The sequence below is a fragment of the Chlorocebus sabaeus genome, chromosome 23 (assembly GCF_047675955.1).
Source record: "Chlorocebus sabaeus isolate Y175 chromosome 23, mChlSab1.0.hap1, whole genome shotgun sequence".
Taxonomy (NCBI): domain Eukaryota; kingdom Metazoa; phylum Chordata; class Mammalia; order Primates; family Cercopithecidae; genus Chlorocebus; species Chlorocebus sabaeus.
Window position 1 is genome coordinate 45,657,112 of NC_132926.1, and position 235,995 is coordinate 45,893,106.

At 41.7% G+C, this 235,995-nt stretch overlaps 1 protein-coding gene across 3 annotated transcripts; it reads left to right on the top strand.

Annotated features, from left to right (window-relative positions):
- Nucleotides 1-87,692: 87,692 nt before the first annotated feature.
- TRPC7 (transient receptor potential cation channel subfamily C member 7) lies at nucleotides 87,693-228,682 on the top strand. Of its 3 annotated transcripts, XM_008014543.3 has the most exons (12): nucleotides 87,693-88,029; nucleotides 95,853-96,630; nucleotides 136,966-137,148; nucleotides 166,083-166,247; nucleotides 174,683-174,899; nucleotides 189,236-189,469; nucleotides 193,359-193,623; nucleotides 209,645-209,840; nucleotides 215,273-215,494; nucleotides 216,174-216,254; nucleotides 225,153-225,228; nucleotides 227,807-228,682. In XM_008014543.3, coding segments are annotated over exons 1-12 (2,589 nt in total). In that variant the 5' UTR covers nucleotides 87,693-88,027; the 3' UTR covers nucleotides 227,977-228,682. The 3 variants fall into 3 exon arrangements, with proteins under 3 accessions (XP_008012734.2, XP_037863448.1, XP_072866775.1); XM_038007520.2 differs by lacking the exon at nucleotides 166,083-166,247; XM_073010674.1 differs by lacking the exon at nucleotides 166,083-166,247 and having other exon boundaries at nucleotides 216,177-216,254.
- Nucleotides 228,683-235,995: the final 7,313 nt, after the last annotated feature.

Below are 235,995 nucleotides of genomic sequence, written 5' to 3' on the forward strand. Positions count from 1 at the left end.
AGACCTTCATCTGTCTTCACTGTAGCTGCCCATTGGGACTGGAGAGCTGCCAAGTTGAGTTGAGACCAGGGCAAGCTGCCATCAGCTGATGCAGGCAACCTGATGTCTTTCTCCTTTGCAGCTGGCTTTACAATTTTTATTTCAGCCCTGTCCTTGAACATAGTTCAAGTGAAGTGGTTTAACATTTTAGTCAGTCCCCAATTCAGCACATTCCCAATTCAATTTAAATGATGCCAAACAGCATTTATAGTCATTGCACATAGGCATTCCTCAGAGTAGTTTCACTGGAAATCCTCCCCTATGCAATTTCTGTTACAGACTTTATTTCAAAACACCACCCAAGGCCTGTAGAAATGATCAGAATTGGCTGGACTCTGATAGATTTGTTCTTACATGTGGGTGTCTAGGACAGGGTTAGACCTTTCAGCCTGTGTACGTTTGGTTTTTGGTGCCCGAAATCAACACCAAGAGCCAATTTTCTTTATGCTTATGGGTGCAAAACTACAACATAATTTTGAACAAAGCATTTGAACTCTGTAAGCTTCAATTCCCTATTCTGTAAAATGTGACCAACGTATCCTATAAAATTATTGTATTAAATAAAATAAAGCAGTGCCTGGAGCCCCTTTGTTTACAGGGACAGGCATCAAGACCCTGAAAAGCCATGTCACTTCCTCCATTCACACTAGTGCAAGGCACCTCTGGAATCAGTACCCAAGTCTCCCAATTCTGTGCTCATTAGTCAGGCTGTCACACCTGCTGTATACTTCCCAATTTAGACAGGAATTGAAGCACATTTGGTATCATAACCTAGCAACTATTTTAAGTCCAAAAAGACAACCTGGTATTTTTTTTAAAGGGAAGAACATTATATAAATTACATTTAAAATGATTTCTAGTTCTTCACTCTTAGGTTTTTGAGATACTTTATTCTCCATTTGAATAATTTTGTTGGTCTTAATATGAGCTTGGAGTACAATTATTACTAGTTATTTATGGACTAGAAACTTCCCCTTAACTCAAAAAGTAGGTGTATAGAATTTTTTAAAATTTTTCTACAGAAAAACTAAGCTGTGATTAAAAAAAATTTTAAATAAACGATTCCCAAATTTGATCCTGCATCAAGGTGAATTTGTACTGCCAGACACTTTAGTAAATATTTAGCTTCAGTTAAAATATTACTCTAATACATTCACAGGAAATGCATGATAGTTAATAATAAAAATAATCTATTGACGGTTATTCAATCTCGTTGATGTCCAACTTCATTGCATAATTCCCAAATGGAGTACCCAGTCACTTGATGTTTGAAATCACCGGGAGATGTCAAGTAACACAGAAACAAGACAACCATGAAGGCAGATGCCAAGGGGCCTTGTACCTTATATCACCTATCCTGACCCCTTAATACTGCTCACAGTTCAGCTGAGTGTCTAAATATGAGATTAACTAAGCATTTGACTCTCTAAATAGTGTCTTCTATGACATTTCTTCGACCTTAAATGAATGTCAATCTTTGAACCAGCAATGGAGTATAAGCATCATGACTCTCTCATTCTGACTTTTGTCACAATATTAGGTATAAAGAATGTGTTGCCTCCTTATTTTGGGCATAAGAAGTGCATCATTATTGTATTATACCTGACAACTAGCCTATTCTGAACATGCTGGAGAGGGGCTGTCAGAGTCTCCGGTACTTTCAGAATCAGTTTAGCACCAGGATGCGTCCCTCACAGTGTAGGGACTGAGGACTGGCTGAACTCATCAGAAATGGTACTTGCAAGAAGCAAATGCAATCATTTTCTAGGGCTCTGGAAATCAGCCAAACTTCCTCTCAAAATTGTTTAGCATTTAGAAAAAATAATAATAACGAAAAGGAAAGATCTTCATTCTACTGTGCAAAAATGCTATTATCTATCCCTGTTGAGGAATGGTAAGGCCTTACACTACATAAAAGATGTTCCAGTGGGTAGCCTGCTTCAATCTGGAGCCCAGCAGTGTCTATTTTGACCACAGGAGTCTTCCCCATCTCTTCTCCCCAGGAAAAAGGTAAAGATATTTGAAAAAACATATTGTGTTGAGATTTTTCTTGATACGTCAGACTGAAATGTCTTACTGAATTTTACAACTCCATAAAACCTGAATTAAAGTGTGAGTACTACATGCTCACTGTGTGATCCATCTTCCTGGAGAAGCACAATATTTTATCTGGTGATTTTAAAAGTCTGGTGTTTTGTCTGCAATCTAATTTGGAAGCAGTGATTGTAAACAATCAGTAAGAATTAGGCCTTTGTGATGCTGGGTCCAGCCACACAGCCATTGCTCACTCTGGCCGCTCAGCATCCATCAAACAGAAACTTGTGGAAGGGTGACCATTAATCCCCACAGGGCTTCCTTTTCCATAAACTTTCAGTCCTGGCACTAATGTCTTAGCTCAGGATATGGTATGCAGCCAGATGGAACTACCAGACTAACCCCTGCAGGGTGAGTTCATAGTATGTCTTTGTAAAATACATTCCCCATTAAGGTCGAATAAAATATTACCAAGCAGAGCTGTAATTTTATGAAATTTAACAAATATTTGATTGTTTCTTTCTAGCTCTACTCTGTTACCTATTGGATGTGAGAGCATTTGGGAAAGTTACCCAAATATCTAACAAATAGTTGATTGCTTCTTTCTAGCTCTACTCTGTTACCTATTGGATGTGAGAGCATTTGGGAAAGTTCCCCAAATATCCGAAGCCTCAGTTTCCTTATCTACAAAACAGAGACTATAAAAGATATCTTCATAAGGTTCTTGTGTGGTTTAAATAAGATAATACATGTATATGGATCAATATTTATTAGTGCTTAGAATAATGCTTGGCACAGGGTAAATGACACATAAATGTTTATTCATTAAATAAAATGCTTTCGCCCAGCACCTGGTGCATAGAAAGTACTCAATAAGTGCTTGATGTAATTGCTGATATCACTGTTGCCATCATCATCATCACATCAGGCACTATGCTAGGCACAATGGCGGGGAAACAAAGATCTAAAATGTGTAGTCTTTTATCTCAAGGAGCTTACCTTTAGTGGGGGAGAAAAACATGCACTATGTGGGAAAGTGTCCTGCTGGTCTCTGATCTTGAGAGCAGACCCAGAAACTCCGATAGTCTCTCCTTAATCTTAATCCTGTCACTCCAGAAAAGACCAGCTTTTAAGTGTAATACAATGATGGCATCCTTGAAAGCACCAGTCCAAGGGGCAGGAGTATCATTCATGGCTCATTGTGATAAAAGAAATACAAAATGTATTAGACATGGAAGGGAGAAAGAGATTAATTCTGGCTGCAATTCTCAAGAAGTACTTTATAGAAGAGGTAGCATTTAAAAGGGTCCTTGAAAAATAAGAAAGTTTAACACAAAAAAGAAAATACTGGGACTTCTATTTCTAGCTATGATGGAGTAATTGGCCCTGGATTAGACCTTTCACTAAAAACTACCAAAATATATGAGGTAATTGTTTTCAGACACTGGTTAAAAGGCAGTACAATTCTGTGAACCATTAGGGAAGGGAAATTCATGAGGTGAGTCTCATGATTATCCCAGACATCTGCTTGGGGACAATTTCCTGACCACAACACGGTGAGCTAGAGTCCAAGCAGAGCATGGCAATCCCACTGAGCTGATAAGAAAGAAATCACAGTTCCTAGAGGTATAGGAACCAACCCGCTCTGATTGCCAGAAGCCTGTTTGAGAATTTCCAGCAAGTCTTTGCCTGAGGATGGGGCTGCAACTGGGTAGTGTCGACAATATGATGAGGCTTACTAGCTGTCACAGAGTTGAGATCAGAACAAAGGTAGGAGAGGATCCAGCAGTGTTGGGGGACATTGGAGTTTCAGGCTAGCCAGAGACGATGAAACTCATTAACACCTCATTGACATCCCAGACATCCAGCTGAGATACCAGAAAGTCTGAGCCAGAAGAATAGAGACCACTCCATAAAATAAGGCATAAGCCTACTACAATAACAAAGCCTAATGCCAATCCCTGAAAGATCAGGAAGCAGGAGACAAAGGGAGGGGAGGCAAAGTTTGGAAGCTGAGTGCCACCACGTTAGAGTGGCCAGGGAAATAACTGGACTTTCCGTGGATCCGCCCTAAATAAATCATAAAACCAAGTCTACCCAGGGTGAAAGTGGTCCATCAATAAGTGAGCTGCCTAGTAGAAAAAAATTCACAGTCTTCAGAGGAAGATAATAGATTCCTGAGTTTCTTAAATGTATATTTGACAATATCTAATATACAATCAAAAATTACTGAAGAGACAGAGAGAGAAGAAAAAAATGAAAATGTGTGACCCATACTCAAGAAAATGTGTGACACATAGTCAGCTCTAGATGTTGGATTTACTAAAGATATTAAAGCATTTATGATAAATATGTTTGAAGAATTAAGTGAAAATATGTTTAAAAAATTAAAGAAATAGTATTTTCATGAGTGAACAGGTAGGAAATCTACTTAAAGAAATAAAACTTACACCAAAAAAAAAAAAAAATCTAGAACTAAAGAGTGTATTAATCAAATGAATTTTTGCCTGGGTGAACTTAGCAGTACATTAAAGATGGCAAGAAAAAAAAAATACTCAGTGAACTTGAAGACAGAACAATCAAAATTACGCAATTAGTTTTTGTCTTTCGTTTTTCGCTTTTTTTTTTTTTTTTTTTTTGTCTGCTACTGCACTCAGTATTTTTTATCTCCTTTACTTTGGTCTTCCTGGTGAATGTGTAGTAGCATCCCACTGTGGTTTTAACATACATTTTCCTACAGACTAATGATGTTGAGCACCTTTTCATGTTTGTTGGCCACTTGGTTATTCATTTTCAAGTAATGTACAAGGCTTTTCTTCACTTTTCTCTTGAATTGTGTTTTTCTTATTAATACACTGTAATACAAACACAAGGGCCTAGTGACCCTCTACCCACTCACCCCCACACACCCCAATCTACTTAACAAGCGAGTATGAAAACAAGTCCAAGGTGAGCAAAGAATGCTCTGTAGATGTAGGGTGCTTCCAGTAGGAGCTGAAGTCCCCTACTCTTCTCAAAGCCAGACTCTTCTCACTGAGACAGAGTGAGAAGAGATGTTTCCACACAGTGAGTCAAGTCTACACTATGTTCTGAGCACTGTTCTGGGGGTTGGAAATTCTGCAGTGAACAAGACAAGACAGACCAGTTGTTGGGAGCCCAGATGGTCACTTGAACATGATAATGGCGCTCCACCCTTTCTCTTCTGGAGCTGGGCTGAACTTCCTCATGCAAGACTCTAGAAGTGATGAGTGCCCTGGCTAATAACAACAATAATAAGCTACGGACACTTACTGAACACTTCTATGTCCCAGGTGTTACGCTAAGTACTTCCATGTGTTAAGCCCATGGTTCCCAAACTTCAACGCACATCAGCATTGTCGCATTGTTTAGGGGGTGTATTAAACACAGACTGATGCTGGGCCTGCCAGTTTCTGACTCAGGGAGCCTGGAAATTTTCTTTTCTAGCAGATTCCCAGATAATGCTAATAGTACGATCATTTAAGTCATTATCGCAGAGCAACCCTTTGGGGTGGGGACTGTCATAATCTCTGTTACCCTATGATGCCACTGAGGCACAAACAAGCTAAGCAATATCTGTGCCTCTGGCCACACTGCTAATAATTGGTGGAACTGGTATTAGAACCAAAGCAGCATGACTTCACAGTGTGCATTCTTGTCTATTAACTACACCACACTATGCCCCAAGGAGCTTGCTTTTAAAGGTGTTCATAAACAGTCTAGCTTAACAGCTGAAATAACAGCCAGTTATAGCCTGTAGCCTTTATTCCCATTAAATAAATCTGTCATTCTTTTTTTTAACTCTTCCATAAGTTGTTGGGGTACAGGTGGTATTTGTTATATGAGGAAGTTCTTTAGTGGTGATTTGAGAGACTTTTGTGCACCGATCACCCAAGCAATATACACTGCATCATTTGTAGTCTTCTATCCCTCACCTGCCTCCCACTCTTCCCCCCAAGTCCCCAAAGTCCATTTTGTTATTATTATGCCTTTGAAACCTCATAGCTTAGTTCCCAGTTATCAGTGAGAATATTTGATGTTTGGTTTTTCATTCCTGAGTTACTTCACTTAGAATAATAGTCTCCAGCTGGGCTCAGTGGCTCACACCTGTTATCCCAGCACTTTGGGAGGCTGAGGCGGGTGGATTACCTGAGGTCAGGAGTTCAAGACCAGCCTGGCCAACATGGTGAAACCCTGCCTCTACTACACGCCTGTAATCCCAGCTACTTGCGAGGCTGAGGCAAGAGAATTGCTTGAGCCTGGGAGGCAGAGGTTGCAGTGAGCTGAGATCATGCCACTGCACTCCAGCCTGGCTGACAGAGCAAGACTCTGTCTCAAAAAAAAAGAATAATAATATTTCCAATCTCATCCAGGTCACCGCAAATGCTGTTAATTCATTTCTTTTTGTATGGCTGCATAGTATCCCATCATCTATCTATCTATCTATCTATCTATCTATATAAATAATATACCACAGTTTATTTTTCCACTCATTAATTGATGGGCATTTGGGTTGATTCCATGATTTTGCAATTGTGAATTGTGCTGCTATAAACATGCATGTGCAAGTATCTTTTCAAATAATGACTTCTTTTCCTCCGGGTAGATACCCAGCAGTGAGATTGCTGGATCAAATGTTAGTTCTACTTTTAGTTCTTTAGGGAATCTCCACACTGTTTTCCATAGTGGCTGTACTACTTTACAGTCCCACCAGCAGTGTAGAAGTGTCCCCTGTTCACCTCATCCACACCAACATCTACTGTTTTTTGATTTTTTGATTATGGTCATTCTTGCAGGGGTGAGGTGGTATCACATTTGTGGTTTTGATTTGTATTTCCCTGATTATTAGTGATGTTGAGCACTTTCTCATATGTTTGTTGGCCATTTGTATATCTTCTTCTGAGAGTTGTCTATTCATGTCCTTAGCCCACTTTTTCATGGGATTGTTTGGTTTTTTCCTTACTGATTTGAGTTTGTTGTAGATTCTAGATATTAGTCCTTTGTCAGATATATAGATTATGAAGATTTTTTCCCACTCTGTGGGTTGTCTGTTTACTCTGCTGACTGTTCCTTTTGCTGTGAAAAAGCTCTTTAGTTTAATCAGGCCCCAGATATTTTTCTTTGTTTTTATTGCATTTGCTTTTGGGTTCTTGGTCATGAAATCCCTGCCTAAGCCAATGTCTAGAAGGGTTTTTCAAATGTTATCTTCCAGAATTTTTATAGTTTCAGGTCTTAGGTTTAAGTGCTTAATCCATCTTGAGTTGATTTTTGTATAAGACAAGAGATGAGGGTCCAGTTTCATTCTCCTACATGTGGCTAGCCAATTATCCCAGCACCATTTGTTGAAAGGGGTGTCCTTTCCCCACTTTATGTTTTTGTTTGCTTTGTCAAAGATCAGTTGGCTGTAAATATTTAGGTTTATTTCTGGGTTCTCTATTCTGTTCTATTAGTCTATGTGCCTGTTTTTGTACCAGTACCACACTGTTTTGGTGACTATGGTCTTACAGTATAGTCCTAATTGAAATTAGGTAGTGTGATGCCTCTGGATTTCTTCTTTTTGCTTAGTCTTTCTTGCTTTGGCTATGCAGCCTCTTTTTGGATTTAGAATTTTTTTTTCTAATTCTGTGAAGAATGATGGTGGTATTTTGTTGGGAATTGCAATGAGTTTGTAGATCGCTTTTGGCAGTATAGTCACTTTCAAAATGTTTATTCTACCCGTCCGTGAGCATGGAATGCATTTCCATTTGTTTGTGTCATCTATGATTTCTTTCAGCAGTGTTTTGTAGTTTTCCTTGAAGAGGTCTTTTGACCCCTTGGTTAGGTATGTTTCTAAATATATTTCTTTGCAGCTATTATAAAAGGGGTTGAGTTCTTGATTTGATTCTCCACTTGGTCGCTGTTGGTGTATAGAAGAGTTGCTGATTTGTGTACATTAATCTTGGATCTGGAAACTTTGCTGAATTCTTTTATTAGTCCTAGGAGATTTCTAGAGGAGTCCTTAGGGTTTTCAAGATAAACAATCATATTGTCAGCAAACAGTGACAGTTTGACTTCTTCTTTACTGATTTGGATGCCCTTTATTTCTTTCTGTTCCCTGATTGCTCTGGCTATGATGTCCAGTACTATGTTGAAGAGGAGTGGTGAGAGTGAGCATCCTTGTCTTGTTCTGGTTGTCAGAGGGAATGCTTTCAACTTTTTCCCATTCAGTATTATGTTGGCTGTGGGCTTGTCATAGATGGTTTTTATTACAATAAGGTATGTATCACGAGTGGTATGCCAATTTTGCTGAGAGTTTTAATCATAAAGGGATGCTGGATTTTGTCAAATGCTTTTTCTGCATCTATTGAAATGATCATGTGATTTTTGTTTTTAATTCTGTTTATGTGGTGTATCACATTTATCGACTTGCATACGCTAAACCATCCTTGCATTCCTGGTATGAAACCCACTTGATCATGGTGAATTATCTTTTTGATATGTTGTTGGATTTGCTTAGTTAGTATTTCGTTAAGGATTTTAGCATCTATGTTCATCAAGGATATCAGTCTGTAGTTTTCTTTTTTGGTTATGTCCTTCCCTGACTTTTGGTATCAGGGTGATCCTGGCTTCATAGAATGAATTAGGGAGGGTTCCTTCTTTCTCTATCTTGTGGAAGAGTGTCAAAAGTATTGCTTCCAATTCTTCTTTGAATGTCTAATAGAATTCTGCTGTGAATACATCTGGTCCTGGACTTCTTTTGTTGGTAATTTTTTAATTACCATTTCAATCTACTGCTTGTTATTGGTCTGTTCAGGGTGTCTAATTCTTCCTGGTTTAAGCTAGGAAGGTTGTATTTTTTCAGGAATTTATCCATCTCTTCTAGGTTTTCTAGTTTCTGTAAAGGTGTCGATAGTTGAATGATCTTTTGTATTTCAGTGGTGTCGGTTGTAATATCTCCTGTTTCATTTCTTACTAAGGTTATTGGATTTTCTTTCTTCTTTTCTTGGTTAATTTTGCCAGTGGTCTATCAATTTCACTTATCTTTTCAAAGAACCAGCTTTTTGTTTAATTTATCTTTTGTATTTTTTTGTTTGTTTGTTTCATTTAGTTCGCTCTGGTCTTTGTTATTTCCTTTCTTCTGTTGGGTTTGGGTTTGGTTTGTTCTTGTTTCTCTAGTTCCTTGAGGTGTGACCTTAGAGTGTCAGTTTGTGCTCATTTAGTCTTTTTGATGTAGGTATTTAGGGCTATAAACTCTCCTCTGAGCACCACCTTAGCTGTATCCCAGAGGTTTTGATAGGTTGTGTCACTACTGTCATTCAGTTGGAAGAATTTTTAAATTTTCATCTTGATTTCATTTTTGACCCAATGTTTATTCAGAGCAGATTATTTATTTTCCATGTATTTGCATGATTTGGAGTGGATTTTCAGTTTTATTTCACTGTGGTCTGAGTGCTTGATATCATTTCAATTTTCTTAAATTTGTTGAACCAGTCTGTCATGGAGAAAGTTTCCTATGATGTTGAATAGAATGTGTATTCTGTGGTTGTTGCATGAAATGTTCTGTATATATCTGTTAAGTCCATTTGTTCCAAAGTATAGTTTAAATCCATTCTTTGTTGACTTTCTGTCTTGATGACCTGTCTAGTGCTGTCAGTGGAGTATTGAAATCCTCCACTATTATTGCGTTGCTGTCTATCGCATTTCTTAGTTCTATTAGTAATTGTTTTATAAAATTGGGAGCTCCAGTGTTAGTTGTATACATGTTTAGAAGTGTGATATTTTCCTGTTGGACAAGGTCTTTTACCATTATATAGTGTTCCTCTTCATCTCATTTAACAGCTTTTGCTTTAAAGTTTGTTTTGCCTGACATAAAAATAGCTACCCCTGCTCACTTGGTGTACATTTGCATGAAATACCTTTTTCCACTCCTTCACTTTAAGTTTATGTGGGTCCTTATGTGCTAGGTGAGTCTCCTGAAGGCAGCAGATAGTTGGTTGGTAAGTTCTTATCCATTTTTCAGTTCTGTATTTTCTAAGTGGCGCATTTAGCCCATTTACATTCAATGTTAGTATTGAAATGTGAGGTACCATTGCATTCATTGTGTTCTTTGTTGCCTATGTACTTTGTTTTTGTTTGGTTTTTGTTTTTGCTTTTTAACTTGTATTTTTGTTTTATAGGTCCTGTGTGATTTATGTTTTGAAGAGGCTCTGTTTTGATGTGTTTTCAGGGTTTGTTTCAAGATATAGAAACAGTTCTTGTAGTGGTGGCTTGGTAATAGCAAATTCTCTCAGCATTTGTTTGTCTGAAAAAGACTGTGTATTTCCTTCACATATGATGCTTAATTTTGTTAGATACAAGGAGGTTGAAGATAGGGCATCAATCCCTTCTAGCTTCTGGAGTTTCGGCTGAGAAATCTGCCGTTAATCTCTTTTCCTTTATAGGTTTTACTTTATAGGTTGCCTGGTGTTTTTGCCTCACAGATCTTAAGATTCTTTCCTTTGTCTTAACTTTGGATAGCCTGATAACAATGTGCCCAGGCGAAGATCTTTTTGCAATGAATTTCCCGGTGTTCTTTGTTCTTCTTATATTTGGATGCTAAGGTCTCTAGCAAGGCTGTGAAAGTTTTCCTCAATTATTCCCCCAAATATGTTTCCAAGCTTTTAGAATTCTATTCTTCCTCAGGAATACCAATTATTCTTAGGTTTGGTCATTTAATATAATCCTAGACTTCTTGGAGGCTTTGTTCATATTTTCTTATTCTTTTTTCTTTGTTTTTGTTGAATTGAGTTAATTCAAAGACCTTGTCTTCGAGCTCTGAATTTCTTTCTTCAACTTGTTCAATTCTATTGCTGAGACTTTACAGAGCATCTAGCATTTCTAAAAGCGTGTCAAAAGTTTCCTGAATTTTTTATTGTTTTTCTTTAAGCTATCAATTTCCTTGAATATTTCTCCCTTCACTTCTTGAATCATATTTTGAATTCCCTTGCATTGGACTTCGCCTTTCTCTGGTCCTTCCCTGATTAGCTAACTAACTAACTTCCTGAATTCTTTTTCAGGTACATCAGGAATTTCTCCTTGGTTTGGATCCATTGCTGGTGAACTAGTGTGATTTTTGGGGGGTGTTGAAGAGCTTTGTTTTGTCATATTACTAGGGTTGTTTTTCTGGTTCTTTCTCATTTGGGCAGACTGTGTCAGAGGAGAGGTCTAGGGCTGAAGGCTCTTCAGATTCTTTTGTCCCACAGAATGTTCTCCCTGATGTAGTACTCTCCCCCTTTTCCTTTGGATGTGGCTTTCTGTAAGCCAAACTGCAGTGATTGTTGTCTCTTCTGGGCCTAGCCACCCAGCAACTCTACTTGGCTCTGGGCTGGTACTGGGGGTTGTCTGCACTGAGTGCTGTGATGTGAACCATCTATGGGTCTCTCAGCTGTGGATTCCAGTGCCTGTTCCAGTGGAGGTGGCAGGGAATACAATGAACTACATGAGGGTTCTTAGCTTTGGTGGTTTAATGTTTTATTTTTGTGCTAGTTGTCCTACTGCCAGGAGGTGGCACTTTCCAGAGTGCATCAGCTGTGGTATAATGGGGAGGAACCAGTAGTGGGCAGGGCCCTAGAACTCCCAAGATTATATGCCCTTTGTTTTCTGCTACCAGGGTGGGTAGGAAAGGACCATCAGGTGGGGGCAGGGCTAGGCATATCTGATCTCAGACTCTCCTTCGGCTGGTCTTGCTGCAGATTCTGTGGTGGATGAGGCTGAGATTCCCAGGTCACTGGAGTTGTGTACCTAAAAGGATTATGTCTGCCTCTGCTGAGTCATGCAGGTTGTCAGGGAAGTGGGGGAAAGCTGGCAGTCATAGGCCTCATCCGGCTCCCACACAAACCAAAGGGCCAGTCTCACTCCCACTGTCCCCCGCCAACAGCCCCCAGATGGTTTCCAGGTGGAGATGTATACTAAGGGGCTTAAAAACCTGCCCCAGGCTATCTGCCTCCCAGTGGTGAAAGAAAAGGGCTTGGTTCTTCCACTGCCTGTGGAGTCTGCACACTAGAATTGTGCCCTACCCTGAGTTCTGGTCAGCAGGCTTCTCACCCTATTCAAATTGTTACAAAGTTCAGCTAGAGATTTGCTCCTCCCTGTGTAATTTTACCCCCTGCTCCTCTCCTGTTTTCCTGTGGTGCCAGGCAGAGATGGCCTGCTAGGGGGCCCAGTGACCTCCCAGGGCCTTTCTGTTGCTTCCTCTTCCCCTATATTTCACTGGCTCTCCAAATTGACTCAGCTCCAGGTAATGTCAGAAACATCTCCTGCAAACAGACCTTCATCTTCTCCAGTTGGGGGTGTGTTCGGGAGAGGAGGAAGGTCTCCCTTTCCCACTTCCCGAGTTGGGGCACTCACAGTTTTGTGGGGGGTCTCCTGGGTTCTGCAAGAGCAGTCCACTTCCATCAGAGGATCTGTGGGTCCTCTCAGGATTGCTGGTTTGTTCTTGCAGTTGATCTGGAGCTAAAATTCACAATGTGAGCCTCCACCCACTGCTCCCTATGGAGCTGCAATCTAGTCCTGCCTCCTGTCCGCCATGATCTCTGTTCAATCCATCTCAAAATTACCCAATTTGAAGAACAAAGGGGTAAAACTTAGGGAAAAGTAATCATAGACCAAGGGACTTGTGAGAAATCATCTAACTTATTACTAATAAGGGTCCAAAAGTAGATGATATTTTTTAAAGTAATAACTGAAATATTCTCAAATGTGATTTTTAAAGTAAACATACAGATCTGAGAAGTTTAACCAACCCCAAGAGGTATAAACACAAAAACAAATCACATCTAAGTACATTATGTAGAAATACCAGAAACAAAAAATAGGAGAAAGTATTGAAAACAGCCAGAGAGAGGGAATAAAAACAGGCATAAAGGAAAAAATCAAAATGTGAATGATCACTAACTTCTCAGAAACAGTGGAGACCAGGAGTCAAAGAACAACATCATTAAAGTAATTTTTTTAAAATGGCAACTCAGAATTCTATATCCAGTTAAAATAGCCTGTCAAACAAGAGTAAAATAAAGATTTTTCAGGGAAACGGACATTTATAATTCAGCACTAGCAAAGCTGTACTATGGGAAACTAAAGGATGTTCTTCAGGCTATAAGGAAAAGATACTAGATGGGAACTTGAAATTGCAGGAAAGAAAGAACACCACAAGTTGTGAATAAGTGTGTAAATATAAAAGCTATGACTGCTTTTCCTCTAAAAATTTTTCCACAAAAGAACTAAGTGTCTAAAGCAAAAAAATAAATAAATAATGAAACACTGCAAAGTGAGGTTTATAACCTATATAGAAGTAAACAATGTGAGAATAGTAGCAAAAAGGACAGCGGCAGTAGTAAATGGAATTATACTGTTGTAAGGTTATTACACTTATAAAGCAGGAAGTGGGAAATCAGAAGTGTCTGGTCAAGTAAGAAGTACAAAGTATAAAGAAAAAAATGTTAGACATCAGGTTTAAGTTGTGAAGTAGTTCTATGGTGATTTGAAATTAGTCATATATTAAGCATCTATATTATAATCCTAAAATCAACTACTAAAAGCCAAAAGTAAAAATAAAAAGAGATGCAATTAATCAACTAGAAAAAAATACAATGGAATTTAAAGAATATTCAAAAGAAAGGAATAAAGGAGAAACAGAAGAACAAAAAACAGAAGAAACAAGTGAGGAAAAATGGCACGATGCTAAACTTAAACCAACTATACCAGTAACAATATTTACATAGAAGGTAAGCAAACTAAACTCTTTAAATTAAAGGTAGAAAATGTCAGACTGGCTCAAAAATTATGGCCTATGCATTATAAATAAAAAAATACATATAGATTGAAAATGAAAGGATGGGAAAAGATATGGCATGCAAATAGTAATCACAAGAAAACTAGAGCACCTATAAAGACAAAAATTTCAATATCAAGAGTATATTTCAAAAGCTATGATACATTTATGCAAAATAGATTATCAATCACAACAGATATCAAAACAATAAAAGGGGACAATTTATCAGAAAAAAAAACAATCCTAAACATATACATATTATTAGATAATAATAGAGCATCAAAGTTTGTGAAACACAAATGAATAGAACTAAAGGGGGAAAAAGAGAAATTGACAATTATAGAGATTTTAGCACCCTGCCAATAATTGATAACAATAGGTATATAAAAATATCAGTAAAGATATAAAAGACATGAAAAACATTATTAACATTTGACTTAATATAGAACACTTCTCCCAACTACTTGAAAATACAAGTTTTTCAGGTGCACACATGGAATATTTACCAAGACAGACTACCACCTGGACCAAAAAGAAATATTAATGAATTTCAAAAGACAGTACACAATATGGCCTCAAACCACAATAGTACTAAATTAAAAATTAGGAACCTTAGTCTGATAAAGAGCATCTACTAAAATCTCATGGCTAACTTCATACTTAATGGTGAAACACTGAAAGCTTTTCCCATAGAATTAGGAAAAGGACAAAGCTGTAGTCTCTTGTCTTTTGTATTCAACATTGTAATTAATGGGAGTTCTGGCCAGGACATTTAGGCAAGAAAAATAAATTAAAGACACCCAGATCATAAGGAAAAAGTAAAATAATTTTATGTAGGGGGAAACCCTAAAGAAATCACCAAAAAAAGCAAAACTATTAGAGCTAGTAAATGAGTTCAGCAAAGTTATACGATATAAGATTAATATACAAAGTCAGTTGTACTTTTACACACTAACATTAAACAATGCAAAAAGTAAAATGAGAAAATTTAATTTACCATAGCATCAAAAAGAATAAAATGCTTAGAAATAAATTTAACCAAGACAGTGCAAGACATGTCCACAGAAAACTACAAAGCACTGCTGAAATTAAAGACCTAAATAAGTGGAAAGATAACCTGTATTTATGGGTTGGAAGACTTAATATTTTTAAGATGGTAATATTTCCCAAAATGGTCTACCAATTCAGTGTAATCTCTATTAAAATTCCAACTGCCCTTTTTGCAGAAATAGAAAAACTGATTCTCAAATTCATATGGAATTACATGGGGCCCTGAATATTGAAAAAGAAGAACAAAGTTGAAAGATTCACATTTCCAAATTTAAAACTTACTACCAAACTACCATAATCAAAGCAGTATGGTATTGGCATTGGCATAATGATAAAAATATAAATCAGCGGAGTAAAATTGAGAGTGTAGAAATAAACCCATACCCTCATATTTATGGCCAATTCATTTTACATAAGAGTGTCAAGACCATGCAATAGGGAAAGAATAGTACCTTCAACAAATGGTGTTGGGACAACTGGATATCCACATCAAAATAATAAAACCTCTACTTTACATGATATACAGAAATTAAGTAAAAATGAATTATAGACCTAAATGTAAAATTTTTAGGAGAAAATATAGAGGGAAATTGTTATGACTTAGATTTGTCAATGGTGTCTTACGATATCATTGTAAGAACAGAATCATATAGAACAAAAGAAAAAAATAGATAAGTCCAACTTTATCAAAATTAAAAACTTTGCTCATCAGAAAGCAAAACAATGTCAAGCAAGTTGAAAGAAAATATTTGAAAATTATATATCTGATAAGAGTCTAGTATCTAGCAAGATTTTTAAAATCTTAAACTCTACAACAAAAGACAGAGAATTCAATTCTTTTAAAAATAAACAAAAGCCTTAAATAGACATTTCTCCAAGGAAGATGTACAAATGGCCAAAAAGCATATTATAAAAATGTTTAACATCATTAGTCATTAGGAAAATGCAAATCAAAAACCACAATTGAAACAGTGTGGTACTGACAAAAGAATAAACACAAAGACCAAGCAATTAGAATAGAGAGCCTAGAAATAGAACCACACAAATATAGTCAACTGATCTTTGATAAAGGAACAGAGGTAAGTCAGTGGAGAAAGTATAATCTTTTCAGTAAATGGTGGGGGAACAACTGGATATCCATATGTAAACAAATGAACCTAGAAACAGAGTTTATATTTTCCACAAAAATTAACTCAAAATAAATCATAGACCTAAATTGCAAAACTATAAAATATCCACCAGAAAACAGGAGAAAATCTAGATAACCTTGAGCTTAGTCATGAGTTTTCAGAGATAACACCCAAAGCATGATTCATTAAAGAAAAAAAGTCAATAAGTTGGACTTCATTAGAATTAAATTTTTTGTTTGCTGTGAAAGTCACTATCAAGAGAATCAAGGCCATGTCCAGTGGCTCAAGCCTATAATCCCAGCTACTCGGGAGGCTAAGGTGAGATGATTGCTTGAGGTCAGGAGTTTGATGTTGCAGTGAGCTATGATTATGTCAGTGCACTCCATCCTGAGCAACAGAGTGAAACCTTATCAAAAGAGAGAGAGAGAGAGAGAGAGAGAGAATTAAAGGACAAAGTAAAAATTAGGGGGAAATTTTTCAAAATACAAAATTTGATAAAGGATTTTTATCCAAAGTGTACAAAAGACCCTTAAAACATAACAATAAGAAAACAAACAACCAAATTAAAAAGTGGGCAAAAGATCTGAACAAACACCCCACCAAAAGAGGTATACAGGTGGGAAATAACCATAAAAAAGATGTTTGGCATCGTATGTCATTAAGGAATTGAAAATTAAAACAACAGTGGGATACCTCTACACACTTACTAGAGTGGCAAGAATCCAAGAAACAAAACAAAACAAAACAAAAAACAACAACAAAAACCCTGACTATACCAACATCTGCCAAGATTGTGGAATAAAAGGAATTCTCATCTAACGTACAGCATGGTAACTATGTTAAATAACGATGTATTGTATACTTGAAATTTGCTAACAGTGTAGATACTAAATGTTCCCACAATAACAACCAAAAACTAATTATGTGAGATATGGATATGTTAGTTAGCTTGATTGGGATTATCGTTTCATAATGTATACTTACATCAAAACATCACATTGTACACTTTAAAGATATACAATGTTTATTGTCAGTTATACACTAATGAAGCTGGGAGGAAAATGGACCATAATGTAGCTCTGAAAGTGATCTTTTTTTAATTGAATTAAAATTTGGAAGTTCTGGTTTAAAGAAAAAGGAACCCTCATTCATTATCAGTGAGAAATCTAAATGACACAGCACTTTAGAAGACAGTTTGGCAGTTTCTTATACAACTTACCATAGTTTTATGTACAACCTAGCAATTGTACTTTTAAGAGTTTACCAAACTAATTTGGAAACTTATATCCACACAAAAATTGTGCACAAATGTTTATAGTAACTTTATTTGTAATCAGACAAAATTGGAAGCAACCAAAATGTCCTTCAATATGTGAATATACCCCCATACAATGGAATGTTATTCAACAATAAAAACAAATGAGTTATCAAGTTATAAGAAGACATAAATGAATCTTAAGTGGATATTGATAAGTGAAAGGAGCCAGTCTGAAAAGGCACATACACAATGATTTCAATCACAGTGTATGACATTCTGAATAAGGCAAAACTACAGACATAATAACCCTATCAGTGGTTGTGGGGGTTCAAGAGTAGGGGTTAGGGCTAAACAGGTGAAGCACAGGGGACATTTATGAGGTAGTGAAATGATTCTATATAACACTGTTATGGTGAATATATGACACTATACTTTTGTCAAAACAAATGTTACAGCCCAAAGAGTGAATCTTAATATATGCAAATTGTTTAATTATCTAGGAAATTGGGAGATCCCAAGATAAAATGTAGAATATAAAAAAAATAATTAACTGTATTACAAATGTATGAAACAACCTTGCTGAAGGAGTTGGGGGTAAAAGGTGCTGACCTAAGTAACTTTGAAATGAGTTAAATCTATAAGACCAAAGGCAAAAAAGAAATTGTACATAAGGACTGTGCTGTAGTTGATAAAATCGTTTCTAATGGGAGTATAGGCCAGTTCTGATAGGGTTATACAAGTATACTGGAATTTAATAATTAAGTAAATGGTTTGGTGGATGGTGGGATCCAGGTTTCTTATTGCTGGAGTGAGAAGTTACAGATGAGCAAGGGGAAGAGGCTAGAAGGATTCGTGTGGTAAAGACTTAGAGTTGAAGACATCAGCGTAAACTCATGTTTGCTTCATATAATTACGGATGGCTACACCCAAAAAATAATAATAGATAGGTTACACAAGTTAGTCAGTTAGTATACACACATAATATTTCTTTGTTCTGCCTGCTGAGATATAGGCACAGCACCTTGTAGTACCAACAAGCACACCTAGCATTCAGATCTTAGTTTTTAACTTTATTCTCCATTAAAAGGAGCCAGTGTTCTTTGAAGAAATGACTGATTCTATGTCTTAGTCAGAAAATACACAAGATGAACCTTGAGCATCTTGTAGTGCCAGAATGTAAGAACATGCTTTTTTTAAAAAACAACAACAAAAAAAGTATACAATGATGGAGGTATTTCAAAAGGTCAAAGAAACCAAATGAAAGAGCTCCCAATGCCCAAGGCTGGAAATTTTGAGCAGCGAGATAAATGAAGAAGTATTGGATTATAACCCAAAGTATAAAATAAATATCTATGAGTACTTACTGGAATAAAAGAAAAACATAAGCAAATAAATCAATGGGACAAGAGACAAATCTTCTGTGCAATCGAATTCCACATAACGCATACAAATACTTCACTTTCAAGGAGGGGCAGCATGCATTCCCACCTCTTAAGTGTGGGCTGCACATAGTGACTTAATTTCAGAAAGTACAGCTTGGAAATAGGAAAAAAATAATAATTTTATAGTAAAGAAACCCGACACACTCTGCCTCAGCCAGGTGATCAGGATGAACATCAACAGTGATAAATCATGTCGCTGGTATATACCCTTGAAAAGATGTGATTAATAAGGCAGTTTACCTCTGTGATCTTCCTTCCAAGAACACATAATCCCAGTCTAATCTTTAGTAAAACAGTAGACAAATCCCAATTGAAGGACATTCTACAAACTATTTGACCAATACTCATGAACACTGTCAAAGGTGCTAAAAATGAGGTAAGTCTGAGAAACTGTGACAGACATGAGGAGTTAAGGAGACATGACTACTAAATGTAATATGGCTTCCTGTATTGGATCTTGGACAAAGGACATTAGATAAAACAAACGAAATCTGAATAATGTGTGGACTTTAGTTAATAATAATGTATCAAAATTCCTTTATCAATTGTAACGAAAGTATCACACTAATGTAAGATACTAATAGAGGAAATTGGGTGTGAGGTACGTGGAAACTCTTTGTACTATTTTTGTCGTATTTCTGTAAATCTAAAACTGTTCTAAAATAAAATGTTTATTTTTAAAATGTAGTACAATTTATAATCACATCAAAACTGCAAGATTCTTAGAAATAACAAAAGATGTGTAAGACCTGTACGCTAAAAACTAAAACTCATTTCTGACAGAAATTGACCTGTACAATCAATATCATCCCAATCAAAATCTTAGCAGGATTTTTAAAAATAGAAACGGTCTATCTCTTTTGTCTAAAGTTTATGTGCAAATTTAAAGAACATTGTAACTATTTTGAAAAGGAAGAAAAAAATTAGAGGACTTTTACAATCAGATTTTAAGACTTATTATAAAGCCACAATAATTATGAGAATGCGGCATTGGTGTAAATACAGACACATAGATCAGTGGAGCTGAGTACAAAGTTCAGAAATAGACCTACATATATGATAAATTACTTTTTAACACAAATGCCAAGGTAATTCAATAGGTAAGTGATAGTCTTTTTGTAAAACGGTGCTGGAGTATTTATATATTCATATGGAAAAAATGAATTTCAATTCTTACCTTATGCCATACACAAAAACTAATTTAAAATGAATTGTATACCTAAACATACAAGCCAAATTTGTAAAACTTCTGGAAGAAAACAAGAGAAAAAGTATTCATGACTTTGACATAGTCAAAAATATTGTATACAGGACACAAAACAATAAGAAGACAAACAATCCAATATGGGTAAATGGTTTGAAGAATACACATCAAAAAAGAAGATATACAAATGGACAATAAATACATAAAAAGATTTTCAACGACAAGGGCAAAAGCAAACTACAATCACAAAGAGATACCATGACACATCCACTTGCATGACTACAATTAAGACCGAGGCCTGATGGAGTGGCTCACTCCTGTAACCTCAGTGCTTTCAGAGGCCAAGGTGGGAGGATCACTTGAGGCCAGAAGTTCAAGACTGCAGCGAGTTATGAATGCACCACTGCACTTCAGCCTGCGTGACAGAATAAGACCCTGCCTCTATAAAAAAGAAGAAGACTGATAGTTGCAAGTGTCGACAAAATTATGGAGCAACTGGACCTCTCATATATTTCTGGTGGACATGTAAAATAAAACCATCACTTTAGGGAATAATTGCTTCTTAGAAAGTTAAACATACGTTTACCCTATGACCCAGCCATTCTTCTCCAAGGTATTTTGTCTAAGAAACACAAAAATATGTTCGCCAAAAGACTTTCGCAATATTATAGCAGCTTCATTTGTAATAGTTCCAAACAAGAAGTCACCCAAATGTCTATCAACAGGTGGATGAATAAACAAACTGCAAAATACAGGCTAAAAATCTGAAATCCAAAATGTTCCAACATCTGAAACCCTTTGAGCACCAGTATGACCCCACAAGTGGAAAATGACACATCTGACCTCATGTTGTGCACATGAGGTCAAAATGCATATGCACAACACAGTTTATTCAGCATCCCCAATGCAGGAAGAACCCTCCAAGACACGTTAGAAAGCCATCTGCAGAATGCCTCCTCATTCCTAGGAGACCCACTTCCTAGTCCTTCAGTTGCTTCTGATGTTTCTTGTCACCAAAAGATAAAATAAAATGCACTATACAATAACCTTTTAATTAAAACACAGCATCGGAGATAAAGATTGAAAGCCTGGCATTGTTTGTTTTTGCTAACAGCTGATACAGGCATTCCAGTGATGCTTCTGTGCTGCTTAGTTGCACTGAACACATTGTTTTTCGCTCTAGGAATGGTATATTATATTTCTACTGTTAAATACTTATGTGGGAATAAGTGTAAAAAAATAATTGCTTATTGATAGCATATAAATTCAGAGCCAAGTAGCATATAAATTAATAAATGATAATGATGCCAAACACCACCAACTGTCCACATAAGTGGCTGAGATAGTGATACCTTTGCTTTCTGATGATTCAACATACATGAACTTTGTTTCATGCACAAAATTATTAAAAATATTTTACAAAATTACCTTCAGGCTATGTGTGTAAGATGCATATGAAACATAAATGAATTTCATGTGTAGACATGGGTCCCATCTCCAAGATATCACATGTGTTTGCAAATATTCCAGAATCTGAAATCTGAAACACTTATGGAACCAAGCATTTCAGCTAAGGGATACTCAACCTATATTTATGCAATGGAATACTACTCAGCAAAAAAAAAATAAAAATAAAAAACTATTGACATACACACCATAGATGACCTCACAAATATTCTGAACATAAGAAGATAGACACAAACAGTATATACTGTGTCATTTCGTTTCTACCAAGTTCCAGAACTGGCCAAACTAACTCCTTATGCTAAATAACAGATCTATGTTTGTCTGAAAAGGGGAACAACATGTTGGCTGGAAAGGATCTGAGGAAACTTTCCGGAATTATTATAATGTCCTATGTCTTAATCAGAGTGATGGTTACATTGGTGTGTGCATTTTTCAAAACTTGTACACTTACAATACTACACTTTATTGTATGTCAGTTATACCTACAACACTAACACATAAATGTTTAGAAGTTCCACATGGTGTTAGGAGAGGGATGTCAGTGGCACACCAGCAGGTGAAGGGAAATGCATGGAGACAGCAGTCTTTATCTCTCTTTATGTCCCATATCCTCTGGCAGGAAAGGAGAATCCTGTGTCAGGCAATCAAATCCGGGGTCTGCCCTCATGGACACACTAGGTAGCGAAGGGTGCAAATAATTAAATACAATGAAAAACATACTCTGATAGGACTTATGTAAGTGTTAGGGGAACACAAGAGGGGCGACCAGCTCTGCCAATAGGAGGACTTCCACGGGAAGGTGCCAACCAGAGCTGTGGAGGGAAAGTCAGATACGCTAGAGGAAGGAATCCTAAGTGGTGGTAATGAAGAAAAGATAGGCAGAGGCAAAGGAGCAGAGATGAGCAGAGCTAGGTTCGGGAATAAGTTCAGAATGGATGGAGGATGCGGCACCATGGAAGGAAAATGTGGATGAGGGTGTGTGACATCAGGCCCCATACATCAGGGAATTCCAATGTTTCCTCTGGAGGTGATTGGAAGGCATTAACCTGAGAAGACCGTGGCCAGATTTTGATCTCAGAAAGCTCACTGTGGGAACCATGGGGCATAGAATAGAGGAGAAACAGGAAGAGATGCTAGAGATCGTAGGAGTCTAAGACACAGAGGAGGTGTCACTCTAGCTGGGCTCAAAGAATGGGGAAGATTCTGGAGGCATTGTGTGTATAAAATATATATACATGGGCCAGTCACAGCATGATGTCTTGAAAGGGTGAATGAAGTCAGTCACTTATTCACTCACTCACTCATTCATTTTATGTATATTGTTGAATTCTGACAAGGTGCCAGGTCAGTGCTCAGTGGTGAGAATCCGACTGGTACTCTGGTAGACCTGGTCCAGGCCTGCACAGAGAGGTAGGTTAGTGAGCAAGTGTTAAGTGTTAGTCTCTCTCTCATGTGAATACACACACTTGCTTTCAAAAACTGATCTGCTGCACTGACAACTGCAGCCTCTGTGTTGTCCTGACCTGCTAGCTGGTCTCAGGGAGAGTTGGGAATTTATAGCAGATTAATAGCAAAATGCTACAGAAATTTGCATACGGAAGAGAGAACCACAATCTTCATTCAATTTTTAAATATGAATAAGGCTTTTTCTTTTTCTATTCTTGTTATAACCTGGGCAAGAATCTTCTTAGAAATTGTATATCTCTGAGGCTAATAGCAGGATGTATTTTTCTGGATTTTTTCCATTTATTTTCCAACAGAAAGAAATATATGTTTCTAAATGTAAAGAAGTTCTTCTGATCAGTTATGTATCCTCTGGAAATAAAAATGAACTAGATTATTCTAAGTTGAATGCCATAGTATTTACCACAGTGGAAGAAAAAAAATGGTATATAATTTCTCTTTGAGAACCAGTCAGAAAACTCAAAGGGATTTTCATATACTCATACCAATTCTTGGGGCTATATTCCCTCAAATTTGGGTGGTTTTGATCTCAGCCTGATTTTTGTTATAATTATGTTCAACCTCCTGTTCAATGTGTTATAAATGAGTTAAATGGTTTATTACTCTTCAAATAAGTGAGCTAAATGAAGTTTTATTTGGAAGGAATGTATGATACATTTTGAAATAACAGGTGGTTCACCAGAGGGTCAGAGATGGTCAGAGGGTCAGGGGATGTGGGTTTATGGGCCCAGAAGCCCAACTTTGCACCACTGTTAAGGGTAGAATTCAGCAAACACTGCCAGTCACCAGGTCAGGCTCAGGTTGTAGAGGAACCAGCAAGAGACTCTCAGCCTTCATTCATCCAACAAACCCATTCTGAGAGGTCCAGGTAGCCTTTAGTCCAAACGGGGAACAAAAAAGTACCCTGTAGGAAAGAACCTGGAGAAACTCCAATGGGCAGGAAGCCATGAGAGAAATGATGATGGAGGACAGAGAAGAAGAGCACCTCCCCCAGCCCCAGGGAGGAGGGAGAGGTGTGATGAAAGGAAGAAGGAAAAGGTGATACATAAAGAAAACTCGAAGGGCAGCTAGAAGTAAGCCAGGTGAACAGGGTTTATGACATGCCAGAGAGAAGCAGCAGCATGTGCAAAAATATGGCTGTGAAGTGTGACCAGACATGTTGCAAACTGCAGGTCACTTCATTTGGCTGGAGTAGAACGGGCATGAAAAATATGGGGAGGAAAGGGGCCTGACTGTATTGTGGACACCTGTTAAATACTATGTTTAACCGTTACTAGGACCCAACCAACAACCAACTCTAGAGTCTTTCTGGGGGAGCCTAAGCAAGTTACTTCAACTCCTTGAGCCTCGGTTTTCTCATCTGTAAAATGGGGATAATAGCAGCACTTCCATATAGAGCTGTAAATGAAATAGTAATCAACACAATGTACATCGTTTTGCCTTCATGGACTTCACATTCTGGTAAGTAACATGTAATATGCTTGGCCCAATAAAAAGCATAGTGTAAGTACTTAAAATATTCTAACTGACCTGTCTTTTACTTTTGGACACTAACCTCATTATTATTACTCTTTGGTTTATCTCAAGAGAGAATGTTCTTCCTACCAATCTGCATTCCTTAGAGATCTCACCCCCAAAAACTCCATGTAAAAGCCAATCAGATGATTCTCACTTTCCTAATTTTCACACTTCATGCCCCAATGTGAAATATTGTCTTATGTGACTATTTCAGGGATAAATAGAAAACACATTTATTTATCTTTTTTATTACTTTGTTCAAGAGAATAAATCATTACACATGACAATGGATGATACACATACTTCATTCCCATCTATAATTTTATTTGGTACCATTAATCAATTTAGATCTATTCCTTAGGATGTGCCACCAATCATCTTTATAACCAACAATTCCATGATTTCCCTTTTAATGGCAAACTTCAGGTCACAACAGTAACCATCAGTTCAACTACACCAAGGTTTCTGAAGACAATGGCTTTTCTACCCAGAAAATTGTAAATAAATTCCAAATAGAATCTGGCATCATCCTGAAGGAATCTAACTTCATGCTGTTGGGGAAGTTTACCAGGATGGCTTCAGAGTAGACTAACTTTACACAGAACATTTTTTTAAAAGACACATTTATTCAGCGTCATGTCAGACTATTACATTTAGCAATCAATAGCTTGGGTACAAAAACAAAAAACCCTTTGTTGGAATGCTTTATACTTTTCGCAGAACAGAAACTAAAATCACTGGTTATCTGATTAGTCACAAATGCAGTCCTTGAGATTTTTGCCCATACACATGAGTATTTGTCTAAAGCATGTCTTATTTGTAGCAACCAGGCCCTGCCACCACTGTGCTTAGCTGAGTTCACAAATCTGTTGTAACCTATAGCTTCCCTGTCGCTTCTCTGACTCTCCTCTCCTGCTAAGCTGTTTCCTGGCAGTAATGAAAATCTTCAGACACTGCCACAGCTACTGCTGCTATTGGAACTGGCATAGCCACCTTGGTTTTGTAGTTTGGCAAAGTATTGGCATCTACCACCATAGGGGCCAGACTTTCTTCCTCCAAAGTTTCCTCTCTTTATGGGTCTAAAATTTGAAGACTGATCGTTGTAATTGCAAAAATCATTGTAGCTTCCACCACCTCCAAAATTGCTTCCATCATTACCAAATCTATTATAGCCATCCCCACTGCCACCATATCCACCACCACCATGGCTGCCACCAAAGCCACCACAACCACTGAAGTTCCCTCCATGATCAAAGTTGTCATTCCTGCCAAAACCACCTCCACGACCACCACCAAAGTTTCCATATACACTTTGACCTCTTTGGCTGGACAAAGCACTAGCCATTTCTTGCTTTGACAGGGCTTTTCTTACTTCAAAGTTGCAGCCATTCATACAAGATGGTATTTCTGAATGACAATCTTATCCAGAGTCATGGTCATCAGAGGTTACAAAGGCAAAACCCCTTTTCTTGCCTCTGCTTCTGTCAATCATGATTTTAATCACTTCAATTTTCTCATACTGTTCAAAATAATCTCTTAGGTGATGTTCTTCAGTGTCGTCTTTAAAGCCACCAGCAAGTATCTTTTTTACAGTTAAGAGGGCACCTGGTCTTTGAGAACCTTCCCTTGAGACAGCTCTTTTTGGCTCCGTGTTTCTTCCATCCACCTTTTGTGGCCTTGCATTCACGGCTGCATCCACTCCTCCTCCACAGTGGCATATATGACAAACCCAAAGTCCCTGAAGCACTTGGTGTTTGGATCCCTCATTACCACACAGTCCATGAGCATTCCCCATTGCTCAGAATGGCTCCTCATATGTTCATCAGTTGTTTTAAAGCTCAACTCTTTGATGGAGAGCTTCTGCAGCTGTTCAGCCTCTTTAGGAGACAATGACAGTGGGAAGAGGGACTTTAACAATATTTCCTCAGTGGCATCCACAGGCAGAAAGCTGTTTCCCTTTTAAATGGTAAATGGTAGACATCCCATGGGGAGAGACATGAACTACATACAGTGTAAAACCATTTGTACAAGGAAACTGACCCCTATAAATTAACAAGGAAGCTAAATGAACTAGAAAGAACTTCCTATGTTTCCCCTGAGTTTCAAAAAGGAGTCTGTCCATCTGATACTAACCAGTAATAAATAAAATATTAGCAAATGGAATCCAGCACTTAGTTTAAATAATGAAAACTGATGTTAATGGCAGAATGGTTCCACATTAGGAAATGCATTAATATAATTAATCACATCAATGTATGGAGAGATAAAAGGAAATGACAGTTTTGATCATGGCAGAGTAGCTTCCATTGAGTGACTGAGATACAAGCTCTGACTGCAGTGAGCCCAAGGGTGAATTAGATGAGGAAATGAGAGAGCAGTTATAGAAGAGTCTTTCCAGGCTTGTAGAAAATAGCATAGGAAAGAGAGAGATGGGGTAGGAGCTTAAGACAGGGCACAGGGACAAAGGATAAGTTAGGGTATGTGCCTTTTCAAGGTTTAAATATTAGAACACATTTATAGCCTGAAAGATAGGTGTCAATGTTGAGGGAATGTGTCAATATTAAAAAAGGGGAAGAGAGGGGAGGGGAAGAGAGGGGAGGGGAAGAGAGGGGAGGGGAGGGGAGGGAAGGGAACGGAAGGGAAGGGAAGGGAAGGGAAGGGAAGGGAATGGGGTGAACTTTCCAACTCTCAGTGAGTCTGATAAGAGGTTAAGAGCACAGACTCCAGAGCCAGACTGATAGGTTTGCATTCTATCTCCATCATTTACTAGCTGTGTGACCTTGGGCAAAATACTTAACCTCTCTGTGCCTCATATCTTCCCCTGTAAGGTAAAAATACTAATGATGCCTTCCTCATAGAGTTGCTACAGGATTAAATGAATTAATATTTTATAAAGTGCTTAGAACAGTGTCTGGCCATATCTGTCAAATAAAACAAACAAAATATCTGTCTTCTACCAAGTAATTCTTTGTACTACTTGTTATTAGTACCACCTGGTATAGAAAATGTATTATTATATCAATTGTAGAATAGAAACTATTTCTTTCTGACTGGGCACAGAGAAAAGGATGGCAACAGGAATTGAAAAGATGCCAGCCAGATCATTAGAGGAAGAGTTGAGATCAAGGGTTGCCCATGCCACCTACGCTTATCATGGAAGAGAGGCTGGGTTCCCCAGAGTGCTGAAGGCCATGAGTCAGCCAGAAATCCCCAGATCCCACTCTGCCCCAGGATCATATTGGCCATTGTAACAAGACAAGGAAGGAGCGTGAAGGAAGAAGGAGGCAGAGTAGAATAAAGTGGCATCCGGGATGAAGAGAGAGTCCAGGAGAAGAGCCAGGTGGTTAAAGAAGGACCTCCATGTTTGCTCCTTTATGCTTCCGTATTACTTGAATCTTTGGTAATGAAAATGTGTCAATGTAATATTTAGTTAGCTAAAAGAATTAATAAAGTACAAGATGTAACTATCCAGGGAAAGCGAGAAAGGGCACACAGGAAGATCTCCCTGTATTGTTTGGTATAACTGCATGTGAATCTATAAGTGCCTCAACAGAAATTTCAATTTAAAAAAATGATAAAGAAGAGTGTGCTTGGGGGGAAAAAAAAATCCCCACAGTCTTCGTCACTGTGATCCTAGCCACCACATCAGAGGGACAGATGAGTATATATTTTATATGTAGAAATTAAAATTATGACAGAAGGCACATTTCTGTCTGTGCGTAACACATCACGGACCAGGCAAAGGGACCAAAGCAAAGGATATTCTGACAGGCCCTTGACAGGGAAAGGCGGGCAGTCAGCCCCTCAAGGGCCTTTGAGAATATCTTTTGCTTTGGCCTCTTTGCCTCATCCATGTTTTTGTTTGTTTGTTTGTTCCTTTTGTTTTGTTTTGTTTTTTTAGCTCAAAATGTTGGTGGTGTCAGTGTGCTAAGAACTGAGCAGCATGCAAAGGCGGACAAACAGGAGCCCAGTTCACAGAATCGACAGATGAACGCATCTGTCATGTGTTCATGACAGCGCAACCTAGTCACAAAGAACAGAGGTTTCAGTAAAAGGCAACCTTTAGATTCAAATCTCTCTACTGCCACTTACTACCTGTGTGGCTTTGGCAATTTTCTAAACCTCTCTGGGCCTCTGTTTCCTCATCTGTAATAATTAGACTATTACTGTATCACCCTATTTGGAGGAAGAAATATCAGGAGACTTCATGATAAGCATGGCGATTAAAATGTATGTCGATACTGACTACTCTCAAAACTTTTTGAAGGCAGTAGTTAAGGAACAAAGGATATATTACATGCAAGCCTAAAGAAAACAGAGTAAGCAAAAGGGGAGAGTGGCATCAACAATATTTTTAGAATATAGAAAATTGCTGAAGGAAAGTAGCACACCAGACTGAACAGAGGAAGTTGAAACCTAAAAGTGTCTACTCAGCCTTTCTTGTAAAATCCAAGTATAAAAGAATTAAAAGGTATTTTGGTAATCAAGTTTCTCCCTTTAAAATGGGACCTAAGACTCAAAGAACAGCCACTTGCTCAGGGAGACGTGGTAGCAAGAAGCAGAGCTGGAACTAGACCAGATTAGATCATGACACGTCAGAGAGAAGCAGCAGTATGTACAGAAATGTGGGAGCAAAGTGTAACCAGTCATATTGCAAACTGCAAGTCACTTCATTTGGCTGGAGTAGCAAGGGCATGAAAAGTACAAAGAGCAAAGGGGCCTGACTGTACTGTGGACACCTGTTAAACACTGTGTTTAACCATTACTAGAACCCAACCAACAACCAAGTCTGGAGTCTTTCTGGGGGAGCCTGAGCAAGTTACTTCAACTCCCTGAGCCTTCTTCCTGGTCTGGCTGCTGATGACCTAAATCAAATCCTAATGCTTTACCTTTAGGCATTTCTTCTTCCTTGATTTGGTATCTAAGCAGGAATGTCCAGTGCACTGAGCAAAGTCAGGATCTTCTGTTTTTCCTAGTCTGGGGCTGTAGAAGTCTGCAAGAAGTTTACTGAGATGGGAAGAAATGAAGAGGGAAGAAAGGAACCAGCAGGAGCACTTCAGCATCTCCACAGCCAAACAATCTTGGCAGACTGTTTGATTTTTCCAGAAAGTATCTGCAAGGGCAGAGATGCACTACAGAAGACAGCGACATGAAGGAGGCCACTTTTTATATCTTGAAACTAGTGGAGGTTCAGAATGAATTTGCTGCTTCTCTGGCCCCAGGTGACAGCGCTGTTGGAAGCCTGAATGGAGTTCAGCAAATTAATCTTGCATATTTTATGGGTCCTGAATGCTGCATTCCTGATGTTGATTACCGACTTCACCAGTGCAGGGGGGATTTGTTTTATGGTGATTTCAATTACAGATAATGGTTACACCCAGAATCACACAGCAGCTGCTTGTAAACCAGAACTTGATATGAACGCAGGCTGTTGAAGGCCAAAGGCTGCCCAGAACATGCTTTTAATTTAAAGCTGATGAGAAATAGCTGTTTCTAGAGAAAGAAGTTCTGTTCTTTTCATGTTTTGTGTGCTTTGAATTCAGCATAACACAGAAAAGAAATATGACAGCATTCATGCTTAATGCGCCTTTCTGGTTTTCTATTGGAGATAACCGGGATTTTAATATTGTTATCTGGTGGGCAGAGAGAAATGACCTGGCAATCCTGACACCCCCAGCGTGGATTCTCTGCGTTGTAGAATAGGTTCTCGACTTGCTGCAAGGGGACTCGGAAGGATGCCTATGCGTGACACCCGGAAACACCAGGGGGCGCTGCAGGGTGGCAAAGGGCCGTCAGGCATGCAGGCTGTCTAGGCAATGAAGGCCTTTTTCCTTGTCATGCTTGGCGACTGAAAGACAGCCGTCCTCTGCTTAAGTCACCAATGTGTGCATAGCCAAGGGCAGCAGGCTGAGCATCTCCATTTGAGAGACCAAGTCTCAGGCAAGTGGTAGCCCCATCGCGGAGGCCTAGAGCATCACAACTGCAAAGGAACAGGCGCTTAGTATAACCTGGCATTTCACTGAGGGAAAACTGAGGTTGTGGGGGCAGGTCAAGGTAATAGGAAATTGGAATCTCACCTTGCACTAAAATCAGACTTCAGTGCTAAGTTCAGAAACACATTATTTTCATTTTCTTACTGATTCATCATATACCAGTGTCTGAAAAGGCAAAATGTTTGAACCTTCCATCTCTTACATTTTCCATCAAATCCCATCTTGAAGAATGCCACACTGTTGGGTTCTCTTTTCTGTTTTAAAAACCTGGTTGTCAGCCCTGTAGCTATCCCGCCCCAGAAACAATAGTTTACAGTAAAGGAGAGTGACAGAGACTCAGCCCTGTCACCCTCCAGTGTGTGTAAGTGTACAGAACAAATTTGTTTCCCTGTGTCTACACTTGCATAGGTTTGACCCTGTGCACTTAAGTCCTAACCCCTCCTAGCCTTTTTCTTTCTGGTACAAAGAGTACTTCCTGCATTTTCCATTCCACAGGCCTGCCATGAATCCCACACACTAATGTAATTAATTTTAATTTTTATAAAGAAAAACAATGTATTGTTGAGATTTGTGGGGATCCCCATGGAAACCAGGAATCCATATCCTCACAATCCCATGACACAAATCAAAGTAACTATTTTTTTATACCTAAATGATTAGCACATAAGCCCCATTTATAGAAATCTCTCTAGCAAATTTCCAGTAATTGCTCCAGGCTCTTCCTCTCAGACTTCCTTGTCTGGCCAGACACAGCTACTTCTTCTTCCTGGTCTGGCTGCTGATGACCACATCATCCCAACTTTGGGATGAGGACATTTTGCTTTTCAATTCCTCATTGCACAGCTGTGATGTTAACAAGATGGCACGGATTTAGGGAAGCATAAGTCTTCCCAAAAGGCAACCCCATTCTCCTGGAGCTGGCCATTCCAAAGGCCCATGGGCTCTGCCTCATGCAGAGTGTGTAGAAAGGCTGGTCCTTGTGCACCTCTCAGCCTGCCCCCGATGGCAGGACCTGACTCATCCCTCCACCAGGATGCTCCAGACGTCTTCATGTGCATCATCTCCCAAGCCCTGCTACTCTTGGCCCCAGATTAGGAACATAGTCCTTCTATACCCCCTATCCAATGCCAGCAACTCTCCTGCTCTAGAATTAACTTCTTCCCAGGTTGACAGTGGAAACCTCTACTTCCTCAGAAAGCCACCCACAAGTGCACCCTGGAAAAGAAAATCATAAAACTCAACAGTATCTGGCTTTTTACTATAACAAATAACAGTCCAAAGCTGGGCATGGTGGCTCATGACTATAATCCCAGCAATTTGGGAGGCCAAAGAGGGAGGATCACTAAAGGCCAGGAGTTTGAGACTAGCGTAGGCAACATAGTGAAACTTGTTGAAGCTCCCAGCAGGAGGGACAGAGTGAGAGGATGGAAATCAGCCCTGACTCAAAGCAAACACTATCTTTCTTTGCTTCTCTTGCCAATGTCACTACATTTATAGATGGCATAATTGGAAAGTTTGGCTTTTAGCCAAGTGTTGTTTTCTGAAGGGGCCAGGGGTGGGGGAGCCATAAAAATGTTAATTGCTCTACATGTAAGCTCAAGGCCAGCTGCCCTCTGCTCCTATGCCACATCAATCATTGCAGCCCCTAGTTCTACCCAGAGATGAGGCTTCCCTAGTAGAACTCCCAGTAAGAGGAATAATCCACACTGACCTCCTCAAGGGCCTGCAGCTCCTGACTGCATGATTAACATTTACAATGTGGGCCTTATATTATTTCCAAGGCTCTGGAAACTCCATTCCCCAACTCTGAAACTCAGGGTCACTCTGTTTCTGAGAGTGCAGAATGAAACAGTGTTGGACCTACTAAAGCAACAGTCCCACAAAGACAGAGACTCCCACCTGTCACTGCTGGATCCCGAGCCCCTGGCACTGAGCAGAAGCACAGTAAATATTCATGGTCTCTCCCCTCTGGCTACTGTCTTCACTTCTTCCCTCATCCCTCTACCCTCAGACAAATACAGAGAAATACAGATACACATACAGACTCAGCCAGACACCTAACAGCACACATGCACACAACATAATATAAGCACATACACACATACACGTTCACATATACCCCCTTCCCCCACTTCCCCATGCACACACACACAGAGACAACTTAACCTTAATAAGAAAATGCAGGGCTAGAATCACCATTACTTATCTCATCAGTTTGACGCTCCACTTTGCTAGTGAAAATACAGCAATTTATACCACGTAGGAGGTTGAGTATTTTGTTTCATTTATCTCCCAGCTGCATTGGCCTTTAGAGTTTTTCTAAGGCCAATCTCTTCATTTTAAAAATGGGAAATCAGAGGCCCATATGGGGAGGGAGGCTCCTTAAGTGAATTAGAGATGGTCAGGAATGAATATAGTTCTTTGTTTCTTAAGCTAAGTGGTCCCGAGTTCCTTCTCGTGATGTCTCAGCCTTTGTGCCCACCTTGGTCAACCTGAAAACAAAAGGGACTACCATTTATTGTGTCCCCCAATTGCCAGACATGGGACTAGGCCCTTGGCACGTGTTATCTCTAATCTCAATGTCAACACTTCAGGTTACATGTTATCATCTCCATCTCAGCACTAAAGAAACCATGGTTCAAGGAGGCAAAATATTCAGATGAACCACCTGAATCTGTCAATATTCATCATCATCCAACAGAAATGGCAAATTAGTCATTTCCCACAAGCCTCAGAGCAGGTAAGTGGCTGAGCCACATTGTGCCTCCAGAACCCTTTCCCCTCTCTTGCAGCCTCCCTGGTATACAGACCAGGCTCCAGCTCCTCTGAGCCTGACACTGGCCTGTGACCCAGGCCTGCACACTCTACCTCCTCACCTTGGCAGACCCTGCTCATGGACCACTCCATCACAGCTGTCTCCTGTCTTTCCTGTTTTGTTTTGTTTTGTTTTGTTTTGTTTTGTTTCTTTTTTGGAGACAGAGTCTTGCTCTGTCACCCAGGCTGCCGTACAATGGTGCAATCTCCGCTCACTGCAGCCTCGACCTCCTGGTCTCAGATGATTCTGCCACCTCAGCCTCCTGAGTAGCTGGGGCCTACAGGCATGAGCCACCATGCCTGGTTAACTTTTTAAAATTTTTTGTAGAGATTAAGTTTCACTATGTTGCCTACGCTAGTCTCAAACTCCTGGCCTTTAGTGATCCTCCCTCTTTGGCCTCCCAAAGTGCTGGGATCACAGGCATGAGCCACCATGCCTGGACTTCCCTGCCTTTTCTGATCTCGGTTTCCTCTGCTTTGGAACTTTTCCTCTCTCATCAGGACTCTGACTGTTGCTTTGACTCTTCTTTTATCCATGAGGACAGCTTGTGCCCACACTGACCCTCCCCTATCTACGCAGGTCAGACAGCTTCTCTCCTTTCCTGGACCGTCTCTCCTGGACTGTCAGAGCCTCTTAAACACTAATGCTTGACATTTTTGAAGTTTACTTTAAGCATGGACACTGCCTTGGCTTTAAAAATATGTCCAAGTGATTTGATATTCCAGCTTTCAAGGGGTGAAGTTTAACTCCCTCCTTCTGACTGCAAGCTAAACTGAGTGACTCGCAAGCCCACATAGTGAGAAACTGAAGGTTCTTGCAAAGTCACATGAATGAGCTCGGAAAAGGAGCCTCCAGCCTAGTCAAGCCTCAGAGACTGCAGCCCCGGTCAACAGCTTGACTTGAGAGATTCCAAGTCAGAACCACCCAGCTAAGTTGCTCTTGGATTCTTGACCCACAAAAACTGTGAATATTAAATATGTGTTGTCATATATTACAAGTGCACTCCTTCACCAATTTTCCGTAATTACTCTCCACACAGCCTCCTGAATTAAAATGTGGCATTTATGTGCTCCCTTCCTGGTGTCGTTTCTTGCCAGGTGCCCATTACTTCCAAGACATAAGCTAATGGGTATTTTCAGACTAACTTGCTTTTAGTTCCACTTAGCCAAAAAGCAAGCAAACTAGTGAAAAGTGAAACAACAACAACAAAATTTCCAAAGATATGATATCCCTGTCTGAGATGAGTATAAGAGCGCCTTCAAAATTATTTACATAGCTACAGTCCCACTCAAATAAATCACTGCATTGTTCTTGATCTCTGATGTTGAGCTATAAAAGGAGAATTTTCCAGTCCACTGAAATACATGCTGACATTAAAAACATGTCAGAGTGGAGACAAAGACAAAAGACTTCAATATCTGAAAATTAAGTTCAATTCTCAGGAGTGTACAACTTACCCTGTGTGGACAAATTATTTAGAACATTTATGATGGGATAAAATCCCACAATTGTGAACACTTAATGTTCTCATGGGTTATTTGGTGGGCATGGAATTCTACTGAATAGAAGTTGATTTAATGGAATTGAACTTTAAAATCCTGTTGGGAATTCAGAGGCTTTTTACCAGAAGAGTGCTACTGTGATAAGGCAGCTTGTGTTTTCTTTAGACCACTTAGTGGATGGACATGGCATTTTCTCTCTCATTCCCTCTGCTCCTTCATCTCATCCCTGGCTCACACTCTCTCTTCTGAGTGTTAAGCCACTCCAGTCCTTTCAGAACAGTTAGGGACAAGTGTTATTACTTGTGTCAGGTCAACCACTCTGGGACCCAAGGCATTATCCTTTCCTTGTTCGTAGTATGCTTGCCACGTCTTTAAATTGGCTTGGAGCAATATCATTTCTAACCTTTAGAACATGGACAAAGAAATCAAGTGGAACTTTCCAGCTATTTTGCAAATATCTCATAGCAAACAGCTTTGGTTGTGGATTCCATCGCCCCTCATTCTTGCTTGATTGCATGCCCCAGCTCTGCCTGCTCCCAAGTGAGCACCTTATAGTTGTATGCGTCTTCAGGAGTCCAGGATGCTGAGTGGGAGTATGTGTTAAAGATCTGCTCATCCTTGGAACTGTTAGGCCTAAATGTTTTCTTACAATAGGAGCACACTGAGTACACTGCCTGGCCCCAGAGTTTAGCCTCTATAGTTTGACAGACTCAAGATCCATGGCTACCAAGATGGAAGGTTGTCCTATAAAAGAGGTGACATCATCTAAGGTGAGACAGAGCTAAAGGAAGTCATGTGAAGTAGATAAAAGCAGACCTTAATTAGAGACAAAAATAAGCCTGTTAGATTTGCTTTTGGAATTACAGATAAGGGATTTCAAAATACAGCCTGTATGGGCTTCCTCCACTCATCAATTCCACTGACTAAATGGATTTCTGAAGCAGCCAACTGGAAATATAGTCTGTATTTCAAGAAAGTAAAATCTGCTTTCATCACTCAAATTTGGCGGTTTAGTGTCAGCACACAGGCTAAAGCATGAAAAAGAGTAAAACAATTTGAGATCAAAGCCTTAAAGCACATGGATGAGAGAAAATGCAACTGGGCCCATATCAGGGGCTCCCTACAGTGTCCCAATTGTTAATAAACTCTGGAATCCAGCTGCGGGGTTTCAGTTTTGTTACATAACCTTTCTGGGCCTCAGTTTCATCACCTGTAAAATGGAGCTGTTAATAGAATCTTCCATGTAGAGTTATTATGAGGATTAAATAAGACCATATGTTAGAACAGTTCCTGGCACATAGAAAGCACTCAACAAATATCAGCTATTGTTGTTGACATTCCTTTTATGATCATCCCTTACTACCTCTGTAGGCAGAACCACCTGGTAGAGCCACATTATCAGAGTAGTATTGCTGGGTGAGTGTGGGGTCTGCACATGGGAATGAATCCAATGTTTAAAGACACAGCCAAGAAAGCCTGTTGCCCCATTTCTATGGTATGGGGCAGGTTTTACCATGGGGCCAGGATAGCCTGAGTCTGGTGAGGAAAGCTTCTTTCATTCTAATCAGATGAACACTGTTTGTGCATCTTTTTGCCTTTCTACTCTGCTTTTCTTTCCTTTTTAGTAAATCAAACATTCAAGACAGTCTTTCTGAATGGAAAATCATTGTTTCTCCTTCAGGTCTCAATCTTTCTCTGTTATGACCAGGCTGCATTGATTGTAACATTTTCCTCTGGAGGGACTCTCTTACCTCCTTCACTCCCTAGTTCATGGTGGGCACTATTGCCCCCTGACATTCACTATCTTTCATACTGACAAATCTTTTGCCTGCAAAAAAAATTTGAAAATCTGTGGAATTATCCAAAGAATTCAACTGAGATATTTCACAGGTTCTTCATAGTCTGGTTCAATAGTCTGTCTTCAGAATTTGGTGAAGCCAGTTTGCCCTTAGGTTTAGTATTACTGTTAATTCCTACTTAAAACGGAATGAGGGAGAGATCATCCATAATGACTTATTTCTAAGGAGACTTGGAAATATATGGTCATTATTATGTACAACTCCACTAGAGCTTAGGCTGATCATGGGGCATTACAGCACAATTGCTCAAGGAATCACAGTTGAGATTAGCAAAAGCAATGGGGCAGCACCAATCATAAGAGCTTTAATTATTTATCATTATTTTTTGAAACTGTCCTTATAAATAAATAGAATGACCCAGTTAATTGTATCCAAAGGACACTTCAAGCCATTTCAGATTCCCATACCAATTGCAGACAACGAATCCACTTTCTCTGAAATGACATCCCAACATACATATAGTTGATCAGGCCAAAGATTCCTGGCTAATACTGGAAGAAACCTTTCTATGTGCCAAATACTTTATATGTACTGCATCATTAAGTTTGTACAACAAACCTTTGAGCTAGGTATTATGTGAATGAGGCAAAGGTCCATTAACTTACTCAAGTACCAGAACTAGGAAGAGATAGATTTGGTGTTTAGGGATTTTCTTGAGCCCATAATTTAATCTTAAAGGCAGAAACCACTCTAGACACTTCAAGTAGAGAGAGATTTAGTACACAGAATTAAGTTACAAAATTGTCAAGAGGGCTGGAGAAGCAAAGGAGAGGTCATGGTATGTGATCCATAGATGAGGACTACAGGAAATCACTGCCCACTCCAGAGCCTGCACTTTTCTGATCCATGCCCCTCAGCCCCTGTGCTGCCCAGGTGGCTGCTGCAGGAGACCATAAGCCTCCACTGCTGCCTTCACGGGTGTGCGGCCATCTGCTGGTGCCACTGCTGTCAAGGCTGAATGAAGAAGTTCATTCCTCCTTGTCTGCCCCTAAGTGCCCAAGCATTGTCCCATGGGAAGTGCCCAAGCATTGTCCCGTGGGAAGAGCCCAAACCAGATCTCTGCTGACAAAGTCTGGAAAACGTAGTTTACACACTTTCAACCCCTGTGGTACAGAGGACTATGGGGATGACGGATAGAATTCAGGGGACTCATGATCTGAGGTGCGGAAAATAATATCATCATCATTTTCACTAACGTCTCGCTGAAATTTAGCATATATTTCAATTACAGTATAGGTCACTATTCACAGAAGAATTAACAATATTGTGACTTTTTTACCCATAGAAGTTACAGGTAGGCATTAATAAACATATACATTACTACATCACAAATTTCTTACTTTATACATTTTCATAGCCAAAATCATTGGTTTCCTAAGAAATCTATTTTATTTTAGCCTTTTAAAAACATTACTCTCAAAGGGGTCCATGGGCTTCACCAGATGCCAAAAGGTCTGTGGCACAGAAACATGAATTACCCTGGGTCTAGTGGGACAGGGCTGATTCTGAGAGCCAGTACATAGAATCTGAGATCTGAACCCCTTGCTGTCAGACTTCAGAATCTGTGCTTTAATCATCCCACTCTACTGGGCTTAGAGAGTTAGAGTTATCCTTTTAGGTTTTCTGGATGCCATACAAGAAAAAAAAAAAAAAAAAAACCCAGAATATTCTGAGCTTGCTTAGCATTGACTCAGCCTTGGGAATTCTCAGTGAACACCGGAGAAGTAGTGTTTTCCATCCAGAAGATCAGTCTTTTTGCAAGGGTGGGGTGATTATTATCTTTCATCATCTTTGAAGATTTTCACTCTATGTTCCCACACGTTGCCTTTTCATTTGCAAGGTGCCTATTGCAGTGACTTCATTAAGCCATCTCAGAACAACATAACTGACTCCTTTTTTCATCAGACACAATAATGGCATGCATAAAGATTAAATATTAGATGTGCTTGGAAGAAATAAAGGTGTTTTTCCAAGACTTTTTACATTAAATATCCAACTCAAAATGTGTCTGTGTTGTATTTTATTTTCCGACAGGGCTCCCATCATCTGTGAGTATGGCTAAAAATTTGGATAATCATTTTGTCCTTGTGCATCTGAGAATGACAGTGCTGGAAGAAACCTCATTTAACAGACAAAGAAACCAAGAGAAATATTGTATAGTCATCAAGAGTTCAACTGTAGATGCAAATGGACCTGAGTTTGAACCCTTATCTTTTTATATTATTTGTGTGACAATGGGCCCAAACCCTGGTTGGAGAGTCACTTAACCATGGGTTCCTCATCTATGAAGTGGGGGGATGTTACTTGTCAAGATATTTTCTTTTTAAACAATAAATAAGATAAAATACGCGAGATGACTAGCACACACAATGAATATTATTAGCACAAACAGAGACAAGACTACTCAAGGTCATGGGATGCTACAGAGCCAGGTCTAAAACCCATGGATTCTGGCTCTTTCTGAAGGTTCTTTTCTGCCCAAAGACCTTCTATGTGACTGCTTTTTTTTTTTTTTCTTCTAGGACATAGCTGAATAGCTGGTAAACTGCTTGGACCCTTTTCATCTTGTGCTAAAAGAAGGAAATAAAAATAGCATGTTTATATAATAAGCAGAGGCCCCATAAGCAACACTTGGTTTTTCCATCACCAGAAAATGAAAGAATAATACTGGACCAGCCAAAGACATATGTCAACGGAGTTTTTAATCTTGTACCTGCTAGTAATCTGAATTTTGGACTCTAAGCTCCCTCTGATAAATTGGCTGTTCTCTTTTCACATCTCTGTCATACATTTGCAGCACATGCTCAGCCAAGTCTTCTGTTCAAAATGTAATCATCTTTGGGAAACTCATTTCCAGGAGATTCAATAGACTTCTGAGAGATGACATGTTCCAAAGCTGTCCTGTCATTCGCACAGGGCACCCTACTCCTCCCACTGTGCTACACTGACTCAGAGGAGAGCATCTCAGAAAAGGTCCATGTCCACAAGAATCTCACGGTACAGAGAAGAGTATATGCAGTGTGCAGGCAAACAGGTTGCCACAGGATAAACACAGGATTCTAGTGGAATATATTGCAGCAGGTCTAATCTTAATGGAAGAGGCAGTCAGAGAAGGCTACCTGGAGGAAGCCACTTACACCGAGGAGTAGTCTAACAGGTAAAGAAAAGGAAAAGGACACTTAAACACGGGAGGCGGAGGTTACAATTAACCAAGACGTGCCACTGCACTCCAGCCTGGGTGACAGAGTGAGACTGTCAAAAAGAAAAGAAAAGAAAAGGAAAGAAAAAGAAAGAAAAGGAAGAAAGGAAGGAAGGAAGGAAGGAAGGAAGGAAGGAAGGAAGGAAGGAAGGAAGGAAGGAAGGAAGGAAGGAAGGAAGGAAGGGAGAGAGAGAGACAGGAAGGAAGGAAGGAAGGAAGGAAGGAAGGAAGGAAGGAAGGAGGAAGGAAGGAAGGAAGGAAGGAAGGAAGGAAGGAAGGAAGGAAGGAAGGAAGGAAGGAAGGAAGGGGAAATTCCAGACCAGGAAACAGCATATTCCAAGGCCCAGAGGTGAAAGAAGCAGAGGGTTTGAAAAACTGAAAAATACTGCTTCAAAAAATCAACAATGGCAAAAGCATAGAGACTGATAAGAAATTGCCAGAAATGAGGTGCAGAAGTAGGTAGAAGTGAGGTCCAAAAGATGTTAGCTAAGGAGTGTGGATTTTTTCCTGAGGGAAAAGAAGTACTATCATCAGGCTTCATGCAAATAAAAATGTCAACCTTAAGAGGAATAGAGTGCTGGGGAGAAGAGGAGCTTCAAACTTGGGCCAGTTTCAACTGGAAGGCCAACCCAACAGAGCATTTGGATATTCATGATGGAGTCAGTCTCCCTTCCCTCTTAACTCTTAATTCTCTTCTTCCATCTACTGAGCTCTAATAGTTTCAAATGATTAACTAAGGTCCTCAGCACATCAGCTCCCTCCCCTCCCTCTTCAATGATTCTCTGCTACATGCCAAATGCCTTGGCATGCTTGGCAGATAAGACCTTCATCTACCTGGTCCCACCTCTTTTTGAGCCTCATTTTGGCTCATGAATCCTATGCTCTTACTGAACTTATCCCCTGTTATTTTTTTGCCTCCATGACTTTATTCCTGTACTACCTTGCCTAGAATAAACTCCAATGCTCCCAGCTCTACTTGGGTCATTCTTATCCATCCTTCAAAACTAGCTCAGTGTCCATCTTCCATGAAAACTGTATCTATCTTTCTCTGAACCTTCATAAGCATACATCTGAACCTCTCCTGTGGCATGTATCTCATCTTATCTTGTATATTTATTTACATCCTGATTTTCTGCCCCCTGGTAAATAGTTAATTCCTTTATACAAAGGTCATGTCCTTTGGCTCAGGACCATTTGGGATTCTCCCCAAGACTTTGGACAGACAAGCTACCCCACCAATTTGAAATTTGAGTTCTGTGAGGTTCTGCGACTGGTGGACATTCAATAAAATCTTTCATCTTGGATTTTAAGGTTTTTTCTTTTTCCTTTAATGTCCTGATACCCCCAAAAAAGTTGTTTCATGTTACACTGAGATGGAGCCAGTTTTCTCCAGAATGAAAGGGCCATCCTTGTGGGCCTCTGGCATAGTTGAGAAAGCAGTGATGAGCGCCCACTAGCTGCTGGAGTCTGTGTGAAATATAGTGAGGGCCTTTCAAGAAATTGCTGGGCTGGGCCTGGAGCTGGAATGGCCTCACTACAAATTTATTACCCAGTGAGATTGAGCCATACAGGAAAACAACAGCATTCCCACTGATGGTGCCTCCAGTAGACTCCCTGCTGGAGGCTTTGACCAGAGGTGGGGCTAGATTTCGACTGAGCCATCCACTTAGTCTTGCAAAAGCTCTTGCTTGCTAAAGGCAAGAAAGCAAGTCAGGATTTGTTGATTCATCCTAGGGTGTCAACTATTCCAGTTTGCCTGGGCCTTAGGACTTTGGGGAACATGGAACTTTCAGTGCTAAATCCAGTAAAATGACAGACAAACCAAGATGAATTGGTCACCCTAGCTCCACCTAATACAAATGCACCACTCTGTGCTGGGCCCTAGTCTAGGCATCAAAGATACGAAGATGGAAAGGACAAAGTTACTCCCCTTGAGAATTTTACAACATAGTGGAAAAGAGAAACATGTAACCAAAATAAATCCTGGGACCCCCATGCAGTCCTGTCTTGATTAAGTGGTGAGTTCAAAGAAATAAGTCCAATGACTAAAAGTAATTAAAACGGAATTCTAATCTCCATTTATGTCTTTCGGAAAATATCAAATGTTCTGAAAATTTGAATGTGGAATTCAGTTCATTACCCACATTCTTTTATTTTTTTAAATCTCCTTTTGTTATATCTCTCTCTCCCAGCTTGTGCCCAAGGCTCTAGGGCTGTCCTTGTACTCAACTCTGTCCCCAAGGCTTCTCTGCCACCCTACCTATAAAAGATCTTCTTCCTTCTCTCGTCCTTGAACATGCAACATTATTTTCCTACCACAAGTGCCTGCTACAGCCAAGCCTACTCCTGGGCCATTCTGGGAAGGCTGGGGAGCCCAGCAACTCCATGGCCCGGTCCTCCCTCTCTGCCCAGAGAGGAGCCCCTGGGAAGCATAGTCCTTTTCTCACTGTGACTGAGTTTCTTGCAAGAGATTTTCATTGCAAGAAACACCTCATTTCACCACACAAGCAGATCATTTCAAACTGCTCTGCTAAGTGCCGTGACGAGGATAATGTCCCGTGCCCAGGGAGGTGTATAGCCACAGAGGTGGGCACTTAGCTCAGGAACAAGCAGACACTTGATTGCAGCAGTCGAAGTGGTCTCTGTTGTATAGACTTGGGTTTTCTCACTGTCCCAGGCCCACAGGAGCTCTAACTGTGGAGGAGGGGACTTTTAAGGCTCCATCCATGCAACCCACAAGCAAATGAGTTTGAAGACAAAGTGAAATGCATAAACCAAGCCCATGGTGTTCTCTTTTCTGAATCACCACTCAAGAAAAATAGTTTCTTAAAAAGAAATCAGGGGCAGGGGTAGTTAGGTCTGCGGGGGATCATGTATTTGATCACAGAAATGTGGATTAATTCCGTCCCTAAAGGAACACAAGACCTTGCCATAAGGGAGGAGACCATCCCTCATATTGTCTTATGCCCAATTTCTGCCGCCAAAGAAAGAAGAAGTAAAAACTAAAAGGCAGAAATGGAATCCACAGGCAGACTGCCCAGCACCACTCCTGGGCCTGGTAGTTAAAAATCAACCCCTGACCTAACTGCTTGTGTTTTCTATAGATTTCAGACATTGTATGGAAAAGCATCGTGAAAATCCCTGTCCTGTTCTGTTCCGTTCTGATTACTGCTGCATGCAAACCCCAGTCGCGTACTCCCTGCTTGCCCAATTGATCACGACCCTTTCACGTGGACCCCCTTAGAGTTGTGAGCCCTTAAAAGGGGCAGGAATTGCTCACTCAGGGAGCTCAGTTTTTGGAGACGTGAGTCTGCCATTGCTCTCGTGAATAAATCCCTTTCCTTCTACAACTCGGTGTCTGAGGGGTTCTTGTCTGCGGCTCGTCCTGCTACAGCCACAGTAAATGCTAGCAACATTTTTGGCTAGGGGTGTGGAACCTTCTGCATTATATTTATCCTCCTCATGGCCCTTGCCATTGTCATTTATGGAACATCATTATGATCATGAGGCTGCACAGACTAATACAGAGCCAGACTGCCTGGGTTTGAATCCACTTGCTAGCTGTGGGGATCTTGAACAAATTATTTCAGCTCTCTGTGCCTCAGTTTATACCTACAGAAAACAAAGACAATCCAATTACCTACCTCATAAGGCTACTTTGAAGATTAAATGAGGTAATATCTGCAAAGTGCTTAGAAAAGTGCCTGATACATAGTAAGCATCACATAAGTGTTTGTTAGATGACTCATGTATCATGTTAGGTACTGTTTAATTTGCACTTACTTTATACCAAGCACTATTCTCACCGAAGTTTCAAAAAGCAGGCAGTTTAAAATCATTTCTGGCCTATAGCCAGGGAAACTGAGACGCAGGAAAGTAACGCACCAGATCACATGGTTGATAAATGGCAGAGTCAGGAGCTAAATCCAGGTCTGTCTGGTGTCAAAGCCCATACCCTTGGCTCTTTTGCCATCCTGGCCTGCCAACCCAAGTTTTGGAGAACTGTATCTTGGAAAGTTTGTCTACGACCTCACTTAGTACCTACCTTCCCATAAAGTCCCTCAGACATCTGGGACTGTGTCTTGTAAGAACCTCTGGTGCCGCAGATGGTCTGAATTGGCCCCAGACATGGGGCTGACTAACCTACACCTGGTTCCTTGCAGGCAGGGTCTCAGGCCAGATCCTTATAAACCAAAAATAAAATTCAAAGTGTCCCTACAGTCATCTGAATGGCCACCCTCCTTGGCCAGGGCACTCTAAAATTTAACCTGAAAGACTGGTTCAAGCCACGACAGGAAGTAGGGATCGGACACGCCTCGTTATACCCCTCCAACTCGAACATCAACACAGAATGACAGGAAACATTTACAATCTATTATCTCTGAATCCTGCTACCTGGAGGCTTCATCTGCATGATAAAACTTTGGTCTCCACAAGCTCTTTTCACAACCCAGATTTTCTTTCTATTGATAACTCTTTCAACCAGTTGCCAATTAGAAAAATTTTAAATCTACCTATAACCTGGATACCTTTTCCCCCTCGCACCCCCACACAACTACTTCAAGTTGTCCCACCTTTCTGGACTGAACCAATGTATACTTAAATGTATTTGATTGATGTCTCATGTCTCCCTAAAATGTATAAAACCAAGCTACACCCTGACCACTGTGGGCACATGTTCTCAGGGTCTCCTGAGGACTGTGTCATGAGCCATGGTCACTGATATTTGTCTCAGAATAAGTCTCTTTAAATGTTTTACAGAGTTTGGCTCTTTTCTATGACACCTTGTTGCCTAATAATCAGCCTAAGCCCTCAGTGGAGTATCCACAGGGAGCCAGCAGTGTCATGTCCACTGAGGCAGTCTGCTGCCTTCCAGTCACACTTCCAATTGCTCACAAGAGGCCTCCCTGGTAAAGTGCTCTCTGTCCTTATTGCAAAGTGACCAGGAAAGTCTTAGGTCCCCAGAGCCTGTCCTCCATCTGGTCAGCCCTCCTCCCAAGAGGAGGGATGCCACCTTTCACTCTAAGGGCAACTCCAAGGAGAGGCTCAGGCCCAAATAGAGGACAAGATGATGCCCCAACCTAATCCCACAGCTGTGTCTGATCCACAAAAAGAATAGTAAATGTAATAATGAATGTAATGTCATTATAATGGAAATAGGAAGTCACATAAATTGTAGGAATAACGGAGGATAGGGTGCTATTCTAAGCAACTTACACACATATATACTCCAGTCCAGATACCTGTTGCCACTCCCCCATGTGTCCAGATAAACAAAGGAATTGTTGTCTTCCATTCATACAGCCAACAGACACATGAAAAAATGCTCATCATCACTGGCCATCAGAGAAATGCAAATCAAAACCACAATGAGATACCATCTCACACCAGTTAGAATGGCGATCATTCAAAAGTCAGGAAACAACAGGTGCTGGAGAGGATGTGGAGAAATAGGAACACTTTTACACTGTTGGTGGGATTGTAAACTAGTTCAACCATTATGGAAAACAGTATGGCAATTCCTCAAGGATCTAGAACTAGATGTACCATATGACCCAGCCATCCCATTACTGGGTATATACCCAAAGGATTATAAATTATGCTGCTATAAGGACACATGCACACGTATGTTTATTGCAGCACTATTCACAATAGCAAAGACTTGGAATCAACCCAAATGTCCATCAGTGACAGATTGGATTAAGAAAATGTGGCACATATACACCATGGAATATTATGCAGCCATAAAAAAGGATGAGTTTGTGTCCTTTGTAGGGACATGGATGCAACTGGAAACCATCATTCTTAGCAAACTATCACAAGAACAGAAAACCAAACACCGCATGTTCTCACTCGTAGGTGGGAACTGAACAATGAGATCACTTGGACTCGGGAAGGGGAACATCACACACCGGGGCCTATCATGGGGAGGGGGGAGGGGGGAGGGATTTCATTGGGAGTTATACCTGATGTAAATGACGAGTTGATGGGTGCAGCACACCAACATGGCACAAGTATACATATGTAGCAAACCTGCACGTTGTGCACATGTACCCTACAACTTGAAGTTTAATAATAATAAATAAATTTAAAAAAAAAAAAAAAAAAAGGAATTGTTGTCTTCTCAGGCTCCACCCAGAAAGTTAAGTGCAGATACCCTCTGTTCCAGGTGGTCCCCAAACCTACCTGGATATGCTATCCATTGCCTCATACATCCTTCCTAGAACTCAGCCTTGAGAGCCATGGGACCATTTCTACCATTTCTAAGGTGATCATTTCTACTGCCTTCCCTCCAACTCTTTTCCACCAGCCCAGGAAGCATTTTATGGAGCACAAAAATTTGGAAAATAAAATACTTAAATGTAAAATAAATTATTTTTTAATGTGCCAAATTTTCCAAAGTTTTATGGGGGTGGAAAAAATCTCTGACTGATCTTATATTCTCTAGATCCTATTCCCTCAAGGCAAAGACTTTTGGAGTCCCAAAGTCCTAACCTCTTAGAATCCTGAAGTCTTTTCTTTCAAACTATTGTCTACAGGTTGAGTTTTCAAACATATTTTGAAACTCAAAAGCCAAGACCTGACTCTTAGTCTTTCTGTGTTCTGCTGTAACAACACGTCCCTGAGGCAAAGAATGCCTAAAGGTCTGGTTTGCACAGGGAATGTGCCACAGGACAAAAAAAAGAAAAAAGTTGGAACTCAGAGTAGTAAACACATGGAAAGCATATCCCACTTCCTCTGTTAACTTGTCTGATTTTCCAACAGACCCAGCTCTCTGAAAGCAATTATTTTGTTTCAGTAATGCTTGCTATGTGTACAAGGAGTACAATGAATGTAAACTGGAAATGTAAACTGAAAAAAGTTACAAAATCTATAAATTTAGAAAGGAGAGTTTTATTTCTGACAGAGGATACCACAACCTGCAGGTGGGAAATGGACCCTCTGGTTGAAGCATAAAAGAAAGAGCCTCGAGGGAGGGAAGGAAGAGGCAGGAATTTATGCTTAATGTGTTGGCTAAGTATATGTATTTCAGCAGGTTATAGGGGGAGCTATGAATATTCATGATGGGGAGGCACACAAATGCATAATAAGCTAACATGTATGTTACATGCATCCCATGTTTGTTTTGGGGTGGAGACTGAACATTTCAATGTATTACAATTAGATCCTATACATTAAAAGGTGAAGCTGAAGATGTGAAGACCCTCAGTGCACAGCCTCCATAGACTGGCCAGAACTACTCTGCCGCCGGTGGCCTTCTATCAGGAAGAAATGTGGTCAGTTGCTATTTTGAAACTGCAAAAGGGTGAGGCATTGTCAGGCAATTGGTTGAAATCAGTGGTGGAGCAAGTCTTTCAAAAAGGCTAGTTTCTGTTTAACCTTAGGAAAGAAAGTTTGATGGCAGTTAGCTTAATGGCAGGTAACAAGGCGTGTCAGACCTCCCAATCAGTCGTGGCCAAGAACTCAGTTTTTTAAGGTTTCTCTGGAATCCCCTAGGTGGAGAGGAGGGGCATTCAGTTGGTTGAGGGGCTTGGGATTTTATTTTTATTTCTTGGAAATAAATGATTGACTTCTGCTCACAGTGTTTTGAATTTCAAGGAATAAACAATACAATGGATGATTAAATGGAGTTTTAGTCAATATTATGAAGGGCGCAAAGCTCCCTGGAAAAGCTGTCAGAATGGTGGAGCCAATAGAATGACTATCCTGGATTCTTCTGCATAAAGTTTTTTTTAAAAAGCGTTTATTAAGCAGTTACTATGGGTCAGGCACTGTCCAATGATTTCCATACATTATCTGGTTTAACTCCCACCTTAGAAAGGAAAAAAATAGAATGGTTCAGCTATAATAGCGCTAGTATTTGGGGCTTACTTTTCTCATTATGAGATTTGAGGACCCTCCTCCTCCACAGACTGGCCGCCACACTCAAAGACTTGTCAGGGCAGGTAGCGCAAGACATAGGACATGGGAAGTCAGAGTAGCTGAGCACCTTTCCTGGCATCTGTGGCACTGACCCCTTTAAATCTGCAAGTGAAAAAATCTGGGAACATATTTATCATTTTATTTCATGTTTCATATGATCAACTCTTGCACTGAGATAAATTCATGGAAGTTAATTTGGGGAAACTGGTAATAATTTCAGGGAGGCTCTTGGAAACTTCATATTACACTTGCTCTGAGGCTCATAATTTGACTTTCAATCAACACAGCTGAAATACGTGGCATGAAAATTTTATAGCAAAAGAAAAGTGTGTGTACCAGGAGATAACCTTCTTTATGAGTTAACTATTTACTTTCAGATAGAAATATTGCAACATAAATCACAGGTCCATCGTTCCTAGATTCTGGTTGGAGTATGGAGATGACTATGCTCTCTAAAGCCAAAGGTAGTCATTTATTCAGATTCATACTGAAGTGATTGCTGTCCAGCTATCATGACAAATTGGAAACTAAAGAAGAGGCAATTTGGTGCAAGGAAGTAACTACCAGATTTAGACAAAAACCTCAAGCTCAAGCCAAGACTCTCTCCCTCCTTACTTGCAAGGTCAAACCTGTCTTCTCAATTCTCCCCTCAACCCTACCTTGCTCCTCATATGGTTGCTTTGAGGATCAAATCCACTGGTGCATGTGAAAGAGTGTTGTGAGCTAGAAAGCACCATGTCCATGTGAAAGGAGAGAAGGCACTCTGACTCCCAGGCATATGCTTCCTGCCCCTCCTGCAGAAATGGTAAGATTAACAGCCAACACTTCCATGGTGCCTTCCACATACCAGCACTGCTCTGAGTGGTTACAAGTGGTAACTCTCTGAAGCCTCAAACAACCCATTGTAGAAGGTACTATTATTATTCCCATCTTAAAGATAAGGAAACTGAATCATGGAGACACTAAGTAATTTGCCCAAAATACTAAACTGTAAAGCTGGGATTCTAACCCAGGCCCTCTGTTACAGAATGTTGGCTCTTCATGTCGTTGGCAAGGATGTCTTCCATCCACCTCCAGCCTCCCCTCAGACATCTGTAACCTCTGATCTGTTGTAAAGCCATACTGCTTTGAGTCATTAAACAGCTGAAAGAAGTACATCACTCCAAAACCGGTCTCCCTTGGGATTTGGCGCCACTACCCCACTTAGAACTTTATTTCCAGGTCCTATAGAGATATAACTTTTGCTACTGGTCCACTCTGTGCTCTCTGGGGTCATGCAGAGCAAGATGTGTCCGATCCACATGGGGACAGTTCAAATGCTGAAGATAATCCTCAAATCCTCTGTGAGCCTTTCAAAGACTCAACTTTTTACCTCATGGGATGTTCCTAGAATTGTTCCAGATGTTCACTAACCACCTCTGTGTTTCCTTGATTTTGTCACCTGGGAATGGGCTGTCTATGATTAGATGTACAACCACAAAGGCAGTCTATCTAGGACAGAGTCCAGGACTGCCATTTCCTGTAGCCAGGACTGTACACCATGCACCAACAGCACAGCTAACAATCATGCTTAATTTCACATACTGCTGTATCCATTTGAGTTTAACTTTCTTCAGACCTGGTGTTTGAAGGCTGTAAGCTATGGATGCCCAATTAGGAAAGTAGAGAACAACCTTCCTAATAGAGAAAGGCTCAGCAAACTTCCATCACCAAGAGGTTGATGATTGTTTTTTAAATTACTCTCCCTCCTCATCCCCTATAACCTCCTTGATTCTTCTCTTCTCCTTCCTTTAGACCCCGTTTTATCAGCATCTCTAGTTGTTTAATAAATTCATTTATTCAACAAATATTTATGGAGACTTCGCTAAATAACTGGACACCCAGCTGGTCCACTCCAGAAATGGAGGTCAGAAGATGTTAGAAATGTTTAAGAGTTCTGAAGAAGGTGAAAATTCACTATATGTTATTGAATGCTTTGGAGAATTTGCATAGATCTAATTTATCCAGGCATATCCTGTGCTTATCACAGGTGTGATACTACTTTCACCTATAGTAAGAGCTCAATAAGTACTTGCTAAATTTAAATAAAGGTACACATATATATGATGTGTGCATATATATATATAAAGATTTGTAATGTTTCCAAACTCTTGTTTCAAAGACAGTAATGGAGACATTTACCCACCTTACTTTGTGGATCCTGTATTTATGTTTTCATCTTGAACTGCTCTGAGAGAAACAAATAGTTTATTTTCAAAGAAATGTTTAAGTAATTAAAGTTGTTTGCCAATTTTCTCAAGAATATCTTTTATTCTGGCTTAGTTATTGACTTTAGGAAAATGTTGGGTACAAATGGATTTGTTTTAATAATAATTTCTTTAGATTAAGGGGCTTCTTCAATTTCCTTTGCATTCATAACACATTTTCCTTTGTTAACAAATTATTTAACCCTCAGCCAAGAAAAAAAGTGGAGTTGTTAAGTCAATCTATACTCTTAAAAAGTTATTAAAAAGTAAATCATTCTTTTAGGTTTTAACACAGCTTTCCTCTCCTTTGATGTACTGTATCGCTTATCTATCACTGCATCACACACCATCCTAAAACTAATGACTTAAAACAACAGCCATTGCTCCCAATCACATAAGTTGTCTGGGCTCAGTGCGGATGGCTTGTGTTTGCTCCACATGGGATCGGTTGAGACAAACAAAGTTAGCAATAGAAGATCCAAAGGAACCTCATTCACAGGTCTGGAAGCTTGCTGCTGACAGCGGGCTGGGGTGCTTCAGTTCTCCTCCAAATGGTCTCCCTCTCCAAGTGGTCTCTCTGAAGCAGGATTGCCTAGATTTATTTACATAGTGGATGAGTTTTGAGAGCAAGGGCTGAACCCACAAGGCCTCCTAAGGCCTGGTCTGACAATTTCAGAACATCACTTCTACTCCATTCTCTTGGTCAAAGCAAGTCCCAGGATCAGTCCAGATTTAGGTGGCAGGGAAATAGACTTCACCCCTCAATGGGTGAACAGCAAAGTCACACTGGAAAGGGTTATAGACAAAAGAAGGCATAATTCATTCGGTGCTTTCCCTAATGGATGTAATTACTTGGATGAGGAAAAGAGGCATTCTCCCCTCCAAATCCGGGTGAAAGGTGATCTGGAGAACTTCACAAGCCAGAGTTTGCCTATCAGAACTCAAGGATCCAGTCAATTACATCAATGGATGTAATTACTTAGATGAGAATAAGAGGCACCCCACCCCTCCAATTCCTGGTGAAAAGTGATCTACAGAGCTTCACAAGCCAGAGTCTGCCTATCAGAACTCAAGAATCCAGGCAAGGAGGACTGGAGAAGGTGCTCCTTGAGGGACACCCTGAGGCTAGTGAGCAATGCTGGTGAAAGCAAGGACTTTCATTCAAAGCCCAGTGCATGGGCTTGGCAGCCTGACACACCTGGTTACAAATCCCAGTTTTTCTACTTCTAGTCTTGGGCAAGTTCTCAACCTCTATGAGCCTTTTGTTCTCAAGCCCAAAATGGGTGAAATACTATTAACACTATTAGTGAAATACTATTAGCCTCACCAAGGCTTTGGTGAGAATTAACAAAGCATTTCAGGTAAAGTGCTCAGCACCATACCTGATCAGGAGTGAGTGCTCCCTGTTTCATCTGGAGTGGAGGTTTCTTCCTCTAATGAACATCCTCCTCGTATCTTGAAGAAACCTGATGTTAGAAGACAGGCTGGGCACTTCTTGGTCTAGAGAAGCAAGAGCGAGATTCCAGATATGTAATAGCCTTTGTAGCTCTGGACCAGCCAATCAGAACTGAAGGCAGTAGTAGGGCTGGTGGCAAGGGGGGATCCTGAGCCCTCCTGCCATGCTAAGCATTAACCCTTGAGTTGCTGATTTTGGGGAAGCCCAGGAGATCCCAGGGGACAGGTCGGGGCAGGTTGGGTGGCAGAGAGCCTGTGAAAGGCTTGGAGCATTATCTATTTACCAATAGAGATATTTCAGTTTTATAATCCCAAATATGGCCATACATGTGTTGACCAGTGAGAATAATAACCCTACCTGCGAGCAAGAAGTAGCAAGGCCTTGTGCAGGTAATTTAATTAGTGCAGCCAACCTGGAAGGGAGGAGCCAAAATCTCAACCCTCCTGTCTGAAAGAGTGATGTTTAAAGAGCAATTGATAAACAATGATTATTCAAACCAGGGAAAAAGAATACAATCCTGCAATTTTGTAAGCTCCCCACACCTTGCATATGATAGCCTAAAAACTAGCATTTGTGCCACTAGAATGGCGTAAAACTAGCAGTCAAGAAACAAGTGAAAACAGGCATCAAAGGGAGCTGGTGAGGAGTATCCAAAGGCTCTGATATGGATAAAACTTAGGAAGTGCAAACACAAAGTACCAGAAGCCAGGTCAAGCTGAGGAGCTAGAGTTCTTTAAACTGCATAAATGAACAGGGAAGGAAGATTCCTTGGGAAATATTCACACAATCACTTCCTAGTCCAAAGGTCTGTGCTTACATATGTGGGGGCCCAGACAAGCGAAACCTGAAACCACCCCTGCCTTTGAGGAGCTCTGGTGCATGGTGAGCAGAAAACTGGCTGCTCCCAGCCTTAAGTTGGGGTGTCCAGGAAGGCTGAAGGGTGGCCTCCAGTTAGGAAGGGCAGGATGGAGGACATGAGGTGCTCTTGGCAAGAATATAGGAAGTGCATGAGGAGTCTGCCCTGGCTAGACCTTAACACCCTGGGTAATCAGGGCAGCTTGTCCAGGAATTAGTTCACTGAGTGGCAGGGGTGAAAGTCTCCTAAGCCTACCCCATGAAGTTTATTCCCCAAGCCTAGCAGTGAAGGCCTTCCACAATTCGGCTTCCATTTATTTTTACCAGCAACATCCCCCCAAAGTAGAAATTCATGGAATAGAGAAAGGAATAGTACATAATCTAGGGAGTACTTATGAAAAGTAAGAAAGTTAGTATCTGTGTGAAGCACTAACACAGCCTGGTCCATAGTCTGCACTTGATGAATGTGACAGTTTCTACTGTCATGTGCAGTTGGGCAGTTGTACACTGCTCAAAGTTGCTCAGTCCCTCCAAGCCATGTTCCTATGAGGTGTGTCTGCCCCTGGAGGTACCATTTTCTGATTTCCCAAAACCACTGTATAGGCCAGCAGAGCTCTAATTACATCATAAAGTTTTGTAAGAATTAACTGAGATTGTGATTATTATGTACTAAGTACAGTGTTTGACAAGGATGGTGTTCAATAAATGTCCATCATTACTTTACTGTTGTTATTGTTCATGATGTTTGATCTCTAACCTTCCCCCACTAAAAAATAACCCTTCTTGTCAAACCAGTTTGCCCATTGCCTACTAAACATGGAGTGCACATTGCCCCTGAGTTTTTGCTCAGCCTGTGTAGTGCATCCTCTGACTTCCTTTTGGAGTAGCTAAAGCTTTCCCATGCTCCAGATCTCTCCTCAGTTCCTGCATGCTCTATAAATCCTTCTCTGACAACACTTGCCTTCCTCTTTTGAACCCGAGAGTATTGACTGTCAGCATAATTCACCTGGAAATTAATCAGGCTGTGCCTCATCACAGTTCCCTTATTGTAGTTGAACGGATTATGTCCACCTGTGTGTGCACCTGCCTTGCTGTTTTTGTATGACCCTCCCCCCAGCACCTAGCCCAGTATCTGGCACCTGGGAGCGGTGAGGTGGATTCATTTGGAGAATCACGAGATGTGGTAGTGACTTCCAATTAAGAGCAAAGTGCCTATGGAAAGTTCTGGGGTGATTATGAAGAAACCTGGAGTAAAAAGAGAATTCGCACAGTAATTGATTAAAATATCCCCTTCCGGGTGCTTGCATGGGCAGAGTCTAAGTGGCTCATGCCTGTGTGTTGCTCACTTTCCAGGCTGCTGCAAAATGAAATGCAGCATCCCATTGAGCCCCTGTGAACTTCACAGTGCAGCTCTGAGGAGCTGTTTGTGAGTCAAGGGACCACAGGAGCCTGAGGCCTGACTTAGTGATCCTTTTGAAATTGGAGAGAGATGAACTCTTGCTTCGCGCTTTGTGTCCCCTCCCTCCCATGGAATAAGCCTCTGCTGACTTCTGACAAAGTACAGAAGAGAACATAGGGCCGAGATAAATGAGTTCCAGACCCCGACCTGCAGGGAAGATGTGTGCGCGTCAGTAGATTTTTGCTCAGCCAGCACAAAGCGCCAGAGCCCCGCCTACATCAGCTGCCAAATGTCAATGAGGGCAAGGAGGAGAAAGATGGTCCAGGTGGACCCCCTTCTCCACACCTATCCCTTTCACCAAGAAATCATTCCCCACCTCCAACTCAACTGCAACTCCTTCTGAAGCTTTTTCTGGATTTTCCAACCTCAGGAACCACTCCCTTGTTCAGATCATTCAGCCCTTTCTGTCAATTCTAAACTGTCTCACAACATATTGTGCAAGGAGGCCGCAAAAATCCCACCAAGGTTTGCTTCTAACTTCATAAGACGCTGGAGTGAATGTGAGCCTGAGCGTGCCACCAGACCTTCCAGTTTCAAATATTTACGTTCATGGAAGTAGCCACATGGATCAACTCTATCATTATAAGTGAGTAGTATGAATAGAAACGTAAGATCCATCTGTATCAACACATGGTCACTTTTGTAATTGTTTTAAAATGTGTGAGCTCTGGTTTGGAAATGAGTCCCACTACTAAAAACAAAACAAAATACGAGTTTGAAAAAGACTGTTTTCTATCACGCATCTGATAATTAACTCTAATGTCCTCAAGAACTGCTGGCATTCTTGTCTAGTATTTTCAATATATGATGACAATAGTATTATTAATTGTGGTAGGTTTGATTTTTTTAATATTTTAAAATTTTAACTTTTTGATTGTTTTAATATAGGGGAATTGAATTCAGTTGTAGAAGCAGCAAGGAACTGAAGCTGTAGGCTCTGTTGTTTTGAGAGAGGAGTTCTGTCTTTTCTAGCTTCTCTAATTTGAGAAATTGAGCCTGTTAACTTCAGAGGAGTGTATACAGAAGGTGGGAAAAGTGTTGACATCATTGTCTAAGCTTTTACACAGATGATGCCCACCTGCTTTGTTCCCCTAATCCATCCTGACACTGATAGAATCAGTAATTCTAGAGAGGTCACTGATGTTTCACCTTTGCAGCTGAGATAGTGCTTTTGAATCAAGCTGGTGTTAGAGATCTCCTCCTCCTAGGGAGCCTGCAGTATTTTACCCAGTTTGTGGAGTTCTATTTGAGGATTGCTGGGGGTTGTGGACCATCCAGAGTTCTTTCTATGGTAGAGATCAAGCATCATGGGTTGCCATGATCTATTGTCAGGTACGTTTCAAATCATTAAGAAGTTGTTTTAGTAAGAGTTAAATTACTGAAAGGTAATTTAGCATAGAGGATAGGCACATTCTGGAATTAGACTGATTTTTATTCCTGGTTTCTACACTGACTGCTGCACGACCTTAGGAAAGTAACTTCACCTCTTTGAGCTTCAGTTTTATTTGTTTAAAAAAAAAAAAAGACAATATTAATACCTGCCTGTTAGGAATTATGAAGATTAAACAGGACAATAGACACAAAGCACTCAGAGTATCTGGCAGTCAATAAATGTTATCTATTTTCTAATTAGTAATGTTTATAAATTGCTTACTTTTATAAAGTCGAATTAATAAGGCTTTACTTTTAATAACCCACATTCTAAAATGCTTTCTAGAATGCTAGGGAAAGGTTGGGGTTGTAGTTAGGCAGGGGAAATTGTTCACAATCTTGGAATACCAGATAGAATCTGTGCACACATACACATCATTCATCATGTGCTGGTGGTGGATGGGGAGAGTCAGACATGCTTCTCTGGGTAAACCCAGAGGCATTGCTCCAGAAGTAATTCTCAAGTTACAGCAGTGATTTTCTTTCTTCCTCCCTGCCTGCCTCTTTTCCATTCTTCCTTCTTTCCTTCCATCTTTTTTTTAAAGTATAAGGACTCAGAGATCATGTCTAGGGTTCAAAGACGCCAAGATGCTCAGTAGTAAGAAGGTATAAACCTTGGAATCAGATTAGATATAGGTCAGAACCTAGTTGAACCACAAATTATGTGATGGTAGGCAAGTTACTTAAATTTCATCATCTCATTTTTCTCTTCTGTAAATGGGGCAAATAATAGATACCTTTGTGAACTGTTATCAGGATTAAGTTAAAATATGCAGCACATAAGCTGGGTGTTTGTTTTTTTTTTTTTTTTTTTTCCTACATAACACTAAGCAAAACAACCTCTGAACATTGATTTCCTCATGAACATGAGGATTAAAATCATCTCTTGGGGTTTTAAAGTACTTTTAGTTGATATACGATAAACTGCATCTGCCTACAGTGTACGATTTCGTAAGTTTTGACATGTATACACTCATGAGCCATCTTTACAATCAAGACAATGAACCTGCGTACATCTGTTCCCCCAAAGCTACCTTCTGCATCTTTGTAATTCTTCTCTCTTACCAATGAATTCAGGCAACCATTGATTTAGTTTCTGTCACTCTATATTAGTTGAATTTCCTAGAGTTTTAGATAAATGTATTTTATCTAAAATTTTAGATAAATTTAGATAAATGCAATCATACAGTATGTATGTTTGATTTTTTTCACTCAGCATAATTATTATATTTTTAGACATCTTAATGCATATCCATAGTTTATCATTTGTATTGCTGAGTAGTATTCTATTGTATGGATATAGCACAGTATATTTCTCTTTTTGCCTGTTGATAGATATTTGGGTTGTTTCCACTTTGAGGCTATTCCAATAAAGCTGCTTTACACATTTGAATTCAAGCTTCTGTATGTATATACATTTATTCTTGTCATGTAAATTCTACTGCTAAGGGCAGAATGGCTGAGTCACATAGTGTCGGTGATGTTTAACATTTGAAGATGCTACCAAACAGTTTTCCCAAGTGGTTGTACCATTTTACATTCCTACCAACAGTATATGAGAGTTTCAGGCCCTCCCCATCCTCACCAACGTTTGATATGGTCGGTCTTTTTAATTTTAGCCAATTATAATCAGTGTATGGTGGTACCTCATCTTGGTCTTTATTTTCACTTCCCTAACAATTCATTATGTTGATCATCTTTTGAAGAGCTTATTTTGCCATCCATATAGCTGCTTCATCAGAGCATATGATCAAGTCTTTTGCTGTATTTTCTTATTTTTGAGTTTTCAGAGTTCTTTATATAGTCTGGATGTAAGCTCTTTATCATATACAGGTTTGTAAATATTTTTTTCTCAGATGTTTGTGTATCCTTTCATTCTCTTACAGTGTTTTTCAAAGAGCAGGAGTTTTAATTTTGATGAAGTCCATTTTATCAATATTTTTCTTTTATGGATTATGTTTTTGGTGTTGTATCTAAGTCATGTTTGCTTAATCCAAGGTCATAAAGATTTTCATCTATATTTTATTCTACAAGTTTCATAGATTTAGATTTAGGTCTGTAATACATTTTGAGTTAATTTTTACATGTACTGTGAGTTAGGATCAAAGTTGTTTTACTTGTTTGTTTTTGTTTTGTTTTGTTTTGTTGCATATGGACATCAAATTGTTCCAACACTACTTTTTGAAAAGGCTGCTGTTTCTCCACAAAATTATCTTTGCATCTTTGTCAGAAATCAGTTCTCCATCTACGTGTGTGTCTATTTCTGGAGTCTCTATTCTGCTCTGTTTTTCTATTTGTCTGTCTTTGCATTGATACCGTAGTAGTTCTATAGTAAGTCTTGAAATCCGTAGTATATATTCCACTGGATTTTCTACAAAGATAATAATGTTATCTCTAAATAAAGACAGCTGTACTTTTTCTCCAATATAGATACTTTCATTTCTTTTTCTTCCCTCTTTGCACTGGCTAGAATATCTAGTACAATGTTGAAAAGATATTATAAAAGCATGCATCCTTGTCTTGTTCCTGGCATTAGAGAGAAAGCTTTCAGTCTTTCATCATCAAGTATTTTCTGGTTGAAGGGGTTTTTTTTGTTTGTTTTTTGTTTGTTTGTTTGTTTGTTTGTTTTTTCCAGACAGAGCCTCACTCTTGTCACCCAGACTGGAGTGCAGTGGTGTGATCTCAGCTCACTGCAGCCTCCGCCTCCCAGGTTCAAGCAGTTCTCCTGCCTCAGCCTCCCGAGTAGCTGGGATTGCAGGCACACAACACCATGCCTGGCGAATTTTAAGGTTGGAGGGCTTTTTGCAGACACCTTTTCAATTGAGAAAGTTGTGTTCTAGTTCTACTTTGAGGAAAGCTTTTGTCAGAACAGATTTTGGATTTTGTCAAATACTTTTTCTTATATATTAGATTGTTCATGCTTTTTCAGTTTTAGTTTGTGAATATAATGAATGAGATTAATTTTTTAACATTAAGCCAACTTTGAATTCCTGGGATAAAACCAACATAATCATGACGTATTACTCTTTTTATATATTATGGGGTAACAATTTGCTAAAATTTTGTTTGAAATGGTTACATGTATATTCATAAGCAGTTTTTCTTTCTTATAATGACCTCTGGTTTTGCTACCAGATTAATGCTGGTCTCATAAAACTTCTTAGAAAGTGTTCCCTTTTGTTTTCTGAAAGAATTTGTGTAAAACTGGTAATGTTTTTTCTAAAATTTTTGGTAGAATTCATCAGAAAGACATTGAACTTTGACTTTTATTTATATTAAAGTTTTAACCTAAAAATTCAGTATCCTAGGTAGTGGTATTCAAGTTATCTGTTTCCTCTTGAATGAATGTTGGTAATTTCAGCACTCAACTTTCTTGTTGAATGAATGTTGGTAATTTAAACATTCAAGTTTCAAAGAAATTGTCCACCTCATCTAAACTGTGAAGTTTATAGGCACAAAGTTATTAACACTATTCCTGTACTCGACATTTAATAGCTATAGATTCTGTAGTGATGTCACCTCTCTTATTCCTGATACTGACAATTTATGTTTTCTTCTCCTTCCCACTACCATAAGTCTGGCTACGAATGCAATATTATTATTCTTCTCAAAAAACAAGCTTTCTATTTCAATTTAATTTTTCTCTATTACTTTTTTCAGTTGCAGTGATTTCTGCTTTGAAATTTATTATTTTCTTTTTTCCTCATACATTAACGTGATCTTCTTTTTCTGTTTTTTTTTCAAAGTGGCAGCTGAGGTCATTGATTTGTAACTTTTCTTTTTTTCTAATATAGTGTTTTACTGATACAAACAGCACTAAATTTATTTAGCAGCATCTCACAAATTCTAACACATTGTGTTTTCATTTAATTCATTTCAAATGCCTTCTAATTTCTCTTTTGGTCTTTGCCTGATTCATGTGTTATTTAGAAGTATGTTAGTTTCCAACCATTTGACTATCTTCAAGTGATTTTTCTGTAATTAATTTCTAATTTAATTCCATTATGATCCTTGGAATACTTTTTTTTTTTTTTTTTTTTTTGAGATGGAGTCTCACTCTGTCGCCCAGGCTAGAGCGCGATCTCAGCTCACTGCAAGCTCTGCCTCCCGGGTTCACGCCATTCTCCTGCCTCAGTCTCCCGAGTAGCTGGGACTACAGGCGCCCGCCACCACGCCTGGCTAATTTTTTGTATTTTTAATAGAGACGGCTTTTCACTGTGTTTTACCAGGAGGATTACAGGCATGAGCCACCGCGCCGGGCCTGGAATACTGTTAAATTTATTGAGACTTGTTTTATGGCCTAGGTATATAGTTTATCTTGGTAAATGTTTCTGTGTGCACTTGAAAAAGAATGTGTATTCCATTGATGTCGAGAGACTAGCTGTATAAATATCAATTAAGTTTTGTCAGTTGAGTGTTGAACAAGGCTACTATATCCTTGATGATTTGTTGCCTATTTGTTCTACTGATTATTGAGTGAGGCTATTAAAATTCTGACTATACTTATGATTTTGTCTATTCGCCCTTGCAGTTCTATCAGTTTTTGCTTCACCTATTTTGAAGCTGTATTATTAGGCAAATAAACATTTAGGATTGTTATGTCTTCTGGATGCATTGACCTCTTTGTCATTATAAAACTGCCTTCTTTATTCCAGTTAATATTTCCTACTATGAAATATATTTTGTCTGAAATGCTAATTTCAGAGTGAAAAATATTAACTCTGTCAATTTGGTACACCAAATAGAATTTATCCTATCTAAGATGCCTCAAAAATGCTTCCTTAGTCTAGCTAAATGTACATAATTTTCAGATGGTTTTGTTCTATTGTTTAGCCTTTTCTAAGAGTTTTAGAGGGCCGGGCGCGGTGGCTCAAGCCTGTAATCCCAGCACTTTGGGAAGGCCGAGACGGGCGAATCACTAGGTCAGGAGATCGAGACCATCCTGGCTAACATGGTGAAACCCCGTCTCTACTAAAAAATACAAAAAACTAGCCAGGTGAGGTGGCAGGCACCTGTAGTCCCAGCTACTCGGGAGGCTGAGGCAGGAGAATGGCGTAAACCCGGGAGGCGGAGCTTGCAGTGAGCTGAGATCTGGCCACTGCACTCCAGCCTGGACGACAGAGCCAGACTCCATCTCAAAAAAAAAAAAAAAAAGAGTTTTAGAGTACACTAAAGTAATATTAAAGCAAAAAGAAGAAAGAAAAAGACAAGGAAAAGAAGAGAGAAGACAAAGGACAAAAAAGAGAAAAGGAGGAAGACGAGAAGCGGGAGGAGGAGGAAAAGAAAAGCCCAAATGTTCAGGCTTTATGACTTCATTCAAGATCTTAGCTTTACACATATAGCTTCAGAATACCCCTGCAATCATTCTTGGTCTCTTTTCACAAGTCTGCATTCAGTCCTTTAGAACTGCTGAGAATGAGCCTCCAGATGCACCAAGATAGCTAACATAAGAAAAGACTTTTAAAAATGCCTTTATTGTGGTAAGTCATCATACAGACTGGTATGGAAATGACAGAGCTAGATCTAAAAGAGAGCAGAAATAATTATGTTTCTAAATTGTATAATTTTTCTGTGTCCTTTCTGAGCAAGAGGAACAAAGTTATAAATAAAAGAGTCCTCTAAAAGGGTTTCATGAAGAACCCATTCCTGTCTGCTGGTAGAGACAACAGCTAAACTTGGGCAAAGCAACATGATTTTGGCAAAGCACTGAATCCTGCAACAGGCAGAATAGATCCAGATGGCAGACAGTGGCTTCTTGTGACACTGTTGATGCAGATAGGCCTCCTCCTGCCACAAACTCACAGAAATGCTTGGTAAAACATTCTTCACAAAATATAATCAAAGCTAAATGTAAAGGAAAGAAAAGGAAATCTCCAAATGCCAGAAACAAATAGGCAGAGCAGAAGGGGAAGCTATTGCCAGGGTCAGACAAGACACAGCCATTGTGGAGATGCAGTATCACATGGGACATAACCTTCACAGGCACATGGGTTCACATGAGACACCTCCATCACAGGGGTATAGAATCCCTGCGGTGTAGTGTTCCACGATATAATTAATTTATTTGACCGTTCTCTAGTTGATAGATATTTGGGATATTTCTGGTCCTTATTAACACAGACATTTCTGCTATGAAAAGTTTTAAACAAGCCTCCTGGTACACAAAATCAATCATTTGTTTAGATTATATGTCTAGGAGTGAAATTGCTAAGTCATAATATACTATAAGCTGTTTATGAAATATGATATTTTCATGCTATTAACAGATGGATGAAACATAGCATTTACTGCGCTTTTTAATTTGTAATTATTTGATTACTAATGAGGTTAATCATCGTTTCATATGTGTATTGGCCATCTGAGGTCCCCCTTCTGTGAAATACCAATTTATACCTTTTGTTCATTTTTATGTTGATTTTTTGAGAGAGCTATCTATTCTAGGTACTAATTCTTTGTTAGGGACAAGTATCACAAATATCTTCTCTCGTTTTCTTGGTGTTTGTAACTTTCACAGTTTTAATTGTTTAATTTTACTATAGTCAGATGGAACAACCTTTTCTTTGTAGTTTGGAGTTTTTGCTACCATTTTAACAAATACTTTTCTATGCCAAGATCATAATCTATTTTTCTATTTTGTCTCCTAAACTGTTATGGTTTGAACTTTTCACCTTAATTTTTGGTTGGATTTTTGGAAGGAATCCAAGTATATATACTTAATATGTAAACAGTCCCAGTACCATTTATTGAAAAGTTCACCCTTTCCTCCACTGATCTGCAATTACAATTTTGTCTGAAATTCAGTTCCCATGTATGTAAATCTATTTCCGTTTAGATCCATTGGCCTACTTTTCATCCATCTATTAATACCTCACTACTTATTTCTTAGCTTTAAAATAAATCTTGATATCTGTTACACCAATCCCCTCCATCATATTTCTTTCTTTAAGATGTTTTGAGTTGATTTATTTCCTTGAGATCATCAGCCTTTTACTATTCTGCACAAATTTTAGAATTAATTGAATTCCCAAAGCCAAGCAAAACACATTTCTTACACACAAAGACACACACAGAAATATGTTTTTTATATTAAGTTTAGTAGAAAGATAATGAAAGAAAATGCTAACAGAAAGGTGGTGTAATAATATTAAAGTATACTACAGCAAAATGTATTTTTAGGGATAAAATAGGGTCTTAATGTTGAAAGAAAAAAATTCACCAGAAAGAGATAACAGTCCTGATCCAATATAAATGCAACTACACAGTCTCAAAATATGTAAGGGAAATTAGAACTGAGAGAATAAATTGATGAGACAGTCACTGTGGAATATTTTAACACTTTTCTCTAGGAAACTGATAGATCAAGTCGACAATAAAAAGTAAGGCAATAAAAGATTTGAACAACAAAATAAACAATATTGATCTAGCAGATATATTGAACAAATAGAGTAAACATTCTTTTCAAGCACACACGGATAATTCACAAAAATTGACAATGTTCTGGACCATAAAAGAAGCTTTAACCAAGCAATCATTACCAAACACTGAACTCTCTAACTGCAAGGCAATAAAATTAGAAATCAATGGCCAAATGACAGCTTTAAAAAATATATACATATCACTCTCAGAATTTTTCACAGCTTGCCAAGCTCTTGGAAAGAGACCCAGGAGATGACCCTTCCCCTAAGAATAAAGAAAATACTTAACAATGTAGTCTGGGGAGCCAAGCAGACCCCAATGGGGATGCCAGTTCCATTACTTACTTACTGGCCATGGGACCGTGGACAAGTGACTGGTTTTCAGTGGCACTGTGTGCTCACATTTAGGATGGAAAGTGCCTTTCTCACAGAGCTGTGTGAGGGGTAAATGAGATAATACATAGCTCTTGGCATAAAGCATGGCCACACAGAAATATCTAATATTTGGGGGTGTTTTAGGTTTTATTTTTATTTAGTTTTTAAATTTAATTTTGTTTCATTATTATGATCATATTAACATTTGTTTCTCTACACCACAAAGTGAATATCTCTAAGGTTTTCTCACCTAGCACATGGCATCCTTTTCAAATCTGAATCGATAATTTATTTTCAAAGACAACACTGCAGTAAAAGTGGCTAAGGAAAGTAACTCTCCCTGAGTTACTCACACTTGGTTTCTTTAGATCTTCATGACCCCAAGGAGATTCTTTTTCAATTCCCCTGCTTAAAACATCCAAAGAGGTAGTTCAGATTTGGCCACCTTTTACCAAAGGGGTGAACTAATGATTTTGGGTTTCTTGCTTGAAATCTTTTTTTTTCCCCCTGAAACAGAGTCTTGCTTTGTTGCCCAGGCTGGAGTGCAGTGGCACCATCTTGACTCACTGCAACCTCCGCCTCCGCGGTTCAAGCAATTCTCCTGCTTCAGCCTCCCAAGTAGCAGGGACTACAGGTGTGCACCACTGTTGGCTAATTTTTGTATTTTTAATACAAACGGGGTTTCACCATGTTGGCCAGTCTGGTTTCTAACTCCTGAACTCAAGTGATCCACTTCCTTTGGCCTCCCAAAGAGCTGGGATTACAGGCATGAGCCACTGTGCCTGGCCTGAAATCCTTTGAAGTCTCTTGTGGATGGGTGCGGAGCTGTGGATACATGGAGTACCCATGAACTAGCGACAAAGTGGCTTGGGTTAGAAATCCAGCTATTCCTCATTGAATCACCTGGTGACCCTAAAGAAGGCTAACAGGGCAAGCCTCTTTTTGCCAGAGAAATGCTTAATACCACTGGGGTGCAAAGGAATGTGAAATGGCTTTTCCCTGCGCTGGCTAAGGCCTCAGCCCCTCCTCTCCTGCTCTGGCCCTCACACTGTTTTGTGCTCCCTTCATATCATGGCATAAAAATGTACGGGGAAAAAGGGAAAGAGGTGCTTTATGAAGCAAAGTTCAAAAAGATGGAAAGCGTTGCGTACAATCAAATTAGCAGCAATTATGGAGGAGGGAGACCATCCAGGGAACTTGAAAAGGGCACAGATCATGAATGTACCATATGACCTATCCAGGCACCTCTGGCAATAATGCCAAAGACACGGGTGAAGCATCTAGACAAATGCCACATAGGAAAACAGTTAAAATATAACATGCATGTTCACATAACAAAATACAGTTTTCCTGGTCAAAATCACATCCTCGGTGTATGATGTTCCCCTTCCCGAGTCCAAGTGATCTCATTGTTCAGTTCCCACCTATGAGTGAGAACATGTGGTGTTTGTTTTTCTGTTCTTGCGATAGTTTGCTGAGAATGATGGGACCTATTATGGGGAGGGGGGAGGAGGGGAGGGATTGCATTGGGAGTTATACCTGATGTAAATGACAAGTTGATGGGTGCTGACGAGTTGATAGGTGCAGCACGCCAACATGGCACAAGTATACATATGCAACAAACCCGCACGTTATCCACATGTACCCTAGAACAAAGTATAATTAAAAAAAAAAAAAAAAAAAAAATCACATCCTCACAGATTTGGTGAGGTGGGAGGAAAGCTTGTGATAAAATAACTTAAAAAACACTGTAAATTGACAGTGGGGCCTCATCATTGTTTCCTTCTTTATTTCATTCTGTATCTGTCTCATTCCATAATGATGTGCTACTTCTAGCGTCGTAGGCTGAAGTCAAACTATGAAGGGTTGTGACTGTCAAGGTTAGACACTGGAAGGGTCTGTGGTTCAGTCTCCTCTATAGGATCGTGAACTCACTAGGGAGAGAGGTTGTGTCTCGTTTTGTCTTTGTATCCCAAGTGCCTATCACAGGATCTGGGCTTAGAGAGTGCTCAGAGAATGTCTGCCCAAGAGAACAAGTGATTGTATGAGTGTATGAGTGAAGGAAGAACTGAAGAAGACCTTGAATTTGCTGAACGAAAAGGTTCATAAGCAAGAGAACAGTATAATGAGAAACGTGTTGTTACATACAAAATTTCAGTGCCGCAAAAGAAATAGCACTCGAATATAAAATTTGCTTTTTAAGGCCGGACGCAGTGACTCACGCCTGTAATCCCAGCACTTTGGTAGGCCGAGGCGGGTGGATCACGAGGTCAGGAGATTGAGACCATCCTGGCTAACACAGTGAAACCCCGTCTCTACTAAAAATACAAAAAATTAGCGGGATGTGGTGGCGGGCACCTGTAGTCACAGCTACTCAGGAGGCTGAGGCAGAATGGCCTGAATCCAGGAGGCGGAGCTTGTACTGAACTGATATCGAGCCACTGTACTCCAGCCTGGGCGACACAGCAAGACTCTGTCCCCCCCCAAAAAAAAAAAAAAATTAATTCTTAGCAAAGCAGGGTACTTCTATAGAAGGGTGAATCCTTTCAGATGGAGCAATGGTGAGCGCACGCTTGGACAAGGGAGGGGAAGGGGTTCTTATCCCTGACGCTTATGCCCCTCCCCCGCCTCCCCCGCGCTTCCCCCCCTCTTCTTCCCCACTTCCTCCTCCCCCCACCACCCCATCTTCCCGCTGTTGTGTCGTTCGCCTATTGGCTAGGGTTAGACGCACAGGGTAAACTAAGTCCAATTGGCTAGTTTAAAGAGAGTGATGGGGGTGAGTGGTTGAGTGGGAAAAATGGTTATGACAGGGCAGGTAATGAGTCAGGGTGGAGCAGGTAATCGAGAAAGATTGCTTTATGAGGAAGTGAAGTTTAAAAATAGAAGGTAAGAATTGAACATACTGACATATTCTTTGAAAAGAAATTTAGAACTCATATCTAACAATGTAAACAATATGTTAGACAAGCACTACTGGTGGGATGTGACCACAAAGCACTTCACGTTTTCCTCCCACTGTTTCTCTGATTTTTTCCCTTTTATAACCTTACTGAAGTATAATGACCTAAACTGCACATAATTTGAATCAAACAATTTGACAAGTTTTGAGATATATACGCCCCCATTTAATCGTTACCGCAACCAACATAGTACCCATACCCATCACGCCCCCAAAATTTTCTCGCCATGGCCTCTAACAGGCTTTGTGATTGAGCTCCATGTGGGGTTTATCCAGGAGTGCTCTCAGGAGCACCACCTGTGCAGGAGTGAGGGCAGCAGGCCTGGAGAGAGGGAAGAGTCGGTGTTGAATTGCGAAGCAGGTACAACAGAGGCTCTGAGCAGGCCCAGCCCATGTGAAACACTGTAGCTAGCATTGCACTTCAGAGTTGCCCCACATTGAGACAAGGGGGTACAGCCTTTGTATCCCCAAGTCCATTAGTCATGGGATAGGGACATTTCCCTGGGGGAACCTAAACTTGTCAGATCCCTTTGGCCCAAGGCAATTCCTGGGGAGGGACTCAGCTGTGAGCTTCCGCAGGTGCCACTACAGCAGCTGTGGACATAAGAACCCGCATCCTGTAGAGAGTCTGGGTGGGCCACCACATCATCCTCCTCCAGTGTTCATGTAAAGGGGTCCAGCAGTAGATGGGCCTCATCTTGGCCCTCATGGAGTGGGGAAATCAACAGCTTCTTTTTATAAAAAAGCATCCAGTCCAATCAAACTGAAGTTTCTGCCTACATTGTGCCATGCACTACACTTTATGTTCCTCACCTCATTACCACAACCACCCAATAATGCCCCAGTGTGGCAGATGAGGCACTGAGACACAGAGAGGTCACGTAATCACCCAAGGTCAAATCGTTAGTGAGCTCAGACCCAACAACCAAAACTCCAGGCAGCCTGATTCTACTCTACATTTTCAGCTACTACAATCTGCTGCCTCTCTGAGCTTGCATTTCCACTCACCTTCTTGTATTCTATTTTATATGGGGTATGTTATCTTTTAAAAGGTACTATTTTTGCCTGTTATATTTAAAATGTGAAGATTGGCAGTGTAGCACACACTGTTTCTATAAATGACTCAATGCCTGTATTAGAAATTACCAAAGTAACATTTGCAAAGTTATGTGTTATTTTGTCACTACATTAGGAAAAGTTATCATTATTTGCAATTGTTGATGGAATGAAAACACCATCCTACAATTAGTCTGACTCAAGTTAGAAATGAGAAACATATATGTGTGTGTGTGTATTACATAAACATATATAATACGTGTGTGTGTGTATGCATGCAAGCTCCACCAGAAAGAAGAACTTAAAAGCCAAGATACAGAATCCCATTTTTTATTAATCAGTAAAAGGTCATCTTTTACTGAATTCACCTAGGAACTGAGAGATTCCAAGCTTTAGCTAGGCAGATACTCTGATCAAACTCATTATCTATTGTATCTGACAAAATTCACTCAGAGAAGCAAAACCACCAAAGCAGATTGGATATACTAAGAGATGCATTATAGGGATTTGACTTTACACAATTGGTGTAGCTGGTTAAATAGTCTATATGAAGCTATGCCACCTGTTTCTGGTACTGAAGCCTGCAGTTCTCAGACAAGGCCATTAGGAAGAGAAGATGGATATGAAATGGGGGAAGGAAAAAAGGGAACCTGTGAGGATGAGCTAAAAAGGACTGGTACCCATTGCCTCCTAGCCTTCTATTTCAATGGAGGTGTCCTGCAGGAGAAGCTGGCACCCTGCATCACAGAACTAAGCACACACCTGGTCCAAGAGTGAGAGAAGCAGCAAGCAAAAAATGCAGCAGGAGCTGGAGGTGAGCCAGCAGATCAGCTGCTGTGTGGGACAGCATGCCGTGGGGTGCAACAGCACTGCGTGACCTGCCCTGACCTTCTGGGCATCTGGAATCTGACTGCTGCTTCCCTTCCACTGCTACATCTCCTGCAAAATGCCTCTTGCGGCCCAACTGACTTAGAATTCCACAGGGAAAGGAAATCTGGGCAATGCAGTTTGAGCTAAGTTGACAAATACAAAGGTATCACATCTATTCCTGAGGGCAGGTCTAGCACAAGAGGGAAGTGACCAGATGTCCTGCCTAAGAAAATGTCACCTCATCTGCTCAAAGTAGCCATTGATATCATATAGGCAAAGGCTTAGGATTTTTCCAATGAAATGGTGATCATTTACTAAGTACCTGACGCTAGGTTCACTACTTTACATTCATTACCCCAGTTAACTGCTAAGGGTGGTACTATGATTAGGACCCCTCTTTTGCAAGTAACTGCACAGAAGCTTAGAGACATTCATTGGCTTGCTCAAAGCCACACAGTAAGCTGCAAATCTGAGACTGATTCCATAGTTCCTATCTGTCACCAGTTTTCTCTGCTATTAGTGATAAAATGATAACTTTTAAAATAGTAAATAAATAAGAGGTATAATCTTTTTTTTTTTTTTTAATTCCAAAACCTAAGTACTCCTGTGGCACTGGTCACAGAAAATCTTCTCAATCATCATCACCTTTTAGGAGAATGTGAGATAAGCCAGACTCTTCATTGCATTAGTGTAGCCCTACCTTTTCCTGGGTAGACACTGAAAGAGAGTCCGAGACCCACAGAGAATTAGATCTAAAAGGGAATCAATAGATGTTCTCCCATCACAAATGAGGAAGGAGTAGGGAAGAGAAAAATATTAAAAGCCCAGAAAGAAATTGAGAGAAGAGAACTACTGGCTTGAAAAAAGGAAACATTGTGGCCAGCAAACATATGAAAAAAAAAAAAAAAAAAAAAAAAGCCGGCATCACTGATCATTACAGAAATACAAATCCAAACCACAGTGAGATGCCATCTCACACCAGTCAGAATGGCGATTATTAAAAAGTCAAAAAACCACAGATGCTGGCATTGTTGCCGAGAAAAAAAGAACACTTTCACACTGTTGGTGGGAGTGTAAATTAATTCAACCATGTGGAAGACAGTGTGGTGATTCCTCAGAGACCTAGAGGCAGAAATATCATTTGAGTCAGCAATCCCATTACTGGGTATACACCCAAAGGGATGTAAATCATTTTATATAAAGATACATGCACATGTATGTTCATTGCAGCACTGTTCACAATAGCAAAGACATGGAATCAACCCAAATGTGCATCAGTGATAGACTGGATAAAGAAAATGTGGTACATATACACCATGGAATATTATGCAGCCATAAAAAGAACAAGATCATGTACTTTGCAGGGACATGGATGGAGCTGGAAGCCATTATCCTCAGTAAACTAATGCAGGAACAGAAAACCAAACACCTGGCCAGGCGCAATGGCTCACACCTGTAATCCCAGCACTTTGGGAGGCCGAGGTGGGTGGATTACCAGGTCAGGAGATTGAGATCATCCTGGCCAACATGGTGAAACCCCCTCTCTACTAAAATACAAAAAATTAGCTGGGAGTGATGGCACGCACCTGTAGTCCCAGCTACTCAGGAGGCTGAGGCAAGGGATTTGTTTGAACCTGGGAGGCAGAGGTTGCAGTGAGCCAAGATCACGCCACTGCACTCCAGCCTGGTGACAGAGCAAGACTCTGTCTCAAAAAACAAAAACAAAAACAAAAAGGAACCCAAACACCTCATATTTTTGTCACGCACGTCCATGTGAAGAGACCACCAAACAGGCTTTGTGTGAGCAATAAAGCTTTTTAATCAACTGGGTGCAGGTGGACTGAGTCAGAAAAAGGAGTCATTGAAGGGAGATGGGCAGGGGGGCGGGGGGGGGGGTGCAGTTTTATAGGATTTGGGTAGGTAGTGGAAAATTACAGTCAAAGGGGGTTTTTCTCTTGCGGGCAGGGGCAGGGGGTCACAAGGTGCTCGGTGGGGAAGTTCTGAGACTGGTTGTCTAGGAGAAGGAATGTTACTAGGTTAATTGATCAGTTAAGGTGGGGCAGAAACAAATCACAATGGAGGAATGTCATCAGTTAAGGCAGGAAGTGGCCATTTTCACTTCTTTTGTGGTTCTTCAGTTGCCTCAGGCCATCTGGATGAATACCTGCAGGCTTGGGCTCTGAGGCCTGACAATTTTCACTTACAAGTGGTAACTGAACAATCGGAACACTTGGACACAGGGAGGGAAACAACATACACTAGGGCCTGTTGAGGGAGGATTGTTGCTGGAGAAGGAGCATCAGGAAGAATAGCTAATGGATGCTGGGCTTAATACCTAGGTGATGTGATGATATGTGCAGCAAACCACCATGGTACACATTTACCTATATAACAAACCTGCACATCCTGCACATGTACCCTGGACCTTAAAATAAAAGTTAAAGGGAAAAAATTTTTTTAAATAAAAATCATAGGCTGGAATTTAAAAAAAAAAAAAAAAAAAGAAGAAAAGGAAAAGGAAATGTTCTTCAGAACAAAGGTGGGAAGAAAAAAGGTGTGTGAGCAGAAGAAAAGTACACATGCATTGTCAAAAAAAAATTGTCTGGAATCATGAGCACATAAAATGAAAGTTAGAAATTTTACTGAAGGCCAGACACAAATCTCACATCACTCAGTCAAACCTCTGTAAATGTGCACTGTCATGACCAAGAGGGCTTTAACATTCCCCCATTTCCTAAACCTTAGACAGGCTTCTTCCTGATTCTATTGCCCTCCTTCCCTTTTCTTACAGCATTTACTTTAGAAAACTTGTATTTGTAGATCCTTTCTCTGGTCCTTTGAGATGTAAATCTTTTTGAAAGCTTCTTACCAGTTTTACAACCCTAGAATGTCTTTCTCAAGCAGCCGGAAGCCATCTCTTTGAAATGTAAATAATCCCCTACTTACTAGGTTTTCATTGGGATTTTTTGACTTCACTACAGTGGGAAAGCAATATGCATTCAGAAGAAACCATATTTCGAGTACCCATGCAACCACTCTGCTTTTCACTTTCAGCACAGTATGCAACAAATTACATCAGTCAACATTTCATTATAAAACAGGCTTTGTGTTAGATGATTTTGCCCAACTGTCAGCTAATGTAAGTGTTCTCAGCACATTTAAGGTAGGCTGGTCTAAGCTATGATGTTCTGTATGTTAGGTGTATTACATGCATAAAAATATTGTCTGTTATATTTAAATTTCTTCAGCCGTCCCCAAAATATCTTTTGTTGCTTTTTATTTTCTAATCCAGTAGCCATTTAAGGTTCATATACTTTCTGGATTGTTCTGCCTCTTTTGTCACTTTAAACCTAGGCAAGTCTGCATGTTTTTGTATATTGTCTGCTTTTTATGACACTTTTATAAAGACTTCAGGCCTATAGAATAAATCAGATTCTAGATACATGTTATTTTTCTCACTAGATTCAAGTTTCCCATTAACTACACAATGCATATTCTTTTCAAATACACTTGGAGCACGCATCATGCTAGGCCATCTGTGGAACCATAAAACAACTATCAAAAATGTCAAAATCATGCAAAGTTCCTCAGAAGTTGGTTATGATGCTATGCTGAAGATTTTGTGAATATAGTGGAAAAAGGAATTAGTGACCCAACAAATGTTGTAAGACCTGCTTTACTGGATGCTGCTGGGGTGGCCTCTCTGTTAACTGCAGCAGAAGTTGCAGTCACAGAAATTCCTAAAAAAGAGGCCCTGGAATGTGTGCAATGGGTGCAATGGGAGGTGGAAGGGAGGTGGCATGTTCTAATTCCTAGAACAGGGCTTTACCTTTATTAATGAACTGTGCCAGGAAGCCCAAGGCAGTGTGCCTCACCAATAGCTTCAGAGAAGTCAGTTGGAGAAAATGAAGAAAAGGCTGGCTGATGTTTAAGAAATCACTATACCCATCAGTTACTGGTTTCAGTTGACAAAATATATAATGGCTTACCACTGTCATTGTCCCTGCCTACAGATAATTTATTTTGTATTTTTGAATAAAAAGACATTAGTATATCCCTGGAAAAAAAAAGTCAAAAGATTAAAATCTTATGGAGGATGTTCTCTGACTATATCAGTATTAAATTAGAAATTAATAGTAATGGCTGGGCGTGATGACTCACGGCTGCAATCCCAGCACTTTGGGAGGCCGAGGTGGGCAGATCAAGAGGTCAGGAGTTTGAGATCAGCCTGACCAACATGATGAAGCCCATCTCTACTAAAAATACAAAAATTAGCTGGGCATGGTGACACGTGCCTGTAATCCCATCTACTCAGGAGGCTGAGGCAGGAGAATTGCTTGAGCCTGGGTGGCGGAGGTTGCAGTGAGCTGAGATCAAGCTACTGCAAGCCAGCCTGGGCAACAGAGTGAGACTCTGTCTCTCTCTCTCTCTCTCTCCTCTCTCTCTCTCTCTATAGATAGATAGATAGATAGATACATAGATACATAGATAGATAGATACATAGATATAGATACAGATATTTTTATATATATTTTATATCTATATATAAAATAAGGTATCTAGAAAATATCCAGATATTTAGAAATAAAGCAACATATATAAATAATCCAGAGGAGGTCAAAGAAGTTACAATTAAAAAAGTAGAAAATAAACTGAATGATATTGAAAACATTTCAAAATTTGTGACATGCAGCCATACACTGCTTAAAGGGAAATTTATAACTTTGATATAGTCAAAAAGAAGGAAATGCTCAAGTCAGTTAAGCTACAAGTTAAACTCAAAGTAAATGTAAAGAAGAAAATAACAAATATGAGTAGAAATTAGTTAAGTTGTGGAATATCAAATATGTCCGTTGTAAAAGTACATTTTTCTTTTTCCCCCACCTGGAACGAAAGAGAGAAAACCAGCAGTAAAAATTTACTTTAAAAATTAATCAAATTGATAAACATTCACTGAGACTAGTCAATGAGAAAAAGTAGACATAAATTTCTAATATGATGAATAAAAAGGGTGCCCAACTAAAAAAAATCTACTTATGCTAAGAGGACGATAAGATAATATTATGAAGATACGTCTATTGTAAAAGTACACTTTTCCTTTTACCCCCAAATAATCTCTCGGGGGATACTTTCAGACCACATAAATATCCTGTTCTGCAACAACCTTTCACCCAATAGTTTTGGCATTCACTGACCATTCTTGTTTGAATCAATTATACATTAGTGTTGAAAATGCTAATTTTATAATTGTGTTATTCCATGTACATTTATCAGCTAGCATTATTTTATAAAAGAGCCTTTCTCCTCTCTTTCATCTTATTGCTATGAATTCAGTTTTTACTCAATGTGTTGTCATCCATTATCATCATTCTTTTTGATGTGTAACTTGTCCCAAGACAGCTTTTCTATTTTTCTTTTTAATGAACCCATTAGTCTTTGTGCACTTACTTGCCTTTTGACGTGAGATTTTTCAGTCTTACCTTGCAAATTCCCTGCTCTGGGTCTGGAAATAGTCATTTTTCTAAGGAGTACTTTAGTAGTGAGTAGTATTTAGCAATCCAGATCTAAGCACCAATTATGCTTGCTGCAATTAAAGTGGCATTGCTTAGATATCCTTTCAGCAGGCAGAGCTAGGAAGTGTGCAGATATGTCTGTGTTGTCTATCTCTCCATCTATGTATGGAAATCTCATCCTTATCCCTCTGGTTGAAATACAACCCTTTGTAGTTTGTCCTCACCTGTGAAAGTAAAAATCTTTCTTCACCAAAACATCAGTATATTTACACATTTATTTTATCCTATTAAACACACAGTTTTAGATGTATACCACCAATGCCACTACCAAGAACAAACCTGCTAAGTAGATGTCAGTAGTTATTTGTGTTTCTTTCTGACTTTATAATATATTCTACTGAGCATGTAGTCAAAGCCCTGTGCTCAAAAGTTACTTGACTCAATTCTTTTCTCTGTGTGGTTATTATCAACTGGATATGCAATTGAGTTTGTTTTTTGTTTTTGTTTTTGTTTTTGTTTTCTGTTGATGTCCAAGCTTAGTGGCTGTCTTTTCATCTTTGTATTGTATTTTTGAATATTTAAAATATTTACATGGTTCAAAATTAAAACTATATAAAAATAGTCTGCTAAGAGAAATCTCATGTATTCCTCTACCCTCTATATTGTCTTTACATACCCTGTAAGTAAATATTTTCATTAATTGCTGGTTTATATTTTCTGTTTCATTTTCTAAGAATAAGTAATTTCCCCTTGTTTCTCACATGATCGATAGCCTATTATGTCCACTCCATTGAGACCTGCTTTACTTCATTAAACAATATATCCTGGATTCACAGAGAGTTTCCTTATCCTTCCTTCTGGGCTGCATTATACACCATAGTGTGGAGTATAATATTTAATTAAACCATTCTCCTTTGGGCAATCATTTAGACTGACTGCAATGTTTTGTTATCACAAAGGATTTCTTAATGAATAACCTTGCACATATGCTGTTTCATATTTGTGAAGCTGTATCTTCAGGGAGCATTTCTAGAAGTGGGCTTCCTTGGTCAAAAGGTCAGTGCATATATAGTTTTGTTAGATACTGTCAAATCCCTTGCAGAGGGATTGTATTATTTTGAATTCCCAAGAGAGTATGAAAGTATCTAAATTTCGACAACCTTGACAAGTGTGTTATCTAAATTTTGAACTTTTTGCCAATCTGGTAGATGAGAAATGGTCTCTTCCTAATGTTCTAATTTGTATTTTACTATGATTAAAGCTGAATATATTTTCTGTATTTAAGAGCCATTCCATATCTTTTGTGAACTCTTTGGGGAGCTTATTCCATGTTATATCCTATTTCACAGTTTTCTCTTGATTTTAAAAAAAGGTTTTATTTATTGGAAAAAATAGTCTTTTATCATAAGAGTAGTATCCTGCTGTATCATTGGTCTTTTGACTTTGCATGTGGTGCTTTTGTCATGTAAAAATATTATTATTATTTTTATGTAATTAATATTATCAATCTTTTGCTATTTCCAGATTTTGGATTATAGTTTGAAGGTTTGTTTCTCCATGCCCAGTTCGAGAAAGAAATCTCTCCTGTTTTCTTCTATGACTTACATGGGTCATTTTTTTTACATTTAGCTGTCTCATTCATTTGCAGTTTGTTCTAGTGATTGGTACAAGACATGAAACTACCTTTTTTCCAAATGAGTATCCAGTTGTCCCAACATCATTTACTTTTAAGCCATTTTTTCCAAAACAGATGGAATTTGAGGCCTGGAATTTGTTCTATGTGTGATGGATGAGCTGAGATTCCAAACAGGAAACAATGGGCCAATCTACAGATTGGCAGTGACAAGAAACCACCATTACTTCTAGGCTAAAGTATCCAAGGGAGGAAAAAAAATGTTCCTGAAGTCCTGGGTTTGGGACCAGCAAGCAAATGCTAAAATCATGGTAGTCTATCCAATGAGATCAGAAGCCATAGCAGAGCTACAGTGGCTTAGCTGCCTATGGAGAAAGGTGTACAGATGCCTCCTTTCCTCCTGCTCACCAATCTCCCACTAATGATTCCCATTGGCAAAACCCAGATGGAAGCCAACTGATAAGGGAGCCTGAGAAATGTGTCCTACAGAGTTTAGCCTCCTTGCAAAATGTAACAGAGATATGGGGAAAAGAGAGGGGATTTCTCTGAGGGCAAAGGACCAGCAGAGCACCCAACAAAAAATGTAAGAAGAGCCAGGCACCATGGCTCATGCCTGTAATCCCAGCACTTTGGGAGGCCAAGGCGGGTGGATCACCTGAGGTCAGGAGCTTGAGACCAGCTTGGCCAACATGGCGAAATCCCTTCTCTACTAAACATACGAAAATAAGGCAAGCTTGGTGGGAGGTAACCATAATCCCAGCTACTCAGGAGGCTGAAGCAGGAGAATTGCTTGAACCCAGAAGGCAGAGTTTGCAGTGAGCCGAGATCACGCCACTGCACTTCAGCCTGGGCAACAGAGTGAGACTCCATCTCAAAAAAAAAAAGAAGTGAGAAGAGTGTTCTTTATCTTTTTATTATAGGAAATTCCCAAAAGATATCATGCAACTCATTAACACTTTAGTAGAAAAATTTCTCTAAGTAATTAAGAAAGGTATATATTGGTTTAAAGATAGACTGTAATACAGTCTTCCCATTAGTTCCAACCATCTCTCCTGGAGATAATCTGAATCTATAAGACTTTTATTATGTGTATTTCTTTGATGAAGAAGGATTGAGGAAACCAAGAGTGTAGAGATAAACTAGGAAGATTTTTTTAAAAAATAGAATTAGTTCTGCGGAAACCAGAGCATCCAAAAGACTAAGACTCAGATCAAACTAAAAACAATTGTATGAAAAAATTTCAAATTTATTTTAAAACAATTAAAGAAAATAGAAACAAAAAAAAATCATATACAGTGAAGGCAGAAGGGCAGGAGTTTAGATACTCAGAAAAAAGCAAAATTTTTTTTAACCTTGATGATTTCTTTTTTCTTTTCTTTTTTTTTTTTTTTTTTTTTTTTTCACATTGAGTCTCATTCTGTTTGTTGCCCAGGCTGGAGCACAGTGGCATGATCTTGGCTCACTGCAACTTCCAGGGTTCAAGGGAACCTGTAAAGGAAACCAGTAGCATATCTGTACCAGTAGCATATCTGTATAATCTCTTAGAAAATCAAGGGTTCAAAATCAAACACCTCGCTAGTTTGCGATTCAGTGATTCAAGAACGAATTCTGCAGTTGGAGGATTCTCTAGGCCCTTTAGTGTTCCACTTACTTCTTCTGCTCTTATTCCCTCTCTTCTTCTACATGCCAGTGTCCTCTTCTGAACTGGATGGTATCATGATTTTCAGGAAGGAGAGTCAAAAACGGAAACAAGTCAGCTCAAGTCAAAACATCCTGGTGCACAGGAGGATGAAATAAATAATGATAGTTTGTGGGACACCATTAGTCATAGTCATTCTGCATGCTCCAGCACCAATAAAACCATCTTAACCAAACACTCTTGGATAATTGGTTCCCATGACTAATACATAGCCACTGATCCAGAACCTAAGGAGTGTGAGTGACAAACAATACACCTACTTGGGATAATGTGATTGATTGTAATTCCATTTGAAATAAATGTAACAAACAGCAATGAGCCATCTAGTTAACCGTGCAGCACAACTTAATTGTTAAGGTTTTTCATTTCATTACACAGTGTCATTTTCCCAGAAAAAGAAAAATAAAATCTGCTCCTTGGATGAGGAATCACTGAATCATTGTTCTTTACCTGGTCAGAGGGTTTCCACTTATCACTTGGCTTGTTTTGTTTTACTCTGGCTTCTAGAAAACATGGAGACTGTCTATAGCCAGTAGATAGGACTAAGAAAAATATATATTGGCTTAAATCAAGCAACTTTATGTCCCTCTCCCTATTATTGATCTATTCTTTTTCATTCATTTCCAATTTGTTTTGTATTTTCTACATTCCCATAAGGCCATCTGCTGCAGGTTGAGTAATCTGGAAACAGATGCAGAGTTGGAGTTTGTAGTACAAGTTGTTTGTTTGCAATTATCATTGAGGAAGAGAAAAAGGAGGAAGAGGGATTGGCAGAGGAAGAATGCAGGCCAGATCAAAACTTTGTCAACCTAACAGGGCACTCTAAAGTAACCATTGACCATTAAGAGAGCCTATGTCAAGCCAAAATGCCCAGCATACACACCCTTCACTCAGTCACCAGCAGAGACTGCCCCAGCAAGAGTGTGACCTCAGACAAGGTGAGTCTCTGAGCTGAGGTAGGATCTGAAGGAGCTGAACTATGGAGATGATCTGCGATGCGATTACCTCCACTGGACAGCAAATCTTTCCTTGAGGGGGAAGCTGGGAGGTACATCAGAGTCTACCACAGTCCCCTTCTTTTTGGCTTAGATCCACATTTCTGTATGTGATGGAAGATCAGATCCTCCAGATGTCTGGTGTGCCTCTCATCCTGATGGGAGACTTAGAAGAGAGATGTTGGTGAGATAAACAGTAGTGCCTAAAGCTGGAGTGGGTCTCAGTGTTCCACCTAATATTCATTATCTCCTTTCTTCCCTAGGCATTTTAAGTTCCATTAAGTCTCAGCTACCACTTCTACTGGCCTGGCTGCCTTCTTGTTATTCTGACTCAGACCTTCAGTCCAAAGGACCCGAGTCACTGGCCACCATGCTCCTTGGCTGCAGTCACTGGGCCAGTCAATTTACAGTCAAAATTGGGAAAGGGGGTACTAAGTTAGGAGCAAGTAGATGGGTTAAGTTCTACACAAATTTCTCTCTGCCTCTCTTGTGCAATAATACCACCTCCTCCACCTTAATGACTGGAGTCAATTACCCTGCCAAGATAGTGACTTCTTCTTGCTTTTGGTCCCTGTACACAAGGAGATCAAAGTACCCAAGTGAAAACTAAAACTTGTAATTCAATGGGACTTTTACTATGTCCTCTTGGGAAAGTGTTATTATCCCCTTTGAAGACCAGGACTGTTAATCTAGCAGAACCCAGGATTACAGGGAAAGAAAACACAATGACCCTCAGTGAGTCATTAAGAGTGATAGTAAATGGGACCACTACTGTTTTCATGCCTTAAGTCCTGTATTCATGTAGTCTTCCTTGAGGGACACAGCACCATATAAAGATCATTTATTTGATGCAAATGCTGAATTTTAGACAATGGCACTCTGTGTAGAGTATTACCTCTGAGCCTCCAATGCTCTATCAGGCTAGTAGTTTCTGAGCAGAGTATATGATATGACCAATGAATTTTCTGGTTATAGACTCACTCATGAACTTCCTTTGCTTTAAAGTACATCCCTTGGTCTGGTGCAATGTTATGCAGGATCCCATGCCAGTGAATCAAATACTCAATAAGCTTTTGGATACGGGTGCTGGCTGAGGTCATTTGGGCAGGAAAGGGAAACTCATACTCAGAATGCAAGTCCATTCCTGTGAGACACGTGAAATTAACCACTAACCCTTGCAAGACGAAATGAGCCCAACATTGTAAACCTGCCATCTAGAGGCCAGTTTTTCTTCCTGAGTGAGTAATGGGGTCATATTAACCTTGGTCTCTGTTGCTGATATATTAAATATTCAGCAGTGACCATATCTAGATAAGCCTTGGTAAATGGGAGTCCAGGTTATTTGAGCCATGCAAATCCTTCATCATTGCTGCTGTCATTTATGTATCCATTTGGCCAGCACTGGTGTGCCTGATGACAGGCTGGCTGATGTTGGCTGTGCAGGTCACTTTGTCTACTCAGTTGTTTAGCATCACTTCCACAATATATGCTATCTGGTGGGCACTAATATGTGATACAAAGATATTCACAATTTGTATCCATTCACATATGTCTCTTCACATGCCTCTACCTCACTTTCTTGTCACCAATGTTCCATTCTCTTTCTCCCTCCAGGTTTGCAACAAGGTGGGCAGGCCATTCATCACTGTCCATGAGTTTGTATGAATTTAACCTCAAGTTAGCTCTCTTTCTATGAAAGGAAATAAGCAGGTCCATTTCTCTGCCTTGGGAGGATTTCCTTGTCTTTCAAAGCCATCTCTGAATGAGATTGATTGAATGAGATTTGAATAGCTGCCATTCGTTTTAATTTGTACCCAAATACTAAGCCAACCTATCTATATGCCAAACTCAGGGTTTTTGTACTCCTTTACCTTGTGTATTAAGTTCTCCACATAGCCATAAACATGAGCTGAGAGAGGTATGCTGGTGCCACAGTGGTGGGTGCCATGTGGACTGGAGCCCCCTGTTCATGCTTAAGCTTGCTTGGGTTTTCTGGTCTACCCAGCCCACAGTCCTAGATATACCACTTTCATTTTATAACTAATTGTGCCCGGACACAGCTGACCTTATAACATAGTATATCTGACAGGACCCAGCTCATAATGGATAGTTCTAGACATATAGTCACTTGGTTTCTTATGGTCAGGTGACCCACCTCTACTTGGATCCAGTAGCATGCCAGAAGTTGTTGCAAAAGGTGTAAAATTCTCCACTTCAAATGGATGGCCATGCTCCAGAACCTCAAAGCCCACATTTGATTCTCTCACTAGTCCTTGACCCAAACTATAAATGATAGATTTGCCCACCGCTGACAATCCTTTGGGGAATGACTGAGGAAATCATGACCATGTAAAGAATCTAGGGTTCTTTCTCCTAGGAATTGGTCTACCTCTTCAATCCTTTCCAGGTTTGAAAACAAGATCAGATCCACAAACTGGCAAGGAATTATGACTTTTCTAACAGACTATATTTTTAGAACAATTTTGGGGTCACAGTGAAATTTAACAGAAAATACAGAGAGCTCCCACACACCCCCAATCCCCACACATATACAGTCTCCTCTCGTTATAAACACCACACACTGGAGTGGTACATTTGCTACAATCACTGAATCTACACTGACAAATCATTACCACCCAAAGTCCACAGTTTACATTAGAGTTTATATTAGGGTGTTGTACACTCTACAGGTTTTGACAAATGTGTAATGCTATGTATCCTTTTTTTTTTTTTTTTTTTTCTTTGAGATGGAGTCTCGTTCTGTTGCCAGACTGGAGTGCAGTGGCATGACCTGGGATCACTGCAACCTCCACCTCCCGGGTTCAAGCGATTCTCCTGCCTCAGCCTCCGGAGTAGCTGGGATTACAGGCACATGCCACCGTGTGCGGCTAATTTTTGTCCTTTTAGTAGAGATGGGGTTTCGCCATGTTGGTCAGGATGGTCTCAATCTCCTGACCTTGTGATCCACCCACCTCAGCTTCCCAAAGTGCTGGGATTAAAGGCGTGAATCATCACACCCAGCCTGTATCTACTCTTAATTATAGTATCATATAGAGCAGTTTTACTGCCTTAAAAATCCTCTGTGATGTGCCTATTAATTTCTCCCTTCCCCCAACTGCTAGCAACCACTGATATTTTTACTATCTGCACAGCTCTCCTTTTCCAGAATGTCATATAGTTGGAATCATACAGTATACAGCTTTTTCAGATTGGCCTTTTCATTTAGTAATACATATTTATGGTGTGGAATTACAACTTTTCATCAGAACGACATCCTCAGCCTGCCAGTCATTCTTTCTTGATTTTTCTACAGGCACAAACTGAATAGTATCGTAGTCAGTTGCCTGTTTTTTCCCCTAGGGGTGCTATGTTCTACTAACCATTTTCATAACTCTGTGAGTTATGTTTCCTTACCCTCCAATCTTGCTCATCATTACAGTAATTGCAACAGTCTGGTTTAGGATGTTGAAGCACCTCCACCTGGCCTCTATTGTTTCAGGGTTCTCTCACGCCCATTGTTACCAGTAAGTAAGTTCTGTAACAGACTATCCCACCATCAACCTTGGCTTAAAGAGAAGAACCATGAATTAAAATTTCAATGATCCTGGTGGACATTTAGTCAGTGCATTTCTGATGCCTTTGGTAAAAAGATGTGTCCTCTGGACCCCATGAACATGATCACCTCAGGGACCTCCTAGCCAAACAGGATATATTGATTCTGGCATTCTCACATCTATAAGTTTTTCATTTCTTTCCTTCATCTTTTGCCATGAAAATTATGTCACTTCAGCTTTGTGTGATGTGAACTATTGCTTTTTTATGTTTCCAGAGACCATCCTAGGAGTAAGTTCACACCATCCCTCAGAACCTTGCCAAGATGTTAAATCCTACAATGGAAGAGAACATTACCAAGTCAATAAACTCTTCACCATCTAATTTTTATTACAGGACGCCTTAGTCAAGCATCCTCATAATCCCATTCCAAATATACTCCCCTGACTTTTTCTAATATATGTTGGCTAGTTCCTATAGCTTTTTGGGGAAATTGTCCCTTTCCTGACTCAATCAGGTTTAGAACATCCTCTGCCATATTATGGGTCTATGGATATTAATGTCAACTCAGACCCTGTGTACAAGTTAACCTTAGTTCAGGCTTTGTGGGCAGGAAGGAAAGTGGTATCGGCCCTGGGCATGCACGTGTACCTAATGGGGGTGAGACCTATATAATGTATTCCAGCATGAGGTGACAGCTGCTAGCTCTTATTATGGATGATGGACCATGTCTTCAGGCTCAGAGGGTTCAGAGGTACAGTTGACCCTTGAACAACACAGATTCTAACTATGTGGGTCCACTTATATGTATTATAGATTTTCTTCTACAAAACATAGCTCAAAAATATGGTATTCAGAGGATGTGAAGCCCACATATATGAAGGGCTGATTTTCCTATATGCAGGTTCCGTGGTGATGACTGCAGGATTTGAGTATGAGATTTTGTGTATTTGGGGGTCTTATGACCAATCACTCTAGTGATTGAGGGTCAACTGGGAGACAAAATTTTCTGAGACATCATGTAGATATCTCAATCTCTTTAGAGTTCTGTACTTTCTTAAGGTGTTAATCTGACATGACAGACCATCCTTAGTTGGCCATTTCATTATCTATGAAATTCAGTCACTCTGAATATGATTTCCCAGGCTGAGACTTTGACTTTCTATATTCTCCCAACAGAGTTTTTAAGAGCTTCTTTGCCACCAAGATGTCCTCCAGCTTTTACACCTGGAATTCTATTGCCTATTAGGCATCCTCAGCTACTTATCTTTCTGTTGAATGTAGGTGGCATTTAATGATAGCTATCCAAAGCCATTGTGCTTGTCATTATTATTTCTCTGGTGAGTTTCAAATGCATATTTCCCACTTACCAATGCATTCTCTTCTACAAGCATAACATCCCAATTCACCACTGGTGAAAACTTAACTGAACCATCACCTTGTTTCATGGGCCATCTGTGCTCCATCTATGACCAGTGATAGGGTCAGTGCCAACTACATGGTGGCAGTCCAACTCAAACATGCCATCGTATCACCTAGTTTCTCAATTCGTTCCTGATATCAATGAATACAAGTTAGGTTTTTCAGCAGTAGACAATGATATAGAGTTTAAGGTGAAAAATATTTACTAGGGATCAACATTTTTAAAAGGAAAAGGGAGGAAGCAGTATTGGGGAGAGGAAGAAATCAAACTATGATAATGCAGGCAATATAGCAGCAAGTCCTGGAGAGAGTATTCTTCATAAGCATGTTCCTGAAATGGTCTGTATTCTCTCACCTTGCTCAGTCATAAAATGTAGTCTATCCTGCAAAGGGTGTGGCCCAGGTAAGGTGGCTCTTTGTACCTGAGGCAGACCCTGAAGGATATGGCAGCTGGCGGCTATCCGCTGACTGCCATTCCTACACACTTCTTTAATTGAAGGAGGGTTTCCATTCTGACCACACCATCTTAAATCTTTCTTATGTTTTTAAGGCAGAACATAAATGTCTTAGTCTGTTTGCTGCTGCTGTAACAGAATACCACAGACTGAGTAATCTATAAAGGAAAGAGATTTATTTGTCTAATAATTCTGAAGGCGGTGAAGTCCAAAATCAAGGGCCACATCTGGTGAGGGATTTTTTTACTGTGTCATAACAGGGCAGAAGGCACCACATGCAAAGGATCATCCCTTGGTGAAAGGCAAAAGGGTAAGCTCAAGAAACAGAGAACGAGGCTGGACTCCCACAATAACCCACTCCCAATATAAAGGTGTTAATCCATTTATGAAGGTGAAGCTCTCATAATCTAATCACTTCTGAAATGTCCCACCTCTTAATACCATTACAATGATAATTAAATTTCAACAAGAGTTTTGGAGGAGACATTCAAACAATAGCAATCAATAAATATTTTATATGGGTTACAGTTTGCTTTTGTAAGAAAATTTTAATAGGTTACAAGCCAATTATAGCTTACATAAGTCCTGTAAAAGCATAACCATTGAAATCTGCAGTTATAGCCCAAACTGAAAGATGAATAATTTTTCATAAAACACATAAATATGAATAGGATTAAATTAGCATCATTCTTATCATCACTTTGAGACATAGTGCTATTTCCAGTCACTCCCTGTTTTGTAAATAAAAACACAATTTTTCATCACTTGAGAACAGTCTAGAGCACAAAATTTTTCCCCAGATTTTGTGCTCACTCAAAAGAAGCTTTACAGTGATGCTGTAATTAATCAAAATGAGAGAGATCTACTTTTTAAGTGGGCTCAGCATAGTGGCTTCTAGCAATTTCAGCCAGAATTTTTCTATGGAAACTGATTTACATTAATTCCTTAAATCTAATGCCTAAGAAGTCTGCTCAATATATTTCTATCTAGGAGAAAGAACCAGACCTGACTAGTAGCCACACAAAGTTGCACAGACTTAAGGAACATTCTGAGAGAGGAAAAAAAGGGGGAATGGTCTCCTAAAAAACTCATTTATTTGAAATAAACCTTCATATTCATGGCTTTGGTTTCTAAAACAACCTAGTCATTCAATGGACAATAAATAGCAGTGTTTCCCCAAAGTGTGATTTATGAATCATCTGCATCAGAATCACTTTAGGTTCTTAAGGAGATAAAGTACTTATTTTTCTAGGGAACCAGAAATTTGTATGTTTATATTTTTAACAGGTTAGTTAGACGATAATGGAGCACACAAAGTCTGAGAACCATGGATCAACAGTATGTTCACTGTTCAGTCACAGGGTGAGTTGTTAAGCAGTAGCGAAAGCTGACATAGGCTGAGCTCTACGTGCAGGTTCTGCTGTAAGCTCTTTGTGTGTGTTGTCTCATTTTATCTTCACTATAATTCTACAAGTGAGAAACTGTTGTTACTTTCATCTCACAGGTGATCAAACTTCGGGACACACTTGAGGACTAGGAAATTTGGGATTAAAACACAGGAAATTTGACTAGAAGCTGTACATACTCTTAACCACTAAATTCTACTGTGAGCCTATGTCTGGTTGAGACTGGGAGATGCAGAATTCAAGTCCTTACGCAGGAAATTTAGACACCCTCTAGTCCGAAAACTGAGCGTCTTCTGAACTTTCACTGTTGATAGTGAAGTTCTAATTACTTCTGTGTTTTATATATTGAAAATTTGATATGGATGCAACATTTTTTCAGATTACAAGTATTTGCCTCGTTGAACCAAATATCTGTGTATGATATGCTCTGGAAATGATAAAGTACTCTAATTATAAGGATCTTGAGGACTGGATCCTTGGCAAAATGTCATCTTATCACTTTTGAAGAGCTGTCTGGCCTGACTCTGACTTGTCTTCAATTAATTAATATATCTAGAAAATAATTAGCTCATTTCTTTTCTCTCTTTTATATATACATAAATATACACACATATATATATATGAGAGAGAGAATATATATATACTCACACACACACACATTTGACTGTCATACCATCATTGGCACAACTTTCTAAAATATGGTTTAATTTTTTAATAAGCTTATCAATATTGAAAACAAGGACATTATTCATGTCAGAGTTTTATGAAAATATACTCTTGGCTGTTTATTAAAAACAGAATATAATGAGATTTCAATTCCATCATCAACTAAAAGCCACAAACCAGTATTCTTTTAAAAGTATTGTATGATTAAGAGTTATCTCATTCTGCCAGGTGCGGTGGCTCAAGCCTGTAATCCCAGCACTTTGGGAGGTCGAGGCGGGCGGATCACAAGGTCAGGAGATCGAGACCATAGTGAAACCCCGTCTCTACTAAAAATACAAAAAATTAGCCGGGCGAGGTGGCGGGCGCCTGTAGTCCCAGCTACTCAGGAGGCTGAGGCAGGAGAATGGCGTGAACCCAGGAGGCGGAGCTTGCAGTGAGCCGAGATCGCGCCACTGCACTCCAGCCTGGGCGACAGCGTGAGACTCTGTCTCAAAAAAAAAAAAAAAAAAAAAAAAGTTATCTCATTCTACACTACTTCACTAATCATGATGATGAGGATCCCAAAATCCTTTTGATAATATCAAAAGGATATTATCACTTGTCAGAGCCAATCTTCTAACTTTTTAGTTGTGTAAGACACTTTTATCAGCTTCACATTTGTATTTTGTTCCACACTTCATTGCAATACTAAACAGCTCTTAATTCATTAGCATTTTATTCAAATGCATAAATCTATTTGTTTCTGATTCTAATAAAAAATAAAATTTCTGTATCCTTCAAGCCTGTAATTTTTTTAAAGAAAGTCTTAATTTTAGAATATTTCTTTTTAGAATGGTATTTTATCCAACAAAGCATAATTATTAATATTGTAAAGCTTGTGTGGAGGCTTATAAGAATAAAATTCACTTATTGCCAGTCTTTGGAGGGTTTTGTTGTTGTTGGTTTCTTTGCTCTTCAAGACAGGATCTCACTCTGTCACACAGGCTGGAGTGCAGTGGCATGATCTCAGCTCACTGTAACCTCAGCCTCCTGGGTTCAAGTGATCCTCATATCTCAGCTTCCCAAGTAGCTGGGACTACAGGTTCATGCCACCTTTCCCAGAACTAGAGAACTACCTTAACTTCTCTTGAGCAAGCAGAGGAGAAAGAACTTTCAAACTGGGTCGAGCATTGTGGCTCATGCCTGTAATCCCACCTCTTTGTGAGGCTGAGGCAGGAGAATAGCTTGAGCCCAGGAGTTCGAGACCAGCCTAGGAAACGTAGTAGGGCACCGTCTCTACCAAAAAAGTAAAAATTAGCTAGCTCTGGTGGTATGTGCCTGTATAGCTACTTTGGAGGGTGAGGGAAGAGGATCACTTGAGCCTGGGAGGTCAAGGCTACAGTAAGCCATGATTGTACCACTGTGAGACCCTGTCTCAAATTTTTAAAAAATTAAAAGGAACATTCAAACTGATCATGCACACCTTAAGTGTGAGCTCTTTGGGGTTATCTGTATACGATTTTTCAATTAATTATCACCACAACAATTGGTAAAAGATATTATAAACCCTATTGTTACCCACCATTCACATATGAGAAGACTGAGATTCAATGGGTTTATTGTCATGTCTAAAGTCACACAGTTAATAAGTGAATCAAAATCCCAAGGTCTTTTCCCACATGCCATGTTATATTCAGAGAAAATATTAGTAGCATATTAATAAACCAATGCAATCTCATTTGGATGTAAAACTAGAATGGTCACATGTACATTATAAGCAACTCTTTACCCCTAAGTATTGCACATGCACACAGCAACAGTTTTACAGAGTGTCAGTTATTAAGCCGTGAATTGATTTCAGAGAATAACCACTCTGATTTATTGGTCAGTTACCCAGGTAGATTGTAGAAGCAATTTTGATTTTTTTTACACACGCAATATTTCAATTAAGATGGTTTCTCTCCAATGATGTCATTAAAGTACCTCAGTGTTTAAGAATCATAGATCATTTGGTAACATAGCAATTGGTGAGTGTGGGAACTGTTAGGGAAATGGTATTTTGGATTGAGAATTTCCTTTCAAAAAGTGGAAAGTTGCAAATGAAACCTAATCCTTTTAGTCTTGTTACTAACGTGAGACTTGCTCTACCCCACTGAACCAAAATAGTAAAGTTGGAAGATACATCACTCACAGAAGACAAAGTGTGGTGTGTTGATGAGACTATGAAAGAAAACTACTTCTATCGCTCTTTAGGCTTCTCTGGTTTTAGTTTTCTTTTTAAACCCCTCCCTCTGTAAACACACAGACACAACAGGTAGGAAACCAACTCATTCTTCATTTGTTTAAACCAATGAGTATTCTGCCTCAAAAACCAGAACATGCTGCCTTATATAATGAGGGGTGTGTGTGTGTGTGTGTGTGTGTGTGTGTGTGTGTGTGTGTGAGATGTGCTGTTCTGGGACAGAGGAAGAAGGGGCAGGTAGAAATCCTGAGGAGCTATGGTAGGAAGAAAGAGTTGCTACCTCCCTTTCAAGCTACGTCGGGAAGAGGGGGTGGGGACTATACCAACACATCACCACGCCGCATGCCACTCTCACACACAGATGCTTCTCCGTCATGTTCTCTGGGAAATTTCCCCCCGATTAGGAAAAGGACGGTAACACGGTTCTGCCTCGGAAGGAGAGTTTTTGCCATTGCAGCACAAAGAACAGCGGAGCGCTCTTTCACATTGTTGCAACTCCACTCACTCGACCAGCTCTATACTTCAGCACCACGGAGAGCGGTACACCCTTGGCTGCCACCCATGGGGAGCCAGCTTCCCGCGACTCAGCACCGGATTCCGGTCATCTAGAGGAGGAACAAGCCTGCGTATTATACCCTCAATGTAAGCAGCTATGATGGTTCTTTCATATTGATCTTTTTTCCAGTAGATGTTGTGTTCTCGCTAAAATATGGAATTGAACTTTTATTTATCAGCTTTCTTCCTCTAGTGCACTGCTTAGATTTTTAGATAGATCTGAGGTCTTTCTTATTTGTTGAGTTGGTAGAAGAAATTTTTTTTTCTTTCATTGAATGTCTAAGTTTTCAAAGCCATTTAGAAATAGACAACTCGTCTCAGTAGCCTATTCCTTTTGTGCTAGAGTAATACAGTTTTATTCCCAGAAGAGTGTGTATGTGTTGTCTCTTATTTCCCTTCACTACTGACAGCTTTCTAATGTATTTATGTGGTTGTATATATCATAATATAAATATGGGGTTGAGAGAAGGGAGAGGGTTATATTCTAATAAGCAGCCACCATTAAAGAACTACAGGTGGCAAAAAAAAAGATGGTCATTTTTCTTTTTTTCTTGCTGAAAATATGATCTGAGCTATATATCTCCTTCAGACATCCATTTCAAAATAACAAATATGCTCCTAATGAAAGAGGTGTAATCTAGGCAGAGCTTTGAAACTCTGAATCTCAGAATCTCCCCTTTAAGTTTGAAGTTGTAAATTCATTTACCTATGATTGAGTAGACACAACCAAAATGCTATTGCTATTAATTGTAATTTAAAGACATAATGGATTCAGGGTAGATTCAGAAAAGGCAATAATGATTGACCCTGCCTGGTGGCACTCAGTGAATTTTTGCCTCAGAATGCCACCTGCTGGTGAGTCCTATTTCTGAAGCACCAGGCACACATCAGATTTATGAATGAATTCACATTAAATCCAGAATATTCATTATGGATGTGGTGCAAATCCAATCTCCAAGATCTTTTTAACAATGATATTGATTCAATTATTTAAAAACTTACCAAACTTCTATGTCACAATTACCCTTTCATAAATGCCCTTTCATTTCCAAAAACACTTGCTCCTAAACTTAGGGGCATGTAGACTAGATAACTCCTTTAGGCAGTAATTAACCCAGAAAAAAATCAGAACTATGTGGAGCCTCGTTGAGGCTAATTGCAGAATGCATGTGGTATCTTGGATAAGAGATACCAGGAGCTCTTGCTTAGTAAAAGCAATCAGCATTTCCCTCCATATAAATATTCAGCATGTTACTTTCTTTTTTTTAAGTATTGTCATTTCACAATATAAGGGTCTCTCTTACTTTCTCGGTAGTAGATGTTTATTTCAGACTCTTATCACAGAGGTCAGTGAAATCATCAAAAGGTTACACATATCTATTTTATTTCAAGAAAAATCTTTTTAAAACATAAAACTATCAAAACTTGTTTCAGTTCCACCTGGAGCTATACACAATGAGATACAGACATCCAGTTTCATAACTTCCAACTTCCAAAATAGGAAAATAAGGATTTTAAAAGTAAAAAGAAAAATAGAAGCACATACAAAGCACTAGTTATATTTAGATAGGTGGTACCCAGGGCAGTTTGAAAAAACTGAGGATAACTTCTTCTCTAAATGAAAATAAATTACTAATAGAAACATTTATTAGCACTCAGGAACACTAGACAATATTTTTATTCCAAGATGCAATGGAAAAACTATCTCACATTAGTAGAATTTTTTGGAAAGTATATCTTAATGTAATACATTTTAATGAGTAGAAGAAGGATACTTTGCTTGTTTCCTGTAGGATTAACTGGTAAAATGTATGAACTCCTGTATATCATGGGGGTAGTTAGGTGGGTATCTTTTTTTCTTTATTTAAAGTACATATGTTGTACAAGCAAATTATTATCAGTAGCTTAGGTGGGAACTTAAATGCCTTAAACCCACAATTAATATAGTTGTAATAAGCTAAAATAGAGCTAATAATATGCAATGTCACTAGAGCACTTACAAGGTGATGATAAATAGTTTATGTTCACTATCTCACCTCAACTTCAACAGAAAAAGGAAGGTGATACCTAGAAATAAGTTGGATGCCTTTGAAAATATGTAAACATTTTCAGAAGTAGCATGAAGAAGTGAGAATGTCTCAATTTTCTGACTCAGTCCCCAAAGGGTGTAATATGCCTTCTGATATTAGCTGCTTCATCTAGCAACTTAAGGGCCATAATTTATAGTGGAGCTAATTAGAAACTGATTTTACTTAGGAATTCATACCTTATTTTAAATGTTGTCAGTCATAAGCAGGAAATAACTGTTATAGAATTATATGGCTCCTATATTTTGTGAGAAGGAAGATGCTGGTAAACACCAACAGCTCCAATGTACTGATCTTCTTAAATGACCAACACAGATTCAAATATTTAGGAATGAATTAAGTTGGTTGACCAAGCACCATGTGCCAGGCGTCAGGAGTATAGGGCACCAGGTGCATATGCCATATACACGAGTATTCCCTACCCTCAAGGATCTTGAACTCTAATGGAAAAAGTTAGAGTCTAAAGAAACTCAGAAAAAAAAAAATCAGAAAGACAGAAAGAAGATGGCTGGCAGTGGCATACTAGCCAAAAGCACAGACTTTCAAAGCAGACAGACTAGACCCTTAACAGTGAGTCTACCTCTGGCATGTTGTGTAGCTTCAGAAAAGTGCTTAATTAATTTGACCATCACTTCATCATCTGTTAAATGGGAATGACAATAGCACCTAAACCATGTAATAGTTTGTGAGAACTTAAAATGATAATGCATATTCTCAAATGTGTTGTGTTCGCTATACATTTTAATCATCTTCGGTTAATGATTTATGTACTTACCTCCTTTTTTATATGTTTATATTTACAATTAATTCATCATTATATTGCCATTTATCTTTACGTCTGGCGTTATTGTGTTGAGTACCTATAACATTAAATTTATCTTTATATCTTACTTGAAAAATAAATGAATAAATAAATATAAATGACAATGCACATAAATTACTCAGCATGTAGCTGGTACATGGTTAATGTGAAACAAACATTAATCACTATGATTAAATAGTCATTCAGGAAAATAGCTTATCAGAAGATAATTTATTTAAAACAGTAATTTATGTAAAGCAGTTAGGACAGTGCCTACATGGTAAATGTGTAATGTATGTTAAATATAACTATTGTATAGTCATTTAGAAAAATAGCTAAGCTGAGTATATCAATGTACATTAAAATGTGAGACAATTCTAATAATTGTGCACTTAAGTGCATTGATAGGTAAGATTACTGTCATGGACATTTGTATAAAGTGTTACGGTATCCAGGGCATTTGGTAGACATTATTTAATCTTCACTGTGCTCCTGAGGAACATGAGGAATGGGCTTTATCACTGCCGTTATTTTGGCAAGAGACCTGTGGTTTAGAAGAAGACTCCAAATAACTTGACTATTTTATCACTGTTGCTCTAGACTAATACTCAGAAAACGTACTCTTGGGAGAAGATGCCCAGAGCAAAGCTGGGTTTTCCTGGGTGTTTGATCTGACTCCTAGATTCTGTTTGGTTCTATTTCCAGTAGGGGAATATTACAGGCTGAATTGATTTTAAGATTGGATAATTTCCATAGAGACCTTTGATACATGTAGCAATTTTAGAAAAGAGACAACAAATATCTCTAAAAAGACATTTTGATTAAGTGGCCTTTTCTTCTTCAGTAATTAAGCACAATTTCTGTCTCCAAAAGGCTTTATGGCCATGCTTATGTGCAGCTGGACTTAGGGCACAAGATTCATACTTTTCATGGATCAATGACATCTGGCTTCCTTCAGACTGGCTGATGCATCTGTAGGAGCAGCTTGATAAAAATAGCAACTGAAGGATCAAGAGGGAGTTTAATAATCAGTCCTCCTCTCATATATGGTTTTGTTTCCACTGGAATCTTTCTTCCGAATGACATCAAATGTCAATTGTATGCACTTCTGGAAAATGTAAAACATAGTATCTAACTGGGGTATTTAATCACTCATTATCTCCATAATACATGCAAACAAATATGTATTTGCGTTCCAAGTTCACTTTTAAGAAAAATACTAAAATAAGGCAATCAAATTCCAAATGCATTTTAGGGAGATTCATTTTGCTTATCATTGGCCCTAAAACTGTGATAGGATCACCAGAGTTCAGCAGGGCAGCACATCTGATTCATGAGTGTGAGCTTTGGCCACCAACTACCGTGAGCCATGTGACTTTATCTGACACATCATCTTTTGTGGATTATTTCCAACCCATGTGATATATATAGCTAAAACATGAATATCTGAATATCTGTGATATCAAGATTAAACAGCAAGGATATGGTGGCTGAATATATTCACAAGTGTATAAATGTTTAAAAAGCATCATTAGAGGGATATTAGGGTAAGAGGTGGTCAGAGCTAATAAAAAGCCCACAGTGAGGTTAAAAGGCCTCCATCAATATCTACTTCAATTCTCATGGCTTCATAGTCCATTGTGAAGCCCCTCACATTGGACGCAATTTCACGGAGTAGCACATGCCATTATCTGCTTATATGCATACATGACTCTAAGGCTCATAAGGTTTCATTTTTAACGCTAAATTCTGCTAGGAAAGGAGCAGAACTGACAATTTTGTGAGCATCCAAATGTGTTTCAAGGCTGAGGTTTTAAAGGCTGCAAAACAGTCTTGTTTATTTCTTACTACATCTGGGTGTCTGCTTTCAAGGTCATTCAGAAAAATGCATGTCAAATGGTGAGGACATTTTAACATCTGCCAAGTACTAGCTATACACATATATTCTTTTCTTTGATAAAAGATAGTTATTATAGAAACATCAAGATTTATATGATGCCCTACCCTTGTGCAGAAATTATTTGTCCAAAGTCTTAGGACCTAAGATTTAGTCTTTTCACTTGGCCTACCAGAGTTTCTTCACCTAAAAGACAACAATGCTAATACTTTGCTTTTTATGTTTTGTTTTGTTTTGTTTTGTTTTGTAATGAGTGGAATGAATAAACAACGCTTGAATATCCTTTAAGTTTGTAGGCTGCAGTGTCTGTGATATTCACAGGGACTCTGAATTTAGATTGGGTACTTATGTGTTCCTTGTGAAATATTTCTCTGCTATGACTTGGTTCAGTAGTCATTAAATTTCCTTTGAGTTAATCTCTCCATGGCTTGTTGCTGTGTAATAGTTGGGTATCCTTGACCTTGTAGTCTGACCTATTCTCCCTCTTGAGCAGACCTCTAATGGAAAAGTGACGTGGAATCAAGCTGTAGTGCCGGCTTCTTCTTAGACAGCTGCTGTTTCATATCTGACACACTGCTCAGATGCTCTTGAGTGTGAACTGCTTTTTCTCAGGTTGAGTTGTGATGGCTAAGTCTAAAAAAGTATTTCTGAGAGAAGTAGAAGACAATTGTAGGACAGGCTGAGTACTTCCATGAAAAAGATTATCAGTCTTCCTTGGGTTCAACTTCTACCTGTGTGTGTGTGTGCCCAGATGACAGGCCTTGAAACTGAGTCCATTACATCTCCTGAAACAAAGCCTCTTGGGAATACAAATGGAGTAACTGCTTAGCTTTCAACTCAGTAACTTTCTCTTTCTGAAAACCCTATAATAAGTGCCTGCACACTATTTGTGAATCTTTCTCTCCTGTAAATGTTTCTCTGGGATTCCTAATCCACAATCTGCCTTTGGTACCAATGAACAGACTGTCTCTGGAGTGATGGCATTGTTGAAAAGAATGGGCTCAGAAGGATCTCATGAACTTGAATTCTGACAGTCTTTTCCCCAGCAATCTTTTATCAAAGTGCACTTTTAAAAAGTGGACGGTGGTTCAGACGCTCTTCCTAAAGGTGTACAGAGCTCTCTATTAGGATTTATCACCCACGGTTGCCTTTTGAGGGAGTTGCCCATAATTATTCTTTTTATTTTGTGCAGATAAAGAAGTTGCTCCACTGTATAATTTAGCAGCTTTTCCCAAGGGAAGTGTGACTCAGCTCCAGGCAGGATTAGAGTACCAAGATCTGATCCCCATTCTTTGCTTTATACCAGACATAGGGCCCCCAAGGAACTAAAACCAAAAAGGTTTGAGCAGGTTGAGCAGGTCAAAAGGTAAAATGAGCAGAAAACTAAATGGAGTCCCCAATTTAAACATTCACAAGGCTAATTGCATGACTTTTTAAAATCTCAAAACATTGGATTTAATTTTAAAGCCTTTCTCTGTAATCATTTTTGTTTGACTATTTTTTAAAAATGGCTAAAGTGAAATACTAAGTATTGTTTATGCATGAAGACAACGAATTTTTAAAAAAGACAATTCTCTGGGACCATGGAAAATAGTTAAAAACAAATATCCAAGTACTTACTCTTTAAAAAAGATACACTCTTGTTAAAATTTATGCCATTCTAATATTCTCTGAATAATGTGAGTGGAGGTAGAGTAGAAAAGAAAAATAGAAAATACAGGTAGAACCAATTGGAGAACCAACAACGTTTAAGATGTCCAAGTTGGTAGAGGCTTAGGAAACACCTGGTCCAGCTCCTCTATTCCATAGTTATCTGAGATCTAGAAGCTGGGACCTGCTCAAAGTCTCAAGGCTGGCTAAAGATGGCATATCCCCAACTTGAGCTTAAATTACACAGTAGCTGTTATTGTCTCTAGTTTGCTGTTTCAACACCTTGGCAATGTAAGTTTGGGTAACTTACATTGTCCAAGACTGGCAAATGGTGGAGCCAGGATTCCTACTTTAAACCTCCTAACTCCGAAGTCTGCCTTTCAGCCTCTCTACTCTTAGTATCTTCATCTGAGGATGAGGATAATAATAGCACCTTCCTCATAGATTTGATGCAAGAATTACACAAGTTAATATATGTGAAGCTCTTAATATAATACCTGGCATATAGTAGGTGCTTAATAAATGTTAACTGCTATTATTAGTGACATTAGTATTAAGCTCTACACTAGGCCACACTGGGAAACAGCAATAAGTAAGAAGGGGACCCAGCATGTAAGTTGAGCTATTTCTTCCATCCATATAAAAATCCAGGCTCAATATTAAGAAGCTAAGGCTGAATTCTCTCAGAAGGGTTGCTTCAGTGGCCATCAGCAAGTGGCAATGATTCTAGTCCTGCTTCCTGCCACATCTTGCCCTTTAATAGGTGCTTAGGTTGCATGTGGACCAGAAAGCACTGTCCCCATAGAGAATAGCACAGAATGTAGAAACAGACACGTGTGGCAAGCATGCATGCTGCTGCAGTTTTGCCATGGTGCAGGAGCTCATTCAGGGGGAGACATCTGAACCGAAGGCAGCTGTATTTGTGATGGCCAACTCTATGGCACAGCCCTTGGAGAGCTGGGCATAAAAAGAGGCAAGAGGGAACAGAATAAAACCTACATTGACTTATACTTTCTACACACAAATTACCTCATTTAATCCTCCTACAGACTCTGCAGCACATGTAAGTTATCCGCGTTGAGCAGGTTGGAAAATTGAAGCACCGAGGGGTTTAGTGGCTCTCTTGACTTTATACAAATGGAAATAAAACCAATAGCCTTCAGCCATACCACCATCCCGTGCCCATCCTCCATCTCTTATTAGGGTCCTTCTAAAACCATTTTTCAGCTCTGCTACCCCGTCTCCACCCAAGGCATATAGAGACAGACAACTGAGTCATATTCTGCCACTTGAAAGAAATAGTTCAGGTAACCCAGTGTGTCTGAATCTTGATGATTGAGACAATGATTTGTAAGACTGCACAATTCCTCATAGGATTCCAAGCATGATATTCTTTGTGTATCTCAACCATTGTGTGCTCTACTGCTAGGGAATCCGCAGGAAAGTAACCTGGCATCTTTGCCTTGTCCCATAGGTTGGGGAGCAGCACCTTCAAAAACATGCAGCGCCGGCACACAACGCTGAGGGAGAAGGGCCGTCGCCAGGCCATCCGGGGTCCCGCCTACATGTTCAACGAGAAGGGCACCAGCCTGACGGCCGAGGAGGAGCGCTTCCTGGACTCAGCTGAGTATGGCAACATCCCGGTGGTCCGGAAAATGCTGGAGGAATCCAAGACCCTCAACTTCAACTGCGTGGACTACATGGGGCAGAACGCGCTGCAGCTGGCCGTGGGCAACGAGCACCTAGAGGTCACGGAGCTGCTGCTAAAGAAGGAGAACCTGGCACGGGTCGGGGACGCGCTGTTGCTGGCCATCAGCAAGGGCTACGTGCGCATCGTGGAGGCCATCCTCAACCACCCGGCCTTCGCGCAGGGCCAGCGCCTGACGCTCAGCCCGCTGGAACAGGAGCTGCGTGACGACGACTTCTATGCCTACGACGAGGATGGCACGCGCTTCTCCCACGACATCACGCCCATCATCCTGGCGGCGCACTGCCAGGAGTATGAGATCGTGCACATCCTGCTGCTCAAGGGCGCCCGCATCGAGAGGCCCCACGACTACTTCTGCAAGTGCACTGAGTGCACCGAGAAACAGCGGAAAGACTCCTTCAGCCACTCGCGCTCGCGCATGAACGCCTACAAAGGACTGGCGAGTGCCGCCTACTTGTCCCTGTCCAGCGAAGACCCTGTCCTCACCGCCCTGGAGCTCAGCAACGAGTTAGCCAGACTAGCCAACATCGAGACTGAATTCAAGGTAACTCTCTTACTTAGTACCCTGCAGGCAGGTTGCCCAAGGGGCTCTTGTGTGTGTGTCCAGTGAGAAATGGGTTGTCTTCAAATCTAAGAAAGGGGGAAACCTCGGGATCTTACTAGGCAGGCCCAGGGGAGGAGGGGAACACATCTCACCTATCAGAGGTAGGCCTGAGGAAAAGCAGCCCTCTGGGTGAAATGTTTTAAACTACATAAATACGGTAAGAAGTGACTTGAGTACAAATCCATGCAGTAAAAGATGAGTGCAGGCAGGATTATGTTGTGGTTCTGATGTCAATGCCTTAGCTCTGCCTCAGGGAGCTCAGGAGTGTCTAGGATACCTAAGGACCTGTGGTTATTTCCTAGTGCAAGACTTAGACTTCTTGATTGTTTCACCTATGTGGCTTTGATTTGTCTTGTTCACATCTCTGTCTCATCCTGGAATGTTTTGATCAGTCTCAGCCTAACAGGAAAACCTGGCTGCAGCTTTTCTTAAACCCAGGAAGCTCTTGCCATTTTCTTGTCAATGGGCTGAGGAGGAGGTTTAGGAAAATAAAAATGAAACTGTCTCTGTAGAGTTGAGTTTGTCACCCTAGTAGATGAGCCCAGGTGAAAGCTCTGTAATTCAATCACCCTGAGAACACCTTGACCTGCCAGGCCAGCCTAGAGGATGGAAACCCATCTCCAAAGTGCATTTTTCAATAGCCGGTCTGTACTTTTTTTGTCAACTGACATTCCACCTGAAAGAGAAAACTTCCTAAAGTAGGAAATTCTTTTCATACAGTGTTTAATAAAAATAAGAGCAATTTTTTTTTTCTTTTTTGAGATGGAGTCTCGCACTGTCAACCAGGCTAGAGTCCAGTGGCATGAACTCAGCCCACTGCAAGCTCTGCCTCCTGGGTTCAAGCCATTCTCCTGCCTCAGCCTCCCAAGTAGCTGGGACTACAGGTGCCTGCCACCATGTCCGGCTAATTTTTTGTATTTTTTAGTAGAGACGGGGTTTCACCATGTTAGCCAGGATGGTCTCGATCTCTTGACCTCATGATCTGCCCACCTCGGCCTCCCAAAGTGCTGAGATTACAGGCATGAGCCACTGCACCCAGCCAAGAGCAAATATTTAGTGGGCAGTTATTGTGTGCCTAGCACTAACCACCTTATCTATATGATCTTATTTAATCTTCTCAGCAACCAGATGACTTGAGTACTGTTATTAGCCTCATTTTATATGAAGGCACAGAAGTAGACAGAGGATCATATAGCCAGTAAATAGCAAAACCATTGTTCTAATCTATGCACTCAGACCCCATAGTCAACTCTTAGCTACTTCAGGAAACTGAGGGCCAGAGCCTTGCTTGTATATCAAGCTTTTCAAGTTTCACTTGTTTTTACATGAATGATAAAGGATCCTCCACTGCAGAAGGTATAGCTGGAAGATTAGGAACCACAACTGGGCTCATTATTTCTCGTCCTGCCATTCAACCACAGACTATGTGCTACATGCCATACAAAGAGGTATTGCACACAGAGCTGTTACCGCAAGTGAAAACTTCATAATCCAAACTAGATGTCGTTGGAGGAGCTGCCCTGTATGGCATACAATTATACGGCCAAGAATGGGTACCAGCTCATAGAAAGGAAGGTTCTCCTGGGCTGCATTTTTCAGGGAGGGCTCAAAGGAGATGTAATTGGGTTGGGCCTTAACGAGTAGGAGTGTTTGGGTCATTAGGAAGAGAGTAGGCATTTGGAGGAGGTAAGTGAAGATGAGGTCCAGAATGGGCCAGAGCAGGGAGGGTGAGTAGTTCCATGTGACTCAAATACAAGCTTCCGGTAGGCCATTCAGGAGGAATGCTGAAGAGCTCAGTCGGGAAAGGATCTCAAAGGACCCAGCAGATCAGGCTGAGCACTTTTAAGGTTGTCTTGTAGGAAAGGGAGAGCAGTGGAAAGTTTGTAATTAGGGAACTACAGTGATGAGAACTAGAGTTTGGGAAAACAATTTGTCTGGTAAATAAGATTAATTGGAGAACGTAGAGTGTGAGGCACTGGGACTGAAGAGGGAGAAAATTTTGTTGTATGTAGGTGAGGTCATGGAAGCCTCTCTGTAGGAAGACGCTCATGCCATAAGCCAGGGACAGAAAGGCCAGGTCAAGAGGAGGTTGCAGGGCCCCACAAATTGGGACTAGAAAATAATTCTTTAAGCAGTTTACTTTATGTCATGTGTCCTCTACCTGAGACCCAACCACTAAATTGAAGCCACTTCTCTAAATCCTACATTGTTTGGTCTCATCTGAAAAACTTGGTGGACGTAGAGGTAGAGATTACTGAAAGAAACTCTTAAGGAATATAGCCTCTTTTTTCTTTTTTTCTGTACAATAAACCTTACTCACCAACATTAAGGTCAAGGATGTCCTGAGGAAAATTGGTTGAACTTTGCTTGTTGCACAGTCTTCGGACCTATTCTGCATTGGCCATGTGAAAGGAATAGCTAAACTAATTAATTCAGATATTTCAAGCCAAAAAGTTTTTTAAAAATTCAAGCCAAAAAAAAGATTTTTTTTGGATCAGATTATCTGGAAAATTGCACAATTCTCTACTGTATCTGGGAGCACGCCAGCCTTGCTAAATAAAATGATACTAAACTAACATTTGGAATTACACCTGAGCCAAATTTTTTTAGTAAAACTCAAATCTGGCATATTTCAGTATTTGCAATATCTGAAACTGGAAGTTCATTTGAAAGCATCTACTATGATATTTTGATTTTAAAAGTAAATATGAAAATTGTGGACAATTTTTTATTTTAAAAGTAAATATGAAAATTGTGGACAATTAAGAAGACCAGTAACGTAATGAAAAATCCTTTCTACAATGCAGTTACTTGGAACAAGAGTTTGCATCAATACATTTGCTGGCTATTAACATCTACCTAGCCACCTTTGTTTGAAGTAATGTCTTTTGGATTGTCGACAAATGGCACAGTATAAATTAACATAACTGTTCCTTTAGTACTTTATTGCTTATTCAGCTAGCCTTATATGTGCATTCCTGACATTATAAATCTCAGAGGAGAGCAGCTTAGCAGGAAAGAAGTCAAATAGTAATAAAAAAAAAATAAAGAGCAAGAGAGTGTCTTCTAAAACGCACTATTTCTGAATCCGTTCTGCTTTCAAGGTACCACATGTTGCTGCTTGTAGCCACATATTATGGAGATGATCTGATGCCATCAATTGTGTTAAAAAAAACTATCAGATTCTTACTGGAAATGTCATATGTCATCCTCCACATCCCCTAAAATACTCATTCGGGGAAAACCTCTTCCTGACTAGGAAGCATCATCCATGAAAAATAGTTTTCCCAGGCTATTGTTTTTGGAGTCACTTTAATTTATCACCAGAATAGACACTAGTCATTAACAAAAATTGCAGCCAATGTCAAGGTCTTCAGCAAATTGTGGCTAGAGTTAGATGCCTGCTAGCAAGTCATTATTTTTTGGTGTAGAAATCATGTAGCTGTTCAAGGATTTTCTTATGTCTCTCTAATCTTGGATCTAGAAAGATATTAAAACTCGATGTGGTCACTGGGGCCTCCCTGGTGCCTTGTGTGGCACCCAATAAGCTAGTGAGCATTCCAGAAATACTTGATGAAGGGAATAAAGGAAATCCTAAAAGGATAATCATTTCAACTAATGAAGCACTTGACTCCTTTTCTTTATGGTTTAAACTCTTCCTCCACGGGTGGATTTAATAGCGGCATTTGATGGACATAGTGAAACGAGGAAGCTGTAAAGAAAGTTACAAGCTGGTTGGGGGGACAAAGTCCATACACATTAAATAGCTCTTCCCAATCATTTGCTTCACTGTATGGTGATGGAGGGCAAAGTGTGTCTTCTTGATCTTCCCCACAGTACCTAAAATGGGTTTTGGGAGCACTGCCAACAAATGACATTTTGGTTGATTGGTTTTTCTATGCAGTAAGAGCCAGAGAAAAGGAATATTAGTGTGAGCTGGACTTCTCAGAAGTGCTTCATCCTTGTGGAATATGCGCTCTCTGTGTAGAAGCACCTAGAGTAGCAAGGAAAAATAAAAAAATTGTCTACTTCAGTTGGGTAACAGCCACCAAGAACACATGTGATGTCGGCAGCTCTCCTGAATTAATCTGCTTGGTTTTCTTCACTGATCATCTTTGTGATAAAATTGCTTAGGGTCCATTTTATTTTGCTAGTCTCCTTTATTTGCTTCCCAGTCAAATTCCTGGGCATTTTGTCTATGCATTTTATTTTTCTGTGGAGCTTTTATTTCAAAACGATTAGAGGAATTAACATTTCTTCCAACTGAGTTATGAAAACAGCAATGCCTGATGGGGCAGGGTGGGGACATGGAAAGAAAAGATGACAAGGGAATATTGTAGAGTGAGGTTTAGGACTTTGGAAGGAAAGAGAAAGCAGTATGGGGTAGGGGTATCTCTCTTGCTTTCTCATCTTTCGCTTACATTTAAAAGCATCCAGCGTGCCCGAATCAGAGACTATGGAAGCCTCACAAACACTGTATTCCAGTTATTTAACATCTAGTGGTTCTGAAGAATAACAAAGCTACAAGTAAGAAGGCTCTTCCTGTTGACAAAATAGCATGGAGGTTGTGGATGGTGCTTCAGTCACAAGCAATTTATCCTTTGAGACCTCAGAGAGGAAGAGTAGGGCCAAGAACTAACTTTATCCTGCTTAAAGTGGTAACGATTTTTCTGTTTATCAATGGGTTGTTAACCACATGTATTATGAAAAATAGATGATGAATTATGTATTAATGTTTGCGCTGTCATCTTAAGACTTGTGAAAATTCTCTGGGCCTAAAATACTACAAGTTAAAAATGCAAATAATGATAAATAAGACCAATTTGCCACCTGCTATAATCTCTAGAGAGATCACATTGTGGAAGGTAGAGATGTTTAGGTGATAGTTTGCAATCTGCTTACAAACTTATCAGAATAGAAAAGGGAAGAGTGAGGAGAAGGAGTGACTTTGTCTCATTGTGCCAGGGCTTAGAGCACATCTAACCTCTGGCTGTGTGCAGCCAGGGGGACAGGAAGCTTGGGGAAAGGCCCCCACCTGGGCTGCAGGCTGAATAAGCCTATTGCCCCAGCTTTCAGTGTTTGCACCAGTTTCTCAAATACTTTGAATAATTTTAGAATTTTTAAATGTTATAGTCCAACACCCTGGGAAAAATATTATACATTTCCTTGAAGTTTGAAAGCTTGGCTGGGAGTATAAATAAATGCCTGCTTAACATTCAGGAAATGACTTGAAAATTGCTCCCTTTTCTATTGGGAAAATATTTTTTAAGTTGTGAAGGCTGCAGGCCTTAAAAGGATGTTTTATGTGTGTGATGTGTGCCTGTGTGTGTAAGACAGAATCTAGAAGAAAAGTCCTCAAAGCGTGAGCTTATACATTTGGCCGTACCTATCCACAGGTTCCACATCAATGGATTCAGCCAACTGTAGATGGAAAATATTTGGAAAAAAATAAACAAAAAATCACAATACAATAAAAACAATACAAATAAATAAAACACAGTAGAACAACTATTCACATAGCATTTACATTGTATTGGGTATTATACATTCTCTGGAAATGATTTAAAGTATATAGGATATGCATAGGTTATATGCAAATATGATGCCATTTTAGATCAGGGACTTGAGTACCCTCAGATTTTGGTAGGGGGGAAGGTCATGGAACCAATCATCTGCAGATACTGAGGGACAACTGTATACTATTCCTAATCCCCTCAGGGATCTGTGTCCCTCTAGTCCTGTGTTTGAGCATCTGATGATGCAGAAATGTGAGTAGAGGAAAGAAAGCTGGTGGATGTCAGGTGATGAGTTGATGGAACTGCCACTCACTAAGCATACACAGGTGAAATATAATCAAAGTGTGAATGCCTTTCCTCAGGGCCACACTGGGGCCTGGTCACAGGACCCTATACCTGAAAGCAAGACCCAGGGACTGGCTTATCTCCAGAGAAGGGACAAAGTGACTTCTGCTTATGTTAGCTTTTTTTTTTTTTTTTTCTATTTTTCTGCCTACGTGTCTAGGGGAATGCTTTTGCCAGAGCATTCATTAATGAGTCATCACAGGAAAATGAGTCAATTAATGTGTCCTTTAATAACAACTTTTCATTGGGTCATAAATAATGCTTAAAATTAGATGATGTTTCTCTTCTAGGGTCTACGTCATGAGTATCTGCCTCCAAGATACAGGGAGACAGTAAGCTCTGGGTGACAGTTATTTGAGTGTGATAAGAGACAAGCGCAGAGGGGCAGGTCCTGGAGGGCACCCATTGCACCATGCTTCATCTCCTGGAGGCTGAGGAGTGGACAGTGAGGAGCTTGGCCCTGGAACCAGACTGACCTGGTTCTCTCTCCTACCAACCATGTAATCTTGGGCATCTATTGGAAGTTAGTTTCCTCATTTGAAAAATGGAGGGTAGGATACAGTCATGTATTACTTAATGAAGATATGTCCTGAGAAATGCATTGTTAAGCAATTTCATCACTGTGTGAATATCATAGAGTGTACCTACCCAAACCTAGATAATACAGTTCACTACACACCTGGGCTATGTGGGATAGCCTATTGATCCCAGGCTATACACCTGTGCGGCATGTTACTGTCCTGAACACTGTAGAGAGTTGTAATATAGTGGTCAGAATTTGTGTATATAACATATCTAAATAGGAAAGGCACAGTAAAATATGGTATAAAAATTTTTAATGATATACCTGGATAGGGCAGCTCCATTATAATTTCATGGGATCACTGTCATACGTACAGTCCATTCTGGAGTGAAATGCTATTGTGCCATGCATGACTGTACTTCAGTTGTAACTTGACCAAAATGGAATGCTTGTTTACTCCACCCAAACATTTGCTGTTACCCTAATCTGTCCAACTCTGTAAGTGACATTACCATTCACCAAGTTGCTAAGAAATTTCTACATCATCCCATGTAACCTCCAGAAAATCCTGGCACATATAGTATTAAGTAAATATTAGCTCAGTAAATAGACAAATAAATCAGCGATCAAAGTAATGAATAATGACCTCCCATGGTGTTGGTGAGGATTAAATGAGATAAAAATTATGTAACTTCTTGCAGAGAAGCTGATATACATAATAAGCACTATTAAGTTTTCACCAGAGAGTTCCATAAGGATCTCTCTGTTTCTCAGCACCCAGTGGATTTTCAGCACCACAACTTTTCCTCCCAGTAACGTGGCTTAAATTTCAGCACCTCTTCTATTCAGAGGGTCTTGCTGATTTCTGCTAAGCTTCCCACTCCCATGGCAGATTTTTCCTGCACAAGAAAACAACTAGGCTGTACGTGCAAGCTCCATGGTTAAAAATAGGCCAAGGGAATATTTTCCAGTTGAAAAAAATGCAGAACACTAAAACTGAATAAGCTTAGAGTGCTGCTAACATATTACTGTGGAGAGAGGCGACGTGGGCTGGAAAGATAGAGAAGCAAAAGAGGAGGAGGGAGGAAATGGGCAGGCAGAGATCCTGCCAAATACAGAGATTATTTTTTGAAAAATATCTCCGTGGAAAAGATTCATCACTACACATAAAAAAAATTGAGAAAAATCATTTCCTACACAAGTGCAACTATCAGTCTGAAATATCAGAGATATGGAGAAAATGGAAACAGTTCTTTGAGGATGTTAGCCAATGAGTAGTAGCACAAATTAAATCAAATGGAAATGCAGAGATTTTTCTCTGAAAAAATAATTACAATGCTATATACATTAATCACAGCAGAGCAACATTAATCAAGTATGCTGCACACACCATCTGCAGGGAGGCACATGTTTTATTAGCAGTAAATTCACACTCAGATTAAATACAGAAAATATTTGTCAGGATGGGGACAAGATCTATAGACTCACAGAATATCAGAGCTAGCAGGCCCTCGTAACAGAGCCATCTGAAAATTCCCTATTCATGCAATGAATACATATAAAGCTTCTAGTCTGGACAAGGCTCTGAGTTGGATGCTGACATCAAATGAACAATATAAAGTTCCTGCCCTCAAGGACCTTATTGTCAAGGGGAGGAGATAAGTGTCCTTCATATAATCATACCAATAAACACAGCATTACAATTGTGATAGAAAATAAAAATGTAATTTTAATAGAGTTGTCTTGATGGGGCAGCTTACGGCAATGTCTAAAACGAAACCCAATGGATAAAAGAGATAAATGGACGACAGAGAATAGGAAAGAGGGCTCTGCATGTGGAAACGACACATGAAATAGCCCAGTGAAGGGAAGGAGAAAAATAAGCCCATTCAGAGAATTCTGAGTAACATGGTCTGGATCTACTGGGGGGAGTAAACAGAAGTGGCAGGTGACATGGATGCTAAAGAGAACCTTTGCCATGGTTTTACCATTAGTGGCCGTGTAAGAAGTTGGACCTCATTGTAGGGTGAATGGCGAGGCATCGGATGTTTTCAGCAAGTGAGTGAGTGACTCATATATGCAGTTTGGAAAGATCTACTCTACCTGCTATAGAAAATGGATTGGAGAGCTCAAGAATGGAAAGAGTTGGAAGGCCTATGTAGGAAGACGAGACCCTCCCAGGACGGGGTGAGTGGCATATGAATGCAGAAGGACTAGTGCATCTCCACCAGCAGGTGCTTCATTGCAGATGAAGCCATAGTGCAGTTGGAGCAGGTGACTGTCTCCTCGCTGCTTCCAGGACCACCGTCTTGTCTTCAAGCTCCCCAGGACCCTGCTTCTCCTATCTCTGGGACCTCTCAGTGCTTCACAGTGGTGCTCCAGGCAGTGGAGAGCCATAGGGACAGGAAGCAGAACAGAGCCAGCTCTTTAACTTATCCTCTAAGACAGGAGCCCAGTAAAATAGAAGGAGAATAGGAGAGTTATGTCAATTCCAATTTTGCACCTTGATCTTTGATGGAAAATTGACCTTGACCTTAGAAGAGAGTGTGTCCCAGGCTCAGCCAAATTGTTCTTTGCAAAGCAGAGGTATTGGAAAGTGGGTTCAGAAGTGACAACCCCAGAATGGAAAGGACTCCAGTGGACTTTAATCTTCCCACTGCATTTTCAAGATTCTAGAAACATCTTTCTCTCTCTGCTGGTTGCATGAACCAAGTAAATTTTTCATTAAAGTAGAGGGAAATGGCTGAAACTTCTCTCTGATTTATGTTAAACTAAAGCTTATTTTAGCATAAATAAAGTTATGGAGTAGACCTCCCCTTCTCCTTTCCTTCAGAGGACTTTGGACATTGAAAATGCCATGCCAAGAAGAGACTGGGTGCAATCAAGGCTTTTCTGGGCACCCAAAATCTCCTTCGGCAAATACTCAATTGAGTGTGTGTGGTGGTTTTAGTTTCTGAGTGCTGCAATAACAAAGTAGCACAAACGTGGTGGCTTAAAAGCACAGAACCTTATTCTCTCACAGTACTGAGGGCTAGAGGCCCAAAATCAAGGTGTTAGCTGGGTCATGCCCTCCTTGGAGGCTCTAGAAGAGGATCTGTCCTTGCCTCTTTCTACTTTCTGGTGGTTTCTGCCAAGCCTTTATTTGTCAATGCACCGCTCCAGTCTCTGCCTCTGTTATAATGCAGTAGGGTTCTCGCTGTGTTTTTCTATGTTAATTCTCTTCTGATAAGGACACCAGTCATTTGGGAGTGAGGATCCACCCTATTCCAATAGGACTCCATCTTAACGAGTTACACCAGCAAATATCCTATTTCCAAATAAGGTCACATTCTGAGGTTCCAGGAAGGATATGCATTGGGGTGCATGGTGCTATTCAACTCAGTACAGTAGGGTAAGCACCAGGTTGAGATAAACTGGTGAAGGTTGAGACCAGGAATCCAGGAAGACCCCCAGTAGGGTAAACTAGGCCAGAGGTCAGTGACTCATAAAGTGGGTCATATATTCTAGGAAGCCAAAGATAATCCTAAGAGGTCAGTCTGGAGGAAACCGGAGGTTATTGATTTCTTGGTTATTGACCAAGCACAAACCAAGCCAGGGATATGGGAACTTCATAAATGTGTGTGTCCATGTGTGTGTTGTGTGTATGTGTATGTGTATGTGTGTATGTGTTGTATGTGTACATGGTGTGTGTGTTGCGTTTATGTATACTTATGTGTGGGTGCGCAGTTGTGGTGTTGGGAAAGCAGAACAGATAAAAGGAGGGATGGCAGCCGAGAGAGGAAACTTGGTATTGGGGACAGTGCCCTCTCAAGTATGACAAAAACCTCTTAAAGTGTTGGGTTTGGGGATAATAAAAGTAAAGCACTGTTGATTGTAGAATTTTTAAAAATATAGAAGAGCAGATGAACAAAAATATTAGCATTAATCATTAATTCCACCATCTAAGAATCTTTTTTTTTTGAAGCAGAGTCTCGCTCTGTCACCCCCGTTGGAGTGCAGTGACTTGATCTTGGCTCACTGCAACTACCACCTTCCAGGTTCAAGCAATTCTCCCACCTCAGCCTCCCAAGTAGCCGGGATTACAGGCGCCTGCCACCTGTATTTTTAGTACAGACGGGGTTTCACCATGTTGGCCATGCTGGTCTCAAACTCCTGACCTGACCTCAGGTGATCTGCCCGCCTCGGCCTCCCAAAGTGCTGGGATTACAGGCGCGAGCCACCTCACCTGGTCAGAATAGTTCATATTTTGGTGTGTTTCCTCCCAATCCTCCCCAACCTCCAGGTAAAAAAGTTTGAATTAATACTATAACTCAGTTGATGGAACATTATCAACATATTTTTATTTCCATTCATACTTTATCCCTACTTCCATTCTTCTTCCCCTCCAAAAAGCATCCTTTTTGATGTATTTGATGTATTTATATATATAAATATGTATCTATCAAAAATTCAAGAAATATGACTTTTGCATCCACTGTGTTCTCAAGGTTCTAGAGGGTCTTAAAGACCATCAAAACCCTGTAGTCTCTGCCCTCATGGAGCTTACATTCTAATGGAAATTATGAAAAACATGGTTGTTTTGCATGTGTGCTTGCACATGTGTTGAGTTTCTTGCTTCTGTCTGCTGCCTGCTACTATATTTCCTGCACCTACAGTTTTTGACTCGCTCACTCTCTTAGTGATAGACACCCAGGCTGCCTCTCACTTGTTGTTACCACAAAGGAGGCTGCAAAGAACATTCCTATACCCCCTTACAATCTTATTCAAGCATTCTTGTGTTCCAGACTCAGGAAGGAATGCCCATAGCTAGGTTCAGTGAACACAGCAGACTAACCCCCAGAAGACCCGCCCTAGTCTACACTGTTTCAGGGGCTTTGATGTGTCACATGCTGCTGTCTAATGTTTGCCAGTATGAGAAATGTAAAGTCATTTTAATTCATGTTTCTCTAATTGCTAATGAGGCTGACCACCTCCTCTACTGTTTAGACATGTAGGTTTCTCCTTTCTGTGAATTGCCTACTTTGATCTTTTCTTCACCCACATTTAAAAAATTTTAACTTTTATTTTAGATTCAGGGATACATGTGCATATTTATTATGTAGGTATATTGCATGTCACAGGGGTTTGGTTTGCAGTTTATTTCATCATCCAGGTAATAAGTACTGGGATAAAAACTACCCAATAGGTAGTTTTTTGTTCCTCACCTTCCTTCTACCCTTCATCCTCGAGTGGGCCCTAGAGTCTGTTGTTCCCTTCTTTGTGTCCATGTGTGCTCAGTGTTTAGCTCCCACTTACAAGTGAAAACATGCAGTATTTGGTTTACTGTTCCTGTGTTAGTTTGCTTAGGATAATGACCTCCAGCTCCATCATGTTGCTGCAAAGGACATGATCTCATTTTTTAAGGCTGCATAGTATTCCACGGTATTTATGTACATTTTCTTTATCCAGTCTACCATTGATGAGCATTGAGGTTGATTCTCTGTCTTTGCTATTGTAAATAGTGCTGTGATTAACATACACATGCATGTGTCTTTATGGTAGAACGATTTATATTCCTTTGGGTATATACACAATAATGCTTTACCCACTTTTTAACAGGATTTCTGTCTTGAGGTATTAAAAATACCTTTTTGGCAAGTGTTCTTTATGTATTCTAAATACTAGTTCCTTCTCTATTTCAGACACTGCAAACATCTTTTCCCAGTGTGTCACTCATCTGTGTAGGGGCAAAAAGGGAATAATGCCTTTTCCATCACCTATCACAAGGTTCACAGGCAATACCCCTGTAGCAAATGACAGATTAACAAGAGAAAAACATAAATTTATTTAACAAAGTTTTACATGGCACGGACACTTTCAGAAGGGAAGACCTTAAGACTCAGGAAGAAATGTCTACTTTTATGCTTAGTTTAGATGAAGAACGGACAGCCATGTAAAAATGGTGATTGGACAAAAGGGTATGATCTAACGGTAATAGAATAAGGCCTGTGTGTTCAGATTCTTCTCAGCTTCTCTGTGTAGCATTCCTTCCCAGGAATAGGGAAGGACGCTTCCAGAATAAGGATCTTATTTCCTATTTTCTAGCAAAGTAGGTCAGAGAATTTCAAGGCCAGCTCTCACAAAGGCTGGGGAAGGTCAGAATGACCTTCTTACTTCTAAGGCCCTACCAATCTCTTTCAGTTCAAAGTGCCTTGGGGTAGCATTTTTGAGCCCCAACATCAGTTACATTTATCTATCATTCTTTGTTGAACAGAAAACCTCACTTTTGAATGGTTTATGTGTTTCATCTTGTTAAGAAATTATTTCCCAATTAAGAGTATGAAGAATTATTCTATATTACATCTTTTTTTTTCTTCTATTACTTCCATTAGCTTTACCATTCACTTTTAAGTCCTTACCACAGCTGGAGCTTGCTTTTGTATGTAGAGTGAGTTTGTTTCAGTTTTTGCTTTTCTCTGTATGTTTAGTTTCCCAGTTTCATCCATTAAATAATCTAACTTTTCTTCACTAATCTCTATCCACCTCTACACATACCAATTCCCAAATACATGTTTCTGTTTCTTTGTTTTCTATTCCATTCCAGTGTTCTGACTATTTCTCCATTCATTCTTCCACAGTATCATCCTAGGACTTTGTTTTGTGACCTATTACCAAGTGGGGAGATCCAGTTATATTTTCTGTGCATAGATTTGTTTGTCTCAAACAATTGTTACAAGGCTGTATAGTAATTTGGAATCCTGCTTTTCACACTGAATGTTGTAATTTTGGCATTTCTCCCATGTTATGTTAACACTTTATAAATATCAATTCCTAGAAAATGTAGTGTCACCATCAATAAAACCAAATCTCACAATCCAGTGAGTTTCCACCATAGAGCAGCTTCTGTGGCCCAATATAAGGTGAGGGTAGGCCCTAGGGACTGAGGCAGGGTCAAGTCTGCAGGAGATGGGACAAGGTGTTCTGATCCCTGACTAGAGAGAGACAGATGATGGCTGGGCCCAGACTTGGCTTCCATAGGTCAGCTTCAGCCATTCTTTCCAAAACATAACCCCTACTCCCAGGGGTCAGTGATGATCCATTTAGAAGGAAGAAGAACACTCTCATTTTTCAAGAGGATCCTTCTCTTACACACCCAGCAGTCTGCACCCCTCAGCAGAACTGAATACAGATCCCTGAGATTATTGATATTCTTGGCCAGCTCTCCAGGATGGGCTTGGTGAACAGAGGGAGGCACGTGAGTTCACATCTACGCACCAGCCCAGCCCCTGGGAAGACCATGCAGGACCCAGGCAGCTTCATGGCCTGTTACCTTGATGGAATTTTTACCATTCTTTGTTGAGGTTATATTTCAAAAACACTTAGAAGGCCTGTGAAAATTACACATTAGGGGTTAGAAAGGAAGTGGTAGAGTAGGGGATGGAGAAAGCCAAGAAGGCATGACTAAATTACCTGAAAGGCTACTGAAAAAAATGGTGAGAGCTGTTTTTTGTATTTCCTAAGGATCAACAAGAGGGAGCTGGAATTAAAAATTAATGAGAAGAGGGCTAAGATCAGAGACTTGTTCTTAAAATGACTTCAGCAACATGGCCCAGATATGCATAATCTATTTCAGGTGAATTAAGCCACAATAAGGGGAGGAACTAAACTGTGCTAATAATCTGAGGTCCCATATTGCTGCTGGATCTGTAACTGGTTGGAAAATTCATTGTCAGAAGCAGGAGCTAAGCCTGGAGCAGCCAAGAGTTTGGTTTCTCTTTGAATTACCTGAATAGTGAGTGTTGTACAGGAATAAGGGACAAATGAAGAAATCATTCATCTTCTTTTCAATTTTTTAATCAAAGGAATATATGATGTGAAAAATCATCCAAATAGGACCCAAAATAGACAGCAAGAAGTAAGCTCCTCTTCCTTAACCCTCTCTTTGCCCCAGTGTCAATTCCCAGACTCAGCCTTATTAATAATTTCTTTTATATCTGGGCATAAATCTTTCATTTTTACATAGGGGGGTGTGTTTGTGTGTGTGTGTGTGTGTATGTAAATATATGTATATGTTAATTTATTTACTTTTTGCCTTAAAATTATTAAAATATACCCCACATTCAGTTCCCAACTGGTTTTTTTCTTTAATTAATAATAAAATCTGGCAGAAATGTCTGTCCACATCAGCATCTCCAAGTCTACCTCTTTCTCCCCAATAGCTGTAGTGTTCCGCAAGATAGATGCACTGTAATTTATGTATCATTTTCCTATTGATGAACTTTAGGCTAGTTCCAGTTTTCTGTTTTAATAAACAGTTCTATATTAAACATCATTATATATACAACTTTCTGTACTTCTGTGACCACATCTGTAGGTTAAACTCCCCAAAATGGAGTTGCTGGGTCAAAGAGCACTGGCACTGAAAGCTACATAAGAGATTGATAATTGCCCTCCCAGAAGGCAGCCTCAAATCATAAATTTCACAGACAGAGAATGAGAGTCTCTTTTCCTTACTTCCTTACAGACAGTGAGTGTTAGCAAATTTTTAAATGGTTGCCGATTTTGTAGGTGAGAAACAGTATCTCAGTGCTATTTTAATTTGAATTTCTTTTATGAGTAAGATTAAACAACTCTTTATTTAATGTTCATTTGTATGTCTTTTTCTGTGAATTGTCTTCTTGTGTCTTTTGTCCATTTTTTCTTGGCTCATTACTGTTTTTACCTTGGGTTTATAAAAATTATTTTTATGAAAAAAATTGATGTTGATCTGTTTTGTGTGTTGCAAATATTTTTTCAGTTTGTCTTTTTATCTCCTTTATGGTAATCTTTTCTGAACAGAAATTTTATTCAAATTTTATGCTTTATTATTTGTGAGTTTTTTCAGTTTGGCTTGTAGATTTCATGTCATGTTTTAAAAGGCTACTCAACAATTATTTGTATTGATAAATAATAAGTATATATATTTATGGTATATAATGTGATGTTTTCATATGTGTACACATTATGGAATGATCAAATCAGGTTAATTAACGTATTAATCACTTCAAATACTTATCATTTCTTATCATTTCTTTACAGGGAAAATATTTAAAGTCCTTTTTTCAGCTTTTTAAAATATACGTTATTACATACATCACTATGTTGTGCAATAGATCGTCAGAACCTATTCTTCTATCTAACTGAAACTCTGTACTTTGGGACCAACATCTCCATTTCTTTATCCACCCACCTACCACCAATCTACTCTCTACTTCTACAAGTTCAACTTGTTTCGATTCCATATAAATAAAATCACATGGCATTTGTCTGTGCCTAGCTTATTTCACTTAGCATAATTCTTCTAGGTTCATCCATGTTGTGGCAAATAACAGAACTTCCTGCTTTTGTAAGACTAGATAGTATTCCAATGTGTATATATACCACATGTTTTAATCCATTCATTCATTGATGGCTTTTTGGTTTTCCCCATGTCTTCACTATTACAAATAATACTGCAATTAACATGGGAATGCAGATTTCTCTTTGGTGTACTGATTTCAATTCCTCAAAGGTTATTTTTTTAATGCACCTGAGTTCTCTTCTAGTATTTCTATGACTTTATTTTTAATTTCCTCTGACAATTTATTCTGTTATAAACAGGACATCCTCTCACTTTTGTTGTTGTTGTTGTTGCAGTAGAGAGTTTAATTATCACCAGGCTGCTTAGCAGAAGGACAGGAGATATTTCTCAATTCTGCCTTCCCAAGAACTCGGAAGCTAGGGTTTTTAAGAAGAATTTAGTGGGCAGGGACTAGAGAATGGGTACTGCTGACTGGTTGGGGATGAAATTATAGGAATGTCAAAACTGTCTTCGTGCACTGAGTCCATTTCTGGGTGGGGGACACAGGACCTTTCGAGTCTGTTTCTTGGTATGAGTCACAGGTCCAAGTGGAGTTAGTTGGTCACCAGAATGCAAAAGTCTGAAAAAGATCTCAAATATTAGTCTTATGTTTGACAACAGTGCCGTTATCTGTAGGACCAATTGGGGAAGTTACAAATGACCTCCAGCTATGTGACACCTGAGCAGTAAGCAGTTATAAAAAGACAAATTATAAAACAGTGACTGGTTAGAATTTAACTATGCCTACATTCTAACAGAATTTAGGCCCCTACCATAATTCTAACCTTGCAGGCAATTTATTAGGTTTACAAAGGCAGTTTTGGTCCCTGAGCAAGGACCCTGAGCAAGGAGGGGGTTAGTTTCAGGAAGGGACTCTTATCATCTTGTTTTAAAGTTAAACTGTAAGCCAATTCCTCCCGTAGTTGGCTTGGCTTATACCCAGGAATGAGCAAGAACAGTTAGCTTGTGAGGTTAGTAACAAGATGGAGCATAATAGAAACATTCCTCTTCTCCTTCAGGTAGTTATCCAGATTTGATTCCATTTGCATAGTCTAAGACTCCCACTTCTGAAAATATCAATGAAAAGAACTCAATGTTATTAAGCAGAATGAAAATGGATGCCAGTGGAAGTGATTACTCATTTCCCCATCAAACCCCAGATAGGTATTTTTCAGCCACAACAGGAAGTCCAAAGCCACATTCGGTTTATTTTTCATTTATCTTTGTGGTCTTTTTTCAGGTTTTGGATTATTTTCGTGTCTGGTTTTTAGGCTATAGTGTGGTAACAATTCATGGCTGTTGTTTTCTCCCATCAGCCCATGAGTTAGAAAATGGAAAATGCCATTGCAGCCCTGGGATCCAAGATAGGGTCTCATTTAATGCCAATCAAGAAAACTGAAAGTACTGCATTTGATTGAAAAGTGAAAAAATCTCCATCATTCAGTTGTAACAAGCCATAAATCTCACTTGGCATTGATGAACTAAGTGTGCCTCTCTTTCTTTTCCATTTATAAACTAGATGATTAGTACCTGATGTAAAGGTCACACACTCAAACACACTATAGGGGTAAACACTCTGAATATCTGGCTTGGTCTTTCTTTCAAAACATGTCCTGCCTGAGCCATAGGGCACTATGTACTTTTTCATCAACTCTCAATAAAGTGGATCAGATGATGTGGTACCATCCATACTCTTTCATACTCCCTACATGGTCAACAACTCTGGAGAGGTGAGATACAAGCTCTAGTTATCATCATAGAGGCAGTATGCTGTAAGATCTAAGAAAACTAAGAAAAAAAATGATAAAATTATATGCCTATTTCTAAAATTACAATGATGTAAGGATGGTGTGAACATATTCTAAGTACTGTCAATTTTCAAACAGAAAAGGACTGCCCAAATGCTTGGTAGCATGATCATCTTTTACATTACTATGATCTCTCCATCTCCCATACCTAAAGTGTGAAATTTATAATAAAATCCCGTTTTTTTTTTAGCTTCAGAGTGAGACTGCTAATTACTGATTGGTAAATGCTTTGAAAATTCAGAAGGGCCACACTGAAATGCTAAGTATAGCTGCTCTCAATCTCTCTCTCGTTCTCTCTCTCTCTCTCTCTCTCTCTCTCTCTCTCTCTCTCACTCTCACTCTCACTCTCACTCTCCATCCCCCCCACCATTCCCTCCCATGGTTAGAATACAATGCACTTACTCACAGTGCAGTTGCTTGGACCTGGGAGATGAGAGCTCATGTTTGCATTCCTGGGACAGAAGCATGCAGCTGCCAGCCTTTTGCATGATGGGGATTAGGTCTTTGCCTGTTGAGTTAATAGGTCTCCCAGCTGCTTCTACATATTCTTTGAAAACAGTGGTTTGGGCCTTTTTCCATCTCACTTTGGAATTCTAGACCAAGAGTCTTTCTGATGACAACTTCTCTTCTCCGGTGATTGTTAATTTTGTTTGAAGTTTATATTCCAAATAATTCACCCAATGTTTTCTCACAGCACACTGGAAATTTGACGTCTTCTGTCCTTAGAACAGATTTTGTTTTGTTTTGTTTTGCTTTGTTTTGTTTTTTTGACGGAGTCTCCCTCTGTTGCCCAGGCTGGAGTGCAGCAGCACAATCTCGGTTCACTGCAACCTGTCTCCCGGGTTCAGGCAATTCTCCTGCCTTAGCCTCTTGAGTGCTGAGACTACAGGCACCCATCACCACACCCAGCTAACTTTTGTATTTTTAATAAAGATGAGGTTTCACCATGTTAGCCAGCATGTTCTCTATCTCCTGACCTTGAGATCCACCCACCTCGGCTTCCCAAAGTGCTGGGATTACAGGCATGAGCCACCATGCCCAGCCCTAAAACAGATATTTTAACATAAACATGAAAGTGAGCTCCACGAAATGTTCAGGAAGAGAAAATATTTTAATTAGGCTAAAAAAATCAGGAGCAAGAGTTTATTCCTCTAAATAGTATCTCCTCTAAGATTGCAAATTTAGAAACCAGACTTGAAGCATACTGTTGAGTCTGTGCTTCACCCAAAGCAAATATTTGAGGAGTTTTCTCATGGTAGTAAGATTTTAGAGGTTACTTAAGGGAACCAAATATCTTGAAGCCTGGTGGTCAGACTCTTCCCAGGACATGGTCTTTGTCATAGGTGATATGGCATCATAAAAGAAGATCCTTCAAGGCATTACTATGTTGGGGCCTTAATAGGTGAGCCTCCAGAATCAGAAAAGTGGAAGGAAATGGCATTGAGTCAGGAGACCCAACTGCTGTGTGACCTTGTCTAAGTCCTGTCACCATTCCATGGTTCATCTTTCTGAGGCATAAAGGCAGATGCTTAAACTAAATAATCCCTTAATAACCCTTCCTTTCCCTAGCACTTTCTGTTTCTCATTTCTACAAAACATTTTCATAAACAACATCTGAATTGAAATCTTAAGGAGAGATTTTTATTACCATTTTACAGGTGAAGAAATAGACTGAGAGTGGTTAAATATTTACCCAAAAAGGGTAGTCTTCCTTCTGTGTGCCAGATACTGTACCAGGTATTAGAGCTGCAGGTGGAAATGAGCTCCAGACCCTGTCCTCAAAGCAAGTAGGGACTGGAGTGTAAAGAGATTATCACAGTGGAATAGAATATAAGCAAAATGCTGTGAGAACGCATAGGAGAGAGCAATGAACTGCCTGCAATGGGAGAGCAAGTTTCCCAGAAGAGACATTTTAAAATGGTCCTTGAAGAATGAGTAGGAGTTTGGCAAGTGGAGAAGAGAAAAAAGACATAAAGGCAGAAGAATGAGCATGTGGAGAAGTGTGACTGGGCTCAGTGTCCTCAGTGGACAGACGTGGCTGGAGGGAAATTGGGTTTGTGGGAAGGGGGTTGATGTTAGTGAGGTATGTGGAGGTTTAATAATAAAGATGCTTGAGTTTTATCTTGTATCTTTTTAACCAAGGGAATGATGGTTTGACATCTGGATGGAAGATGGGACTGTTACTAGTAAACGTACCAACCAGTGCAAAAGTCTAGATACTAAATGATAAGGACTTAAATTAAGACCCTGCCTGTGGGTATGGGGAGAAGGGGTCAGACATAAGAGACACTGTGGATTAGAATCCAAAGTTTTTGGTAACTAACTGGCAGAGACAAAGGTGAACACAGGGTTTCTAGCTCCAACAGCTAAGTGGAGGGAACTCCATTTCTTAAAACAGAAAGCAGAAGATCAGGTTTGGGTGTTAGATGTAAGCCCCATATGTTCAGCTTGAGGCATGCAGATTTTGAAGTGTTTGCAGGACTTACCAGTGTAGATGACCACTTGGGAGTTCAAATCAGCTCGTTAGAATACAGGTTTAGGTTGCAGGTAAAAGCCTGGGAATCGTCAGCAGATAGGTGTCTGTTGAAGCTGTGGAGATCAATGAAATCATGTCAAGCCTCAGTCTCTTTATTTACAAAGTGGATATCAATTTTACTTCCAAGGGTTATCCAGTAATTCATTGGATAAATCAGTTTAAAGCAAAAAACTAGAATCTAATTTTCCTGATTAGATTTAAACTTATTTAAATGCAATCTCTTATTCGTCTTTTACCTATGTCTCCTGGGGCTTTTAGAAAATTGCTACAGTGATCTATGTATAAGATAATGGGCCTTGAACAGTCAGCCTTGGCTTCAAGGCCATCTCTTAGAGCCAAGTATACCCTCTCACCACTTCTAGATCAATTCCCTGGTAGCCACATGCTAGCACTTACTTGTTCCTCAGCTTCCTTATAAATAAGATACTTGACTCAGAGTATGTATTAAGTAGTTTCAATTGACACAACATTTATTAAGTCCTGTAGTGTGGTATTCCCTGCACTGAAATTACAAATGGATAAAGTTGATTAATTAAGTGTAAGTGTCAAAAATACGGTGAGCACTTTGACAGCGCTATTGGACCCTAAGAACAAAATGCTATGGGAGCCCAGAGCATGAAAGAGTGGATTTCCTCAGGGACATGGAAAAGCCATCCTGGAGATGCTGTTGAGCTTGTCTTGAGAAGGAGTAGAGTTCTCAGAGGTGACAAAGAGGAGTGTCAGCCCAGGCTTGGGAACATAATGGGGAGAGGCACCAAAGTGAAATGTGTGGTGTGCTCCTTGAGCAGAGAGATCGCAAGTACTGATTTGCCTAACTTGACTTGTATTTTTTGTCAGCAGGGATCTACATTTTTTAATTGCTACTTTGCCATCTAGCTGTTAGCCCCTCTTAATCAATGGCATTTTCAGCAATCACAGCAATTTTTTAAAAGTTACTTCTATACATATGGTGCTCTTTAATTACTCCTTTAAATGAGTCTCACGCACATTTCTTACTCTGAATCCATAATCAGATGAGTCATGACACAATCCTCTGAAAGGGCATGTTATCTGATGATGCCAATTCTGAATTAGTGTTTCTCTGAAATGTTTTCATGGTATAAAATTAGTATAAACAGGATGCATAGGTCACATTCACTCTGAACCACGTTTTGGATATTTTTTCAATTTGTTATTTAAAAAAAAAATCAAATTTTCAGAGAAGACAGCAACCCTGGCCAAGAGAGCATCAAGGGTGGGTATCCCTCTCCAACACTGAAATTCTAGGGTTCGGTAAATTTGATCCAAAGGAAAACAGGCAGATTTAAACATTGTAACATATCCAAAACATTTTTCCAATTATATGGGCAATGCAGGATTACTGTAGAAAATAAATTTGTATAAAAGAAGAAAAGAAAAATCATCTGTAACTCCATCAGACATTAACATGTTAGGAAAATCCACTTCAATGTTTGCTGTCCCAAGCAAGCCACATATTGAGTTCTCACTTTCTCCCTGTACTTTAAATCCTGATGGTATTAAAATTTCAATGTTTCCATTTCCATCCCTGTATCCTAACCAACACTGCACTTGACCAGATGATGCCAACAGATTCTACCTATCCTTCCGCCTCCAGGCTATGAAACTCTGAAACACTGAAGCTGTCCTCCACATAGGGTCAGAAGGATAGTATGTCGATATAAATCAGACCATGATATTCTCCTGCTGCAAAGGTTTTCATGGCCCTCACTACCTATGTTATAAAGCCCAATCTCCGTATGGGAGAATACAAAATCCTCCATGATCCAGCTTCTGTTAACTTCTCCTAACTCATCTTCTGCCACCCTATACGTCTACTTGCATAGTTCCCTGTATATTCATATATCATGTTTTTATGCCTCTGTTCCTTTACTTATGCTGTCCTCAGCTTGGAATGCCCTTGTTCCACCTCTTGAACTGGGTAACACTGACTTAGCCCTCAAGACTCAGCAACAACTTATTACCTCTGGGGCAACATCCCTGAGCACCCAGATAGGGCTAAGAGCCTGTCTTTGATGTTGATGTACCACAGCACTGAGCCTACCTTCCTCCCTTTATCAGTCAGTTACTGCTACAGTCAGGCTGTGTAACAAACCATCCCAAAACACAATAGTCTATGCAATTAACATTTATTTTCACGTTCACAATTCTGAGGGTTAGTAGAGAAGGCTACTCTATGTATCTCATTCTGGGGCCCAAAATGGATAAATAGTGGCTACCTGGGCATATTCTTCTTTTGGCAGTGGTCAGCAGCTCCTCGAAGGACAAAGAAAACTGCAGGATGCAGGCCTCTTAAGACCTAGGTTTAGAACACATATGCTATCATTTCCACCCACATTTCACTGGCTAAAGCAAGTCCTATGACCAAACCCAACATCAATGGGGAAGAAAGCGTATTTCTCTCATAGGGACAAAAAGGAGGAGAGGAAGTATTTGCTAAGCAACTATGAAACCTCTCCTACGGCACGTTTTACAAATAGTAACTCTATCTTTCTAGTTGCTCAAGCCAAAACCTCAGATTCATTCTTGTTTGTTACTTTTTTCCATACTTAGTATTCATCAATAAATCCTCTTGGCTCTATCTTTCAAAGACATTCAGAATTTTATACTCCTCCTCTCCTTTCTCAATTCCCTTCTGATCCAAGCCACGTTTGTCTCTCCTCGGGGTAATTGCAACAGCCTCCTAATTGCTTTTCCTGCTTTTGCTCTTGCCCCTTACAATTTATTCCATCCCAGCAGCCAGAGGGATCCTCTTAGGGCATAAATCAGATCATGTCAACTCTCCTCTTTGAAGCCCTCCAGTCAGTGCTTCCCTATCTTGCCATAGGAAAAGCTACAGTTGTCACAGTCTGTGCAGGTGCCTGTCAGGGCTCTGATCATCTTGCTGCTGCTGCTGCTCCCTTAGCCTCATCTCTTCCTGCTCCACTCCTACCCACTTTGCACCTAGGGCTGGCCTCTTAGCTACTCCTCAGAAACCCCAGATACTCTCTCTCTCTCTTAGCTTTGCACTCTTCCTCCTCTTAGCACCAGGGACCCTCTGTCTGGAATATTCTTTCCTCATATATCTGGGTAACTCTCTCCTTCACCTCCTTCAACTCTCTATTCAAAATCACCTCATCCGGGAGTTTCTGGCTCACATCTATATAAAATAGCACTCTCCTCTCTGCAGTTCCTACACCCCCAATAAAATATAAGCTCCATGAGAATAGGGACTGTCCGTTCTGCTAATGGCTGTATCTCAGATTTAGGACAGCACCTGGCACAGAGTGGGTACCTGGGGAATACTTGGTGAGTGAGTAACTTGCTCTCACTAGGTAATACTGAAATGACTGGCTTGTGTGTTTTCTCCCCCTTGGGTGAGCAATAACCCAGCTCACTCCTCCTAGAATCTCCAGTGCCAGCCACATTTCTGGCATACACAAGGCTTAGTAAGCACATGCTGAACTGAGCGGAACAACTTTGTAAAAGTGGATTTCTGGAAACCTCTCAAGCTTTTGAGCTAACAGACTCATACCCAGTTACTGCAGCTTACCAACTGGGTTTATTTGGAAAGTAATGTTTTCCCAGGAATAACTATGAAGCTAGATGTAAAGGAACTCAGGTCTAATTTGCACAAAAAGGAGAGTTCTTCATCCCACTTAACTGCAGATCCTTTATCAACTACATGTTCCTCTGGTCTGTCAGCTCCGTGAAGTCAAGACCATGCCGGCCTCACTCTCTGTCGTACCTCTAGGGCCTGGCACAGAGCTCAGCACACACTAGATGCTCTATTCATTTTTGTTGATTAAATGAGTAAATGAATGTACACATGAGGTCTTCCCTGAGCCAACCCATGGGCAAAAGTGGCTTAGGTGTGCTTTGTGGATGAAGCTTTGGAAGGATCCAGGTAGAGATAGGGTTTCATTCTGCAACACTGTGTAGCTGTTATGTGTGCTTCAGCTCCAACAGGGCAAAGAAACCAAAAAAAATGGACTTGTTAAAAGCCAGTGCACTCAGAACAGCAGTCACCATGCTGCCCCCTTTGGAATTTAGCTGGCACAAGCAATGCAGCCTCATCCTGCCACTCTCTTCTTTCTAAACCTAAGGAATGAGCTGCAAGGTTCCCCCAGCCACTGCTGGGGGGTGCACTCCATAAACCCTCTGCTTACCCACCCATTGCCATAACTTCTCACCATGAAAACAGTGATAGCATTTGGGGCTGGAGGACCAATCACAGAAAGGGGGTGATGACCTCCGGGTGAGAGTCCAAAAGGGATGTAAGTGGATGGGCTGGCACTTTGCTAAGAGGCTTAGGGCCTTGAGAGAAATAGGAGTGTGTTCCGTTAGGGACAACTCCTACCCTGACTTTCTAATTGCTGACACACAACTGCTGGTGACTTAGTATGGGGTGGACTCAGCTCCCAGAGCTCAGTCAGTCTCGCCTCCTGGCTTTCCCTCAGGTGTGGAAACACAGGGTGTTGTTTTACCCAAAGCTTCAGCATGTTTGCCTTTTAACAACAGGCCCTCATCTTTCTCTTCCCTTTCACAAAGAGGTCCTTGAATGCTCCTCCCACACCTGCCCTTCAGAGTATGTTCAGGGTTTTAGAGCACTGCAAGGGCAGTCAGTGTTTCTAGCAAATGAGTACTTCCCAGTATTATGATCATGGACTTTGGAGTGAGCTATACCTGAATTCAGATCCCAGCTGCCACCAAAGTCTCTGGGCCTCAGTTCCTCTGTCCATAAGACAGAAATGATGATACTATGTACTTCCTAGGTTTGTCATGAGGATTCAGTGAGATAAATATAGAAAGACTTAGCCCAGAGCCTGGACATAGTAAGCACTTGATAAAGGATAACTAATAGCAGTAATAACAGCAATAGTTATAACTTTTAATATTGTCTTTCATCCTGATGGGTGCACAGACCAATCAATCATGCTTTGGCCACCCCCATGTGGGGGCGGGGCAGGTGGGCAGGGACACGTGGCATTGCTTCCATGTAAGTGAGCCACAGGGCTTCCCAAAGGTTCCTCTTCCTCTTTCAACTCACATGTCCTGATGGATTCTCTGAGTCACAGCCTAGAGGAAGCACTCTATCATGGAGCACTAACCTATGGGTGATAAGGTGATGTGTGTGTGTGTGTGTGTGTGTGTGTGTGTGTGTGTGTGTGTGTGTGACAGAGAGAGAGAGAGAGAGAGAGAGAGAGAGAGAGAGAGAAAACAGAGAATGCAGAGAGAGGGGAGAGAGCCTGGGAGCCTCCTATAGAGGCTGGGTGGCTGTGAGGGGTGGGTTGTGGGGACAAGACTAAGTTCATATAGGCAAACCTGCCTCCCAGTTTTACCGCAGTTCCAGCAGGAAAAGCAGAAAGCTGAGAAGAGGCTCTTCCAGGAGTTCCACAAGAGCAAACCAAGCCTCATCTTTAACCTGGCTGAGGATGTGCAGAAAGTGCACATGAATTCCTTTCTTGGTAAATAAGCATATCCATGCCTATTTAATTATGAGAAATATGTAAAATATTGAATTACGTGCATAACTTATGCATATGACCATGCTGTGGTTAAAGTCAGCTAGTATTCATCACAGTCCACACACGGTTACATGATCTCTTCCTGTTGCACTTGCTGGTCCCACTTCCTGGAATGTCCATTCCCTGCCACCTCCTCTCCTCATACCTGTCTTACACCTGCTAGCTTCTGCTCATCCTCAGGTCTCAGTTCATACAATCTGCCTCCTTTTGGAAGCCCCGTGATAACCGAAACTCAGGCAGCATGCCCCAACCCTGTCCCAAGGCACTTATATCACCCCGTGGTCCTCATCTGGCTACTTGTATTGTCTCTAGAAGGACCCCAAACCCCTTCAGGGCAAGGGCTTTCTTTCAGTAGGTTTACGTTCTCAGTGCCTGGCATACAGTGGGTGCCCAAATATATCTGCTGAACTAGTAGATATAATACCCGAGTTGCTAATAAAATACCTGAGTCATTTCCTTGAAAGACAGTCTTTGTCCTCAGGCAAGCCTCTCAATCTAACAGAGGGGACTTCTTAAAAAAACAACAAGCAGAGCAATCCATTACTTCTGGGATTTCATAAATGCCATGTCAATGTGCTATGGGCCCCGTACAATGTCAGTAGCTAACAATTAAGTAAACCAAAAACCAGATTGGAGACCAATGTGCCAGCAGAAGCACTGTCAGCACTGCCTGGTTGAGGAAGGTGGTGCACAGTGACCTGCAGACTCAGTGCTCAGCGTCCAGGCACCTGCACTTGAGGAGTAAGTGAGCAGGACCCTGCCCCAATTTTTATGACCCGAACTTCCTCACTGCTGCCTGCACCTTCTACCTTGGACTCACACAGTGTGAAGCTCTGGAAATACATCCAATGAGGAGGTTTGCCAGCTTTGTTAGATGAGGCACTTGAAGATCAACCCCCAAACAGATAAGTTATCTGTGCTTATGCTCTCTGCTAACCTACACACTCTAGGTCATCATAATATTGGTCAATACTTACCACAGATTGTGTGAAGCACCTTATTTGGGTTATCTTTTTCAGTTTGCTCCTTGCAACAACCCTATAAAGTAGATGGCATTATCAGCCCCAATATGCAGATTAAATTAGAACACACAGACAGATTAAGTTATACACTCAAAATCATACAGCCACAATGCAGCAGAGCTGTGATTTGAACCCAAACACTGACCACCTAGTCATCCTTCTCATGCAAAGACTGATCAGGCCTGTGATTAAAAATTATAAGATCACCAATGCACAGCCATCTTTCCTGAATGCTGAAACACTTAGGACATAGAGATCCCTTTGAAAAAGCAGGGAGTATGTTTGGGATTAATAAAGGAAAGCCTCCTGCAGAGAGCTTATAAAGTCAGGGAGGCAATGAGTAACCAGTGGCAGAGTTGGAGAGTCAGACCTCTCAGGGGATCATGGAGTCAAAGCGCTAGCCCTACCCTGCTCTACCCTTGGGGCAGCACCCTGGACTCTGAGGATCCAGGAGTTGCCTAAATCCCCCTGAGAAAGCTGAGGTGAGAAATGCTGTCGGTCTCTGCACTAAACACAAACCACCTTCCTTGGATCTGCATTCCTAAATGGAGTTGAAATGTGAAAGGGTATTTGCCTTGATCCTTTGGAGCGTGAGTTCATTGATAAGGTGAAGGTTAATGAAACAATTAATTGTATCCATGGAAGCTAAAACGTGGATTGAAGCTTTTCAATTTTCATCTGTCATAAGGAGCACTAGGCTCAGGTTCTTACCCAGTACTTCACATCCATTAATTGTTTTAATGATTCCAGTTTTAATTAATAAAAATACAACCATGTATGTTAAATCTCAACATCCAGAGTTTTCTTGCCCAACAGCTGAGTTGGGGATGTGCAGAAAGAAAACACTAGGGCAAGATGCAACTTCAAAGTCCTGTGTTAGCCAAAGGGTACTGAAGGTGACCTGTGCACCCAGCATTGGGCTGTGTGCTTCCCCACTTCACCACATTGAATCCTCTCAACATCCTGTAATTACGTGTTTTAATCCCTCTAAAGGTCCTCACCATGGGAAGCCACTGTCTCCCAAGTCACCCCTCAGAACCTGCACATGATTCTCTAGAAGACTGTCAGATCCCTTCCTCCATCCTCATACCTTCCTTTTCATCTCCAGATGCTCTCCTATTTCATGCTATGGAAGTCACAGTCCCTCCTCAGCAAAGCACCCCATCACTGAACCCCTCCTCTGAGCGATGTGCAACCTTCTTGCTCTCTCTAAAGACTGGCTGCCCTGAGGACACAGCATTCCTGCAGCCCTTTCAAGTGGAGGTGGTTTTGCTCCCAATCTTCAGAGCACTGGGCTTGGAGATGGGGTGGGCATCCCCCTTGCTGTTTCTTGCCAGTTCCAAGAAAGAAGTTTCTCTTCTTCTCCTTTCTCTCCTCTCTAAGAACATCCACCTTTGAATTATATTTCAACATATTATATCACCCATTATCTTTCATTGTTGTAGTCTGCAACAATGGGCCACTCTATCACAATTTCAGTTCTTGCTGCTTAAATTCTTGGCACTTCAATATATACACAGGTCATCCTTCCAACATACTGGCTCAGTTTTATGGACTTACCTCCTCTAGTGGTCTTAACCTCCTCTGTACCTTAGTCACCAAGAGCCTATGTGAGCCAACACTTGCCACGATCAATAAATGCAAACCCTCCATTATCTAAGCATTGCACATCACACTCTCTGACTTTAGTTTTTCTGTCTCACTTGAATGCCTCAGCTCTGTCAATCTTTCTCCTCCCCCCAGGTCTTCTAAGCTCAGAACTGATCAAGTCATCTTTTCACTTTCCCTCTCCCCATCAAAGTCCTGTCTTCCTTTCATATCAGCTTCAATTCCATGACCTGTCACTGTGATCACTCCCTCAGGTACACCTCAGCTCCTCTGCCCCTCTCTTGATTTGTTGCACTCTTTGGCAAAAACACAGCCCTAGTAAAATAAAATTCTCTATCTGCTCCATGCTGGCACCCAGGAAGGTGAATGTGGTTACAGGAAAAAAAAAAAAAAAAAAAAAAAAAAAAAAAACACAAAACACATTAACAGACCTCATTCTAAATTTATGACCATGAACTTCAAATGGGCTCTTATTGTTCTCCAGCAATCACATCTGGTTTTTCTAATCCATCTCTTCTCATTTTCTCCTAAAAGCTATTTCAGACCTACTCTCTCCTCTCCCCAAACTTCCACCACCACTTCCCCTATTCTTACTTTCAGCTGATAATTTTTATTTCTATTGCACTGAACAAAATTGAAGCAACAGTAGGAAAATGTCTACAGGACCCCATCATCCATGCACCCACTGAATAGCATCCTCACCTACATACTGACATTTCCTCCTATTACTGTAGCTAAGCCATATGTGATTCTATATACATGTATTCTTCTACTCATACTGTTACTGGTGGAGGGTCTTGACTATGAGTTGTCCAGGTCCTTGGCACTTTGAACAATGAATTGAACAAAATGCACAAAGTAGCAGAGGAAAGAAACACGGGAACAAAGCAGCGAAAGCAACAATTTATTAAAGCAAGAAAGCACCGCACAAAGTGGGCATTGGCCTGAGCAAGCGACTCAAGGGCCCAATTACAAAGTTTTTTTGGGTTTTAAGTACTCGGTTTTCGGTTCTTATAGCTACCTGTTATCTGCATGAAGGATTTGGTCTGTGGCTAATTAAAGGCTGATGTGAATTGGTGCCCTGTGCAGATGAAGAGATGGTCCCTGCTTGGCCCGCAGCCAATCCCAGGTACTCTCCCTTTCCATCTGACACTGGTGGAAGGGAGAGGGTCGTAGGAAGAGTAGCCTTCGATCCTCTGTTACTTGGGAAGGAAGATGGGGTTTTTCCTTTTGGTTTAGCTTTAGGAAGTTTTAGGTGTTCTGACCCCAGACCCAGATGTTTTCCTTTTGATCCAGCTTTGGGAAGTCAGCACGAATTGGCCTTAGATTCTCTGCCCCCAGACCTTCGTGTTTTTTCTTTTAGGAAGTCAGCACAAACTGACCTCAGATTCTCTGCCCCCAGACCTTGGTGTTTTCCTTGATTCAGCACAAATTGGCCTTAAGTTCCCTGCCTCCAGACCCTGTTCTTCTGCCTCAGTACATTAAGTTCAATCCTCCTTCATGTATGCTTCTGAACTACTGGATTAATAGAATGATCTACTGATATCATAGACAATGATTAGGATATTTATCTACTAGAAAATTCCCATCAGCATACAAAATATCATGGTTTCTCCTATAAGGAGGAGGAAGGAAGAAAGGAAGGAAGGGAGGAAGGAAGGAAGAAGGGAGGGAAGAGAGGGAAGAAAGGAGAAAACAAGCTTCTCTTGACCCTACTTCTCACATCAGCTACTTTCCCATTTCTCTGCTCTCTTTGGCAATAACATTTCTCGAAAGAGCTGTCAATATCCGTGGCACAATACCTCTTCTCTTGCTCTCTTAGCTCTCTCCAGGCATGTCCTCCACTCTTCCATAACTGCTCCAGTCAAGGTGACCAATGACTTCCAATTTGCTCAATCCAATGGTCAACTTCCAGTCCTCTTATTTAGAGATAATAATACTATCAGTTCTACAGCATAGTTGTGACCATTTAATGAAATATTAAAATGTTTTAAACATTTTTATTATAAACTGTTAGTGCAACCCCTTCTTAAACAAACTCATCCTAAATGTCAAAAGCAGAAATACCTCCCAGGTTTATAGCTGTACACATCTGCTGACTTAGCTCCACTAGTATTTCAACTGGAGCTTTCCATAAACATTTCTTCCCCATAACTGGATCTCTGAAGGGAGGGAGGGTGCGTGAATTTGAAGTCCACACTCTTTTAAAATCTAATTCCTAAGGTCTCCATTGGGGAATGAGTGTTAATTATCCTGTATTGTATGGATGTCTCCACAGCATCAGTCTGAGAAATTCATTTAACTTTTGACCGATCAGGGAAATGAGCTTCTCTTTCTCTTCTAATTTAAATTTGTCAATAGCTTTGAAAAAGTTGGAAAGTTGAAGTTTTTAGTGAAAGTCAAGCAAACTAATAAGTTCCTGAAATTGATGTTATCAAAACCATGACCTCAGAATCTAAAGTTAAAGGTATTAAAATGTCTTGATACATGGTTTGGAGTCATCCTCCATATTAGGGCTAGAAATTCACCTGAATAACAAATAAACTTGGGAGATTTATAGATCAAAAGGAAAGAAAAGAAATTCTCAGATAGTTGAGAACTAAAGAATCTCAGTTGATACCTGCATTGAACAAAGAACAAGAAACAAATAGTGAATACACTATAACACTGCTTACCGTATTGACTACATAAAAAGCTCTGATCCATTAATTTGGGTTAAAAGCCAGCAAAACATTGTTGGCAGAATTTTGTTCCTAGAAAGAAAACCTTATCAATCTTCAAAGCAATGTAAATGCATGTTTCTGAGCATTTTCTCATCATCTTAAGAAATGCATTTGAACTAGGTGTTTATTCAAGGTCAACAATCCATATTTTCAGACAACATGTTTTTCTATGTAGAAAATCCCAAAGAATCTAAAGGCACCAGAGTTTAGCAAGGTCACAGAATATAAGGACAACACACGAAAATCAATATTTCTATATATAATGATGAAAATTGAAATGAAGAAAAATGTTTAAATATTTCCAATAGCTGAAAAAATGAAATACTTAGATATAAATTTTACAACACATATGTGAAACCTGTATGTTGGAAACTATAACAAATGAATGAAATAAATCAAAGAACACCTAAATAAGAGAAGGTACATATTATGTTTATGGTTTGGAGAATTCAAAAGAGTTTAAATGTCAGTTCTTCCCCAAACTGATCAATAGATTCAACACAATTCCCATAACAATCTCAGCAGAACTTCTTGTAGATGTGAACAAGCTTACTTTAAAATTTATATGTAAAGGGAAAGAATGAGAAAAGCCAAGATAATTTGAAAAAGAAAAGCAAAGTTGGAGGACTCAAAGTACCTAGTTTTAAGATAACATAAAGTTACAAAAATAAAGACAGTGGGTAATAGTGAAAGGATAAGCATATAGATCAAGGAAACAGAATAGAGAGAGCAGAAATAGACTCATACAAATGTGGTTAATGATTTTTGACAGTTGTGCAAAAATGACTACATGGAGAAAGAATAATCTTCTAAACAAATGGGGCTGGAACAAATGAACATCCATGTGCAATAAAAGATACCTCAACTTATACCTCACATCATATACAAAAATTAACACAAAATGGGTGATAGATGTGAATTTAAAACATAAACTATAAAACTTCTAGAGGAAAACATAGGAGGACACATTTATGACCTTGTATTAAGAAAAGATTTCTTAATTGTGACATCAAAAGCGTAACAAAAAGACAAAATAATAGATTGGACTTTATATTAGTCTGTTTTCACACTGCTGGTAAAGACATACCCAAGAGTGGGCAATTTACAAAAAGACAAACAAACAAAAACAAAAACAAAAAAACAAAGAGGTTGAATAAACTCACAGTTCCACATGGCTGGGGAGGCCTCACAGTCATGGCCAAAGGTTAAAGGCACATCTCACATGGCAGCAGAAAAGAGAAGAATGAGAGCCAAGTGAAAGGGGTTTCTCCTTATAAAACCATCAGATCTTGTAAGACTTATTCACTACCACAAGAACAGTATGGAGGAAACTGCCCATGATTCAATTATCTCCCACTGGGTTCTTCCCACAACACAAGGGAATTATGGGAGTTACAAGTCAAGATGAGATTTGGGTGGGGACACAGCCAAACCATATCAGACTTCATCAAAATTAAAAATGTTTGCTGTCTGAACGATACTGCTAAGAGAATGTGAACATAAGCCGCAGACTAAGAGAAATATTTACAAATCCTCTCTTAAAAAGGAATTGTATCCTGAATATATAAAGAACTCTCAAAATTCAATAATTTAAAATGTTTTTAAGTGGACAAAGGATTTTAATATAAACTTCATCAAAGAAGATATAAAGATGGCAAATAAGCACAGGAAAAGATGTGCAGCATTATTAGCCATTAGGGAATGCAAATTAAAATCACAACGAGATACCATGACACAGAAAAAAAATTGACATACAGGCCATAGTCGCCTGCACTTGCAGTCCCAGCTACTCAGGAGACTGAGGCAGGAGGATCTCTTGAGCCCATTAGTTAATGACCAGCCTGGCAATATAGTGAGACCCAACTCTAAAAATAAAAGCAAAAACAGGAAATAAATTAACAATACCAAGTGCTGGTGAAAATATGGAGCATTAGAATGTTCGTAATTTGCTAGTAGAATGTAAAATGGTAGAACCTTTCCAGAAACAAATTGGAAGCTTCTTACAAGGTTAAACATGCATTTACTATATATTCAGCAATCCCGCTCCTAGGCATTTACCCTAAAGAAATAAAAAACTATGTTCACACAAAAACTTGTAGGGGAATATTGGCCAGGTGTGGTGACTCATGCCTATAATCCCAGCAATTTGGGAGGCTGAGGTGGGTGGATCACTTGAGGTCAGTAGTTCAAGACCAGCCTGACCAACATGGTGAAAACCTGTCTCTACTGAAAATACAAAAATTAGCGGGGCATGGTGGCAGGTGCCTGTAAGTCCAACTTCTTGGGAGGGTGAGGCAGGAGAGTCGCTTGAACTCTGGAGGCAGAGGTTGCTGTTAGCTGAGATTGTGCCACTGCACTCCAGCCTGGACAACAGAGTGAAACTCTGTCTTAAGAAAAAAATCTTGTACAGGAATATTTATAGCAGCCTTCTTCTTCATTGCAAAATGTCAAAAACTGGATACAATCAAATGTTCTTCAGTGAGTAAATAGATCAACAAACTAATACATCCATATAGTGGATGTGAAATAGAAAAACTGACAATTGATGCATGCAACATCATGGATGAATCTCAAACTGATCATGCTGAAGGAAAAAACCCAGTCTCAAAAGCTTACATACTACATTAGTCCACTTGTAAGGCATTCTGATTTACAGGTTTTATCTGGAATGGAAGAAAGATGAATCAAGAGTTTATCCAGTTTTTTTTTGGTTTCCTCCTACCCATGGGCCAGTCTTACTCCCACTCCAGTAATTATAAACCACAAAGGGCAAGAGATCAGGAGTTTGAAATCATGTAGATTGCCATTTACATGCTTATTTTTATTATCAGTTTTTGTTTAAGTTTTTATTTTGTTATTTGTGTTATTTGTTATTAACTCTCCTGGGCATTTGATATGATCTTGGTGTTGAATTCTGCAAATGATTGAACAGTGTGTACCTTAGTACAGATGGAAAACTGCTACGCATAAGAGTTAAATGGCTTGCTCCACTTATCAATTTTATGAACAGGAAACTTATCAATTTCACTTATCAAATTACTGGTAAGTAGTAAAATAAGAATTCCAATTCCAGGTCCTTCTGACTGCAAAACCTGTGCACTTACTGACTATACTATAGAATCTGTCAGGGATTCACATATCCTTACCCCTACCCACCCTTTGTTTCCCACAAGTTAGTTGAGAGTCAGCACAACTGAGCCTCAAGTGTGCCAAATAGAAGGAAACACGCTGCTCCCCTAAGAAGCAACAGGATGAGATGGAAAGATCAGGATTTGAGTCGGACCAACCTGTTTTGAATCTTGGCTGTATCACCTAGTAGCTGTGTCATCTTAGACAAGTTCACTGTTCCAGTTAATTAAACAAGTACTTACTGAGTGCCCACCATGCTCCAGGAAATGTTCTAGGATCTCAGGATACATTTGTGAACAACACAGAAAAAATTCATGCCCTCAAGAAAATTATATTCTAGTGGGAGACATGGACAATAAATATAAAAATAAGTAAAATATATAGTACATCAGGCAGTCATAAGTACTATGAAGAAAACAGAAAGGAAAAGCAGGGAAGGGTAATGAGGAGTGGAGGAGCCACACTTTTTTTAAAAGATAGTCAGGGAAGGCCTAAGAATTGTTCATGTAGATATCTGGAGAAAGAGGAGTCCAAGAAAGGGGAATAGCCAGTGTAAAAGTCTGATCTACACCCAGTGTGTTTGAAGAACAGCAGGGGCACCAGAGTGACTGAAGTAGACTGAGTCGGGGGGAGACTCCCAGGAAATAAAATCAGGGAGAAGATGGGGAGGCTAGAGGATAGTGTAAGCAGTGGGTCATCTTCCAGGATTTTGAAACCACCAAGAATAACAACTGCAGGAATGTTTGGAGAATGATGTGAGACAGGAACTAAAATCTCCAAGAAAGGTGAGAGAGTGACCCAGAGATCAGTGACTGATGACCCCACTTTTACTTTGGATAGGGAGCCTTTGGAGGGGGTGTACAGAGCAGTCCCAGGATCTGACAACTTTTTCTTTTCTTTTCTTTCTTTTTTTTTTTTCTTTTACTTTCTTTTTTGAGACAGAGTCTTGCTCTGTCACCCAGGCTGGAGTGCAGTGGCGGGATCTCAGCTCACTGCAAGCTCCGCCTCTCAGGTTCACACCATTCTCCTGCCTCAGCCTCCCAAGTAGCTGGGACTACAGGCGCCCACTACCATGCCCAGATAATTTTTTGTATTTTTAGTAGAGATGGGGTTTCACCGTGTTAGCCAGGATGGTCTTGATCTCCTGACCTCGTGATCCACCTGCCTCGGTGAGCCACTGTGCACAGCCAGATCTGACTACTTTTTCTAAGTATTCCTCTGCCTGGTGTATTAAGAATCAACTACGCAGGACTACGCAGGACAAGGACAGAGTCAGAGAGACTTGGGAGTCTCTAGGGTTAGTTCAAGCAATAGATGATGGTTTGGACCAAGCTAGAATTAGTAAAATTGGTGAAAAGAGGTCAGGGTAGGGATATATTTGGCAAGTAGAACTTACAGGATTTGCTACCAAATTATATGTAGGTTATGAAAGGAAGGTGGCAATCAAGGATAAATTCTATATATATTTTTTTGTCCAGGACAACTGAAAGAATGGGGAATACTAAATAAGGTAGGAGACTCGATCCAGAGTTAGGAGTTAGTTTTATGAAGTTCAAAATGCCTATTAGACATCCAAGGGGAGATATAAAGTTGGTAATTGGATACAGAGAAGAAAGGTGGGTGAAAGATACAAATTTCGGACTTGCCGGTGTATGGGTGGTATTGAAATTCATAACACTAGATAAAATCAATAAGGCAATCAGTGTAAATAGATAAAAAGAAGAATTCCAATGGCTGGTCACAGTTTGGGGAATTCCAAAAATTAAATTGTAAGGGAGATGAAAATGAATTAACAAAAAATACAAAAAGTAGTTATTCAGAAAAAAGATGAAGACAGAAGAGTATGTTATTCTGGAAGACAAGTGAAGAATATGTATCAAGGAGAAGGAAGTGATCAGCTATGTTAAAGCACTTGGTAGGTCATGTAAAATGAGGACTGGGAACCAACCATTGAATTTAGCAACATGAATGTGATTTGTGACCTTGACAAGAACAGTCACAGTAGTCAGTGGAGGGGAAAGCCTTACTGAAGGGGACAAGAAAGGGTACAAGGAGGGCAAAATGGAGACAACAAATGTAGACAGCCCTATTAAAGAGATTTGCTATAAAATTAGATAGAAAATTGGGGTAGTCACTGAAGGGAGAAGTGGGGTCAAGAGAAATTTCTTTTTAAAACAGGAGAAATAACAGCATGTTTGTATGATGAGCAAGTAGGGAAAGGGAGAAATTGAGAATTCAGGAGAGAGAAAGGAAGATTGCCACATCCTTGAGTAGCCAAAAGAGGTTGATATCCAGCACATAAGTGAAGGAAGTAGTCTTGGAGATAAGCAGGGGCAGTTCATTCACAGCCAGAGGAGGGAACACAGGGTGCAGAAGCAGAGACACATGTAGGTGTGAATATGTGGGACTTTTCTTCTGATGACTTCTATTTTCTTGATAAACTAAGAAACAAGGTCCTCATCTGAGAGGAGAAGGAGATATTAGAGGACTGAGGAAAGAAGAATATATGAAATGCCTATTTAGGAGAGTAGGAGAGTAAACTGCCCAAGAGCACTAAGGATGACTTGAGGCTGGAGGTAGTGAGTATACAGCACAACGATCAGCTGTGGGTTCTCAGCCACATTCACTGTGCAGAGGCAAGAACACACTGTAGAGAGTTAGACTCAACCAAGGTCAGGCTTTTATCCAGTGGGGACAACGGAATAAAAGAAGGAGGACAAGAAACCATTTCATTGACCATGAAATATCAGCTCTGCAAGGAGACACACAGTGACATAAGATGGATTAAAAAAAACAACAACAGTGAAAAGGAGGTACAGTCAGTGGCTGTAGGGCAGGTGGAATCAAAGGATTGCTGGAGTTGGGGTCCCAGAGGGAGTGAGCGGGACATATAGGAGGTGGTGGTTGGAGAATGGACACTTGAAGTTGGGGCAGGGAAGGATCTGCAGTAATTGGAATAACTAAGATAGTCAATGACTGAATTTGGGTTGAGAATAAGGTCATTAGAAAATGGGCTGTCTGGCCAGGCATGGTGGCTCACGCCTGTAATCCCAGCACTTTGGGAGGCCGAGGCGAGTGGATCACCTGAGGTTGGGAGTTCAAGACCAGCCTGACCAACATGGAGAAACCCCATCTCTACTAAAAATACAAAATTAGCCAGGCGTAGCAATGCATGCCTATAATCCCCGCTACTCAGGAGGCTGAGGCAAGAGAATTGCTTGAACCCAGGAGGTGGAGGATGCAGTGAGCTGAGATCGCACCATTGCACTCCAGCCTGGGCAACAAGAGTGAAACTCTGTCTCAAAAAAAAAAAAAAAAGAAAAGAAAATTGGCTGTCAAGGAAATGAAAGGGCAGGGAATGTGAGGGTCATCTTCCAGGATAGCAAAACCATCAAGAATAACAATGCAGTCATGTTAAGAGACTGATGTGAGACAGGGGCTAAATATCCAAGGAAGGTGAGAGAGGGACCTAGAGATCAGTGGCTGATATAAGGAAAAGCATAGATCTGCCTGTTACTTTATCTCTCTGGTCTCACTTTCCTCATCTGGAAGTTGGAAATGGTGATCAGCCTTCCATTATGGGGTTTTTATAAGGATTGAACGAGATAATGCAGGTAGAGCACCTGTCACCCATTAGAACTGGCAGACCTCAGTGTTCAGGAATATTTTTTAAAAATGTAAAGGGCACCTATGAAGTCTTGAGGGTGTATCTCATCTTCCAATTACAGTGAGGATTGTGTCTTGGAAGGCCAATTGAGCTCAGGTTTGGCTCAATAAATTATAATCATGACAATTCCCCAGAGATGTTCATCAATGGCCCTCTCTGTTTCCATTCATGTCCATATCATCTCCTTCCTGGCAGGCCTAGGTTCTTGCTATCCCCTCTAGCCAACTGCAGACAACAGAAGGCTTACTGCCTTCCAGCCCAAGTGTCTAATGCAGACGGCAAAATGCAAATTACCTGCTTTGGCTGCTCTGTTGCCTCTCCTATTGATGGCAGGCTGACTGAAAGAGCCCAGAGAAGTGACAGTCTCTAATGAAGTGTCACCTTCTGTTCTGAACTGCACTGAACCCAGACATGTGAGGAAGCTCTGGGCAATACAGCCTGACTAGCTCCTAGCACGCGGAGCCTGGGACAACAGCTAGATCAAGTCCTTTTCTCCTATACCCACCCATGACTTCAACTCTAGGCAGGAGTTTCCATCAAGAAATGAGGTATGTCCTAGCCAACAGGGCAGTGTCTGTTTTACTGGTAACAGGCATTAACATTCAGAGATTCCTTGTTCTCAGAAAAGGGGTAATGAAGTTACGGGGTGGGAGTTGGAAACTTAAGGAACCTGAGTTGCCACAGAGGAGATTCCAGAGTTGAATGGGTCCATGTGGTGAGATGATTCACCTTGTCCATGTTGCTGAGCCCCGTGTACCTTGAGCCTCCTACCTCTGGCTTATTAGTGCTCTGCAGAATATATTAGCCAGGAAAAAATCTGAGCAAGTTTCACTTAGCCTTGTACTTGTGCAAACCTGAGGGTGGAACTCAAGCCTCCTCTTCCTTCACACTACTCAGAGACTTGCCTTGTTCACCACTGATTTTTCATTGTCCGCTACATAGTAGGTTCTCAGCGATGAATGAATGCATTCATGAATGAATGAATGAGTGAATGGCAGATGAGTCAGTGTCAGGGTTGGAGGAGCATAGAGCATGGCTCTTCTAATCCTAACACTTCAGACCAGCTCTGTGCTAGCTACCAAAACCTAGAACCCCACAAGTTTCTTACATGCCTGAGCCGAGAGGTCATTTTTCCAGCCAGAATTTCTGAAACTTCCTTCTTCTACCTAAAAGGAAAAACGAAGGGCAGCTACTCTCACCTGAAAATATTTTCTTGATCTTTTCCCTTTTCCCAGCAAACAAGCACTTACTTACCTCTTTCTCTAATGCAAAGTGACATTTTGAGACAGCAACCCTGGAAGGAGACAAGAATCATTAACTCAGAAAAATGGCTGAGCTTCTGCAGTTTGCTAGGCTCCCAACTATTGGCTGAGAACTCCATGTTCTGGAAAAACACAACCACAGTCCTTTTTGCCAACTACTCTCTAGCAGTCTGAGGGTTGTTGATATTGATTAGCATTGAAAGTGACATTTGGGTCTTGTGTACTTTCCGAATAGACTCCTTTCAACTAAGAAACCAGCAAGGAGGCCTCTGGGGAAAATATTTTTGGGGAGGAGGGGTATGAGGTAACATCAAACATTCTTTGTCCAACATTTTGGATCCTTATCTAGAACGTAAGTAGTTTGTTTAGGGGAAAGAGAAGTTGGCATGTCACTAGGAAAGGAAGTTAGCCTCTCAAAGACATTCAGACAGGAGTACGTAGGGAAAGGAAGAGAGAAATCTGGGAGCAGCTCATTAAAAATATGAAACAACAACAACAAGGTCAAGGGCTAAAAATGTTTATTCAAAAGGCAGGTGATTTAAGGAGCCATGATTTGCCATACAAAAGGATTTCTAGTAAGAAAAGATCCTGTCAAAGTTAAATTACATTTGATTTTTAAATGTATAATTTACAAGCCGATTTTCTGGCACACAAAAAAGCACACCTGTGCAATTTTTTTTCCAATTTTAGCATATTATCCACCTTTCCAGTAAAATTCCTGTATGCAGCAGTCACCAATATAGATTGGTGGTGAATAAGCGAAGTGTCATTTACATCAGCCTTAAAAGTTCATGTCCTTATTATTCCTGCCTCAGAACTGACTCAGAATTGGGCATAGAAAACTGCTGTTTTGAAAGAACCCAGGATGGGCTGTGGCAGGCATCCACATCACTAGAGAGCAAAGTTAAAAGACAGATTCCTTGGCCCCACCACCAGGCATTCTGACTCAGTAAGTCTGGGGTGGGACCTGGGAATCTGCAACTTTAGCACGCACCTAAGGGGACTCGATGCAGGTGGCCCATGGACCACACCTTCACACAGGCTGACTTAGAAAAGATGTCCTTCAGGTTGCGTGTCAAGAGAAATTGCCCCGCCTTCTGCACCCAGCACATCCTGCTGCATTCCGTAAGTGCAACCAATGTGCTCCACAAGCTCACATGTGATGAGCAGTTGCTGATCGACACTGCTATGCTGGGCAAGCCAATCTGCGGGGCTCTGTGTGACACACCCCTGATTTCTCTTTATTCTGTTAGAACGATTACAGGAAGTTATCTATGCAATGCAAGGATTTTGTAGTGGGCGTGCTGGACCTGTGCCGAGACACAGAAGAGGTGGAAGCGATTTTAAATGGTGATGTGAACTTCCAAGTCTGGTCCGACCACCACCGTCCAAGTCTGAGCCGGATCAAACTCGCCATTAAATATGAAGTCAAGAAGGTAAGCTCCCCCATCTCTCCTGGTCTTCCCATCTCACCTCTCCTCTCAGGGCTGCTGGCCTCGCTTTGTACTCACGTGTATTTTATGTTCCCACGAGGTGACCATGATGACACCCAGATTCTCTCTAGACAGGGAGCTAGCCGTCAGCTTCACAGGGCTGCTAGGATTCTCTCCACCATCCCTTCCCACCGCAGTCCCCAGCCCACCAGGAGAGAGAGCAGAAGCATGAGTCAGTCCCTGAGCAGACCTTGAGCCTGGACAGCAGAAGAGATCTTCAGCCTCAACCCACTGGCAGGGACAACGTCACCGCGAGGGCTCCTATCAGTTAGCAACCCAGTTTCCAAGTCTTCAAGAGAAACATAGAACTCAGGTCTTTCAAAAGCATTTACTGAGCTTCCTCTGTGTGCCTGAGGACTAATTGTGTAGAAAATGTATTAATGTACAAAGCTTATGGGATTCAATCGCCCTGGGAGGTTTAGAAGAATTGCACTCCAAAGGCATATGAAAGCCCTAAGGAGGCTCAAGTAGACTTTCCCAAAAGTAAACTCCTGCCACCTCCTCAATAGACATCCAAGTGTCTCTAGTGGCTGTGGTCACCAGCAGCCCGCAGACCTGTAGTGCCTACTCAGATTAAGATTATAAGGAGCAAAAGTAAATTATATTCCTACTTTGGATCTACTCTGAGTTCTTTAGAATCTGCTCTTTTGTTAGATGACATTACTCATCCTGATGAACACTAGAACATTCCAAATATCCACATGTTTAAATATCAATGTGCTTTCCACATAAGTAAAGGAGCTGATTCATCTCTGAGGGGTTTTAATGTTTTCAGCTCTTTCACCTGATCAAAACTGAATGGTATTTTTAAAGCCCCCAGACTGGCCTCTGGGCAGTCCTTCTGTTTCCTGATTATCTTAATTTGTGTGTGTCTTAATTTGTGCCTTCAACAACCATATATATCTGTGAAATTCATTCAGGGAGAGCTTCCAAGTCTGATAAAATCTTCCTGCCCTTTTACTTTGATATTATAATAATCACAAATTTTAAGAAAAACAACTTTTGCCTAAGACTCTGAGCTCAAAGATAAAATTGATGACCCACGGGAAAGGTGGCCTTAGATATTAATATTAGAAAGCACAGTGTTGTTGGAAGTTGGGAAAATCGGGCTGCAGGTTCAAGTACAGTACAATCCTATTTACTCAGCTCAGGAAAACTCACCTTTTAGCTTAAACCAAGAGTTCACTGGGACTTTTCACCAAAGTATGCAGTCACCCCCTGAAGCTGCTGAGATATCCTTGCCCTTGGGGTTCAAACAAACCCTGCTGTGGAGGCTGTCTGGCAGTGGCAAAAATGAGCTGGAGTTTCCAGAACTACAAACATTTTCTTCCTTCCTGAAGCCAGATTATCCTCCTGCCTCCCAGCTCATGGTGAGGACAGAAGATATCTAAAAACCAGACAAAAGAAGATGCTTGGCATTTGCAGATTTATATTCACAGTTTGGGCTAATAGTGCACAACTTCAACAGTCCATGGCATGTGGGCATTCACCATTTTTTTGAAACATAAATTCAAATCCCCTAGCAAAACTGACATGGAGGGTGGAGTTACTCAGTTAGTCCAGAAGTCTGGCCCCCACCTCATAACTACATGTCCTCTTTTGTCAATTACCAAGTTCAAAATGGCCCTGGGGATGAATGAGAAGGAAGAAATGAAGCCCTCCATGAACATGATAGTTTGGGTCAGAATTAAAAGGTTTCATGAGGGATGTGATTGACTCCAGTGGTATTTGCCAATTAAGGAAGTCATAAGGTCTCAGGAAATCATCATGAATGTCAAGTATCTGCTGTAATCCATAGGTAGGAAGATGATAAATGACCTGCATAAAATGTCAACACTGATCATTTCTAAGACCTTCAAATGATAAATTTTCTCAAATCTTGTATGCCATCATGCAACAGCAGACAGACTCATAGCTCTCCTTGACATATATTCTTCGTGAATTACCAGGAAACTAACCAATATTTAAAAGTCTTATCAATATTACAATGGGCTTCCATTTTTAATTTATGAATTTTAGCATTCTTGCATGAGTACAATCTATCCCTGAGTATTCGAGTTATGAAATAACTAGCACCAAGACCTATTTATAAATACACTGCCTTTTACAACTTAGATAGAAAGATAGATAGATAGATAGATAGATAGATAGATAGATAGATAATCTCCTGATGCTACAGGTTTAAATATAAAACCATAAAATATTTCCAAGATTCTGCCCACATGGCATAAAATCAACCCATTAATTCAGCGACTTAAGAAAACAAGTTGTTCTTAGCAGTTCCATGAGCTGCTAATAGGTGTTACCTTAAAGAAAAAAAAAAAAAGATTTTATGTTCAAATAAATTTGGAAACCTTTAGTTAAACACAGTCAAGCAGGTTTTTTGCTTTTTGTTTTCTGTTTTTCTTAAAGATATTACAGAGCCTTTAATATGCATCACAGTGGCTCATGCCTGTAATGCCAACACTATGGGAAGCTGAGACAGGAGGATTGCTTGATGCCAAGAGTTTGAGACTAGCCTGGGGGACATAGAAAGACCCTGTCTCTATTTAAAAAAAAAAACAAAAAACAAAAAACAAAAAAACAAGAATCACTACTTTAATAGATGAAGGATACAATGTGTATTACATGACCACAGACTGCTTCTCATGGTGAAACTAGTTTTTCATGTATCAGTCTCTGGGAAACTAATCTATAATCAGCCTGTATGTCTATGAAATGCCAGGATTTGAATGAAGGTGGTGCTGCTCTGTGGCTGGTACTGCACTCTGGATCGTGTCTCTCATTTGAATGTTTGATTATCTTGAGGAACCACCCTAATGTCTGGACCTCTGGCTGGCTGAGTCACAGTACCAGCCTGCATTAGATGAAGACAAGTCACCCACCATGGTTCAAGGGAGCACCTGTTAAAGGGAAGGAATCCTGAACTGGGTTTCTGTTGACCAGGTTTCTAGCCTGATTCTCCTAACCCTGTGGTCTTGGGCAAGTCATTGAAGCTCTCTGACTTTCATTCCCCATTTGCAAAATGGACATACAAGCTTTTGCTTCACAGAGGTTTTGTGTGTGTGTGTGTGTGTGTGTGTGTGTGTGAGAACTTCCAAATGAACTGATATGAGAGGAAATGCTCTGGAAACTATAAAGTTCTCTGCAGCTCCAAGAGGAAGCATCATTGCTGTCATTCAGTGATGACTCCCTTTCTTGGGACCCTAGGGTTCTTCTAATTCCCTAGCTGGTCCTTTATTATCTCCCCAGAGAATGCTAGAAATGTCCCCCTGGGAAAGGACATCATTCATAAAGCCTAAAATTCCTTCCAAAATACCAATGGTGTTGTGAGGACACGGTTGTTCCTCCATGACTTCTGCCTTAAGAGGGCGCTCAGCCTCCCCAGTAACCCAAGTGGGTGTGTCATCTGAAATGTCAAGCATGGTTTCTGGGAAGCGGTATTGGAGATGTAGCTGAAAGGTGCCTATTGAAGTCAGTCCCAGTCCAACCACTTATTAATGGGGTCACTTGAGCAAATTACTCAGCCTTGCCTCTGTCTCACTTTTCTCATCAGGAAAGTTGTGATAATAATGCCTACATCATAGGTTATAATGAGAATTAAATGGGAGAAAGCATTTGTGCCTCAAATATCCCCAGGCTTCAGTAGCCGATGGGTATAAATGAGGCAGTATTAACACATTGCTCACAGTGAACGCCTACATTACTTTAGGACATTTCTCTTACCCACCTCAGTCCATCCCAGTCCCTCTAGGCCATAGTCCCTGAAGAAGTCAAGCTTGCCTCATGAAAAACCAGGGATATGACCCTCCCCCATACTGAGTCACACCTAAGCTCAGAAGGACTCTGCTTATGCTTCGAAGCTAAAGAAAGCCAGCCCTCCAGCATCAGCTTGCAGCCTCTCTGCATAAACTGGCCTTGGCCTTCCCCTGCAGAGCCAAACACCTTGCAGTCCTCTCTAGCTCTGTCTCTGTCCTCCAGGAATCATGCCTAACTATCCTTCTCAAAGGCCTTTTCTTTCCACTGCATATCAACTCTAAACACATGCATAGGAAACTCGCAGCCCCAACAACGGGGAACCAACCCAACCAGCCTCTGAATCCCAGTTTAGGCCCAGCTGGGTTCAGGCTGTAGTTATGAAGGGACCCCAGTGTCTGCCATGTGGTCAGTGCTTAGTGATGGGGAAGAGAGACCCAGACAGAGTTGTTGGCACTCTATTCAAGTTGTCTAATAGAAGACACACTCTCATCCCTCCCTCTCTCTTCTCTAGATTGCTTCTTCATCTCTGGGCTTACAGGGATGACCTTGATCTTTTCCCTTCTTTCCCCTACACCATTCACTCCTCCTTCCTGACCCCACTCTGCCTTAATGAGGATCAGGTGGGATCTCCTAGTCACTGCAAGAGAACTTTGTGCGTATCAGCCCTCTAGGAGAGTGGGGCAAAGAGACCCAGAAGTCCTGTTTTGCATGAGAGAGCCCTTAACTCTACCTATAAAGGAGATGGAGCATCTTTTGGACACTACTAAGCAAAGGTCTGCTACTGGGGGAAAAAAAGAAAATTATGTGAATATTATTTTCCAAAATATATTAGTTCATGACAGAAAGTACATATATTATCAGGCAGGCATGGCCATATCACCAACAAGGGTGATTAGTTCTATCTCTCAAATTTTCTGAACCACCACCTATGAGGTCTACAGACACTGAGCTCGGCCTTCCAAGGACCCAAGCAGAATAAGACACAGTCTTACCTACAAAGAGTTACCAGTCTAGTGAGTGAAATGGTACAGGTGTCTCATGACTGTAATAGCAGCAGCCTTTGCAGTGGGGTGGGGGAACTCTCTTACATACTTCACCAGCTGAGCAAAGTAGCGTTCACACCTGTGACCTCTTTCAGACTTGCAGGTGGCCCCGGTTGTAGCATCTTGGGATGCAGCTTGGTTTGGGGGCCTCTGCTCTTGGTGCCAGCCATCTTTCCTTCCCACTGAGGAGATCTCCACCCTCCTCAAAAGCCAGCTCCCACTCCTCCTGAGCCTTCCAGACCCTGAAATGTTGAGGTGCCTTTTCCTGGCTCTGCCAGGTTCCCTGGGTTATTCCTGGCTCAGAAAGCTGGTCTTAAGTACAATAAAGACCTGGGACAGGATCATGGGAAGGGAACAAAGTACAGAGGGTGGAGAGGACCCACTCGATTTCCCTCACTTACATAGTTCCATTTTCCTTCACAATGCTGCATTGAAAAAAAAAATCCCCTATGATTTTTATTCACTCAGTCACTGAAAAGCTCATGCTTGCTCTTAAAGCTAAAAACTGAGGAACGTGAACAAGACCCTGGAACTTCAGAGGTGCCCTCTGGGGTGGGGAGGGCATTTCTGGTAGAAAGAACATGCTCAAAGCATGTTTAAAGGCCCTGTGGCGAGAAGAGACATGGTATACAAGAGGAACTGAAAGAAGGCGAACGGACCAAGCTGGGCCTTGGGAGGACTGGGTGTGACTGAGTCTGTAAGGATGCAGGCAGGGGACAGACCATGTGAGCCTTGCAGATCTCCTTAATGATTTAATCTTTTTATTATTTTTCTAAAGAACAATGGGGAGCCATTGGAGGACCTTAATCAGGAGTGGTTATAAAGATTAGGATAGATGGAGAGACAGCTCTTCCTCTGAAAAAGCTGGAAAGGAAACAGGGTGGGTGAAGATGGAGCAAGTTTTTTGTGTGAACGGGACACGATATTAGCCAAGATAGGCTGTTACATTGTGTTGACAAACAAAACTAAAGTCATAGAGGCTTTTAACAAAAGTTAAGTTTATTTATTGCTTACCTTATTTCCATCTTGGAACTCAGTTCCCTCAGGATTCCCAGCTGATGGAAGAACCACACTCTTAAATGTTTCCTGCGTGCCAGAGGGTCATTCGGCTCTGGGAAATTGTACCCCAGCAATTGCATGCTTTCACCTGGATGAGACACACATTGTTTTTGCTTGCTACTCATTGTGAAGAGTTAGTCATGCCTTCCACCCCTTCACAAGAAGGACCAGGAAGCATAATCCTGGTGCTATTTGGCAGCTAGCGCTAATGATTACCATGGGAGAAAAGTTGAGGGAATTCGTATTGATAGCTTCAACTTCTCTGTCAATAGGACACAGAATCACCCTCTGAGGTAGAAGCAGCCTGAAGAAAGTAAAAACATGGGTGAAAAAAAATCTGTGGGAGATGGGAGAGAGAGCTGAACAGTAGGTCTGATAGGCCTGCCAAGACTGAAGATGGAAATTCTTTGGCAACAGACTACATTTTTAACACAAGTGGAAGATCTCCACAAACGATGGTAACGCAGAAAGTCAGTGTCCTCCATAAACCTCAATTCCCTGCCGTCAACTTCAAGATTCTTTCACAGACATGGGCCGGGAGCACACAAAATATGCCCACAGGGCACAGCACTTGGAAAGCTCCCCTCAGAGCAGAATGCCAAGGAGAAAAGGACAAGCTTAGAGGGGAGGGAATGGGGGACCGTTTCAACCCACATTGCCACTAGCTCTAAAGTTGGGTCAGCGCCTCTTACTCTATCAGAAGTCCCTTGCCTCCTCCTATTCCAAAAATGACCGTCTTGTGCATGTTTTACAGTCATGCCATGAATGGGCCCATTTTTCCACCTGGAAAAACTCCTAGCAGATGAAAGTATTAACAGAACTTGTCAGGTAGCAGCACAGTGTTATAGCTGGGAGCCTGACTGCTCAAGTCTTCTGCCTACTAGATATGGGACATAAATTAAGTTTCTTAGTCTGCTGGCCTTCAGGGAGCTCATAGACACAGCGGACACTGCTCCAGTCCTAAAGGGCCTTCTGGCCTAAATATGTGCTCAGAGAGAAAGCAATGCCAGCTGGAGCTGCACAACTGGCTGACATCCTTTCCCTAGTGCAGTGACCACGGGTAGGAACACTCAAGAGAGGGCAGATGCCCTCTGCTGGGCTCTGTTTCATTTCCTCTGTCTGCAAAAAGCACAGGCAGGGCCAGTGAGCAAAGGGGACCTGGGGACATCAGGGCTTTCTAGAGGACGCCTGAGAGGCCAGTCAGACGCTCACATGCCCTAAGCAGACATTCTCCTACTGTGTTTTCCTGCTGAGGCATCGTTTTAACAGATGCTTAGACTTAAGAAGATCAGCATTGTCACAAACACAGTCTGGCTGGTCAGGCACTACCCCAAACTGCACTGCAGGATGCCCGGTAGTTGGCAAACACTGTTGGAATCCATTGGTGTCAAAAGCATCAATCATCTTCCTCTTTGGGGATTCCTCTAAGCACTTCCGTGGATCTCGCCTGGCCACATGCCACAAAAATCATCAATATCCATTAATCTCCTGGCTCAGAAGGGCTCTTTTACATGAGGAAGTTTTGTTTTCTCACGGAGCAAATCTTCAGAAGAGAAAGAATAATTCCAACATTTAATATGTAAATATGAATCGTGATCCCTTTTCTGCCTGGAAAAACTCCCAGGAGAAGAAACATAGAACCTGCGGGGCAGCAGTATAGTGTCGTGGCCAGGAGCCCGACTGTGCGTGTTCAAGTCCCAAGCCCTTCACTTACTAGTCATGTGGTTTAGACAAGTTATTTGGTCTCTGGGCCTTGATTTTCTCATCCATATAATGCAAACAAATTACAGTGTCTAATAAATAATAGTTAACACATGCAATGTACCTAGAACATGTTAAGTGTATAACGAATTAGCCAATGGAAACTGTTTGCCACATTGGTTTTCTAAGCAGAACTACACTTAAGACTAAGTCAACATTTCTCAAGTCCAGCACCTTAACACTTTGGGCCAGAGAATTCCTTGCTGTGAGGACTGCCCTGTACATTATAGGCTGTTTAGCAGCATCCCTGGACTCTATCCAGTAGCACCTTACCCCCAGCTTGTGTTACCAAAAATGTCTCCAGACACTGTCTCCAATGTCCCTGGAGGAAGGGGGAGGGGGACAAATAATTCCCTGTTGAGAACCTCTTGGCTGTTTTCAGGATCCAGTCTATAACCTCTTAACTGTAGGCCCTTAAAGCAAGGATGATAGTTATCCAAGGATGTGTTGTATCACTCTAGACCACGGGTTCCAAGACTTAGCTGATTAATGAAACCACTTGGGTGCTTTGTAAAAAACAAACCAAAAAAAGCATCAGTGCCTCAGCCTCAGAAAGACAAATACCACATGATCTCACTTATATATGGAATCTAGTAAAGTTGAACTCATAGAAGTAGAGAGTAGAATCATAGTTGCCAGGGGCTGGGGAGATGGGGAGGGAGGGAATGGGGAGTTGTCAATCAAAGAGTACAAAGTTTCAGAGAGACAGAAAGAATAGGTTTTGAGATTTATTGCACACCAGAGTAACTGTAATAAATAAAAACGTATTATATATTTCAAAATAAGTAAGAAAGTAAATTTTCATGGCTCACTATAGAAATGATAGGTAAGCAAGGTGATAAATATGTTAATTAGTTTAATTATAACATATTGTACACATATATCAAAACATCTGTTATACTCCATAAATGTATACAACTATGATTTGTCAAAAAAAAAAAAAAAAAAAAAAAGGCCTAGGCCGGGTGCAGTGGCTCATGCCTGTAATCCCAGAACTTTGGGAAGCCAACATGGGTGGAGAACCTGAGTTCAGGAGTTCGAGACCAGCCTGGCAAACATGGTGAAACCCTATCGCTACTAAAAATACAAAAATTAGCTAGGCATGGTGGTAGGTGCCTGTAGTCCCAGCTACTTGGGAGGCTGAGGCAGGAGAATTGCTTGAACCTTGAAGGCAGAGGTTGCAGTGAGCCGAGATCGTGCCACTGCACTCCAGCCTGGGCAACAAAAGCAAAACTCCATCTCAGAAAAAAAAAAAAAAAAATGCCTGGACCACATCCACAGAATTTGTAATCCAATTCTTTCGGGTGGGAGCACAGCAATTAGTGTTTTTTAAAGGCTCTTTAATGATTCTACATTTTGCAGAGATGAAGCTCTTAGATGGTGGACTCTTGGTTCATCTAGATCTCTGAAGGCTGGGAACAATACATGCCCTGCATGCAGTGTGCAGCCTCCATATGGAGTAAATAGATAGATGATGTGGTCAGTGGGAAGCTGGAGGCTTTGATGCTTCTCTAAGTACCTGTAACTCCCCCTTGGAATTAAAAGCCTATGTAAACAATCCAGATGATGTTCCAGGCTGGCCCTAGAGTATGAGGCTATCATCTCCATGTCCTTCATTGCTGACCCGTGTCCCTTTGGGGTTTGTCACTCTGGAAAAGAGCTATCCAGGAAAGCCCCAACACCAGTTCTGGCCTGGTAGTTGCCCGGTAGTTGCCAAACACTGTTAGAATCCATTGGTGTTGAAAGCATCAGTCATCCACTTATGGTGGTAGTCCATCTCTAAAATTACCACCATAAGCCTGGTTGTCTTAGAGATGAAGCAGAGAGGCGAGTAGCTTCCAGGGTGACCCTGTACAGTCAGGGAGAAACAGTGGGGCCTTTGCCTCCAGAGGGGAGCTCAGATTGCTAAGGGCTCCACAGTGGGTCTCAGGAGTGCTCCCTCCACTCATGAGCCTGAGTTGCTGCCCCATATCCACACCCTGCCAGCTCAGCTTTAGAGGGTGGAAAGGGACACACTGCCTGATGCTCCTCTTTGCCTTGCTTCCGGCATTCTGTAAATCACCTGACGTAACTTTCTCTAATGTGCAGATGCTACTGTTAATTTGCAAAATATATTTCAGATCCTCAAAGTAAGAGTTATCACAACAGGACAGAAAACCATTGCTTTTTGCCTGTTTGCCTTTTGTTCAGCTGTTTCAATACCTAAGTAGTTTCATGAAAGGATAATCCTTTAAAGCATTTTTCTTCTTCTTGGTTACCATGTCTCCTAAGCCACACAGACTTAGCTTGTATAACTATTATTATGTTCTTACTGTGCTGCATTTGCTAAGATAGTCAGAGCCTGAGTATTATTACATCTTGATTTGGGGGCTAACAGGAACAGAGGAATCTGAGGAGAATTCAAGGGCAGAACATAAATCCCCAATGCCCCACACAAAATAGATGCAAATCAGATGCATTTACTAGCATTTACTAGCACAACAAGAACCATCTTCAAATTGTCGCTTTTATCCCAAAGTCAAACAGATCTTAGAAATTACAGTCCTCCCCAAGGATCTGTGACTAACTCTGATAGTTCAGCTAAAGACCATCTACACATTTCTATCTCATTATTTCTTTACCAGATGCTCACACATGAATTTAGAGTTTTAATGAGCATTTGATCTTTCAAATATTCCTCCCAATATGTACCACATGCATTACTCTTTTATTAACATTCATCTGCCTAAGGTCACTTGCAAATTTTCTTGATGGAAAGGGAGTTTTGTAAGTATAATTGCAGATGAAACTTTTTGCTTAATTTATGTTTTAATTTATGTAATCCAAGCCACAGTCGTATCTTGCCTGGATGATTAGAATAACATTTAACTGTTCTACCTACCTCTTTCCTCTCCTTTCCCCCTCCTCCTCCTCCTCCACACACACACACACACACACACACACACACCCCAGTGAATTTTTTTTTTTTTTTTTTTGAGACAGAGTTTTGCTCTTGTTGCCCAGGCTGGAGTGCAATGGCGTGATCTTGGCTCACCACAACCTCCACCTCCCAAGTTCAAGTTATTCTCCTGCCTCAGCCTCCTGAGTAGCTGGGATTACAGGCATGCACTACCACACCCAGCTAGTTTTTGTATTTTTAGCAGAAACGGGGTTTCTCCATGTTGGTCAGGCTGGTCTTGAACTCCCAACCTCAGGTGACCACCCCCACTTGGCTCCCAAATTGCTGGGATTATAGGCATGAGCCACCGTGCCCGGCCTGATTTTTTTTTTAAGTAATCAGATCATGTCATGCCCACAGTTAAATCTTCCACCTAAGCATGAACAAGCCAGGCATAGTCTCTTCCCTCAGGAAGTTCATAGTCTAATAATTATCACTGCTAGAAGTAGAGCCTGAAACAAGGATTTTTTTATTTCTTGTTTTTATTTGTTTTTGCTAGTGATTCATCAAAAGCATGATCTTGGGGGAAACCTGCGTTGAAGGGGCAGAAGCAGAATGGGGCAGGAGAAGAAACTAAGCTAAGAGAGGGTTTCAGAAAAGTCTAACTTCAGCTTGACTTGGTGAGGAACCTGGGAATCTGAGTAGCACCACAGACTTGTCCCATGTTAAGGCAAGGGGGTTGGCCTTTTATACACTTACACCAGCCACTCATTAGTGGCAGGCTGCCCCAAGGGGAGGGCATTACCTCCTGGGCAATTCTGGGCAAAGTGGTTTCCCCTGGCTTTGGGGAATTTGTGGAGATGGGTGTTTCTGTGAGTCCCTAGTAGCTGGAGGTGGGTGCACCTTCCTTCGAATGAGGATCTTGGCGGACACTAGCATCTTTTTGCCCCCTAAAGCACTTAAAATCCAACTATTAACAATGGCCTACAAGGTGCTGCATGACCTGGCCCTTGCCTCCCTATCTAACTCACCTCACACCAAGCTCCCTCCTGCTCACTGATCTCCAGCTGCACTGCCTGCCTCTGTTCCTTCAGCACTCCATGCTATTAGTTCCTGCCCAGGGAAGTTACTGGTCCCTTTCCCTCAGGTCTCTGCTGGCTGGATCCTCAGTGTTTGAGTCTCAGATCCATAGCCTGCTTCTCAGAGGGACCTCCTGACCACTCGGTCCGAATGTGGTCACCATGTTGTCCCCTCCCTCATCAGCCACTGTCTGTCCCAGTGAATATCATTTGTTTCTTTTGTTTACTTGTGTACTGTCTGTTTCCCTTAATTCTGTGGCAGCAACTCACCACTGTATCCCCAGCCTAGAGCATACTCAGGCAAGTAGAAGATTCTCAAAAATATTTTCTGAATAAGTGAAAAATGGAATAAATAAATGAATGTGTAGCACCTGAGTTTTCTTCCAGTTTTGTTTTCCTGAAATACAACAAAATCCCAAATTCAAGATGAGATTCATTCCTAAATGCTCCTGAGGAAACTCACAGAGCTCTCTTGAGGATCAAAACGAGATGAATAGGAAAGCAGCCCATGATGTGACAGTGGATTAGATGTCATTCGTCTCATGCTTGAGGCCCTATGACTATTGTCACTGAGTCCGTGGAAACTCAGAACATGAGTAATGACCTTAATTTATTTAAAAACAACAACAAAAAAGAAAAGTTATTTACATACAAAATATAGTTTAATTAATAAAATTATTAATAATTTGGTCTCCGAATTGCATCTGAATAAATTACAAATTAATGTTTAGAAAAAGATTAGTATAATTATAATAATATATTTGGGTAATGAGTATACTTATTACAGAAGTATAAGCATTACAAATTAATATTTTTATAGCTGTTACATACTTAGTATATATGTATATTTGTGCAGTAAGTATACTTATCACAAATGAATTCATCTTTTTATGCTTATTATTCCCTACTAAACCCATCAGAAGCATCATTGCCTGACTGCTATGCTTACTCCTCTTCTGATAGGTGTTGCTAGGCAGATGCAAGCTTGAAGAAGGAGGGGATCATCCTGTGACACCCATTATCAGCTACATCTGTGGACAATATAAAATAAATAAAACCCAGCCCCGGTTTGTCAGGAACTTTCATCCTAACGGGTTACAGAGATCTGAATCCGGCCCTTTATCAAACAAGTAAGGAAAGACTAATCCAGATGAAAATGGTGTGGGAAAACATGGAACAGGAGGAGGTTCATGGCTTCTGAGCCAGGCCATGAAAGGGGGCACAGAGCTCAAAAGCAAAGGGGGAACAAAGACATTCCGGAAAGAGGAAGCAGTGGGGGACCTACAAAGGTACGATCACGTTTAGGGACTTGCAGGTGTCCTGCGGGTAGATTTATGGGAAGAAGGGAGCTTGGGAAGAGGAGGCAATTTGAGGTAGGAGAACAGGAACCCCGGGCAGGGGCAGGACGCCTGGCTGGGGAGGCGAGGCCAGCATGTGGGCTGTGAAGATGGCCAAAGGGCTCGGCTCCATTCCATATGGAACAGGGCCTCCAGGTTGTCTGTATTTCTGATTTCACTGCAGTTTGTATTTCTGATTTCACTGATTTTATTTATTGAACAAACAACATAAAAATAAGGAAGCTATTTAAAAGAAAAACGATGGTATCCAATCATGTGCCCCATATATCAATTATTTTTATTTGTTGACAGGTTTCCAATTTTTTCCCATGTGCAGAAATATATTTACATGTATACAGCTATAGGGTAAATAATTTTGTGATTTGAGTCACCAAGCAGTAGAATGTAAAAATTTATCTATGCTTCCTATAATTATTTTGTTGATGCTAGCATGAGATTGAAGTACCATTGTTAACATTTTCTCTACTGTTGAGCATTCATTTTAAAATATATTTCTATTTACTTTTATCTGCATACATAAAGTTTTCTTTCCTTCTTTTCTGTTATTTCCTTAAGTTGAATTTCTGAGAGTGGGGCTACTGGGTCAAAGGGTATAAATATTTGCTATGGTTCTTGAAATATATTGCAAAATTATTTTCCCAAAGGACTATATTATTTTTCAGTGCCACCAGTGGTATACAACTGACCTGGTTTCATCAGCACTTTACAATCACTGAGTATTATTAAGATTATTAGTATTATTCCTCCCTAATTTAATAGACGTAAAATACTCTTTGCGTATTTTAAAATGCATTCCTCTGGTTACTAAGCAGATGAGCATTTTTCTATGTGAATCCTGCCCCACCCCCAGCTATCCACCACACCACACCACAAATATCCTTAGCATTGCCATACTGGAGCCTTACCACTTTCCATGTCAACTTGAATGATTCTTGTGTGATCTAGAACTTTCTACACATTTGTGGCCAAGTTAATGATATGTTAGAACTGTAAGTAGCTTCACTTCAGTAATACAGTTCTAGTGGTAAGGTTTGATGGCATATACAGGAAAGGGAACTAACTAAAATACTGTTAGAGGTGTCCATTAGGAAGTGATGACAGCCTAAGGGTAATGGCTGAGTTCAAAGAAGGAATACGTATATCCGTCCCTTTGGAGGCAGAAAATAAGGCTTTGCAATTTAGGAGACAAATTCAGCCTAGATGCTTCTTTGGCTGAGTATGGCCTAACAACCACAGGATAAACTACTCAGATTCTCCTACAGAGATTGCAGAGATTAGGGGCATTCCCTAGATTACCCTAACAGAGATTTTATTTAGATGAGGGAGGGAACTGGAGGCCATTGAGAAGCCTAGAGGACATGGTGGTAAGCTGAGGCAGACGAGCTCTAGCAGCCTGGAGGAGGCCTGGGCCACAGTGGATGGGGAGGGGACTGGGGCACTGGGGACTACTGGAGCTAAGCCAAGCTCGCCCTGCCTAGCAGGCAGCCAGAAGAATTCCCAAGATAGGGAAGGACCAATGAACTGGCAGAGCACAGTGTTCTTGTCCAGTCCACAGATAATATCAGAGATGCTAAACCTCTCACCAGATCCACAGCCAGCCCTCCTTATACATTTTTCCCCAGATTATTTTTAATAAAAGCAACATAATACTTGTTTTTCTAATAAGGACCTTCAGTCAGTCCTCCCAGCACTCTGGAACAACCTGCATTTTGGGGCCCCATTTTGGGACCTTTATTCAAGGTCCTTATTAGAAAAGGTGAAAAGGACATGTTAAAGTGTTGGCTAATTTGGAAGAGCTGCTTGCAGTAACCATCAAGATGAAATTCAGTGAAATTAAAACCCATTAGGGAGGGTTTACAAAGACAAAGTTCCAACAAGCAAATCTATTAGCATCAGTTACGGATCCTTAGCTGATAATAAACCACTGCCCAGAGAAATCTGACTTCTTGTTATGACGGCAGGGTACACATACACATATGTCATATTCTATCACAATTGTAACTGGTTATTATATTTACAGATGGTGCACAAATATCCTGAAGGTCCCTTATATGGTTGTTAAAGATTTCTTCCCGAATTAATTGACTCCTTCCCAGACAATCAAAGGCTGTGTGTTAAAAAACAGACCTTTCAGCATGATGTGAGTGAACAGCCCTGTGTGGAGTGGTGGTTAAGAATCATCAGCTTGGGCAAATTGTTTAACTTTGCTTTTCCCTCATCTCTAATGTGGGGATGACACTACTTGCCTTATAAAGTTCCAGTACATAGTAAGTACCGGACAAATTCTTCCAGGAATTATTCTGCTCCATAGCTGGCACTGGTTAGGGGACCAGCTGTGTATCACCTGGGTGGCAGACAAGGCACAGCCCACTCCATGTTGTTACACTCTATTACTAGAAAAAAAAAAATCTCTATTTCTAACCTTAGCCTGTTCTGTCAAAATTAACATTTTATTATATTATTAAAATGTTATGTATAATCCATATATATGTGTATATATAGCATTAAATGTGTAATGACTGGAGAAACAGGCATAACCAGCATGAATTTGCTTTGTGCCTCTTGCTGGTAAGATATCTCACATATTAACTGCTGCTTGGTGTAGTTCAAGCTCTGAAGTAGGCATGTCTGGGTTCACATCCTGGCTGTGTGACCTCAGATGGGTTACTTAGCCCTCTGCCTCAGTTTCCTCCTTTGTAAAAAAAAAAAAAGATCTAGTGATTGTGCTAATGATGGAATTGTTGCAAGGATTAAATTGATCAATAAATGAAAATCATTTAGAACAATGTATGGTACATCATATCCAATAAATGTTGGCTCTTAGCATTTTAAAATTTTTCTGAACTATATGAAATCTGGCTCAGTGTCTCCTACCCAGATTGGAAGGAACTTTGGTCTCAGTCATTCTGGGTGCACCTTTTTCTGTGTTGTACCACGGCCCTGAAGACTCACTTGTGTATCTAAAGGAGAGCTCTTGGTCTATGCCCTTCTCCTATGGACACCTGATGCCACTAACAAGTGCTGATCACCACAATCTGTTCTAAGCCATGACTCCATCTTACTCGTTCAACAAAGGGTTTTTTCTTTTTTTTTTTTTTTCCACCCATTGTGTTCCTGACACTATAGCAGGTGCTGGGAATAAAACAGAAAAACAAAACAGAAAAGAAGTAACCCTTTCCTCCTGGAGCTTCAAATGAAGCAAGACCCCTGAGTCAGGCTGGTGCTAGGGCCCTCTTCAGGATTTCCACAAAGAAGACCCTTGTCATTTGGTCAATCCTCTCAGCACTCTGGAATGATCTGCATTTGGGGGTCCATCTACCTCCAAGGCAGGAAGTTCAACTGGAACTTGATGCTTGCCATCCCACGGAAGACATTCAAACCCCACTCCCCTTTCCTGGTCTCAGGAAACATCTCTCCAACACCAAAGACTCTCCTCCAGACCCTCCTCTTCACTGAGCCCCAATCCCCCCAAAAAGCCTGCATGTGATATTCAAAACTATTCCTGAAATCTCAAGAAACTATTAACTTCTTCCTCAGCTACAACCACGAGAACACAGAGCCCTCCTGGCCACCTCCTAAGGAGGTGGAAGGCAAAATGTCACTCATTCTTCTATGATGAATTTTCAGGCAAGAAAACAAGACAGGCTCATCTCCCAGGAAGGTTATTCAGACACCCAGACACACAGATTGGGTCCAGGGAGGCGAGTGTTCATGGCTTAGGGAGCGGTAGGCGGCATCTGGACCACAGTGCTGTCAAAGGGAAGGAAGACACAGAACAGATTTGCGTGTCTGGCAACCAGAAGGAAATTAACAAGATTTTGAGACAGTAATTTCAGCAGAGTTTAAGAGCCAGATTTCAGACGGTCAGGAGGCCATAGGTAAGTGCAGCTAACAACACAGGTAAGTGCAGCTGTTGTTTGTGAGATGCTTCTACCTCTGAGAAGGAAGAGGAGCAGAGGATGAACGTCAAGGCAGAAAGGAGATGAAGACTGAGGAAGGAGTTCTTGCCCCACAGGCCCATGGAGAAGGAGACAATGTGGAGTGCTGAGAACTAGAAACTGATGGGCGGTGTTTGACTTATCTTTTGGTGCATAAAACTTGGTGGTTTGGAAAAGAATCAATCATTTTATTTACTCACAATTCTGCAGGTCAGGAAATCAGGCAGGATTCAGCTGGGATGTTCTTATGCTAAAATCATTTGTTCAGCTGTATTCAGTTGGTGGTTTGACTGAGATGGAAGATGTCAGAAGGGTACACCCACATTGCTGGCACCTCAATGCTTCTTTATTTTCTCTCTCTCCCTGCACATGGATATTCTGAGCTTCCTCACAGCATGGGGGTCTTCCTCACAGCAGGGGAGCTGAACTATAGCATGGCAGCTGCCTTCTAAGAGGTAGCTTTCTCAGGAGATACTGAAGATGTCTAAGGCTCAATTTTGGAAAGTGTTGCAGCATCCTCTTCAAAGTAAGTCATTAAGAGTTATCCCAGCTTCCACCACAGGGATTTAGACCCACTTCTTGATGGAGGATTGTCAAGGTCTGATTCCAGAGCATGTGGGATGGGAGACATTGTTGTCACCATCTTTGGAAATGCCGTTTACCTCAGGAGGAGAGAGGAGTGAGAGTTCCTACTTGTGGGAGTACACTGTGGAATCAAAGAGATGAGTTGTGGATTCATCTATAAATTTGTGCATTCGATAAGTATTTCTTGAAATTATACTATGTACTGGACACTGTTCCAGGTAGTACAGGTGCAATGAGGCAAAAGAAAAAGTCCTTGCTCTTATAAAGCTTATGTTCTAGTACAGAGACAGACAATAAATACTTAACAAACTCTAGTGGTTGCCAAGTGATATAACAAAGCAGGGTTAGAGGACAGGAGGAACCGAGTAGGGGGCACAAGGAAGGCTTCTGTTTTGGGCAGGGTTGTCAAGGAAGGCCTTGGTGCATTTCAGGAATACATGGAGGGGCACTGAGGCAAGAACTAGACTATCGAAAGCCTTATAGGCATGGGAAGAAACGTGAATTGTTTTTTCTAAGCATAGTTAGCAGCCATTCATCTGGTCTCTTGTTCAGCTGGGAGATTAAAAAATCTACCATCAGCCTTGCATCCTTTGACTCATCCTCAGGCCACTGGGCTTCCCTTCTAGATCCTTAGAGTCTGAGGGTAGTGTCTTTACTATAGGTTTGACATTATAGTGGCTAGAAGCCATCCAAATTTGGTCTGGAAAAAATGTTTTAAAAATCCTGCATAGCTCCAGATGGCTTTGTAAATTAAATTAGACCCACACTGGCCCAGGAACTTTCTCAATCATAATTACATTAGTGATCATTAACATTTAAAGAGGCTGCAAACAGAATACTGGATATTGCAATAAATTATCATTGTCCACTGGGCAGGTTCCATGAATCAAGTGCCCCTGGAACCTTTTGAGACTATCTGATGCTGCAATTTAAATGGAGGATATTGTTCTGCTTCTTTGTACATGGGAGTACAATGGGGGCAAGAGTGAGAGCAAGTGCATGTGCAAAAAAAAATCCATGCTATGCATATCTGGTCCGTATGTCCAAACTAAAAGTCTGTTACAACTCTGCCTGGCTCCCAAGGCACTGTACTTTTCCAAGTCATGTTTAGTCTTCATCTTAGCACGACTCACAAGACCCATTACTCCTCAATGGTCCAGCCACCCTGAGCTACCTACATCTCTCCTAATATGCCAGGCTCTGAGGCTTCAGTAATAACAGCAACAATAACAACAAAGTTTTAAGTTCTTAATCTGTGCCCTTTACCATGCCAACAGCTTTGAATATACTCATTCAGTGTGTCATCAATATTGTCATCTCTGCTTTACATATGAAATAGACACAGATCAGAGGTAAAGTAACTTGCTCAATCTCACACAGCCAGTCACAGGCGGAGGCAAGATCTAAAGCAAGCACTGACTCTGGAGCCCAAATGTTTTGCAGCTCCTTCTCCTCAGCATGCCCTTCTTCTCTCGGTGGCCTGCGTATAGCCTTCACAACTCTGCACAAAAATCCTTCCCTCAACAAGGCATTCCTCACTGTCCCTCCACATTCCTGCTTAGGCTGGGTGCCTCTTCTCTGCTGTTCCATGACACCCCTGGTTAACTCCTACTAGGGCACTGTTGGAGCTACACTGAACTTGCCTATTTAACTGTCTCTCTGACAGGCATTGAGGGCAATGAGAGTCAGGACATTATCATCAACTTCTGTGTCCCTACTGCCTGGCTCAGTAGATATTTGTTGAATGAATGGATGCATAGATAGATTTGAGTGTAGGTAGATGTGGCTTTAAATATATCACAATATCCAATGGGAATCAGTTTTTACTTCTAAAACATATTAACATTCTGGGAGAAAGAGATTTTATTTGCCATAGGTTGATAAAAACCAACACTCAAAGTATGACCAAAATTGACCCAACTCATTAAGAAATTTACATAGGTGTGTGAATATTCACACACATGTGCGCACATACACACATATCATGGTGTGGAGGTTGGTCCGTCAATGACAAAGGGAGCAAAAAACAAACACAAGTGCCCAGGGTACCTTACCCTTGAATGCTGAGTATTCATATCCTCATCTGACATCCGAGAATAGAAAATCAGAGGTCTCCTGCATGACCAGAACATGCCCCTTACCAGAAATAATGTTTCCCAGTTTTGAGGTATGATGAATTTCCACATTTCTCGGATAAGTGAAGATAGCAATTGAAGTTGTCCAAACTGAAGCCTTGGGTGGCAGAGTAGGCACAGATAGCACCAAGAGGGCAGAAGTATTCGAAGGTAGGAGTGGCAGGGTGATAAATGGAATTAGGTGATGCCCTTTAAAAGTGCTCTGTGCACTCTACATGTGAAGAGTTACAGTGTTTGTTGGAGGAAAGTGGATGTCCATTGATAGGCACACCCCATTGTTTGCATAAGGCCCAGAATCACATGAAAATGAACTAGAACTTTGTCTACATGGGTCTTTGTTGGTCAGGTTGGTGCTGGGAAATGAAAGGACGGGAAATAAGGTTAAAAATTTCCAGAAGTAAGAAATCTGGTCAAGACCTAAGTGTGAGGAATGAGCAAGGGTTCTGAGCTCAGACCCCTTTCACCTCCCTTCTCACAAACCAAAATGAGCTATGTGCAGGGAGCTAAGAATACTGGTTCAGGATTTTACAACTCTCTTCATCCTGCCTTAGTGGGAGGCTAACTCACACTCAGATGGAGGTAAAATTAACTATGACAAGTAATCCTCATCTTGGAATTATCAGAAGTGGATTCATGCAGGCCTAGAGCCCGGGAAAGAGAATCTGTGGAACAATGGAAGGTATTACTTCACTCTGGGTTTCACTTCCAGCAACTCTGTTGGGGGACTGCCCTTTTAGAAAAGATGGGCATGAGAAGAGACAGGCATTTCTGGGGAAAATAGATGGAGATCTGGAGACAGGAGCAATGGACAGCAAGTGAGATAGGAGCAATGGAAAGCAAGCAACTGCCTTCGCAAAGAAATCAGACACCCCACACACGAAGGAGGCATCAAGGTCCAAGGAACCCAGCAACTTTCACCATGTGGGCCCATCAACAGAACTGCAGGAGAAAGTTGGCCCCTGAGGACACAGCAGAGGGCAGAAAACTGGTCATACAACAGCATGTGTCCCAGGAACTGGCCTGGCCCTGCCTGGGGCTCATTCAGGAAGGGAGGAGGGAGGAGCTGATGTCCTGCACTTAGTACACTGAGTGACAGGTAGAGTGACTTGAATAGGAATACATAGGAGGCTATCATGAAACAATCCCCTGTTGTCCAGCCTGGAAACACTCAGAACCATCAAGATTAGGGAATTATCAGGTTTCCCAAGGGCACGGACCATGGCCATCTTGTTCACTGTGTCCTCCATTCCTAAAAGTTCTTGGTACCCGGTAATAATAGGCATTTAATATATGTCTGGTGGATGGATGGATGACTGTCTGCCAATGGTATTAGGTTTGTGCTAACCAGCTGCCAAGACCTGGCACATTTGGGTTACGCATGTTATTTCTAATGCTTAAGCCAATGTCTATGCCCTTATTTTGCATTTATGTCTCACAATATCAAAATACTGGCAATAAGAATATTTATAACTTTAAGAATTCAAAGGTTAAAATTTAAAATTAGTAACCCTAAATCTTGAGTGTATTTTAAGTATAAAACAATATACAAATGAAAGCATCAAGTAAAAACAAAATATGGGCAAAATAGATGTTATACATACATCAGCATTATAATATAAATTCAGAGGAGCTAAACTGAATTTTAAAGTGTCATTTTAAAATAATTACGTAAAAATAAAATATAAAATGTGATTCTGAAAAGTAAATAACTCATTACTGAATTACATTCACATTTCTCTGAAAGAGAAATTTAGAAAATTTAGAATTATAAAGGGATAGTTCTAAGTAAGCTCCAAATAGTTCCCTCTGATTCCTTCATCTGCCTGCAATTGACCTAATATTTTATTTGATAATATGAGGGAATCTCTTTGAAAAATGTATGACCACCACACCCCATCCCAGTTCCATCAACCTAGGACCACCATTTTTGTACTGGTCAGACACTGTGGTTTATATTTAAAGAAAGCATTCCCACTCTGTCTTTTTTCATTTAATTAAATATAAATACAGATTCCCATGCAGATTTCCTGTATCAATATTAACACCTTTGGGTATGTGTTCTCCTTGTTGATAAAGTTTCTGAACTAGAGTAAGAATTATTCATGCAAGAAAAACTGCTTTTAATGATAATCAAGTTTCTCTACTTTAGAGTCACAGAAAGTGGATGAATACTCTGTAAGTGAGCACATCTTTAGTTGATTAAAAAATTTGATGCATGATATAAGCGATTTGTATTTCAGAAATATTATACCAATTAAAAAGCAGTATGTTGGTAAACAGAAGTTTGCTGAGTTTAAAAATTGCACCGTAAACCAAAAACTGGAACCCTTGAAACCTCCCTTGAGTTAGTCATCATTATGGACATTCCGTAAGTAGAGAAGTTGAGACCTAAGGAATTAAGCTACTCAGTTCCTCAGCAATCAGTGGTGGAGCTTGTATTGACACCTGGGCAGGCTGACCCAGAGCCTGTATATGTTCCCAACACCATGAACGTTTGCAACCAAGGCACAGCACAGCCACCAGCAAGGCCTGCAGAGTTGTGGAACCAACTTGGGAACATTATCCAGTCAGAACTCAGGCTCAGGGAACTGCTGCTCTTCCTAGTAAGATGTCAGTGTAGGTAGGATTTTGTCATGGGACTTGAAATCCTAATTAGGTCCTTCAGCAAAGTGATTGTTTAAATGGAGTTTGTACTTTTCAAGGCTATAAATCTGAGCTTGGGTGGCCTCCACATTAACCTGGTCCTGACAAAGAAGTGATCAGGCACTTGAGCCATCATGGAATCAGCTGCTTCTATTCTTCTCTATATGTAGAAGACAGAGCCCAGGATGTCATCTTTAGCAGGATGAAGTTATCAAGAAAAGTGGCTTCAAGCCCTTCTCCTTGTGTATTTCTGATTTTTATCTCTACTGAGACTTGGCTGACCAACAGGCAGAAGGGCAGAGAGAGATGAGAGTTCTAACAGCATCTCAAATGGTGAGTCCCCTGGCCTTTGTGGAGTTGGAAAAATCACCATAATCCCTTGTGCTTTGGTGTTTCAGTCTGATTTTAAATCTACCTTGAGGAAATATAGGGTAAATGTAGTTCAAAATGCTATCTTTGATGTCAGACTGGCCTGGGTTCCAGTCCAGGCCCTGTCATCATAATCACTTTTGTGACTGATAGTAGACAAGTTACTTAATCTCTCTGTGTCTAATGCCTCCATATTTAAAACAGAGATTTACCAACCCCACCTTAAAGAACTGATGTGAGGGTTAAATAATATAATGACTGGTAAGCACAGGGCCTGACACAGAATAGTGCTCAACAAATATTAGTGATTCCTTATTATTAAATAAATATTTTCTGGATCAATATCAGTTTACAGTGGTACATGGCATACATAAAAATTAAATAATCCTCATCTAATCCAAGAGATAATCTTCAAATCTTATTTTGGACTCATATTTCAATCTTTTCCTACACAAGAAGATGAGTACCTGGTTTAGCTTTTATGCCCTCTTCCTGCCTGCCTTTCAGTAAAGATGTGAAGATACTTAAGTGTTCATCAGGCCCTGAGTAACAGGATTTGTTACATTTAGAAATTACTCTAGGATGATGAGAAAATCATGGAGAAATCTTAGGGGATTCAAAACACTCAGTTTATCAATCACTCAACAGAAGTTTATTGAGCACCTATTACATGGAAAACATAAGGCTGCACACTCTTGGAGATACCTAGACAGTTGGTTCCTTCAAGATTAAAAATAACAGAAAAGACCAGATGTAGTCATAAGAGTATGTCTATCCACAACTTGACCTATGAACCATGATTACCAAGTGAGTGGGCTACAGAATAAGACCCATAGGTGTCCAAGATGTCTTTTGGGGGCTAAGGAACTTGGTGGGACTTGGAGGTAGACAGGAAGTTGGGTGTTTTTGTTTGTTTGTTTGTTTTTGACAGAGACTTGATCCATCGCCCAGGCTGGAGAGCAGTGGCGCAATCTCGGCTCACTGCAGCCTCTGCCTCCCGGGTTCAAGCAATTCTCCTACCTTAGCCTCCTGAGTAGCTGGGATTACAGGCACCAGACACCATGCCTGGCTAATTTTTGTATTTATTTATTTATTTTTTTTTTTTTTTTTTTTTTTTTTTTTTTTTTAGTAGAGATGGGGTTTCACCATGTTGGCCAGGCTGGTCTTGAATTCCTGACCTCAGGTGATCCACCCACCTCAGCCTCCCAAAGGGGAAATAGGGTCATGAAGGCTGCTGAGGCATTAAACCAGAGAGGAGCAAGATGGACCTTCTTTGAACATAGACAGGGGGTGGCTACATATGCCATGTCTGGGAACAGCATGTAGAGTAGCGTGGCTAGATGGTAAGGCTCAGGAAGGGGAGGAGTTGAAAATAATCCAAGAAAATTTGCTGGACATGGCTTCCACTTCTTTGATTTCAGGTTAGGGCATAGCCTCAGGTAGGGTGGAGAGAGTTGCTGCCAGGTATGGAGGGTGGCCTCTTTGTGACACTGTGAAAGGGCAGAGGCAGTCATTTGGAGCCAGCCAAAAGCTAACTGAGCCTTCCATGGGACTCTGGCCATGACAACATAACCAGACTGGAAACCCAGTCACATCAGCACCCTCTGAGCTCTCTACTCTGAGAGGACTTCTGGTGAGCGCAGGAAAATGCTTCTACCTCCAGAAAGACCTGCCACAGCTCCTGCCTTCGCACCTGCACTCAGGAAATGGCTTGCCTCCAGCTCTGGAAGAAGTCCAAGCACCCTGAAACTAAGACATAGGCTAGTTCATTAAGGACTTTCTTCATCAAAAAATCATTCTCTGGTCAGAGAGATGCTGCTGAGTCACAGGCATAGTCCTCAGAGCAACCCAACAATTAAGGGCATTTGTGTAAGTAATCTCTGTTGGTCTAGAAAATTTGAGGTTTGCTTAAAGAGAGGTGGCGGAGAGTTTTTTTGTGTCCTGCTGTCCCTGGGATACAGGAACAGAGAGCTGTCTTTGAGAATAATGGAGCAAGAGACCTAACGTAATAGTTGATATTGAATATCCGTGGGAATGAAGAGCCTGCAGAGAGGCCCATCTCCTTTTGCTGCCCAGTAGACTTCCAGAAAGGCTCAGTCAGCAACTGCTGGCAGAACCCCCAGCTGTAGAAATGACCAAGAAGCATTCCAGAGTTAGCTGGGATCAGGGGTGCACACATGGAAGAGAAGTCAGGGGAGGGTGGAATCGAGTGTCAGACATCTATACAGGCATCCAAATAGAATCTCCCAGCAATGAAGGAGCTATGTGACAGATGCTCAGGTGATCAAAAAATGGGAAATTCTGAAGGCAGTGCTGCAGAAACGTGAGTGGGGTGGTGTGCCTAGGCAGAGTGTATGAAATAACCCCAAGTTGTAGCCCAAAATCCCCTTGAGCTTAGTTCCAATCCCTGCCCCTCTCCTTGGTTCATTTCTTGGGGCTCATTTCTCCAGATGATGCTGTGAATTTTTTCCTGGTTCATCTCTTTAAACTCCTAGCTCAACTGCCTTTGGGAATTAAGGAAGTTGTTGTTGTTGTTTCTTAATCTCCTGGCACTTCTACAGTGAAAATAAATTCAGCAGTCATGAATTCAATCATTTATCTGTTCACCGTGTCTCCTAGCAAGCCATTTTCAGCCTCTAGTACCCACATGCCTCTTCCAGATGTGGTAGCATGCAGAAGTGCAGGGAGTCGGCCACTTCACAGGGGCAATGAGGAAGGAAGGCAATTTTGGTCCTGTGGATGGCACCAGATTTGCAATCTGAAAGCAGAGAACTCTAGCCATGCCATTTACTCAAACAGTGCCCATTCATAAACAACATGCTAACAACCACAGGAGCCCTCCAGGAGGAGTTTTCTCTCCAGCAGGGGATCATGCAGAACTATAAGTACAATGAAAGGCAGTGACTAAGAATTACTTGAGAGAAAAGAGAGACTGTCACCTGAGTGGGGCAGAGTCAGCCTTTCCATTACAGAAAATTCTGTCTCAGTGTCCCCTCCTATCTCTCCCTGCAGGCCCACTCCTCTCCAGACCCTCCCTCACCCGGCTCCTTGGACAGTCCATCTCAGTTACAAATGTAGTTTGATTTATTTTCTCTTAAGAGCCTGCTCAGCCCCATGTGAACTCCTTCGCATATTCTCGGCTCCAGCCATTACAAACTGCCTACTATCATGAATGTGAATCATGGTGCTGGGAAAATCTAGGCAGCCACATCAGTTCTTCCCTTGAAGAATTCTCCTACAAGTGTGCCACGCTCTAGGCAGGAGTGGCCTAGGCATAGCTCTTGGTGGCATCCATCCTTTGATCATTCTATCCCTTTGTGAGCAAGATACCAAAGAAAAAAAGCCCAAGACAACACCAATTTTCTGAGTTCCTATTCTATTCTAGCTGTAAGCTTTTCTTCCATCAGTTCCTCTCTGACTCTGCTTTTGAAAATCCCAGTCACACCCCAAGTTCTTCCTGCCTTTGTTCCTTAGCTGTGTGCCCTTTTGGGTAGAGTTTTCTTTGTGTCCTGTTGGTGTGCTTCATTTGCTACTCTCATCCTCCTTGGGTCAGGGATGATACTTTTTCATGCTTCAAAATCACAGGGGAAAAAAATCTTTTGATACACATTGAACTGTCTTTGAAGGGCTGCCACAAGTACAGAACGGTACCCAGATAGAGGTAAACAGCAATTTGGGCTTCAACTATCCACAGCTGTTATCTTATTACATCATAAAGTCTACCTACAAACAAATAGCATGTCTGAAGCTAGGTTGCTTTATTATAGAGGGATAAATGCAGCTGTGGAAATTAGCAAAGGTCCAATCAGAGGAAGACAGAGTCCCAAGAGACCCCTCTGTTTTAACTGGGACCACTGTCTTCCTCTGAGGCAATCAAGGGAGACTGGGGAATGGTCGCCATTGTGTTCTCTCTCAGAGCTTCTGCTCTTCTGGCCTTCTGCCCAATCTGTGGTGCTGACCTGTCTGCCAAGAAGCAGCAGCAGAAGCATGGGACAGGCTCCCCCAGATACAGACAAAAAGCAAATGATAGGGATTGCGACAGGTGTCCTCCCCAGGCAGCTGTAGTGCAGGGAGCCATAGGGTGAGTCAAATACTCATCCTCTATTTCACAGTATGCGTGGTGCCTTCTAATCAGACTATGAGTTTCTGCAAAGCAGGGCCATTTCAGTATCCACAGAAGGCTGGCAGTTGAAAAACAAAAGTGACTGCACCCCATGCTCACCCACCACTCCCTCTGAGACTGTGCTATGACTAGACCCTGAGAATTACAGAAATGTCTGCGTGACTTTCCATTGCCTGCTCCTCTTCATTGTGAGCCAGAAAGGGCCCAGGATGTCTTATGATCTGCATCCTTGGGGTTCCTCCCTGGGCTGAGGATAATCCACGGCTATTCTTGGAGAGAAAGCATAGCAGTAATGCCACAAAGAAAAGCCAGTAATGATACAAAGAAAAGCCTCACTTGCATCTAATATTTCAAGTAATGGTATTGTCAGGGGCTGTAGGGTCAAAGAAACCTTTGATAGTGTCCTCAAAGATTGTGTGGCTGTTACTGTGAGTTACTGTGAGTTCACAGAAATGGGAAACATGTTGTCACTTACATTGTGAATTTTAAAATAGCTCTATTTATATTGTTCTTGTAATGAAAAGGGAATGCTTCACATTTCCCAGGAATCGTTGTATATGTCCCCTTAATACTCAGGGAGGCAAATGAGATGAAAATCAGCACATGACGTTCCAGAGTACTCAGTTGATAAGTCATCCCTTTGAAAAATGCCCAGTCTATCTTCTCTAGTTCATACTGCCCAGCCATGCTCTGGCAGCACATGGGTATCCTGAGTGAGGCCAAAGGGCAGACCTGTCAAAAGCAAACAAAGGCTTCCTCCTGTCATGGGGGAAAAATAAGATAACAAGTATATTTTTTTCAAATGTAAATTTTATTCCCATAAATTTTGCTTAAATATTGCCTATTACCAGCTTCCAGTTGACCCTGACTCAACTAAACAAATGACCAATCAGTAACTACTATTTGCAGAAAAGGGATGTTCTGGTGGCAACAACTAAAGCCAATATGCTGGATCAAGCAGAAAACAAAACATTTTGTCTGTGAATATAAAAGTGTCTCATGGACCACATGGGTAGAGGGGAGCTGGGCCCTAAAGAGGTCAAACACTTGTTCAGCCTCTTTCTGCACACCATTCTCTTTCTGTTTTCAACAGACTTGTTTTGCTACTTAGTCCACAAAGTGGAATATAGCTGCCTAGACTGTCCAAGGTGACATGATAACTCTGTACTAAATAAATAGACTGCCTCTTTCAATATAGTCCCAAACACCCAGGAGAGAAAACCTAATGGTCCCAGTTTAGGTCAGGGTTCCACTCCTAGTCCAATAAGCTGAATCCAGGGGTGAGGGCAGGACATGGCCACACAATTAAAAAGGGTCACAAGAGGTCTGTCTTGTAACCTAGGCATTAGGGTAGAACAGTTCCAAGAGAGAGAAGTGGTGGTAAGAAGGGTGCACGATGTCCCAGAAGGAAGCTACTCCGTGGAGGATCCAATGTAGCGATGCTCCATCATGCCACAAAAAAACTGGATTCAAGTCCAACACCACTAGGATCCAGTAAGAAAATATTGAGGAATTTTAACACATTCTCTGGAAACACTGTAAGCATTTTTCCTTAGACTACATAGGAAAAGAAAGGGGATTCTTTTTTTTTTTTTTTTTTTACACAATATAATTTAATCCTCTAAGACAATGTGATAAACTCTGTTTTGCAGATAAGAATATTAAAGCTCAGAGAGGTTAAATAACTGTCCCAAGGTCACCCAGCTAGTAGGGGGTAGAACAAAATTCACACCCATGTCTGACTCCAAAACCCCCTTCATGCTCCATCCATTCCTCTGTGTTCCTTCCCAAGTGAACTCTGCCCAGTGATAAGTCTCCCTTGGTCAGCTGAACAGCCTGAATTGAAGACAAGCATGTACCCAAAAGCTGACTTTCATTTTCTGTGCCTGAGACTTTTCTAGGCCCAGTTTGCAAAGTGTGAATTCAGCCAGTCTTGCAAGGACTCTGGCCACAGCACAAAGCTCTTCAGCATCCCCAAGTCAGAAGGCCCCCTTCCTACGCCTCACCCCCACCCACTGCAGGTTCCTCAACCACCCCCAGGTGGAGCATTTCAGCCCCCAGCCACTCCTAGGTTGTATACTGTTCAAGTGCTATCGATGCCATTTTCCTGTTTGCGTTTTGTTTTTGTTTTTGTTTTGTTTTTACAGTTCGTTGCTCATCCTAACTGTCAGCAGCAATTGCTTACCATGTGGTATGAAAATCTCTCAGGCTTACGTCAACAGTCTATCGCTGTGAAATTCCTGGCTGTCTTTGGAGTCTCCATAGGCCTCCCTTTTCTCGCCATAGCCTATTGGATTGCTCCGTGCAGCAAGGTACAGACTGCTTAAGGTGCATGTCGTTTGCGGTTATTTCTTCTCTCTTCTTAGCATGATCTGAAGTCCATTTTATTCAAATTAGCAGTTGATTTTTTCCCATATTTAAAGAAAATATTCCTGAGATGCCCAGTGAAAGTAGGAAACCACATAAAAGGAAAAATGTTAAGACATGCTTTTTTAAATCTTTTTTTTTTTTCAAAGAGAGAGAGGAGTGATAAAATTTTAAACATGAGAGGCATAATTTGAAAGGATCAATAACAGAATTGAGAATAAAGATACTTTTCTTCTTCTAATTATGCAATGTCCTAAGCATGTCCTCCAAACCCACAGTATAATAATTGTAATCATGGTAATAGTAATAGCCAACATTTGAGTAGTTTCTCTTCTCTAAGCCCTTTTCATGGAATATCTCGTTTCACAGTCTCAATTACATTGTGACATGTATGCTTTATGAAGTAGGTCCAGAAAAGAGAAATGACTAGTAGGCTGGAAATCAAGCACAGCTCATGCTGGGGCACTGCAGACCCACTGCAAACATCTTCCTAGTTTCCCTGGCCCCTTTGATGAGGTTCTGGCTCACATGGACAGCTAATTAGATTGCAGGAAGGAAAAAGGCAAAGGAAGGAGAAGAGCTCAAAAGGAGTGTTATTTCCCTGAGGGGGAGGGTCCATTGCCCACCAGTGATAGAAGGAGTGGAACCTGCAGGTGCCAAGCTGCCCTACTGCCCGCTCTACCATCCCCACATCCCAGTCACATGGGTCAAAGCCACAGAAAGTACCAGCACTCCAGCTTCGGGGGACAGTCAGTGCTTTTAAGACCAAACCATGCAGAAATTTTGAAGTATGTTTCATGGGTTTAAGATTGTCACTAAAGGTTCTAAAGCTGCATTTACCTAGTGATACATTTAAAAAGGAATTAAGCTTAGGTAATAAACATTCAGTAGGAGAAATATGACTGCAGGGAGATTAGTTCCATAGGCAACTTGATCAGGTAATGTGGTTAATAAAACTGTCACCAGTGAACCGACCCTCTCGTCAACTCCGCTTAGGAGTAACTCATACATTTGAATGACAGCTGTGAGACTTCGGGGCTGCTGGTGAGGCCACCTAACCAATCAATGAACTGACTGCCTCAGAGTAGGTGCAGGGTCTCAGAGAGAGGTCAAGCCCCAAATCCTTCTTCTGGAGAGTAGTATTAAAAATGGAAGCCCTCTTACTGAACTTCTACAGTATTCAACCTTACATCTATTGAGGATTTCGCTTCTATGGCAGTCTATCATGCCAGGAACTTTCAGATCAGAATTTCCCAAATAATATACATGTAGGTAAAGGCAATTTTTTCTCTCCTTCATTATGAGCTGAAAAAAACACAGTGGGTGAAAAAACTAACCAGATTTAAAGCTGGCTTGAAGCTGGTCATGGGTTTTAAGCACAGTCTGTTTTGTAAGTTGCCTTCACCCAGAGCCCCAGTGAGTAGGGACATTTAACTTCACTCTCTCTGAACCCCAGAACAAATTCTAGGCTGTTCTAGGCATTAAAATAACAGCAACTTTGTGGAGAAAGTGCTACCAATCCTCACTTTTGCTGCAAAGCTAAATGTGACAGCTTCCAGGAACCTGGGACTAGCCAACAGGAGCAAACTGGTTTGCCTCTGACTGCCTAGTGGCCTGGGAAAAGACTCAGAAAGAGATGATGTGCCAGTTGCTGACTAAATTGTTTGGAATTCTGGTAGCTCTGAGAAGAATCTTGGTACACATGCAGATGTGATCAAATTAAAGTGTGTGGTTGCAGAGAGGGATTTCTAGAATTTCTTGGGCCTAGTAAATCCAGGAAGCTAATAGCACCTGGGACATAGGGGTCAGACCTGTGGCAGTCTTCTGTAACACTCTGGAGGAAACAGTTGCAAGGAAGTTTGACCCATAACGGGGGTTTCCTCACCTCTGTTTAGATACTCGTTTGATTGACATTTGGTGCCCCCAGAAGTTCCAATAAGACTAAAAAAAAAAGAAACTCAAGATAAACATGAGCTGATCATTAAGCCACTTGTCACTTCTATGCACTTTCTAGATTCCAAGTCTGAGCTCAGTGCAGTAGAGGGCATGTCGATAACTGAGTCTGTGGCATGAGATGACTCTTGGTGGCACTGCTCATTACAACCAAAGATTCCCTCATTAAAGAGCTGTCGAACTTGCTCTGAGGCAGCCAAAGGACAGATAAAACAGTCAAGATATTTTTAGTCTTTCCTTTCACCATTTAGAAAGAAATCTTTTCAACTTTGGCAGAGATATTACTGGGAATTACAGAGAGGTCACATCTGCCATGTGACAAAACCAGCCCCTCTAAGGGTTCCTGATGCCGAGAAAAACCATGTCTCCCAAAAGGAGGGCAATGGCGAAGTCTGTTAATGGGTGGGCAGCCCTCCTCCTGAGGGGTCACTGTCTTTACATCTGTCTATATCTGTAATTCCAGGAAAAGGACAATGTCATTTCAGAGATCTCCTGTTCTAATGACATTATTACACCCCTTTCTAAAAACTTAGACCTTGATATTATTTTATAAATGTACTCATAAAATGTCACTTGCAAACTTCATCAACTAATGCCCATCAATTTCTAGTAAATGTTGAAATTTCTGTTTCCAGCCCAATGGTGCATTTAACTCCTAATAGTTGCTGCCCTCATTTAGAGACTATTAGAAACATCAAAATTACTTGATTAGTCAGCCATAATGACTGCATCATTTCTTTCCTATTGAATTATCAAGGCTGTCAATTCTATTTTTATATTAAGTTTCTGAGGGTCCCTAAGAAAGACAGTTAAATAAGGAAATCACAAGGCAAAAGGTGTCAACAGAAGTTCAGCTTACTAATATGTTGGTTGAAGAGGATAACCAAGTCACAGATGGCTACATATAACGATAAATGCAGGCCTGGAGCATGGGACGGGTTTATCTGGGTCAAGAGAAAGAACAGTGATTCTGTTTATCATTTCTCATTGTCATCACCAACTTAGTTGAGCTCAGGCAGCCCACTGGGAGAGCAGTGAATTCCAATCCTCATCGACGCACGGCAGTTAGGTCTCTGTTTGCCTAGAGAGTTCTTTATTCTCTCAACAAGGGCTCCAGTATCAAAGGGTCTTTATAGCTGCCTAAGCTGTTTCCATCCTTTGCTATCCTATTCTGATTTGTAATTTAGATTGTCTGCCTCTTAAGATCTCTGAGCCAAAAGAATAAATAACAGTCATCTTCGAAGGTTCAAACAGTGTCCCTATATGATGTGGCAGACACCAGCATCATGTGAATGCTGAGGAACTGCACCAGTTTTAATTATAACAGGGAAGGAGAAGCTGACCTCATCTATTATGTGTTAACCATAACTGTTCAAGTGTCCTCAAAATTTGCCCCAGCACTGAGGCAGGAGGAACTGTAAACAACTTTAGAATCCAGCCTTATGTCTTTGCAGTGTGCAATCTAACAGTCCTTACAGCCATAATCCTTGCTTGGAGAAATATAAAGTTGTTACCCTCTCTCCACCATCCCAAACACAAACACCTAGTAAGGAAGGCATGAATGAGCGGGCGGTTTTGAAAGATCTCTGTTTTGCCTTACCAAAGCTGAAATGGCTTGAAAGGGGTCCTCAAACCATGTGGTTCAGGGCCCAACCAGAAGAGTATGGCAACTCCAGAGATCTCTGTTTCTCCACATTTATCTCTACCAGAGAGCTACACTCGATTAAAGAAAATCACAACACAGTTTTTGAAGCATAGCCATGGAGGGGAAATTTGTGTCAGGAAATGCAGCATTGGTGCTCTTACATCACTAATGCTTCTATTCCCAAGTCCAAAAGGCTAGTCCAGCACCTGTCACCCTGCTGAGATAGGATTAAAGAGTGCCGGAAGCTGATCGCTTTCAGACTTAGCCCAGACTGAGCCCTGCAACATTTCTCCCCATCTCTCCATCTATTTCCTACCACAGTTTTTAGCCTGTGTCTCCCCACACTAGAAAATCAGCAACTTTGAAGGGAAGATCCAACTCTTACAGCTTGTTTTATCTCTATCACCTCCAGTGCCCAGCATCGTGTTGCATATAGATAGCGCAACAGGCTATCTATAAGAGATATCCCAAACAGGCTCGTGGCATAAACACATACGGACTCCGTGTGGGTCCACCTTTGTGTCAAGTTTCTTTTAAGATTCCTCTTAGGAGAATGTCCTGAGACCCTCCAGTGCCATATATTGAGTACTTCCCATACACCAGGCACTGCTCTAACTGCTTTGTGTGTATTAAATCATTCATTGCTTACATTGACCCTATGCAGTTGTCATTATTTTTATCCCCATTTTATAGAAGAAGAAACTGAAACACTAAGGGATTAAATAACTTGTTTTTAAAAATATATATGAAGCTATGGTTTAAACCTAGAGTCTCTGGCTCCAGAGATCTGCCCTTAACCGCTGCATGCAAATGCACATGCCCATTACACTAGCACCATTACAACCTTCAACACCTAATGTAGACATCTTAGCTGCTGACTAACTGACCTTGAAATGGACTTGATTTAAATCTTAAAAGTTGGTAGGACTTTTTAAGAAAGAAGTCAAAACAACCAGATGACAAACTCTGTCCCTTCCTTTTCTTTCACTGGAGTCCTACTTTGTAAATCCCTCTTCAGGCCCCAGAACAAAGTGTGGATTCACATTGTAATGTGTGGAGAAATATCAAGTCGTTACAATGTGTAGATTGACCTTGTAATGTGGGAACACTGATTACAGGCACCCAGTAAACACCATCACTATCCCACCCCATCATAAAAGGGAAAAATCCTGAGCCCTGTGTTAGACATTTTGAATAAGAGTTTCAGGGGGAGCATCTTGAGGAATCTGCCTCTAATTTAACCAGGATCTCGCTAACATTTGAGAATCACCCAACATTAAAGCTGTGCATGATTCTTTTGGGAACGATTAATCCAAGTTTGCTTTCACTCAGTTTCTAACTTGTAAGCCAGGCCCTTGCTTAAGGCCATGGCACCCAGTGGAAAGTGAGGGTGGCATTTGGTGAAGGAGTCTGTTATAAAAGACTAGGAAGATGCTGGAAACCTTCTCTGAGTGATGTACCACAATCACAGCCACAGGCCTATGTTGTTGGGATGTAAGATTTCGCACATCCAGGTCCCACTTAGGTGCTTATGCTTGTGGGGGCTAAGAGTCCAGTGGCATGGAACACGGACTTGGTGCTGACCAGTAAACGCAGGTGCCCACCCCGAGGGTCCACGAAGGCAGTTTGTTTAGAGCCAATACAGGGGCACTATTCAGTTGCTTTGACATTCATATATTTCTCAGAGCCAAAGAATAGTGGCCAGGAAGCTTGGGGTGAGCCAGAGACTTCAGTTCTACAAGCTTTTATTTCCTGACGTGTTCTCAGCTCATAAGGTCCTAGTAATGACTGAACTGCTTTAGACCACATTTTTGGGCTCCTCAGTTCTGCACTCCAGGCACAGTGGGCTAAGGCCCACATCTTCATCTCTTTTTACACCTAATGCTAGTACCTGACCCAGCTTTAACGATTCTGCAGCTAAGAGCTGCTGGCATGTATTGGTTGACTTTTCTCCTTTCTTTTGGCACATCTGGTGGCCTTGCAAATGGAGGAAATTTTCCCCAAAGGTAATTTACTTCAAAAATTATCTGTGTGAGTCAAATAGGGAATTTTACAAATAAAGAAAAAGGAAACCATTGAAATGACTGAATCTCATTTGACCTTTATCAAAGTTTTACCAGATAAAAAGATGCATTCAAACCCAGAAGTATAGGAAAAGAACATCAATTCCCAACCTCACTTTTCCTCCCTATGACCTAGATCAAGTGGGAACTGAGCCCAGGGTAACTTTCCATCAAATCACCAAAAGACATTATCAGGACTTTTTATTATGGTTTATAGTAAATATAATAATTTTTGCAGATTCATCTTCTTCTAGAAAATAACAGCTTGGAGGTAACAAAGAGAATATTAAATTCCTTAAACCAGGTCTTCTGGGGAAACCCAAAGCCAGCTTGGGTGCAGTTACATACAAATTCCAGCAATCAGGTGCCTCACCTGGGTGAGAAGTTGGAGAGGTATACCCCACATCCTCATCCAGATGATCACTGAATATACTAGGTAAAGCCCACAGATAAAGGATGGGGAAAATTGACCCCTTAAGAGCTGTGTCTATCTCAGAGTTCCCCAGCTTTTTCTAATACTCTTGAAACCTTGCTGGGATACACAAGACCTAGTATCCCTTGCCCTCTCTTCAGTCTCCCCTCTCCTCACGCTCTATTCTCCTCCCTGCAGTCATGCGCCATCTCCCCTCACCTCTCATCACCAGCTCAGTCAGGACACAGTGACAAGAAACAATGTGATGACTACCTAAGGCTGTCTCCTGGATACACCAAAACATCCCAAAGTCCTGGTTGGGAAATGGGGCTCCAAGATGCTAACACCATTTGCTAAAATGCCAAAAACTTCAAACTAGCTATTTAATATCATATAAATCAAAAAGAGACATGGTTTAATTCAGTTTTGTACTGAATTTATATAAAATGTTGTATTTGTCCTTACATTTACTCTCTGCATTCTATAACTAGCACATCTGTCTATTGCCAAAAATAATCTAAAGTCCCTATTTTTGTAAATAATAAACAGTATACAGAAATGTTACTGTAAAATATTTGTGGGAATATCGTCAGATAAACATCTCTTTTTTTTTTTTTTCGAAACGGAGTCTCGCTTTGTCGCCCAGGCTGGAGTGCAGCGGCGCGATCTCGGCTCACTGCAAGCTCCGCCTCCCGGGTTCACGCCATTCTCCTGCCTCAGCCTCCCGAGTAGCTGGGACTACAGGCACCCGCCACCACGCCCGGCTAATTTTTTGTATTTTCAGTAGAGACGGGGTTTCACCATGGTCTCGATCTCCTGACCTCGTGATCCGCCCACCTCGGCCCCCCACAGTGCTGGGATTACAGGCGTGAGCGACCGCGCCCGGCCAACATCTCTATATTTCTGAAGTTATTCCTAGTGTCATATGACAACATGCAGATGAATTCTAACACAAGCAGGGATTCCTAATGTTTGAATATTTTTTAAAATCCAGATTTTTAAAAAGATAAAAACTAATACTTTAATAAACGGGTTCTATAGCATCAGAATCATAATGTTATGCTAATAACTACAATAATTAAAGTGGATAATTAACATACTGAAGCACATTAAAAGAACATTATCAAGTCATCTGATTTATAAATGTTGTGTTGAACATAGTCACAATTGGGAAAATTCTACTTAGAGAAACCCCTGTAACTGATCTTCTGTTCAATCAATAGTCTATCTCCTGGGTAACATTTCACTCTAGGACTGCTGAATGAGGCAGAATGTGAAAGTTATAACCAGTCACTGGTTATAATTGAGTATCTACCTTGGAAAAGAAACTGAGCTTCAGAAAAGATGTTCCTCTTTGCTCTTATCATCATACATGGATGAGGAGTAGGATTTGGTGCTTAGATGTGGGCAATGAGCTGGAAAAGTCCCAACTGAGTTCATTAACAGGAGGCTGGCAAGTACTCAATGTGCAGCCCTCAAGTCGATCCCAAAGATCCAAGTGGCCTTTGGATGGGGTGCCATGAGATAGAGAAGATATGACTAGTATTTGCTCCTTAATAGGGCATCTTTTGGACCATTTCCAGCTTGTGACATTTCAGGCACTAGGCCAAAAGGAAAACCTCAATGAATTTTAGAATACTATCATAGAGGCTATGTTCTATAAAGATGCTGCAATAAAATTCAAATTTTTCAAAGCAGGGAGAAAAACAGTCCTCTATGTCTGGAAATGAAATAATCCTTGTGTTAAAAATGAAATAAAAATATAATGTACAAAATACTGTAACTGAATGTCAATGAAAATGCTACAAGGGAAAATTTAGGAGAAGGCAGCTAAAGCAGTACCTAGTGAGAAATGTGTAGCTTTAAATAAATGTATCAACATACAAGAAAGGTTGAGAACAAATAGTCTAAGAATGAAGCCCAAGTGAGTAGATTAAACAAAAAGTGAGCATACTCAAAGTGCATTTTTTAAAATTGTGAACTTTATGCAGACATTATTTTTTCATATTCATGCAGTTGGAGGTATCAGTGCAATCAGATGTAACATGGTGATTGTCAGGTGTGTGCTATCAATTCTCTTAGCCCCTCCCACTAAGTCTTCTAAATGGGAAAATATTGACCAAGTAAGTTTGGTCAAGCAGCATCTCACATAAAAGTTCAAGAAAAAATGTTATATGGGTTCAGTTAGCAGTTTCTGTCCAAGACGAAGGATTCTCTGGTTAAACCTTGGTGAAAGCGATGTTTTAAAGAAAGACTTGCATCCACCTAGAGCCAGTTTAACATGTCTTGCACATGTTTTCTTTCCAGCTAGGACGAACCCTGAGGAGCCCTTTCATGAAGTTTGTAGCTCATGCAGTTTCTTTTACAATCTTCTTGGGATTATTAGTTGTGAATGCATCTGACCGATTTGAAGGTGTTAAAACCCTGCCAAATGAAACCTTCACAGACTACCCAAAACAAATCTTCAGAGTGAAAACCACACAGTTCTCCTGGACAGAAATGCTCATTATGAAGTGGGTCTTAGGTAAGCAAGTCACTCTACTTTTATTCTCTCCTTGCTAATTACAGTAGGACATTATTAAACTCTGACTTCTGAACTTCTTCCTCCCCTCTTCAGTGTACTCTTGATAGACAAAATGGTGAGTAGATTACCAACAAGAAAGTCATAGTCATCTTCTGTCTTTAAGATACACAGACCTGTATACAAACTCCAGTTTTGAAAGGAAATGTTTGAGGTGGCGGGGGTGGAGGGTAGGGGCAGAAATTTTTTAAGTATATACATTGTACATTCATTATACATATATTGAAAGTAGTTTCATGGGAAAACATATTATTTTGATCATTTAAACATAGTCCATCGGAAGTCTTAAGAAAAGTTCAGATTTTTTAAAAGGGCATAAAATTGCATAGCTTAAAAGATATTTCTGTTATCACTAAATATTGGTATATAGTAGAACTGTGATAATAAATATACATCTAAAAATTTACAGGAGTAACATTTTCTTATTATTTGTGTAAGTGGGTGTACTAAAAAGCTATGAAATTCCTCTTGTAGTTGTATTTTACGCTGCCATGGTGTGCCACTGGAGCTGCCAAGGAAATTGTTCCCAATTTCCTCATTGATTAACTGAGAAAGGCTGTCTTTTACCCCATTTATGAGAACCATTACTAGAAGGAATAATCAAAATAAAATAAAACTGGCAGTGACTAAAATTGAATGTGGCAAAATGTGTTATAGATTTTTCTAATAATGAGAGCTGCAAAATCGGTTGATTAAAAAAAAATCAGTCTTAGTAGGAAAAAATTAAAAATTGCAAAAACTAAAATCAGTGACTCTGTATATAAACCTTATCAATAAATTTTAAGATTTACATCAAAAATATGTGAATTTGATGGGAATATTTTAAGTAAAACAAGCAAAACAGAAGATAAAAAAAGACAGAAAATCAATATCAAGATTTGACCAAGTAATTCAATTGGCTTAATGGTGTTCACCTCAGATTTTGCTTTCTGGACAAAAATTTAATATTGGTATAATTTTCATTATGCTTATATTCACAATGAGTCAAAATGTATTCAGGGTCAATGTGTCTGTGCCATCAATCAACAAAATCACAATAGAACAAACACCTGAAAAGGTAACCTAACATATGGCCTGTGCTAATTAAATAATATAGCCCAAGAGTGCTACAAGAGTAGAACCACTAGAGAACATCCTATGGATGCCTAAGCTGAGACCAGTTGGAAAAATGGTCTCTAAGTTGGATTTCTAAATAGGCAAAGGAAGATGAGATGAACAGTTTTATCCAAAGGGCATAGGAAGGATAACCCACCAGGCTTTCCAGGGACTTTATAAAACCAGCAACCCAGCCAGGCACAGTGGCTCACACCTGTAATCCCAGCACTTTGGAAGGCCGAGGGAGGCGGATCACAAAGTCAGGAGTTCGAAATCAACCTGATCAACATGGTGAAACCCCGCTCCTACTAAAAACAAAAAATTTAGCCAGGCATGGTGGTGTGCACCTGTAATCCCGGCTATTCAGGAGGCTAAGGCAGGAGAATCTCTTGAACCTGGAAGGCAGAGGTTTCAACGAGCCAAGATTGCGCCACTGCACTCCAGCTTGGGCGACAGAGCAAGACTCTGTCTAAAATTTAAAAAATAAATAAAAATTAAAAACCAGCAACCCTGTGACCAAAGGTTCATTTAGTAGAGTCACTGGCACTAAAGTTGTGAAGGGACATTAAAGTTTGTTACAGAGTGAGTTCTGTGGCCTTACCTTCACAATTCAGAATCTGTCCCAGTTCTCCCTAGTACATATGCCATTGTTTAACTAAATTGAGCATTTTAACACTAGGCGCTTAGAAAAAATCTCACATGTTGGATTTATAAATAAAATTTAAAGTATTTACAGCACCAATCACCCACCCACCCCATTTTCCCACTTGGACCCCAGGTAGAAGACTCTGGTAAATGCAACCGTACTTTCCCTTGAACAGGTGTAGCTACTATTAATGGAACCTCTTGAACAAGGACTTCCTCCTGAGTCCTCATATTTCTCTTCCTGGGTGTCAGAGCATTATTCCAATAAGAGGGATGTGTCTCTAGCTATAGGATCCCCAACTTGTATAGCTTAGTCCCTGCTTCTGATACTCAAAGCAGAGTTCAAGACTGTTAAATCAGAAGTGCTGTAGAGGGAAGAACTTATTTCTCATTGGCCTCTTTCCAGAAGGAAGATTCTAATTACTTTTTTTTCCCTAGAAAATGTTTTCAAATTTTTTATTACAAATAACTAATGAAACACAAAACATCAAGAGAAGAGCATAATGAATTCCATGGATCTATCTCCCATGTTCAACAGTTACCAATTCATGGCCAATCTTTGCTCCATCTATACTTCCCCCATCTCCCTTCTCTCTAACCTTGAATTATTTAGAAACAAACCCCAGTTATCATAAATTTATTCTGTAAACATTTGTGTACATCACTGAAATGTAACATTTCTTTTTCCTTTTATTAATCTTTTTTCTTTCTGTGCTTCACAGTCGCTGATGTTTTTTTCCTGTGGTTTTTGTGATTTTAATTCCAATCAGTGGGTTTTTCATTTCTGATATTATATTTTTCAATTATTAAAATCTTACTTGGTTCTCTTTTATATCTCCCATTTCCTTTCTCATCATTTTTGTATTTTCCTTTAAATCCTTGAACATATTTACAGTAACTGTTTTGAAGCCTTGACTCCTAACTCCACCATCTCTGTCATTGCTGGGTTGATTTCTATTGACTAATCTTGCTACCTAATTATGGATGACCTTTTCCTGCATCTTGAAATGTTTGGTAATTTTTTGTTGAATGATGGGCACTCTGCATGTTATGATTGTGAGCCTCTGGATTTTGTCTTCCTTCAAAGTTTTCAGCATTATTCTGACAGGCTGTTATGTCACTTGTGACGAGTTTGATCCATGTAAAGCTTTCTCATAGTGGATCTGGAGAAGACTTACTGTAAAGACGGTTTATCTTTGTACTATAGAGACACACTTCTGGGGTCTCTATTGAATGCTCTGGGTAATCAACAAGGAGTGTCAACTCTGGATGATCAGAGCTCAAGTATCTCCCCACTCTGGGTGAGCTCTGAAAACTGTTTGGCTTACAGCTCCTTGGCAGTTGTTTGTGGAGTTTCTCTCTATGAATTCATGACTCAATTTTCAGCAAACATTCCAAAGAACCCCTATTTAAATTTGTGGTGTCTTTTGTTTGTTTAGTTTTGTTTGGTTTGTTTCTTTGCTTGCTTGTTTCTGCATACTGCCCTTCTCTCTGGAGCTCTGCCACACAACATATAATCACCTCAGCCTTCCAAAACCCCATTCTGTCTCTTCAACTCAGTGAGACTGCCTGCTATGCTTCTGGGATCCCTCTCCATGCACTACAGACTGGAATGTGCCTCCAGAAAGCAAGCTATGGTGGTCATATGGCTTGCCTCACTTGTTTCCCTTTACTTAGGGATCACAGTCCCATGCTGCCTATTTCCAATGCCTAAAAATAGTTATTTATGTTTGCTTTTGTTTTTTTTTTTTTAACCTGTTTGTTACTCCATCCAGGCTAGTAACAGAAATCAGAACACTTTTTCTAAAAGAGAACCAGAAAAACATTATCAAGCCTAAAAGAAAATTAATAATATCTTAGTATCTTCAAATATCCAGCCAATAATCAAATTTATCTCATTGAGAGAAGTGAGTTGAATAAATATCCACATGACCTGCTTCCCCTCCTGCTTCAAATCACTGTTCAAATTTCACCTTATCAGAGTAGTTGAGCAGGTAAGAGCATGCCCTCTTATCCCGCTACTCTGATAAGGTGAAAAGCATTCCAGGCAGAAGGAATAGTATGTGTTTAAACCTGGATTCAGGAGCAAGCTGGACATGTTCAAGGAACAGCAAAGAGACTAGTGTGGCTGATGTAGATGAATGAGGAGAAGAGAAGTAGAGATGAAGTCAGAGGAGGTAGCCTTTGGAGAGTTTTCAGCACAAAAGCGACATCATATGACTTCAGTTCTTAAAGGCTCACTGACTGTTATGTAGAGAAGAAGTGACTGTCGGATATGAACAGAAGTAAGGAGACCAATTAGGAGGCCACTGCAGTAATTCAGACAGGAAGGAAATGGTCGGTTTGAGGAGGTGGCATATTGTGATTACATTTTGAAGGTAAAATCAATAACACTTACAATTGGATTGTGTATGAGATGTGAGAGAAAGAGAGCAGTCAAGAACAATTCCAGGTGTTTAGTTCAAGCAATGGCACATTAGGAAGCCATTTACTAAGACAGGAAAGACCAGAGGGGGAGCAGTTTGCAGGGGGAGTAGAGGTGGAAACCAAGACTTGAGTTTGAGACACATATTTAGACATTCATGTGGAAATGCCAAGTAGCAACTGAATATACATGGCTGAAGTTCACAGGGGAGAATGGGGATGAAAACATAAATTTGGACATATCAGTTCATTTAAATGATATAATATCATTGTAACTATGAACGTGAGCAGAGAACTGAGGACCAAGCCCCAGAGCACAACAATGTTTAAAGCATGGGAAGATGAGAAGTATCCAGCAAAGAAGGCTGAAGTAAGAGAAGAACCAAGAGAGTGCTGGCCCAGATGCCAAAGTATCTGTAGCAAGAACCAGGGAGTGATGACAATGTCGAATGCTGCCAATGAGACCAGAGACCTGACCATCAGCTTCGGAAGAAAGTCCCTGAGTAGGCAACAGGGAATGGGATTTAGTGTGGAAGTAGAGGACTTGGCCTTAGCAGGAGTGTGAACACTTCACTCACTGTAACGGGAGAAAAGGTGGAGTTGACAGCACAGTGCAGGTGGACTGGGAGATGCAGTAGTGGGAACATGCACAAGTTATTTTCTGATATTTTCTATTTTCTCAATTTTTTTACTCAATAAATATTTTCTAGTTATTAGGCACTATATTATATATCAGGCACCGTGTCAGGTACTAGGGAAGCAGCTATAAATAGAATTACATTATCTTGTTCTTAATAGCGTCTGGAGCTCTTTAATTATTATAAAAATAATAATAACCTTTGAGAGACAGATTTGAGCACTGTGTTTATGAGAAGGGTCTTTGTGCTGGTGCATCCTGAGCTCCAGCATGTGATCCACTCTCTGTTCAGATGTGGAAAGGTATGAGGTAGCATCAGGCCTCTGCTGATGAAGACTTGAATTCTGCTCCTAGGTACCCCCAGGAAGGCCTTGTATGAGCTAGAAAAACAACAGCACAGTTCTTTTCTCCCACGACATACCACATTCATAAATGAAGTACTTTGAACGGACTGATTATAAAGACACCCAAACCATTACTCCCTCTTTATCAGAAGCAACTCTAGAGTTGGAAAGAACCTCAAGACCCTAACAAGTCCAAAGTACTTTCAGGAATGGAGAGTTTGGCCACAAAGGGCTGAATGTCCCTTGTCCAGGTCTCCTTGCTGCTTCCCTTCCCAACCCCATGACTTAGTCTGTTCTCAAGGCAGGAGCTAGAGTGATCCATTTAAAATGTAATTGAATCTTCTCATTGTTTGCATCAAGACTCCAGTGGCTTCCCACTTCCCTCAGAATGACAGCCAGTGTCATTATAATGGCCTATGACACTCTCAGCTCTCCACTGCATCTCTATGACCTCCTCTTCCATCACTTTCCACCTCACTCACTCTGTTTTGGCCTGCTGGTCTCCCTGCCTTGCACTGCTTCTGCCTAAGAACCTTTGCCCTGGCTGTTCCCTCTGCCTGGAGAGTTCTTCCTGCATGGATCTACATGGCTCACTCCCTCACCTCCTCAGGTCTCTACTCAACAGTATCCTCCACAGAGTGAGGTCTTTCAACCCAAGCTATTTAAATTTGCAAGTCCTCTCACCCCTACTGTCCTCCTAGTCCCTCTTTTTTGTTTCTCTGCATAACCATTAACGCCTCTGACAATACCATATGCTCTATTTTGTTTCCTGCCTATCTCAATTGATACTGATATTTCTGTAACCACATAGATTTGTAGCTGACTCCTTTCATCTTCTGTTTAACTGTAACCCTCTCTCCACATGGTCATCTGGTTTTCCCCATCACCTCTTTCAATGGCCACTTGCATTGACAATAACTTACTTCCCAATCCCCTCATCCTATGGGGCATTTGGTTGTTCCTCTTCTGATTTACAGTTCTATAGGAAGGCCAAACCCAATTGGAAATACATTCCTCCTGTCCTCCACATACTTTGTCCAGTTAACAGCAGAATTTTGAGAAAATTCTAGATTACCATTCCAGGATATTTAAGGTATGAGCAGAGAAAGTGAAAGCCACAAGGAAACTAAGAAGACAGAGCCAGAGGCAAAGAAAACCCAGGAGAACATAGTGAGGAGCAAGACTGAGGAAGGAGGGACAAATTTGCTGGTAGACATGTATAGCCTGGAGAGCCATCAGATGAGGAGAGGACTAAATGAACCAGTGACCATTGCTTCTTCCAGCCTGGAGAATCTCTAACATCCACACATACCATAGGAACCTGTCTTTGTTGCTTGCATTATAAGCAGCGATTCCAGGGTAACCGCAAGAATAACAAGCTTATAATAAGCTTTTCTACTGGAGATTATGGCACCAGAGATGTTCATCTGAGGACGGTATAATAATGCTAGTAGTTCCCAGAAAGCTGTCAGAGGCTTGGAGGCTAGCAAGCCTCTCCATAACGCATGTGATTTCTCCATCTAGGAGTAAATGCCCAGTATGGTGGTAAAACACATTTAAAATGCTAGATAGGAGAAGAGTTTGGGAGTGTGTCCCTTTCTCTTTGGTGGTTTTGCCTCTCTGAATGGTGGCTGGCACAAAGGTGGAGCTCAACAATGTCTGTTAAGTGGGTGAATGAGTTCCTAACCAGTGAGAGTAAGCTTGTTCCCAGTGGAGAGCAAGGCAGGAGACAGCACAGTGGACAACAAGGCTCCTGGGCTGCCTGTGTGGCTTCGGACAACTTACTTGCCACCTCCATAGGTGAGTTTCTTCATCTGTAAAGTGGGGATAATTACAGTAGCTATCTATCAGACTATTATGAAGACTTAGCATTTATTAAGTACTTACAAAGGGCCTGGCACCTACAAGGTGCTCAATGATTGGGGGCTACTATAATTAGAAAAGAAGAGGAGGAAGAAGAGGAGGCGCTTTGTTAGAAAATTTTTGAATCTATTAATATCATCCTCTTGCCTGAAAAACAAATGAACCCTGAGTATGTCTAAGGCCCAAATTTGTTGCAAAGGACCTCCTATTGAGATAGTGTTTTGATGTTAGGACTTGTGGGTTCAGAGTCACTATGCATATTCTCTCTCCTGTGAGTTCAAACTGGGGACCAATGGTGAGAAGTTGGCCTGAGAGAACAGAGAGGCAGATGCAATGCCCTGAGACAGTAGCCCCTGGGGGCCAGGACCATTTAAAGAATGTGCATACTTAAGTCTCACAGGACTTTGAAGGGGGAGCCCTTCTGAAAACCATGTGAGGCAGGGATAGGAGTGAACTGCCTTTTAGCTGTCAAGCTCCATCTCCACAGCCCACAGGACATTACTCAGAACCTGCCTATAAGAAGCTACTCATTTCCCTTGAGGCTTCCTGGCACTTCTCAGCCTGTTCCGCTGCCAGAAACCCCTTCTTTACTATGTGACCTTGTTCTCTAGGCTCCAGGCAACCCTGAGTGAGGGGAATTTTGCCTGAAGGAGGCTCAAGAGTGGGGAGGAGGGTGGGGGCGCATGCTTACCCCTTGAGCCCTGGTCTCTAAACACTCCTCTGATTGGCATACTGGAAGCAAAAGACCATGGGGCTCAGCTTGGATATAAAATGCTGAACTATCCTTGGCACTTTGGAGGCAGGGGGCTTAATTTCACTCACTGAAATACTTAATTTCACACATTTCCTTTTTCATTAAGCATTCCTGCTGTCCAAACCCTTGGGCCCATGTTACTTTTACTTACAGCCCTAGAATAATTTCAATTCATCTGGGTGAATTAATATTTAAATCTAAGAAGACTCATGCAGACATTTGACCACGGAGGAAGTGATTCACAATGCCCAATGAGAAGCTACTATATGGGTCAGAAAAGTTAGTTTTCTGAAAATAATTTGCATTTCAGATTCATAGAGCTTTTAGTACTTGAAGTTACCTCCAAACTCCAAATTCATTCATTTTAAAATATAGAATCTAAGACCCACAGCAAATCAAAGGACTTAGCCAAAGTCATACTCCTAATAAGTAGCCAAGCTAGAACTTGAACCCAGGGCTTCCTGAATTAAAGCCAATCACTCAAGTTACAGCCTGTGACTCTCCTAGTGCCAGGCTCAAAGCAGTTCCATTCAGACGTTGAGAATTTTAATTTGGGGGTAGAGGAAAGCAAAAAACACTATTTTTCTATCTATTAAAAATGGATTTTTTAAATCCATTTTAAAAATATCTGTTGCACAGTCACAGATGAAAGCACATTTCAGTGTTAAGAAATTACTTCACTGAATTATCACAAAAATTTTGATAGGGTATACTTGAGACATAACTTTGTTAACAAAAAAGGAGGGGGCTTGTTCTGCCCTACCATTGTAGGGTAAACATACCTGCAATGTTTTTTTAATATTTCCTATTGTGGGAATTCCAATTTGATACAAATATGCAGATTTTCATTAAATAAAGCCATGATTCTTCTCCAACCAGCTGCTCTCAAATTACTTTTCTCCTTAGAAAAACATTTCAGGCCAGGCGTGGTGGCTCATGCCTGTAATCCCAGCACTTTGGGAGGCCAAGGTGGGAGGATCACGAGGTTAGGAGTTTGAGACCAGTCTGGCCAATATGGTGAAACCCCATCTCTACTAAAAATACAAAAATTAGCCAGGCGTGGTGGCATGTGCCTGTAGTCCCAGCTACTCAGGAGGCTGAGAGAGAAGAATCGCTTGAACCCAGGAGGCGGAGGTTGCAGTGAGCTATCACACCACTGCACTCCAGCCTGGGTGACAGAGCGAGAGCCCGTCTCAAAAAGAAAAGAAAAATATTTTAAATCCTTCTATTTCATGGGCCATTTTCAACAGAAAGGGAAATTTTCTGATTAAAATAGTCCCTGGGCATAGTCCCAGACAAGTAAAGGTGATCAGCTCATCACTCAAATGTGCCCACATGTGGGCCTGTGAGCAAGTCAGCGAGGCTCTGACCAGGGCAGAGCCCTCATTACTGTCTACTTCCAGCATTATCTATGACACCAGGCTTTTTCAGCAGCTGGACCCTTAAAGACCACTGTACTATGTAGGCATCTGTGAGTGTGCTTGGATTAAGGTCTGGGAAAAAGAAAGGAAGAAACACAAGCAAACGGTTGGGTGGAACTGCTGGAGGACTGTTGGGTGGGCCTGTTTTGCTAGAGTACAGGGTATATGAAAACTGTGGAATATCACAGGAAGGAATGACAGCCTAGCTTTGGATTCTGGACTTTATCTTGGTATTATGAGGAATACACCACAGGTATCTGAAGAGAGAAGTGACCATGATATGACCCAAACTTCATGAGGTCAGAAAATAGAGTAGAAGACTAAAAGAGCAAGATGGATCTGATGTCCACTAGAGGAGGATCTGCAGAACTGCAGTGATCCCTGGTGCCAGTCAGAAGAGTCAGGGGTGCAAGAGTGGGAATACTGGGTAAGAGTATGACACAGTGAGGGTGGGAGGGATGGGGAGGCCAGCTTGAGCAATGTAATACTGGCACTGAAAAGACATCCACTAACCCACTAACAGTAGTCTCTCTCTATAGGGGGAATTCAGCTTTGAAGTTCTTAAGGAAAAGTAGGAAGATATTCATCTGTGAGACATATACAAGGAAATGAAGGACAAAGTTTCAGGGCTAGATGCACTTACTTGAGGTCAGAGGGAAGAATGGGAACAGCCAAAAACCTGAAAAGCTACAGCCTTTAAGGAGTGGGCAGAGTTAGAAAAGCAGCAAAGAAAGCTGAAGAGGAGCAATGGGGGGTGGGCAGGAGGTACCAGGGAAAGCTGGCCATCATGTCTGATGAACACGGCTGAGGGACTGCCAAAAGAGGCTATCGGTGTTAGCCTCTAGGGAGTGTGGTCACTGAGCTGGAATTGTTTCACTCACTGACCAGCTGGTGATTATTTTACCACGTGAATCCCTCTAAATATACAGGTTAAGTGTAGCACGGTTCCACATCAAAGCTCTCCCAGATCTGAGTAGTCATAAGACTTTTTGATGACATAAAATGTTCAAGAGTCTTTTCTAAAATGTTCAAGAGTCTTTTCTACACATTAACTGATTTGAGCCCAATTTTATTTCCTGGAGAGCCAGAAGAGTATAGCAGTCAAGAACATGAACTCTAGAAGCAGACTTTCTGGGTTCAAATTCCAGATATCCTGCCTCCTAACAAGGCACATTACAACCATCTGAGGCACTGTTTCATTAGCTGTAAAAATAGGATAATAGCAGAATGTACTTTATAGGGTTGTTGCAAAGATTTAAGATTATACACACACACACACACACACACACACACACACACACACACACACACACACGGCAGTGCCCAGAACATAGTAGGTATCAAATTGAAACTGAATAGTTACGTTTTAATACAGGCATACCTCAAGGATAGTGCAGGTGCAGTTTCAGACCACTACAACAACTCGAGTACCCCAATAAAGTCCCAGGAATTTTGTGGTTTCCCAGTGCACAGAAAAGTTATATTTACATTATACTGTGGTCTATTAAATGTGCAATAGCATCATGTCTAAAAAACGTGCATACCATAATTTTAAAATTACTCTATTGCTAAAAAATGCTAACAATCATCTGACCCTTCAACAAGGCATAATCTTTTTGCTGGTGGAGGATCTTGCCTCAATGTTGATGGCCACCGACTGATCAGAATGGTCGTTGTTGAAGGTTAAAGTGGCCATGGCAATTTCTTAAGACAATGAAGTTTGCTGCATCAACTCACTTTTCCTTTCACCAAAGATCTCTCTGTAGCACGCAATGCAGTTTAATAGCATTTGACCCAAAGTAGAACTTCTTTCAAAATTAAACTCACTACCCTCAAGCCTTGTTGCTGCTTTGTCAACTAAGTTTACAGAATATTCTAAATCCTTTGTCATCATTTTAACAATGTTCACAGCATCTTCACCAGTAGACTCTCAAGAAACCATTTTCTTCGCTCATCCATAAGAAACAATTCCTCATCCATTGAAGTTTTATCATGAAATTGCAGTAATTTAGTCACATCTTAGGCCCCACTTCTAATTTGAGCTCTCTTATTTCCATCACAACTGCAGTAACTTCCTCTACTAAAGTATTGAACCCCTCAAAGTTATCCATGAAGTTTTGAATCAACTTATTCCATTTAATGTTGATATTCTGACCTCCTACCATGATTCCCTAATGTTTTTCATGGCATCTAAAATGATGAATCCTTTCCAGTAGGTTTTCAATTAACTTTGTCCAGATCCATTAGAAGAATCATTATCTATGGCAGCTATGGCCTTATGAAATGTATTTTTTTTAAATAATAAGACTTGAAAGTCAAAATTACTCCTTGATCCACGGGCTGCAGAATGGATACTATGTCAACAGGCATGAATACAATGCTAACCTCCTATACATCTCGATCAGAGCTCTTAAGTGACCACGTGCATTGTCCATGAGCAGTAATATTGTGAAAGAAATACATTTTTTTCTGAGCAGTAAGTCTCAACAGTGGGCTTAAAATATTCAGTAAACCATGATGTACACAGATATGCTGTCATCCAGGCTTTCTTGTTTCATTTATAGAGCACAGGAAGATGAGATTTAGCATAATTCTTCAGGGCCCTAGGATTTTTGGAATGGCACGTGAACACTGGCTTCAACTTAAAGTCACCAGCTGCAGTAGTCCCTAACAAGAGAGTCAGCCTGTCCTACGAAGCTTTGAAACCAGGCACTGATGTCTACTCTATAGCTCTGAAAGTTCTAAATGGCATCTTCTTTCAAGATAAAGCTGTTTAATCTACATCAAAAATCTGTGGTTTACTGTAGCCACTGTTATCAATTATCTTAGCTAGATCTTCTGATAACTTGTTGCAGCTTCTACATCAGCACTTGGTGCTTCACCTTGTACTTTTATGTTTTGGAGATGGCTTCTTAAACCTTATGAACCAGACTCTGCTAGCTTCCAACTTTTCTTGGGCAGCTTCCTCACCTCTCTCAGGCTTCACAGAATTAAAGAGAGTGAGGGTCTTCCTCTGGTTTGGGCATTGGCTTAATGGAATGCTGTAGCTGGTTTAATCAATCACTCATGAGTTCACTGGGGTAGTACTTTTAATTTGCTTCAGTAACTTGTTCTTTGCATTCAGAACTTAGCTGTTTGACACAAAAGGCCTAGCTTTTGGCATATCTCAGCTTTTGACACACATTCCTCATTAACCGTAATCATTTCTAGTTTTTGATTTAAAGTGAGAAATGCACAACTCTTCCTTTCATTTAAAAGCTTAGACATCACTGTAGGATTATTAATTGGCCTAATATCAATATTGTTGAAATACTGGGAATAGGGAGGCCCAAGGGGAGGGACAGACAGGAAAATAGCAGGTCAGTGGAGTGGAGCAGTCAGAACACACAAAACAGCTATTAAGTTTGCCATCTTACATGGGAGTGGTTCATGATACCTCCAATCAGTTACAATAGTAACATCAAAGATCACAAAGATCACTGGTCACAGACCAACCATAATGAATATAGTAATGAAAAGGTTTGAAATATTGTGAGAATTACCAAAATATGACATAGAGACACAAAGTGAGCACATGTTATTGGGAAAATGGCATCAATAGACTTTCCCAACACAAACCTTTAATTTGAAAAAAACACAGTATCTGTGAAGCACAGTAAAGCAAAGTGCAATAAAAACAAGGTATGCCTGTAATTTAAAATAATTTAAATAGTATTAGTAATAATTTACTAATCAGTAAATGTGAAGGTATAGAATAGCGTTATTCAACAGAAATATAGGGCAAGCAACAACCATGAGCTATACAGATAATTTCAAATTTTCTAAAAGCCATATTATAAAGACAGGTGAAATTAATTAATATACTTAACCTATCATATCCAAAATATTAATCACTGCAACATGTAACTGGTGCAAAAAATTATTAATGAGATACTTTACATTCTTTTTTCATAGTAAGTGTTTGAAATCTGGTGTGTACCTTACATTTACAGCACATCTCAAACTGGACTAGACACATTTCAAGTGCTCAGTATCCACATATTACTGGTGGCTATGGTATTGGACAGTACAGGTCTAGAAGGATACTCATCAACTATTAGCTCAGGCTACCTCACAGGGATAGCTTAGAGCAGGAGTCCTCAACTGCTGGGCCACCAACTGTTACCAGTCTGTGGCCTGTTAGGAATTGAGCTGAACAGCAGGAGGTAATGCTGGCAGCATTACTGCCTGAGCTCTGCCTCCTGTCAGATCAGCAGTGGCAATAGATTCTCATAGGAGCCTGAACCCTATTGCGAATTATGCACGTGAGGGATCTAGGTTGCCATCCTATGAGAATCTCATGGCTGATGATCTGAGGTGGAACGGTTTCATGTGGAAACTGTGTTAAATTGTCTTCCATGAAACCAGTCCCTGGTGCCAAACGGGCTGCTGGCTTAGAGGAAGGCTGGGGGAACTAGTAACATTTTGTCTGTATATTTCTATATTGTTTAATATGTAACAATGAGGACACATATCTTTAAAATCCAGCAAGTTATGAAAGAGTAAGAAAAAATCTAATACGCCAAATTAATGCTCATGACACAGAAATACAGAAGCATTGTAATCTGGGATTTAAAAACAAAACAAAACACTAGGTTCTATGTCCAAAAAAACCATAGTTCTAGGTTCTTGGGGCATTTCTGTAGAATTTGGGGCATGGAGGGGGAACCTTCAGATAGCCCTTTACAATTCCTGGACCTCAGTTTCCCTATAGTTAATTTACGACCGATTGATTCTTTGACCTCCCAGTTCTTAAAGTGTATAAGTGTCAGCAACTGTATTTCTCCTATATTCCCTCCAAGAATCTATCAACGAATGAGAACTCTCTCCTCACTTCCAGAGACAGTGTGTTTGTAAGCGCAAGGCCAAGTCTCAGGGTCTCTTGGGTCTAAATCTGTCTTTGAACACACATTTCTGTCTGCTTCTGGCTATCCATGGTCCCAGTTTCAAAGAGTTGATATTTACATTTGTACTCTGGTTCCCTCCATGACCTCATGCGGAGGAACCGAATGCTAAGAGAACCGAAAAATGAGCCTGGCCTTCTCCTTCTCCCACAGGAATGATTTGGTCCGAATGCAAGGAAATCTGGGAGGAGGGGCCGCGGGAGTATGTGCTGCACCTGTGGAACCTGCTAGATTTCGGGATGCTGTCCATCTTCGTGGCCTCCTTCACAGCACGCTTCATGGCCTTCCTGAAAGCCAGCGAGGCGCAGCTGTACGTGGACCGGCACGTGCAGGACGACACGCTGCACAATGTTTCGCTTCCGCCAGAAGTGGCGTACTTCACCTACGGTGAGTCGGAGGGTGCTTTCCCTACTCCATTCTGGCGGTTCTGGGACGTGGCCTTGGTGCCTCACTGTGGCTGGAATTTGTAACGTCATTTATAATCATGTGGTCCGTGATTTGTAATGCAGTCGACTTTGGCAGTTTCACTGTCAGTGCAGAGCATCCTTTCCACCTCAAAAAAACCGTTGGTCCTGGAAGTGTAGCCAGCAGAATAGAACATAGAATTAATGACTTTGAGAAATCAATCTTTTTGTGCTAAGGATGAGTTTGTTTCTGAAAGGCCCTTGGGAACATTTTTGTAGTTTGTTTTTAAGAAACGTCGTTTCTGATATGCATCCAAGAGCATTAAAGGAATATGTATATGCAGAGGAATTTTCCTTCTATATTGGATCCCTGTGTTTTGTGCAAAAATAAATCCTGCTTTCCCAGTTATTGCTTCGTGGCAAGATAGGTTCTTAGAAGATACCTTAATTCTTGCAAAATACAAGGCCTTACTGTTTGATGTAGTAGATTAAGACTTTAGGAATACTAATAATAGTTATAACATATGTTTATTGATAACTTACTATGTGCCAGAAACTGTGTAGACATTTTATACACACAATTCTAATTCTTGCAAATAGCCCGGCAAAAAAAGGGTCCTCCTTTTGTCCCTATTTTAAACATGAAGAATCAGGTTTTTATAGCAGGGCTTATATTTCCAGAAAATATAGGATTGCCTTATATAGCAGGGAATCCTGGCCTGACATGATTTGAAAATCATGCTGAATGGCAGAGTAGTTACGTCCCCAAGCTTTGGAGTAGAAGAGACCTGGATTCAAATCCTAATTCAGTAGTTTACTGTGAGATATTGTTTACTTAACTTTTCTGAGCTCTGTTTTCTCATATGTAAAACAGAGATAATAATATCTACGTCAAAAGGTTTGTTTTGAGGGTTGAATAAAATAGTGTGTGTGAAGTGCTTTGCACTCTACTGTGAAAATAGTAAATGCTCACTTAATGGTAGCAGTTATTATCTGCTTATTTTAACAGAAATTATGTCTTACTACTACCTTTTGGGTCATTTTCTTGTTCAAACACTGTAATTTCTGTACTGAAACAGAAAGATGTTGAAGGTTAAAGGAACAGTAGATACTTGTTAACAGTAAAAAGCAGCTGGACACTTAGTAGGCATTTATTAATGGCAGCTGCATCATCTTGAAGGGATTGAGTGTTGAATGTCCCTGTTACATGAACCCAGATGGCTCCGGGACCACAGAATGTTTGCGGTAAGATACAACAATGATTCTGTGGTCAGATACAACAATGATCTGCAGAGGGTTGTTCGCTTAACGCAAAAGCTGAGTAACTGCCCGTTTTCAATGTAGATTATGTTACATGTAAATGTGGTAGGGAACTCTCCACTGAGAAATGGAGTCTTGTAATATTACAAATCATCCACCCACCCAACCTCTGCCATTTTGGGGTTTGGCAAATTCAGACTTTCTTAAAGCAAAATAGCTTGGATATTATCCCCTCTGTCTTGTTCAGGGTTCATCAAGGAAAGATGAGAGAATATTGCTACTGCGTTACGTGCTTTTCTTAATGCCATGGTTCAGGCTGCAGTACTGTCCACTTCTGACTTCCGTTGCTCTATGAGTTGTATTAAGGGTCTTACCCAACCCAAAGCATAGTACGTTATTGCTCTTGTTTTTGTAGTTCACCCTGTGCCCTTGGAAATCCTTTGGATTTCTGGCTTCACTTGTGCTCCAGTTACAAGGCAAGAGAGCCCTCTTGTGGTCAGCTGGACAGTGGATCCTTCCAACCTCTACAGCACCAAATGGGCAGATACCAATTTTTCAGGTTGCGATAGGGCAGGGCAATTTTTCTCATGGAAATAGCTCTAAGAAGAAAACCCCTTTGTCCAAATCATCACAATGCTGTTCATTCTACGCTCATCACAACTCTTTACAAGTCAGTTCAAATGTAACATTTTTCAATGAAAGTCCTGACCTGGTCATCAGGATCTGACAACAGCTAAATCTATCTGAGTAGATTATAAGAGTGTCTTGTTATTGTGACTGAGGTATAAGATGGTAAGCTAGAGGCTGCAGAAAAAAGAATTCCTTTTTGCCGTCTGTTTAATGGGAGAAGTTATGTTTTATTTTTCTTATCCAAATATTAATCCATAGAAGATGACAGATATATTGGAAAACATGTAATTTATTCTGCTTACTAGTCTTTCATGGATTTTTGAGGTATGACCTTGATGAGAACATAGAATCTGTAATGTTATTGTATTTCCAAATGCAATTTAGAATCACTCCATGAAACTTTGTGGCCTGGCTTCCTTTACTAAAGGTTTCTTACTGCTCTCTATTATTATAATTATTTAACAGAGTCTAGTTTTGCAAATAAAGAATAAAAGCCTCCCTCTTCAATCTCCCTTGGAATGCCACGAATTGCTGTGTAATATCCTTTCTAGCTGCATTTACTGGGCTCTGAAAAGGACCCCATACCCTAAATCCAATCTTAAAAATGGCAATAATGATATCTACTCTACAGGGCTGTTGTGAAAATTACAGAAAATGTAAGTGTAAGTGCTAATTTAGGTTTCTCAATGTTTCTCAATTAATGTTTCACTCACCGTTTCTCAATGGGGACACTATTAGCTTTTCCAGCAGGGCAGTTTTCATGGTACAGATCTGTCCAGGGCATTGCAGGACATTAGCATCCCGGTAGTACTCCTATTCAGTCACTGTGATAACCAGAGACACCCCAACACATCCTCTACGAGACAAGTGCTGCCCTCACTTGAGAATCACTGACATATAATAGACAGCTGATTCATGACAGATGCTGATCCTTGTACCATTAGAACTGCAATAGGAACACTTTGCAGGTTTGCTCTGCTGCAGAAATACCCATAGGGCAGCTCAGGCCCTTGTGGTCACAGTGACCACAAGCAGAGCCTTCCCAGCTCAGGATCAGTCCTAGGACCCTTGCCTACCTGGAACAGGGCTGTCGTGGCAAACCTGCCTGACTGGCCACCACTTTTGGGGCCTTAGCTTAATCAAGGAGCAAATATCCCAGCACACAGTGTACCTGGGAAACAAAAACCCAAGAGTATTTTCTCAGGCAAGATCCTTTAGATTCCTGGACCCCATGTGAGCTTATTTGTTGTGACCTGTGCCTGGTCTAAACATGTGGTTACAAGTTTATTCAGTCATTTGACAAACATTTATCCATACCTGCTGTGTGCCAGACCCTGTGCTGAGTACTTTACATGTATGATTTCATTTCATCCTTTCCACAGATGGATATTATCCATAATTTAGAGATGAGGAAAATAAAGCTCAAAATGTTAGTTAATTGTCTCTCAGAGGCACGTGGCCAGTAGGTGGATGGGCCACATTCAGTCTCAGGGCTGTCTGACTCCAAGTCCATGCTCTTCCCCACCTCTCTCCTCGCACTGCCTCCCCAGTGAGTGGGACAGCCCCTGAGCATGGAGCTAAACACTGGTGAGGGAGACAGAATAGCAAGTGGCCTGGTGAGTGCGAAGACATGGAGAGTGCACAGCATACCATGAGAGCACAGACGGAAACTGGGAACCTGCCCAGCCTGTGGTGGGGGTAAGAGGGATCACAGAAGGCTTCCTGAAAGAGGTGATGCCTGAGCAGAGTCTTAGAGGAGGATTTGGAATGAATCATACCCTGAAGTGAGAGAAGAGTGTTCCAGGCAGATGGTCCAGCACATTCCAAGAGGGAGGGTCCAACTTCTGGGTATTGGGATTAATTTAAGGACAAGGACAAGAATGGCAAATGATGCAGTTGGAGAACTCTAAAGATGCCTAACTGCTTTCTCTTCTAGAATAGATCCTGTGGCTTAGTGAGTAACCCGGACTGTTTTCTTTTAGCCAGGGACAAATGGTGGCCTTCAGACCCTCAGATCATATCAGAAGGGCTCTATGCGATAGCCGTCGTGCTGAGCTTCTCTCGCATTGCATACATCCTGCCGGCCAATGAGAGTTTTGGGCCCCTGCAGATCTCCCTAGGGAGAACTGTGAAAGATATCTTCAAGTTCATGGTCATTTTCATCATGGTATTTGTGGCCTTCATGATTGGGATGTTCAACCTGTACTCTTACTACCGAGGTGCCAAATACAACCCAGCGTTTACAACGTGAGTATCCGAGGGCTTTCCCTTGAGGTTCACCCTGGGCTTCCTGGGAATCTTTTGGGGGGTCTCCTGAAGGTGACTTCTTGCAGAGACTGCTGTTTCCTTGCTATTTCTCAAGGTTAAAGGCAACTTTATTCAAGGGTGGCTTACAGTTCAGGTTCTGGAGTTGAACAGAAGAGTTGAGTTAAATCCTCACTTTGCCACTTACATTCCGTGTGACCAAGAGTATGTTCCCATTTAGAAAAAAAAAAAAATTACATGTAGGAATGCTATGTTTTCTAGGATCTGACATTTTCAACAATCAGGAATTACTGTATTGCATAAATGGAAAGACCACTACTAAAAACAGAATGCCATTAATAGAATGTTGTCTTTTGTTTCCAAAGTTTATATACTAGAGCAATGTGAAAATAATAAAAGCAAGATATTTTGTGGTAAACTTTGGAGGCAGTTAGGACTGCAGTCCATGAGTTATCTCAGGCTAAACGATGCAGCAGCAAGCATGCTGGCGCGTATTCTTGGGGCAAAGGGGAAATGGGTTAACATCTCTGAGACTTCATTTTCTCATTTTTAAAATGGTGATAATAACAGTACCCTCTTCATAGGGATCGTGCAAGGATTCAGTGAGATGATGTAACTCACATGGTAAACTCTCAATACATGGTAAAAAAAATATTACTATTATTATTGTCTTAGCCTGTGTTACCTAGAAAATAGAACTCTGGGTAAAACTTGCATGCTAACACTTTATTAGAGCAAGGGAGTTGTGATCTCAGGGAAATAAGACTGAAGGAAAAAGGAAAGTGAAGAATGGGAGGAGGGAAAGCAAGTACAAGGTGTTGCTGCATGAGAGGTGTGTGAAGTGAGGATGGGGAAAGCAAATCCAGGCAGCTGCCCTGGCCACCATCCACCAGAATACACAGCCTGGGCATGATGGACCTCTCCAGGAGGACTATCTGGAAATACCACATCTCAGAATAGCCCATCAGGCTGAGAAATAGAGAATTTATCATCCAGATCAGTCCCATCTGCTGTCTCTCATTAGTCACTCCATAGGACATTAACTCACCTACACCTACACTTCCAGGGCAGCCCTGGGGAAGCCATATCCACACAGCATGGGAGGCAGGTCTGTGAGCGGTTGCAAGTCACAGCTCTCCATGCCTGGCTGGGCAAGCCAGGTCTTGTGCGTGGGCACCCAGCAAGCCCTGCAGTATCATGTGCCTCTGCAGCAGGAAGGAAGGCCCATGTGAGAGAGGCGGGAGGCATGCAGCCTGAGCATGAGGCAAGACGCTGAAATTGGGATCCAGAAGTAGCTGCTGGGGGTGCTCCAGAAAGCAGGCAGAGTAACACAGTGGCATGCCCATCCCCCCACGGTGGAAGTGGTGATGGAGCTCTCTAAGCCTGTGTCCACAAAGATCCAAAGTTCCTCCCTTGGAGGTGGGGGCGGGGCGGGAGCCAGGTAGTCTCCTGGAGGGCCAGCCATCAGCAGCACCAAGAAGGGTCGAGTGGAAGAGTGTGGAAGACTTGAATATACTTCCTGATGGAGGTATATTCTGGCTGGTGAACTTAAGTCATTTGATTTATCTGAGTCTCTGTGTCCTCGTTTATAAAATGAAAATAAGATTTCCCACCTTATTCACAAATACCTTTGTGGATAAACGAGGATGTTTACATAAAGTGCCTGAAACACAGAAGTGTTTCCAGTCCATGTCCTGCCCCAGACCCAGTCAGCTCCAGAACTTCTCCTTGCCTTCACCAAGCTCTTGCCCAAAATCTTGAAAGGAGGATAGTCAGGTTTTCAGCCTTGTGGAATCCCAGCACAGCAGCCAGGATCAAAGGGACTAAGCACTTCCTGACACTTGTCCCCAGGAAGCCCTGAGTGGCCTAGAATGTGTTTTCCAGCTAGTGGAAATAGCTCTGAGCCCTGCCACTCAGACTCCCTAAGCAATTTCCAGGTTGCTGCAGGGTCTCATCTTACTCTTCTGGAGAAATCACCCATTAAGGTAAAATACATGTCTCTAAGAACCAAGTACAATGAACTCTGTGCCACTCTGCTCAGAATCATGAACTGTGCTGTCCCACCCAGCTGAAACTACCTAAAAGAGTGGAACTCTGGTGCTGCTGAACCATAGAAGCTGTTACTCCCCGAAGCAAAGAAGTAGTTTGTGTGTCACAGAGAATAGGGGCCAGGCCCAGTGCTGATAAATGCACCTGAGAGGTGCTTGGCTCTGCTCCTCAGCCCACAGGCTGTGTTGGAACCTCGGTACCCCGTGGACAAACAGACTAGGTTTCAGTTTGAGCTCGGCCTCTTACTGACTTTGTGGCCTTGGGCAAGTGTTTAAATCCCCTAGGCCTCAATTTCCCCAGCTCCAAAATGAGAATACTACGAGAGCCAATTTCACAGGATTGTTGTATGGATTCAATAAGAAGAAATATGATCAAATGCAATACTTGGCATAAAATGAGCCTTCAATAAATAGTAACGATGATAATGGAGATGGTGAATAATTTATCCTCAGGGGAGAATAAATTGCAAGAAAAGACACCTGAGTACTGAATTGATCTATAGCGCCCTTTCTGGGCAGTGGCACAGGCAAGCACATTGTTGAATTAGCTGGACTACTTTATATCACTCCAATACTTAGTGATTAACTGATGAAGGAATAGAATAAGTTTCAATCACCCAAAAGCAAATTTGCTCTAGATCTGCTAAAGGTAAAACTAAATGTATCCATTCCACATGGGATGCATTGCTACTGAACATGGAGAGGATGTCAGCCGATAAACGAAGGCTCTTACTCTTTGTGGTCAGACCCTGGTGTCCCTCCTGTGTTTCTAGCCTAGTATTGGTGCCTTGCAAAGGTTATTTGCTCATTAAATGCTTTATGAACAAGAATGAGGGAATAAACAGGAGAAAGGAAACCAGAGTCAAGGTAGTGAAATAAACAGTAGACTGGGCATTTGACAGTGTGGGCTTCTGTCCTGTTCCTACTGCCCAGAGTGTTCTGTGCAATCCCTCTTCCCCCTCTACAGAAAGCCTGTATCACCAGCCCACAGTCCCTCATTCCCTCAGAAGATCAGTGCCATGGCACACAGGAAAATGACAAAGGGGCCAGGTGTGGTAGCTCATGTCTATAATCCCAACACTGGGAGACTGAGGTGGGAGGATCCCCAAGAGTTTGAGACCAGCCTGGGCAATACAGTGAAACCTCATTAAAGAAAAAAGGAGGAGGAGGAGGAGAAGGGAGAGGAAGGAAGGAAGGGAGGGAGGGATGGAGGGAAGGAGGGGAGGGGAGGGGAGGGTGAAAAAGAGAGAGAGAGAGAGATTATGAGTTTAGAGTAGGGCTGACCTGGCCACAATCCTCAACTAGATGCAGCACAGCTAATCCATAGAGGGAGGAAGGTAGGTGGCCTGGGTTGAGGGTTTTTGGGATTAGGAAGAGTCATGGGGAAAGGCAAACTGAATGAAGATTTCCTAGACACGAGGGACCCAACCAAGGGGACCCCAGGCCTTCCAGGATGGGGAAGAGGAGAAAAGGTGGGGAGGCGGCAAGCACAGTAAAGAAAGGATAGGAGATTTATCGCCTTGGCAGTTCCTGAAATGGGATGTGTAGCTGTGAATAGGATTTGATTGAACAGGAAAACAGTCAATAGAGCAGTGAAGTGGAGAGAGAAAAGAATGGATTTTTGTAAATGTCATCTTTTACCTTTTGACTGCTCTCTGGAGCATGTCACCTCCAAGAGATCTTCTTTGTTAATTTAAAAAAAAAAAAAAAAGTCATGTGAGGATAAATGAGACTCGTGTCTTAGGATACTCAAAGCTGTTCTGAGTGCCAGCCATGCTGATGATGAAGTCAAACAACCTCACTCAGGCGAATGTTTGCTCCAGAGCAGCCCATCCCCAGGCCACCCTGTCCAGCTCATGATCTTCCCTTTGACCCACCCACAGGTGAGTGGCCTGTTCTCTGTGGAATTTTGAGCTTGTAGGGTAAGGCAGGAGTCCTCTCATCTGTTTCTATAGACTCGGCAGACCCAGTCTTACAGAAGGGAAATTTGGGTTGGAGCACACTGCAGGTATCCCCCCAGCCCCACTCTTGACCTCCCCCCAACCCCATTCCTGCCATGTCCAAGGGCAGTTGGAGTCTCTAAAGACTATTCAGGAGTCCACTTCAAAAGTCAGCTGTTAGGAACCTACAGGGAGATTTTTCATATGAGCTCTGCTCACCCTAGGGGTGCAGTCCCAGGCCAGCTCACAAAAACCAGTCTCACCATGTTGTAGCACTGTCCCAAGGGGAAGAGGTAGGGCAGGCATTCTAAGACAAAGGGAAAGAAAAGAAGAAAGACTTCTCTACCAACTGCAGCCCTCAACCCTCAAGCAAGCCCTGCCCTATCTCCCGGTGTATTCCAGTTCTAAAATCACATACCGCTCCCCTCCAGCCACTCCCAAATTCTCATTTTCTCCATCTGGCAGACCTCAATGAAGAGGCTAGAAGAAAATGGATGGATTAAATTGGTTTAGCCTACGGTGTGAATAAACACACAGTATGAGCAGCTTTAACAGATCAGTGGTTCTCAAACCACATCAGAATCACCTGGGGAGGTGGCTGAACGTGGGACTTCCCAGACTCTTCCTCTTAGAGAGTCTAATTGCAGTAGTTCTGGGTAGGACCCAGAAATCAGCATTAACAAGCCCCTGGAGGATTCTGGTACAGCTGGTCTAGGACCACAGTGTGAGAAATGCTAATCTGATCCAACCTCATCATTGCACCAATAGGGAGATGGAAATCACTCTCAGCTCTGTGTACTTCAAAAACAAGAAGCTTGTTAAGTGAGTATCTTATTAGTAGGATTTCAGGCTCTATGCAGGCAATTTTTTTTTTAAGCACAAGCTACTGAAGAGGTAGCCAGATCCAGTGGGAGCAAGCCCCAGAGTCAGATCCTGTGAGTAGTTCCCAATTTTTCAGACTCCTTCCACTTCAGAACCAAGAATTTTCTCAAAGGTCTGGGTTGTTTTTCATAGCCACTTCTGTGTCCAGTGCTAGCCTGAGGGGAGGAGCATGGGTCACTGGTTGGTGAGCTGGGGCCTGTCTGGGCATGACAGATAGTACACCTGCTGGCAACTCATTATCTCCAAGCCACTTCTATCAGAAACTGCAAATGACCGCAGGCGAGGAAGAAGAAGTGTTCAGACAAGGTTTATGCTCTCAGAGTACAAAATCGAAGTATCCCAAGACATGGGTAAGGAAGTGGAGGGAAAAATCGCCTGAGAACACACTTCCTTTAATAAAGTCTTTAAGAAAAGTTCTCAGTTCAGACTGTTAGGAATTTTGTGACTGGGGACATATTTTTAACCTTATAATAGAAGTCAGTAGACAAATAGGATTTGCCTTTTGGAGGTTTGTTTTATAGCCAACTTTGCTGAAATGCATGTATTCCATAAAGTGAAGACCTTCTGCTTATATTGTATGGAACTCTTGGGGTCCCAGCACTCTAGTTACAGGGTTAGAAAAAAAGAAATAAAAGGTCCATGGTTCATATATGAAATACAGCTGAATAACAATGCATAGAAAAAGGATACCTAGGCTGGGCGCAGTGGCTCACACCTATAATCCCAGCACTTTGGGAGGCCAAGGCAGGTGGATCACTTGAGGTCAGGAGTTTGAGACCAGCCTGGCTAATGTGGCAAAACTGCATCTCTACTAAAAGTACAAAACTTAGCCAGGTGTAGTGGTTCACGCCTGTTTTCTCAGCTTTCCTCAGCCTTTCCAAGTGGAAGGTTGAGGCAGGAGAATCAGAATCGCTTGAACCTGGGAGGCTTAGGTTGTAGCGAGCTGAGATTGTGCCACTGCACTGCAGCCTGGGTGACAGAGAGAGACTATGTCTCAAAAAAAAAAAGGAAAGGAAAGGAAGGCAGGGAGGGAGGGAGGAAGGAAGGAAGGAAGGAAGGAAGGAAGGAAGGAAGGAAGGAAGGAAGGAAGGAAGGAAGGAAGGAAGGAAGGAAAGAGGGACGAAAGAGAAAGAGAGAAAGAGAGCCTTTCTTGTACCGTAGCTGGTGACTGTGATGGGACAGCTACACAGAGAATAGGAGGGGCCAGAGACAATGAGGTGGTCCAGAGTAGGAAATGAAGGGTGCTCTAACACAACCCATGGTGGGCCCCTGTCTCCCCTTTGGGTGAACTTGGCCTTCCAGACTTAATCCTGATTGGAGACTAAATGTGGGTTCTGTTTCTCAAAAGATCATCTCAACCCATCTTTTCTATAGGCTGTTGTGAAGTTAGCTTCATAGCATAGCTGGGTTGAGAGTTTTCTAATCAAAATAATACCTCTATTAAGGTTGTTCTGTCTCCCCAGGAGTCATTTTAATGGAAGTAGCTTCAGCAATGCTAGGCAAAATTAGAAACTTCTATTTTCCGTGACACTTATGGGAAATTTCCATACTTTATAAGGGAGGGATTCAGGAGGCACTGATTCAGCCCCACTCAGCTTGTCCTTGCTATGCAGAAGCCAGATTCCCCTTCCAGCCATGGGAACTGCAGTTGAGGGAGAGGATCCTTAAGACTCTGCCCACACACCCCCACCTGCCACGGACTGTCCCAGCCTTGAGGCTAAGCTTCACATACTCTGCTTAGAACTGAAATTGAAGCTTCAGATGATCCTTTTGAGCTGGTAAAGAACAGGAATAATAATAATACAAAATATCAAATTGTTGACCAACTCATGACAAATATGTATCTGCTTTCTCATTTAATCTACAGTGGAATAACACAAATACTCCTACAGGAAACTGAGGCTCAGAGAGGTACCAGTCTTGCCGAAGATCATAGAGCCAATAAGAGAATCTGAATCCAAATTCACATGACTCCAAGCCCATCCTCCACCTTTGCCCTAAAATTTCTATCACTCACACTAGGGCCTACGCTTTGAGATGGATGCTAAGACTCTAAAAGTTGAGTTGCTCTCCTATGGTAGTAAATTCTGAAGAAGAGCATTCTAACTCAGATTTTGATTACCATTGAGAACCTGCTGATTCTACATATCTTAACTCTAATATGCAGACTCTGATTCCCCTCTGGATAAAACAGGTTTCTATTCCAAAGTGAGCTCCCTCATTTGACAAACATGTATGGAGCAACTACTCTATGCCAAGTGGTATTTGTCCCTGAGGCCATAGAGATTAATAAGACAATTCTGTCCCTAGGAAACTCATGGATGAGTGGGGATTCTGCAGGGGGCAGAAAGCAACAGCTGTGATCCCATATGATCATCATCAAAGGGTACTTGAGTAGCACAGGGAGGAGGAAGTACTGAGCCCTGCCTGGCAGTCAGAGAAGGCTTCCTGGAAGGGGAGGCTCTAAACAGAGAGTTTGGGAGGATGACTGGAAGGGCACTCTGGCCTGTGCAAGGCATTTTTGGAGAGCTTCATGTAGGAAGGCATTTGGGTAGACGGCAGAAGATTAAATCAGAGCATCAGGTAGGAGCTAGATTGTGAAGCACTTTGTAAGTCCTGATAGAGTGTTAGAGTCTCCGCCAAGTCCTTTGTAAAAGGAGGAAGATGTAATTGGGTCTGCTTTCGGGAAAAGTGCTGTGGCAACTGCATGAAGGGTAGGTTGGAAGGGGTGAGAGTGGAGGCCTAAGCTGGGTGCTGGGATTCTACTGTGAGCAAAAGCAGATGTGGCCCCTCCCCTCATGAAACTTGCAGACTGGTTGAGAAGATAGATGTTAATCAAATAATCACAGGAATGAGGGCATGTTTACACATCGAGAAAATGTTCTGAAAGACAGGAACGTGAAAGAAAGGCAGCCACAAAAGGAACTGAGCTATATCCCCTTGGAGGCTCTGGCAGGAGCCCCGTGAGAGAAGGTGCACTGCTGCATGCAGGGAGTAGTGGGATGGAGAAGCAGGGCAAGGGGTAGAGTGGCAGGCTCTGGCTTCAAAGGGGATCCTGCTGAGGCTTCCCAGGCTGAAGTATGTTGTAAAACTCATCAGAACCAACGACATATTGAGAGAAACCCAGGGAGGGGTCACCCTGAGGCACCCTAGGAGCTTGGTCTACTGCCAGTTTCCCTGTGCAGAGTGTGCTGAATGTGTTTGCAGATGGGGAACAAGGAATGGCATCAGCCTACTGGGCTTTGTGAAGGACCCGTTTTTCCCAGGATCCTGGGTCAGTGTTGAAATATGGGCATCTCTGATCCAGAAGCTCCACAGGCTGTTTCACCATCAGACTTTATTACACTGTGAAAGTTACAATCTCCACCTTTCATGTTATAAATTCAAGTCAGGACCGGCTGGGCACGGTGGCCCACGCCTATAACCCCAACACTTTGGGAGGCCGAGGTGGGTGGATGGTTTGAGCCCAGGAATTAGAGACCAGCCTGGACAACAGATTGAGACCCCATCTCAAAATTTAATTAATTAATTAATTAATGCAAGTTAGGCATAGGGTGTTTGGGGGGATGAGAGAGCTCACTGAACCCACTTTCAGGTGGAGAAACCAGCACAGAAAGGTTCTAAGGTTTGATGGAGAAGGCAGCCGAGGTCAGTGTGGGGCCCAGTTCAGGCTCAGAGAGGCTGGGGACCTGGAAATGATCTTTATGTGTCAAAAAAGATCGTTTGGGTCTAATATAAGGTATTTTTCTTTGTATAACTCTCCAACAAGTGATTAAAATGTAGATCTTTTCTGGACTACTTTAGAAGAATTGTTACAACAGACATTCTATCATAAGATGTTTATGGATACATTTCTTCTCATGTTTATTTGTGACATGAATTCTAAAAGCCGGGGACCTGTGAGCCCCTGGAACAGTCTGAGAGCCACCAAGTTTTGAGGAAAAAGACCTGATGACACACAGAAAATGTGCTCCTGGGGATGCTGGCTTCATGGCACCTTCTCAGGCACTGCCCGGGGCCCTCCATCTGCTTCTCAGGCTGATGGTTACTGTCTGACAGGGGAGAGGGTCCTACCTTTTTATGCACTAAAATTCAGTTCTAGGATGATAATATGGTTTAAACTGCCATTCCTCAAAGTGACAGCGGCAGGAAACTGCAGTGTCCAGGGTTAGCTCCAGATGTTACCAGCAGGGGCAGGTCTGAGGCAAGGTGGGTAAGGCCAAGTGCCAGATCACCTTCTGCCTCGGTTTCCCAGCATTCCATTGTCCATTGACAAAAATGTTCACTGACCCGCCCCACTCCCCCCAACTACAAGCTGGACACTATTCTGAGTACTGAGGACAGAGTGGCGAAGGAGGTCAGCAGGGCCTCTCAGCATGGAGCTCACATTTCAGAGGAAAAACAGGCAAAAAGATAAACAAATAGGCAAGTAAGATAGTAATAGATTAAGTGCCGGGAACCAGAGAAGTAAGACACTGTACAGAAGAGTCATGAGGGGGGGCCTCCTTCAGACAGGTTGTCAAAGAAGGTCTTGTGGAGCGCATGCTGACTGAGCCTGAAGCCTCGATGAGAAAATGAGGAGGAGCAGCCAGGCACAGAGAGAGGGGAAGACATTCCAAGAAAGAGCTCAGCCAGTGCACCTAGGCAGAGTGCAGTGACTGAAGGGAGAGCCAGCCTCGGGCTCCAGGAGGCGGGAGGAACCTGACTACACAGGGCCTCGAGGGCCTGCGCTGGGTGATGATGGGCTTTGTCAGCCACAGGGAAAGCCACGAACGGAGAGGGGCAAGATCTGATTTCTGTTTTTCAAGGACTTTTCTGAGAATTAATCGCCAGACTCCATAGTCTTTCAGCCAGATATTTATTGCAGTTGATGCAGATTGTGTAAAAAACGAATACTAGAAATAAAATTAGTAACATTAATTGAGCAATTAGTATGTGCCAGGCAGTAATTTATGCATTTCACAAGCATTCCATTAACTCATTCAATTCCTCACAACAATTCTATGAAGTGGAGATTACTGTTTTCCCATTTTACAGCCAGGAACGAAGCAGTGCAGAGAGACTGGGCTATTTGGCCAAAAGCATATACTCAAACCAGGTTTGCCTGGAGTCAGAACTTGCACCTCAATTGTTTCATCATCACCTGGACTCAACACTAGGATCAGGGAACAGGAAGTCAAAATGTGCATTAGGGATTCATTCGTTCATTCATTCAGCAGACTTTGAATTTGTTGAATGCCTCCTGTGTGCCAGGCTCTGATGAGGTTTGCAGTTTCGAAGATGAAAAAAACACAGCTTCTTCCCTCAAAGAGTTCCCAGGCTGCACGGGGTACAGTGAAACCCCTCAGTATAAATAAATCTAGGCCACACAGGCTTTACATATCCCAGTTCTTTGGCATCAGTTCTGTGGCCCCAGACTCTTCTACTTCTAGACTGTCTAAATCAAACTCCTTGTTTAGGACCTAAGGTAGAACTCAGAGGTTATTTGGAGGACAGAACTTTGCAGGGCCAAGGAAGGGATGAGTGCAGATTTTCTCAGGCATTTAACCATCCTTAAACCTGGTCCAACTGCTTTAGTCTCTGGGTCTGGGTATTAGAGAAACACAGCCTCTGAGAAGATCTTTATCCATTCCAAACACCTTCCTCCATCAGCCCAGCTTAGATGACAGGTGAGCATTATTCTCCTTCAGCAGAACTCTAGCAGAGTGCCAGCTATTGTCTGCTGAGCTTGGGAAACAGCCTTTTTCAATTAAAGGCTGATCCTCCTGCTTAATTTTAGCCTGCTATGTGCTGATTTGAGTAGGTAACTGAACTGAAGTATTCAGTGGTAGGGGCTAGGAGTCCTGGCACTGAGGAGAGAGATATGGCAGTCTGAAGAAGCAGCAATTTTCCTGTCACCCCAAACCCTCTCCTTGTTGATCAGTTTGTTCTCTGAGGCCTGTATACAACTGCCTTTTCAGGTAACCTGTTATTAAAGTCCTGCTATCCAGGCGAGACAGACCTGGTGGAGAACTGCTTACCTCATCCCTGCTTTCTGCATGACAAATCAGCCCCAACCTTCCCACACACCCACATTCTCCCCCAGAGAAGGGTGAATCGTGGCCTATTCAACATCACTCACAGGCACTTTTCCTCCTTTACTTCATTAGGAGTGCTTCTTATGCTGGGGTGGCCTATTGACTAACTTCAGTCCCTTCCACTGCAGGCCCAGAGTCAAATATAAAAAGACAGCATGGCTGGAATAATCAGAAAGAGTATTTGCATGAAATCAAGGGTCTGTGATGATCTTTGAAGATTAGAAGAAAAATGAGGCTTGTTCAGAAAACAAGCAGCTGAATTATTGACTCCATTCAGCCCTGTGTGGAAGCACCTGAGGGGCTGAGGGGCTGTATGTATGCTGGGAAGGGCAGAGGCAAACCGAGCCTCCCTGCTTACAGTCTCATAGCATTCTTTTATCTTACTGGGCTTGCTTTTAGACCGGGACCTCCAAAAGGACAGAAACACATTTGATCTGGGCACCTGTGAATCCTCATCACCTGCTATGGTGCCTGGCACATAGTCAATTCAATAAATACATGAATCAAAATAATAGCTGCTATTTATTGGACTTCATATTTCGCATAGGTTGCCCATTTAATCTTCATATCAACTGAACAATAGAAGCATCATGATGCCAATTTCCTAGTTGGGTAAACTGAGACTCAAACAGGCTTTGTCCCATGACCAAGCTCATACAGCCACTATAAGACATTGCTGAGATTTGAACCCAGGCATGTACCCTGGATCTTCTCACTCCTCCAGCTCTGTGTCATCTCCTGTGATTGACACAGTTGAAGGAATCTGTGGCAAACTCTATGGCTAGCTAGGGTGGATGGAAAGAGGATGTAGAGCCAGTAGTTGCCATTGCTATCAGTAAAGAACCTCAAATCTAGTCTTAAGACCAGCTAGTTCACAGTGGGGCTTTCTGTGAGACAAGTAGCTTTATGGCAAATAGAAACCAGCCTAATTCCAAGATATTTTCTTCCTGAAAGCCAGCCCCATTTCTCCCAAATGACTGGCTTTCTACCCCATCCCCTGGGTTCCAGAGCTCATGAAAATTGTGGATGATGATTAATATATAACTCAGAGAGCCTCATAACCTCATAGGGCATTAGGGCCAGCTCCAATACCTGAGCCCTTAGGATAAGTGATTTACTATTGACTCATTCCAATGCCAGCCTTCTCTCTGAGAATATATTACTATGTGTGCCCAAGGTCAAAGCAACACAAGTCTTTTCCCACTCAGGGTAGTGAGGTCAAGTTCCATTTATTTCCTGCCACATGTTAAGTTGGAAGATGACACTAGCATGGCATCTTAAGTTCATTGTAGAGCTCTAATCACCATAAAAAGCATCAAGTTTTCACTGAAGATTTTTTCCTACCAGGATGTCTGTCATTTTCATATTGATTTATCAGCTCTTTGTGTAAGGATATCATCCATTGTTTGTCTTACGTTTGCAAATACCAATTCTTTTCTCAGTCTTTTGCCTTATGTTTTTACTTACTATGTTTTTCATGTGTACAAGTAAAGTTTTGTGTGGTCAAATCTCTCAAACTTTGTAGTTTCTGAAACTTCCCCCAGCCCAGAATTATGTAATAAATTCTCACCAATACTTTATTCTAGTGTTTTTACCATGTAATTTTTTTTTTACATTTAACTCTTCCATTCCATTCAGAAGTTATTTAGTTATATGGTTTGAACTATGGATAAAATATTGTATTGCTTACAGTTTAGCCCAGATAATTGGACATAACTCAGCCCATAAGGTGCCCTCTAACAACAACAATTAGAAAAAAAAAAAAACAGCAACATAATTAATCCATTCAGTTAGTTCACTTGTCTTCATGACAAGAACATATATGTACAAATGAAAGACCCTAGAGCCTCAAATGGTGAATCTAGCCATACTGGGTGAGTCAAGCCAATAGGCCCACCTGTCTTTAAAAGAAGATTTTATTACCTCATTAATTTTGCTCCATGAAAAGAGAAAGCAAGGGCCATAGATGTTCTCCCTTAACAGCGTAGAAGAGATCATTAGAAATGCATAGTTTAGGGTCAGGCACAGTGGCTCACGCCTGTAATCCCAGCACCTTGGGAGGCTGAGGCAGGCAGATCACGAGGTCAGGAGTTCAAGAACAGCCTGGTCAACATGGTGAAACCCCGTATCTACTAAAAATACAAAAATTAGCTGGGCATGGTGGCACACACCTGTAATCCCAGCTACTCTGAAGGTTGAGGCAGGAGAATTGCTTAAACCCAGGAGGTGGAGCTCGCAGTGAGCTGAGATTGCACCACTGCACTCCAGTCTGGGTGACAAGAGTGAAACTCTGTCTCAGAAAAAAGAAAAGAAAAGAAATGCATAGTTTGTCTAAGACCCCGTCCTGCCCAGACAGATGCAGCTGGTTGTTGCTCTGGAGGCGTGGCTCCCACTCTGGCAGTCCCAGTGAGTTTGGGTGTCTTGTAGAGCCTCCTGGAGAAATGGCCAAATCCAAGTCCAGGAGTTACTCCTTCAACTACAGAATAGAAATAAAACAGATGTGCGGTACTGAAGATTGTCTGGAAGACAGACAACAAATTGAACAGATCAGCATTCCAGGCCAGGTTAATTGTCCTGAGCTGTGGGGGTCAGGTAAAGGAGGGACAAAGGCAAAGCCTCGAGATTTGTAAATATTACCTTGCTGGAACACATACTGCTTAATAAGCCAGGCCTGTTTATTCAGATTATTGACACAATACCTAAGACAAGGCACCAAGGATAAATCAGGGCTCAATGGCAAAATTTATGGCAAGATGCAAATGAGAAAAAAATGGAAGCTGAATGTAGGCCCACTTTCCCTAGTAGAAATTCAGAGGGTTTTCCCTGGATGTGTTCTGTAATTGCTCACTTCATTTGTATCAGCCAAAGGTTTCTGGGTTGTTCCAAGGTAAGAAAGGGAAGATGAATTTGGGTAAAACCTCTCTCTGTGGCAAGTATGACCCATTCCTTGGTTGTTCCATGGCAAGTGTGTAATCCAAGATCAGCCCTTATCTGCCCAGCCTCCCCCTCAGAAACTGTGTTCTCCAGTTTTCACCTGATCCTGCCAGGAAGGGAGCAACTCTGAGATCACGACCTACTGTCACCTTCCAGTTTGGAATTTAGGGTTCATCTGGTGGTTTTGGAATCTGTCTGCCACTGTTCCCTTCCACGAGTGTGATAACTGAAAGATTGCTTCATAATGGGACACAGTACTGCAGTGAATCACAACACAGGGTGGATGACATCTTTTTCACACAAAATGCTGCATCTCACATGAGGAAAACAGTTCTCCCCCTTTCCAGAATAGCACCAGGAGCTGGAGCTCTGCAATAAGGGCTTAATACCCTGTTGTTGCTTCTAAACCCCCAACTAAATTATTTCTCACTAATGCTAAAATGAATTCAATGTTTCAAACTCACAGTTTTAAAAGAAAGCAAAAACAAACACTGACAATACAATCCCACTTCAAATATCAGTTTTTCAGACTCTGAAGGGTGTACATAGGGAATGAGCCAAACAACTGGGTAGACACACACACATGCACACGCACACACACATACACACACACCCCACACACAATCACACTCAGGAGAGCTGTAAATTCATGCGAGTCAAGAGTTGGATTTTTAGCCCAAGTGACGAGTACCAGTATTTTTGTACATCTTGTCAAATAAATACCAATCCTTGAGAAATGCTGATATTTTTAAAGATCTAGCTAATCCTGGCCATTTGTGGGTGAGTGTTGAAAACCTGAAATGTTAAAGAGGAAAAAAAAAGTGCTTTTTCATAGTGGTACCAAAAATCTGGATGAAAACTAAAAGAACTATGCTTAACCATTCAGAAGTTACCAGATACACTTGCATGGTCTAAACCTCCCAACCAAAATCCAGCTTTCTTATTCGATTCCAGGTCATCAACCTGATACAGGGTCATGGCCATAGAGTATGGACTATGAAATGCACTTGGGTCTTATTCATAATACTGCTGTATTTCAGTTACTTCGTAGTCTCAAAAGGGCCAAAGAGCAGTGTCCTTAAAGCCGAGTCTAACCTGAACTGCCCTCAAGGCACGTGCAGCATCTAACCTAAGTGAGCCGTAAGGTGAGGTTTGGGCAGTCACCTAGTGATTTTGAACCATGTGGGCACACCAGAATCTCCACTCTCATTCTTGATAATTCAGCCGCAGTTTAGAAAACTTAATACATGTGGGTAGCCTCACCTCTGTGTCATGGAGGTCATATGAGAGCCCACCCAGAGGTGGTCATGAGGCTTAAGTGAGCTGCTCTGTGTTGAGTGCCTAGAAGTGTCAAACTCCAGGGACGCCATCCTGCTGTGTGGACACTGCCCACTTTCCAGGTATCTGCCATCACTCCCCTTCACGTGGGCTGTGGAGTCTGAGAAGAAATGGTTAGGGCTTAATGGAAGGAAGAGTGTACTTTCTGGAGCTCATAATGCACAAGAACAAACATTTACCCAGGTGTTTAATTTTAAATGTTTAAGTTAATTACAGTAAGAGAAAAGTGATACCACAACCAGGAGTCCTGATAAATGGATTGAATAAAAAATAGCCTGCCATTTTTAATATTCTTTCAAAGTCTTCTTAGAAATCTGAATGTCACATTATCTCAGAATGCAGGCACCACCAACCAGCCCAGCCCCACTCCAGGATAACTGGGCACTCCAAGGTAAAGCCTGACCAATGGCAACTTTCATTTTAGAAGTTCAAGCTGGCCAGATGCAGTTGCTTACATCTGTCATCCCAGCACTTTGGGAGGCTAAGGTCGGATGATACCTTGAGCCCAGGAGTTTAAGACCAGCCTGGGCAACATAGTGGGATCCCATCTCTACAAAAAATAAAACAATGAGCCAGGTGTGGTGGTGCACAGCTGTAGTCTCGGCTACACAGGAGGCTGAGGCAGGAGGATGCTTGAGTCCAGGAGGTCAGGGCTGGATTGAGCCATGATTGAGTCACTGCACTCCAGCCTGGGCGACAGAGTGAGACCCTGTCTCAAAATAAATGAATAAATAAAATTTAAGCTGATGCAAACTACATGAAAGGACTGTCTGTTTCTTTGCAGGGTTGAAGAAAGTTTTAAAACTTTATTTTGGTCCATATTCGGCTTATCTGAAGTAATCTCAGTGGTGCTGAAATACGACCACAAATTCATCGAGAACATCGGCTACGTTCTCTATGGCGTTTATAACGTCACCATGGTGGTAGTGTTGCTCAACATGCTAATAGCCATGATCAACAACTCCTATCAGGAAATTGAGGTAAGGCCAGGTCACCAAAAATGCTCGCTCTCCCTCATCTATTTACATTGCTGTTTTCAGCAATGAGGGGAATGATGTTAGAAGGCCATGTGTTGTTAAATGTGTAGCCAGAACAACAAATAACAGGCGTTCTTCCTGGATTGCTTCTAGAAATACTTCTGGTCAGTCTGCCCCATGGCCTTGCTGCTACTACCATGAGGCCCAGCGAGAGCAGAAAGAACTGGGGTCATGAGTCTTCTCTCTTTTAAACTTGTCTTCTCAGGACATCGTGCAGATGACCCATGGCCATCAATCAGAATGACTGTCTTTCAGCTCCCAGGCCCCTTTTGCCTCTCACATGTTATTTATTAAGTACCTACTGTAAGCCAAATCCGCACTAGGCACTGGTGATACCAAGATGACTAAGACACAGTTCCTGCCTAGAGAAACTCATAGTCCAGCGAGGAGATCATACAGGGTGATCAACAAATTCCAATGCCCTGGGGCCAGTGCAGTCAGGTTGTAGGGGGTGGTGTGGGGACAGAGACAGAGACTGACTATGGGGGAAGCTTCCAGAGGTGATGCTGGAAGGCCATTTAAAATGAGAACAATTTTGCCTGACAGATAACGGGGTTGAGGGAATGTATCAGGAGGCCGTTTATGAAAATCTAAAAGGCATGAACCATAAGCTGTTGATTGCAGGTTTGTTTAGAATAGCAAGAAATTAAAAACAAACTAAATGAGCATTAATAGGAATCTAATTAAATAGACTATGATGCATCTGAAAAATGGGATGCTGTGCAATTCTATTTTAAGAAGGATAAATATGTTCTCTAGATGCTGATGGGGAAAGACTTTCAAGTTACAGTGGTAGGAGATAAAAATCAAGTTCCAAAACAATGAATATAGTGGGCTTTCTCTTGTGTAAGAGAGAAAGAAAAGGGAATGTGATTCATCTGTGATTGTATAAGCATATGAAAAGCACAAACCTCTGAAAGGTCCACAAGAAGGACACCACGGGTGCCTGTTGAGAGGCGGGGGTGGGGGGCATGGTGGGTGGACTCCCTTCTCTTTATACTTTTCATCCTTTAAAAATCATGTTGTTGTTTTACTTACTATAAGATTAAATAAATAAGCTAAAGTTAAAACAAAATAAAAAGCACTGACCTATTGACACAACAATTCCAATTCTGGGAATAGATCCAATATGATTTTACATAGATGTTCATTAAAGGAAAAACCTGGAAATAGTCCATTGATAGGAGAATGTTTAAATAAACTGTGATGTAGTCACACTTTAGAATAAGGTGTAGGATACTGTACATCGACCAAGAGAAAGACCGTTTTGTACTGACATGGGAAAATCCCTAACATATTATTAAGTGAAAAAAATGCAAGTTGTACAAAAATACATATAGGGGAATCTAATCCGCATAACACTACAAATGCAAACATATAGAAAGGAAGTCCAAGGAGGCTACAGTGCTCTTGACCCGGCATCCTCTGGGGGAGGGAATGAAAGGAGAGAGAAGATCTGAAATGAGACTTTCACATTTCCTGGGGCACCTCTGTCCTTAAAGTATAAGAAACAATGTTTATGTACTTCTTATACAGAAAAAAGTAAAGATCCCTGTATATTAACTTGCTAGGGCTTTCCTAAAACATACCACAGACTGTGTAGCTTAAACATTAGAAGTTTCTTCCCTCACAGTTCTAGAGGCCACAAGTCCAAGATCAACATCAGCAGGGTTGGCTCCTTCTGAGCCTCTCTGCTCAGCTTGCAGATGTCCACCTTCTTGCTGTGTCCTCACACAGCCTTGCCACCAGTCCAAGAAGATCGGGGCCCCACCCTCATCACCTCATTTAACCTCAGTCACCCTTTAAAGGCTCCATCTGCAAATATAGTCACCTTCTAACTTAATGGGGGTTGGGGCTTCTACATAGGAATTTTAGGGGACACGATTCAGTCTATGTTACCCTCCCCGAAAAAGAGTACTCTATACAGTAGGGAGCACAAGAGCCAAGGCAGGGAGGGGTGAAGCAGTGTGGTATGCTCAGCGCTGCAAGAGCGTCGACTGAGCGAGGAAAAAAGGCAAGAGGCAAGAGGAAGAGGTGAGCCTGGCCATGAAGCCTCAGCTGTTGCCCTCCAGAAAAATACAGCACATCGTGGATGGACAAACAACACATATATTTTTTAACCATTTTACATACTTAATCACCAGTGTGGATAATGCGCTCTTGTGCACTAGTCCTTCCTGCCCTTCTGGGCCTCAGTTTCCCCACGTGTAAGAGAAAACCAGATGGTGCCTGGAAAAACTGCAGGTCTCTGCGCCACTCTCCCCAGCAGTCTGCCATATCCTAACAGGCATGTAATACTTTGGCTGAAATGACAGTAGCATGGGAAACCTTGCGGTTGGCTGTGAGGGATGCCCACTAGCTGAGGGCAGGAGCAGGCAAGCCCACGGCATGTGATGTCAAGTTATCCCACCACAGAAAGGGGCCCTGACATGCAGAGAGTGTATTACAGCACCACACCTCCCCTCTGGGCTCTGGACTTCTGGGGCAGATGAGGGCACATGTTCTCACCTTTCTTACTGGACCATGGAAAGTACCACTGGAAAATGCCAGGCATTCATGATCACATGTAGTTTTCATGATGCAAATATTTGTAAACCCTTCCATGAGAACACTAATTTATTGGCTCAGTAGATCTTAAGCCCCTGCTGTCCAAATCCACAACTCACCTGCGCCTGCCCCTCCATTCAACTCCCCCCACCCCAGCCCCCTGCCTCTGCGGGCAGCACAGCCTTCTCCAGCAGAGAGCTCTGCCCTGCTCCATTCTGCTCAACCCACCTTCCCAGCAGCCGCCACTGCATGGCACCCTGCCTGCCTGTGTCTTCATCCCCTCTCTTGCTACCTAATCCTTCCTGTCAGCATTTAAATAAGTTTTTTGATCTTAAAAAAAAAAAAAAAAAATCCTCCCTCTATCTTATTTTCCAGCTCCCAACCTCTTTCTCCCTTGTTCCTTACTGCCAGCATCCTCAAGTTATTTACACTTCTCACTGCCTCTTCCACGAGTTAATTCTTACAAATTCTCTACCCCCCACCCCACCCACTCTTGACCTTATTGAGAACTGCTCACTCCTCAGATCTGAGCCCAAACACCAGCCAGTTTTCCCTGACCCCCAGACTGGGTCAGTGACCTCAGTACCTAGACCCTCCTCCAGCTCTGGGTACAACAACAGGTAAAAGACTAACTAACTAGCTGTTGAACAGCTGATTATAACCCTGTACTCTTGTGGGCCTCTCCTAGGCCCTTGCTGGGCTCACGTCATTGGCCAGACTGTGTGTTCCACCACAGCATGGATTGTCATGCCCAGGGCCTCCCTAGCACATGCCAGGTGCATAGCAGGTGCTTCATCAATGCTAAGGGCCTGAAGGTTGACTGCTAGGCCTATGCTAGGCTATGGAGATGAAAATCACATTTGTTGAGGGCTTACTAAGTGTCTGGCACTGTTCAATGTCATCTATGCATTAACTCCTTTAATCCTCTCAGCCTATTCAATAGGTATTGCTATGCTTATGTTACAGATGAGGAAACTAAGGCCCAGAGTGGTCAGTCACCTGCTATGGTTGCATAGATAGTAAGGAGCAGAGCCAAGATTTAAACCCACACAGGCTACAGAACCCATGCACTTTGCACTATACCACACTTCCTCTCAGGACGGGTGTCCCTGTTACAACTGTCCTGTACAGCGAGACCAGGAGTGAGCCCTGCCCTCACAAAGCTTCCAACCTAAAAGATCCTTGTAGGATGTCCCCAAGTAGACCAGTCCCAGTGTCGATCCTCAACAAAAGCGAAGTGGTCAAACCTGCTGATTATAACCCTGTACTCTTGTGGTATATCCCAGCAGCCTCTCTGGGGCCCTTGCTGGGTTCACAGCCCCTCAGAGTGTAGTCACTGTCTGTGGAAAGAGGAACCCGCCGCCCAGGGAGCACACACGCACTACTGACCTCAGGGCTATGTGAGGGAAGCAGTTTTATCTCCATAAGCTCAAGACACCCAGCTAAAGTTACACAGCTAATAAGGGATTTTGAGCCCAGGTCCATCTGTTTACAAACCCCACACCTCTTTCCTGGTCTCAAACTGCCCTCCTAGGACAGAGGTTCGAGGAACCTGTCTAGACAAAATACACCTGCTCCTCTCAGGGGCCCACTCAGCATTCTGGCATTGACACAAGGTCTGAAGGAACAGAACCTGGGTTTAAGTCTAACCCCACTACCCCAGAAGAGAACACAGCTGGATCCCCTCCTACAAACTACACTCAGGCTTTGCTCCCCTTGAATTACATATGTAAGATCTATAAACATCCTCCCTGGCAGCACTCTGACCAATAAGAAATATACTGTGCTGTCCAGTGTGGGAGCCACTAACCACATATGCCTATCAAGCACTTAAAATGTGGCTGGTCCAGCCGGGCGCGGTGGCTCACGCCTGTAATCCCAGCACTTTGGGAGGCCAAGGCAGCCGGATCACGAGGTCAGGAGATCGAGACCATCCTGGCTAACACGGTGAAACCCCATCCGTAATAAAAACACAAAAAATTAGCCAGGTGTGGTGGCGGGTGCCTTTAGTCCCAGTTATTTAGGAGACTGAGGCAGGAAATAGTGTGAATCCAGGAGGCGGAGCTGGCAGTGAGCCGCAATCGCACCACTGCACTCTAGCCTGAGTAACAGAATGAGACTCCATCTCAAAAAAAAAAAAAAAAAAAATGTGGCTGGTCCAAATAGATGTGCTGTAAGGATAAAATTCACACTGGAGTTTGAAGACTTAGTATGAAAACAGTAAGGTAAGCTATCTTAATATTGTTTTACAATGCTTACATGTTGAAATGATATTTTTGATCTACTGCCTTAAATATAATATATTACTAAAATTAATTTCACCTGTTCGATTTTACTTTTTAGAATGGGGCTAGTAGAAAATTGAAACTTACCTATGTGGCTCATCTTTTTGGCTCACAATATATTTCTAGTGAGCAGCACTTCTTTAGAGGTTAATAAATACAGTAACGCCGTGGTGGCTGGTGAATCAGCTAGCAGAGCTATAAAAGTTAATGAATAACCAGATTAAGTGGCAGTGAGAAAAGTTCTTTGGCTAGCTGCATGTGGAGAATGTTGGTAAAAATACCCAGTGTAGAATGGGGGCGGTTAGTATGAACTGGTCGAGGCTTTTCAGTCATGAGTCCGAAGGACACAGGCGGAAAGAGTGACCATTGTGCATGGCTTTAGTGAGAGTAAACTCCCCTTCTCTGTGCCATCTGTAGACGCACCAGAGTCCTGCTTAGAAGTCTGCTCTCCGAATGTGTAGGCTGTGTCTCCGCTCCTCAGGATGGGCTCCGTTGTTAAATCGCGGCCTTCGAGGGTGTGTTGTTGTTTCCCTTGTTCCACAGGAGGATGCAGATGTGGAATGGAAATTTGCCCGAGCAAAACTCTGGCTGTCTTACTTTGATGAAGGAAGAACTCTACCTGCTCCTTTTAATCTAGTGCCAAGTCCTAAATCATTTTATTATCTCATAATGAGAATCAAGATGTGCCTCATAAAACTCTGCAAATCTAAGGCCAAAAGCTGTGAAAATGACCTTGAAATGGGCATGCTGAATTCCAAATTCAAGGTAGGTATCCTGTGGTTTATGGGGCTGGAGAAGGCAGCAGGAGGGGGCGGGCAAGTGGAGTGTGTTTGAGTCATATGGCTGCCCTCCCCCACCCCATGCAAGGGGGGCCAGGGGCTGGGAGGGCCGATACTCTGTAGAGTCTGCCTGGACACATCTGAAAGCTCCAATGCCAGCAGAGGCTACTGTGATACCCCCTTTCTCCTTGCAACCCCTTGGAGAGGTGCCCTGCTGGGGACTTAGCAAGCTGCCTGGCTAAGCCGTGACCCCAGTGAAGGGAACCCGTTAGTGGACTTGGAAATGGAACAGCTTTTCTCAGAAAGTATCTGGAAAACGATCTCTGAGAAAAAGATTTCCTTCCCACTGTCTGGCTCTCCTGGGGATTCTCAGTGTTTATTAGTATGTTAAAACCCCTGGAGAAGAGACATCCATCTAACCTTAACTCAGTGCTTTCCAACCAAGTTGACTAAACAATATTCTGTAACCCTTATTAACATCCTACAGAGCTAAAGGTCCTAGAAACAATGTTCTAGGAAGCCAAGCAGCACCGGGTCAATCAGCTTTCAGAAGCTGCCTCACTGAGACAGCCCCGTATGTGGATACTGTTCAAGTCCTACAAGATATGTAGGGATGCATGTATGTTTTTGTGTGTGATATGTGTGGGTTTGTTTGTTTTATCCAGAAGACTCGCTACCAGGCTGGCATGAGGAATTCTGAAAACCTGACAGCAAATAACACTTTCAGCAAGCCCACCAGATACCAGGTAACCACCCCTTTCCCAAGCATCCAAGCATGGGCAGAAGTAGACTCCACTAAGACACAGATTCAGTCCCATGGCTGTGTCATCCCCCGAGAACACAGCTTCATTCCTTCCTTTATTGCACAAATATTTATTGGGTGCTTACTATATGTCAGGCACTGTGCTACCTCCTGGGGATACAGATAGAGATGTGGTTCCTTCCTCAGTGGCACCTCCAGTCTAGTGACAATGGACAATGAACAAGTCAACACAGAGATAAGTGTATGCCCTCAAACTGATGACAGTGACAAAAAGAAAACAGGAGGACTCAAAAACAGAGAAAAATAGGGAGCTTCTGCTTAGATATGGTTTTCAGAGGGGTCATCTTCAAGGAGAGAAGAGTCAGCCAAGACCACTCAGATGCAGGAGGCAGCCATATGTGACCTTCTGGGCAGAGGAAGAGAAGGGTGGCAGGTCCAGAGCAGCCTGGCCCTGTGGAAGCAGAGAGTGGAAGGAGGTGAGGTCAGAGGACCAGACCACTGTCAGGATGGGGGAGAGGGTAACTTTGCCCAGGAGGGGAGATAACGAAATTGTATTCGTGCTTTAAGAAACCACCTAACTGCTATAATGAGAGGAGACAGGTGGGGACAAGAGTAAAAGCAGGGATTCCAGTGAGGAGAATGTGACAGTCATTCAGGTACAAGGCATGGTTCCTTGGATTGGGGTATGATCAGGGTGATGGAGAAAAGCAGATGCAATACACTTTCTGGATGTATAGCTGCTGGGCACATATGGGGAGGGTGAGGCGCACCCAGCATGGCTCCCAGGTTTCTTTCTTAAGCAGTCAAGTAGATATAGGTGTCTTCAGACTTGGACTGCCAGCCTGCCAAGTCTGTTGTCAGAAAAATTAGAAAAAGAACTTTTATGCTTCCAATCCTTGCATTGCTTTTGTAAATGAATGCCAGATCTCTGTATCCGTTTGGATCAGCCCATGTACCAGTGATAAACGATAGCTACGGATGATCAATTATAAAAGTGCAGGCCACTCCTTTCCTGTCTTCCACTTCTTGATGATCAGCAGTTTCACCTATGCTAATCACTTCTTATCAGATGTAAATTTTAAGCTGTCCTGAGCATGCCTTTGGGTGGAGGTAATGTGCCCCTGGTGCCACCTTCCCACAGGGAGCAATTACAGACTTAGATCTTTTAGATATAGGTCTCTAATTGAATCTCTCCAACCATATTTCAGAAGCCAGCTGTGCAGTTAGGAGGATTTAATTGCACAATTAAGAAATGGCTCATCCCTCAAAGAGCTTATAGTTCTGTCAGATGACAGGCGAAAAATTAGCAATGGGCAAATCTTGTGTTTAATCGCGCACAAAATTGGGACTGACTGGTTTGATATGCTTTGAGCTATTTTACAAAACAAAGCCTTTGGTCAGTGGAAGGATTTTTATTTCTCAGCTTTTCAGAGAGAAGTGTAGATTATCTGTGTCACAGAAAAGATAGATACCCAATGGGTTAGGGCCAAATCTCTCCTAGGTTTTGAGCAGAATCAGCTCCTGAGATAAAGGAAGATCAATTCTGTGTGAATGTCCCATCCCAGAATGAATCCTTTCTGAAGGAGACCATTTCCTTTTATTTATTTATTTACGTACTTATTTATTTATTTATTTTAGACAGAGTTTCACTCTTGTTGCCCAGGCTGGAGTGCAATGGCACAATCTTGGCTCGCCACAACCTCCACCTCCCAGGTTCAAGTGATTCTCTTGCCTCAGCCTCCCGAGTAGCTGGGATTACAGGCATGCACCATCATGCCTGGATAATTTTGTATTTTTAGTAGAGATAGGGATTCACCATGTTGGTCAGGCTGGTCTCGAGCTCCCGACTTCAGGTGATCCACCTGCCTCGGCCTCCTAAAGTGCTGGGATTACAGGCGTGAGCCACCGTGCCTGGTAGGAGACCATTTTCAAAAGCAGTCTCAGAGCAGTCCCCTCTCTGTCTTCCATCCTCCCTGGTTGAGTCCATCCTGCCTTGAATCTCCCCAGAAACTTCCTGCTGTGATTACAGAGATTGGTCGTCTACAGCTTCAGGCGACTGATGACCTCGGAAAGCTTTGCTCATTTTGTAATTTGTAACTCCACAGAAAAAGCCTGAGGCGACTTATTCAAATAGTTGTCACAGAAAAGAGGAAACAAAAAGCCAGCCAGTAGGCATCAGAGGAAAGGGACTGAGGGAGCGTAGTCTTTGCACATCGGCGCTTGGCTCCACCCTGCTAGGCTGCATGGCATCGTCCTGAGTCATCATCTGCTCACAATAGGAGTAAACCCTGAGATGTCGCTAAAAGACACCTGGATGCAGGCTGGACACTAGCTTAGGTGTAGTCACCCATATTCCTTGGAGATGGGCACTGTCTTCAACCTCATGTAACAGATGAGGGAATTGAGGCTCAGTGGCCAAGGCCACAGAAGTGACTGAACTGAGATCTCTCTGACTCAGAGGGCCCCCCTCTCTCACCACATCATGCTGCCTGGACACAGGCCTATTATTTATCTTCATAGTGTTGCACCAGCACCCTCCTCAGAACCTGTCTTGCCTGTGTTTGACAGTCACCAGGAAGAGACCTATCTGAGCCTTCCAAGCACATAGTGAAGAGGCAAAGAGCAGGAGAAGGCACTGGGGCACTTTTGCTATCACCAGCAGCAAGGACAATTTGAGTGGGGATCTAAGTATGGCTCCTCTCTTTCCTTGGGCCCACCAGTGGTCTTACAAGTAGCATTGCTTTCCTCCCACAGCAGCTTCCAAATGTGCAGAGAACATTAGCAGCCCAATTCACCCCCTCTTTCTTACAATCCAGGCCCTAGGCAGAGTTGCTGTCACTGAGCACATATTCCATCAGCCTCTCCCATGTTGTGGCTCTGAGAAATCACTTAGTGTTCCCAAGAAGATAAAAGCACCATCATTCACACACATTTAGTTACTAAGCTTGCTGCTTTTTTGTCTCTTCATTCGATTTCTCGACTGTTAGCGTTTCAGGTGTTTATTCTGCTGTTTGTCAATGCTTCTGCTTCTGTGAGGTCTTTGTTGTAAGGGAAGACAGCTCCTTCAGACTTCAGAGGCTTTCTGTGTTGTTTCCTTAGACTCCAGGGTGTCTGGATTGTTATTTTTCACAAAACCATTTTTTGTAATGTGTTTTCCAGTCTGGGCTCTGCAGACCTGAGACCCAACAATGGAGCAAAACCATGATACTAGTGAGATGGCCAAAGTATGCCTCCTCCCCAAGCTCCCTGTGATCTGTTCCGAGATCCAGCTTGTCAGTTTGTTGGGGCAGGAAGTATACAGACCCACATACTCACTCTGAGAGGCATATTTCTTTATGGTGAAACTAAACAAGTGATATCCCAAATAATAGATAGAATCCAGGCACATCCATCTTTCACATACATGCCAATCTTTATGCTGCAATCTGCTCCCCAAAAGCCAGTGGGGAGTTCTCTTTTCCATCTTCTAAATGGCCTTTACTGAAGAGATCAAAGCAAAGAGGATGGACAACTTGCCAGTGCCTATTTCTTCTATTCTTGTGTCTGATAAACCTCAGTTTAATGAATGACTTGTCCTGTGATCCATTTTGTCCACTCTCTTCCAAATGTTCCTCAATTTTTGTTTTCCTAGGTGACCACATTGCTTCCCTCTGGATCCTACCTCATTGGCCATCATCAACATACAGTATGTGTTCTCTCCCTTGCTTCCTTATCTGTGTCCTCATCTGCCCTGGCTGTGCAGGGAGAGTTGTCTCTCTCATAGAAAGATGTCCTGTATTCCCCTTCACCACCAGCAGCCAGAGGCCATCTGGCCCCTTGTAGTCTGGGCTGGGTCTGGGCTGTGGGAACTGTGTGCCTTCCTCTCCAGACGTAGGGCTCTGCCTGACAACTGCTGTTATCCATTGTGCATCTCATCTTCATCCTCCTGAGTATTCTTTTCCTGAGTGATAGCACTAAATATACTTATCACCAGTATTTTCTAATGCATGGGGCAGGGCAGGGAGAGTAGACACTACCAGGGACATAGTAACTTGGAGAAAGCTTATTATCTCCATGAAGTGAAAGAACTCTATGGAAGATAGCAAGGAGGTATCTCATACTCATCACAAAACATATACACACACACACACACACACACACACAGATACACACACATTTCCCCCACATAGTGAAAGAAGGGAGGCTTTCTACGTCCATCTTTTCTATTAGGTTGGGGCAAATGTAATTGCAGTTTTTCCATTTTAATGAAATCAAATAGAAATAGATATCCTATCAAGGGAACCAGCCCCCAGTATTTCAACGTAGGTTCTTTCTATTTTCCATAAGCGTTGGCCGGCTGAGAAACAAAGAGAAAGAGTACAAAGAGAGGAATTTTACAGCTGGACCTCCAGGGGTGACATCACATATCGGTAGGACTGTGATGCCCACCTGCGCTGCAAAACCAGCAGGTTTTTATTGAGGATTTCAAAAGGGGAGGGGGTGCAAGAACAGGGAGTAGGTCACAAGATCACATGCTTCAAAGGGCAAAAAGGAGAATAAAGATCACGTGCTTCTGAGGCCAATAAAGATCACAAGGCAAAGGGCAAAGCAAAGATCACAAGGCAAAGGGCAAAATCAAAAACTCCTGATAAACATCTTAAACAACAGAAAACAGGGTTCGAGAGCAGAGAACTGGTCTGACCTCAAATTTACCAGGGTGGAGTTTCTTCCCCACCCTAATAAGCCTGAGAATACTGCAGGAAACCAGGGTGTATTTCAGTCCTTATCTCAACCACATAAAACAGACACTACCAGAGTGGCTGTTTGTAGACCTCCCCCCAGGAATGCATTACTTTCCCAGGGTCTTAATTATTAATATTCCTTGCTAGGAAAAGAATTCAGCGATATCTTTCCTACTTGCATGTCCGTTTATAGGCTCTCAGCAAGAAGAAAAATATGGCTCTATTCTGCCCAACCCCACAGGCAGTCAGACCTTATAGTTGTCTTCCCTTGTTCCCTGAAAATCGCTGTTATTCTGTTCTTTTTGAAGGTGCACTGATTTCATATTGTTCAAACACACATGTTTTACAATCAATTTGTACAGTTAACGCAATCATCCCGGTGGTCCTGAAGTGATGTACATCCTCAGCTTACAAAGATAACAGGATTAAGAGATTAAAATAAAGACAGGTGTAAGAAATTATGAAAGTATTATTAGGGAAGTGATAAACATCCATGAAATCTTCACAATTTATGTTCCTCTGCCGCAGCTCCAGCTGGTCCCTCCTTTCAGGGTCCCTCACTTCCTGCAACAATATCCTCTGTGACATCCATGTTAAATAGAACTTTTGGCCATTTCTCCAACCATTTCAGGCTTCCTGGTGGCAAAACTGGCTTTTGAAGGTATCAAGTTGTGCAGCATGCACATAACAGAAGGGAAGTTAGGTCTCTATGAGGACATGAAGTTTTTTTGGTTTATGAGACAGAGTCTTGCTCTGTCACCCAGGTGGCAGTGCAATGGCACCATCTCAGCTCACTGTAACTTCTGCCTCCCAGATTAAAGCAATTCTCCTGCCTCAGCCTCCCAAGTAGCTGGGACTACAGGTGTACATCAACACGCCTGGCTAAATTTTGTATTTTTAGCAGAGATGGGGTTTCGCCATGTTACCCAGGCCGGTCTCCAACTCCTGGCCTCAAGTGATCCACCTGCCTCAGCATTCCAAAGTGCTAGGATTATAGGCATGAGCCACTGTGCCAGGCAGGACATGAAGTCTTTAAGAACTGGCAGGCAGTCACACTGCTCTCCCTGAAGGTCCCTGTCACTCTGGGAAGTGCCCTGGAGGTGAGGAGGAAGGCTAAAGTTTCCCGGCACGTCTGCAGTGCTCATCTGGTTCTGCTTCCACAGGAAACCTTTATAATCCTAATGCACACTGAGAGCTTCAGAGTAAACCTTTGCTTTTCTACCCTCTGAGCCCTAGGTCAACAGAAACCCTGGCTCAGGTTGAGCATGCCAGTGCTCAAGAGTGGGTCATGAGCATTCCTGCCAGTGCCAGAGCAGACACCCCCTTCTTCAAGGGATGACCATTGTATGATGTCACCCAGCCTCTGAAATCTAGTGAGGCTTCCCCCTGCATAAAAAGACTCAGTACCCAGACATAGCCCAAACCCTCTTTGACTAATAGGGGCCAGTTTCCCACATCTCTTTTCCTAAACCATCTTGAGCCTTTATTTTGATGCCCAGATGAAGCCCCAGCCATGGTTTCCATGCTGGTTAAATCTCAGATCTGCCACTTTCCAGCTGTGTGACCTTGGAGAAGTTACATCAGTGTCTGAGCCTCAGTGTCCTCATCTGTAAATGGAGATGACAACTCCCATCTCACTGAGTTTCTTTGAGGAGTCAGTAAGATGACTTTTGTGAGAGGCTGACACAATCCTGGTCTATGGAAGCACTCAATGCATTTGCTTCTTTGCATCTTCATCCTTTCACCCTTCCTACTGAGGGGCTCCTCTGCGTTGAGGGAGACTACAAGCAGATTCTCACCTATCCCAGCCAAATAGGGTTTGAGGGGCACATTTTCTATTACTAGTAAATATATGCCATGGAATGTTCTTAAATACAAAAGGTGCACACCAAACAGGAAGGGCTGCAATTCTGGCTGCACCTATGAAAGGATTTTCCTCAACGTCATTTGACTACCAATCTCTGGCTTATCATTTTACTTGAGAAACAGTAAAGCTCTTTAATTGATGGATCCAGAAACTGAAGAACCCTCAATTCCTGAGGTTTGCCTTGAAAAGGCAGCCAACTTTAACTAGGTCCCTTTAATTTTGTGTCAGCCTGAAAACTTGCAGTGGAAGAACACTTCTGAATTTCTTATTCAGTAAGAATGACAGATACCTAGGTGTCTGTTTTGTTATTTTTTTTTTTCATGAGAACTAGTTTGGGACAAAGTTTTTGTCTTGTTTTGTTTTTCCAACTCAAAGTGAAAGCAGCATTATTGAGTCTCATGGAAAGGGATGTGTGTGTGTGTGTGTGTGTGTGTGTGTATATTTTGTATATATATTTTATATAATCTCAAAAAATATTTTTTGAGATATATATTTTATATATATCTGAAATATATATATATATATATATTTTTTTTTTTTTTTTTGAGATGGAGTCTCGCTCTGTTGTCCAGGCTGGAGTGCAGTGGCATGATCTCAGCTCACTGCAACCTCCTCTGCCTCCCAGGTTCAAGCAATTCTCCCTGCCTCAGCCTCATGAGTTGCTGGGATTACAGGTGCCCACCACCATGCCCAGCTAACTTTTGTATTTTTAGTAGAGACAGGGTTTCACCATGTTGGCCAGGCTGGTCTTGAACTCCTGACCTCAGGTGATCTGCCCACCTCGGCCTCCCAAAGTGCTGGGATTACAGGCATGAGCCACCGCACCTAGCTTGAAAGGGATATGTTTTTATAACTTAGATAACGTACTTTATTGACTAGACTATATCCATGAGAAATTCAGCACTGCAGTTTAACCACTAGTAGGATAAGACCCAGGCTTCTCTGAGAAGGATCAGCAGGAAGCAGCAACGGTCAATTCTTCAGCCTGAAATTAGATCACGACTCAAACCACAGAGCCAGTTGGCCCATGAGCCCAAGGGCTGAGGAGGGGCAGCGCTGGCCTGAATGAGCTAAACCCAGTGTTATCCTAGAGAGCCTTTTGGGTTCAGGTGAAGTCTTGGAATCACAGGCCAGGAAGCATCTCTGTGGCAAGCTCTTCACGGTTAAAGGGATGGAAAGAACCATAATTGATGATAACGAGCAAATCCTCCAGCTCTTTGCATCCAGTTCACTTACTTTTTATTTGCAAGATGCTTTTCCACAGCCTATGTAGCAAAGCTAGGAACAGAATCAGGTCCCTATAGGTCTCTTCAAACTGGAAAATGCTGCCTCTGTCCTCTTGGTCCCCAGGTGTGAGCAGGTGAGAAGGCCACAGGAAGGCAGGACCAAGGAGCAGGGAAATCCCTTCCTCTCTTCCACACTGCTCATCTCTTGGAAGATTCAGAAGTCTCGGCTACCCGAGTATTTTTAAATCCTGTGATTTCGCAGGAACCCTGGACCAACTAGCTGGCAAAATCCAAAGTTCACCTCCTGCAGTCTTTCCTACACTTGGCTCTATTCTTGGTGTGTCTTAAGTGTTTATTCATGCCTCGCCTGCTTAACGAATTCGGTATTTGCATAATGAACGGAACTTGAGGGCCAAATCCTTCTCCAGTGTGACTCCGGCAGCACAGTGTCAGGCCTGTGGGAAGTGGTATCTCTGTAAAACCCCAGAGGCCCAGCTGTGTCTGCTTCTGCTTCTGGTAGGAATTTTCCAAGGTACAGTGGACTTATCCTCCAAGCCTGGTCCTAACTTCTGTACCCAGCGGATCGCCTCTCATGAAGCGCACACTGCTCACTGTGACCTCCGAGGGAGGCAGCTCCACCCAGGCTGGCCTGCTAAGTCTTCCCCAGCCCTCCATCCTTGAAATAGAACTGAGGTCCAGGAAAGATGACATGACTGAGTAGGGCAGAGCCAGGCCAAGGCCCCTGGAGCAGAGATGTGGATCCAGGATTTCTGCCACTCCCCACTCCACCCTTTCTCTCTGTCTCTCCCTCTCTGCTTGGCTCAGTTTCCTGCCACAGAGAAGTATCCCAGGTTCAGGTGGACATTGTGTCCTGTAGGGGAGGCTAAACAGAGACTGACCAGGTACCCGCACTGTGCAGGGTACCCCTCCAGAGTGAGGCGCCAGGCATGGGAGGGTCGCCGTGGTTGCTGAGGCTCTTCAAGTGAGGGAGGGGTCCTGCTACACCACGCAGGCTGCCTCTGCACTAGGCCCACCCTGTCTGATCCCTTCCTTGCTTGACATTTCAGAAAATCATGAAACGGCTCATAAAAAGATATGTCCTGAAAGCCCAGGTGGACAGAGAAAATGATGAAGTCAATGAAGGTAAGTGACTGGATTTCCACCCGCGTGGTGATTTAAAACAACACGGGTTCTGCGGGTCTCACCGGCCTACAGCCACGGTGTTGTCAGGGCAGTGTGCTCCTTTCCGGAGGCTCCAGGGAGGCTCAGTCTCCTTGGTCATTCAGGTGTCAGCAGAGTGCATTTCCACGGGGCTGCAGGCCTGTCCCCATTTCCTTGCTGCCCTGAGCTCCAGCACTTGGTCTGTGCATACAGCCCCACCACCTCAGAGCTGGCAGCAGGCATCAGGCACTCTCACGCTTCATTTGCCCTGCCTCATCTTCCGTTGTCCCATCTCTGACCCCACTCCTCTACCTTCCTCCTCCACCTTTTTTTTTTCTTTGAGATGAGTCTTGCTCTGTCGCCCAGGCTGGAGTGCAATGGCACAGTCTCTGCTCACTGCAACCTCCGCCTCCCGGGTTCAAGCGATTCTCCTGCCTCAGCCTCCTGATTAGCTGGGATCACAGGTGCATGCCTCCACGCCCAGCTAATTTTTGTATTTTTTCTTTTTAGTAGAGATAGGATTTTACCATGTTGGTCAGGCTGGTCTCAAACTCTTGACCTCGTGATCCGCCCGCCTCGGCCTCCCAAAGTGTTGGGATTACAGGCGTGAGCTACTGAGCCCTGGCCCCTCCTCCACTTTTAAGGACTCATGTGATTGAATTGGTTCCACCAAGATAATCCAGAATAATCTCCTTCTGTTAAGGGCAGCTGATCAGCAACCTGAATTCTATTTGCCACCTCAGTTCCCCTTTGAGGGGGAACATGACTACCCACAGGCAGAACACCAGGGATTAGGACAGGGACATCTTGGGAGTAGGGGACATTCCTCTGCCTCCCACAGCAGTGGTGGCCTTGAGCCAACTTTATGCCTCTTGAGTGCAGGATGGTTCAGAATTTCAATGCTGTACTTCATTCTGTGGTGCACGTCCACTGAGCAGATGCACCCTGCCTTTAGGGTCTGCCGCCACTTGCTTCTAACTGGCCCTGTCCAGTCTCAGTTCGAGGTTCTCAGCATCTAACTGCCAGCCATGTTTCTCAAAGTGTTCCCCACCTCAGAACTAGCTGTTAAAACTACAGACCCCAGACCCCACCCAGACTAATGAATCAGCATCTCTGGAGTGGGGCCTGGGATCTGCTTTTGGAAAACTGCACCAGGGGTCTCTGATGTACAATGAGGCTTACCAACCATCTTATTTTCACTGTTTGGGTTGTTTTCCAGTCAATTTTACGCAGTTACTCTTAGATGAAAAGCAAATTACTTTATACCAGGTAATTAATGAGATACCTATGATAAATATTTGCTACCTAGAAACAGCCTCATCCATGAGTGAAGTTTCTGTTCTCCTCGCTTGGGCCACAGGGAACTACAGAAAGAGCCTGGTCATTGGGTGGCCCTCTGCTTCATCCTGGGGCACCCAGCATGCAGCTCGAAGTCAGCCATGACTGAACTGCCCCTGAGCTGACATGGTTTAGGGGTTGACAACAGCCCACCTACCTACTCGTAGGTCTCAAACAAACAATGGCCAAGTGTCATGCCAGCCAGCCTCAAGCAGTATGTAACTGATTCATGTGAACATCACTGATCATAAAAGGTGGGGGTGCTCAGGTGTCATGCCATCTAACTTATACCATGAAACAGGGGCTCAGTGAAGCACCTGATAAAAATAGGGGGTGTATCCATTTGTCAAAATGGTTCAAACTGTACCTTTAAGATCTCTACCTTTTATGTGTATGGACTATACCTGAAAAATAGATGAGCAATGTTTCCACAGACAGTTGACTCCCACACAAGCCAAGTGCAGTATCTCCAGTATTAGGAAAGATCCTTCTGACACCTGTTTGTGGTTAATAGAAGATTCCCACAGCCTAGACCCGTTGGACTCCTAACCACAAGGTTCGCTGTGGAAATAAAAGTGAAAGTCCCTGCTAGGTGGTCCCTCATTATGGAAGGAGGAGGCAGCAGGCATTGTCGCAGCTCCTGTCAGCGAGGTGGTGCCGCTGCTGGTGTGGGCTGAGTGGACCCTGCTCAGGTGGCCAGCTCACTCCCAGGAGGCTGGTCAGCTCCATGGCCACCATGGCTGCATCTGCTGTGCCAAGCCATTCTCTCTGGGGTCCTGGGAGTTTCTCTTCTCTACAAATAACTACGGCAGAACAAAACATAGCATCATCAAAATCAATGCTCCAGTTAATGGAGTTGTTGTCCAGAGTCTTGAAATCTGCCTTTAAAGACTCCGAAACAAACTTTCTAACAAGTATTTTATGAAACAGGTGCTAGACACAATTCACAGCCCTGATCTTGACTTCTCCTTCAAATCCCTAAGGGAAAGGTTTTCCTGGAACGGGAGGAGAAGGGCTTTCTATGGATCGATGAGTCCTTCAGCGGTGGAGGAGTTGGGTGGTTCTGGGTTCAAATAGAGCCCCCTTTGCCTCACCTTCAACCCTGGTGGGCTGGCCCGGGACCCGACATTCCACTGGAAGGATGCACATGCCCACATCCGCATGGGACAAGCCCCCAGCTTCCACCTGCTCAGACTCAGCAAAATCTCCTCTGTCTTTGCAGGTGAGCTGAAGGAAATCAAGCAAGACATCTCCAGCCTGCGCTATGAGCTTCTTGAGGAAAAGTCTCAAGCTACCGGTGAGCTGGCAGACCTGATTCAGCAACTCAGCGAGAAGTTTGGAAAGAACTTAAACAAAGACCACCTGAGGGTGAACAAGGGCAAAGACATTTAGCAGCCCACATCGGCATCTGTGACTTCTACCAGCATTCCAAGGCCAGGGTGGATGCCCTGGCCCCCATCCCTGGTGGGGAGGGGTCCCCAGCCCACTCCTCTAGGACATGAAGGGGATCTCCTGGCTCAGTCTCTTGCAGCATGACTGACATCTCCAGCCCACTGGCCTGCCTAGACCCAGAACTGCTGTGAATCTAGGCGGTTGGGTAAGAAAAGCTATCACGGGAGGAGGGGAGGAACAGTTCCCTGATGAGTGTGAGACTTTTGGTCCAGCCACAGTGAAACCCATCCCTGTGGCCAGAGCAGGAAAAGGCCATCTTGGGTGCACACCTGTGCCCTCCCACTGCAGGTGGGACTGCAGCTCTGGCTGTGTCCTGGGAAGACAAACACCTCAACCCACAAACTCCTTCTCACTCCGTCCCCGCCACTCCCCAACACATCCAAACAGAACCGGGAGGTGACCTGTGATCTATTCTTAAGTGCCAGATGAGAACACAGCCTAATAGCAAAATAGTTCTATTTGTTTATTAAAAAAAAAAAAAAAAAAAAAAAGAGTTTAAAAATCCTAAATCGAAAACTGTACTGTAGGTAGCACTGTTTAGAAAACAACAACAAAATCCAAATGATGTATTTTTACCTTTATTAAGATTATCTTGTATTTACTATTTTTACCTAAAATGGAAAGAAATAAAATTACCTCATAATAACTTCTGTGTATACGCTGCCGGGGCCGCCCCACTCGCAGGCCCAGTCTGGAAGTGGCCTTGGGAACCTGTGGCCCAGTGACGCTCTGAGAAGAGAATGGGCTGGTGCGATGGGGGCTGAGTGGGGACCAGGACCCCCAGGAGCTGCAGCCTCCACCTCCAAGCGCCTCCTCCTGTGCCCAGACCTAAGGTCAGGAAGGGGGTAAAGGAAATACAGAATAAGTGGAAAGTTTCCTCCCACCCCATTCTAGAACTTTCCTCCATGTGAAAGGAAGGGGAGGGGGCAGGAATGAGGCCTCAAAGTGTCCCCCCACCAAGGAAGAGGCTAAGTGTGAGTAGCGAGAGCAGCCACCAGAGGGCGCTGAGTCCCAACCAATGCCTGTTCCGAGCAGGTGTGGGAAGATGCCATTCATCTTCCGGAAGATGAATGGCATTCATCTTCCAGAAGCTTCCAGAAGAGCCCTCTGGTTCCAAGGAAACACTCCTAGGGCTGGCCAGAAGTATTCAGCGCTTGCTGTGTACCGGGCACTGTGCTCAGGGCTTTGCACGCATCAGTCCACCAGATCCTCACAGCAACCCTGTGAGGAGGGTGATGGTTACAAATTCACATGCCTTGCAGACATCCTAGAGGGGGGGAAATAAATATATAATAATTATATATATATTCATGTGTGTATGTGTAAATGTATATATGTATGCACATGTAGAAAGAAGGAGCTTGTGTTCCAAGATATACAATACGTCTTTATCTTCAGGGGCAAATTTTTTTTTACTTAACTCTACTATAAGAAAACAGACGATCAGATGAAGCAATAAACAGAAGTGAGGTTGGTGCCAGCATTGATGGGAGTGACGAGGGATAATAACAGACTGCATAGCCGTGCCCTGCCTAAAGCAGGCTGCAGACACTCAGCTCAGCCCATCTTTGCCATAAAGAATATAAGTCCTGTTCTGTCACATCTTCCCAACTACTGAAAAAAAGAAAAAGTCAGCATTTGTTGGGCTCCTGGCAGCCAAGTTAGGCAGTAGAAGATGAGACATGGCTCCATACCTGGGCCTTCCCAACCCAATCTGCACCACCACCTAGTATTCAAGCAAGACAGAAACAGGCGTTTGACGGGTGCTGGGCAGAGTGCACGTGCAGGGGCGCTTGACAGACATAAACTCTGGCCCAGGAGGAGGACCCATAGAGGACCATGGATGGATTTCAAAGAGCCTGCAAGTCCTAAGGTGCCCTTCAGGCTGTGTGCCTGTCTTTGCGATGGTGCCTTGCTCTGGAGAGAACACCTGTAGCTTTTCGCAAGCACTCATCTATGCACCCCCGGCAAGCCACAGATGAGGAATGACTTTACTCAGCAGCTACATACTAAGCCCCTTGCCAAGTGCTGGGGACAGAGCCATATGTGTCCAGTGTGGCTCCCTTTTTAAACCCAGACTCTGAAAAGGGAGGCTTAAGTGCTTTGTAGGAAGAGCAATTGATTCATCCAGGGGACAAATTGCTAATGCTTCTGGAAGACTGCCTTTCAGATCCCTCATTTATCTTTATCAGAATGCTAATAAACACTTCTGAGATGCATTCTTCAATTTCTCTATCTGCCTTCAGCCAAAGGCAGTTGGCAACCCTATTTTCAAACCATGGGGCACCCTTTTCCTATCAAATCTAAGTCTCAGATCTACTCCTTATACAGATAAAGGAAAACCAGTCTCACTGAGTAATTAAAAACTGGGAAAGAAAACTGGTACCATCCATTAGGGTTTTAATGCCATGTCTAGGAGGTGAAGGTAATCCAGGAATGAATTTGTGGCTGCCAGATGCCTATGGGGAAGGGCAGAAGAGGGTCCTTTTTGGGTGCAGAGCTGTTGGAGAGGCCTGGAACTGATGGCTGGCAGAGATCAGCAGCCTGGAGCAGGGAAAAGAGCTCAGTCATCTTCCAGGCACTACCAGTCTCCCTCACTTGCCCCATCTCTTGGGCCCATGCTGAATTAGCCAGGTAGGGGAAGCAGTGCTTGAAGAAGCCGAACAGGAGGGTGAGGAATGGAACCTGAGAGAGGTCCAGGGGCAGATGGGGAGAAAAAAGGGCCCAGGTCCTCCCTGGAAAGTTCACTATCACTCCCCAAGATGTGCACGCTGCCAGAGGCACCCATTTGTCCCCTGCAGCTCTGCACACTTGCCATCATTCTGTCTACAACTTTAATGCATACGTTCAGTATCTGTCTCCACTGCTCCAGGGAAGCTCCATGAGGAGGTCAGGTCTGTTCCATTCCCCACTGAGTACCAGCACAAGGACAAAGAGTAGCCACTCTTGCTGAATTACTTGTGAATTACTGCAGCGCCCTTCTGGTCTCCAGTTTTCTGAAGTTCCTTCAAACAGCATCATTGGGCCCTGAGAAACTTGGTGAGTTTGCAGAACCATAAGCCATCCTCGGCTGTAGCTCAAGCCATTTCCTTTCTAGTTACAGCTTGGAAGGAGGCCCAGCTCCTTGTCCTAACATGGCACACTCTGATGCGGGAGTGGCAGCCCCTGTCCAGGCTTCCTGGGTAACCAGTGGTTAAGCAGTGAGTTCTCCAGTGACTTGTCACCTTCCTATGGCTACTAATAGGACTCGACAAATCATAGTGACACTTCCCATGCAGAAGTCCCCAATTAGTCCTCTAAGCTGTTCCTAAGAGACCATGCTCACACACTTGAGAAAGCGCAGTGGCTGCCTCTGCCCATCAAAGCCTATCTCCTTCCCTCCCAGCAAGGCCCAAAGACAGAACATTGGCCCACACAAGCCAGGCAGGGGGAGATTCCCCAAGGCAGGAAAGCTCTGACTAGACACCTTCATGGGGAGGCTGAGACACCCTTCCCCGCTCAGGAGCATGCAGCATCTGGTTACAAATGAGCAGCCTTGAGCCCATCACTTCTCCAAGTGCCCATGACTGCCTCTGTAAAGTGCAGAGTCTGAGAGCCCCAGAGGCCGACAGGCCGGAGGAGCTTCATTTGCGAAGGCAGGCAGGCATGCCTCCATGCTATGCTTATCCCAGCTCTTCCCTGCATCCCATGAAGGGTGGGAATACTAGAGGGAAGGAGCTGCAGGAAAGACACATAGATGTCAATCAACTTAATGATGATTTACACAGGAGTGAAGCCACTTCCGGCCATGGTCTCCCAGGCACAGCCAGCAGGAGCTTGGCTAATGCTACCTCATCCTGGTCCTGGGAGTGGGGCCCACGTGGGCTAGATGTCATTGCGGAATGGCAAGTCCAGACACTCACTTTGGCCCAGTATTTCACCATTGTTTCCCCAGTGCCGTCAAGCAGCCAGGACAACCCATGCCTTTTGCTTCAGGGAAGGAATGACACAGAAAGCGGGAAAAAATAAAGGTGTGCTCATTTCCCAGACCTGAGGCTTTTAAAAACTGAGAGGTCAGATGAGGGGAGAATCAAAATTTGAAAGAAAGGATAGCTGAGGAGCATGGGTTCTCCCCTACCCAGATTGGAGCAGGAGAGGAATGAGGCAAGGTGGTGAGAGCAGAGAGGTCAAGGTGCTGGACAGAGAGGGTCAGACCCCAGAGGAAGGGGAGTGCTCCCATGCCGATAGAAACCGGGGCCTGGCTGGGTCTGCCTTCTGCACTGCCTGGCCTCCTCTAGAATGAGCAGGGACCAGCCTGTTGCTTCCTGTCAACCTCTCCCTGCACTAGGAGGGAGAAAGAGGAAGGAAGAGGCTCTCCAGGGCTGAGGCAGGGGCAAAGTGTCTCTTCTTACAGTAAGTTTTAAAAGTCCTGATTTCATGTCCTCAGAGTATCTGAGTCAGAAATAACTGGGCAAAACACAGCCCACTGTGCCTTGACATGGATGTGGCATAGCTGTGCCACTGACCAAAGAGGCCCGAGTGTCCCGTGGAGGCTGACATGCGGAGGCTGCTGCCAGGCACTGACCCCACACCCCACCCAGCAGACAGGCAACATGCTGGGGAAAGAGAAGACAAAAGAAGACAATTAAATATGCCAAAGAAAAATTTAACAAGACACTTTTAGGTGTCTGAGGTCAGCTCCAGACATTGGTAGGATACATAACATTTTTAACTTTGCCACTTCCACCCCCACCACCCCAGTGATGGTGAATATCCAGGGATAAGGCAGAGAGATGGCCAGCACAGAAGCCAGAGAGGAGGGGGTGGGCTATGGAGCATGTAGGCTTGGTGCTGGCTGTGACCCCCTCTTTGGCTGGTAACAGATCTCACTGTACCCCAGACACCATCTAGCACCTAACCCCAGGACAGCCAACCAGAGCGCCCACCTCCTCCAAAATCAACAGCAGACCCAAACAGAGCTGATCTTAGTCCTTCCTTGGTTTTATACATAAGTAGCCATGGGAAAGAAAAGTCCTTCTTCAGCAGGGTTGATGAACAGGAGAATGTGAATTTGGGACACCAGTGGACACCCCTCTACCACATGGAGAGGGACTGTCTGCAAATGAAGTCAAAGAGATGAGAAACAGAGACGGGGAGAAGAGGAGATAGGGGAGGGGGATAGAAGAGAAAAGGAGGGAAAGAGGGAAGCAGAAGGGGTGCCATTGACCTTAGGTGGGGCCCACCCGAGGCCCTGCTTCCTGCAGCTGTTCCTTAGGGCTACTGACCTGTTCCAGAAGTGACCTGTTCTTAGCTTCCCCACCAAATGGATCCCATTTTTGTTTAAGCAAATTTGCTTTGGGTTTCTGTCATTTACATCCTCGGGGTCTTGATGAACACAGAAATGATGTGATGACTTCTCTACCCTTCCCAACCCTGGGGCTGGTTTTGAGCTTCTACGGTTGAAGGAGTGAGGGCCAGAAACTGCCAGGACTGTTTTTCTTGAGATGTGGTGTGGTTCTGTTTAATGAGTGAGGGCCAGAAGCTGGTTAAACTGTTTGGGAGAGAAGCTTCAAGGCCATGGGGCGGAAAGGCCTGCTTCGCGACCCAGGGCATATGTACACCTCAGGACCAGGGAAAAGAGTCTTTCTGCTCTGCCCAGCTGCCAGCTTTGAAAAGACCTTGAAATGGCATGTTGGGCATTTCTGCAGGGACAGTGATCCCAGTGAGATATATCTCAACATCTATGGAGCAGCAGGTAGCAGAGAGGTGAAGGGGAAGCAAAGCAGAGAGGGCGACAAGGCAGCCAGTATGGGGGCCACCATTACTACCCTTGTTTGTGGGGTCACCCCTCGGAGACTCCAGAAATAACCAGTACACACTGTGGGCAGGTCCAGCTTCTGGCTGGTGAGGACGCTGCTATAAATAGGAAATATAGAGCCTTATTCTGTAGGTAGAGGATGGTGAAGTGGATTATTCAAGTTACATAAATACGACTTGATATTGGTCTTGGGGACTTGTGCTGCTTTCCGTGAGCATAGATCATTGAGAGCAGCATGAGCCCCAGTAGCTGTACAACTGACTCATAGGGTTTCCAGACCACTGATGCCAGCGGGGAACAGTGACTGCCCCAGACCTGAGCAGGGTCAGTCACTGAGAGAGAGGAAGTGACTTTGGATCATCTCAGTGATAGAACAGAACACAGCCCCGGGGTATCACGTTCAACTCCAATCAATCACAGAATGGGCACTCCAGCAAAATAGAGCTATTGGTGCCTTACTAACCTGCAGAAATCTATTAGCTGCCCCCAGGCCAGTTGAGTCCTGGTGAAAGTGAAGATTCGATCTGAGAGCCGAGGCTGCCTTGTAGACTCATCATTACATAAAGATGCTTGCAGCATTATCACTGTCTGTCACCACCAGCATGAACAGAATGTGTATTCTGTGCTTCAGCTAAGGCCATCGGGGTGTCTTCTCATGATATTTTTCCTTCAAAGAACACAGATGTTTTTGCTGTGTCCTGGGACTTCCGAGCCTAATGTCCCCAAGCACCAGCTCAGAGGTGAGCTGTTTCCATTGTGCTGAGGCTGCAGGAAGAGGATGGTATGGATCAGTATTCTAGTCACTCTGGACAGATTTTAAATCTTTCTCCCAAAGGGTAAAAACAGCATTTCCTGATTCTTAAAGACCTTCCAGTCTGTACTCCCCCTGCATACATATGACATGGAAGACTCAACCCGAGGTGAAACATAAGGGATACTTTCTGAAACAGGGATCTAAGGGTGTGAGACAAGAACACAGATATATGAGGAAACCAAGGGAACTGTCACTTCCCACACAGCCTGTGTGCACCCCACCACGTGCTCACGGCTCAGACACCTGGGTAACTCTAAAGAGACTAAAAGTGTGCCCTAAGCCCACCCACGGGGTGTTTCTGGTTATCCTTGGTGCTCCACCACATAGGAAAAGACAAGGAGGGGGATGGAGGTAAGAATGAGACCTGGGCAGAAGTGCCTAGGCACACAGACACGAGGAAAGAAGAGGAGTGGGGTAGAGGGGCCCCATGCTTGCTCCCACAAGGGTCCACTTTGTGGCAAAGACTTAGAGGCAATCCAAAGAGATGTGAAGGAGATGTTGGTGTCTTCATCACCAAGGATGTGCAGGGCCTCCCACAGGCCTCACAGAGGCCACCATCAGAAACCCATGTGCAAGAGGCAGCAACTGCATGAAGCCACTCTACTCCCAAGGAAAAATCAGAGAAACTGCCCTCCTGCCAGGCCTTGGAGCCTCCTCTTCCTGATCTGAGGTCGCCCAGGGGCATAGACCACCACTGGCACAGAGCAGAGGAGTCTGGGTCTGTGTAACCTCCCCCAGGTCACAGCACAGGCCACCACGCACAGGAAACAGCAGGGCCAGTAGCACTAGGTCCCAGTAGAGACACATAGTACTGGGCAGATGGTCCATTTCCCAAATAGACACAAATGCCTGGTATGACTGCTGTTCTGTTCTGTAAAGTGTTTGGGTGACTTCCCAAGAAAGAAAGGAAAATACAGTTATGGTGAACTATACCATCCATGGCCCCAATAAAACATGCTTCCCAGTACTCAGGCCCTTGTGTGTTCCCCTCCCCCATTGATGCTAGGCTTGGTCATGGGACTTGTTTTAACCAATGGAGCATTAGCAAGTATAGCACAAGCAGTGGTTTGATAAGCCCACGCCCAGGGTGGCTTGTCTTACAAGCCAGCCCTTGTAAAGGATCTCAGCTAGGATGCTGAATGCTGAGAGGCTGTGTAGAGAGAAACTCTGGAGGCTGAGAGGCCTCTTGTATTTCCAGCCTAGTCAAGCTCCCAGCTAAGTGAAGCTGCATAAGTGATTCAGCTATGTGGAGCAGAAGAACCTCCCAGCTGAGCTTTGTTAGCCACAAAATTATGAGAAATAATAAAGTGTTGTTGCTTTAGACCACGAAGTTTTCAGGTGGTATGTT

Bases quoted from the DNA above. Each gene is read 5' to 3' on its own strand.
- TRPC7 (XM_008014543.3), top strand. The intron at 96,631-136,965 runs GTAACTCTCTTA...TTATTCTGTTAG, and splicing joins ACATCGAGACTGAATTCAAG to AACGATTACAGGAAGTTATC. The intron at 225,229-227,806 runs GTAAGTGACTGG...CTGTCTTTGCAG, and splicing joins AAATGATGAAGTCAATGAAG to GTGAGCTGAAGGAAATCAAG.